The sequence below is a fragment of the Prionailurus viverrinus genome, chromosome D3 (assembly GCF_022837055.1).
Source record: "Prionailurus viverrinus isolate Anna chromosome D3, UM_Priviv_1.0, whole genome shotgun sequence".
NCBI lineage: Eukaryota > Metazoa > Chordata > Mammalia > Carnivora > Felidae > Prionailurus > Prionailurus viverrinus.
This window is the reverse complement of record NC_062572.1, coordinates 57666130-57922199: the sequence shown is the minus strand read 5'-3', so window position 1 is coordinate 57922199 and position 256070 is coordinate 57666130. Positions and strand designations below refer to the sequence as shown.

General features: G+C 41.1%; 1 protein-coding gene and 2 long non-coding RNA genes across 7 annotated transcripts; 2 read left to right on the top strand and 1 right to left on the bottom strand.

Annotated features, from left to right (window-relative positions):
* The first annotated feature begins 77341 nt into the window (after positions 1 to 77341).
* LOC125149097 (uncharacterized) lies at positions 77342 to 97091 on the top strand. Its single transcript, XR_007145809.1, has 3 exons — positions 77342 to 77445; positions 90809 to 90894; positions 97017 to 97091. It is a non-coding gene; the product is annotated as an uncharacterized LOC125149097 (long non-coding RNA).
* On the bottom strand, positions 91924 to 251468 carry MAPRE2 (microtubule associated protein RP/EB family member 2). Of its 5 annotated transcripts, none has more exons than XM_047827718.1 (8): positions 251399 to 251468; positions 224096 to 224157; positions 159805 to 159932; positions 132185 to 132330; positions 128308 to 128521; positions 103242 to 103381; positions 98998 to 99156; positions 91924 to 93408 (listed from the first exon to the last, which is right to left on the bottom strand). In XM_047827718.1, the coding sequence occupies exons 3-8, from the start codon at positions 159923 to 159925 to the stop codon at positions 93334 to 93336; spliced, it is 855 nt and encodes a 284-aa protein (XP_047683674.1). In that variant the 5' UTR covers positions 159926 to 159932; positions 224096 to 224157; positions 251399 to 251468; the 3' UTR covers positions 91924 to 93333. The 5 variants fall into 5 exon arrangements, with proteins under 5 accessions (XP_047683674.1, XP_047683673.1, XP_047683675.1 ...); XM_047827717.1 differs by lacking the exon at positions 251399 to 251468 and adding an exon at positions 249909 to 250043; XM_047827719.1 differs by lacking the exon at positions 251399 to 251468 and adding an exon at positions 249092 to 249190.
* Positions 118954 to 126299, top strand: LOC125149095 (uncharacterized). Its single transcript, XR_007145806.1, has 3 exons — positions 118954 to 119210; positions 123558 to 123672; positions 125822 to 126299. It is a non-coding gene; the product is annotated as an uncharacterized LOC125149095 (long non-coding RNA).
* Positions 251469 to 256070: the final 4602 nt, after the last annotated feature.

Here is a 256070-nt window from a genome sequence, read left to right as displayed (position 1 = left end):
AAGCCTCGAAATCAAGAACTTGACACTTAACAACAGCTAATCACAAACAGCTAATAGGGTTCTCAAATAAGGCAACAAGATCAGCAATAGCCAATCAGAATTTCCTTGATTTGCTCCTGTGTCTGTGCTAGAAGCCCTTTCTCTTCGCTCCTGCTGGTGGATTGCCCCTAGCCATTGTCAGCTTGGCTCTGCCTGCTTCGCATTGACGTTTGCTCAAAAAAACCCCTCAAAATTTTTGTCTACCTCAGTTTATCTTTTAACAGTGCTAAAACTAGTAATATGTATCTGAAGGGTTCAAAGACGGCAAGTTTTCAGAAAGGAAAATTTTGGATAATATGCTTAGACCGTTTGAAGCCAAGATTTATTTTAATCAACTATAGTAAGAGGACAGACACAGTGACAACTGCCTTTGAAAAAAAAAAGTTTTTTACAAGTGTCTAGGGGATGGGAGGCACTGCATGCCACATGGGGTCAGTGGGGTTACTCACAGGGAGAATCAGGGGTGGACAGAGAACTAGAGCCAAATTATTATTATTTTTTTTATAGTGCTGGGAAGTAGCTGGGGGGGATTTTCCCTACTGAGCAGAGAGCAAAACACCTGGTTGAGGCCTGTGGTTGGAGGGTGTGTAAGAGATTTCAGAGTGTCTGACGGTGGAGGTGTTTGTAAAAATAAATAAATAAATAAATAAAAACCAAAAGAATCTTTGGACTGTTAGTATGACACTGTGACTCCAAGATGCCAAATCATCAGTCACAGCAATATCAAAAATGCTTATTACACTGTATATTCTATTACTGGTACCATGATGTCACCAGTTTAGCTTTGTATTTTTTACAGACAGATAATAGATGTATTAACAGAATAAGACAGTGTTTATTTGTAGTACCCACAATAGTAAACAAAGGCCTTATTTACTAAGTTGTTTCTCTTTGCATCAATGTCAAAGCCCTTGGGGTTGCTCATGAGGTACATCCATGCACTTGTGCCTGGAACAGAGTTAAAGCTACAGGCGGACTCTTTGCTGTTTTACTCTTTTCCCTTCCTTTTCAGGTTAACCACAATGACAAATCTCATCCTGGCTCTTAATTCTGTCAGCCACTTCAGAAAGTGGTTCTGTTAGGACTCTGTTCTGCCTTAGGGTGATCCAGTAGAGATAAATTCTAAGATGAGGCAAGGGGAAAGGTGATGCCTTTCAAAGTGCATGGAGTATGAGTAATAAAATGAACAACTTAGCTAAAGAAGCAGAGTGGAACATTTTCTAATGGTTTTGTGGACAGGATCATGAGATTCTGGAGAGAAAGCTTTTTAAAAAAAGCTGTAGGACTTGGGTACTAAAAGACATTCACCTCATTTCATTTTAACTGTTATTTGTGGGAAAGTGAACATGTTAAGAATCTAATTTGGTTGCCTTGGTTGTAATATTTGCCTCAATTCTTTTGTTGTAGCAATCATTTATTTTTAATTTTTTAAAGATTTTATGAAGTCCTCTATCTGTACACTCAACATGGGGCTCAAATCCACAACCCTGAGATAAAGAGTCTCCTGCTCCATCGACTGAGCCAACCAGGTGCCCCTGTCATAGTGATCATTTAGGAGGAAACATAGGTTTTACTTGAATTTTTTACAGAACAGAGAATTCATAGAATACCCATTGGTTTCTCTCTGACAGTGCCTAATGAAAAATTAATTTTTAATATTGTCAGGCAGCATGGTGGTAAATGACTGACCAGTTTATATACTACCCAATGTTCAGGCCCCTTGAAGGCCAAATACATTGTTTTAAAATATTTTTCAGAAGGTGCAACCTAATTTGCTTACCTTTTCTGGATTTGTTTTGCTTTTTTTAAAATTTATTTTAACTTGTTTTATTTTTTATTTTTTATTTTGTTAAATTTACATCCAAATTAGTTAGCATATAGTGCAAAAATGATTGCAGGAGTAGATTCCTTAGTGCCCCTTATCCATTTAGCCTATCACCCTCCCACACCCCTCCCATAACCCTCCGCTTGTTCTCTGTATTTATGAGTCTCTTCTGTTTTGTCCCCCTCCCTGTTTTTATATTATTTTTGTTTCCCTTCCCTTATGTTCATCTGTTTTGTCTCTTAAAGTCCTCATATGAGTGAAGTCATATGATTTTTGTCTTTCTCTGACTAATTTCACTTAGCATAATACCCTCCAGTTCCATCCCCGTAGTTGCAAATGGCAAGATTTCATTCTTTTTGATTGCTGATAATACTCCATTGTATACATATACCACATCTTCTTTATCCATTCATTCACTGATGGACATTTGGGCTCTTTGCGTACTTTGGCTATTGTTGATAGTGCTGCTATAAACATTGGGGTGCATGTGTCCCTTTGAAACAGCACACCTGTATCCCTTGGATAAATGCCTAGTAGTGCAATTGCTGGGTCATAAGGTAGTTCTATTTTTAGTTTTTTGAGGAAACTCCATACTGTTTTCCAGAGTGGCTGCACCAGCTTGCATTTCCATGTATTTGTTTTGCTTTTAAAAATTCATTATATTATGCTTTTATGCTTAGGATTATACTGCTGCAGGTAATAACATGTCCCTTTTAAGTGGAAACTTCTTTGGGTGATATTAAAGAGATCCAATTGAATATTGTTTTGTAGAACTTCCTTTATGTGGTCTACCAGTTTGCAATTTGTGATCACTTATATAGAGACCACAAGATGACTTTCATCACCAGGAGTAGAAATGGGTACCCAAAGGGACATTTGGGGCCAGTACTTTGGGGAGGATGGGACCAGTGGGAATGGGCAGAATAACATAATGGTTAGGAGTTTGGTTTCTGGAGCAACACTGGGTTTGAATCCCTGCTCTCTCTGTTGTTAGCTCTGTGACCTTGTGCAAGCTTCTTAAATGTTCTAATCTTTACTCTTCTGTTCTAAAAAAAACAGGCAAAGTGATGGTACTTACCTACTTTATAAAGTTGTGAGCATCAAGTGAATAAATACATTCAGAACAGTGTTTGATAAATGTGTGTTGGCGGTATTTGGGGAGGAGGAATTGCATTGGTGAGGAGAATGTGGAGGCTAGAAGAAACAACAGTGCTGTAAGTCTGGATTTGTCCAATGGTAAGAATTATTTAGGGTCTTTGTTAAAAATACACATTTCTAGGCCTTCAGTTACAACCTTGAGGGAGGGTTCTAGGAATTTGTTTTTGACAAATACCTCAGATGATTCTTACTATCAAATTAATTTGGGAAACTGATGTGGCAGAATGTAGACTTCGGAGTCAGACATATGTAGATTCTGATCCATTCTTGAAACAATTATGTCCAAATTTCCACATGTACCAGAGCCTGCTTTAGGTGCTGGGCATATAGCAGAGATTAAAACCCACCAAAATCCCTTATTTTTGTCTTTATAGACTTTGTAGTCTACTGGGATTCCTGTTCTAAGATGTCAACTGGGGCCTATTGGTGTGACTTGAGTGAACTATTTAAGCAATAAAAGCTTTTTTTCCCTTGTCACACAAGCATTATAAGTTCATTAAAGAAAAAAAATAATAAATCAGAAACACCATAGCCCAGTGAGCGTGATCATGTTGGAGAGGGAAATCTTTAGCTGCCCAGAGGCCTGATGTTTACATTAAGTGAAAGCGTTTGAGGGGGAAGAAAAGTGGTGGGGTTGGTGGTTTGGTGGTGGTGAAGATGTCCAAGTGGTTCTACCTTGAAGTAGGAAATTGAGCCACTTGACCACGGAAGGGCCATTTATGACCAGATTTCATTTGCTTGGGTTTTTGTGTTTACTGTCTGATGGCCTGGGTTGCAAACCTAATAGGTTGTTTTGACAAATCCCTTCAAAATTGCCTTTTGCGAGGAAAATTAGGGCAGATGAATTTTAGTTTTCTCTTCCTCCAGGAAGGTATGATCAAACAGGAGAAAATATGTTTTCATTGATGGCTTCCTTATATATTTACTTGTGAAAATGGTTGTGTTCCTTTTTTCTAAGGGGATAGCATGGAGTACTTGACAAAGGTTTGAATTGGAGTTCAATTTAATATAACCGGTTTCCTATCTACTCTTAGAGTCAAAGCAGGAGCAGGAACTTTAGTTTGTTTAGTTTGTTTTTTATTTTTAATTAAAAAAATTTTTTTTTAAGATTTTATTTTTAAGTAATCTCTACACCCAACATGGAGCTTGAACTTACAACCCCAAGATCAGGAGTTGCATGCTCTACCAACTGAGCCAGCCAGGTGCCCCTTTGTGTTTTTAGTAAATGAATTAAGGGACACTAGGATTAAGATTGATGAAAGAATGCTATTTAATTCTGTAAAAAACAGATTAAAGATAAAATATTGTTTTCTTTGGAGTGTCTGTTTTTATCCTTTGATTTGCAAGTTCGGGATTTATTTCACACTGGATGTGGTGATTTATTACCATCCCTACTTTTGGTTCTTATGCTCTAAGTACATTACAAAAGTCATTAAAAACAAAAATTATAGTTTAGACATTGTTGTTGGGGGAAATGGAAGTGTTCTTTTCAGTGACATTTGAGACTGATAATGCTTGCCTCTTTAAGAGCCAAAGCTGTCACATTTTTTGCACTTTCTTAATGTGTTGCACGATTAGTAAATTAGTGTAATTTACTTTTACACTAAAGTATGAGTTTTTGGAAATTATGGGGATATAGAGATAAGGCTACATGCTTAAACATTACTCATCCTAACACAATCCAGTTTCCTGATACCATTCCTCTAATGTTGAACTTTTGAAGGTAGTGACCTTGTAACTGCCAGTACCTTGAAGTTGGCTCTTGAATCCTTATCCATTCTGAACAGTAGCATTTGTCACTGTGGACAGCCTATCTTTTTCTCCCACTCTACTGCTCCATCCACACTTTGCCTAGCTAGCTCCTCTTTTGTACCTACTTCCTTTTTACAGGCTTCTGCCCAGCTCACGTTCAACACTCCTCTCTTCATATATATTTCATCTACAAGAAATGATTTCTGTTTGTGCATCAATGATCCCCACATTTGTTTTTCCATTCCTGACTTGTCTACTAAAGGAAAACTGTTTGTTTACTCATAAGACTTCTGATACCAAATGTGTGGGTTTCCCCACATCCAGCGGTTCTCCAGTTCCAAAACTGGAGTCTCACAATTCAGTCCATTCTAACGCTAGCTGCTCAGAGCTGGCACGGGCCCTGCAGGTGAAGGGGTCAGCCCCACAAGACTGTCACTTCACTTCAGATACCAATCACAAGTAGTGGGTTACCAGCTTATCCATGCTTTGGCCCAACCTGGCTACACAGTGGAGGTTCCCACAGCCCCCCAAAGGTTTGATAATTTGTTATGATAGCTCACAGAAATTAAGGGGAGCACTTTACTTACTATTGTTGGTTTATTGTAAAGAATACAAATGAACAGTCAGATGAAGAGCTATTAGGGTGAAGTCGGGAAGAGTCCTGGGTGCCAGAGCTTCTGTCCCTACAGAGTTTGGGTTGTGCCACCAACCTGGAGGCTCTTAATGCCTTTGTTTAGGTTCCTTTGGAGGTCCCATTTCATAGCTATGATTGATTAAATCATTGACCACTGATGATTAACTTGATCTCTAGTATCCTCTCCCTTTCCTGGAGGTTAGAAGTAGAATGCAAAACTGAAAATTCCAATTTTCTAATCAGGTGGTTGGTTCCTCTGGCAACCAGCCCTCGTGTTCCATCTCATTAGCATATATACTCAAGTATACTTGAAAGGGGCTTACTGTGAATAACAAAACTCTTCTCTCACTCCTACCACTCAGAAAATCCCAAGGGTTTTAGGAGCTCTGTGCCAGGAACCAGGGATGAAGACCAGGTATTTATTGCTTGTTACATCACAATATTACATCTACAAAGCCCCAAATCTTAATTCCTGGTTTGTATGAACATCAATTCCAGTATTGGTGAATAGTCCAACAATGCTTCAACATTCACACAGCCAATTCCAATTCAACTACCTTCCTTTATTTTTAATCTTATTATTGATAATGAATAGTTATTGTGGAATTATAATAGAGTAATTGCCTTACTTTACTTTAACTTCCACCCCCCACTTTTTTTTTTTTTTAACACCTCATAATGTCATGACTAACCAGAAATTTAGAGCCAGTATAGGGGAAAATTGGTAATTTTTAAACTGTGGTCCTATTGAATTACCATCTGAAATAGCTCAAATTTGTTGCCTTTACCTTTCCACGATTTCAATTCAGGCCTTTGTCTTCTTGTAAATAGATTCTTAATCTCCTTGATTCCTATCTGCCCTCTTATTCCAATGCATCTTTCAGATTGCTGCCGAAATCTTTATATGAATCCGATTATGTAATCATCCTATTTGTAAGTCTTTGCTGCCTTGCTGTATCCTCAGAATATAAGGTGCACACTTTTACTACTTCGTTTAGCATCTTTCTCCTGACCGATATTACCTACCTGTGTACTTGGACACCAAAATCATGTTCCATTTCTCTCCTGCTATTGTTTAATTTCTTTGCCCTTGTCCTGACTTTAATAACATTGAGCTTTTGGTTGAAATCTTCAGCATCCTTCAAGGATAATGTATAGGTTATTTCCCTGTGAAGGCTCGCTTAGCCCTTAGGAAGGGCTCTGTTATCATTTGCTCCTCTTAACTTATTCATAATAGTATTCCTTGGACCTGCAAAACACTTGAACATATTATTAAATTGAAAGTACTTATTTTTTGAAATTATCCTTAAATGTTTTTATTACCATTTAGTTCTTTGGTAAATTTCCTTTGTTTGATTTCTTAGCAAACCAAACTACTACCATCACCATTGTCATCCTCACTTTGACACGCATTGAACAAATGTCTGGACTGTTTGCATACGATTGGGGTAGACTGGAGTACAGAAAGATCTAACCATTGGTCCTGCACTTATCAACTCAATGAACTATTCGGTAGACTTGGAATGATGGTAAGTGCGCTTCTCCCAGTGCTGTGCTACCATCACAATGAGTGGATGATCTGCTATACAAGTCTCTGTTTCCTTTGAAATTCAAGGTCATAAACCGATTCATACTCAACACATTTCTAAGCATAGTGGCTACTCCTTTACGTAATTTTAAACAAGTCTCGAGTAAATTATGTGCAGCTAAGCAAGTTTAGTCTAAACTAAACAGTTTTGTGTTTAAATAGCAACTGAGGGGCGCCTGGGTAGCTCAGTCGGTTAAGCGTCCGACTTCGGCTCAGGTCATGATCTCATGGTCCGTGAGTTCGAGCCCTGTGTCGGGTTCTGTGCTGACAGCTCAGAGCCTGGAGCCTGCTTCAGATTCTGTGTCTCCCTCTCTCTCTGACCCTCTCCCATTCATGCTCTGTCTCTCTCTGTCTCAAAATTAAATAAACATTAAAAAAAATAAAAAAAAATAAATAGCAACTGATTTCTCAGTCTCCTAGGAAACTGCATGGAAACCAGGGACTCAAGTAGTAACCCTTTAAATAGAGAACATGTCAGGATCTCTTAAAGCTTTAAAATCGAGGATAGTATTAACAGTTTGTGTAAGTAAGCATGACAACATGGTAGAAGGAAATGTTACGAAAGCACACAAGTGAATGCATTCTGCTAATGACTGAATCTAATCAAACCAACCAAAAATAAATTCAAACAAGTAAGTGTTAATTTTTCAAACATAACTTGCCCAACATTTTACTATAATTTTATTAGTCTGTAAAAGGATCACATACTAGTAAAATCCTACAGGTATAATTAAATATATGAAGTTGTTGAATGTTCATCTAAATAGAAGTTCCTATGCCACAGGATAGATACCTCTATTTTTACTGAAGTGTTTACTTGCGCAAAGAATGAGTAAACTAATCGACCTTAAAATCCTCACTAGTTTTTGTAGTTGATAGTATTATTACTGTTAGTATCTACCAGAATAATGTAGTTATATATGAAGGGTTAATAGTATAAACAGTAAAGTATATCACCTATTAATCATGTTTATTAGAAAGGTCATCATGTGCATATTAGAAGTATTTCAGAATATTCAAACAGTTGTCAATTTCTTATTTCCCACCCTCCCCTTGTTTGTTTATCTCTCTGGCTTTGCAGGAATCTTGTTAGTTTGTGTTGTGTTACACTTGTTGTGAGTTAACAAGTGATAATTGGCAATAGTGGTGATACCAGATCTAGTTGTAAAATGGATGCAACCTTAAATTACTTTTAGATGTGGAAATACACTTTGGCTGGACCCAGTAGAATAAATAGATTTTTGTTTATCCGCAGTTTAGTACTTTGGCAGTACTACTGCCAAATATTCCGGAAAAACAGTCACGGGATTCTTGAGACTTTTCCCTGGAGCATGCTGCCACCTGTTGGCCAGATAATGCAGGGCAGAGCTACAGTAGGATCCGAGGGAGACTGCAGTATCATTTCTCATTCCCACTAACATTTAATACTTCTAGAACATAGAAAATTTAGATTTTCAATATCTAAGGGATTCATCCTTTTCTTTATAAGGAAAAAATAATATAACAGCCTAAGGAACCAAATAATCTGGAACACTTGGCCCAGAGTTTCATGAATACAAAGCTACTGTAACTGAGTAAATTCTAAAACACCTACTTTTGAGTTGTGTAAAGAAAAAATAATTAGCTTTGGAAAGTTTCATAGCGAAACACTTAAGGTGTGATTTATCTTATGCTTATTCAGTTTTGTAAATCTGTCACCACTTTTTTAAAAGTGATGGCATATATGAAAATGAAGTAACTTTGGCCTAAATGGAAAAGTGGCATATTTCAAATGTCATTCATAAATAAAATCTGTGCCTACAACACCTACATTTTTGATACTTAATAAACCAATGTTTATTTAGCACCGCTGAGCCAAGAAGTCTACTAGGTTCTGTGACTAGTGCAGTGAATCAAAGACCCAGGGTCTGCCCTATCTAGAGGGTGATGCAGAGGTGGCAACAGAATTCTAGAAAAACAGAATAAGGTACAGTATATGCAGAGTGCTTTGGGCCCTTAGAGGAGAGACTTCAAACCCCAGTTGGGATTATGGAAAATATTAAGCATATTAGAGCAAACATTCTTCAGTAGTTTACAGCTGACATATATGGACTTCAATTTATGTCCCCATAATAAAATCGTAAACTCCAGTTTAATATTGTCAGATTTCTTTTTTTAATGTTTTATTTATTTTTGTTTTTTTTTTGTTTTTTTTAATATATGAAATTTATTGTCAAATTGTTTTCCATACAACACCCTGTGCTCATCCCAAAAGATGCCCTCTTCAGTACCCATCACCTCCCCTCCCCTCCCTCCCAACCCCCATCAACCCTCAGTTTGTTTTCAGTTTTTAAGTCTCTCTTATGCTTTGTGTCTCTCCCAGTCTAACCTCTTTTTTTTTTCCCCTTCCCCTCCCCCATGGGTTTCTGTTAAGTTTCTCAGGATCCACATAAGAGTGAAAACATATGGTATCTGTCTTTCTCTGTATGGCTTATTTCACTTAACATCACACTCTCCAGTTCCATCCACGTTGCTACAAAGGGCCATATTTCATTCTTTCTCATTGCCACATAGTACTCCATTGTGTACATAAACCATAATTTCTTTATCCATTCATCAGTTGATGGACATTTAGGCTCTTTCCACAATTTGGCTATTGTTGAGAGTGCTGCTATAAACATTGGGGTATAAGTGCCCCTATGTATCAGCACTCCTGTATCCCTTGGGTAAATTCCTAGCAGTGCTACTGCTGGGTCATAGGGTAGGTCTATCTTTAATTTTTTGAGGAACCTCCACACTGTTTTCCAGAGTGGCTGCACCAGTTTGCATTCCCACCAACAGTGCAAGAGGGTTCCCGTTTCTCCACATCCTCTCCGGCATCTATAGTCTCGTGATTTGTTCATTTTGGCCACTCTGGCGTGAGGTGATATCTGAGTGTGGTTTTGATTTGTATTTCCCTGATGAGGAGCGACGTTGAGCATCTTTTCATGTGCCTGTTGACCATCTGGATGTCTTCTTTAGAGAAGTGTCTATTCATGTTTTCTGCCCATTTCTTCACTGGATTATTTGTTTTTCGGGTATGGAGTTTGGTGAGCTCTTTATAGATTTTGGATACTAGCCCTTTGTCCGATATGTCATTTGCAAATATCTTTTCCCATTCCGTTGGTTGCCTTTTAGTTTTTTTGATTGTTTCCTTTGCTGTGCAGAAGCTTTTTATCTTCATGAGGTCCCAGTAGTTCATTTTTGCTTTTAATTCCCTTGTGTTTGAGGATGTGTCAAGTAAGAAATTGCTGTGGCTGAGGTCAGAGAGGTCTTTTCCTGCTTTCTCCTCCAGGATTTTGATGGTTTCCTGTCTCACATTCAGGTCCTTTATCCATTTTGAGTTTGTTTTTGTGAATGGTGTAAGAAAGTGGTCTAGTTTCATTTTTCTGCATGTTGCCGTCCAGTTCTCCCAGCACCATTTGTTAAAGAGATTGTCTTTTTTCCATTGGATATTCTTTCCTGCTTTGTCAAAGATTAGTTGGCCATACTTTTGTGGGTCTAGTTTTGAGGTTTCTATTCTATTCCATTGGTCTATGTGTCTGTTTTTGTGCCAATACCATGCTGTCTTGATGATTCCAGCTTTGTAGTAGAGGCTAACGTCTGGGATTGTGATGCCTCCTGCTTTGGTCTTCTTCAAAATTACTTTGGCTATTCGGGGCCTTTTGTAGTTCCATACGAATTTTAGGATTGCTTGTTCTAGTTTCGAGAAGAATGCTGGTGCAATTTTGATTGGGATTGCATCGAATGTGTAGATAGCTTTGGGTAGTATTGACATTTTAACAATATTTATTTTTCCAACCCATGAGCACGGAATGTGTTTCCATTTCTTTATATCTTCTTCAATTTCCTTCATGAGCTTTCTATAGTTTTCAGCATACAGATCTTTTACATCTTTGGTTAGATTTATTCCTAGGTATTTTATGCTTCTTGGTGCAGTTGTGAATGGGATCAGTTTATTTGTCTTTCTGTTGCTTCATTATTAGTGTATAAGAATGCAACTGATTTCTGTACATTGATTTTGTATCCTGCGACTTTGCTGAATTCATGTATCAGTTCTAGCAGACTTCTGGTGGAGTCTATTGGATTTTCCATGTATAATATCATGTTATCTGCAAAAAGTGAAAGCTTGACTTCATCTTTGCCAATTTTGATGCCTTTGATTTCCTTTTGTTGTCTGATTGCTGATGCTAGCACTTCCAACACTATGTTAAACAACAGCGGTGAGAGTGGACATCCCTGTTGTGTTCCTGATCTCAGGGGGAAAGCTCTCAGTTTTTCTTCATTGAGGATGATATTAGCTGTGGGCTTTTCATAAATGGCTTTTATGATTAAGTATGTTCCTTTTATCCCAACTTTCTCGAGGGTTTTTATTAAGAAAGGATGCTGAATTTTGTCAAAAGCTTTTTCTGCATCGATTGACAGGATCATATGGTTCTTATCTTTTCTTTTATTAATGTGATGTATCACGTTGATTGATTTGCAAATGTTGAACCAGCCCTGCGTCCCAGGAATGAATCCCACTTGATCATGGTGAATAATTCTTTTTATAAGCTGTTGAATTCGATTTGCTAGTATCTTATGGAGAATTTTTGCATCCATATTCATCAGGAATATTGGCCTGTAGTTCTCTTTTTTTACTGGGTCTCTGTCTGGTTTAGGAATCAAAGTAATACTGGCCTCATAGAATGAGTCTGGAAGTTTTCCTTCCCTTTCTATTTTTTGGAATAACTTGAGAAGGAGAGGTATTATCTCTGCTTTAAATGTCTGGTAGAATTCCCCTGGGAAGCCATCGGGTCCTGGACTCTTACTTGTTGGGAGATTTTTGATAACTGATTCAATTTCTTCGCTGGTTATGGGTCTGTTCAAGCTTTCTATTTCCTCCTGATTGAGTTTTGGAAGCGTGTGGGTGTTTAGGAATTTTTCCATTTCTTCCAGGTTGTCCAATTTGTTGGCATATAGTTTTTCATAGTATTCCCTGATAATTGCTTGTATTTCTGAGGGATTGTAATTCCATTTTCATTCATGATTTTATCTATTTGGGTCGTCTCCCTTTTCGTTTTGAGAAGCCTGGCTAGAGGTTTATCAATTTTGTTTATTTTTTCAAAAAACCAACACTGGGTTTCATTGATCTGCTCTACAGTTTTTTTAGATTCTATATTGTTTATTTCTGCTCTGATCTTTATTATTTCTCTTCTTCTACTGGGTTTGGGGTGTCTTTGCTGTTCTGCTTCTATTTCCTTTAGGTGTGCTGTTAGATTTTGTATTTGGGATTTTTCTTGTTTCTTGAGATAGGCCTGGATTGCAATGTATTTTCCTCTCAGGACTGCTTTCACTGCATCCCAAAGCGTTTGGATTGTTGTATTTTCATTTTTGTTTGTTTCCATATATTTTTTAATTTCTTCTCTAATTGCCTGGTTGACCCATTCATTCTTTAGTAGGGTGTTCTTTAACCTCCATGCTTTTGGAGGTTTTCCAGACTTTTTCCTGTGGTTGATTTCAAGCTTCATAGCATTGTGGTCCAAAAGTACGCATTGTATGATCTCAATTCTTGTATACTTATGAAGGGCTGTTTTGTTACCCAGTATGTGATCTATCTTGGAGAATGTTCCATGTGCACTCGAGAAGAAAGTATATTCTGTTGCTTTGGGATGCAGAGTTCTAAATATATCTGTCAAGTCCATCTGATCCAATGTATCATTCAGGGCCCTTGTTTCTTTATTGACCATATGTCTAGATGATCTATCCATTGTTGTAAGTGGAGTGTTAAAGTCCCCTGCAATTACCACATTCTTATCGATAAGGTTGCTTATGTTTGTGAGTAATTGTTTTATATATTTGGGGGCTCTGGTATTCGGCACATAGACATTTATAATTGTTAGTTCTTCTTGATGGATAGATCCAGTAATTATTATATAATGCCCTTCTTCATCTCTTGTTACAACCTTTAATTTAAAGTCAAGTTTGTCTGATATAAGTATGGCTACTCCAGCTTTCTTTTGACTTCCAGTAGCATGATAAATAGCTCTCCATCCCCTCACTTTCAATCTGAAAGTGTCCTCAGGTCTAAAATGAGTCTCTTGTAGACAGCAAATAGATGGGTCTTGTTTTTTATCCATTCTGATACCGTGTGTCTTTTGGTTGGTGCATTTAGTCCATTTACATTCAGTGTTATTATAGAAAGATGGGTTTAGAGTCATTGTGATGTCTGTAGGTTTCATGCTTGTAGCGATGTCTCTGGTACTTTGTCTCACAGGATGCCCCTTAGGATCTCTTGTTGGGCTCGTTTAGTGGTGATGAATTCCTTCAGTTTTTGTTTGTTTGGGAGGACCTTTATTTCTCCTTCTATTCTAAATGACAGATTTGCTGGGTAGAGGATTCTTGGCTGCATATTTTTTCTGTTCATCACATTGAAGATTTCCTGCCACTCCTTTCTGGTCTGCCAAGTTTCAGTAGAGAGATCTGTCACTAGTCTTATCGGTCTCCCTTTATATGTTAGAGCACGTTTATCCCTAGCTGCTTTCAGAATTTTCTCTTTATCTTTGTATTTTGCCAGTTTCACTATGATATGTCGTGCAGAAGAGTGATTCAAGTTACGTCTGAAGGGAGTTCTCTGTGCCTCTTGGATTTTTCTCAGCTTTTTCTTTTTCCATACTTTTATGTTCTAGTTCACCTATTCTCTCCTCTACCTCTTCAATCCAAGCTGTGGTCATCTCTATTTTATTTTGCAGCTCATTAATAGCATTTTTTCTATCTCTTTCTGGCTGTTCCTTAGTCCCTTGATCTCTGTAGCAATAGATTCTCTGCTGTCCTTTTTACTGTTTTCAAGCCCAGCGATTAATTTTATGACTATTATTCTGAATTCACTTTCTGCTATATTGTTTAAATCGTTTTTGATTAGTTCGTTGGCTGTCCTTATTTCCTGGAGGTTTTTTTGAGGGGAATTCTTCCGTTTCATCATTTTGGATAGTCCCTGCAGTGGTGCGGACCTGCAGGGCACTTCCCCTGTGCTGTGGTGTATAACTGGAGTTGGGGGGCGGAGTCGCAGTCAGACCTGACGTCTGCCCCCAGCCCACTGCTGGGGCCACAGTCAGACTGGTGTGTGCCTTCTCTTCCCCTCTCCTAGGGGTGGGATTCACTGTGGGGTGGCGTGGCCTGTCTGGGCTACTTGCACACTGCCAGGCTTGTGGTGCTGGGGATCTGGCATATTAGCTGGGGTGGATCGGCAAGGTGCACAGGGGTGGGAGGGGCAGGCTCAGCTCACTTATCCTTTGGTGATCCGCTTCGGAGGGGCCCTACAGCACCGGGAGTCAGACCTGCCACCTGAGGGATGGATCCGCAGAAGCACAGCGTTGGGTGTTTTCACGGTGCAAGCAAGTTCCCTGGCAGGAACTGGTTCCCTTTGGGATTTTGGCTGGGGGAGGGGCGAGGGAGATGGTGCTGGTGAGCACCTTTGTTCGCTGCCAAGCTGCGTTCTGTCATCAGGGGCTCATCAACTCTCCTTCCCGTTGTCCTCCAGCCCTCCCGCTCTCCAAGCAGAGATGTTAACTTATAACCTTCCAGATGTTATAACATCCACTTGCTGTTGGAACACACTCCATCCGGCCCCTCCACTTTTGCAAGCCAGACTCGGGGGCTCTGCTTGGCTGGTGGGCTGTCCCTCCGCCTCGGCTCCCTCCCGCCAGTCCTTGTAGTGCACACCGCCTCTCCAGGCCTCTCGTCTACGCTTGGCTCCAGAGAATCTGTTCTGGTAGTCTTCTGGTGGTTTTCTGGGTTATTTAGGCAGGTGTGGGTGGAATCTAAGTGATCTGCAGGACGCGGTGAGCCCAGCGTCCTCCTACGCTGCCATCTTCTGCTCCAGATTTCTTTTTTTTAAAGGGTTTTTGTTTATTTATTTATGAGAGCGAGTGCGTGTGTGAGACCAGGGTAGGGGCAGAGAGAAAGGGAGAAAGAGAATCCCAAGCAGGCTCCACCCTGCCATCACATTACCAGCACAGAGCCTGATGCAGGACTTGAACTCACGAACTGTGAGATGATGCCCTGAGCCGAAATCGAGAGTCCCGGATGCTTAACTGAACCACCCAGGTGCCCCACACTGTCAGATTTTTATCCAAACTGTATTATTCATTGTAAATTTCCTTTTTTTCTCTCAAGGAGAAATACATCAATTTAGAAAAATGGTGCACTATTTCCATAATTAAGATGTAAACAATTTAACAACTAAAGCTTAGGCAGAAATGCAAGCAGGCTATGCAAGCATGCATATTTATAATTTCCCTGGGTTTAATATTCAGTGACTGAGGAGTGATCGCTTTTGCTTTTCACGATCCCTTACCAATACTGTGAATGTGTTATTTCCTGTCTTGTAATTTAGGTTAATGTGCTGTAAAGGACTGCTTCTCTACATTTTCATTTCTTTAGATACATAAGTTTCTAAAATAGAGTTCCCTTCTACTTTTAAATTTGCTGTGTTTAAAATGAAAGGGCAAGTTACCGGCCTAGAATAAATGAATGAATAAAATAAACAAATGAACACGTGAGTAAATAAGCATGCACACAGTGCACACACAGTACACAAACACGCACAGACCATGAGCTGTTAGAATATTTCTCTCAAGCGTTAGGTTACTGCTGTGATGAACTGTGGCTCTTTGTTGATTTGTTTATTTTTAAGTAGGCTTCCACCCACTGTGGAGCCCAACACAGGGCCTGAACTCAGGACCCTGAGATCAAGACCTGAGCTGAGGTCAAGAGTCGGATGCCTAATCTACTGAGCCACCCAGGCGCCTCTCTTTGGTATTTTTCTAGTAGTCCCCTTCCTACTGCAGAAGCCACTTTCGCTCCACTGCCAATGGACCACTTTCATTGTTGTCTTTTTCGTATACCTTACGTCCCTTTAAAATAGTGTGGCCTTTCTAGATCTCAGAATTTCATAAAAATTTGTTGTTAATGTCTTTAAAATTGGCTGAAATATTAGATCATTGTTCCTTTCTTCAAGTACATCTTAACTAATTGTTTTAGACTATTGAATGGGAAGTCATTTTTCAGCATTTTGACTCAGGGCACTTCATAGCATCTTAAAAGTTCTAGTCTCTGATGAGAAGAGAATATTCTAAGTCTAAAAAAATTGCATGGGGTACCTTTTAATAGAGGTTAAAATGAATACAATAACCTTTTGAAAATCTACTTAAGGGGCACCTGGATGGCTTGGTTAAGCATCTGACTTTGGCTCATGATCTCCCGGTTCATGAGCTTGATGACAGTGTAGAGCCTGTGTGGGATTCTGTTTCTCTCCCTTTCTCTCTCTGCCCCTGACTCACTTGAGCTCTCTCTCACACAGAAAACAAAACAAAACAAAACAAAACACAAAAACAAAAAGCAAACAATCATTTCATTTTATTTTTTACATTTTTTTAAAATTTATTTTTGAGAAACAGAGTGAGACAAAGAGCAAGCGGGAGAGGGGCAGAGAGAGAAGGAGACACAGAATCCAAAGCAGGCTCCAGGCTCCAAGAGAGCGGTCAGCACAGAGCCTGATGGTGGGGCTCGAACCCACGAACTGTGAGATCGTGACCTGAGCTGAAGTCGGACACTCAACTGATTGAGCCACCCAGGCGCCCCAGCAAAAAATCATTTTAGAGAAGATGAAAATCTACTTAGAAGCTGTTTTGAGGGCGCTTGGGTGGCTCAGGTCATGATCTTGCGGCTTGTGAGTTCAAGGCCTGCATCAGGCTCTGTGCTGGCAGCTCAGAGCCTGAAGCCTGCTTTGGATTCTGTGTCTCCCTCTCTCTGCCTCTTCCCCAGCTTACACTATTTCTCTCTCTCTCAAAAATAAATAAACATTAAAAAAAATTTAAAGAAGTTGTTTTTAATCCAAGTTTAACATATATTTTTAAAAGGTTCTAAACATTGTTATAAAATGAAAAATTTTTGTTATCCACTTGGTTCCCCTACATGTCTACCTTCTGGAGAGCCACTATAAATGTTTTCTTATATACCATTCTAGAATTTCTTTGTGCATAATAAGCAAATAAAATAGGTTTTACCTCTTTTACCCAAAAGGTAGCATACCATATACTGTTTTCACTGTGCTTTTATTTAAAAAAAACCCCAAAACTAAGAACATACATAGAGATCTTTCTGTGTTATTTAAAGAGCTTTCTCGGGGCGCCTGGATGGCTCAGTCGGTTAAGTGGCCGACTTCGGCTCAGGTCATGTTCTCACGGCCCGTGAGTTCGAGCCCCGCGTCGGGCTCTGTGCTGACAGCTCAGATCCTGGAGCCTGTTTCAGATTCTGTGTCTCCCTCTCTCTCTGACCCTCCCCCATTCATGCTCTGTCTCTCTCTGTCTCAAAAATAAGAATAAAAAAACGTTAAAAAAATAAAAAAATAAATAAAAAAAATAAAGAGCTTTCTCAATTTTTATAACTGCATAGTATTTTATCCTGTAAAACTTATTAAACCATTATATTCAGTCAGCCTCCTACTGATGGACACTTAGATTGTTTTCAGTTTTGTGATTATAAACAAAGCTACCAAAAATAACCATATACATTTAAACATAGGATATTGACTTTTTTTTTTGTGAATGTTTTTCCTCGTGTGTGTGTGTGTGTGTGTGTGTGTGTGTGTGTGTGTGTTTTAGGCTGTTTTCCATGCAGAACTTTTTTGATTTTTATATAGTCAATTTTGTCAATGGTTTCTTCTGTGGTTCCCTTATTTTGTGTCATGGTTAGAAAAACTGCCCTTACTTCAAGGTTGTAAATAAAATGTTTATTTTCTTTGAATACTTTTATTGCTTTGTTTTCATATCTAAGTTGCTGATCCATTTAGTATTTGTCCTGATGTAGAGTATGGGTATAACATCCTTTTTTCCATCTAGGTGGCTATTCAGTTGTTACAAAACAATTTATTAAATAATCCCTCTTTCCCCAACTAACTTCAGATGATACCCTTTTCATATACTTAATCCCTATATATGTATTTGATTTATTTATTGGCTTCCTGTTCTGTTTTTCTGTTTTTTTTAAATTTGAGAGAGAGAATGAGTAGGAGAGGGGCAGAGAGAAAGGGAGAGAGAGAATCCCAAGCAGGCGCCATGCTCAGCACAGAGCCAGATGCAGGGCTTGATCCCACGGCTGTGAGATCATGACCTGAGCCCAAACCAAGAGTCAGACACTCAACCAACTGAGCCACCCAGGCACCTGTCTTCTTCTGGGTTTATCTAGCAAAACATATGTCACTTTTCCTAATTAACTTTTGATTTATTAAACAGGAACATACTTTTTGTTTGTTTTTGTTCAGTGAATAATGTGGGGTTGTAAGCATTCAGTGCTTGGGGAGGCATATTTTGACTCTCAAGTTAAGGCGTGGATAAAGTCCAAAGATAGAGCCACCTGTGCTATCCATGCCTGCACCTTCGCACGCTTAGTGTCCAGTCCTTGTGTGTTCATCCTCCAGGCCAATGTTTTCTTCATGTTAGAGAGATGCTGAAAACATTTTTTAGCTGTACAGTCTGGACATGAACTAGATGTTGTACATAATCAAAAATTTAAAAAGGGCTTGCTTTTGCCCAGCTCTACCACACAGAAAAATCAGAAAGTCACAGGTGTGTGTGTTTTTTTTTTAATACATTCTTTTTTAGTTCTTACCGTAACTTAGTAGGTAATGTTTCTTTATTTTATGGATGACAGAACCAAGAGAAGATTGGTTAAATGAGCCCAAGTTTACCCAGGGAGTGGTGGAACCTGGATTTGAATTTAGGGAGGGCTTTGTCTATTTTGTTTTTGAGATTACTACAGATTCGCAGGAAGCTGCACACATCGTACAGGGAGGTCCTGTGTACCCTTTACCCAGTTTTTCCCAGTGGTTACATAACATGTAATAAAATGACCGGGGAAACTAGGCAAAGGGTTATATCTTATGTAACCATAGTATAGTATTAAAACTAGAGCATGGGCATCAGTACAATGTGTGTGTGTATCTATGTCATTCTATGACATGTGCACATTTGTATGACCTCTATAGAAATTAAGATACAGAACTATTCCTACACCACAAAGATGTCCCTCATGTTCTTCATTTATATTTACCACCCCTCCCCGCTTCACCCCTAACCCCCGGCAACCACTAATTTCTTCTCCGTGTTTATAATTTTGTCATTTGGGGAATGTTACATAGTGGAATAGTATAGTATGTGACCTTCTGAGATGGGTATTTTTTCCACCCAGATAATGCCTTTGAGGACCATCCAGATTTTTGTGTGCAGTTTGTTGAAGACAGCATATAGTCAGGTTGGGATTTTTATCTCCTCTGACAATCTGGTGAATTTAGACTGTTTTCATTTAATGTAATTATTGATGTCAGGGCTTAAATATTTTTCATTTTGTCCTGTTTCTCCATTTTGCCTTTGTGGGTTACTAAAACATGTTTTTAGAATTTCATTTTGATTTATCTATGGTGTTTTGAGTATATGTCTTCATATAGTTTTCTTAGTGATTGCTCTTGGCATTATATTACATATATATAACTTACCACAGTCTACTGGTATTGACAGCAGTTTGAATAAAGCATAGAAACCTCTGTCTCCCTCATTTATAATGTAATTATCTTAAACATTTGCTGTACACCCCTCTTCTATATTGAGAATCACATCAAATAATATAAAGTGTTTTTTTTTTTTTTGCCTCAACCCTAAAACACAATTAACAAAACTCAAGAGGTAAGGGAGTGTCTATTGTAAATTGTTTTTTAATGTTTATTTATTTTGGAGAGACAGAGAGAGACAGCATGAGCGAGGAAGGATCAGAGAGAAAGGGACACAGAATCTGAAGCAGGCTCCAGGCTCTGAGCTGTCAGCACAGAGCCCAATGTGGGGCTCAAACTCACAAACCACAAGATCATGACCTGAGCTGAAGTCGGACACTTAACTGACTGAGCCACCCAGGGGCCCCAAGGAATGTCTATTGTATGCACCTAAATTTTTACTCTTGTTCATTTTTCCTGATGTTCCTAGTTTCCTCCCGTCATTTTGTTTCTGATTCAAAGACTTCTTTTAGCCATTCTTTTGGGGTAGGTCTGCTGGCAACAAATTCTCTTATTTTTCTTTCATCCGAGAATGTCTGATTTCTCCCTCATTCTTGAAGGATATAGAGTTCTTTTCTTTTGGTACTTGAAAAATATTCAGTCTTCTTATGTATGTTTTACATATAATATCCAGGGATTTTCTCTGTACTTCGGAGGAATAGGGAGAAGAACATTTATACCATCTTGTCCTGGAACCAAAAACACGTGGAACAGTTTTTTTTTTTAAATATTATTTGTATTCCAATTTGGAAAATGGGTACTCTGTGAATTCTCCAACATATAGTTGATTTTTTTCAAGTATTCTAGAATTATCACCAGTGATATTAAAATTATATGTACTAAAGTCACCGGAAAGTGATGTCAAGAGCAAAGCTTAAGATATCGGATACAGGAAGCACCTGGCTGGCTCAATCTGTAGAGCATGCAACTCTTTTTTTTTTTTAATTTTTTTATGTTTATTTATTTTTGAGACAGAGCATGAATGGGGGCGGGGGGAGGGTTAGAGAAAGGGAGACACAGAATCCAAAGCAGACTCCAGGCTCTGAGCTGTCAGCACAGAGCCCGACACGGGGCTCAAACTCACAGACTGTGAGATCATGACCTGAGCCGAAGTTGGACACTTAACCAACTGAGCCACCCAGGCGCCCAGAGCATGCAACTCTTGATCTCTGGGTTGTAAATTTGAGCCCCACGTTGGGTGTAGAGATTACTTACAAATAAAATCTTAAAAAAAAGACATTGGATGCAAAATCTAGATGGATTTCTAGGGAGTGTAAAATGACTTGGTTTATCAAAAGAAAAAGATACTAGAAAACAAATTAAAAAATGCCAGCTGTTTGTCACCCATTCTTTTTTGGACTGATTACTTCTGGGAGCTTAATGAAATAATAGCCCTTTGTGAAAGGAAAGAACCTTAGAATCATTGAGGACTCTTTTCCAAAATTACACGTGCAGGACTTCAGTGTGACACATTCATTCGTGTTGATTGGAGTTATGTAATTCCTATCACCCAGGGTATTACAGCTCCCTTTGCTAGTGTCTAATCTAGTGCCAGACTCCCCAAAGACCCTGAATCTGGCAAGGCCACAGTAAGATGAAATGCATAGTCGTTTCTTTAAAAAAAAAAAAAAAAAAAAAAAAAAGGCAGTCCAAGCTGTTCTCTAAGTTTTAAGCTTAGATTTAATCAAGTCCAGCCAAAATTCTTCCACCCAGGAGCTATTATCACATTCCTCCTTTTGAAAACAGCTCAAACCACGGAATTGCTGGCAGCCACATCCAATCCTTTAGAAACAAAAAAATTCTTAGAGCCTCCCAGTCTCTAGCTCTTACTTCCTTTTCCTGTTTAACATGTTTGCACAGTTATTTGGGAAACAGCAAAAAAAGATTTGAGTTTTAATTTGTCAGTCCTCAATTTAATGCAGGATAACTTCATGCTAATAAAACAGATAGTGAATCTGGGAGAAAGAGTAATTGGAAAACTGATGTGTATGGGGATTAATACAGAGAAGTATATATCAATATATATTGCTATAGCTCTGTATTAATCCCCTTGTCAGTCAGAGTTATATGTATGTCTGTATGTGTGTGTATATATATGTACGTATGGTAGAAAAAGGAAACCTGAAACAAAACCCAAGAGATAATGGCAGTAACCTCAGACTGACATTAAAAACGACCAATTTTTATTTATTTAGATATTTAGAGCTGCAACTCCTTGGAAAAATTCAAAGCTGGACTGAGCCATAACCCCTTCTGTCCACATTTGTTTCTTCACCTTGTTTTTATAGATGTTAATGTGAGAAAGAAAATACTTAAAGATATATGTATTCTGCTTGTACCTTGTCAGAAGTCTCTATGGCTTTGTTTGGGATCTCTTTGTTATAGATGATGGCCGATAGCCACTTGCAGTTGAATAGACAAGATACTTTTTTTTTATTGTATTGGACAGTTCATGCTAGGGAAGGCCTTATAGAGCTGATCCTGAATGGTACAGGATGTCCTTATTCTGAGAAAAATTGAGAAATACTCAGAGGCATGCTTTTGACTCCTTAAATCAGTACTGGTTTTTCTTAAATGAGTACCCATTTCCACCCATGAGCTCTGTTCTGAGGCCTGATTGTACTTTGCCATGGCTGTCAAAAAATTTTTGCTAACATTGGCTTAAGGTGTACATAAAAAATAATTTAAGGAAGGTATCATTCCTCCCAATCTTTTTTTTTTTTTCAACGAGATGTTTGGAAGATAAAAAAGTACTTCTCTTCTTCTGCTCTGCTGCCTGTGGCTGGAAGGAAAGAGTTTGTTAGCATACCATCTTGAAGATGCAAACACCCCTGGTCTGTGCTTGTTTGATATAAACACTTGGGTTTTTATGAATTATGGAGGCCACTTCTGGGAGGAGAAGGGCTTGAACCTGAACAAATCACTAGAGTCCAGCCATCCCGGCCTTTCAAGGGAAGAGCCGAAGCTAAAGACCTTCCCTAGTTGGGCCATCAATCTGAATCAGAAAAGTACCTGTTCATTAAATTGCAAGTGGCCATCTGCTTGCTTAATCATGTGCTTCTTTTTTCTTTGCGCTGATTATTATTGTCTGATCTGGCCCCTTTTACTAATTAGCCTAAGCTTGAGCTTCAGGTGAACTTCTTCCATTTGGTTAAGCCATTTGAAGGGGGGAAATGTTGTTATTCTTAAGTTTACAAGGCCTGGTTATTTGGAGTCTGAGTTGATATTTGGCTTTTGCTGAGTACATTTGAATACTCCCGTATGAATTGTTATATTTTATTCTTTTTCTCAGCTTGGCAGTGTAGATAGTAATGTTTACATTTATGGTTTCTTAGAGCTAGACAGTATTCTTTGTTTCTTTATTAAGATACATATTGTAAAAGATTCAGTTGTAAAGTTTAGATAACCAGCGCTAGCCATTTGGTCTGCATTCTTTTGCTATGTTTGTAAAATACATGTTTGTGTGGGATGGGCTAGATATCTAAATGTAGCAAATAAAGCTATAGGAGAATATTTCCAGAATGTGATGGGGTGGAATGTGGAAGTGAAGGAGGGGAGCTTCTTAAGCAAGATGGAAAACCCAGAAGCTTGGAGTCAGATTTGAATTGAACATTTAAGCTTTCTGAAGATGATATCCAGTTTGGGAAATTGTTTATAATTCCCAAACAATTGATTGTTTATTTCACTAAGCATAATGTTTTCAAGGTCCATCCACGTTGTTGCATATGTCATGCCATTTAGGCAAGGAATCTCAGGGTTATGGGGACTCAGGGCATATTCTGGAAGGGGGATGCCTTTATGTGGGTAGAAGTAGAGTGAGAGAAAAAAATAGAGTGGAGGCCCAGGGAAATATACAGTGCATGAGGATGGACATTGTATTATTTACTGAAGCAAGTACTTAGAAATATTGAACTGCCGAACAGTAAAGGAAAGGTTGAGTATATCCCCTTCATAAGCCAGCCACAAAACTGTAAGCGACAAAACCCTTAATATTGGAGACTTTATAACAACATGGAAACTACTTACTGTAATAACCATTGTGAAATATCCAGGCTGAAAAATTGAATGGACACTATGACTTTAACTACATAAAACATCAACTAAAGGAGGTTCACTTCTAGGAATTTATCCCACCAATATACTTGCATATCTGCATTAAGATAAGAGTACCAGAATGCTGGTTGTGGCCTTGTTTGTAAAAATAAAAAATTGCAAGTGAGTGATTTGGTATGCTACTGGGTCAATAAATTATGCAACATTCATACATTGAAATAATATGCAGCCATTAAAAATAGTGAGACAGCTCTAAATATATACATACATATATACATTTTTTAAAAAAAGAATAGATCCCCTAATCTTCTATTTCCCTCTCATACTGTCACATTGTTAAAAAATTTGTTTTAAAATCCAGCATAATTAATGTATGGTGTTATATTAGTTTCAGGCATACAATACAGTGATTCAACAATTCTGTTCATTATTCAGTGTTCATCACAAGGGTACTCTTTAATCCTCATTGCCTATGCCACCCCTCCCCTCTCTCACCCCTCCCGTGGTAACCATCTGTTTGTCCTCTGTAGTTAAGAATCTGTGGGGCACCTGGGTGACTCACTTGGTTAAGCATCTGACTTCTGCTCAGGTCATGATCTGTCTGCTCATGAGCTTGAGCCCTGCGTGGGGCTCTACGCTGACAGCTCAGAGCTCAGAGCTTGCTTCAGGTTCTGTATCTGTCTTTCTGCCCCTCCCCTCACCCCTCTCTCTCCCTTTATCTGTCTCAAATATAAATGTTAAAAAAAAGAATCTGTTTCTCTTTTTTCCCTTTGTTCATTTGTTTCTTAAATTCCACAGTTGAGTGAAATCATAAAGTATTTGTCTTTCTCTGACTTATTTCACTTAGCATTACATTCTCTAGATCCATCCATGTTGTTGCAAATGGCAAGATATCATTCTTTTCTTATGCCTGACTAGTATTCCATTGTGTGTGTGTATGTCACTTCCTTATCTATCCATCTATCTATGAATCTGTTTTCATATTCTTTGGACAAATACCCAGTAGTGGAATTACTGGATCATATGGTAATCATATTTTTTTTAAAAAATGTTTATTTTTGAGAGAGAGCATGAGTTGGGGAGAAGGAGAGAGGGCAGAGAGAGAGAGAGAGAGAGAGAGGCAGAGAGAGAATACCAGGCAGGCTCCACGCTGTCAGTGCAGAGCCCAATGCAGGACTCAAACTCTCAGACTGTGAGGTCATGACCTGAGCCAAAACCAAGAGTCAGATGCTTGACCAACTGAGCCACCCAGGCACCCCTGGTAATTGCATTTTTAATTAAAAAAATTTTTTTTTAAATTTATTTAAGTAATCTCTGCACTCAATGTGGGGCTTGAACTCATGACCCTGAGATCAAGAGTTGTATGCTCTTCTGATTGAGCCAGCCAGGCACCCCTATTTTTAACTTCTGAGGAAACTTCATACTGTTTTCCATAGTGGCTACACCAGTTGGCATTCCTACCAACATTGCAGGAGGGTTCCTCTTCCTCCACATCCTCACTAAGCCTTGTTGTTTCTTCTGCTTTTCTGAGTTTAGCCATTCTCACAGGTATGAGGTGATACTGTGGTTTTGGTTTGCATTTCCATGATGATGAGTGATGTTGAGCATCTTATGTCTGTTGGCCATCTGTATGTCTTCTTTGTAGAAATGTCTGTTCATGTCTTCTGCCCGTTTAAACTGGATTGTTTTGGTGTTGAGTTGTGTAAGTTCTTTATTCTGAATATTAACCTTTTATCAGATATGTCATTTGCAAATGTCTTCTACCATTCATTCAGTAGGTTATCTTTTAGTTTTGTTGGTTGTTTCCTTTGCTGTGCAGAAGCTGTTTAGTTTGATGTGGTCCCAGTAGTTTATTTTTGCTTTTGTTTCCCTTGCCTCAGGAGACCTAGCTTGAAAAATGTTGCTATAGGGCCATTGTTAGAGAAATTATTACCTATGTACTCCTCTAGGATTTTTATGGTTTTAGGTCTCACATTTTGAAATTATTTTTGTGTATGGTGTAAGAAAGTGGTCCACTTTCATTCTTTTGCATGCAGCTGCCCAGTTTTTTCAACATTGTTTATTGAAGAGACTGTCTTTTTTGCATATTCTTGCCTCCTTTGTTGAAGATTATTTGACTGTATAATCATGGGTTTTTTTTCTGGGCTCTCTATTTTGTTCTGTTGACCTATATGCCTATTTTTGTGCCAGTACCATACTGTTTGGAATACTACAGCTTTGTAGTACATCTTGAAATCTGGGATTATGATACTTCCAGTTTTGTTCTTGTTTTTCAAGATTGCTTTGGCTATTCAGGGTTTTTTTGGTTGCATACAAGTTTTAGGATTGTTTGTTCTAGTTCTGTGAAAAATGCTATTGGAATTTTGATAGGAATTGCATTGACTCTGTAGATTGCTTTGGATAATGTGGACATTTTGACAACATTCTTTCAATCCACGAGCATGGAATATCTTTCCATTTCTTTGTGTCATCTTCCAATTTCTTTCATCATTGTTTTATAGTTTTCAGAGCATAGGTCTTTTCCCTTGTTAGTTAAGTTTATTTCTAGGTATTACTATTTTTGAGCAATTGTAAATGGGAAGGTTTTCTTTATATCTCTTTCTGCTGCTTCATTACTAGCGTATAGAAATGCAATGGATTTCTGTATATTGTTTTTGTATCTTCTGACATTACTGATTTTATTTATCTGTTCTTGTAGTTTCTTGTGGGGAGTCTTTAGGGTTTTCTGTATATAGTATCATGTCATCTGCAAATAATGAAAGTTTTACTTCTTACTAATTTGGATGCCTTTTATTCCTTTATCTTGTCTGATTGTTGTGGGTAGGACTTTCAGCACTATGTTGAATAAAAGCAGTGAGAGAAGACATCCTTGTCTTGTTCCTGATCTTAGGGGTAAAGCTTTGAGTTTTTTTCACTGTTGAGTATGATGTTAGCTGTGAGTTTTTCATGTATGGCCTTTATTATGTTGAGATATGTTCCTCTAAACCTACTTTGTTGAAGGTTTTTTATCATGAGCAGATGTACCTTGTCAAATGTTTTTTTCCTGCATCTATTGAAATGATCACAAGGTTTTTATCCTTTCTCTTGTTGATGTTATGTGTCACTTGATTGATTTACAAATATTGAACCACCCTTGCATTCTGGGAATAAATCCCACTTGTTCATGGTGAATGCTTTTTTTTAACGTGTTGTTGATTTTGCTTTGCTAATATTTTGTTGAGGATTTCTCATGTGTGTTCACCAGAGATACTGGCCTATAGTTCTCTTTCATTTGTAGTGTCTTTATCTAGTTTTGGCATCAGGGTAACACTTGCCCTGTACAGTGAATTTGAAAACTTTACTTCTTCCACTTTTTTTGGAATAGTTTGAGAAGAATAGATATTAACTCTTTAAATATTTGGTAGAATTCAGCTATGAAGCTGTCTGGTCCTGGACTTTTGTTTGTTGGGAGTTTTTTGATTAGTGATTCAATTTCATTGCTGGTAATTGGTTTGTTCTTATTTTCTGTTTCTTCCTGATTGTGATTCAGAGGTTATATGTTTTTAGGAATGTATCCATTTCTTCTAGCTTGTCCAATTTTTTGGCATATGATTTCTCATAATGTTCTCTTATAATCCTTTGTACTTCAGACGTGCTGATTTTTTTTTTACTCTTTCTGATTTGTTTATATAAGTGTGTGTGTGTGTGTGTGTGTGTGTGTGTCTGGCTAACAGCTTATCAATTTTGTTGATCTTTCCAAAGAAACAGCTCCTGGTTTCATTGATCTGTTCTATTGTTTGTTTGTTTGTTTTAATTTTTCTTGTGTTTAATTCTGCTCTAATCCTTCTGATTTCCTTCCTTCCTTCCTTCTACTGTTTTTGGGTTTTGTTCTTTTTCTGGCTTCTTTAAGTATAAGGTTAGGCTGTTTATTTGAGATATTTCTTACTTCTTGATGTAGACCTGTATTGTTATAAACTTCCCTCTTAGAAGAGCTTTTGCTGCATTCTAAAGATTTTGGACCATTGTGTTTACATTTCCATTTGTCTCCATGTATTTTCTGATTTCCTCTTTGATTTCTTCCTTGACCCATTCATTATTTAGTAGCATGTTAACTAACTTTTGTGCATTCGTTCCCTTTCCAGATTATTTCTTGTGGTTGATTTCTGGTTTCATGGCATTGTGACCAGAAAAGATGCATGGTTTGACTTTGATCTTTTTGAATTTGTTGAGACTTGTTTTGTGGCCTAATATGCAATCTGTTCTGGAGAATGTTCCATGTGCAGTTGAAAAGAATGTGTATTCTGCTGTATTAGGATGAAACGTGCATATTTATGTTAGATGGGTCTGGTCCAATGTGTCATTCAAAGCCACCATTACCTTGTTGATTTTTCTGTTTGGATGATCTGTCCATTGATGTAAATGGGGTGTTAAAATTCCTTCCTATTATTGTATTACTATTAATTACTTCCTTTATGTTTGTTATTAACTGCTTTATGTATTTGGGTGGTCTAACCCTGGGTTGGCTCTCTTTGCTTCCTAGATCTGGATTTTTTGTTTCCTTCCCCAGATTCAGGAAGTTGTCAGGTATTATTTCTTCAAATAAATTGTCTGCTCCCTTCTCTCTCTTCTCCTTCCAGGATCCCTATAATGGGAACATTTTGTACTTGATGGTGTCGCTAAATTCTCTTAATCTATTCTCATTCTTTATTAATTTTTCTTTCTTCTGGAAAGAAGCTTGATTTGCTTTCCATTACTCTGTCCTCTAGGTCACTGATGTTCTTTTTCTTCTGCTTCCTCTAGTCTACTATTCCATCTAATGCATTTTTAATTTCAGGTATTGAGTTCTTCATCTGATTGGTTCTTTAAAGCTTCTGTCTCTTTGTTGAGACTGATGTCCTCCACTCTTTTCTCAAGTCCAGTGAGTATCTTTATGACCATTACTTTAAATTCTCCATCAGGCATATTATTTATATCCACTTTGTTTAGCTCTTTCACTGTGGATTTGTCCTGTTCTTTAATTGGGGGCATATTTCTCTGTCTCCTCATTTTGTCTAACTCTCTGTGTCTGTTTCTATGTGTTAAGAAAGCCAGCTACATCTCCTGCTCTTGCAAGTAGTAGCCTTATGAAGAAGAGGTCCTATAGTGCCCTGTAGTCCAGTGTCCCCTGTTTGCCAGAACCTGGTGCTTCAGGAGCATCTCCCGTATGTGCTGTGTGCAACCTACTGTTGTGTCTGAGCTGCATTGGCCTTTAGTCCGGTCATCTTCAATGGCTCTCTTTGCCTGTCGTGGACAGGGTTTGGGCCCTCTGGTGTTAATGGGCCAGTCGGTGTCACATTGGGCTTAAGTTGGATCAAACCAGGTGTTTGCCAGAACTGTGGTCACTCCAAACTGCAGGATGCCTTCCCTGTGTTGCTCTCTGGAGGTTTTCACTGGTAGGCAGAGCCTGCATTCAGGTCAGATGTCTGCCCCCAGCCCACTTATGGGGCTGCAGTTGAACTGGTGGTGTGTAATTATTTTCCCCTCTCCCAGGGGCAAGAGTCTGCTTGGAATGGTACTGGCTTCTGTTGGGGCTGCCTGCACGATGCCATACTTGTTCTGTTGCTTTGGATGTATTCCTGTCCTTTCTGGGTTAGAGGGGCATGTCTGCAGAAGAATGCAGGGACCCTTCGTGCTTTTAACAAGCTAGGTGGAGAGTGTTTGTGTTGCAATAGTTTCCCAGGTGTTCTTTTATGGAGGCTGAGGGGGTGGGTGGTAGAGGGAGCTGGCATGTACTAGCTCCTTTGTTTTTGGAGTAATCTCCTAATGATACCTACTCCTCTGAGATTATTAAAGAAATTTCCCTCTTGGGGCACCTGGCTGCCTCAGCTGGAGGAGCACATGACTTGATTTTGGGGTCATGGGTTTGAGGCCAATGTGGGATGTAGAAATTACTAAAAAAAAAATTAACTTTAGAAAAAAAATTTCCTTCCAGTATACTCTGGGCATTTTTTAAATTGCTGCTTCTATGCTGTATCTTGACGGGGCTGTTTGTTGTGCTCTTTAAGCGTGGGGACTCAGTTTCCTCTTGCCCTCCTGGCTCTCTCAGAGTTGAGTGCTGATTTTTAAAGTTGTAGGCATGAAGCCTGGAACTTTAAAAACTATGATTGTAAGAATTCAAGAAGTTAAGCTCCTCTGGTTTTCAAAGCCAAATGTGATGGGGATTTGTCTTCCCAGTGTGTGTCACCTGTGCCTGGGGTGCCTGGTTTGGGGTTTGTTCCTCTTCTTTCTCTGTCTATGGTGTCCTCCCTCCTGTGGACAGTGCTGCAGGTCAGCTTGGCTCCCTACCACGTCCCTGCCCTTCCTAACCCTCTTCAGTGTGGCTTCTTCTCTACATTTAGCTGTGGAGATTTGCTCTGATAGTCCTTGGTTTATTTATGCTGATGTGGGTGTTATCTAGTTGTATCTGTGAAAGGAGATGAATTTAGGATCCTCCTACCCTGTCATCTTCCTATCACATTCTAAATACCAATATGAAAGCACCTCCAATAAATATTTTGGTATAAAGTAAAGGACTTTGTGTACATGAAAAAGCAAGCCTGAACAGGAATATTACAAATGACAGTAGTTTTAAGGTGGCAGGGATGTTGGTAATGGCTTTTCTTATTTTCTATACATTCTTTAGTGCTTTTGTTACTTAAAAAGGAAGATCAAGGAAAAATAAATCCTAAGCAGCCATGAGAGGGAAGTTTCTTAAGCTCTAATTACCTCCCCCTATGCTGTTGAATTCTGGTGCTACTTAAATTTAAGCACACTTGTCCGTTTCACAAGTCTTCATCGCCCTTGTTAGGTTCAGAGGCAGAGTGCTGGGACTTGGTTTCTGTTAACAGTCATTTTAGCACCTAGCATGTCTATGCATTATAAAGTGAGAGTTTCATGATACAGCTACATGCAGGAGGAAAAACAAGTCGAGAGTAATCTTGGGCTTTGGTTGAGATTTCCTAACTGGCTTATTTCTGTTAATGATATCTTATACAGTGCCATAAATAAAGTAAGCCATCTGGATGCCTTTCCTGGCTTTCATAACTAAGGCTTAACTGGCATTATTTTCCCTTTAGACGTTGTACTTCCATTTGTACCTACATTTGGGACTCTTGACAACAATTTAGTCCTAATAGAAAAATTAAGGCAGGTAACTTCTACAGCAAAGTGATCTGGTACTATTTTGAGAATAGTATTTGGGGGTATTGAGGTAATAAAATCAGTTAAATGCACTGAATTTTTTTCACTCTCTGTGTTCTGTGAGATTTAGCAAAATCATAAATCTTTATCTTTCATTGGCCTGTTTTTCTATACTGATGAGATTTCAAGGGCTAAGCTGGTAACTATTTCTTATTAGCAGTACCTATGGAAGTGCCTGGATTATTAGCCCATTTTAGATTGCCAACTGATGCTGAATTTCTACTCTAGTCCTTTAATTACAATACTTTTAATTTTTTTCCAAAGTCTTGGTAATAATTACATTAAAAAGTTACTACTTTTTTTTTTCACAGATTAAAAGGAAATGATGCTAGATTGATTATATTTTATTCTAGACACAGGCAAACTGTTTATGATTGTAGCTTCCTTAATTGGCACATAAAGTAACTTTTAACTATGGCTTACCTCCTAAAAGATATGATTCATTAAAATTGGAGAAATTCTCTTGATTTATGTATGGTTTTCATGTGTCCTTTGCTGTGTTTCATTCACGTTAGTAAGTAATCAGATTGCCAAATTATGCTCACAACTGGTGTTTTAATTAGTTTGGGCTGGCAGCTCATTCATATGAATGTAATAAGCCAGGAAAATGGTGTTATTTTTTTAGTTGTGGTCTCAGATCTAAGTTTTATTTATTTTTATCTTCTGTTTTTTGAATTTGAAATCTCTCTATATACTCAAGAGACATTACATTCTATATATTTATTCCTTAAACTTTGCCTTCCCCCACCCCTCCAGGAGGTTATCAGATTGATAATGGAGAGAGTGAGACATTTTATAAGCAGAGATCCTGACTGGTTGAAAAAGTATATATATTTTATTGTAAAGTTTGACAGGTTGCAGCATATGGCAAAAACAACATGGGTTTTTAAGTTAGGCCAAGGTTGGAATGCTGATGTACTAATTACTGGTTACTTTTTAGAACTAGATGTGTACATTGGCAAATTGAGCTTTCTAACACACACTTGCTTTGAACATAAACCTTTGTCCTGCTCAGAACTTGTGAGACATAATAGGAGAGAATACATAGAAGTCTGGTTTTCACTTTGGCCTTCAATTCAATAAGCTTTTATTGAGTACTCACTACATCCTTAATATCTTTTAAAAATACATCTTCCATATGACTTCTTAATAAAAGGATACAGACTGAATATTGTACTATAGCAAAAGAGAAATTGATATTTTGTTATCTGGAAACCTCTCTTACTGTTTATTTCTGCATGCCTATTATATAATAATGATGATTAATATTTATTATGGTAACCCTGAGCCCAGAGGATCCATCCAAATGATTAAAGATGTGGCAAGTCCTATGCTTTCATCTTTAAGCATTTTTATTGTGTTCTAATTCCTTAAAAGTCAGTAATCCAATTGATTGGGTTTCCTTTTGGGTACAGGCAGAAAATCCATAATTTAATCCCACATATTACTTGTAACAATGATAAACATGGAAACTGTCTATTGAGCAGAATATCATTGTTTATAACCATTCCAGATAACCAGTCCACTGAAAATTAAGAATAACATAATAATAGCACCCATTATCCAGTGCTTCCTATGTGCCAAGCTCTGTATGTTTCTCATCTACTTTTATTTAACATTAACTTGAACCAGGCAGGATCTGTGTTATTACCCCATTCACAGATTAAGGAACTCCAGGAGGTTAAGTAAAGTGCTCAAGGTCACATAATAGCTAAGTGGCAGAACCCGTACTCGAACCTCCAACCATCTTATTCAGCCACCTTATTCTAAAGCTTGGGTTCTTAACCACCATGTAATTCTAGATGGCCTTTTGTATAGACCTTCTCTTAAATATTTTTCATACGCCTTGTGGTCAAACTCTTTATCTCTGAATGGGTCTATGCTGGGAAAATATGCCTTATTATGTATGCTATAATATATAAATCTAGACTATTTCAACAGGAGGGAAAATGTACTGGTAGTTGTGAAGCAACACCACATCTCTGATGTTGATGGTGTAGAAAGGTCACAGCATCTTCAACATCACTGTTGACAATGTGGGACTTTAGCAGTGTGAAGAGTCCATTATGAGTCATTTCCCTACATCATGGACAGAAGGCAGTAATAGAAACGCCACATTTCACTTCGGTAGAAGATAAAAACAAAGAATGGGAGGGCTTGCTGGTAATACCTGCAGAGAGATGACCTGACAACATTAGCCTGTAACTGAGAAGGATTCTAATCTGTCAGTGGAGACGTCTTTAAAGTTGGCAGCCATCTAGACTGTTGTATGTGTGGTGTGTGCTTTCTGTCTGCATGGAGTATATGTAACATTGTCAAATTCTCGATGCACCCGCAGCCAAAATAATGTTAAGAACCAGCTTAAGTCTAAATTGAGCCATACAAAAATGATTTTAAAGAGGTAAAGTTTAAAGATATAATTGAAGATAATTTCTGAGGATATAATTGTGTGTGTGTGTGTGTGTGTGTGTGTGTGTGTGTGTGTGTGTATGTTTTAGTTTATTTCTGAGAGGGCATGCATGTGCTTGGGGGAGGAGGGGCAGGGAGAGGGGGAGAGAGAGAATCCCAAGCAGGCTCCACATTGTCAGTGCAGAGCCCAATGTGGGGCTCCATCTCACATACCTCACGTATGGTGAAATCCTAACCTGAGCCGAAATCAAGAGTCAGTAGCTCAACTGACTGAGCCACCCAGGTGCACCATTTGTGTGTGGTTTTATGTTATCTGCTCCCATGAAGAGAACTCTGGGAAGTACTGCCTAATGGTTAAGAGCTGTAGGTTTCAGAAATCACTAATTGGCTTTGAATCATTATCACCGTCCTGCCTGTTTCTTTTATTTTTGTTTTTATTTGAGAGTGCATGTGTGCGTGGGGGTGCATGTGCGTGCAAGCGGGGGAGGGGCCAAGGGAGACAGAGGGAGAAAACCACACGGGGCTTGGTCTCATGACCATGAGATTGTGACTTGAGCTAAAATCAAGAGTTGGACGCTTAACTGACTGAGCCACAGAAGTGCCTCTGTCCTGCCCATTTCTAATTTAACTTCTGAGGCTCAACAGTCTCTTCTGTATAATGAGAAATGATCACAATTAATATATTCCTCACTGGATTGTTATGGAGACTATATGAGGAAATTTGAATTATCTATGCAAAGAAAATATAATTAAGCAGGAAACAGTATGATACTTGGGTTCGTACGTACTCAGTAAATGATTGCAGTCGGAGTCCCATAGCCTTTATTTTAAAACTTAAAACAGCCAAGGTAATGCAGCCAATATCTATGATACACAGAAAACATAACAAAATGACTACATTCGTTGAAGTCAAGGAAAGTGAGCTTTCAGCAAAACTGAGGTAGGAAGTCTGAGAGAAGGCAGCTAGTTCATCGTGTTTGAAGTAGCACTCCAGGTTTCCACGAGGAGGTTTGGTGTGGGAATGGGGATTTAGAACGGATCTGATGGAACAGTTACAGGAAGTGTGTGATGTTGCTTTGGAGTTACATAGGATGTGCGGGTGGGTCCCACTGTACCACGTTCAGGTACTCCAGTGTTTAATTACGTGACTTCTGGGGTGGTTTTAGCTGTTCACAGTCACGCCTTATTTATTGTAGTCATGAACACACGAGAGCCCTCATAGTGAGAAATACAGTTGTTTATAACGGGGAGTAGAAGGGAAGGGCTTGATAACTAAAAATGCTCCAGAGTTTCCTTGGCTCATTTGACAGTTATAAAATGGGCAAGTATAGTCCTTCACCTCCAGCAATAAGGAGACTTGTTCACAGGTTAAGTCTTCCAGAGCTGTGTAAAAGAAAGCACGGCTTTTCATGGTAAAATTTAAAGTTTCCAAACAGCAGTCGAAACAAGAGAACATTTTATTTTATTTTATTTTATTTTATTTTATTTTATTTTATTTTATTTTTTGTATTGAGATATAATTGACCTATAACATTAGTTTTAGATGTACAACATCTAAATTCAACATTTGTTTATCGTGAAATGATCACAGTTAAGTCTAGTTAACATCCATCACCACACATAGTTACAGATAAGAGAAAATATTTTAAATGATCAGCAATCTTTAAAACTTGAAGACAGAAACTAACATTTAAAATGAGCTATTTCCTTAATGTAACTGTATTAAATTTTCTAGCATGGAGCCTGGCAGAGTAGACTTTACATATTTTTCCTTCCCCTGCCTTTTCATGTCTTCCTTTGCCAATGAAAATTGCAAGCTCATTAGGGACTCCCCTGCCCCAGTATTACAGTGGTGTTTTCTAATGAATAACAAAACACATTTACATGATAAAATATCTTTCTTTTTTTTAACTTACAAGAATATCCTGCCTCTTCAGAGTCAAACATTCTCTGTTCTCCCAGGATATGAAAGCTGAACCCTTTTAACAAATAGAAACAGTGGATTTTCTTTGCTCTGCAATAAAGGCCATAGAAAAGTTTATGGATTCATCCTTGGGTTTTATGAATGGGACATGAAAACACCCACTTTGCTTTTCCCAGAGGCTGTTTCAGAGAAAACCTCTATTCTCGTTCTACTTACATTCTAAATCCTTGCACAAAGCTACTAATTTATAATTGTTGATTTGGCTGAATGTATAATCTTAAAGCATTTCAAGTTCTTTTTGGCAACCACAGGAAATTTCCATGTTCTAAAAGAGAATGTTCAGTTTACTTTCTTTAATTAGATGAGATGGTGGTTTTAACCCTATCAAGTGAGGTGAATTTTGATTGAAAGAAAAAAAATCTAGATAGTATGATAGGATAGTGAGGGAAGAATAAATCATGAAGAATGCTAGGCAAGTAGTAACTCAAAATTGAACTTCTGTCCTTAGTTCTAGGAGACTACCAATAGTGAGGATTTGTTTACTCAGAGGTACAAGAGAAATTCCAAGCCTCATGTAGTATCCCATTACTTGCAGTGACAAACATCTCTTTTCAACCAGATGACTCTTAATTTTGTGTTATAAGAGACCTTTGGGCTAAATTTTTATTTCTATAGTAGAGCCATTAATTTTACATGCAGTATGGCAATTTTTTGGTGTCTACTCTTGTTTTTTTAAAATAGCATATTTTGGTAGCACATTTCCAAATTATTCCTTAGGGGACACAGTGAATTCTAGGCTTATAGCAAATTGGGAAAAGATGGTGGGTGAACCTCTAGAAGCCTTAATAAAGCATTTGAAAACCTCTAAGTGACAGGGTGGATTTGGGAGCTTCTGGATCTCCTTGTGTTTCTCTTGCTAGAAGTCTAATATGGAATTGGAATTAACCCTGGGAATCTACTTGGATGAATAGCAGAAATAATTTGTTCTGGGCATAAACCAGACTTACAGAATTTCGGGAGTGCCTGGAAGGGTAGATGGATTTTTGAGAACTCTCAGCACATTGGAATCACAATAATAGGTGGTAAGCTGTGGTCTCTCTGGTCAGATTGCCTGAGTTCATGTTCTAGCTCTTCCACTTCCTGGCTGTACAACTTTGGGAGAGTTACTCAACTTCTCTGTGCCTTAGTTTTCTTATTTATAAATGGGAAGATAATAACAGTAGAATTATTTTGAGGATTAAATGAGTTAATTTTTAAAAGCCGAATATAGTAGCTGTATATGTTTAAAAAAGAAAATACCAGAGAAGAGAATGATCAACGTAGGCTAGAGTAGGGGTTGATAGCTTATGGCCCATAGGCCAGATTGGGCCGAACACCCACTTTTTATAAATAAAGTTTTATTGGAACACAGCTACACCTATTCATTTATGTGTTGTCTATGGCTGTTTTTATGATAGAACAGCAGAGTTTAGTAGTTGTGACAGAGACCCAGTGGCCTACAAAACCTAAAATCTTTACCATTAGGCCCTTCACAGAAAGAGTTTACAAGTTCTGATCTATAGTCTTCATTCTTTTGCATTGGTATATTTCCTTGAGTAATGCTTTTGCCATAGAGCCAGCAAAAGTGCTTCCAGCTACTCTTTCCTTCTTTAAATGCGTGAGAGTGTGTAGGTCATGAAACTCCCACGAAGTAGCACATTGTTCCAAGCTGAGAGGCCGCCCCTGTCACAGAATGAATTGTGACTGGATCTTTTGTGGTGGTACTGTGGACCATTGAAACTAATATGAAAATTACCTTCTGAGTATTTATGCGAGATAATTTAATTTTAGAGCTCATAAACAAGATCAGAGTTATGTGGTTTAACAAAAGGTCTCCTTATGTGTACACACTCTTGCCAAAAACATGATGAAATCCTGAAATATGGCAAACTTAATGTGCACTGTTAGATTTACATGTGGCAAACAGAATTTACTAGTGTATCTCCTTCATAAATATTCTTGGTGCTATTAGAAGGTACTTGGGAAATCGATATAGTTCTATTAAATACGAAAATGATTTCCTCCTTTGCTATGGGGACCCCATACCAATGGGTACACTTATACCAAAGTCCTGCAGGCAGTTTTTCTTTTTAAAAGTTTCTGTTCCATAGAAAACATGGTCATCTTTTCCCAGCATCTTTCCTGTTCATCTAAACCTGTCCTCATTCAGAGCGCCTACTCATTTTGTTATGAACACCTATCTTGAGGTTGCCCTGGTGTCCTATCTTTCCGAGGCTCCCAAAGCACAGTAGTGTACAAGGAAAGTTAAGTCTGCATTAGTCCTAGGTTACAATTTAGATTTGATTTATTTATCAAACTTTTCTAGGTAACTTTAAAACTGAAAACAACCTACTTTCTTTCAACCCAATTTGAAGAGACCAGGCTAAGTCATGCCTGCATGTCAACTAGAAAAGAAATGGTAAAGGAATATGTCTTCACAGATACCATATGTGTTCACTCTTATGTGGATCCTGAGAAACTTAACCGGAACCCATGGGGGAGGGGAAGGAAAAAAAAAAAAAAAAGAGGTTAGAGTGGGAGAGAGCCAAAGCATAAGAAACTCTTAAAAACTGAGAACAAACTGAGGGCGGGGGTGGGAGGGAGGGGAGGGTGGGTGATGGGTATTGAGGAGGGCACCTGTTGGGATGAGCACTGGGTGTTGTATGGAAACCAATTTGACAATAAATTTCATATATTAAAAAAAAAAGAATATGTCTTCAAATTAACTCAGAATTATTGAGGGATCTATGACCACTCTGCAATGCACTGTCAGTTAGGGGCTGGTTTTATTATCATTGTTGGTGAATAGTAAATACCATCCATCAGTGATCAGTTTCATTCAGCAAGGTCTTCTGGACAGACTATGTTCTGTATGGCCATGTGTAGCCAACTAAATTGCATTAGTTATATTAGAACCAGTATTTCAATTACCTGACTATAGATTCCAATAAAGATATTTTGGCAATTTTGATTCACTAAAATAATATAAGCATTTAATCACTATAAACGTAATAGCATGTATGAAAAAAGAACAATAGTCATCTTATTATAAAAAAGCATACTGTATAAAACTTCACTGACAATTAAAAGAAACAGACCAAAATAAAATACCGTTTTTTACTTAAAGGCTGGAAAAGATGAAAAAGTTTCATAATATGCCAATTTGTTGGGTGTGAGGGGAAATAACTACTCTCCTACATTATTTGTGGAAGTTTAAATTTGACAAAACTTTTTGGAGGTTTGCAATTTGGCAATATATATGAAAATTTATTCCTTTGAGCAATTCTCCTTCTAGGAGTTTATTCTATGGATATACTCAAACATGCACAAACATTTCTATACAATGATGGTCATTATACCATTGTTATAATAGTAAGAAGCTGGAGACAATAAAATCTATAATGCTTCTGTTATAGACTGAATTGTGTTCCCCCCCAGGTTCATATGCTGAGGTCCCCAGCCACCCGCCCCCTTCCCCCCATCCCCGCCCCAGGTATCTTAGAGTGTGACTATATTTGGAAACAGGACTTTTAAAGGGGAGAGTAACTTTGAAGTCCTAAGGATGGTGCCCTAATTCAGTATGACTGGTGTCCTTATAAGAAGAGGAAACACCAGAGAGCAGGCACACACAGAGGAAAGGCCATATGAGGACACAGCAAGTAGGCAGCTATCTGCCAGCCAAGGGGAAAGGCTTCAGGAAAAAACCAAATTTGCTGACATCTTAATCTTGGAGTTTAGCCTCTGGAACTGCGAGAAAAGAAATTTCTGTCATTGAAGCCTCCCACTCTGTGGTATTTTGTTATGGCAGCCCTAACAAACTAGTACATCCATCTAATGAAGTACTGTGCAGTTTCAACATCAGGTATACTGTACCCCCATTTATTGGCTTAAAAAATTTTTTTTAAAAGAGATATTGTGCCATGCTGCTTTCGGAGAGAGGCTTGGTAGTAGAGCTTGAGAGTAAGTGAGGAAAATTCTCATTTCTCATTACATACCATTTTGTCTTCTTTGAATGTTTTTAGAAGAATGTATAGGGAGGGGGGTGCCTTGGTGGCTCAGTCAGTTGGGCATCTGACTTTGGCTCAGGTCATGATCTCGCGGTCAGTGAGTTTGAGTCCCGCATCGGGCTCTGTGCTGATGGCTCAGAGCCTGGAGCCTGCTTCGGATCCTCTGTCTCCCTCTTTCTCTCTGCCCCTCCTCCACTCACAGTCTGTCTCTCTCTGTGTCAAAAATAAATAAACACTAAATTAAAAAAAAGAATGTATAGGTGTTATAATAATAATGCAATAATGCATGTAGTTAAAATAAAAGAGCATTCTGCTCACAATATAGATATTCAACAGGTATGGGATGGAATACTCCTCCCACCAATGTATCTGCTTATAGAACAGTGTTTGTTGTTTTTTCCCATTCCAAGTTCAGTGTTGAGGAATTTACCCTAAGAAACAACCAGAGATGGGTAAAATGATAGCTGCTCAAAGGTACCTATCACAGCTGTGTTTGAGAATGAAATATTGGGAATTTCAACAACCAGGTATGGTGTAAGACCTAAAAGTAAGGTTCAATAATTATGTGTTGCCTTGACACCTAAAATTGCGTATGTGAGGTGGGGGCTTGAATGGCCTAAGTGCTAGTTCCCCTCCCTATTCTGTTCCCATAGGTAAGATAACCTGGCCAGAAAACCCTCTTCATCATGGGGACCAAACATGGTGCTCTTTATCCCTGAGTAATAACATTCACTTCCCTACTAGTCTGCAAAATTATTCAAAGAAGTCAAATTCAAATACCATCCTCCTTCAGGAAGCAGGGATCACCTCACCCTCTTATTATTACAAAGCCTGCCTCCCACAAACTCTGCTTATTCACTCTGTTCCCAGGTGTGACCCTCATATGCCCCTGTGTGGCATGCACTGTCCTCCTCTGGACTGTGAGTGTATATGATTCATAAACTGTTCCTCATCTCATCTGTCTAGTGTCACATGTTTGCCTATCCCCATAAGCCAAGGCTGCAAATCCCTCTCTTACCAATGGGGTGAAGAGGGGGTGAATAAAATACAGGGGATTGAGGAATTAAACTGCAGTACATCCCAAAGCCAACAGGCTATGCAGTCATTAAAAATCATGTAAAATATTTAATAATATGCAGAACTGCTTATAATAGATTATACTTAATGAGTGCTTTCAGCCATTGTGTCATCTGTCAATCTCTGGGTAGTTTCAAGGATGCAATGGAATAGTAGGTAATGGACATTACCTGGGGGAACAGAAGGAAGCCTCCCTCCCCACCTGACTCTGATCAAGGATATTGGACTCTTAGATTGGGAATCTTGAAAGATCACTTTTTGCCCTGATATTTTGACTCATCTGGAAAATGAAGGGGTTGGGCATCTCTGTTCTATCTCTAAGGTGTCTTTTAGCTGTGATTCTGTAAGATTAATTTCAAGGGGAATTACATTCCAGGCTGCAATGTTGGAATCACATTATGCTCTCTTGAGTGTAGGGGCACTACTTCCTGCGGAGACATAGGTACTGCGTGTGTATGTAAATACACACATATGTATACATGTATGCATGTGGCACACATGCACACACAGAGATATATGTACAGGTTCTTCCCTACTCTCCTTGTCCAGCAGTAGATAATGACCTGCATTGTAATATGTCTAGACAAAAATGGGCTGTTAGGTCTCATGAAATCCCAGGACCATCATTATGATACATCAGAGCATTCCAAAGTATCGTTTGGGAAATGGTATAGTGGCTTCGGAAACAAAGGTGGTGTTTCCCCCCAGCATTTTTACCTTTCAACATTCTAAAGAACTTGAACAGAAATCTTTATAACAGTCTTTATTTTACTGCTTAGATTCTCAAAACAGAAAGACTAAGTCCTAGACAGTTGAGACCAAGGAAGAAAAAGCATGCAGTTTTTTAGATCAAAATTGCCTTGGAAATGATTTCATATGTATTAATACTTAAACTGATAATTACTTATAATATAACCTGTAATATGATATAGAAGGGAATAAAGTAGTAAAGGGAAGGTGTAAGAAATCATTTAATGGACACTTTGATTTTAATAGGCCTCACTGATTCCAGAAGTATTCTAAAGTAATACTGGAGTCCAATTACATTTATCCTAGAGGATGAAAACCTGAATTCCTGAAATAATTTAGGAAGTTGTTTAACATAGTGGTTGAGAGCATGATTTTTGGAGTTGCACTATAACAAGGTCCCAGTAGAAATAAAATGATATATTCTAATACATTCAAATTAAGTTTATTTGGAAGGGGATTTAATTCAGGGATGATTTATAATGACAGAACTCTCATCAGAGTGCATGCCTTAGAACTTATAACAATGGCTTGATGGGATGAGAGGGTGTAGAAACTGGTTTCTGGAGCCGTGAGAGACAGTTGTATGGAGAGCAGCATCTTGAGAACAGTGGTGATCTTAAGGAACACAGAAGCTTGAAGGTGATGCTATGGGGAGGGACCCCAGAGAATAGGCACCCCAGGTTTAGTCTCCTTCCTCCCCTCTCACCTCCTGCCTTGGTTCCCATCAACTGAAACAACTATAATCCAGAAGGCAAGGAATTCCATTGATGTGATTCATAGAGGCCAACCACCTGGTTATAAAGTTGGCACAATTTATAAAATTGGTGCAGAGATTAGGATGGAAAGCAGACTTGGTAAATGAAGAGGTCCTGCACTCAGATCCATCTGAATTTGAGTCACTGCATATAACTTTGGGCATATTATTCAGTCATCATAAGCTCATTTCCCCATATGTGAAATGGGCTTGATGATACTATCCCAGAGAGTTGTTGCAAGAATGAAGTGAGTAGTTTATAGGAAGCCCTGGGTATAATGCTCTACCTGTAGAAAAGAACAATAAATGCTATTTCATTATTACCATATCCTTCCCTGCCTCTTTATCTGTTCCTCCTCCTTCTCCTCTAAAGAATATGTTTTTAATGCATGCCTGCTGTGGCCTTGATCTTGCAAGGATCTATTGACTAAGACAAGGGTCCCAGGGACTGTTTCAGTCCTCTGCGAAGGGGAAGCAGTGTCTTGTGCTGTTCCTTGGCCCAGCATTGTCCCAGTCAGCTAGATCTTGGAACCCCCAATCTGATTCCTATCAGGGGTCTGTCCATCATAATGATCCTATCACAATATGCTTATCTTTCATCTTGGTTTTTAATTTAAAATTTTACATGAATACATTATATTGTCAAAGTGTAGTAATGTTCATGTCTACTGTCTGGTAATAACCCTGGAAAGTTCATGAGACACAAAATGCCACCATCATTGGGAAAAGGGCAATTACTTTAATATGTTAACTGCCAGGATCCTTGGAATAGTTTCTGAAAAATCGTGTGTGAACTTTTTCTGGTGCCTAACTGTGGGCAATTCATTTTATTTTTGTTTAGAAGTGTGGTATTTTAAAAATGTCTTCAGAAGAAGCATATGTGCTTCTCATGATAAAACACAAAATGAGTGGAAAGTGAAATTTCATTGAATAGGAAAACATTACCCTCCTGACAGTATACACAGCTTAATTCATCATAAAAGGAAGAAGTGTGAGAGAATTTCTTAGAGTAACCTATTGTCATAATGATGATTTCTTGTATTGTATTTGTTTTTATAAAAAACATATTCCAAGCCTCAATCTGGGAACATGAGAGCTGAGCCAGTGAGCACACTACATGGGGTTTTAAAGTTAGATCTCTGGGACTGTTGGCTCTGTCTCCATCTGAGCTGTTCTCCATTCAGAGGTTGGCAAGTAAAGTTCTTATTATATAACCCCGAGCTTCTATGGAAACAAAATCCCATGATCTCTCTGTATTCCCTTATACCATCAACAGGTTACTATAACAGGCTCCACTCAGGGACCCTAGGGTTAATATGTGTCTATGACTTCCTTGCTTTGGGAAGGGTAGTTGAAGTGGGTAGGTCTTTTCATTTCATTTCATTTTTTAATTTTGGAGAGTATTAGTTATCCCATTGCTTTTATTAGCGCTGCTTAAGGGATACACTGTCCACTTCTCTTTTTCACTTCAAACACTGTCAGAATGGTGTAAGGAAGAAAATAAAAGTAAAAATCAAAGTATGTGTCAATATTGCAAATTCCTTTTTCTAAGAATTCAGAACACTTTTCATGAAGTGTAATAATTTCACATGATATCACATGTTAAGTGAAACCTGTCAATCCCCTTCCCTCATCCATCTCTCTCTCTTTCTCTCTACCTCTCACTCACTGTCACTCACTCACATGCATGCTCACACATACCATGTGCCAGAGGGGAAATCAGTCATATTTCATAGAAATGGTGATGGTTTGGTTAACTGCAAACCCAAGTACACCCCAGATCTTATCCAGTGTTGAAGCACAAATGTGGAAAATCAACTCCAGAAGAGCATGGGAGATATTTCCTAACTTCACCAAAGATTTTTTTCTAAGTGAAATCTATGATAGTGATTCAAACTGTCTCCAAATTGTGAATTAATTTTGTTCCAAAAGTCTACTTGTCAGCCAGTTGTCATTGCTCAGAATTCATTTTTCCATCTAAGCAATGTTACAGTGTTCTGTTCCCAGGCTGGCTTCTAAAAGCTGATTGAACACAGGTGCAGTTGAACAGTGCTGCTCTAGATTTGCAGATTGTTAATACCTGAAGGATCTTCAGAGATTCTTCAAGTTCAGTAAAAACAAAGGATCAGAGAAGTTAAGTGACTCGTGACCTAGTACAGCCAGGACTGGATCCATATCTCCCAACTTTTAGGCCATGATCTTTCTTACGGTACTGTAATTTATAAAATGTACCACTGCTTACCAGCTTATATCTCTAAAAAGTTACTTTGGAATAACTATATATCACTGTGACACTTAGAAAATGCTTTCCCGTACATTAGGCTTACAAAATCTTCACAGCAATCCTATGAAGATGGTAGACCCTGTCCCCCATTTTATGAGTAAAGACATGGAAGCTGCAGGAGGTTCAATAAATTATCCTTAGCCACACAATTAGGAGGTGGAAACCTGGGACTCAAACCCAATCTTCTGAGTCTGAAGCCAGTGTCGGCTCCTCCACTGACCTTGTAGCAGTAATGAAACCCTCAAAGCTCGCACACCAGGGTGTCCCATGGAGGGGCCAGCAGGCAGATGCTGTGCATGTGGGGGGCTAGGTCAGTCCTGGAGATGGGCGTACTGAAGAGCTGATGGGGAAGCAGAAACGAAGAAAGGGGATGGGAAGCAGAGATTAAGGGCGATGGTACAGCTTAGGGTAGTTCCCAGAGTCATGGTGGGTGGTTGGCAATTGGTGGTCCTCAGTGGTAGAAGGTTGAAATAATTGCAGAATGGGTGAGTTGTGCTTGCTGTTGATATGTTTAGGTCACTTTTCGCTAGGAACTGCCTCCATGTAAAGGTGACCTTTAATAGATCATCTAGCATATGGTTGATGTTTTAATTATAATGTTGTGTGGATTGGGCCTTAGTGCCTTGATATAAATAGGCACTCATTAAGGATTTAACCTAAGTCCTTATTTCATTAACCTAACTGGAATTAACCTAAAGCTTCACTATAAACAGATGAAATGGCTACCAAATATTTTTAAAAAACGAATCTCCGTTTGAAGAACAAGTGCTTACTTGGATGATAAAAGCTAATGCTTTTACTAAATCTCCCTGTGCAGCTCTATGGATTTTAACCCCTACCTTTTCAGAAAGAAATGTTTACCTACAAAAAAGGAACCTCCTGAATCTGGCTGGAAGGAAAATAGATTACAGCTGCAAGTTTAAAAAGGCTCTGACATAATGGTTTGCACACAACACAGGGAATGTGATTTTTGAAATTCCCTGGAAAGGACAAAGAAGAAAGAAGCATTCAGGAGAATGCACCTTTTTTTCCTGGTATGTGTCCGTTCTGCCTGATGCCCAGCCCCTCGTCGTGCTGGTTAAAGGTGTGGGCAGGTGAGAGTGTGGGTTTAGAGGCACGTTTGTGAAGATTCCTCCTGCTTGTTCAGTAGTAAAGATGGAGTCGGATTCCAGTCTACAACTTGGTGGACTAAGGAGGGAAGAAGTTAAATCCATAACAGCAGCCTGCGGTCTGCAGGCTTTCTGCAGAATTGAAAATGGTTCCAGAACAACATCGTGTTTCAGTGCCACGCGCCACGTTTCTAAGTACTATGTCATATTGGAATTTAATTTGCATTCCTCGGCGCTTAATTTTCATTGTGAGGGGTCTGTTTGTTCACTGATGCTTTCAATTTATTACCCTGCTATTTCAAAATGTATCACTCGAAGTTGCTGATCCTGTTAACGTCAGGAAAGGGAGGGAAAACCTTGCATGGAAGGACATGGAACTAATTTATGAAATGACTGGAAGGCTCCATCTGCCTTCTCCTGTATGCCATTCATTTGACCCCATGATTTCTTTGTCCCCCTCTTCTATCTAATTTTTAATCTTGTTCTGTACTCCTTGCACTTTACCTAACTTTTGTCTTTCTCCATCTCCAGGTTTCACCTCCGTTCCTGCCTCTTCTTAAGCCTCCTTTCTCTATAGACTCCTTTCTCTCTCCTAAGAGCTTTTGTCTCCGGACTCTCTCCTCTTCCTCTTCCAGAGCTTGTTGTGTTGCTGCCCACCTACCTACTCTCTTTGGTCTCCTCCCTTTTCTTTCTTTATCCCTAGTATTCCCTGAGTTTAATGCTCCTTATTAAAAAAATTTTTTGTAATGTTAATTTTTGAGAGGCAGAGAGAAAGAGAGACACACACACACAGAATCTGAAGCAAACTCCAGGCTCTGTGAGCTGTCTGCACAGAGCCTAATGTGGGGCTTGAACCCATGAACCGTGAGATCATGACCTGAGCTGAAGTTGGATGCCTAACCAACTGAGCCACCCAGGTACCCCTGATGCTCCTTATTTTTAATTATGTCTTGGAGTGTAAGAACAAGAGAGTGGTTCTAAGCTTGTGGGCTATATCCTGAGATCGAATATTTGGGAATAAGGGATTATTTTTTTCAACCTCCTGGTCTAGGGTTACTGAATCAACTTAAAGACACTTGAGAAAAAGGGAGTATGTAAATCCAAAGTATATGTCACAATTGTATTATTGTTCCTGGTAATAATAAATAACTCTGTTTAATGACCAGTTAGACCTACCTTGCAGGTCTTCTAGGTTGGGTTAAATACTAGTTCAAGCAAATAGTCTCCATTTTGGAGAGGCAGCACAATATTGTGGGGAAAAAAACATGAACTTTTGAGACAAACAGATGTGAATTTGAATCTGAGCTCTGCCTTTAATTAGCACAGTAATATGGGTAAATTGTTGCCATCATTTAATGATTTATTTTTTATTATGAAATATCTCCAGCTCACAAAGAAGAATACACAATAACATCTGTTTACCCAACATTTAACTTTGTCAAATCTTATTTTGCTGTATTAACTTCAGATCTCTTTATTTTTGTTAAGAAATAAAACATTATAGCAATTACTTAATTGCTCTGATCTGGAGTTTCTTCTACACTAAAATGGGTCTAATCATATCTATATCCTGAAGTCATGAGAATCAAACAGCATGATGTATCTAAAGGGTCTGCCATATGGTAAATGCTTAAAAACATTAGCATTGTTTGTAAACAGTAATGAATAAATCACTTTAGTGGATTGTTAACAAACCCCGTATGATTGAAAGAAAAGACAGTAACATAATTTTGCTGATTATAGGTAGCCCCTAACCTTGACTTTATTATTATAAAAATAAAGGTGATTTTTCTCTATCACTGCTTAGAAAAATGACCCCAAATTTAATATTTTCTGAAACAAAGTTTTTTTAAAAAATTTTTAAATTTCATAACCATTTGAATTTTTTTAAATTTTTAAAAATGTTTTATTTATTTCTGAGAGTGAGAGAGAGCACAAGTCAGGGTGGGGCAGAGAGAGAGGCAGACACAGAATCTGAAGCACGCTCCAGGCTCTGAGCTGTCAGCACAGAGCCTGATGTGGGGCTCCAACCCACAGTCTGTGAGATCATGCCCTGAGCCGAAGTCGGACGCTTAACTGACTGAGCCATCCAGGAACGCCTCATGCATCTGAATTTTTAAGCAACAACCAACTAGTCCTCATTAAATGCATGTTGGAAATCATACTTCATAGTTCCTCGGCTACTTTGTAAAAAGTATGAAAAGTTACTTTCCCTGGCACATGAGGGTTGAACCACTTTCTCAGTGGGTTTTCCAGATGGCGGAATGGGAAGGGTTCTGGTAGCTGGTTCTGCTTCAGCAGCAGCTGCCCCCCAAATAAGCTGTTGTCCGGGCAAATGCATAAAGTGTGTCCTAGGTGGGGACAGGGTGGCATATCCGGGAGCCGTGGTTGCCAGGGAAACCCAGTGGGTCACTGCCTAGAAAATCCCATGGCCATCTGAAGCCAGCTGAGCAGTGGATGTTTGTCATTATTTATTAAGTGCCTATTGAATGCCTGGCACTCTTTTAGCCACATGGGATATAGGAATAAACCAGTGGTCAGAAACCCCTTTTGTCATGAAGCTTATGTTTGGGAAGGATGTTCAGAATGGAGAGATAATAAGTTAAAAAGGTTAGTGAATTTATATAATGTTAGAAGCAATAAGTGCTATAGAGGAAAAAAAAAAGGGAAGGCTTAGGAAGTGCTGGGTATAGGACACTGTTTACAATGGCTGTGGGTTTACTTAATTGGTTCATTCAGCAAACATTTATTGAATAACCATGCCATTTGCACAGTGTAGTGACATAGTGCAGGATCTGAAATTACTTACCTGGTGGGGACAGCATGTGTCTGGCAGGGTCTGACCATGGGAAGATGGGAGAGGACTGTTGCGACTCTAGGATCAAGGAAGGGTTTCTTGAAAAAGAATGTTGAGTGATAATATAGAGTTGGAATGGACGGGACATGACTGCAAGTCGGAGATGACTAAGGGGAGGCATCTAGGACAAGGCCTGGTTCCTGCATGGCCACCTGGGTGGTGGTGCTTCTATTGTGCAGAGTCAGGGAAAACAGGAGAAACGCGGTGTTTTGGGGATGATGGTGAGCCCTGTCTGATGCCTTTGGGAACCTGGGGCAGTTCCCTTCTGTGAGCAGAATTGATTTAGAGGCAGAAAGAGGTCTCACAGACTGCCTGGTGCTCTCTTTTACATGGGGCAGCCATGGATCTTTCTGTCCCTGCCCCTTGTTTCCTTCCTAAGGGCCTACCCCCTAGGCTTGAAGATTAATCTTTGGGGGAAATTAAGAAACTTTTGTTTAAGAGCTCAGGCTGGTCAGCCTTGTGGCCAGTCATACCCAGAACCTCAGACTCAATCATCTGCCTGGGAGCTAGACCACCACAAAATTTAATAACTGGGTCTTTATTTTCCTAGGTTCTAAATCCTGTCCTGATACCCTATTCTCAACTCTTAGGTCCTTAAGACTGGTTTCCTGCTCCATAGTTTAGTCCCATTTATTCATGAATACTTGGTCCTGGACGCAAAGGGTGCCATGCAAGGAGAATTGAGCTGGTCCTGCAAGCATGTAATGATGGTTCTATATGATTTGATGCAACAATAGCAGAATGTTTACTGTCCAGAGGAAGAGTTCTGCCCAAGAGCAGCATCACCAAAACCCAACTCTGGCCTTAAAGCCACCTGCTGTCTGCTATAAGATTTCCCTATTGGTGGTTGCTGGCCTGCCCACCACTATTCTCTCTCTACTCTGCTTCCACGGGACTGACCCCTCCGTAGCTTTAAGCATTCTTTTTGGAGTCTAGCATGGGTGACTTCACTGCCATTCTGTGCTAAATGCTTCAACTATATAGGCTCTTTCCCCTTTCTGTCCTCTCCTATCTCACTTTGACCTCCTCTGTACACTAGTTCCTAGTCCCTGTTTTTAACATGGAAAGTTAGCATCTGTATAAGACTCTCTAATCTGTATAAGAATTTGAATCTAGTTTCCCTGAGTCCCAGTGTAGCATTCCTTCCACTAAAGCTCCTGGCCATGTATTTGAAAGGCACAGCAAGGGATCTGCATATTCAGTAAGCACAGTGTGGTGATTTAAAAACCCATCTGCAAGTTCTTTGACATTCCTCCCGTTAAAAGGTGGAATCTAATCCGCCTCTTTCAATATGGACTACCCTTTACTATTTGATTTTAGAGGATAGAGTATGGTAGAATGACACTGTGTGACTTAAAAGGCTAAGGGCAAGAGGTGACAGTTTCTGGCTGGCTCTCTTTTAGGATGTTAGCATGTGGAGCCTAGCCACCATGTTGTGAGGAAGCCCAAGCCACAAGGGGGGAGCTTTGTGTTGTGACTCTGGCCCCAGCTAAGTTCCCAACCACCAGCCAGCTGCAACCAGCAGACTTGTGAGTCATTGAACTTTCAGATGCTTTTTACAGGTCTCAGCTTTGCGCCTTCCAAGATGGCTCTGAGTGATGGCTCTGAGACAAACTGTTCCTCCAAACTGCATTTAAGACACATACTTTTGGGGTGATTTTTGATGTTGTAATAGATCATCAAAACACATAATAAACAGAATTACTGGTTATACTAAAAGCTGTTTGTAAGATATTTGAAACTTTGATTTTGTATAAGGAAGGCAAAAAAAGATAGCAAAATGGCTCCTTCTTGGACTAGAATTGGTTGGTGGTCTCTGAATCAGACCCATTAATAACATTCTTTTGAAAAACTAAATCCTCAGCTTTTTGTACAGGACTGACTTGTTTATCTGCAGTTAGTTATGTCTATCTGTAAAAGTGATATAATATCAGCATATCTGAGCAGGAGGTCAGTCTCCAGTTGCTTACACATTATTCTTTTAACAATAACTTTATTGAAGTATAATTGATGTACAATAGACAGCTCATGTTTAGATTATGTGCAGATAGTATGGATGCATTTTGAGATATGTTCATACTGATGAAACTATCACTGCAATTAAGATAATGAACATATATTCATCATCCCCCCAAAAGTTTCCTTATGCCCTTGTAATCTCTTCCTCCTGACCCTCCCACCTCCCCCTGTCCCTCCTGAGGCAACCACATTGATCTGCTTTTTGATTAATTTGTGTTTTCTAAAGTTTTTTAAAAATTTTTAATGTTTATTTTTGAGAGAGAGAGAGAGACAGAGCATGAGCAGGGGAGGGGCAGAGAGAGAGAGGGAGACACAGAATCTAAAGCAGGCTCCAGGCTCCAAGCTGTTAGCACACAGCCCAATGCGCAGCTCGAACCCACAAATGGTGAGATGATGACCTGAGCCGAAGTTGGACGCTTAACCGACGGAGCCGCCAGGCGCCTCTGTATTTTCTAAAGTTTTATATAAATGGAATCATAGAGTATATATTCTTTTTTTGTTTTTCTTTTTCACTTAGCATAATTATTTAAGATCGTTGCTGTTATGGGTATCATTATTTCATTCCTTTTTATCGCTTAGGAATATTTCATCATATGGATAGATAACAGTTGGCTCAACTACCCATTAATGGACATCGGGGTTATTTCCAGTTTTTGATTATTACAAATAAAACTACTGTGAACATTTGTGTACAAGTCTTTGTGTGGAATGGCTGGATCATGTGATAGGTGTATATTTTGCTTTTTAAGAAACTAACTGTTTTCACAAGTGGGCACACCATTTTCCATTCTTACCAACAGCCTATGAAAGTTACACTTGTTTCGTACCATCACCAACACTTGCTACAGTGTGAATCTTTGTAATGTTAGCCATTCTAAGAGGTGAGTAGTTGTATTTCATTATTTTGCTTTGTATTTCCCAATTACTAATGATGTCAGCATTCTGTTGTTTCCTTATTTGCCGCTTATTTGCCTTCTTCAGTGGTATCTATCCACATATTTTGCCCATATATTTGTAGGATTTTTGTTTTCATTTTAGAATTTGAAAATTCTTTATATTTTCTGGATACAAATCTTCTGTAAGATATATGCTTCTCGGATATTTTCTCCCAGTCTGTACCTTGTCTTTTAATCTCTTAGGGGCTTTTAGTTTTCATGAAGTCCTGTTTGTCAATCGGTTATTTTATGGATCATATTCTTGGTGTTGTAACTAAGAAATCTTTGTCTAACTCAAGGTTATGAAGTTTCTCATCGATGTTTTGTTCTAGCAGTTTCATAGTTTGGGGTCTTAAATTTAGGTCTTTGATACATTTTAAATTAATCTTTTTTTTTTTTAATTTTTTTTTTCAACGTTTATTTATTTTTGGGACAGAGAGAGACAGAGCATGAACAGGGGAGGGGCAGAGAGAGAGGGAGACACAGAATCGGAAACAGGCTCCAGGCTCTGAGCCATCAGCCCAGAGCCTGACGCGGGGCTCGAACTCACGGACCGCGAGATCGTGACCTGGCTGAAGTCGGACGCTTAACCGACTGTGCCACCCAGGCGCCCCTAAATTAATCTTTTTATATAGCATGAGGCATTGCTCTAAATTCACTTTTTGTTTGTATGCTAGCACTGTTTGTTGAAAAGATTATCCTTTCTCCACTGAAGTGTCTTTGCATTTTTTTTTTTTTTGAAAATCAGTTGTTCGAATATGTGTGGGTCTATTTAGAAACTCTTCAGTCAATTTCATTGATGCATTTGTCTATCTTCATGGCAGTACCACAATTGTCTTCAGCATTGTAGCTTCGTAACATGCCCTGAAATCAGGTAGTGTTAATCCTTTAATGTTCTTCTAAAACCTTTTTTTTTTCTTTTGTTATTCTAGGTCTTTTGCCATTCCATCTGAGTTTTAGAATCAGCTTGTCCTTTTCTACAAAAAGCCAGCTGAGATTTTGATAGGAATTATGCTGAATCTATAGATGAATTTCGGGAGAAGTGCCATCTTAAGAGTTTTGAGTCTTTTGACCCATAAATAATGGGTAGATCTCCCTTTATTTAAGTGTTCTTTAATTTTTTTCAGCAATGTTTTATAGTTTCAGTGTACAAATCTTATAATCGTTTTGTCAGATTTATCATATTTTTGAGACTTTTGTAAAGGATATTTTATTTCAGTTTCTAATTATTCATCACTAGTATGTAGGTATATAGAAATATCATTGATTTTGTATATTGTTTAGATCTTGCAACCTTGTTAAATTCACTTACTAGTTCTAGAAGCTTTTAAAAGTATTCCTTAGCATTTTCTACATAGATAATCATGTCATATGCAAGTGACAGTTTTACTTTCTGCTTTATTTTCCTGTCATGCTATTAAAAAAATGTTTATTTATCTTTGAGAGAGAGAGTGAGTGAGGGAGTGGCAAAGAGAAGGAGACGGAGAATCTAAGCAGGCTCTGTATTATTAGCGCAAAGCCTGATGCAGGGCTTGAACTCATGAACTGTGAGATCATGACCTGAGCTGTGGTTGGATGCTCAACCATCTGAGCCACCTAGGCATCCCTACTTTCTGCTTTCTAATTTTTTCCTTTTTTCTTTTCAAATGAATGCAGTTTTACTTTTTTACTTTCTAAGCCTTTTATTCCTTTTCTTGTCTTATTGAACTGGCCAGAATCTCCTGTATGATGTTGAATAGAAAAGGTGAGAGTGGAAATCCTTATCTTGCTGTCAATTTTAGGGGGAAGGCAGTCAGTGTTTTACCATTAAGTATGAGGTTATCTGTAGATTTTTTGTCAATACCCTGTATTGGGATGAGAAAGTTTCCATATATTCTTAGTTTACTGAGAGTTTTTTTTTTTTTTTAATCAGGAAGGAATGTTAGATTTCATCAGATGCTGTTTCTGTGTCTAGTTTGAGATGGTAATGTGGTTTTTATTTTTTAGTTTATTAATATGGTGATTTACATTGATATTTAAAATATTAAACTAACCTAGGATTATGGGACATCCCACTTGGTCATGATGCATTATCCTTTTAATATATTGTTGCATTTGATTTGCTAATTTTTTAAAAGAATAGTTGCATCTCTGTTTATGAGGGAATTTTATTCTGTATTTTCCTTCTATTGCCTCCATCTGGTTTTTATATCAGGATAATGGTGGTATCCTATAATGAGCCAGAAATATTCTTTCCTCTTCAATTTTCTGAAAGCGTTCACATAGACTTCCATATTATTTCTCCCTTAAATATCTGATAGAAACCGTTAGTGAAGCCATCTGGGCTTAGATGTTTTTTGTTGTTGTTGTTGTTGTTGTCATTTTTTTACTGCATTGGTTTTAAATTACAAATTCAATTTCTTTAGTAGTTACAGGGCTATTCAGGTTATGTATCTATGTCTGTATCTTTATCTCTATTTTGAGTGAATGTTGGTAGTTTGTATTTTTCAAGCAGTATGTCTATTTCATCTAAGTTGTTGAATTTATTGGCACAAATTTTTTCATAATATTCGCTTATTATCCTAGAAATATACATAGACTCTAGTGATGTCCTCTCTCTCATTCCTGATGTTGATAATTTTATTCTTTTCCCTTTGTCCCCCCTGATCTGCCTGGCTAGAGATTTACCAATTTTGTTGCTCTACCCAAAGAACTGAGTTTTGGTTTCATTGATTTTTTTCTTTATTAGTGTTCCATGATCTATTTCACTAATTTCTGTTCTGATATTTATTATTTCCTTTATTCAGCTCACTTTTGGGTTAATTTGCTCTTTCTGTTTTGTTAAGGTGGAAGCTGAGGTGATTGATGTGAGAACTTATTCCTTTTCTTTTATAGGCAGTTAGAGCTATACATCCCTGTAAGTATTGATTTAGGGACATTCCATGACAGAGTTCTACTTCAGTTACCCTTCCCTGCACCATGACCTGGAATTGCTCTAAAGTCAGTAAACTAAGTAGATTGTAGGGCTCGCCTCAGTTGTTTCCTGTTTCTCCTCCATTGTCTGATATCCATTACCTTGAAAACCATTCTTTCATATATTTTGCCTGTTTTTTGGTTTTGTTTTGGCCTTTTCAGGTAGAAGGGTGAATCCAATTTTTGTTAATCCATGATGCTTGCAAGTAGAAGTTCTTATGTACTCTTTTTTTAATTTTTAATTTTTTTTAAATTTTTTTAATTTTTTAAATTAAAAAAAAATTTTTTTTTTCAACGTTTATTTATTTTTGGGACAGAGAGAGACAGAGCATGAACGGGGGAGGGGCAGAGACAGAGGGAGACACAGAATCGGAAACAGGCTCCAGGCTCTGAGCCATCAGCCCAGAGCCCGACGTGGGGCTCGAACTCACGGACCGTGAGATCGTGACCTGGCTGAAGTCGGACGCTTAACCGACTGCGCCACCCAGGTGCCCAATTTTTAATTTTTTAATTTAATTTTTTATTTTTTAAAATTTACATCCAAATTAATTAGCATATAGTGCAAAAATGATTCCAGGAGTAGATTCCTTAGTACCCCTTACCCATTTAGCCAGTCCCTCCTCCCACAACCCCTTCAGTAACCCTGTTTGTTCTCCATATTTATGAGTCTCTTCTGTTTTGTCCCCCTCCCTGTTTTTATATTATTTTTGTTTCCCTTCCCTTATGTTCATCTGTTTTGTCTCTTAAAGTCCTCATATGAGTGAAGTCATAAGATTTTTGTCTTTCTCTGACTAATTTCACTTAGCATAATACCCTCCAGTTCCATCCACGTAGTTGCAAATGGCAAGATTTCCTTCTTTTTGATTGCCAAGTAATCCTCCATTGTATATATATATACACCACATCTTCTTTATCCATTCATCCGTCGATGGACATTTGGCTGTTTCCATACTTTGGCTATTGATAGTGCTGCCATAAACATTGGAGTGCATGTGTCCCCTTGAAACAGCACACCTGTATCCCTTGGATAAATGCCTAGTAGTGCAATCGCTGAGTTGTAGGGTAGTTCTATTTTTAGTTTTTTGAGGAATCTCCATACTGTTTTCCAGAGTGGTTGCACCAGCTTGCATTCCCAAGTTCTTATGTTTCTTGAAGATACATCTTAATTTACAGGCATCATTGTGATTGTGGAGTGCACTGTTGATTTATCCTAAAATTGCTCTTATTCTCTTCTTTCACCCTTCAGACACCAGACCTGGCTTTCCTTTCCCTGAGACACAGTACATTGTAGTAGTTAAGAGCTCAGGTTTTGTTTCTCCTCAACCTTCTGATAGGCTATATGGTAGTTATTTATTTTATTTATTTCCCTTCTGTCCCTCCTCCTCCTCCTCACAAGTGCAGTGAAGAAAAGCATTTTTGTTGAGTTGGTTTTTGCTGAGGTTCAGATCCTGGATCTGCCACTTTTACTAGCTAGACAGTATAACTCCCTGCCTTAGATTCATCATTTGTAAAATGAGAGTCGTAAGGACCATCTCAGTGTGGGGCTGACAATTAAATGTTTATAACATCAAGCACTTAGAACAGTGCTTGGTACCTAGTAAATCATTGTTCTTTTTTTCTTTTTTTTAAGTTTATTTATTTTTGAGAAAGAGAGCAAGGGAAGGGGCAGAGAGAGAGAATCCCAAGCAGGCTCTGCACTGTCAGCGCAGAGCCTAACTATAGGGCTTGATGTCACAAAACATGAGATGATGACCTGAGCTGAAATCAAGAGCCAGATGCTTAACCTACTGAGCCACCCAGGCACCCCATTGTTCTTTATTTTTTAATTTATTTTTATTTTAATTTATTGTTTTTAGAGAGAGTTTTATTTATTGTTTTTAGAGAGGGGGAGGAGTGGAGAAAGGGAGAGAAAGAATTTTTTTTTTTAAAGAATTTTTTTTATGGTTATTTATTTTTGAGAGAGAGAGAGAGACAGACAGAGCACAAGAAGGGGAGGGGCAGAGAGAGAGGGAGACAGAGAATCTGAAGCAGGCTCCAGGCTCTTAGCTTCAGCACAGAGCCTGATGTGGGGCTCAAACCCACAAACCGTGGGATCATGACCAGAGCTGAAGTCGAACACTTAACCAACTGAGCCACCCAGGCGCCCCAGGGAGAGAAAGAATCTTAAGCTGACTTGCAGACTCCACTATAGTGCACAGCCCAATGTGGGGTTCAATCTCATGACCTTGAGATCATAACCTGAGCCGAAATCAAGAGTTGGTTGCTTTACTGAGCCACCCAGGTGCCCCGTAAATCATTGTTCTTAAAGATGTTACTGAATTTTCCTCACTAGAGACTGGACAATGTGACAAGAGACAACAAATGCAAGCTTAGCTCTCTCAGATGAGCCACAAGCCAGTAGCACTTAACACAGTTTGGATAGGGCTATATGTTGAAATGATCCACTTAAATATGACTATTGATTATATGTGGATATAATGGCTATACTACAAATTAAAAAAAAAATTGAGCATGGACTATAAAAACACATCCTAGTGGTCCTGAGTCCAACATGTCAACCCATTTTGCAGTGAAATATATGATTGTTGGGGCACCTGGGTGGCTCAGTCGGTTAAGCGTCCGGCTTTGGCTCAGGTCATGATCTCATGGTCCATGAGTTTGAGCCCCACGTCGGCTCTGTGCTGACCGCTCGGAGCCTGGAGCCTGCTTCAGATTCTGTGTCTCCCTCTCTCTCTGACCCTCCCCCATTCATGCTCTGTCTCTCTCTGTCTCAAAAATAAATAAACATTAAAAAAAAAACAAAAAAAAAAGAAATATATGATTGTTGATACTGAGTGGATAAATGAAGACTATAAAAAACCCAGCATTGGTTCAGATTGGGTTTTACCACCAAAAGACTTTGCTGCATACTTAAGAATAAACATCTGGATTTTCAGAACTTTTTGTATATTGGAATTGTGGGCAACAATTGGGGACCTTTTATCATAAGTCTTTGGAGAGGATTGAATACGCAAAACGTTTTTATTTTTGTCTTCGTTACTCATTGCCTCAGCATTAGTAGTAGTATCATGTAGCAGATGTAGTGATCGTGACACGATAAAAGTTGAAGGCCTGTTAGAAATGTTCCTCAGTTTCCCTGATCATTCAGGCTTGGTTTAAGCTATGGGGGGTGTTTCAGAGACGGGCTAGCTAGGAAAAAGGGCCTGGGAGGCTCACCCTTCGAGTTCTTTCATGTGTTCACTGAGGGATGAAATGGAAAGGCTGGTGGTAAGTGTATCCAGTGGGGGTGAATGGCTCTCAAAATATTGGGAAATGCCTTTTGCCTCCTCCTCTTCCCCTTCTCCTCTGCCTTCCTTTCCTTTTTTCTTCTCCCCCGTCTCCTATTTTGGTACCGGGTCTTATGGATGTCATCCCATGAGAAAAAGGAAATCACTTCAACCTCGGGCTAGGGGTTGAGGTTCACGTGTGGGTGGGGGAAGCTAACAGAGTTGTTGACGTGCTGCGTGTTGCCACCTGCACTGTGGAAGGTGAGGCTCACACTGCTTCCTCATGTCAGCGTTAACGTGGCCTCTGTCATCCTTGTTCAGCAGCACCCCCTGTTGTGCTGGCGTTTCCTACGTTGAGGGAGTGAACAGCTGGTTGACTTGGGGTTGTTAAACGTTGGGGTAGTTTCCTAAGGAAGCCAGTAGACGTGGGATTGTTCTAGCAGTGCTCCTGTCTTAATTGGAGAGTGAGATGTGGTACAGAGTCTTTCCCCTGATATAGCATAGACTTTGGAGGACTGTGAATCCTGGCTCTTCATATGTAGGTGTGGGCAAGTCATTTAGCCTCTCTGAGCCTCACTTCCATGAGATTTTCTGTCTTATGATTTTATTTTTCTAATCAAGATACCAATATCTTCCTTAGCCTTGTGAGAGTTAAATGTCAAAAATACGCAAACACCTAGTACCTTCTTCAGTGCATAGCATGTGCCCCATAAAAGGTAGCTACATTATCTGTGTGTCATATTAGTTTTTAGCTAATGAGAACTTGCTAATAGAATTATCATTTGATGATCTTTATAGTTAAAAAATGATGAGTTGTAACAAATGTATTACTCTTGGGGGGATGTTGTTGGTGGGGGATGCTATGCATGTTTGTGGATAGAGGGTACATGGAAATCTCTATACTTTCTGCGCAATTTCTCTGTGAGCCTAAAATTGCTCTAAAAAATAAAGTGTATCAAAATAAGAAATTATGGTATGATAACTGTAATAGCAGCCACAGAGCTATTCAGCATTGCACAGTAAAATAAATAGTTCTAAAGTATTTTAGAACATGATGGGGTTGTGCAAAGAGCCTGAGATTTAGTAACAAAATACTTGGCTATGTTTTTTACTGGTTGTATGATCTTGAACAAGTCACTTAATTGGATTTTAGTTGTATTTTCAGTAAAATGAGGATTATGATGTGGACTTTGCCTACCTCCTAGGTCTGATGTGAAGATCCAGTGAGAGAATATATGTGGAAGCGTTTTGTAACAATGTAATACATCGTAGATATCACATTGATATTGTTTTGTAAACTTAATCTTTTCTTTGCCATTTTGGCAAAGGGACCCCTGGTTCTGCTCCAGGGGAGAAGACTTAATCACAGCGTAATAGTCTGATTTCAAAAAGAACCTTCTCATTTCCTGCCAAACCAACATTTCAGTTAGAGACAGGAGAATACCATCACTGAAAGCAGCGGGGAGAACATACATAGGGAGGAGCCTTGAAAAACGAGGTAAAATGAATAAAACATATAGAAATCCGCTGTTTTGGCCTTTCTCACTTGATACGTAGCTCATTCTTGGCAATGTATTTTTCTCTCCTGCTGCTGGGGTTTCCATTTATATGAACTTAGTTATTTCTATTTATGTAAATAAAATTAAGAGTGTAATTACTTGGAAAATCGAGAACGAGTGCTTGCTGCTGTGTGTATTGATGGTGAGAACGGGGCTGTTGGAACCTCAGATTCTGATTTTCTTCCTGTTGCTGGGTTGTCAAGGCATGTTACTTTAATCCTTTGTACTGTCTCAAGTGCTCTCCTTTGCTCTCATGGGCCCTTGGAAATTAGCCTAGAGATTCAGTGTCACTGGCTTAATTGCTAGGAGGACCTGGGAAAGGCAGCCTGGCACAGTGGCAGGAGCATGGGCTCGGAGACCTCAGACCTGCCTTTGGGTCCCAGCTCTGCCACCTGACAGCTTGGTGATAGGAAAAGTCAAGTCCCTTCTCTGAACCTCACCTTCCTCATGTGGAGAATGAGGACAATAACTTTCTACCTTTTAGGATGGTTTAGAGTGACTGTACATAATATAGGACAGGGCTCAATACAGGGAATTTATTTTTAATTATTAGCAGGAAAGACTTTGGAATTTGAATCCTGTTTCACAGCCTTTAGCTGTGGCCAGAGGACAAGTCACTTAACCTTCCTGAGCTCCCGTCTTCTCAGATGGGACAGGGAGATCAAAGCACCACTGATCTATGAGGATTATTCTGAAAATTAACGCTAATACAAGTAAAGTTCTGGAAAGTAGTGTGAACTGCCTCTTTGTAATGCTGCTTGTTCAGTGGCTGAGTTTGCAGCCACGTGGATCTGAGTTTAAGCCCTAACTTGACCACTTAGCCCTTTTGAACTCCATTTTCCCTTTAGTAAAATGGAGGGTAACTTCCTCCTTGCACGGTTTTGTGACAGTTTATCCTTGTCACTTAAGTAAAACTGCTCAGTAGATGTTAGGATTATTATTGTAATCTGTGGTATTAGTAAGTCATTTGTGAGTTTCATTTGCTTATTGTGATTCTTCATTTACCAGAAAATATCCAATAGCTGATAGGAGTGTTTAAACTTTGTTTTCTTCCTAGACCTGTAAACATTTGCAGCAATGGAACAATTTAGTTTTTGACTTTTAGCTCAAGCAAGAAGTGAGGCTGGGCAGTAGGCATCTGATCTGAAGGCACAGTCGGGGAAACATTTCAAAGACCTTCATGCTCAGAAGTGACAGTGGGCATGGTCCTCACCTTCCCATTTAGGAAAAGTCTAATAACTCTCTCAGCCTGCAAAGGAACTGAGTTTATACCTGAAATATGAACTTGAAGACAGTGGCTCTTATATTTTCCTTTTATTTTGTTTAAACTTTATTTTTATTTTGAGAGAGAAAGCATGTGCATGTGTGCATGCAAGTGGGGGAGGAGCAGAGAGAGAGGGAAAGAGAGAGAATCCCAAGCAGGCTCCACATTGTCAGCACAGAGCCTAATGTGGGGCTTGATCCCACGAACTGCAAGATCATGACCTGAGCCAAAATCAGGAGTCGGACACTTAACTGACTGAGCCACCCAGGTGCCCCACTTGTTCCCTTTTAGAATACAGTTTAGAACCTGCTGGCCAGGGGCACCTGGTGGCTCAGCTGGTTAAGTGTCCAATGCTTGACTTCAGCTCAGGCCATGATCTCATGGTTTGTGAGTTTGAGCCCCACAGCAGTTTCCCTGGTGTCAGAGATTCTCCGCCTCCTATCTCTCCACCCCGCCCCGATTCGTGCAGACTCTCTCATAAACTAAAAAAAAAAAAAAAAAAAAAAAGAACCCTCTGGCCAAAGCTCAGAGGTTGGTTGTATATCAAGCCAGAAAACAAGGCACTGTAGACAGTGGTCTAGGTAACTAAAACCAGACATTTTATTAAAATCTGAATTGTTGATTGGGGCACCTGGGTGGCTCAGTCAGTTGGATGTCTGACTTCGGCCCAGGTCATGATCTCAAGGATCTCACGGTTTGTGGGTTTGAACCCCGCATCGGGCTCTGTGCTGACAGCTCAGAGCCAGGAGCCTGCTTTGAATTCTGTGTCTCCCTCTCTCTCTGCCCCTTCCCTACTCATGCTCTGTCTCTCAAAAATAAATAAACGTTGAAAAAAAATTTTTTTAAATCTGAATTTTTGAGATTGAATTTAGTCCTACAATTTGAATAATTTTCCAAATTGTTTCTCCTCCATGTAGATCAATCAAACATATAATTGTCAATCAGTAGTGCAGAATGTTTTCTGACGTTTAGCTTTGCAGGCCAGCTTGCCTTTAGAAATAAAAAGGGCACTGAAGGATCCTCACCTCTACTCACAAGATCTTTTTAATACTAGAGCAGAAAGAGAATTCCCTTACCCCTAGTTAAGTATTTTAGTGAAATGATTATAAAGTAACAATTACAAAGTTACTCTGGAATCAAGACACTCAGTTGCAAAAACTTCAGTTTTGGGGCACATGTTACAACCTGAATACTTTGAGCTGAGACCTGACTAGATAACATATTTTCAATTTGTTGATACAAATAATGGGTGTATTAGTTTATTAGGGCTTCCATAACAATGTACCACAAACTGGGTGTTTTAAAACAGCAGAAATTCATTGTTTGCCAATTCTGGAGGCCAGAAATCTGGTCTCTCAAAATATCAGCAGGCCCATGTGTTTTCTGAAGGTGCTGGGGAAGGATCTGTTCCCTGTCCTAGTAGCCTCAGGCTCAAAGATCCATCTCTCCAATCCTTTGTCTTTATATCGTACTTTCTTTGTGTGTCTTCATATTACCTTTCCTGTGTGTGTGTGTGTTTCTGTGTCAAAATGTCCCCCCACTTTTTTTTAAAAATAAAGATAACAGTCACATTGTAATAGGGCTCATTCTAATGATTGATTTTAACTTGATTACCTCCTCAAAGTCCCTGTTTCCAAAAAAGGTTACATTCTGAGGTACTGGACTTTAAGACTTTAATGTATCTTTTTTGGAGAACACAATTCAACCCATAAAAATGGGTTTCGGTTTCTTACTAAAGAAGACTTATAAACTTTTCAGTACAGCTTGGCCTTGAACAATGCAGGGTTAGGGGCACCAACCCCACATAGTCAAAGTCCCTATATAACTTTTGACTTCCCAAAACTTTACTAATAGCTTTGATTGGAAACCTTACCTATAACATAATCAATTAACACACATTTTGTATATATATTACATACTATATTCTTACAATAAAGTAAGCTAGAGAAAATGTTAAGAAAATCATAAGGAAGAGAAACTACATTCACAGTACTGTACTGTATTATTGAAAAAAATCCACATATAAGTCGACCCACATAATCCAAACCCATGTTGTTCAAGAGTCAACTGTATTTATTCTATGACAAAGGAACTCTCTGATAATCCTTCTCTCCATCACACTCTTGGAGATGCATGTCTTTTTTTCTTTTTCTTTCTTTCTTTCTTTCTTTCTTTCTTTCTTTCTTTCTTTCTTAATATTCACAGCAAGCCTTTAAAAATTTTTTATTCCAGTATAGTTAACATACAGTATTATGTTAGCTTTAAGTGTATAATGCAGTGATTCCACAGTTCTATACATTACTCAGTGCTCATCATGATAAGTGTACTCTTAATCCCCTTCACTTAGTTCATCCATCCCCATCACCAACCTCCCCTCTGGTAACCATCTGTTTGTTTTCTATAGGTAAGAGTCTGTTTTTTGGTTTGTCTCTTCTTTTCTTCTTTGTTCATATTTTTTGTTTCTTAAATTCCACATATGAGTGGAATTGGTATTTGTCATATGGTATTTGTCTTCCTCTGACTTATTTCACTTAGCATAATACCCTCTAGATGTATCCATGTTGTTGCAAATGGCAAGATTTTATTTTACTTTATTTTTATGGCTGAGTAATATTGCAGTGTGTGTGTATATTTCCATTCATCTACAGATGGACACTTGGGCCGCTTCCATAATTGGGCTATTGTAAATAATGCTTCAATAAACATAGGCGTGCATGTATCTTTTCAAATTAGTGTTTTTATGTTCTTTGGGTAAATACCCAGTAATGGAATTACAGGATATGGTAATTATATTTAAAATTTTTTCATGTGGCGCCTGGGTGGCTCAGTCGGTTAAGCGGCCGACTTCGGCTCGGGTCATGATCTCGTGGTCCGTGAGTTCAAGCCCCGCGTCGGGCTCTGTGCTCAGAGCCTGGAGCCTGTTTCAGATTCTGTGTCTCCCTCTCTCTCTGCCCCTCCCCCGTTCATGCTCTGTCTCTCTCTGTCTCAAAAATAAATAAACGTTAAAAAAAAATTAAAACAAATTTTTTTTTCAGGAACCTCCATACTGTTTTCCACAGTGGTTGTACTAGTTTGCATTCCCACCAACATTGCAAGAGTGTTCCTTTTTCTCTACATACTTGCCAACACTTGTTTTTTTTTGTTTGTTTGTTTGTGTGTTTTACTTTAGCCATTTTGACAGGTGTGAGTGATGATATCTCATTGTGGTTTTGATTTGCATTTACCTGATGATGAGTTGTTGAGCATCCTTTCATGTATCTGTTGCTTATACATATGTTTTCTTTGAAGAAATGTCTGTTCATGTCTTCTTCCTATTTAAATTTTTTTTAAGTTTATTTATTTATTTTGAGACAGAGAGCGAGTGAGCAGGAGAGGGGCAGAGAGAGAGAGGGAGAGAGAATCCCAAGCAGGCTCTGTGCTGTCAGTGTAGAGCCTGACACGGGAGCTTGAACTCACAAACCATGGGATCATGACCTGAGCTGAAACCAAGAGTCGGACACTTAACTGACTGAGCCACCCAGGTGCCCCTCTTCTTCCTATTTTTAATTGGAGTATTTGTTTTTTTGGTGTTGAGTTCTGTAAGTTCTTTCTGTATTTTGATCCTAACCCTTTATTGGGTATGTCATTTGCAGTATCTTCTCCTATTCAGTAGATAGCCTTTAGTTTTGTTGGTTGTTTCCTTTTCTGTGCCAAAGGTTTTTATTTGGATGTGGTCCCAATAGTTTATTTTTGCTTTTGTTTCCCTTGCCTCAGGAGACATGGCTAGAAAAATGTTGCTATGGCCGATGTCAGAGACTGTATTCTCTTCTAGGATTTTATGGTTTCAGGTCTCATATTTAAGTCTTTGATCCATTTTATTTTTGTGTATGGCATAAAAAAGTGATCCAGTTTCATTCTTTTACGTGTAGCTGTCTGGTTTTCCTAGCACCATTTGTTGAAGAGATTTTTTCCCACTGCATATTCTTGCTTCTTTGTCATAGACTAATTGACCACATAATCTTGGGTTTATTTCTGGGTTCTCTAATCTGTTCTATTGATCTCTTTGTCTATTTTTGTGGCAGTACTATACAATTTGATTACTATAGCTTTATAGTACATCTTGAAATCTGGGATTGTGATACCTCCAGTTTTGTTCTCCTCTCTCAAGATTGCTTTGGCTATTTGGAGTCTTTTGTGGTTCCATACAAACTTTAGGATTATTTGTTCTAGTTATGTGAAAAATGCTGTTGGTATGTTGATAGAAATTGCATTAAATCTGTAGATCGCTTTGGGCATTTTAACAATATTTTTAATCCATGAGCATGAAATGTCTTTTCCTTTGTGTCATTTTTACTTTCTTTCATCATTGTTTTATAGTTTTCAGAGTACAGGTCTTTCACTTCTTTGGTTACCTTAATTCCTAGTTACCATTTTTGCTACAATTTTAAATGGGACTGTTTTTTTTTAAATTTCTTTCTGATGCTTTACTATTAGTGTGTAAAACTGAAATGGATTTCTTTTTTTTTTATGTTTATTTATTTGGGGTGCCTGGGTGGCTCAGTTGGTTAAGCATCTGACTCTTGGTTTTGGCTCAGGTCACGATCTTATGGTTTCATGGGTTTGAGGCCTGTGTCCAGCTCTGTCTGCACTGATAGTGAGGAGACTGCTTGGGGTTCTCTGTCTCACTTTCTCTCTGTCTGCCTATCTCTCTCTCTCTCAAAATAAACTTTAAAAAAAAGTTTAAAAGTGGGGGGGGGGGCCTCGATCTCAAAAACAGTAAGATCACACTCAACAGACTGAGTCACCCAGGCACTCTGAAATGGATTTCTGTATGATTTTGTATCCTATGACATTACTGAATTCATTTGTCAGATCTAATATTTTCTTGGTGGAGTCTTTAGGGTTTTTTGTATAGAGTACTGTGTTATCTGCAAATAGTGTAAGTTTTACTTCTTTCTTACCAATTTGGACGACTGCTATTTTTTGTTGTTGTTATCTAAATGGTATGGCCAGGAGTTGCAGGGCTATGTTGGATAAAAGTGGTGACAGTGGATATCCTTGTCTTGTTCCTGATCTTAGGGGGAAAGCTTTCAGTTTTCTCACAATTGAGTATGATAATAGCTGTGGGTGTGTTTTTTTTTTATTTTTAATTTTTTAATTTTTTTTAATGTTTATTTATTTTTGAGACAGAGAGAGACAGAGCATGAATGGAAGAGGGTCAGAGAGAGGGAGACACAGAATCTGAAACAGGCTCCAGGCTCTGAGCTGTCAGCACAGAGCCTGACGCGGAGCTCGAACTCATGGACCGCGAGATCATGACTTGAGCCGAAGTCTGCTGCTTAACCGACTGAGCCACCCAGGCTCCCCTGTGGGTGTTTCTTACATGGCCTTTATTATGTTGAGGTATGTTCCCTCTAAACCTACTTTGTTGAGGGTTTTTATCATGAATGGATGTTGTACTTTGTCAAATGGTATTTTTGCATCTATTGAAATGATCATACAGTTTTTATCCTTTCTTGTGTTGATGTGATGTATCCTGTTGATTGATTTGGGAATAGAGAACCATCTTTGGAGATGCAGGTCTAAAAGGCATGAAACATTTGCAAATTCCAGTGGCTATAGTTCCTTCAGGTCTGAGAAGGTCCTTGATGTTTGTACTTATTTTGTTTTTTTATAATCTGTAGAGAGAAGTAACAACATTTATCCTGTATCCATTATTTAAATGATAATGTAATGTGTTTAAAGGTATCAAATCACTAGTTAAAAAACAAAGCTTATTGTTTGACAAAGAACTGAGAGTTTAGTTGTAAGTATGCATGACTTAAGATTTTCAGAGTTGGCAAACAAAAATGCTAATGCAAATTTTTGTTGTTGTTGTTGACTAAGTGCATAAAAATCCATGGTCAGTAGAGCAGAGCTAATGTAGAAAAGATTTCAGAGGCTTTAAATTGGAGCTTGAAAGGGGGGAAAGAATTATTTCCCCTGCTAAAGAATTTGAAGAAAGTTAAAGAGGGAAACATGACACAAATCAAATTTCAAATTGGCAGTGTGGTGGGCTTTATTCAATAGATATTTATTGGGTACTGACTATGTGCTTATATTCTAGGCATTTGGAATATCTCAGTGAACAAAACCTAAAAGTTACTGCCCTCATGGGGCTTACTTTCTTGGGGTGTGTGTGCTGGGATGGAACAGAAAATAAACTAATTGGTAAATATTAGAAGGTGGTAATTATTTGAGAGAAAGAAAAAAGCGTATGGTAGGGGAAAGAGGATTGGAGTACCAGAGAGAGGGTGGTTGCAGTTTTAAACAGGTGTTCCAGGCAGGCGTCACTAAGAAGGAAACAAGTGAAGGAGGTGAGGGAACTATGTGGCTATCTGAGGGAAGAGTATTCTACAAAGGAAGAAGCACCAGGGCAGAATCTAAGGGAGGAATGTGTCTGATATGTTTGAGGGAAAGCTAGGTGGCCATTATGAATGGAACAGGTTCAGCAAAGGGGAGAAGTAGAAAAGGAGTCCATTGTGAGGACTTTTGTTTTCATCTGACTGATATGGGTAGCCATTGCAGAGCTAAACCAGAGGAATGTAATGATATGACTAATGTTTAAACAGAATCTTCTTGCCTCTCGAGGAGACAAGGGTAGAAGGAGAGAACATTTAGGAGGCCGTTGGGGGTAACCCAGGTAAGAAACAATGGAGGCTGGATCAGGGTAGTAGCTTTGGAAGTGATGGACTCTGGATACACTGTTATCTTGATGACTTTTCATGTAGTCAAGAGGATTTTCTGATGGATTTAATGTGGAGAGTGAGAGTCAAGTGTGACAGTGAGACCTGTCTTGAGCAACTGGAAAAATGGAGTTGTTATCAGCTGAAAATAGGAAATCTGTAGGGTCTGTATGTTTGAAGGGTGAGGTAGAGAGAAACTGGGTGTTAAATTTGGGATATGTAAGTTTGAGATGTCTGTTAGACAGCCAGATGGAAATATTAAACAGGCAGCTGTATCTATAAGTCTGGAGCTCAGCAGAGAGTTTGAGCTGAAAATACAAACTTGAGTCACTGGCATATAGAGACTGGATGAGCTCTCCAAGGGTGAAAGTATTGATAGAAAAGAGAGCCAAATACTAAGCCCCGGGAGCTTTCAACATTAAGAGGAGAAACCAGAAAAAGAGACTGGGAGGGAGGAATCAGTGAGGTAGAATGAATAGTAATAGGGTTTGTTGGGCTGTAGCAGAGGGGTAACCATCTGTTGAGACAGGACAAAAAGGATACATTGGGAAGAGGTCTTGAAGACCAAACAGAATCTAGATTTCTTGGATGCTGAAAGTGAGGTATGAATTGATAGAAGATTTGCCTAAAATGATTCATGGCAAATCTGTCCTTCTAATCCTACTTCCTCAATTCAGTCAGAATCTTTGTGGTTGAAAAAAGAAATTTGATATGCAATGTTTAGAGATAGGCACCTCATTCTATCATGGAATTTGGTATAAGAGTGTATTTCATTCTGAGTTGTTCAGAGTAACAGATCCTTCATCTACATTGTGTGTGTGTGTGCGTGCACATACACACTTCTGATCAGTGGGATTTTAGAGAGGCTTCCCCAGAGTCACCAAAGCCAGTAGGTCAGCATTACTTTATTAAAACTTAGTTTTACTCACAAGCTTGATAAAGGAGGAGCTTCAGGCTTGAAAGCCAGACTTGAGGATGGAGTTTATTGAATCCTGGTTCTGGCCTCATGCTCTTTAGTTTTTGCTGAGATCATTGGTCTTGCTTGTTGACCTTGACTTGGGAGCTTGAGTTTTCTTCAGTATAGGTTCTGAAATTAAAGCCCATTAGATTCCAAAGGAGACTGGAATAATATCTTTGGAAACTCAAGTGTAATGTAAAAATATACTAGAGAGAAAGATGTGGATATTCAACAACATCCCGCAAGAGAGATGAAGACTCCGAGGCCATGGTTTGGCATCTCCTATGACCTACAGATCACAGGTGTGTCAGCCCTAACTCTGGAGAACACTGGAGCACAGTGCAGAATTTTCACTGATTTTTGTTTGTGGCTATTGGGTAATTGCTGACTAAATTGGTCCCTCAAAGAAATAACTAAGTGTTGGCATTTAATAGCTTTTGAAATTCACTTTTGGACTTTTGGCGGGGGGGTCCATTTTCCTTGTTGCCTTTTTTCATCTAAACTCTCAAACTCTTTGAGAACTGCAGCAGGAAATTTAGATTTAACCTCAAGAGTCAATGTTTTGTCTTGTGTCTCCTCTAATATAACACAGATGTTAGGATGGCTATATTTTACTTGAACACTTATTGAATTTCTTCCTTACTCCTTTCTCTTTTTAATGGGAAACAGTCTGACTCTACTCCTCATTAAACTCAAAGAATCCAAATTGTAATCTTGAGAATGTACATGGAGAGAAGATCTTTTCAGGCTATTTACTGAGATTACAAACCCTTACATTGTTTCACTATTCGAGGAAAAAACCTCCCATTCAAGAGAAAGACACTGAAAAACAAACAAAATGTTAAATATTAGGAAAGTATTAATTTCAGGACTGAAAAAGTAGATCTTCACGTGTTTTGTTTTGACCAGAGTATCAGTTCATTACGTGAACAGTCTGTAATAAGGGTGAGATGTCACTTTTTACCACTCTGCATCCTAAGTTTATAATGCCTAGGTTTTCTATCTAGAAGTCTAGTTCTCCTAAATTGCACTACTTAGAGGATTGTCAAACCATCTGAATATTTCAGCAATTCTGAGGTTGCTATTTCAGCTCCCTGCTGTGTGTAGCCTCTCTAGGTCAGAGAAAGACCTGGTGTGTCCAGTGACTGTGATAGAAACAACAAAACCTGCCTCCTCTGGCTAAAGCGCTGTATTTATCTATCAGTACTTAACCAACAGTGTTGGTTTTTTTTGTTTGTTTGTTTGTTTGTTTTTTTTTTTTGGTGGTGGTGAATTTATTTAAGAGTTAAAACCACTGCATAATGTAGATGTGTAATACGAGCTTACTCATATGGTTTAGGTACCATTTCTTTGTTGGCTCAGTGACCTGATCTGCTTCAACTAGTCTAAACATATGTGTCATAATTTTTGTAACCTCTTTTGATTTACTCGATTACAGACTTTCTTGTTGCCTTGTGTTACAGAGGAAAATAAACATGTATCCATGTCCTCAGACCGGTCACTGATTTGTTTACTCTGACAGAATGCATCATCAAACAGAGCTGTCCAAAATGGAACAGTGACCTCTGCTCGGGTAGAGTGAGCTCTTTGGTCAGTGTAGCCAGGTGACAGGGCATGACTCTGGCATGTAGCCAGATGTCTATATGGTGGGGATCTTATAAAGAGACAAATACTCTGAATGAGCAGTAGGTCCAGTCCCTTCTCACTCCTAGATGTTTTGATCAATTCATTTGATTCAATGCTGTCAGGACTGGGTATCTGGAGGGCTTGGTTGTAAATGAGCAATTTGGAGTCATGTTCACATCTGGCCCATCTTGTGCCAGTGAACCTGCTAATAATTACATGTGTACACTTGGCCATGTAGAATCAGGGTTCTGTGGGAGGAATATTTAAAATAATTTATTATTTTGGCATTGACATTTGCTTTGAAATTTAAATTTTCTATCATGTGCTCATTAGGAATGCTGGGCATCTGGTTTAAAAAACCCCAGACAACCTGTGTTAGCTCTTACTTCTAAAATAACATATACATAAGACTATAATAACAAAACCAGTTATTATGTTAGTGATTCTGTTGCAGCAGGCAGCAATTTTATGTATCTGGTCAAGAACTATATTATTTTCTAATAAGATAGTAAAAGATTTCTATTGTTGTCACTATGATACACCTTATTGTTGTAGAATTATAACAAATATTCATTTATGAATGTCTGTTCCGGCCTCCCCATCCTGCCCTATGTTTCTTTCCTGGAGACTTGGAATAACATTTAAATGTCAGTTTAAGCCTAAGAAGGTAAATTAGAAGGCACCAGAGAAAGGAGTAAGGAGCTTTTAGTATGGATTGGCCTTGGTTCGAAACTCAGTTGTGAAACTCACTAGCTGTGTCCCATAGTTTCCAACTTCTTCTTCTCTTAGATTCTTTTTTTTTTTTTTAATTTTTTTTTTCAACGTTTATTTATTTTTGGGACAGAGAGAGACAGAGCATGAACGGGCAAGGGGCAGAGAGAGAGGGAGACACAGAATTGGAAACAGGCTCCAGGCTCTGAGCCATCAGCCCAGAGCCTGACGCGGGGCTCGAACTCACGGACTGCGAGATCGTGACCTGGCTGAAGTCGGACGCTTAACCGACTGCGCCACCCAGGCGCCCCTCTTCTCTTAGATTCTTTAGAAAAAAAACCCTGTGCCCCATGAAACCTGCTTGATACAGGTCCTGTGCCCAGAGAGACTTCTTTCACGAGAGGGACCGTTGTTCCCAGTTGGACCAGGGGCATTAATGGGAGCAAGGAGGAGTGAAGTAGATGAAAGCCAACATCAGATCTTCTCTCATCCTTTTCTATTTTATTGGCTTGTACCTTGTTCAGCAGTAGGTAGATCAAAAATGGAAGGAGGAAAGAGCAGCAAGGCACTGAAACCAGAGTGTGCTCAACAACGAAGATCTTGATATTCTCGAAAACTAGCATTTGGCTCAAATAATTCTGTATGGCAAAGATGAAAGCATACTCAATTCCTGAGAGTTATGGGATAGCTAAAAAGTCTCTCATAGGTATTTTTATGTCGTAGGGCATAGCGGAAGAAAACCCTGAAAAAAGATACTTTTCAGGAAGTTTTGTTCCCCTTGGTATCTCCTGCCCTATTTCCCTCCTTACTCTATGGGTGGTCTTACTCCATGTGACATGTTGATCAGGCAACCTAGCCTGTTTATATTTATGTCTGTTTATACTTATGTCTTGCCTTCTCCAGCATGACTGTAGGATCTAAAATCCTCACTAGTGTCATGTACCTGGTACAGACCCTTCCAAAGTGGAGGTGTGAATCCATGAACCAAGTTTGCTTTGACAAATTCACTCAATATATACATTGCACACTTAATAACCGTCCGTCTTTTATTGGTTTTAAAAATGTTTATAATGTTTATTTTTGAGAGAGAGAGATAGAGTGTGAGCAGGCGCAGCGCAGAGGGAGAGGGAAACACAGAATACAAAGGAGGCTCCAGGCTCTGAGCTGTCAGCATAGAGCCAGACGCGGGGCTTGAACTCATGAACTGTGAGATCATGATCTGAGCCGAAGTCGGATGTTTAACTGATTGAGTCACCCAGGCATCCCAGTTACCACCCATCTTTTGAAAGAGCTTCAGGTCTTCAGGTCTTTGAAAGAGCTCCAGGTGCTGGGGATAGCTAACCTGATTTCAGGATGCCCTCCCAGCTTTGATGATGCTATATAGAGACTTGGAGTTTATGTGGATTTGTATATAGAAGATTCTTAAAAACTAAAATTCTTGGATGCAAAGAACTTGGATTTAGATCATACAACTTGTGTGTTTTGAGATTTTTACATGCTAACAATTACAGATTATTATAGAAGTTTACTTCTGGAGGATCTAGCAAAATATACTCTGAATATGGTGACATTGATGTCCTAATTTATAATTAATTTATGATGGTATGACTGACAGATTTCAATTTGGTTAATACAGGGGATGATAAGCCTTATAATTCAACAGCAGCATCATAAGGACTCTCATGCATATGATTGATTTTGTCAGACACAATGAATAGTGAATTGCTTTCCTTCTCCCTGGGAAGGTGTTGAAGTTGGGTGACATGAGAGGAAGCTCAGTGCTACTGGAGACCTTCTGCGATTAGAACTGATTCATGTCCAAACCACTCCACTTGGCAGGCTTGGAGTTGCAACAGATGAGGTTCCTGGATCTGGAGATGGGTTTAGAGCAAGGGCAGGCTGGCCTGGCCCTTGGGCTGTAGAGCAGAGCCATAGGAGATTGAATGACAAGCATCCAGGGCAAAGCTCAAGTGGGGTGCCAGACTAGCTGAAGAAGCCAGAGCAGAGAGAGGAAAACTGGGCATGAGGCTACAGCAAGGAAACTGAGGGCATTAGACCTAGGAAATGAAGATATAAGGGCAGGCAGGAGGCAGAACACTACAGGTGCCTGGACAAGGTCAGGCAGCCGAGTTCATTAAAGAGCCACCTGTAGCCAGCTTGCTTCCTTTACAGTGAAAATGTCTTAAGGCATATGCACTGTGCAAAAGATCAAATTGCTGGGTTCTCTAACTTGAATCCTCAGGATCCCTGGGCTTGTAAGAGCTGATTACTCTGGCTTCAGGAGAGTGAAAATGACTAGGTTATCCTAGGAGAAGCTAGGGATATCTGACCCTGCACTATTCTACCTTCTGTCACCAATCAGATAAATAGCAAACTACATAGCAGGTCTCCGGAAGTGTCATGGTTAAAGGAAAATGCTGGAGAAGAGGTAGGAAACTGGTCCTTTATAACTGGTTTGAAACTTTACACTCTGGCAGCTAAAAATGTATTGATTCTACATTCTCTGGTATCTGCTTTTACTATTTGGCCTGTAATAGAATGCATTTAATGTATGTTTATTCTTTAATTTTGGTGTGGTCCTTTGAATATTAGAAGTTAGCAATGAAGGGGACAGGGCATCTTAGTGGCGTAAATCATTAAAATGGTCTTAGTTTTCAGTTTCATTTCATTAAATGACGGTTTGTTCATTTTAATTTGTAATACAAAGAAGCTATTGAAATGGAAGACTATTTTCATGTTCTCATATTAGAGCCAAATGAGCAAAACATTAAAGAATAGTAGTTGAAATGGTTTCCAAATCAGAAAAGCCACATTTCTCTATAATTTTCTCATTCTGGTTCCTATTTATATTTTCTGTGGAGGTTGAATTGTGGTTGTCATAGCAATTCCTTTTTATATATGAAACTCTGATAGTTGGATTTTTATTATTTGTGTCCCTACTCAAGACCTATTCAATTCTAAATATTTCTTTTTAAATAATATCTGATTAGACTAGGTCTTTTAACCTTCACATTTTTTGACCTCTGAATTACAGGATTTCTTAGGACTGTATTTTGGTCGACCAGAAAATAGTCCTATGAGAGGGTGGTTTGATGATGAAATCCTGTGAGTCATGGTACCCATCATTCTTTTCTTTGCCTTGAGCACGTGCAGTGGCACTGAGGCCACTGGGTATTTCCATCCCGGCTGTACACAAGTGATCTTGGCTTAAATACCAAAAGTCTTTGCAGGATTTGTTTCCTTTTCTTTCTTTCATCCTATTTCCTTCCTTATGCATTTATATTTTTTCACACAATTTTCACGTATTGTTTTGACCCCTCTACTAAAAATTTTGGTTTGAAGCAATGACCCAATTCTTGTCAAATCCATTAGTGTCTTAGGGTTTATCATTTGTGTCTTTCCTTTTGATATGGTTGACCAATCAGTCCTCCTTGAAGCTGTCCCCTTTGATTCTTTTCTTTCTCTTTTTTGTCCTTGCTTCCATCTTGCCACCCATCCATTGGCTATGTCATGCCAAGATACTATTCAGAGCCCTGCATTGTTCTGGTCTCTGAGTCGGCCTTTCCCAGCATCTCCTGGGCTCTTCTTTAATTCATTCTAAAATGAGCGCTTCACCTCCAGTTCTGCTTTGAACAGCTCCATGTTCCACATTCACTTCGTTGATGGGCTTTTTCACCTCTGGATGCCACCTGTCACTAGGGAGGGCTAAAACTCAAATCCATATTGCTGGTTCTGACTGCCCACCTCCCTGCAGTTCTCTGTCTCCAAGTAGAGGTGGAGACAGGGCATCTCCACTTTTGGGATCTGCCATCTAACACTGGGTTCATACCTTCTCCTGTAATTCCAGTCTGGTTATTTTCAACTACCAGAGGCAATACTCGTCTGTCAGTTGTCTAACCTGAGAACCTTTGAATCTTTGGCTCTCATTTCCTTTTCATTTCCTATATCCAGATTCTTAGGAATGATCATTGCTAATTCACAATGTTTTTTGACCCCAGCACTCTTTTTAACTGTGACTTTCTAATTTTATAGGTAAGGCCAGGGAGCTTCTTTGCCCTCTTTATCAGTTACCACAGAGAAGAGCCAGGACCTGATTTGCTGACTTGAATGCCAATCCCTGGTTAAAAATCATGGGTCCAGAGCAGTGGTTCTTATACTTCATGGTCTCAGACCCAATTTAGACTCATAAAAAATGCTGAAGATGCCAAAGAACTTTTGTTTATATGGGTTATAATTATTAATATTTATCACATTAGAAACTAAAAGTGGGAAATTAAAAATATTCTTTGTAAAAAGCAGTGAGCTCATATATGAACATGGCACGTTTTAATGAAAAATACCTATTTTTCAAAACAAAAACTTACAAGAGTGATACTATTTTATATATTTGGCAAACTTTCTTAAGGTCTGGCTTAATAGAAGACAGTTGGACTGTTAAATCTATTTCTGCATTTGTCTGCTGTGATATCATACATCCTGTAAACTCTGGAAAGATCCACTGTTCATGGTGCAAGAATGAGAGTGAAAAAGACGAGTAATGCCCTATTATCATTAGGAAAATGACTTTGATTTTGAGGACTCCCTGAAAGGTTGTTGGGGTCTCCAAAGGCCCTATGATCACATTCTGAGAATCATTGGTCTAGAGAGTTGCTAAGTCTTTATTTTTTAAAAAAAAATTTTTTTCTTAATGTTTATTTTTGAGAGAGAGACAGAGCGTGAATGCAGAAGGAGCAGAGAGAGAGGGAGACACAGAATCTGAAGCAGGCTCCAGGCTCTGAGCTGTCAGCACAGAGCCCCACGTAGGGCTCGAACCCACGAACTGTGAGATCATGACCTGAGTCGAAGTTGGACGCTTAATTGACTGAGCCACCCAGACACCCCATGCTAAGTCTTTTTCTAACTCAACATTTTATTCTTGTTCACGACCTTTCAATTTTGGTTTTGAAATTTACATAAGAAAAGTTCAAAATTAAACGCAATGATGTAGTTAGAATCTATTTATCAATGACATTCAATTTCTAAAGCTTGAAAATATATTCTATGATGAAGTGGTAGCTTTTTAAAGATCATGATGTAATACTTCCATGCTTATTCCATGTCGAGCCCTGCACTGATAGTGTGGAGCCTGCTTGGGATTCTCCCTGTCTCTCCCTCCCTTCCCCACTCATGCTCTCTCTCAAAATAGACATCTTAAGAAAAGATTCTCTCCCTCTGCCCCTCTCCCCAGCTCCTGCTCACTTGTTCTCTTGCGCTCTCTCTCAAATAAAAACTAAAAAAAAATAAAAACAAAAACAAGTAATAGTTACATGCACGCATGTAAACAGCTTAGCATTGTGCCTAGGACACACTTGGGACTCTTCACTGTTCTCTCCAGTTCTGTGTTTTGATCTATTCCTCTGGCCACATGGACTGTAATTTTAATAGAGAATTAAGTTTCTGTTACTTGTGTTAATGGAGAGTAAGATGGATATAGAGAAAATACCTCTACACTCTATCACTGTACCTTTTGTTTTCTTTATTTAGTAAACATACTGAGTTTTTTCTATGTGTTTAAAATCCTGGATGCTGGGGATATTAAATTTGTAGACAAAATGGTCCATCCCTAATATCATACCCAGTATGCACACAGCTTAAACACCAGTGATCACAATATAATGTGTTAACAGAGAAGACCTACTCCTTTAAGAGAAACCTATGTTGACACGATGCAAGGTGCATTGTCTCTGGGACCCCGCTAGGTGACCAATGATTTCCAGTTCCATTTCTGTCAAGAGAGACCATTTAGAATGTGTAGATCCAAAGATTTCCCCAGCACTTAGTGTTAAGCAGAAAGCTTATCATCTTCCACTTAACTATGGAAACTTTGATTCTTCTTGGGTCTGAACATAAACTAGAAGAGTTGGGTGTATAGAAGTGGGTGGATTGTCGGGAGAGGAGGCAGGAATTTAGAGCTAGAAAGGAAAATGGTGGCAATGGGGGATCTGAAAAGGAGCAGTAACATAGGTACAATCTCTGTATAACAGCCTGTGTCCCTGGAGAGCAGAGAGAGTATCTCCTTTTCATGCCACACTTTAGTTCAGCACGGATTGAGAGAAAAAGTACCATCACTACCGCCACTATTACTCCTCCCGCTAAGCACAGAGGCAACAAATGTGCTGAGTACTAATTTTGCCCCAGGCACAATGCTAAGCTGTTTACATACGTGCATGTAACTATTACTTCTTTGTGTGTTTTATTTTTAAAATTTTTATTTGAGAGCGCACGTGAGAGAACAAGTGAGCAGGAGCTGGGGAGAGGGGCAGAGGGAGAGAATCTTTTTTTAAGATGTCTATTTTGAGAGAGAGCTTCAGTGGGGAAGGGAGGGAGAGAGCGAGAAATAGAGAGTGAGGGTGGGTGGGAGGGAGGGGGAGAGAGAGAGAGACAGGGAGAATCCCAAGCAGGCTCCACAGTGCAGGGCTCGATCCCATGAACCATGAGATCATGACCTGAGCCTAATTCAAGAGTTGGACACTCAACCGACTGAGCTACCCAGGCACCCCACGTGTAACTATTACTTACTGAGCCCTGAGGATGTGCTAGCCTGTGGGCATACAGCAAGGCTACTGTTACTACCATCCCTGTTCCAGATAAGCATATTGAATAAGTTTCAGTAAATAGCCTAGTAACTTGCCAGACTGCAAAGATGTGTCCTTATGCATCACGCTGGTAGATGAGTCACTGAGTGTACGCGGACATGTCAGAGGATGGACCATCTGTGGGGTCACTGTCTTTGCTGCGATTTTCTTCATCAGAGGTAACCAAAGCAGAATGTGCAGTCTTGTATCATCAGGCCACTGGGAGCTAGTGTCATGGTGAATGTGGCAGTGGCTACATTTCCTCCCTTATTTGGACGCTGGGAATACAGAGACAGGTGGATAGTGTGATTTCTATGTTGAAAGTGAAGGGCATGTCCAGTAAAATGTGGTTTTAAAATTATTCCTGAGCTGTTTTTAAACAGAACCAATAAAGAAATCTATCTAGAGGAAGCATTTCCCATTAAGCTCCCCTTTGGAAATAGCCCAGGTTTTCTTGTCCTTAGGATAAGGAAGGCAGTTTCAGGAGAAGGAAGTTTGGGGAGAGAGCAGGGCAGGAAGAATAGGAACTTTTTACATAACGGTCACTTGTAATGGGTTTCCTTTCACCGACGCTGCCTCCCTGGTTACCTCACAGCGTACCTGTTTGTTACTTCACAGTGAGGAAGGATGGTTGCCAGGTGAGTGACATCACATCAGAGCCCTTCCACTGGCTCTGTTTTCTTCTGGTGCCATGCTCCTCTCTGCAGCTATAGAGCTTCTGGAAAGCCTGGAGGAATTGACACTCCTGTTCACCATGTCATGTTCAGGGCACAGGGTGTGGTAAATATAGGATCTTTTCTTCCTTCTTAGGAGTGGGGAAAAAAAGTGCCAGGAATGGGATGGAGGTGAGTGAGGAGGACATGTCCTTACTGCCAAGAGAGGGGCTCATGTGAAAGCTGGGTGTGGTATGTAAGGGGTGACTGGCTGGTAGTTTCCACCTGCTCAGCTGCCCTGGGTGGAATGACCCCAAGAGGCAGCAGGTTGGGTAGACATGCTCTTTGGCCGGAGCTCTGGGAAGTTTGGTACAAGGCTCTGGAGGAGAGTGAAAGAACAAACCTGAGATCACTCTTTAACTGCTTTGTGTTGACAGTTCACTTTGGATCTGTGTTTACTTTTATTCCATTGGCTTAGGAAGTGACCTCAGGTCAAGTGAGTGAGAAAAAACAATTTAAATTAAGTCGAAGTACCCATGAAGGTGGCATTTCAATTCAAACAAATTTTAAGCACCTACTGTGCCTCTAAAAGCAGTTTTATTTTGCATTTGACTTTTTTTTTTTTTAATAAGGTAGTTCAGACGTTAAGCCTAGGGAACCATCCCTTTAGGGCCATGTTTTGACTGTGTCATTTGCTGGCAGTCAGAATTTTTAAGAACTAGAGGGGATCTCAAAGATCATGTCGTCTGATTCTGTCATTTTAGTTTTCATTTTATGAAACTCAAAAAAGTGAGGTGCCAAATTATGTTAGCGCAGGCATAGCAAAAACGCAACTGAAATCACATTCCCTCTGCACGATGTTCGCACAAAGCAACAACATAAAACTTGTCTTTTGCTATTAACTACACTGCACTGGTTATCTGTTGCTGCATCACAAACCACCGTGCACTTAGTGACTTAAACCAGTTTATTATTTCTGTGGTTCTGTGGGCTAGCTGGGCAATTCTTGCTTGGGGTCTCCCCTTGCTTGTGTGATGCTCAGAGGTCTGAGCCTCTGAAGCCTCAAAGGGGCTGGATGCCCAGGACACCTTACACACATAGCCACCGGATGAGGCCCGGCTGCTGGGCTTGGGATCGCCTTGTCTTGAAGGTCCCTTCTGCTCTGTAAACTTGGGCAAGTTAGTCCCTGTCAATTATCAATTTTTGAGAATATCTTAGGTTGCAAGGAGGAAATTCATTTAAGTTACTTCTCTGACTTCACAGTGGACTTTAAGTAACTTAAGTGGACACAGTAACTTAAGTTACTTCTCTGACTTCACATACATGTCACATCGATAAAACTGATCAACTGGATTTCAAGAGCAAAACAACTGGTGAGTCGTTCAGGGTTCAAGCAAGCAGTAGGTGTTTATGGATCTTAGCTAAAATGTTGTTCCTTGGTTCTTGCTTGTCTGTTTTCTTTTCCTTTTGCTTCTTCTATTTTCTGTTTCAGACCATCTTCTTTATGTATAACATCGCTTGCCATGATGCTTTCTCAGGGCTCCCTTCATTCTGCATCTAAGTCTCGTTTCCACTGCTCAGTCCTCAATCGTTAGTACAAATGAGACGGAGAGGAGGGCAGAGGACCCTGTGAGTGGCCCAGTTCGTAGAGTCAGGCTATGTGGTCACCGGCAACCCTGGACTAAGTGCCCCTGGGTTAGAATTTCACCATCAGCTATGGCTGGGTGGGGACAGGATCTTGGGGTTACAATCTATGACTGCTTAGGGCTATTCCTTCTGCAGGTGCTGGTGGGGGGAGCAGTGGGCAGTGCTGAGATGTCTAGTACTAGGGTAGTGGTGGTCTTCTAATATCTGGATCACCTCCCTCATAGATTATCAACAGAAAAATCAGTAATAATAGCGACTATTTATTAAAACTCTATATGCAAGGTACTTTATCCATGCTATCTCCTTTATTCTTCAGAATGACTTTGCAAGGTAGGTCTATTCTATGTATTCAGATGAAGAAACAGGTTAAGAAATGATCTGCAATTTGCTTAAAATCACACAACTAGAAATGATGTGCCTGGGATTTGCCTCCAGGTCAGTGCATTTTCAAAGCCTGTTCTTGTTTTCCTCTGCATGGTGGATTATTTTACTTTTTAAAAAATTCCAGTATAGTTAACATACAGTGTTATTAGTTTCAGGTGTACAATAGAGTGATTCGGCAATTCTATGTTACTCAATGCTCATCACAAGGGTACTCTGTAATCCCATCACCTGTCTCCCCTTCCATCTCTCCTCTGGGAACCATCAGTTTGTTCTCTATAGTTAAGAGTCTGTTTTTTGGCTTATCTTTTTTGTTGTTGTTGTTAGTTTTTCTTAAATTCCACATATGGGTGAAATCATCTGGTATTTGTCTTTTTCTGACTTATTTCACTTAGCATTATATTTTCTAGCTCAACCCATGTCATTGCAAATGGCAACACTTCATTCTTTTTTATAGCTGAGTAATACTCCAGTGTGTGTGTGTGTGTGTGTGTGTTTGTGAGACAAAATATTCATTCATCTATCCATAGACATATGGACATTTAGGCTGCTTCCATAATTTGGCTATTATAAATAATGCTGCAATAAACACGGGGGTGTATATATCCTTTCAAATTAGTATTTTTGTATTTTTAGATAAATACCCAGTAGTGAAATTACTGGATCATATGGTAGTTCTATTTTTAACTTTTTGAGGAACCTCCATACTGTTTTCTACATTGGCTGTACCAGTTTGCATTCCCATCAACAGTGCAAGAGGATTGCTTTTTTTCTACATCTTTGCCAACATTTGTTCCTTTAGCCATTCTGACATGTGTGAGGTGGTATCTCGTTATAGTTTCTTTCTAAAGCTTATTTATTTATTTTGAGAGAGCCAAGCAGGCTCTACGCCATTAGTGTAGAGCCCGATGTGGGGCTTGAACCTGTGAACTGTGAGATTATGACCTGAAGTCAGATGCTTAACCAAATGAGCCACTCAAGGCGTCCCTCACTGTAGTTTTGATTTGCATTTCTCTGATGAGTGATGTTGAACATTTTCTTATGTCTCTGTTGGCTATCTATATGTCTTCCTTGGAGAAATGTCTGTTCATGTCTTCTGCCCATTTTTAATTGGGTTATTTGTGGGTGTGTGTTGAGGTGTGTAAGTTCTTTATTTTGAGTACTAGCCCTTTACTGGAAATGTCATTTGCAAATATTTTCTCCTATTCAGTAGGGTTGTCTTTTAGTTTTGCTAGTTGTTTCCTTTGCTGTGCAGAAGCTTTTTATTTTGATGTGGTCCAATAGTTTATTTTTGCCTTTGTTTCCCTTCCCTCAGGAGATTGTACATCTAGAAAAATGTTGTTATGGCCAATGTCAAAGAAATTACTGCCCATGCTCTCTTCTAGAATTTTTATGATTTCAGGTCTCACATTTAGGTCTTTAATCCATTTTGAGTTTTTGTGTATGGTGTAAGAAAGTAGTCTGGCTTCATTCTTTTGCATGTAGGTGTCCAGTTCTCCCCAACACCATTTGTTGAAGAGATGGTCTTTTTTCCATTGTATATTCTTGCCTCCTTTGTTGAAGATTAATTGACCATATAGTTGTGGATTTACCTCTGGGCTCTCTATTCTGTTCCATTTATCTCTGTGACTGTTTTTGTGCCAGTGCTATGCTGTTTTGATTACTACAGCTTTGTAATATAACTTGAAGTCTGAGATTGTGATACCTCCAGCTTAGTTTTTTAAGATTTCTTTGGCTATCTGGGTGTTTTTGTCATTCCATACAAATCTTAGGATTGTTTATTCTAGTTCTGTAAAAAAATGCTGTTGTATTCTGATAGGGATTGTATTGATTGTGTAGATTGCTTTGGGCAATACGGACATTTTGATGTTTGTTCTTCCAATCCAGGAGCATGGAATATGTTTCCATTTTTTGGTGTCATATTCAATTTCTTTCATCAATGTTTTATATTTTTCAGGTAGTATGGGTCTTTCACCTCCTTGGTTAATTTTATTCCTAGGTATTTTGTTATTTTTGGTGCAGTCATAAATGGGAATGTTTTCTTAATTTCTCTTTGAGCTGCTTCATTATTAGTGTATAGAAATGCGATGGATAGCTATATATTGGTTTTGTACTCTACAACATTACTGAATTCATTTATTGGTTCTAGTAGTTTTTTGGGGGGGTGGGGTCTTTAGGGTTTTCTATATTTGGTATCATGTCATTTGCAAATAGTGAAACTTTTACTTTCTCTTTACCAATTTGGATGCCTTTTATTTATGTGGTTTAATTGCTGCAGCCAAGACTTCCAGTACTATTATATAAAAGTGATGACAGCAGACATCCTTGTCTTGTTCCTGATATTAAAATCTTTCAAATTTTCACCATTGAGTATGATATTAGCTGTGGGTTTTTATATATGGCATTAAAAACATTTTTTAAGTTTATTTATTTGAGAGAGCATGGGCTCGAGAAGGGCAGAGAAAGAGGGGGAGAGAGAGAATCCCAAGTAGGCTCTGTGCTGTCAGCACAGAGCCCCATGTGGGACTCAATCCTGTGAACCATGAGATCATGACCTGAACTGAAATCGAGAGCTGGTTGTTTCACTGACTGAGCCACCCAGGTGCCTCTCATATATGGCTTTTATTATATTGAGATATGCCCCCTCTAAACCTACTTTGCTGAGGGTTTTTATCATGACTGGACATTACACTTTGTCAAATGCTTTTTTCTGCATCTGCTGAAATGATCATACAGTTTTAATCCTTTCTCTTATTGATGTGATGTATCTTGTTGATTTGTGAATTTTGAACCATCCTTGCATCTTGAGAATAAATCTCACTTGATCATGATGAATGAGGTTTGTTTTTAAAGAATTGTTGGATTCAGTTGCTAATATTTTGTTGAGTTTTCATCTACGTTCATCAATGATATTGGTAGTTCTCTCTTGTTTGTAAGATGTTTATCTGGTTTTCATATCAGGGTAATGCTGGCCTCATAGAATGAATTTGGAGGTTGTACTTCCTTTTCTTTTTTTTTTTTTTTTTTTAATAGTTTGAGAAGAATAGGTACTAACTCTTATATAAAGGTTTGGTAGAATTCACCTGTGAAGCTGTCTGGTCTTGGGCTTTTGTTAGTTTGGAGATTTTTGATTACTGATTCCATTTCATTGCTGGTAATAGAGACCAATTACCAAATTTTCCATTTCTTCCTGATTTAGTTTTGGGGGAGGTTATAGGTTTCTAGGAATATGTCCATCTCTTCTAGCTTGTCTAATTTGTTGGCATGTAATTTCTCCTAATATTCTCTTACAACCTTTGTAATTCTGGGATGTTGGTTATTATTTCTCCTCTTTCATTTATTTGGGTCCTCTCTATCTTTTTTTTTTCCCCCAAGAGTCTGGCTAACAGCTTATCAATTTTGTTATCTTTTCAAAGAAATCAGCTCCTGGTTTCATTGATCTGTTCTACTGTTTTTTTTTTTTTGTTTGTTTTTTGTTTGTTTTTTTTTTTTTAGTCTCTATTTTGTTTATTTCTGCTCTTATCTTTATGATTTCCTTCCTCCTACTGGATTTGGGTTTTGTTTGTTCTTTTTCTAGCTCCTTTAGGTGTAAGGTTAGGTCGTTTGAGATTTGTCTTCCTGAGGTAGGCCTGTATTGCTATAAAGTAACCTCTTAGAAGAGTTTTTGCTGCATTCCAAAGATTTTGGACCATTGTGTTTACATTTTCATTTGTCTCCCATGTGTTTTTTAAAATTTCCTCTTTGATATCTTGGTTGATCCATTTGTTGTTTAGTAGCATGTTGTTTAACCTCTGTGTATCTGTGTCCTTTCCAGATCTTTTCTTTTGGTTGACTTCTAGTTTCATAGTGTTGTGGTCAGAGAAGATACATGTTATGACTTAGATGTTTTTAAATTTGAGACTTGTTTTGTGCCCTAATGTGTTATCTATACTGGAGAGTTTTTCATGTACACTTGAAAAGAATGTGTATTCTGTTATAGGCTGGAACGTTATGAATATATCTCTTACATCCCTCTGGTCCAATGTGTCATTCAAAGCTATTGTTTTCTTGTAGATGTTGTTTGGATGATCTGTCCATTGATATAAGTGGGGTGTTAAAGTCCTCTACTATTACTGTGTTAGTATTGATTACTTCTTTTATTTTGTTACTAACTGCTTTATGTATTTGGTGCTCCCATGTTCAGTGCATCAATATTTAAAGTTTTTACATCTTCATGTTGGATTGTTCCCTTTGATAATATAATGTCCTTCTTTGTCTCTTGTTACAGTCTTTGTTTTTTATTTATCCAATATAAGTATTGCTACCCTGGTTTTCTTTTCACTTCCGTTTGCATGTAAATGATTTTCCCTGCCTTCACTTTGAATCTACATGTATCTTTAGGTCTGAAATGAGTCTCTTGTGGACAGCATATAGACGTCTTATTTATTTATTTATTTATTTATTTATCATCCCATGTCTTGATTGGAGCATTTGTTCATTTACATTCAAAGTAATTATTGATAGGTATGTATTTATTGCCATCATCTCTTGACTGATTTTTACAGATATACTTAATTTTACATCTTTTGTGTTTCCCACTTTTCTTACTCCTGCTTAGGGTCTTTCCTTTCCATTCAAAGAATCCTGTTTAACGTTTCTTATAAGGCTGCTTTAGGGGTGATGAATTCCTTTGTCTGTCTGGGAAACCCTTTATAACAGCCTTGCCGAACAGAGTATTCGAGTATTCGGTTGCAGCAGATCCGCCCCCTCCAGCCAGGCCTGCCTTAGTTCCGGCAGTGGCAAGCCCTCTCTCGCAGACGACCAGCACACAAACCTTGCTGCCACTGTATGGGCAGGACACACATTGCGTACAATGTGTCCACTACCTGCGCATTATGGATCTGTCCCCTCTGCTACACTCTTGGCTTGCGACCCTCCAAAGCGGTGCCACAAGCATGGCAGTGTGCAAGCAGCCCCAACAGGAGGGAGCCAGCACCACTCCACAGTGACTCCTGCCCTGGGGAGAGGGAAAGATAACCACACACACCAGTCAGACTGCAGCCCCAGCAGTGGGCTAGAGGCAGGCAGCTGGTCTGACTGCAGGCCCTGTCCACCAAGGACAGCTTCTCAGGGGACAACACAGGGAAAGCACCCTGCACTTGGATGCTAATGCATCCCTGGCAAATGCCTGGTCCCACTCAACTCAAGCCCAAGGCAGCCCCAGGCTGACCTACTAACACCAGAGGGACTAAACCCTGCGCCCAACAGGCAAAGAGAGCTCCTGCTGACGACTGGACTGAAGGAAAAAGCGGCTCAATCACAGCAGCCAGATACGTGCAACACACGTAGGAGACACGCCTGAAGCATCAGGTTCTGGTGAATAGGGGACACTACAGTGCCTCCTGTTCATAAGGCCACTACTTCCAAGAGCAGACACAGCTGATTTCCTAATGCAGAAACAGACACAAGAGTCAGACAAAATGAAGAGAGAGAGAAATACGCCTCAAATCAAAGAACAGGATGAAATCACAGCAAGAAACCTCAGCACAATGGAGTAAGTAGTATGCCTGACAAAGAATTTAGGGTAGTGAGCATAAAGATATTCACCGGACTTGAGAAAAGAGTGGAAGACATCTGTGACACCCTTAACAATGACCCCAAGACTGGCAGAACAACGTCTGTAGCTAAATGGAGAGACAGGCCACATCAAAGAGGGCAACGAAGGGTGGAGATGTGATAGGGAGCGAAATGGACCTGCAGGCCTGTCTTCTAGAGGGAGGGACCTGTGGGCACTGAGAGGGGACATGAACAGACTGTCAACTGGGGATTCCACATGGGGAAGATGCATCCCTCACACTTGGCTTTGGGCGAAGTTTCATGAGTTGTTAAAACCAGTGGGATTAAAACCTGGAATTTTAAAACTCAGTGGGCTCTGCTCTGTGAGAGGAAAATGAATATCCACCCTTAAAGAGACAGCACAACGAACAGCCTGTGGAGATACAGCATCAAAGCAGCAGTTTGAAAAATGCCTGGGGCCTCCATCAGGGAAGGTTATTTCCCAGAGTGTAACTAGAGGGACAGAGATTGCAGGGAAACCCCTCCAGGAACCAAGGAGCTGACTTACAGCATTTCCCTCCCCTGCCCCGAGCATAAACTTACAGCCACCGGGGTGGGGGACCAGTGGGGTGCCAACACCCACTCCCTAACTTGCTAACGCTGCCGACCCTAACGCCCCCAACTCCCCTCACCCACCCCCATTTTACCGTTTTATCCTGGGATGAAGCCTGGAACTCTGGGAGCAATTTTCTGGGCATAGACAGTTTTGGTCCCCGGTGGACTGGTTTTTACTGCACTGCGTCTTGACACCTTGTCGTCTGGGGTAGGCCTGGTGACTCATAGGAGCAGGCCCCCTAGAAGGTTCCTGTATTAGCTGTGAGATGCTGTGACGGCCAGGCTCCCTACTTCACTTAATTTCTTCTTAGGACCCATGGAGAAATTTCTCTTAGTCCTAAGTACATCTACTCGACATAACTGTTTCTAGCTTATGGACTCTTTAAATTGAGTCATGCTTGCTTACCTCTTGCTATTGGCAACTAGGAAGCTCAGTGGTAATTCTTCCCCTTCATCCTAGCAAATTCTAGAAGACCTTAGGGCATGTGTGAGGCTCCTGACCATACTTCTGGCTTCCTTCATCTCTTACCTCCTCCTCATTTGCCTTTGCTCTGATTTCCTCACTTACAAATGTAATGTACTGCTTAAAAAAAAATAAACTGCTTTACTTTTTTTTGGACTGAGGAAGGTATGGATTCAAAATGCACCCCCCCCTTTTTTTTTAAGAGTTCCATTAGAGTAATTGAAGGATACTGATGTGATATTAGGAGTAAAAAAGTCACTACTGACTTGTGTTTTACCCATTATTGGTGCTAAGCTTTTGAAAACCATTAGAGGAGAAAACAAAAACACCCTCCTGTTCCCTCTGCCTTACTTTAGCTTAAAAATCTCTTGGGTCTGAGGTGGTAGGAGCAGCCTTCCTGGATATGGTTTTAAAGAGTGTCTATATTTGCTGATATTTCCCTCTCTTCTTGGGAGGACAATGAAGTCAACGCATATACATAAACATCTTTTTAGTACAGAAACGTGACCAGGAATAAACACCCTCTCTGTGAAGCAGCAGCCAGTTCTCTCCATGGTTTCTAGGGCATGGTTTCTCCACAGGAGCAATGTTAATGGAACCCCTGACCAAAGATCTTCCACGGACGAGATACTTGGAGCCGTGGGCTTCTCTTGTGCCAAAGCTGCAAGCTTGGTGGAATCCTCTTGCCGGCCCTTTGCCTCCTGCCCGCCTCCGCTGGCCTTGGGCCGCCAGTCCTGCTGGTGCCCTCTGCCCCCCCACCCAGGGTCTGGGCTCTTACCTTGCCTGTCCTGTGAAGTGAGCGCACAGCTGCTGCCTCAAGGTAATGTGTTGTTGTGGAGCTGCATTAGGGTTGATGATGGGATCAAGTTCCCCTTCCCCGCCCCCATGCGATTTTCAAAACAGGAACAAGTGACTTGAGGATACTGGATTCTTCTTAAAATATCTTAAAAGGCAAGAGGGATCACCTCTTATATCATTGTCCCCTTTGCAGTCCTTCCTTCTCTCTCCTTCAGTAGGGAAATCGTGTAAGGGGACTGCCACTGAGCTGGAAAACTAGCACGTGACGAGAGAGCTGAAAGCTCTTGTAGGCCCAGCTTTGACAGGTACAACCGTTCAAGAGTCCTCCTAGGTTTAAAAAGCCTCAGCAGGTTCAGCCCCACAGCACAGCCCATCAGTTTGGGGGCCCTTCTACATAGAAACCCACCGCTTTTGTTTTTCTTTGTGGAATGCATGCAGTGTAGTCCCGTAAGAAAACGGGAGAGGCCGTTCACAGCCTGGAAACCGGCGTGGGTAACAGAACACTACCGTGCAGCATGCCGGCATAGGCCCACCGTTCCCCTCAGTTCGGACACTGAGGACTTAGATGAGGCTCTTCCTCAATGTTATGTGCTGACTGTATAGCTGGGTGGCCCGGCATACCATTTTTTTTTTTAATATTTATTTATTTTTGACAGAGAGAGAGAGAGACAGAGGATGAGTGGGAGAGGGGCAGAGAGAGAGGAGGGGAGACAAAGAATCGAAGCAGGCTCCAGGCTCTGAGCCATCAGCACAGAGCCCGACACGGGGCTCGAACTCACAGACCGCGAGATCATGACCTGAGCTGAAGTCGGACGCTTAACCGACTGAGCCACCCAGGTGCCCCCCGGCATACCATTTCTAAGTTGTGTGTAAACTGACTATTAGTGTTTTCAAATAAAAGTCTGGAGCCTCTTTTTCATTCTCAGAGGCTAACAAAATCGTGTGTTCTAACTACGGGTTACCTGTGCTGTGAAGTCTTTGCTTAGTAAAAACAGCAGAGATACAACCACATGTCTGCAATTTCCAACATTATGTCCTCAGAAGAGAAAAATTATTACATTTGATCTTTTATAGATCTGTAGGTATGACAAATACAACCGTTCACTCTGTTTATTAAATCTTTAAAAGGAATATGTTTTTCTTAAGTAAATGTTATCAAAATTTAGAAAGAAAGGAAAACTAGATGACGTTGGATGTTGTAGTGATAATGTCTTGGCTGTGACTGGTCAGCGTTCTGTGACATTAATTTCAAATCAGTCAAGAAAAATGGAAAATGTTTTGAGGTAAAATTCACATTTTCCTTCTCTGTCCCATCACATGAGCTAAAAGGGGTGAGGTGGGGTGGGCAATGTCTGTATCTGTAGGCCAGGAGGATCCCTGAACCTATCTTTGAGAGAGCTTAGCCTATGAGAGACTGACATTTAAGGTAATTTTCTGTAATGTCTCTCGGGAAGAACTTTGAAAAGCCGTTAAAAAATTGTTTCATTGGGAGGTCACATTTCATCTGTATGATAAATGTATCAGATTCGAAGGGAGTGTCATAGTAGTAAACTGTGAATTTAGATCAGATTAAAACTGTGAATACATTTATGGGAACTTATTACTTCTCTAATTTGTAAAGGTTAGAAATTAAGGTGTGTGAGACTGGACCAAAAATTTTTAGTGAATAAGATAAACACAATTTAAAATAAAGTTATACAGATAAACTTCAAAACCTAGAGAAATAGTTAAAAATATGAGGGACATTTGCTGCATAGCTTTTTTTCTGAAAAAAGACCACATTTAGGTACTGGGCTAGTTCCTTCTGAATATCATAAATTCAGAGGTATGTTGATATATTATTACCCTTTAAAAACACTTTGTTTACACTCAGTCTTAACAAAATACCACAGGAAACCTGAAGAAGCTAAAACGTGACAGGCTACAAAGATGCAACATTTGCAGTGGAGAAAGAAAGATGCATTCAACAAATTAGCTTCAGCTGGGCCTTCCATTGATCACAATCCTAATCTCAACACAGGAGGCAGCAAGGCCTTAACCAGTGCCCTTTCTGTGTGAACCCTACCCGTACGAGGTGGGGGGTCTAGTTAGGTCAGAGCGGGGAACGGGGGTCCTGCTCGTGGGCAGTCATGTGAGCTGAAGTCCTGGTGCCATCTGAGGGTCCTCCAGGGCTCAATGGATTTTGCCTATTGCCTTTGTTAGGCAATAAAGCCAGAATGCTTCCAGTGAATTCCCGGTTTCACAAACAGTAGTTGTTGCACATCAGGGAGGTGCCCTGCTGTCACACCGATGCTGTCGGGTGGCGTGTGTGAGTGCTGACAAGCTGGGTCGGTGGGTATTTACTAGTGACAGTAGCTGTAAGGATCATAGTAGCTGTGTTCCAGAGCGAAGAGGAAGACTCAGGAAGGCCAGAAATGAAGTCATGTGTTTCATTTTAGAGAACTGGCATGTTACAACTTAGTGGAATTACATGAACTCCTCTCTGCCCCCACCTCCCCCAGACTGCTGGGCCTACCCATAATGCCAGTAGGAACGCATTACATTTTTAGAGACCATCTCAGATTGAGTCAATGGAGTAAACATGTCATTTCACCACTTTTGTACCATCAGTGATGTGTTCACCAGAGTCCACCAGTGTGCCTTGTAAGAGAAATTACATGGATTCTTGACTATTTGTGTGCAGATGTCTAATACCTAGTGTTTAAAATCCCAGGGTTAGTGGATGAAATGGAAGCACGTGGGTTTTGAGCATGAGCTTTCCCAACCCGGGTTACGGCTCAGACTTCTGTCACAAACTTACCCGGTGTAGACATGAGTGCAGATGACGAAGAGTTGCGGTATCTTTGTCTTCTGTCCTTTTCCCACTTCTCTGCTCTTAAAGGGGCCTAAAGGCAAGTGAATGGAAAACAGTCGCCAAAGGATAGTATAGAAACAAAACTGGCCTCTAGGTGGTGCTTGAAAGCAGTTCAGGGAAGGCTGGCCTCCTTCAGGGTGAAGAGTATAGGTCGGCTGAGCCTGAGTAACTTGCCATCTCCTGGGCAGAGTCTCCAACAGACTGCCATCACCTGTTCTAGCCTCTCCAGGTGGCTCACTGGGCCGCTTCTAATGCATTTCTTTTTTCACCTCTTCCTGGGCCTATAAGTTTGGATTCTATTTTTGTGTATAAATCACCACTGTTAGCCAAAGTTGTCAAACTAGAGGGGGAGAACGCACTGAACCCCAAAGCTTTTGCTGATCTGAGGTTGTTTTGCCATGAAGCCTTACTCTGAAACATCTGCCTGCTTCAGTCATGGTTCCCTATTTGCCCAGCCCAGTCTTGCCCAGATGGGGCAGGCTGGGCCTGCAGGGGCCAGGCTTCCATTTGCCTGCAGGTGGAGTATTGCCTAAGGGAACGGCTTATCCTTATTTTGGATGAAGTTCTTAAAAAGGGATCACAGCTGCTACATCTGATATCAGTACTAACCTTTAATTCCTGTTAAAACCTTTGTCAGCAATAAAAGCAAAGACACGCCCCTGCCCCACCCCCTGTAAATCATCCTAAGATGTGGGTAGTTTTGTGAATTGATGAAAACAGCCTATTCATACACACATGCTCACTGAGAAGCAAACTCTAGCATAAAAATTTAAGAATCTGTAAATCCAGTCCTTTTAACATATACTTTTTTTTTTATTAAATATGTAAAAAGATAAACGCAAGTCAAGTTATTCACATATTCAGAGACAAAAAAACTATTCTACCATGCGACAATAGGCGGGTAATGTAAAATGAATGAGATACATCTGAATAAGACTTTTTCATCTATTATGTCATTACTTATCTATATTTATAATTAACAATACATATGTTTACATTCCTTTCAGTTTACATTTAATATATAACAAAAGCTTTATGGTGTACTATTTAGTAAAAGTAATCTGAATGCATATTAAACCTTAACGGAATAATGGAAATACTCACCAGGGAAGGGAGGAGTTCTTGGTTCCCTTCTGGAGTTTACTTCTCTCTGGTCAACAAGGTGTTTGTCTTTTCTTTTTCTGCTTTTCTGCTTAGAAAGAAGAGGGGCTCACTCTCTCTGCCCCCTGCTTCAATCACTTCCTATCTGACATGAGCAGCAGAAGTGCTATAACCAGCCACAGGTGTGTGACTAAGAACGAAGTCTGGCTTCTGAGAGGGAGGGGGAGCACACGAAGGGGTACTTCTCAGCCCAGCGTGAGGATGCGCGATAGGGGGCCGTGGAGTACGGCATGCCCTGGATGCTGGGACGGGAGAATGATGGGGTGCAGTCCTCAGGGAGGAAGGAGCAGCCCTGGTAAAGGAGACGTGGTCTGCACAGAAACAGGGGTGCAGCCAAAGAAGACCGAACTAGCTGTTAAAGATTTCCAGAAGCATCCATGATGTCACATGCGATAGGGCACAATGGAAGAGGTTTCAGATGGAGACAGAAAGAGGAACTTGTAGCTCTTTTCTAAATCAATGAATAGTTGGCTCCAAGGCTCTCTCATGGAGAATGAAGTATGACCCCTGGGGAAGGGGAAGGTATCGGGCCAGTATGTTTTTCCAGCTGAGAAGGCTGGGGCTTTTGGGGACAGGGCAGTGGTCACTTGTGAGGCTGAGGCCAGTTGCACAGTGATCACACAATCACCCACATGACAGGAGTCTGGGTCTCACTCCCCGTGGCACTGGGTACTGGGTATTACTGAGATGTCCAGGGCTGGCCAGGAACTGCCTAGGAACCACTGGAGTATCATCGCCATGGAATTACTTTGCCTCTTTACAAAAGCTATTTTTTGACAAGGAAACTCAGGACAAAAGGCCAGGAGGGGACCACACCATTAAGCATGATGCCGCGTATAGCACAACCACTACCTGTAACCAGGTGTGGGAGGGATGTCACTGCCGAGAGCCAGGCTTTCCAGCCTGAGAGAAATGAGCTGCCGCTGTTGTGCAGAGCAAGCAGGAGAGAGAAGAAAGGGAAACCAAATACCACAGAACCTCTGTCCAATTCTGCACAGTGTGTTGTAATAACCTCAAAAATACAAGCACTCTTTCACATGTAACTCAGATACCACGTTGCTGCAAAAGATTTTGAGAAGACTTCTTTTGGTGGAAAGCTTCAATGGTGGAATTGAGAATTAGTTCATCAATTAATAAAGAAATGTCAAAGCTTTAGGATACATAATTCAGAAATTTATTTTAAGCTTTTCAGTTAAGAGGCAAGTGGGGTGGGCACACTTGTTTGGCTTGCACCTGCTAAGTCAAATAACAAGTGAAGTAAATCTGAAGTTAGAAACCAAGTGAAATGAATGATCCAGGAAGGGATACCATCTGTCAAAGGAATAAAAGAGGCAGATTTGGAAAGATACTAAGAAAATGTGCAAATATTTGTTAAAAAAATAAGGAATGCTTTTAATTCATTAATGTTTCCTCTTTATGAATTGCCAAGGTTATCAAAGGTCAATGACAAGGAGGGCCACAGTATGAACGAGGGGAGATTCCTTATTCCAGAAGGTATTGGGAATCCTAGAGTTTCCTGTGCTGTCATTCCAGTGTCAACACCAGACTTGGGAAGCTGGTGTCTCCCTTGGAATGATGCTCCTAGTAAGGTGGTCTTCACTTCCGGCGAGTGTGCAGCTCACTGCGGAACCCTGACGCTCACGCGCTTGGGCCGCACACCCTCAGGGCATTCTACAGGAGGAGTCCCCTAGCGTGGAGGACAGGCTTTGGGCGGAGACCCAGAGAGAGGCAGGAGGACCGGGACCTACGCAGACCCCCTCTGGACTGTAGCTGACTGACAGCTTACAGGAAGAGGGGCTGCCCACCAAAGAGGACCCTGAGAAAGAAAATAGCATGAGAACCTGGGGGGGTGGGGTGGGGGGGGGGGTAAGCAGTTGGAGAGCTAAGTTGAGATGGTGTTGTCCTTGAGTGAATGTCTTTCAAAACTAACTGAGTTTGTCTAACATGCTCAGGGAGAAACACTGGGCCCTGAAGTCCTAGTTTTGATTCTTTCTTTTTTTCCCCTTAAGTGTTGGGAGTAGAGGGAGAAACTGGTTTTCCCTATAAAACAAGTCACTGTCCTTATGGCTTTCATATCAAGTATCTCTTTCCCTTTGTTCCAATTTATTATTTGACCAAATTTATGTTCAGAGGTTAGACTTGCAAACATCAAAGCACCACAAATGTGTGACATCTAGTGACACTGGGTTGGGAAATGCCAATATAAATACCATATATCAAATTACCATTGTTTCACACCAGGATAAAAAGGGGGTGTTGGTGGTGGTGGGGTGGGGAGAGTTGTTCTGGAAAGAAATGAAAAGAGCAGAATCAATCTCAAGCAGCCAAGTGAAGTAGAAGATGTGTGACCCCACGATCTCTCAGGTAGGCCGCCACACGGCCGGCTGCTAATGGGTCTTGGCAAAGGAAACGGGAACCGAGCGCCGTGGCTGGCGTATGCAACAGTGCGTTGGTGTTAACGGCAGACTGGGAACAACTGGTTTCTGTTGAGCTTGAGGCCACACGTTTCTCCAGAAGAAAAGTTCCCACGCAAAGTCGAAGTTGAGAGCTGCCAGGACCCTTCAGTACTCTTCCTGCTGCTGGGGCTGCTGTTCGTGGACTTGTTCCTCTGCCTCCGGCTCTTCCGGGTGACCCTCCTACAGCACAGGGGGAGAGGTTTAGGCTGGAATGATGGACGTGTGGGCGGCCCTGCAGAGGCCACAGCCCCACGACCCCTGCCCAGGACGGCATCTTCAGGCTGGGGGGGGGGGGCATGGGTGTAGGCACACGGGCCCCCCAGGCGCTTTCCTGCTCCCAGGAGCCAATGCGCGCACCCAGACTGCTCAACGGACAGGTCATTCGAGAAAACACTTGTCGGGGTCTTCGCACCAAACACTCCTTCTGTCTTGGAAAGACCTCTTCATAGAAGATGTTTCCTACTCTCCTGCCCTTGTGAAAGAGAACTGAATGCACTGCCTCACAAGCATCCTGACAACCACGAGGGAACCCACTGTGAGACAGCACTGGGCCCCGGGTCTCACCCGACTCCACGGGCCGGGGACGTGGAGCTTCTGATTCCTTCCCTGTCCTGCCCTAGTAGCATGTCCACCTGAAGCAGACCCTGTGCTGTGATCTGTTACTACTCCGATGCACGGACCCGGCTGGTTGCGGTGGTAAGGCAAGGAAGACACACGGGTTTGGGGGGCTTCTCCACCAGGGGGGGCTCAGAAGCTGTAGCTCAAGGACTCTGCTCTGGGAAAGTGAGGCCTTGGTGCATCCTTCACCGACCAGGACCTGGAGGGGTGAGGTGTCCTGCTTGGCTCCAAGAGACCTAGTCATTGATTTGCCTGACCCCACGAACGCCAACTCCAGGGAGCATCAACCCTAGTCAGCTCGTTGATAGTGTGACCTCACAAAGAATAAGCTGCTCTTATTACCCAAGCAGAGGGAGTGTGGCTAATGAGTACCGCCGATAGCTCCTTCAAGAAGGCACACAGGGACCTAGAGCCACGCATGTGGCCCCGCACAGCAGGCACATGCACTCCTTTCTTAGCCAGAGACCCCTGCCTTCAGGTCTGTTCCCTGCGCTTAGGAGAAGCCAGTCCAACCGACCATAGTCAGTCTTCTCCCCTGAGCCACAGTTCTTTCTTTCCCTGGTCTTGTAGTGCTTTGTTTCCAGCTTGGCTATAAAACTTGGGCTTGTCATCTTGTCTCCACACTGTGGCTTCTGCCACTGGGTCCTGAGGTTACTCAAGGCACCAAGAGGGCCTCATCCATTTGTGTCCTACCTCACTTATTTCAGAACTCAGTGCAGGTTGTGTTGAAAGGAAGAAATCCCTGAGGACAAAACAACAGAGGATTTGAGACTCTCAGCCAAGGTCCCATGCTGCATATTTTCTGAGAGACAGTAAAATGTCAAGGTTCTAAACACGGGCTCTGGAGTTCATATCCTGGCTCTGCTCTTTACCAGCTGGGTGATTCTGGGCATGTAACTTAACTGCCCAGTGCCTCAGTTTTCCCATCTGTAAAATGGGGGACTGTAACAGGAATACCCGTTGAACAGTTTTCCATAAGTTTCACTGATCGAGGAGTCAGTGGAGTCCTTGAATTCAACAGAGAAGTCAAGGTAGGTATAGAACAGTGTTTGGTTCATAACACATACTTGTGTGAGCTGCAATTATTACTTCTTGGTGGGAGAACTCTCTGAAATACATTCTAGAAGTGAAAAAGTTTTAACAAGTCACCTTTTCTGGGACAGCAGTACAAAGGGCCATCACACTGAGGACCCTGGTTCAAATCTAGCTCTGTCCCTTTCTGGCTCGGTGTCCAGAGGCCTGTTACTTACAAACGGTCAGCTCTCTCCGTGCTGATAGGGACCACACCCTATCAGCAGCACCCACAGCTCGCCCACCTCTGAAGCGTGAAGGTCCAACACCCTACTCTGCCTGCACAATGCCATCCTTTGGCCCTACCCACCCCCCACTTGCTCCCGGGCCCTCATGGCAGCTGCCCACTGCCCTGCTCCTCTCTGCTCCGAAAGTTTGTGCCTCAACTGCAAGTGCCGTTCTTGTGGGAGTAGGGGAGTAGTTCTTGTGGGGACTGTCACTGGCTTTTCCCAGTAAGTGCTCTCGCTCTTGTCTGGGGGCAAAAAAGAAATCTAGTGGTCATGGGACTTTACCCAGACTGGTGACCTGGGAACTCGCAAGTGTCTGTTCTGCCAGTGTTCCTGGCTGACCCCTCTTCTCCCTGCCTTCACCCCAGAACCAATCACTCCTCTAAGCTTTCCATCCTTGTTCATGCTTCCATCAGGTTACAAGCTGCAGCCCCGAGTGTATGCGCGTGTGTGCGGGCTCACTGGCTGGCTGCACAGCTGCCTCTCTGGCTGAGTTCCCATCCCCTCTATGGGTCAGGGATGTTAATTCATCCATCATCCTAACCGTTCAATGCTAGTGTGGTGCCTTCATTTCACACTGCTAGGATTTCAGCAGGTCTCAAGAGTACTTTTCTTACCTGTTTTGCGCGTGTTAGGCTGCATGGAAGATCTCAAAAAGGAGGATCCGTATGACATTTTACAGAAAATCTTATTTGCTCACATCACAACTGGGAGTTAACCCAGGAAGGAACGTCAAAGCTTGGATTCAAATACTGTGAACCTGTACCAAGCTGAGGACCAGGAACCTCTAAGATCAGACCCCACCCCTGGCCTCCTGTTTATACTTGCCCAGCCAGGGGGCTTTGTGGTCTCCAGCTCGTCCAGGGAAGTTCCCTCAGTCACAGGGCCCCATTGTGATGCCCTCCATCTGCAGGAACTGCAGACCCCAGGCCCCTCTTACTGGGATAAAGAGCAAACCTCCCAGCTTACCAATGGATTGCTAATGCTAGGGGTACAAGCTAAGGGGGTCTGAAAGTCTGCAGACGAATCTTTAATTCTGAGGCAGTTACACTGCATAGCACAGCTGAGTGCTCCCACCTCACATGATACCGATACCGTGTAGGCTGGCTCACAGAAAAAAACCTGTCTTCTTACACCCCATACAAGAAAACAAACACACATGCAAGCAGGAGGCCAGACAAAACTTATGCCAGATATATGACCAATGCCCTGGAGTGCCACCTGCTTAATTCTAATATTTGCATATCAATCCATCACAGCTGTATCCTTAGAGTTCCTTATTCTTATGATAATTATAGAAGATGGAAAGCAGTACTGAAGAAGGCTCTTGCCTACAACAGGAAGAAAATGGGGGCAAAGAAAGGTGGAAGGGTCTTGAAGAAGCGCAGAAGGCCCCCTCCTTCCTATGTGTACAGGCTCAGCTGCCCCCACGCACCCCAGCCTCATCCAGCCATTCTTTCCTCTGGCCTCTGTCCATGCTGTTTTCTCTGCCTGAAAAATCCTCTCCCTGCCTTAGCTCCAGGACTGCTGAGGGTCCTAGTCGTTCTCTGAAGCCCACACAAACGTCCTCTTCTCTGTCAAGTAAGTCTTTGCTGTCTCTCCAGGCTCCTTGTCCGTGATCACCACCCAAGTTTATGTGTCTGTGATCACATGTATCCTACTCCAACATACTCCTGTCAGTGGTGCCCCGTCTGCCTGCCTCACTGAGGCAGTGGCTCTGTCCCCTTTACGCACACCCCATGCTTCCTCCAGTGACAGAAACACAAGCTCTTCCTAAGAGCTCTTGGTTGAGGGGGGAGGAATCGTTAGGTCACTTAACAGTGGCTTCTGTGACAGTGCCTCAGGAAATAAGTTGCCCGTTTGTATCAGCAGGTACACCTCAGCTGACAGATGGACAAGGCGGCAGTTAACCAATGAATAAGCCGAGATACCTGTGGCCCATGAGGGAAAAGATCCTGAAAATGATAAAGAGAGGCACTGGAGAGATGTCAGGTGATCTGCTCTGGAACCTTCCATTAAGTTTCTACAACTGTGAACTGAACTGCGCCTGTTTACTGCTGCACACGCCCTGCTATCTGCATTTCTGTATCTTCCAAACATTCTATTCTAGAATCGTCTGACTTGGAGAATCAAAGGCCAGCCACCATCAAATAAAGACTTAAAGAGGCCTCTCCAGCAAACACCTGCACCTGAAATGTCCACATAGGGCTCATCTGTGTTTTCCTGAAGAATAGGCACTCAGGCAGGAGCACACTAAGAAGGCAGGAATCTCCCCTGGGGCAGCCCTGCCTATCGGCTGCTGCCACCAGCATTCAGTGGCCCGTGTCAAATCTGAATTTGGAGTTTGAGAGTGCCCCTGTACAAGGACTCCGTCTAGGGAGAATGGGGACAAGATCCGGCTTGAGGTGACCATCGCAAGGGTTTTCCTCCTGCCGACAGCACAGGGCGGGATAGATCTGGCCCTGCACGCTGCCGTCCTCCCTCAGTGGGCCTGGTCCTTCAGCTACACAGTGCTGGGGAGACTGCATTGGATTTAGCCTCCCACAAGCTTGTGAAGAGAATAACTGTAATTCACATAGTACCTGATAGACTACCAAGCCCTCAGGGTGGTGCGGGCACACTAGACATCAACCGGAGGTTTCTGCCATCAGATCTGAAAATACGGAGCACCATATTTTGTGGAGCCATCGCTGCCTCTGGGACCTGGCAAGGCAGCGTCCCAGGACTTCAAGATTTATAGTCTGAGCCAATGATAACTGAGAAAAAAGCTTACAAAAAAAGTGGTGGTGGGGGGGGGGGGGAGGGTGAGGAATGAAAAAAGTGGAGAGGCCTCAAACCTTGGATTTCATCCCTCGAATTCCAAATCTTACGTGGAGTAAACATTTGTCTGGTACTGGGCTGGAATAAGTCATAAAGTACCCTTGCCGGTGACTTGTTCCATTCTGTCCAAGTGCTAACACACGCAACTCGACCACCGGGCTCTGGGTGCGGTCCCAGGCCTCCGGGGCCAACAGAGTCAGACTCTTCCACCAGCTTCAACACAGCCTCAGGAAGAGCTTGAGGCCCCCGCCTACTCTTCTGCATCTTCCACAGGGCGGCTCTGTAGAAGGTGACGCTCCTTCAGGCTCCCACGCTTGTCTTGGTGCCAGGGCCCCTCACTCCCTGCACTGGCAGACTTCTTCTCCCGCCTTGCCTTCCCTTCCCTTCCCCTCCTTGATTCTTGAGAGTTTTGGTCCTCTGCTGCTCCTCACACCTGCTTTCCATCACCAGGATGGATCCACCTCCCGGGTCCCCGCCTTCCTCATGCTCCCGAGTAGCAAGCCCGACAGCCAGGTCTTCCCCACAGTGAATTCTAAAAGCGTTTTTCAACTGAGGGCTGTTGTACAGCACCGATCTGTGCTGGCAATGAGTAACCGAGACAACCGGCTCTGAAATAAAAACCGTCGGGCTTGCGGGGATGTGAAAAACACTTAGACTAACTCCTCCTCTAACCATACTCTGATCTGTCATGAAGAATCCTTACATCTACTTTTATTGCTCATCTGCTCAGAGCTGCAAACCACTTAAGATCTGGCTGCATAAACCTAGTTTTCTCAATCATTCCTCCTACTCTCCCCCTCCCACCCCCATCCACTCATCTCTTCCCAGATTAATTCACGAACACACATCCCACAAGCAGGGGTCAATGGATCACGATGATGATGACACTTATTCCTGTGGGAATAGCACACGCACAGGAGGACTCATAATCCTCAGGGATCCCAGGGCAGCACCCGAAGACACACAGACTGTTGCACCTTGACCAAGAGCATCGCTTTAGAAGCCAAGGGTCAAGGGCTCTCCTCACACTTACCTGTTCTTCCGAAGCATAGAGGACTTCCATTAGTCGCTGCACGAGGTCGTCGTTTTCCTGCCCATGCTCTTGACAGAGTAGCTCAATCTCTCTCAACTTGCCAAAGTAGAAATCCCTTTCCTTTTCCACACCTTCAAGGGCAAGTTTTAATGAATGTACCTGCAAGGGAGTGAGGATGGAAAGAAAATTCCCCCAAAATCCAGTATAAAAAATGTGACCAACTACACCTGCCTATAACATGTGAAACATGCAAAGACAGATGTGCCAAAATGACTACTAGGCAATGGAGCTTGAGCCTGGGCCACAACGTCCAACTTCAACAACACACTAGTCCTTCCCTCTGCCAACTGAGTGTTCATAACCACTGTCCGAGGGATTGTTCTGCTCAAGGTGGTTGCGTCCAGACCCTGAATGAGCTTTCCTCCTCTCTTAACACAGACTAGGGCACATCCTTCTATTCTGTCCAGTCTCTGCAAAATGGGGAAGCAGAGGAGAGGGCTAGCACTGTGGTTACTTGAGATGTATTTTGAGGACCCTACTTTCTTCAGGTAACCATATTCTGTTGTGGAGCCCTTCGTAAATGTTCCTGAGCCACACTAGGCAAAGTCTTTCTACTGAGAAACTGGGTCTTAGCTACATGAGGGAAACTGGGCAAGACTGAACGCGTGGTTCAGTGGATCTGTTTCAATTCCTCTGGTTCTAGCTTTGGGGACATCGCAGGAAATAGAGGGAAGGCTACAAGAAGGAAGCCCCATTCCCTCAGAATAATAGCCCTTGTTCCCTTTTTCCCTGGATGCTGGTTCCAGGACCTCCCAGGGCTGGGTGGCCTCTCATAGTGATTATGGAGATGGCGCCAGGGAAGGAGCCAGCAGTGAGGCAGTGTCACCCGGGCTGAAGGAAAGCTGACAGTGCCTCACTCCTACGAGCACAGTAGCTACTCACAGGCCTAAACCATGACCCTGTTCCTGCTTCCCAAGAACCCCTTTTTTAAAGCCCTTGTGCATTTATATTTACACAGACAATATTTGTCAGGAGGTAAATTAAATCTTTCATGGTCTCCATCAGGTGAAATCTCTCATTCAGTGTATTAAAAAATCACCCTAACAGAATTTCCAAAACTGACATTTGGAATGGGAAATTGTCTTCTCTCGTAATCCTGGGGCTTTGGACATGCTATTTATCAAACGCCTACCAAACATCTGCAGTGTCGGTCCCCTTCCTGAACACCCAGCGTAGGCCTCGGGGATATGGCCCCTCAGAGTTCACCTCACTGCCTCCCTCACCCGCTGCTCAAAGAGCAGCTTTCCCTAGCTTTCACTTTTATTTTTGATGATGCTATGCCTTCTAAGAAAGGAAGGCAACCAGCAGCCTCAAGTCCAGGAAAAAGAAAACTTCCCTTTTTCTAGAAATCCTTCCTTGCTTTACAACAAACCACCCTCCTCCCCAGGCTTGGCCACAGAATCCCTCTGAAGCCTGCGTTGGTGCCAGTGGACAGATCTGTGGCAGTTGAGGAGTCTTGAGTCTGTCAGCGCTCCCTGAAGGAGGCAAGAAGGGTCTCTGGAGTACTTCAACCCATGGAAACTAGGTTTGTCTGCCTCTCGAGGGTGCTTTGGTCTGTACAATGTGCAAAGAGGTGAGGCTTTTGTAGAAATATCCAGTCCAGGTTGGCGTTGGGTGGTATTCCAGATCGCCAGGCAATAGATACACAGCTATAGACATCCCTGGTAAAAAGTGATAGAGGCCCAAGTATATGAGGATAGCCAACTGGCAAAGGAGAGTCCATGTTCACGGTCACACTCATGCAGAGTGATGCCACCCGCACCCTCATGTATCAAACCAGAAGCCTAAGTGGTGGAGGGGATGCTGGGGATGGACCCTTGAGTAAGTCAAGAGGAAGAGACAAGAGGGGGGACGTTCTCTTCTCCCAGTTCTCCCCTCCCTCAGCGTCTGCACACTGCACGTCCTCCTAGGGAGGCCGCCCAAGCCCCAGCATCCGTCCAAGCCAACTGACGCCCACTCTCCAGCCCCCAGGGGTCCCTGAGCGCAGTGGTGACTCCACCCTACTTCCTGTTTACTAACCCACTTGCCATAAATGGCCCCTAATTATTTCAGTTATGTCTTTTTCTCCCCTTTTGATTCATTTCTATCATTGGAATTGTCTAGCACAGTGGTACTTTTATAGCATGTCATGGGAGACTGCCTGAATAGAGGCAGGAGGCCAAGAAAAGGAGAATTCTTCAAGTTTATGGCACTCGTCACTTTCTCTATTACGACATGTAATTCACTCTCCAGCCTAGGCATTTCCTCGTCCTACAGTCCTGAGTCCCAACACAGCAATGCCTCTGCGGCTACCCATCAGCTTTAGGGAGCCACCCTGCAGGTTACAAGGGCAGAAAATGGAGGGGGCAATAATAGATAACCATGGAAATGGGTCTGGGTAAGTGTTCAGTAAACAGTTGAATGAATGCTCACAATCTGGGGTGTGTATAACCTTCGCTCTGAGGGACTGGGGAGGGGAAGAGATGGGCACACTCACTCCTCCTTGATGTAAATGCATCAGGGGATAGGTGGGGGAGTGAAGCCCTTTGGAAGTAATAAAGGAATTACAGGACCATTGGGAAGTTCCTTTCTTCTCCCTCTCCCCTCTCTAGAGTGACATTTTGGATGGTAGGATGAGGTCTGGGTTCCTTGGGGATGGGAGGCTCTTTGTGTAAACGGACAGCTAATGAGTGTAGAGCCAGCCCCAAGGAGAGGCAGTGGGTCTGGTGGACTAAGGCTGAATGGCAGAGGGGCAGGAAGGGTCTTGAGGTTTCTGTGTGGTTATACTTTGGGTTGGAAGTTTGGAGACCAGGGTGTGGTAGAGGGGAAACAACAGGGAGGAGAGAAATCATGACAAAACATGAGATAATCAAGATATCAAAAGAACTTGGGTTTCTATGAGAAAAGGGTTATAAATCTAAAGCATTATAGACCCACGCCTGAATCTCTTTAGGTCTACTCTGATTTGCTCTGAGCCTTAGGCATGTGGCCCGAGGCTCATTATGGCTGTCGTACCTGCCTTTTATGTGAGAAAAACTCATTACTGGGAATACCATATGGGCTCAAACTGAGAATGAGCAGGTAATTAGAACATTCCAGAGTTTCTAAATCAAAGTCCTGCCCATTGGATAACTTAAGGTTTCACTATTTTCATTAAAGTGATCAGAACTGTAAAGAAATACCCTAGCTAAGCAGCTGCCTGCTTTTAAACTAGATTCTTGATTGCAAATATACAATTATCTCAAAAATGGTTTCCAGACTCTTGCTGGCTCATCAGGAATCCGATTAATCATTGGGAATGGCGCAGCCACTTGGCTGGGAACAGCCTAAGAACCTTGAATAGAGGCTCCTCTCCGGGTAGTGGGAGTAGCCAGGATAAAAGACTCTGCAACTCAGGGTCAGGGCGGGTGGCTTCTTCAGTGGGCCTCATGCTACCAATTGTTTTATTACCTTTAAGCTGCATATAATCTCAGGCAAAATTAGCTATTGTTAGGTAGAAAGCACACCTAAACTTTTATATGGAAATTTTCAAAGGCAGCAGAGCTAGATCTACCATAACCATGAAGAATGTTAGACGAAAAGGAAAGTTCTTCGACTTCAACCACAACCGTGGCCTTCTGATCCCCCAGTATTGGGGTCAGTGCTTCTGTGGCATCAAACATCTGCTGTCGTGGCAAGCATTAGGTTCTCGCTTTCGTTTGCACGATCACCTACCCCGTACAACTGCTGTAAGCTCCGGGGGGGGGGGGGGGGCGGGTAGGGTTAGCTATCTCACTACCATTATATTAGCACCAAGCACTGAGTCTGTCACACAGAACAAGCTTAACAAATAGCTTGTGCAGGAAAGGAAGGAGGAAGAGAGACTAAAGTCATGAATGCTATCTCGACCGGCCAGAAGTGGGCAGACAGTCCAGAGTCTGGCCTGGAGCTCCGGACAGGCACTGAGGTGTGGGGGAGGGGGATGCTGCCTACAAACCCGCATTTACCTGGGGCTGAGTCATCTGTCCTTCTGTCTTAATGTACAGCTTTGGGATTTTTGACTAACGTCTTATATTCCTGGCGGACCGCTGGTTTCATCTGCCTGAACGATTCCTTTTATTCTTAATCATTTGGAACCAGATTCCCTCACCTGCCCTCCCTTATCTCAGGCCTACAGGTGTTTGGTCCCTCCCCTCTCAGAGACAGGGCCAGGGCTGAGGGGTTACCTGTTCATTAAGCTGTATGACCTGTGTTTCTAAATCTTTATCAGATTTGGATGCTGAGCCGCTGGACGAAGCCCTTTTGGCTGATGAGGGACGAGAAGGTGTAGATCCCGGCTTAGATGCCGGACTTGATTTAGCCGCACCTGAAAGTAACCAGAATAGATTATAAATACGGGCAACATTAGAAATGCTTTTTAGATACACTGCAAATGTATAAAGGAGTTACTAAGAAGTATAAAAGCTATACTCTTTTATAGGACTCTTTCCAATCACAAAAGTAGCCGACATACACTTAGAAAAAGCACCGACGTGAAAAGGACAGTGCCATCTTTGGCAACTTATTTAATCTTTCTGAGTACTTTCCCCCCCCTCAAGTTAACAGGAGATTAAGCTGTCCTTTGTGCCTCTGGTGAGAGAAGAAAAACTGATTTAACTAAGAGATTTTAAGATTTTTTTTTTTAAGAGGAAAGGTTCTGAGATAACCTCAAAGCATCACCATAGTTGAGTTTCTAACAACAAAAAAGAGTTTATAACAGATGAATACTTTAGAAAAAAATTCAGAGCAAGTGTAGGTTTTTTTCTCTTTTGTTTCCTAGTTTAGCCACTGAAAGCGCCTGGGAGCAATGACATCTCCATAGCAGCATGTGCTCCAGGTGCCTACGTCCTGGTGTCTAAGTTTTATTCTGCAGTAAGAGCTTCTTGAGAGATAGCAGACCCCGTGGGTGGGGCAGGAAAGGTATGGCGTGAGCCTGGGACACCTTCTTGTGTCGCAAAGCAAGGATGTGCTCAGGACTAAGGTCAACGGGAACAGGGGCCAGTTTGAAGGTGCTTCCAGATAGCCACAGCTGGGACAGTTTTACATGTCAAAAGTGTAATGGCTCTCATGTGCTAGAACACACTGAATAAATAAAAATCCAGTCTATAATGACGGAGAAAGGAGGGAGGGAGGGTATAAAGATCTTTACAGAACACAGCTAGTAAACGCAGAAGAAATGTTAGAACTTGAAAAATCACGACAATTACAACAAGCATAACTGATCCAGGAAAGGCTCAATGACGGACTCTGAAATGTTAACTGGGAAGTCTGGAGGGAAAAAGACATTCATGTGTGTCAAGATATTGGCCTAGGATTTATTTACTACAATGGAAGAAAGATACGCCTTTACAGCAGGGGCCGGAGCGGGACGTTGTCTGGGGCTCAGCATCGTAAGTAATTAAACAGCATCACTAATGATGATAGAAGCTAGGGGAAAGAAGGTCCTTAACGTCAGGTAAGAGCTCACCCACCAGAAGCTCAGCTCCTAATAGGTGATCACAATCTAGAACATGACACAGACATAGGCAATGGCTTCTGCAGCCAAAACAGAAGCAACAAGGTAGATGTGGTGATATTTACACACGTTGTGGATTAAGAAATTCAGGGTCATTACCCACGGCCCACCCAGGCCCTTTTACTCTGAACACAGTCTCGACCATGTGGTAGCTCAGGCTGGTGGAGAGGCTCCTCTTATGTATTTCCATTAGCCCTATTCCCCACCACATCCCACACACTCCTCCTCCAGAAGGCTCTGGGAACACAGGGGCCAGTGTTCATCACCTTTGCAACCCCAGAACTTAGCACCATGCTGGGCTGAACCGGTATTTAGTGAAGGTACAAATGTTGAAATAAATACATGAACAAGTAAATACAACGTGGTTATGCGGTTTCCAGTCTCAAGGTTTATCAGCACCAACAGATCAGAAACAGGCAGGGGGTTATGAAGCCGAGTGTACTGACAGCAGTTACAAGTTTCAACTAATCTCCTAATTACAAAGTGGCAAACAGGAAGAGTTCCGGTGCCTGGAGTCATCAGTTATAAACATGAAGTCATACGCCCCCTCAGGAAGCACTGACAACATCATACCCTTTAAAATCCGTTACAAAGAAAAGAGAGAATTTTCAAAAATACAGGGAAAGGCCTAATATATTTTAAACTGAAAAATTAAATTGGGAAGGACTTAAAATATTTGAGTATCCAAAGGTAAATCTTCAGGGACCTGGAAACCTGGCCCATGCAGAAGACCTTCCCAAGGATTCTAGAGAGCTGATGCTCTGCTTCATTTGTGATTCACATCAAGTTGCAAGGACCCTTCATCTCTGCAGGAGCCCACAGAAAACACTCCTCGAACACCACTTCCAGCCCCACTGGCCAGGCTCTGTACAGGCCACGCCGGCAGGATAGAGAAAACCGTGTGGATAACAGCAGAGGAGGCAGGGTGAGGACATGCTGACCTGGCAAAGCGCCTCCTCTGAGGGCAGCTACCAGCCAGCCTCGCTGAGGGAGAAGCTTCTGAAAAATCAAGTTACTTCAGGCCTTTTTATCAGCAATACGTCGTATTTTAATATCCATCATATCTGACAGAGAGCAGCTTCCAGAGGGAGGTTCAACACCTCTTATTTACTAAATACAGGTTTACCCAGTACCTACCATGAACCACGTCCCACTGGAGATCCCTGCTCTCCAGGAGTTCACGGTCTCATGGAGCGACAGCTGTGGACAACGGCCCGGGCACGGCCACACTCACCGTACCCAGGGACAAGGCAGTGTTCCCGACCACATGACCACAAAGCATGATTCATGCTGCGACCCCCTCGCCTCAAACACTCCTCTTCCCCTCTGAGGGACTAAGTGTAGCACCCTGCAGATATCCGCTGGGACGATGCCGCTCCGGGAGGCCGCAGCACCTGTCCCCTATAACCGCACAGCCGTTTGTGCCTATTCTCCCATTCCAGTCTACAGGTAGGGGTTGCATCTGTTTTACCATTTAATGTTCCCAAGGCCAAGCTCCGTGCCTGACCCAGAGGCCACGCTCAACAGACGTTTTTATCAATAACGTTAAAACCACTCCAAGGAGAGGTATCTATCCGGGTCAACAAACCGGGGAGAGCTCAAGGGGCTGAGGCCAACGTCCAAGTCACTGACAGCAAGAGCTGGCAATACGTGAAGGAGACCAAACAAAACATCATCAAGTTCCCCCAGAGGGCTCCTACTTGGTTTTCAGATCCTCTTCTGTTATCACCTGGGCCCTTCTATATGGAACCAGGACAAAGTTCAAGTAGGGAAATCGAGTCAGTAAGCATTTAAGTCTGAGTAGGCAGGGGCAAGCTAGTTTGTACCGTGCCATCCAAGTCAAGGCCATGTTCATTACCTCTTCTGAAGCAAACAGCGCCCCGCAGAAGGGGCTTCCCTAGAGTGCGTGACCCACCCTGGGCACTTCTCCCTAAGCAGGGCGGCGGCTAGGATGTGGCTCGTTGCAACAGCTGACCTACGTTCATCAGACACTCATTCTCACAACCTGCCCTATCCAGCCCCACGTAAACTTTAAAAGAAAAACACGGAAGGAATAGAAACCTGACTGCTTGTAAAAGCCACTACTAATTATATTTTTAGGACATCATCAAATGCAGCTTGAGAAAAAACCTGAAATGAAGCAAAAGCGGAAGGGTCGTGGGCAAGCCAAAGCCCCCTGTGAGATCAAGTTATCAGGAAGAGAACTGTGAATAAGCAGAGGAAGCTCGCTGGGGAGGAACAGGGGGCCACAGGAGACCCTACGTGGCTCCCGGGGGACAGGCCGGAGCTGCTGCCGTGACTGATGCTGCAGCGGCAGGTACGGCTTCTTCCCCCTGTCTCATGGATTCTGTCCAGGTTGGCTGGGGTGCACAGTCCCCATCTTTCACCTGGTACACATGCATGCAGCTTGTGGCTCTCTCAAGATGACAGAGATGAAAACAATGGAATCGCCTCCACCCCGCCCCGGACAGTCACTCACGGGCTGGGGAAAGGAATGGAAAATAAATTTGAAAAACTGAGTTAACAGAGGAAGTAATTAGTATTTGAAATTTAAAATCAGGGGTTTTGAAATTGTGATTAACTTGTTTGGAAAGAAACTGATAACAAAGGGAAATAAATGTCTAATGAACGAGGTGTGAGAGGGCAGTGCTAGTCAACTGTGCTTTTCTTTTTAAATGTTTATTTTGAGTGCACGTGCATGCAGGACAGGGGCAGAGAGAGAGGGGGAGAGAGAGAATCCGAAACAGGGTCTGTGCTGTCAGCACAGAGCCTGACGTGGGGCTTGATCCCGTGAACCATGAGATGGCGACCTGAGCCCAAATCAAGAGTCGGATGCCTGATGGACTGAGTCACCCAGGTGTCCCGTCAACTGTGCATTTACACTGCTTCTAAGGGATGAAGAAATTAAAGAACAGGAAGGCCGTACAGAAGATCTTAGTATCGTCAGAGGTTTAAAGTTTTAAAACCTAGACAATTCAGCATTAAACTAAAAGCTCATTTTTCGAAAGAATATAAAGTGAGCTCTTTAAATCATCACAAACTATAATCTGATGTGGAAGTAATCTACCCCTCACGGCTATTTCTCACATTGAGAAATACTAAATAGTAAAATTCATAAAAGTAAAAATGAAGGCTTTTGTTCATTCTACTTAATGATTTCATGGTTTACTTTTTAGAATAGTAAACGATATCCTAAGGTATATGACACCCATTAGACTGTTAAGAACTGTATTTTTGTTTATTTGCTCTGAAAGTCTTCCTGTCTCCTTTCAAGCAAACATACTCCAAAGTGTACCCAGCTTCTGGGGTGCCAGATATCATTCTGCCATTTACCTGGACTGCTAGAATAAGGATGTTATTAGAAAATTGTAATTATCAATATCAGCAAATTTAACATTGATCTATTACTTTTATGTAAGTTACCATGTAGATTCCGATTTTGTGAAATGACCCAATAATGTCCCGGATAGCATCTATCCCGGCTTCAGATATCGGGTTCCTCAGTAGCTGCCTTCCTGCTTCCTAAGAACGCACCCAGGGCCACGGTGACTTCACTTCTGTGCCTTCCCATGCTTCTGTGCTCAGTGATGCTTACATGAAAAACATTTACATAAGGGCTTTTAAAGAGAGTGCAGCTCCTTCAGCTATACGGCAGATATTTTTTTTTCCTCGCAGCTATCAACCATTCCAAAAATTTTTTTGAAGCTGTATTTGATGTCCTGAAAACATAATTAGTGGTAGTCCTGTTTTACAAGAATTTTTTTTCCCTCAAGCTTTTCTCTCTCTCCCTAATTTTCCCTTTCAAAATAAAAAGGAGTTTCAGAAGCAGAGAAAAATAGACATAAATTCTGTACAAGTCCCTGTAATTCTCTGACTTTACTCACTGGATATGGACGTGATTTACAATGCTAGTCTTTGAGCAGTTGTGTCTTAATTAATGCCTTTAGGATTTGGTGTATAAATATGATTCTAAGACATTTTAACCATAGTTGTAAAAAAACAAAGAGTAGCCTTATTCACTGTCTTAGTGAAGCCACAGCATCACTGTGTCTAATGTCAATAATTAGTAGCTTAATGTTTATGGAAAATGCTACATTTGGGCCATATGAGGCCCAATGAATTCATAACGATAAAGCAAAGAAAAGCATTGTACTCGGCTTTATCCTTCATGGCCGGAGCTCTGATGGAATTTAAACATTCTTCTCACTTAATCTGCTGTATTCCTTCTGCCAAAGTCATAAACAGAGGAGCTAAAAATATGACATTAAAACTGTTGACAAGAACCACAGAGACATTAAAAACATGTGCACGCGTGCATACACGCTCAGGAGGCAACTGATCTTCTGGTCATCCCCAGCTTCTTCCCTAATTTGAGAGCATATTCCCTTCCACCCCCGGGTCCTTTTCACTCAGTTAAAAACCCCACAGAGGTGGGGGCTGGGGAGTAGGTGAAATAGGTGAAGGTGGTCAAAAGGTAGAAACTTCCAGTTATACACAATGAGATACCAAATCACACCTGTCAGAATGGCTAAAATTAACTCAGGAAACAACAGATGTCGGCGAGGATGCAGAGAAAAGGAACCCTTTCGCACTGTTGGTGGAAATGCAAACTGGTGCAGCAGCTCTGGAAAACAGTATGGAGGTTCCTTGGAAAGTTAAAAATGGAACTACCCTACAACCCAGCAACTGCACTACTGGGTACTTATCTCCAGGATACAAAAATGCCGATTTGAAGGGGCACAGGCACTCCAATGTTTATTTTTATTTCTATTTATTTGTTTTTTTAAGTTTGTTTATTTTGAAAGAGACAGAGATAGCGCAAGTGGGGCAGGGGCAGAGAGAAAGACGGAGAGAGAGAGAGAGAGAGAGAGAGAGAGAGAGAGACAGAGAGAGAGACAGAGAGAGAGGGAGGGAGGGAGAGAATTGCCAAGCAGGCTCCACACTGTCAGCATAGAGCCCCATGGGCTCAAACTCACAAACCGTGAGATCATGACTTGGGCGGAAGCCAAGAGTTGCACGCTTACTGACTGAGCCACCCAGGCACCCCTCACCCCAATGTTTATAGCAACACTATCAACAATAGCCAAATTATGGAAAGAGTTCAAGTGTCCATTGACCGATGAATGGATAAAGATATGGCATACATATACAACGGAGTATTACTCAGCAGTCAAAAAGAATGAAATCTTGCCATTTGCAACAATGTGGATGGAAGTAGAGTGTATTTTGCTAAGCTAAATAAGTCAGTCAGAGAAAACAAATATCATATGATTTCACTCATATATGGAATTTAAGAAACAAAACACCTGAACACAAGAAGGGAAGGAAAAATAAGATAAAAACAGGGAGGCAAACCATAAGAGGCTCTTAAATACAGAGAACAAACTGAGGATTGCTGGAGGGGAGGTAGATGGGAAGATGGGCTCAATGGGCATTAAGGGGGGCACTTGCTGGGATGAACACTGGGTGTTATATGTCAGTGATAAGTCACTAAATTCTACTCCTGAAACCAATAGTACACTATGTGTTAACTAATTTGAATCTAAGTAATACAAAAAAAACTTCCTGTTACAAAGTCTGAGGAACTCATGTACAGCAAGGTGGTTATATGTAACACTGTATGTTTGAGAGTTGCAAAGAGAGTAGATCTTAAAAGTTCTTACCACAAAAAAAATATTCTAATCATACAGTGACAGATGTTAATCTAGACTTATTGTTGTGATCATTTTGCAATATATACAAATATTCAATCATGTTTATGCCTGAAACGATTATGCTGTATGTCAATTACGCCGTATGTCAAAAGCAAAACCCCACAGACCTGAAACATGACAGAAGATGCACTGTACCTACATTGATTGGTTATTTGTGGATGATCTGCCATCACTTCCTTACCTTTTTACCTTGGTCAACAGATTTTATTTTTTAACTGGGAACGGGAATGAACTTGGTTAAAATAAAAGTAAATAAAGCCACTGCTGGGGATAGAGTATAGGGCTGGAGTGACGCGAAGATGGAGCTCCCACACCAAGAGGGTTTCCTGAGTGCCGAAACGGACACCGGAGTGGCCACACTGCAGTATGACTGACTGCGCCCCCACCCTTCTCACGGCTTCGGGGTCTGACCCTTTTCTTGGAAAATGGCTCCACGCCTCCCCTTTGTAGGCTCCTAATGCGTTCTCTAAGGGCAAAACAAAGGAAAGCGCCTCTGCGGCCAGAGTCCAGTCCACGTGGAACATCAACGGGGGCTCCCGGATGCTCTGATTCAGCAGGTTATTAAGAGGCTGGTTCGTATATTCTGAAATTACTAGTTCACGGCCCTTAGGGCTTCTGTCACCAGTGCAGCCCGCGGCCAAGTGTGGCTCTTCCTTCTGGCCACTTCAGGGTCAGCTTGTAAAAGTGGGCAGCCCCTTTTCTGAGCACCTTGGAGCCTAGCAGAAAGCACACCAGCCGTGTGGGCACGGGGATCGGGTATGGAAGTGGTAATCCTTCGGCTTGCCCTTAAGGAGGCAGTGGCTGAGCTTGGGGGCCCGGTCGCCAGGTGGCCTTCACGGCAGTCCGGGTGCTGCTACCTGGACCCCTGGAGGCCGAAGACCGCAAAAGTAGTGCCTGTTTCCCAGAGTCAGGAACAGCACAGGACAGGTCCTTAACAAGAGCCTGACACATGGTAGGTGCTCGATAAATGTGAGCTCACATTAGTAGTGCTGTTACTCAGCGAATATGATCTGACCAATGATGAAGTACACAGGTTTCCCATTTCCAGACACTAGCAAGATAAAAACTAAAGTGCTAAAGTAGTAAGAACATCAGACTCTCTTTCAAGAAATCTCTATAAAAATTTTAACCCAGAAACCACCAGTGGGCACCAAGGCCTCGGTTCTCCAGTTCCATTCACCCTCTATCTTGAAAATCAGCAAGCTGGAGTCTCTGTGCTCCTTCTTAAATTACCCTGACTCATTCATTCAAGCAGCCAACATTTACTGATCTCCTACTGTGTACCTGGCAAGCTATAGGCAGTTGGGATAAATCAATGAATGAAACATAGAAAATGCCTTTGTGGAATTTACATTCTAACAGCAGAAATGAGATAATAAACAACATGATACATTAGTAAGTGCCATAATAAACCGGCAAGCAAATGCTATGGAGAAGAGACTGGCAGAGCAGGGTGAGGGTGAGCAGCCTCTGCAGTAGCAGCTCCGGGTGTCTGAGTGCCCAGCACGTGTCTTTCTCCAGTCTCAGCTCTGCAGACCCAGGAGCCTCCCATGGGCCTCACTAGACCCAGGTTCCCTCAGAAGGACAGGGGTCAAGATCACGGAGCCCTCTTGATGCGAGTCCTGCCGCAGGCTAGCAGAGACATGAGGCGAGACGTACGCCAGGCCCATGTGGCAGTCACCCTGACCCGCAAGTCCTGTTCCTCACAGAAGCCTACGTCTCTTGTGACAGCTCCAGAGGCATAACCTTCCAGAATCCCTGAAAGAGACTTGCCAGGTGCAGGAGGAACCCTTACTTTCAGGCCTAAGAAAGTCAGATTGGAACAGAGGCCTGAGAGGGGTGAAGCTGGTGCCCTGGACAGCCCAGGAGCAGAGCATTCCAGGCAACGGCAAGGCCTGATGCCCACACGAAGGCCCTACCTCATCTGGGGCAGGGGCCAGGTGGAGTGCTGCCGCAGAGCAAGCCTGGGCAGGAGGGGGCAGATCGTCGGGACTCAGAGGCCGCAGTCAAGAGGTGGGCTTTCGTTCTGAGGGGGAAAGGGAAGCCGCGGCAGGGTCCCGAGCTGAGGAGTGACATGGTCTGACTGCTGTGTGGAGAATGGGCTGCAGGAGGGTGAGGGCAGAGGCAGAGAGGGCAGAGGCAGAGTGGCCAGAGAGGAGGCCACTGCCGTGATTTTCCTGGTATGAGTAGTGAGTGCTCAAGACGAGTTTCCTTTATGGTAAATCATTTACAACGCGCCAGTTCAGAAAGCCCCATCATGTACCCTATAAAATAGGCACCAAATGTCTGGCTGTTTTATACGGCTTCCATTTTGCAATGTTAACAGCAACCTAAAAGACATTTTGTGATCAATAGCATCTGCTATTGACTCTGAGAGAAAGGCTGAAGAAAAGTAGGCGGTGACAAGGGCTATGAGTCAGCGTGTGTCCCTCCCAATTCACTCCTCAGGGTCATTACACAGTGTGATAACTGGTTCTGCCCTGGGAGCAAGCCAGGGAACTACACTCAGAGTGAGAGGCCTGGGATGGCGTGGCTGCCTCTGCACCCAGAGCCTCAGAGCCTGAAGGCTCCCCTTCCCCGGCCAGGGGTCACAAAGCCTGCCCCCGCAGTGGCCAAGAGGACCTGAGCTTGGCTGGCCAGCATGAGCACTCAGAAAACTGAATTACTTCTGCCCTGGTTACTGTCCCTGCTGGAGATGATGTGCTTATTTTTAGCCATCATGTGATTCTCCAGTATTTTCCAGGCTCTGCCTGAGTCACTATGGTTTCTGAGAATTTTTCATAGTGGGAAAAAATGCACAGAACTTCTCCTCTTAGAATGGCTCAAGTATTAAAATAGCCAACTTTTGAATAGTTGTTTGAATGTGGCGTGTATTTCCTTATGATAAACCGACTCTTCTCACATCTTGGTAGGTAATTAAGGGTGCTCTGAAACACATTAGGTGCCGAGCAATCAGTCTTAGTTCAAATTCTCGTTTTTAACTTGTCCTCAGGGCAACTTCTCTCTAGAAATGGCAAGGATCCCTCACTCCCAGGAAAACAATACACACCAGAATCCCAACAAGTTAGGGAGGCACCCCCTTGCCTGTTTACTGCAGGAGGAAGAAAAGCTAGTGGGTGAAACAGCCCAACAAACCTAGCCAGACCATCAAGAGTTAAAACACACAGGCATCACCATGACATTGCGGCATCACTGTACTCCTGGCATACAGCAGCCCTTCAAGCCAAAAGTCTTCAAATTAAGATGGCTATTGCGTAGGAACACGAGCACTCAATACTTCATGATGGACAGATACAGTCCTGACTCCACTGTCAAGACCAGTATTTTAGGTTATTTTTCTGGTGGTGGCAAGTTGACTGTGCTCCATTAACAGGATCTTCCCCAGACTCCCTTGCAAACAGAGAGATGTGGTCCGAGGCCACAGAGCTGGAGCTCAGGGAGGCGAGAACCAGAGCTGAGCCTCATATGAATCTTTTACTACAACTGGCTCCTGGCTCCAGCTTCTCTGCTTTCACCAACCAACCATCAAGCCAGAAAAATGTGCATCGTATATCCTTGGCCAACCTCCTCTCCTACATGGTTTGTTGGAACAGCTTCTTAGCTAGTCTTCTGGACTGTAACTGTGCCACCCGCCATGTATTTTCTACACCAAACAGCAAACTTGTGCTTAAAACCTTTCAGTGACTCCCAACTGTTCCCTTTAAAGCATAAACCTCTGTGACCAACAGAACCTATGGTGACCTCCTCTCCCCAATAATCTTCACCTCCTGGTATTCTAATCTTTGTATAGTCCCTTCCTCTAGAGTATGCGTGCGGCCTGTGCCTTGCTTCTAAGCAACAGAATATGACAAAGGTGATGGGAGGTCGCTCTCATGATTACGGTACTCTACAGAACTCTGTTTGGCTAGCGTACACACCAGAGAGAATCCTATGGGTCTAGAAGCACAAGATGCCACGTAAGCACCCATGCTGGAAAAGCCCATGTGGCAAGGAAGCGCAGGTGGCCTCTGGGAACTGAGAGCAGCTGCCACCAGGAGACTGAAACCTCAGTTCTGCAGCCTCAAGGAAACTGTCACAACCCGAGAGCTCTCCCCAGCTAAGCCTCTGATTAGACCACAGCCCCAGAAGATACCTGGATTGCTGCCTGGTGGGACCCTAGAACACAGAACACAGCCAGGCTTGGCCTGGACTTCAGAAGGTGTAAGACCATAGATGTGTGTTGTTTTAAGCTGCTAAGTTTGTAGTAGTTGTTTTGCAGCAACACAGTCTGAATATCACCTCTCCACTCATTATACAAGGGCCCCACCCACCTCTGCAGCTTTACTTCGCAATACCCATGCAGAATAACACACACTTTACCAAATACAGCATATTCTCTCTTGACATCGATATTCTACTCTGTTTGCAGTGCTCTTGTCTATACTCTTAACCTGGCTAACTTCTACTCATTCATTGACTCGGCGTCAAAACCCCCATTTCCCCAAGAAGCCTTTCTAGAATCCACAAGACCAGCTCTGATGGCTTTCCTACACACCCTGATAGTACAGACCTCACTTTGTTGTTATTGTCTATTTATTACCAGGTTTTCATCACAAGACTGTAACTTCCCTGAATCATGATGTGTTTCCAGAACTTCTTACGGTGCCCTGACAAATACGTGTTGAGAGACTGAACGAAAATCCAAGCAAAGCTTTCATAAAAAGAGCAACGACTCCAGCAAACAGGAGCTGTTTAAGAAGGCTTTTTTTCTGAGCTATTGTGTAGTACACCATATACTATTTCCACAGCTACGGTACAAGGGGCTCCTCAGGTGATAGAGAGGACTGGAGAGGATGCCGAAAATAGCCATACACGTGGGCTTCAGTGCTGCATCTTCCTGGATCCAAATGGACATGCTGTGATTCAATTTAAATCAATTCAACAAATTCTAAATGAAATTCTTCAAAGTAAAACAATGTTTCTCTTCCTGCCCAACATACCAAGTGACAAAGAATGGCACCAATAAGAAAAACAGACCTCGTTCTGCCATCTTGGAACCTGTGGAGGCCTGCTGGGAGCAGGACTCCTAAAATGACAAGTATGTCTGGAAGGCTGTGGTCCAAGGCCATTTTTGCTGGAGAAAGTGGGGTCTCCAGAACCAGAGAGAGCACAGAGCTCTTCTTAAAATTGAAGATGTTTATGCTTGAGATGAAACAGAACTGTATCTAGGCAAGAGATGTGCTTAGATGTACAAAGCAAAGAAGAGCACAGTGACTCCTGGTGGCAAACTGAACAAAACCAGAGTAATCTGGGGAAAAGTAACTCGTGCTCATGGAAACAGTGCCGTGGTTCATGCCAAATTCCAAAGCAACCTTCTTGCTAAAGCCATTGGCCACAGAATCCATGTGATGCTGTGCCCTTCAAGGATTTAAACTTACTGTAAAGTAAATGAAAGTGTACATTTGCTCTCTTACGCGGCGCAGGGAGGGAGGAAGAAAAAAAGAAAAATAGGTCCATGGGTGACCTGTGATACTCTGTTTATGGAAATGGAGAATAAATGCTAAATCATTGCCTCTGAGACCTCCTAAGTTTTGTCGTGAGGCGGAGAAGCCAGATGCCAAGTTATTATTCCAACAGAGAGAAAAGCAATGATGGGAGTAACACGTGGGATTTAGCACAAAACCAATTGAGTATTTCAACATACACAGGGAGCAGTGAAAATGACCCAACACCAGTTATGAAAGGAATCAATGCTGTTTAAAAGAGGCCTCGACGCTTTACTTCCCAGTGCAGGCAGGACAATAATGGAGGCCATTGGTCCTCTCCTGCAAGGCTGTGAGTGAGGGAACAGAGCCCAAGAGGCCAAAATACATGTCAGTTGTGTCTGAGGGGCTTACTCTTCCCTTTGAAATCACCTAGACCATCCATTCAGAGAATGAGGTCAATCCAAGGGTTAAGAAATCAGAGATGAGGAATCCCGCTAATCCAGGACCCAGTATCCCAGGCTTCACGTACATGTCTGCTTCCAGGCTGCGAAGAGGCCTGGAACAAGTGACTCAAGGTTTCCTGCTTTTACAAACCTATACAAAAGACAGCAACTCTCACCCAGAACTTGCTGCAAGGATGAATGAGAATGTTTTTAAACTTGAAAAAGCGGCTGCTAGTTTTAAAAATAAAAATGGAGGTCATTCAAATGCAACAGCACGTGCTCTGGTTCCAGCCTTTATGACACTGCAGAGACTTTCATTTCCTCCACACACTATGCAATTTGAATCTGGTTTGTGAAAATGTACTGTGGTTCAGCATAGTGTAAGGAGAAGATCAGAACATAAAACAAGACCACATCCATAATATTTCAGAGGCAATATAATGGTTTAAAGAGTAGGCTTTGGAATCACAAGGTCAGGCTTCAAACTCTGGGTCCCCTGCTTCTTTTTTTTTTAATTTTTATTTAAAAAAACTTTTTTTTTTTAACATTTATTTTTGAGAGAGGGAGAGGGAGAGAGAGAGAGAGACAGAGCATGAGTGGGGGAGGGGCAGAGAGAGAGGGAGACACAGAGTCCGAAGCAGGCTCCAGTCTCTGAGCTGTCAGCACAAAGCCCGACGCGGGGCTCGAACTCACAGACTGTGAGATCATGACCTGAGCTGAAGTCGGATGCTTAACCGACTGCGCCACCCAGGCGCCCCAAGGGCCCCCTATTTCTAGTGTATGGCCCTGGAAAGTTACTGAAACTCTCTGTGGCTCAGTTTCCCCACCTCTACAACAGGGGTTATGGTTGTAGGTTTTGATCTCTAAGCTTTCAAATATTCTAGTTTTACAGAAAACTAGGTCAGGGTTTGATTCCAAAAAGCCAAAATAACTAAAAGTTGTAAACTGAATTAGTAAATCCTCTATCAAAGATGCAGTCTCAGTAAGCAAGCACATTGGATGGCCATGAAAAATGCATGGCTGTTCCTCGGACGAAGGCCGTCAGCCTTGTCCACAGATACTGCCAGAAGATTCCTATCCAAAGCTCCTGAATTCTTCATGTCTCTGTTCCTCACTGTGCTCTCAATATTCCAAACTCACAGATATTCAATATCCTGGCAAGGCAGAGCACTGCTCATATTATATTGCTGTGGTTTTATCATTACAGGTTGAGAAATACAGTTTTAACTATTGTTTGAGGAGAAAAGTATCCTAATGCCCAGTGGTATATCTTATACATCTTACATAAGACAGATGTATAACTGGAGGAACAAAACTACCAACAGCCTTCTGCTTCCCATGAGCAGCCATTACCTGCTTTGCAGCTTAGCAATGGGATGGTTTCTTAATATGAGGAGGTCAAGGGGATGCAATGCTGATACGGGGCAGGGACTGAGTGAAAGATACATCGTTCATATAACAACCGCTAGCATTTGCTTGAAGACAATTCTTGCTAATTATGGGACTGGTAAGAAAAATGCACCTCTTCCTTGTTTTGAGTTGACATTACATGATCTCTTAAAATGAATATTTGATCCTTGAAGAAGTAAGCAGGTATATGGAGGTATAGTTTGTGGTTAGGTGACTGAGGCCTCTGAGAACAGTTAACAGCAGGAGCATACCGGGAAGGTGCAGAGAATAAAGAGGCATGACTCATCCTGATGCGGAGACCACAAAGGGCAAAGGAGGATGCCTGTGCATACCCTACAGCTCTGAGAAGTCAAATGCTATCAAGGACTGGTCTGGTCTAAAGAACAGACAACGGAAGATGCATTTCTTGGAATAAATAATGGCTTTGGGGTGAGAGCAACATTTGTGTTTAAAGGGCAGACTGTTCTCAAAAGGTAAATGAACACATATGTTTTGTCAGTAATAAGGAAAAGGAAGTCCTGCATGAAGGCACAGGCCTGACACCAAGGTCAGGACCCTCTGAGTGAAATTTAACTTCGTGGGTACTTTTTACATGGACTCTAATTGAGTCCCTGTTAAATCAAAAACATCAGAACACTTTGGAGCAATACACCAAAAGCTTCTATGTCCACAACAAAACATTACAACGTCTACGATATAATCCAAAATTATTCAACATACAAAGATCCAGGAAAATGTGACACATTCTCAAAATCAACAGATGCCAATGGTGAGGTGATCAGATGGTGGCATCAGCAGACAGGAGCTTTAAAGCAGCTATCAGAACCATGCCCAGGGAAGTGAAGGATGTTCACAATAAATGAAAGGTAGGCAGTACCAATAGAGAAAGAAAAAAAGGGAATTAACAACTGAAAACATACAAGCGTTGAAATTTTAAAAATGCTCAATAGAAGGGAAATGACAGAGGACAAAGAGGGTAAACCTGAAGATGTATTAATAGAACCCATCTAATCTAAAGAAGAGAGAGCGTGCTGAGAAAAAGGTGAACAGAGCCTCAGAAACCCGTGGGAGAATTTCAAAAGCTCTAACATATGGATAAATGTGTCCCAGAAGGACAGAGAGAATGGAGCTGAAAAATGGCTGAAAATCTCCCAAATATGGTAAAAGACATAAACTCAACAGATTTAAAGTAGCTTAATGAGCTCCAGAACAAGAGAAACTCAAAGAGAACCATGATTAGGCACATCCCAGTCCCACTAACTGAAAACCAAAGATAAAGAAACTCTTGACTGCACCCAGAGAGGAAAAACATGTTGCACATGGGGAAGAACGATTAGAACAAGCAAGCCCTTCTCATCTCTGGAGGCCATGGACACTGAAACGACATCTTTAAAGCACATAAAGCAAGATCAAGTGGAATTCTTTATCTATGGAAATTTTTGATCGTGAAAAACAGACATTTACAGAAGAAGCAAACTGGAAGAACTTGTTGCCAATGGACCTGCTCTATAAGAAATGCTAAAGCAAGTTCTTCAGTATGAAGAGAAATGAAATCAGTAGGGAACTCAGAGCTTCAGGGACGAATGAAGGCGACTGGAAATGGTAAAAGGTAGGAATGGGGGGAAAACCCACTCTTTTTTCTCTCAATTTCTTTTAAACACACACGATCGCCTAAAGCAGCACTGCCTCCTAGAAATATGTTAATCAGTCAATTAAAAAATTTTTAAGATGTGAAATGTAATGTATGCAAAAATACATATAATATATACAGATTATAATTTCTACATGTAATTGATAAAATTATTAGAGATTTTGCATTCATTTTTTTCCATACTAAGTCTTCTACATCCAGCATGCATTTCATACATACAGCACATTTCAATGCAGAATAAGCACATTTCAAGTGCTCAAAAGCCACTTATGAAAACAGTGTTGGTCTAAAACAAAAGTTGTAACATTGTCCTGGGGGATTTATAATGTATGTGGACGTAGCACATGTGACAAGTGTAATAGTCATACAAACTATATGGGACAAACAAAAGTGGGAGGAAGGGTTGCCAGGGTTCCGCATTTTACATGAAGAGAAAATACAATTTTTAAGTACACTGTGAAAGTATATATATTGTAATTCTTAGAGCAACCACTGAAAAAATTAATGCAAAGAGATATAGTTAGAAAGGCAATCAAGTAAGTTGGAATATACAATATCTGAAAAATCCAGAATATGGATATGGCAACTAAAGTGCAAGCAACCAAAACCACAAGTGGGACTACATTGAAGTAAAATGCTTCTGCACAGCAAAAGAAACCATCAACAAAGTTAAAAGACAACCTAGAGAATGGGAGAAATATTTGCAAACCATATATCTGATGAGAGATTAATATCCAAAATACATAAAGAACTCCTACAGCACAAGAGCAAAAAAACCCAAATAACTCAACTCAATTAACAATTAACAAAAATGGACAAAACATACAGAGAAGGACAGATAACATACGTTTTCACTCTTATGTGGATCCTGAGAAATGTAACAGAAGACCATGGGGGAGGGGAAGGGAAAAAAAAAGGTTAGAGAGGGAGGGAGCCAAAACATAAGAGACTTAAAAACTGAGAACAAACTGAGGGTTGATGGGGGGTGGGAGGGAGGGGAGGGTGGGTGATGGGCATTGAGGAGGGCACCTGCTGGGATGAGCACTGGGTGTTGTACGGAAACCAATTTGACAATAAATTTCATATTTATTTTTTTTTTTAATTTTTTTTTTTTCAACGTTTATTTATTTTTTGGGACAGAGAGAGACAGAGCATGAACGGGGGAGGGGCAGAGAGAGAGGGAGACACAGAATCGGAAACAGGCTCCAGGCTCTGAGCCATCAGCCCAGAGCCCGACGTGGGGCTCGAACTCACGGAGCGCGAGATCGTGACCTGGCTGAAGTCGGACGCCTAACCGACTGCGCCACCCAGGCGCCCCTAAATTTCATATTTAAAAAAAAAAGTGAAAAAATGGACAAAAGACATGAATTGACATTTTTTCAAAGATATATGGAAGGCCAATAGGTATATGGGAAGATGCTCAACATCAGCATTCATTAGGGAAATGTAAATTAAAACCACAATGAGAGTGGGGCACCTGGGTGGCTCAGTCAGTTAAGTGTCTGACTTCGGCTCAGGTCATGATCTCACAGTTTGTGAGTTTGAGCCCCAAGTCAGGCTCTGTGCTGACAGCTCAGATCCTGGAACCTGTTTCAGATTTTGTGTCTCCCTCTCTCTCTGCCCCTCCCCTGCTCATGCTGTCTCAAAAATAAATGAGCATTAAAAAAAAAAACACAAACAACCACAATGAGATATCACTTCATGCCTATTAAAATGGCTATCACCAAAAAGATAAGAAATAACAAATACTGGTGTGGATGTGTGTAGTACATAAGGGCACCCCTGTGTACTATTGGTGGGAATGTAAATTGGTGCAGCCACTAAGACAACAGTAAGGAAGATCCCAAAAAATTAAAAATGGAATTACCATATGACCCACCAATTCAACTTCTGGGTATTTATCCAAAGGAAATAAAAACGCTAACTCAAAAGGTATCTGCACCCCCATGTTCATAGCATTATTTACAATAGCCAAGACACGAAACTACTTAAATGTCCAATGATGGATGTATGGATAAAGAAACCGTGGTACACACACACAGTATTTTCAGGCCATAAAAAATGATGAAATTCTGCCATCTGCAACAACATGGAAGGAGGACCTTGAAGGGATTATGCTAGTGAAATAAGTGAGACAGAAAGACAAAGATTGTATGATCTCACTTACATGTGGTCTCTTTAAAACAAACACACAAACAAATAAACTCAGTAAAAGAGATCACACTTGTGGTTACCAGACGCAGAGAGCAGGGAGAGGTGAACTGGAAGGTAGCCAAAAGGTACAAACTTCCCGTTATCAGATAAATAAGTACCAGGGATGTAATGTATAACATGATGGTGACCGCTAACACTGATGAAGGATCTGTAGGAAAGTTAAGAGAGTAGATCCTAAGAGTTCTTATCATAAGGAGAGATTGTTTTCTTCTTTTTTTATTGTATCTATATAAGAAGATGGATGTTAGCTGAACCTATTTATGGTAATCATTTCACAATACATCTAAATCAAACTATTATGTTGTACTCATGAAACTGATAAACGGTGTAAGTTATTTCCAAATAAAACTTGAAAAAATAATCATAAAAAATCCAGAAGACAACAGGAAAACAGAAAAAACAGAGGAGATAAGCAGAAAACAAATGATAATATGGTAGGCCTAAATGCAGCTAAATCAACAGTTACATTAAGTTGTAACAGACTGGAGAGTCCAACGTCCAGAGATTATGAGGATGAATAACAATGCAAGACCCAATCACATGCTTTTTATAAGCCGCACACTTTATTTATTTTTTTTTTTAATTTTTTTTTCAACGTTTATTTATTTTTGGGACAGAGAGAGACAGAGCATGAACGGGGGAGGGGCAGAGAGAGAGGGAGACACAGAATCGGAAACAGTAAGCCGCACACTTTAAATATGAGCTCAAAGACGGGTAGAAGTTTAATGTATCATGGGGAAAGATATACCATGCAAGCAGTAAGCATAAGAAAGCTAGCATGGCTGTTTAATATCAGATAAAATAGACTTCAAGACTAAGAGTTTTAACGAAGATAAAGAGGGACATCTCATAAAATACAAAGGTCAATTCATTGGAATGATTTAGCGTAACAATGTATGCATCTCACAACAGAGCCCCAATACAGGACACAAAAACTGAGAGGAAGTAAAGGGAGAAAAGACAATTCCACAATCAATGTAACACCCTCTTCACAGCAATTATTTGAACTAGAAAGAAACAAAAATCAGTAAAAGCATAGAGGATCTGAAAAACACTATCCACTACCTTGATCTGATATTTCTAAAACGCTACGCAACCAACAACTGCAGAACACATATTCTTTTCAAATGAACAAGGTATACTGACCAAGCGAGACCATATTTTGGGCCATAAAATTAAGGTTGGAACAAGGACAAAATCACTATACACTGCCACATTTCACCGTCTCTCCTAAAAACACAGAACAGAAACTTTTTGGGAAATTAAAAGCAACTCTTTTCCCCAAAGGAGGTGACAGGCAGTGCTTACTTAGATTACAGGTGCTCAACAAATGTGTAAACACTTAAATACACCAATAAACATGAACACCCTGTTAAGATTATATGAACAGCCTTAGAGAACCCAAATTAAAGTTAATTGAGAGAGTATTTACATATTCAATAGTTTTGGAAATACACTGTTAGGATTTATTTCTGTTTACATTTAGGGATTTAAGTGTGATTGTGCAAGTACTTTATTCTGTTATACTTCTTAGGTTGCTTCCTTTTTGAAACCATTTTTCTAATATTTCTATTGATCTGATTTTAAGGCTGGAACACTCAAGTCCCTGAGGAAAAGAGAAAGCACAGCCTCAATTTCCATAGCAACTCTAAATCCATCACATTATATTTGTATATGAGAATTTGATTTAAATATATTAATATATGTGAATTTGCAATGTGTCTAAGCTGTAGTTGCCATAGGAACTGCAACTTCAAATTTCCTTTTAAGTTTAGTAAATGCTCACACTTGACATCGGATTCCCGTCCCCCCCCCCCCCCCCCCCCCCCCCCAGCTACCTTGAGTTGCGGATATGGCTCACTACAATACACTTATAAACATCATGACTCACAATGATAGATGCAATTAATAGGTATCTATCATTATGGAAACATATTTTTTTTCAATATATGAAGTTTATTGTCAAATTGGTTTCCATACAACACCCAGTGCTCATCCCAAAAGGTGCCCTCCTCAATACCCATCACCCACCCTCCCCTCCCTCCCACCCCCCAGGAAACAGATATTTTAATATATGCGCCTCATTGGTAGATCAAAAGCAACTAGAGATGCAATGCTTCAGAACGCAGATGGCAGAAGACTTGCCAGGCAGCCATTCACCCTTATGTGACAGCCTCTGCTTACGCTGAAGCTTGTTTCAGTCCAGGTAAGTCACCCAACCGCACTGACACCGATGGGCTCTATGGCTTCTCGGAATCTACACGAGGACATTTTGGATCTGTACTGAAATGGCAGAAAAATCTGGTACATTCTCATGATAACTGAATGCACCAAGTATGTGGAGTGTATCTAGTTTATAAAAAAGCAAACAACCCATGGTGCAGGCCTACAGAAGTAGTCTGTGTGATGAAAAACATTATTATTATTATTATTATTATTATTTTGCCAATGTAGACAGTACTTTCTTAAGTGGAGAATCCATTCCAGGATCACATTTCCACTCTAATACGGGCCCTTTGCCACTTATCGCTGCTCTTAATGTATTATAGTCAGGACACGCAAGTTAATTTGTTATTAGCCTACAGAAATATTTGGGGAGAAAGAAATGCACTGCAAAATCAATCAAGTGTTCCATGGCCAAATGAAAAAATAAAGACCATCTCTTGCTTTTGGTTCTACCAGCCATTGCTCGTTTCTACTAATGCAGATGGTTGAGAAATGACAAGGCTTAGAGGTGGAGGGCGCCTGGATGGCTCAGTCAGTTAAGCCTCTGACTTTGGCTCAGGTCATGATTTCATGGTTCGTGAGTTCAAGCCCCACATCAGGCTCTCTGCTCTCAGCCGAGAGCCTGCTTTGAATCTTCTGTCCCCCTCTTTCTCTGCCCCTCTCTCACTCATGGTCTCTCTCTCTCAAAAAAAATAAACAAACATGGAAAAAAAAAATTAATTGGGCGCCTGGGTAGCTCACTCAGCTAAGCATCCAACTTCGGCTCAGGTCATGAATTCACAGTTTGTGGGTTTGAGCCCTGTATTGGGCTCTGTGCTGATGGCTCAGAGCCTGGAGCCTGCTTCAGATTCTGTCTCTCTCTCTCTCTCTCTCTCTCTGCCCTTCCCCCACTCATACTCGGTCTCTCAAAAATAAACATAGAAAAAAAATTAAAAATAAAAAAAAGAAATTACTGATAGGACATCACTGTTGGGTAACTGTGCTATCCATCTGAGAATTCCCAGAGAGCTGACCCTCACCTCATCATTAAGCACTTAAATTTTGGGTAGACAAAATCAGACTTGTGAAGAGAAGGCTTTGAATGGCTTCAGACCAGAGGCAGGTGACCAGTTTAAAGACTGTAAATAGTTCATGGGGGAGACGATTATAAACAGAATCTTAAGTATTAGAAGGGAACTCTGAGTGGATCAATTAGTGTAGGCTGGTGTCCTAGTGATCCTGAGGGATAAGGAGAGGCATGGAGCTATCTGATCGTCTAATAAAGCATTCAGGCTGATGGGCTGTTTAGTAAGGTTTTCTGAAGTTTTTTTGGCTCTTCTTGTACTGATGCTTGTACTTTCTATTGTGATCAGTCTACTCCTTGCCCTAATAAGTTATGTGCTGAGAAACCATGTCCCTATGTTTGTTAGAATTACACTTTTGTATCACAGATTTTAGAAGACATTTTGGCTTATATTTTCTTGGCTGTATTCCCAAGAGCTGGATACTGGACCTTGAGAAAAATGAGGTCTCACTGTATTTATAGGAGTCTTTCACCTATTATAGCTTTTAAAACAGTGTTCTACATGCGATGTACACCTTGCTATAATTTTTTCCACAGTATAGTTTTTCCACCCCACAATGTCCAAGAGACAGAACCTATTTTATTAAAAAGGGTATGACTCGTTTGACTTTTGAAAATATCCTTTCTCCCTGATTAAGACCAATGAGGTGAATGAACATGGTCAAGGTAACAGGAACATGAATCTTTTTTTAAAAATTGTTTTGTAATGTTTGTTTATTTTTGAGAGAGGACAAGCGGGAGAGGGGCAGAGAGAGAGGGAGACACAGAATCGGAAGCAGGCTCCAGGCTCTGCACTGTTAGTACAGAGCCCGACACAGGGCTCAAACTCATGAGCCATGAGATCATGACTTGAGCCGAAGTTGGATGCTTAACTGACTGAGCCACCCAGGCACCCCAGGAACACGAATCTTAAAAGAACTACTGCCTCCTGGAACATTAAGAACCTTATTTATTAAAAAAAAAAAAAAAAGTAAAAACCCTATTTATTACCTGTTGACTTTAATGTGTTTTCTGAGCTCTGTCACCCAAGAGGTTAAGCTCTGGAAGAAATCTGTTTCTCTTCCAGGTTCACAGACATTCTATCAAAATGGCACACGTTTCTCTGTGGCTTCTGTGAAAGACCAATGGAGGAAGTGCTAGAAAACGAGGCCAAAGCAGCACCGTGGGCAGTGGTGCAGATTCAAGGACACACTGTGATTGTGGAACAAAAATGTACTTCTGAGGCCTGTCCAATTTCACTACTAAACACTTGAAGAAAAAAAGTGGCAGCTGAGTTTTAAGATGAATCTGTACATCAATAACAGCTATAGGAAAAGACCCCAAGACCAGAAATGCCAGCTACCATGGGTCTCGCCTCTCCCCCCATGTCTTCCTAACTCCAGCTGCCCACCAAAACCCCTGATCCGGACAAAACACACCCCTCTTTTCTACCCCATCTCTACACTGATCCAAGTTTCTGACCACACTTAAAGCCCAATTTGAACTGCTACAATTTTTTGTTCCCCAAACTCCTTGTGGCCTTTTACCCAACCTCTCCCCAGCACTTCTGATTGTTTAAATAATAAATAAAATAAAATAAAATAAAATAAAATAAAATAAAATAAAATAAAATAAAATAAAATAAAACAAAACAAAACAAAAAACAAAACATTCCCCTGCCTCTCTAAATCTTTATCAACACTCTTGACCTTATTTTCTTCCTCCAGCATCAGGGTCCTGCTCCACAAGTTTCCCCTCCTTTTTCCTATCGTCAACTAATTCTCCTCCAGGGACCTTTCTCCCATCTTACAAACTTGCTCACTGTGCCTTGTCCTAGAAGCAAACAAAAACAGATCAAGGACACCACCATTCGCCTTCCAATCTCACTTCTCGATGCTGTCTGCTTTCCCCCACAACTAAATGTTTTTCCTCAACTTTTTTCCTGACAAATTTGGTGAAGGTGGGATCCCCTCTCACTGCAGGACTTTCCCACTTGTCAGGTCACGCCCTCACCTGGTCTCTGTGATCTAGGCGTATGCATTCAGCACTTTAACAGACCAGTTCTCTAAAGGATTGTTCATCACCTCCCAGGAGTCCATTATCTTTGGCCTATTTTCAGGCTTCATCCTCTTTGATCTCTCTACAATTAATATTCGGCACTGCTGGTGACCCCTCTTTCTAGAAATTTCCTACTGTTCATTCTCTGATGCTGAGCTTTCCTAGTTTTTTCCCTGATGTTTGTTATCTTTTTCTTAGCTTCCTCTTTTTCCTCTTGCTCCTTATTCCTTAGCTTATTTTATATAATTTCATTCATTCTATGGCTTCAGAGCTAGACTTTTATGCTGTCTTAATTTCCTTCCTCCAATTCCTCTCCCCATTCTGGGTGCCATCATTGCACTGAGTGACCCCTAAGGTGAGAAATTCAATGGGCTCGTCCAGGCCTCATTTTACTGGACTCCCTTCCACAGGTTCAGACATTGTTGGCCACTGTGTTCCTTTCCTTCTGCTTCTTTGATATGTTATTCCATCACTTCCTTTAATCTTTCTGGCACCTTCCCTGATTCTTGTGCGAACCCTTGCTTTTCTGCCCAAACATTAAATGTTAAAGTTCTTCACGTCAGTCTCTCCTCTTCCAACTGAGAGCTTACTTCCGGCTTCAATTACATGAACATATGGAAGACTCACAAATGTACACTGATAGTCTACACAACATGCTAGTGTTGTTTAGCATTAGTATTGTTATAACCATCTCCTATCCATTCTAATTGGAGGTTGGGCATAAATAGGGAATTTGTGTCATTTACGAAATTAATGTTATTGATTTAACAAGTGTGAACACTGGTTTTCAGAATGGAACAAATCGTTTTCTGACGATCTCACTGTTTGACTGTCCAGTACCACAACTGGTGTTTGTAATAATGACTGCAGTTTTAGAAGAATACCCTCCTGCTTGATAAAGTCTGTGTTTTATGGAAGGATGTTTGTAGTTTTAAAAGGTTTTTATCCACAAAGTTTAACAAATTTTAAAGTTCTAGGTATTCAACCTCAATGACTCCACTTTTGGACCAAGCTATACAAAGGAGGTCTTGCTGAATATTATCACGTAAATATTGGCACTGACCATACAGGAAATAGGATGCATATTTCAATGACTTTTCTTTGAAGGATGTAGAGGATTATTCATATTTAAAAGCAAAATTGGTTCATATTCTGGTTTGTATGGCCAGTAATTAGGCAGTAAAAATACTTCAGCTGAAATCTAAACAGACTTGACATATTTCAGAAAAACGTACCAAGAAAATGAAACCTATCCCTGGAGTATTATTTTAACATATAGCTTCAATGATACAAAGTGAGTAACTCTGCCTTTTTAAGAGATTAAATCATGATCATTAGACTTATTACAGATAAGGCCCTGCTGTGAAGATAAATGTGGTCAAATAGACGACAATAAAAATCATCCAGAGGCCTAAAGAGATTGACTGCTGGGAAGAATCAAACACAGGAAAGCACACAAGAGCCTGAGCCACTTTCCAAAATGCAAGCAACTATACGATTTCACTGTTCCCATACCTGCGGTGGGGGAGTTTGCGTGATGAGACTTTTTTGGCAGGTTGAAGATCTGTTCGCCAGGGTCGGGGGGAGGGATCGCATCTTGCCCTTGCCGCGCTTCTACAGGATCATACTCCTTCCCATCGTAGTTAGCATCATAGAATTTCTTAAACCATTGAATGAAATCCAGGTTGTCCTGGAAACGCCCCTTCACCAGCTTCTCCACTGGGATCACCTGTAGTATAAAATCGCCATGTGAGTCGTGAACCCATTTATGAGTATTTGGCACAAGTGAAGCATTTCCTATAAACTATTTTCTACGGGTGAGGGATTATTTACTGGTCTCCCCCTCAGCTTCTTGGCCAGCTGTATTCTAGAATTCACCTATTTTTTTTCATCATACGCAAGCAAAATTAAAATAAAATGCTGTAGGTGTTCTTCTGAATTATTTCACACCTCTGAACAAATGAGACGAAACAAAAAGTACCTTAGCTGTCAAGAGGGGCTGATTCTCTTCAGAATGTATTTGATTACACAAGCATCTCCATGCAAAAATGGGCCTGGGATGTTGTGCTAGTTCAAGATTGATGGGTTTTCCATATTTCTTTTTTAAAAAATGTTTATTTGTTTATTCTTAGAGAGATCGGGCCAGCAGGGAAGGGGCAGAGAGGGAAAGGAAGAGAGAATTCCAAGCAGACTCTGCACTGTCAGTGCAGAGCCTGATACAGAGCTCGAACCCACGAACCATGACATCATGACCTGAGCAGAAACCAAGAGTCAGACATTTAACTGACTGAGCCACCTAGGTGCCCCTTCAGTATTTCTTTCTAACACCTGCTCCTGCCATGCTGGAATAAACTCCTGTAAGGATTATAGCTACCAGAGGGTGTGAATCAATAAGACTCAAATCAATCCAAACATACACATATCTAACGGTTTGTAGGAAGCAACACAAATTTTCCTGTTTTGTTTGTTTACAATGTAGAGAGACAAGCATTATAAACAACTGCCTGCAATACAAGGCCTAGCAGTTCACAGGCTGCACAGGAACACGGCTAATGTCCACGGGAGTGCACAGGGACAGAAATGGGGTCTGACTAGGGGAGGCACTGAAGGCATTCTGGAGGAGGAGGTACTCTGTATTCACCTCCACTTCTGAGACAAATCTCAGCTTTTCATAGAGTAACCCTTTCTACTGGCATCCTAGACAGCAAATGGGTAACCCCCCCACCCCCCCTTTAGAGGTCACATGAGAACTTTCAGAATTATGACAGGAAGAAATGTGGGGTGGCTCATTAGCTTTACTTCAGTGGGCAGCTATTTTTGAAGGAAAATGGAAAAGGACTTAGTTATGCAAATTGTGCCATTACCAGATTCTGACTTCCTCATCTTTGAGTGGGAATCCTAGCTGAATGTAGGTCATGGGAGTTACAAAGCTAGGGAGTGAGTCAGATGATGTGCACACAATTCAGACACAAACCTAGGGTTGAAAGGGCACAGCTTCACTGACTAATATAAGCAGAAGCCATATAAATTAAACTCTCAGCAAGGCTTTGCCATCTCTGGAACCAGATACCCCTGATACCCTAAAATGGATCATCAGAACCACTTAAAAAATAGAGAACAACCTCTATCAATGACCACTTGAAGAAAAAACACCAACTGAAGCATTTTAGGCAAGCCATTAAACTAAATCATTAGCAGTACATTTTTAAAATGTTTTTTAATATGTTTTTTATTTTAAAGTTTAGTGCACGTGCACAGGAGAAAGTCAGGGAGGGGCAAACAGAAAAAGAGAATCCTAAGTAGGTTCTGAGCTGTCAGCATGGATCCTGACATGGGGCTTGATTCCCATGACCCTGGGATCATTACCTGAACCGAAATCAAGAGTCAGACATTCAACTGACTGAGCCACCCAGGCATCCCAGCAGTAAGTACATTTTTTAAAAATGTTTTTGATAAAGCTAAAATTGAAATGAACTCAAGAATAGAGCAAAATAAAGAGAAACAAACATTGGGAGGAGACTACATTTTTCATGAAGACTCTTCCCAAATTTCACTGAAGTCCACCCTTTCGTGAAGACTCTTCCAGGGAGGGAGACTTGGGTGTGGATCTCTCTCTCTTCCCAAATTTCACTGAAGTCCACCCACAGGGAAGAATTCCTTCCACACATGCACTTAATATTTGACTTGTGGTTTTATTAAATATTTTCATGTCTTCATATGTATAACTTTTGTTTATGCTGATACTGATTTTTAAGTGCCTTCCTAGAGCATAAGGCCCTTTAATTAACATGCTACTTTCTTTTGTTTTCTGCCAAACGTGAAAATTTACAAACAGTTTTAGATGATGGTGCTACATTAACCATTGACAGTAAGCACTTACTTCTGTTAATTTCACATTTCCCATCAAAATGGGACCTAAGCTCCCAAAATGGGGCCTAAGCTCAAAATCTGGGATGGCAAGCAAATCTTTACACAGATGCTTTCCCCTGCTGCCCTGCTCTGACAAACACACACAGGGACCACTGTCTATCCAAGGATCCTTGGGGGAATCATAGCATATTACGTTAGAGAGGCCGACAAAGGTGATTGAGGCCAAGCTCCCTTCACTACAAGAATTTTATCCTAAACATTCTTCAACAATGGCTCATCTCCTCTCTATGTATACACTTCCACGGACATATGGATGCCCCTAATCTGTTACATAGCAAGTTATGAGTGGTTTTTTCTTTTTGATCTAGAAGCATGTATAGAGAAAAGATACAGAAATGGATAGGGAAATAATACTGTTAATAAGTAAGGAGAACCTATACAGCTCTGATTTTGAATATTACAGAAGGAGCTAACTGGAAATTAACCACAGCAAAGGACAAAGTTGAAAGGACTCCAAAAAGGCTGAACTGTTAAGGGATTAATTTGAAATAAAAGTTCTGAGAAAACAAGAAGGCAAGATTTTAATATTTTGGTAAGATCGCTTTCATTTAGGAAGATAATAATTGCATTAAAATGTGTTCAGTTTAGCAAACTTTTCTCTTTTCCTTTCATCTGTCTCTTATAAAACACTATTTAAAATTTTCATTTCCATGTAGCCTACTTATTGCTACTATTGATGCAAAGTTATCTGTTCCTCCCCTGCTGCTTCTTCTCTTTCCCCTTACTCAAAATTCATTTCTTCCCAAACCTATTCCCTATAAGATATACAGCCATGGTAAAGAATATGGATTAAATATGTATTTGAGTAATAGGAACCATGCAGAGACTGAGTGGACTTCAGTGACAGTCCTTTATGGGAGAGAAAGGACTCTAGTCTACTTCATTTGTACCACACTGGGACAAAATTCTAACATTTAAGGGGTGGGGGGAAGGCAGTTTATGGAGATGGAGAATTTGAGTGTACACACTATGCTCAACATTTTGATACACATTCCCTCACTTTCATATCATAACTATGGGAAAGGGGTTATGGTCTCACTTTACAGGTGGGTAACTCAAAGAATTCAAGTAACCTGCTCAAATCTTGGACATGGGATACAAACCCATGCCATTTCCACTGTAACCTGCCTTTTTTTCCCCAAAGGAACAAAATACACAAAGAACCACGGTGGCATCTGGCAAACAAAAATTTCTCTCCTGCAATGCTAAAACAGAACAGCAACATTTTAACCTCTGTAATTACCTCTAGTGTTTAATCTAATGGCTGTTAAGTTTAGAAATTTCCTTAAATAAAAGCCTCACACAAATATAGGAAGAGAGGGTTGATGCTTTATGCTAGGTACAGACCCCAAACTACTTTGACCATATTAAGGAATACGCCTTCAGATTTTTGCATTTTGGCACAAAAACCAATTTTTAGGAAAGATCACGCATTTTATGGAGGTAGAAGTTAGTTTCCTACCTTATCAACATTCATTCGCTTAAACGATGCTTGCAGAAGTTTAAAATTGTGAATATACTCATGCTCCAACTTTGCTTGAAATTTTACTTTCTTCAAACTAATGCAGCCTGGAAAGAGCATGTCCATGAACTGGCAATAGGCAGCCCCTGGAAAGAAAGGAGAAAAAGGCTGATGTAAGTCTGACTGTTCCCAGGTGTGACTGAGGATTGTTAGGCAGGAAGGAGCCCCCCCCAGCTGTGTGCTCCTCTCCCCCATGTGCTTACACATCCTTATTCGGTTGGGCTGGGAGCCAGAGAGGGAAGGGACCATGCCTTCCTCCCACCACTTTTCCCATTCCTAACCACTGTGACAGTGATGCTGTGTTCACCAGAGCATCCCCACATTCCACAATGAACAGAAATACTTTTTTAAAAAATGTTTATTTATTTCGAGAGACAGAGAGAGTGGTGAGTGTGAGTGGGGCGGCGGGGGGGGGGGGGCGGAGGGAGCAACCTAAGCAGGCTTCATGCTGCCAGTACAGAGCCCGATGCAGGGCTCGAACTCACCAACTATGAGATCATGCCCTGAGATGAAACCAAGAGTCTAATGCTTAAGCAACTGAGCCACCTAGGCACCCCAATACTTTTTGAGAGAGAGAGAGAGAGAGAGAGAGAGAGAGAGAGAGAGCGCGTGCGAGCGCACATGTGCGCACCAGTCAGGGATGGGGAAAGGGACAGAGAGAATCTTAAGCAGTCTCCACACCCAGCAGAGAAAGAGGCGGGGCTTGATCTCAAAACCCTGGGATCATGTCCTAAGCCAAAATCGAGAGCTGGAAGCTTAATCCACTGGGCCACCCAGGCGCCCCCAGAGATATTTTAATGCCAAGGAACTAAGGATAAGAATAACTTTTCTTAGCTTCTATCAGAAAAAAAGGAACATTTTCTTCCCTCTAGATGCTACCTGCTCCAAGTCATCAAAATACACAGATGTAAGAGAAAAACAGAAAGTTTAAACACAAGAATACTACAAAATTTCTCATGAAATGCATAGCTCAAAAAATAAACACGCAAATACAAATATGCCCAAACTGGTTTTTTTAATTTTTTTTTTTTTTTTTAACGTTTATTCATCTTTGAGAGACAGAGAAAGAGCATGAGCAGGGAAGGGGCAGAGAGGGAGACACAGAATCCGAAGCAGGCTCCAGGCTCCGGGCTGTCAGTACAGAGCCTGACGCGGGGCTCAAACCCATGAACTGCGAGATCTGACCTGAGCCAAAGTCAGACGCTCAACCGACTGAGCCACCCAGGCGCCCCTGCCCAAGCTGTTTTATATCCATCTTGCAAAATGACTTAGGTTAAACTGGATAACTAAACCACCTAATACCCAAAACAGTTGTATACCAATTTAATTCCAGTCTAGAGCAATGGGGTCCTATATTAACATGAAGGATGAAGACAAGGAGACTCTGAAATTTACAGAAGTTCAGAGTCATGCTGTTTATGACTGAGAAATAAAAATAACAGAAATGTTCAATGAGTCCCCTGAGGAAATGGTCAGAGAAAAAAAAGATTAAGTCTTTCATATGTATTTTTTTAATGAAGAACTCTTACATCATGACAATTTCCACTAGAAAATCCCAGCAAGATCATGTTTACGGATTCATATCTTCTTAATAGTTAAGGCCGCAGGCATTTAGAAAAGGAAATTCAAAGCCCGAAGGAAAAACAGTAATTGAGTGGCAAGAATGGGAACAAGATGCCATTTCTGTGTTTTGTTGTGTTTTTTTTTCCTTCTTCAGATCTCTTGGTCTGTTTCTATAATGTGCCCGTGTTGGCCTTTCTGGAACATGAAGGAATTCCCCTCATCTTCTGGTATCAAGGTTTCTGTGAGAAGTTCTTTATTGTATTCGGGTGATTTACCTTTACATGGGAAGAAGCTAAATGATCTCTTATGTCACACAGATGTTGAGCATCCTTTACTGAGATAGGAATCTGAGAGAGAGATAGAGAGAGAGAGAGAGAGAGAGAGAACAAAGTATCCGGGATCTAAGGGCTGCCTCAACAGGAAGTGGTGAGGTAATTCCTTATTCAGAGGTAATACTATAAAATCATGAAATACAGGCTGTGGTAAAAAAAACCACCTCCAGAATCTTTGCATCTATGAAGTTTCTCCTTAGATGACCACACCCTGAGCGCAAACTAGTAACATTCCCACTCAAGCAGATGGGCTCTCTTAAAAACGAAGTAAAACAAACCCCAACAAAAACCACTGAGGAGGTAAGAGAAACATCATGATCTTGGGGGGCATTCTTATAGCCGTAATTATTCAGGTCTCCCTTTTCAAGTACCACCAGATGGAACAAATTCCAATAGACATTCGAACACTATTTTTACCAGAGATGGAGATGTCTATAAATACAACTGTCTCATCACCTGCTTTTTGTAGAGTTGTTTTTCTCTAGCATTTAGCATAAAATGTACTTATGAAGATCCAGATACTTCTGCATTCTTACAAGCCAACCAACCAACTCCCTCACTTCCAAAATTTCCAAAGTACTAACAGCTTTTGGATAAAAAACAAACCTGAATTCAGAGAGGGGAAAAAGGAAAAGTCATCTCCAGTTCATCTAAAGAGAACCACCTTAATGACCTGGTATATACCACTTATTAATTAATTAATTAAATTTTAACAGACTGATCCCCTTCTGGGTCACGTTTAATACTTTCTGACATTTAAAAAAAAATTTTTTTTTCAACGTTTATTTATTTTTGGGACAGAGAGAGACAGAGCATGAACGAGGGAGGGGCAGAGAGAGAGGGAGACACAGAATCGGAAACAGGCTCCAGGCTCTGAGCCATCAGCCCAGAGCCCGACGCGGGGCTCGAACTCACGGACCGCGAGATCGTGACCTGGCTGAAGTCGGACGCTTAACCGACTGCGCCACCCAGGCGCCCCAATACTTTCTGATATTTTTAATGGCTGATTTTTATATCATGCTAAGCGACTTTCCCAAACCAAGTTTAGATATTCACATACATTTTCTTCAAGTATTTTGTGGTCTCAAGTTTTACATTTACATCCTGAATTCATGCAGAATTTATTTTGGTCTAGGACATAAAGGATGGCTCTAATTTTAGTTACTCCAAATGTTGGTGGGAATCTGTCATTTTTGGCATCCCAACACTTGGGCACCTTCCTTCTGGTTGATGCTACAGTGCCCTACCTCCCATCCCAGTGTGGACAGGGGGCAAATATCCTTTTCCCCATCCCCAGCAGTCAAGATGCAGGCCTGTGACCTGGGCTATGCCTGGGTCTCAGAGTCTTGACAGTGACCGAAATACACAGGGGATACTAGAATTTAATCATGGTAGCACTGGTGCGATCTAGAGTCCTGGGACAGCAACACAGTGGCATCCTAGTCCAGTAGCACAAGGGAGGCTCTCTTTCCAGCTTTGGCTTGGTTTCCCATGGTCTCTGAGGTACTAAATATCTTTCCTGTAAGTTTGTCTCTGCTTAAGCTTGCCAGGATTATTTTCTGCTATTTTCTTTTCTTTTTTTGGTGGCGGCGGGGGGGGGGGGGGGGGGGGGGTGTGGGGGGAGGAGGGTTTGTGAGTGCAGCTTTTTGTTTTATTTTTATTTAAACTCAAGTTAGATAACACACAGTGTAGTCTTGGCTTCAGGAGTAGAATCCAGAGATTCATCTCTTACATATGACACCCAGTGCTCATCCTGAAAAGTGCCCTCCTTAATGCCCCTCACCCATTTAACCCATTCTCAACTAGCAACCCTCATTTTCTGCTATTTTCAACCACAAATCTCAAATGTTAAAGTAACCTAGGTGTTGATCATCATTTCATAAATAATTTATGTTTTTCCTGAGGAAAAGCATTATCTTTACTATATATTGCTTTCCTAATACAGGCATTCAGATCTCTTTCCAGACTTAAAATAATTTTGGTCTGTCCCAGGGATAGCTCATACTCTTTGCTAATTAAATGCTACAATATGTGTTATTTTTTATAGAATAATTTCCCTTTTCTCAAAATTGTCTTAAACTTTATCATGCATTTATTCTATTTTTGTAATTGTTATTCATGGCATATAGAAAATAAATTTTCTTTGAAAATTAGTCATTTGCTAAGTAACAGCTCTATTGAGATATAACTCATCTATCATAAAATTCAACCTTTTAAAAGTACAGTTGATCCTTGAGCAACATGGGGGTTATGGGCACTGACCCTCCTGCACAGTTGAAAATCTTCATGTAACTTTTGACTCCCCCAAATCCAAGCTACAAATAGCCTACTATTGACCAGAAGACTTAATAACGACAGTTGACACCTTCTGTAGGTTATGTTTTCTATACAATTACTACCTTCTTATAATAAAGCTAGAGAAAATGTTAGGAAAATCCTAAGGAAAAAAATACATTTAGAAAATGTACTGTAGTGGGGCGCCTGAGTGGCTCAGTCGGTTAAGCATCCGACTACGGCTCAGGTCATGGTCTCACGATCCGTGAGTTCCAGCCCCGCATCCGGCTCTGTGCTGACAGCTCAGAGCCTGGAGCCTGTTCCGGATTCTGTTTCCCCTTCTCTCTGCCCCTCCCCTGCTCACACTCTGTCTCTCTCAAAAATAAACAAACATTAAAAAAAAATTAAATAGAAAATGTACTGTATTTATCTAAAAAAAAAAACCCACACATGTAAATGGATTGATACAGTTCAAATCTGTGTTGTTCAAGGGTCAACTGTAAACAAATTCTGTGCCTCTGAAGATACAGAATCGTGTATCCACCACTACTATCTAATTCCAGAAGATTTTCATTATCACCAAAATGAACTCCATACCTGTTAGCAGCCACTCTCTCCCTTCCTGTTCGCCCGGATCCTGATAACCAATCACTGATCTATTTTCTGTCTCTACGGATCTGCCTATTGTGGATATTTCGTATAAATGAATCAAAATATGTAACCTTTGTGTCTGGTTTACCTTAGCAAAATCTTTTCAAGGTTTATCCGTGTTGTGGCGTGTACCAGAAGTGCATATTCTGTTCTGTGGCTTAATAACATTCGATTGTAGGTATATGCTACATTTTATTGATTTACTCATCAGTTGGTGAACATTTGGGTTTTCGCTTTTGGGCTATTAGGAGCAATGCTACTATGAACTCTCATGTACAAGATTTTGTGTGGACTTAAGTTTTCAGTTCTCATGGGATATGGTACACCTCTGTTTAACATGTGAGGAACTGTCACACGGCTTCCTATTTTACATTCCCACCAGCAACACACCAGGATACTAATTCCTCCACATCTGCACTAACACTTACTGTCTTTTTGATTCTAGTCATTCTAATAGGTGTAAATTTTGATTTAATTTCCCTAAAGACTAATAATATTAAACATCTTTTTCATATGCCTTTTGGCCTTTTATATATCTTCTTTGGAGAAATGTTTATGCAAATCCTTTGCCAAGTTTTAAACTGGGTGATTTTTCCTTTTATTGGGAAGGTGAAAAATCTCCATTTTAGAAACAAGTCTCTTATCAGATACCTAATTTGCAAACACTTTCCCCTGTCTGTGCATTGCCTTTTTACTTTCTTAATGGCATCCTTTGAAGCACACACATTTTTACTTTTGATGAAGCACAATTTCTTTCTTTCATCACTTGTATTTTTGTCATTTCTAACAAACCACTGCCTGCCTAATCCAATATCGTAAGGATTTATACCTACATTTTCTTCTAAAAGTGGTATAGCTTTAATTCATACACTTAGGTCAATGGTCCATTTTGAATTATTTCTTATATATGGTGTAAAGTTTGGGTCTTTGTTATTTTGCATGTAACTATTCAGTTGGGGCACCATTGTTGAAAAGACTATCCTTTCCATTTAATTGTCTTGGCACTCTTGCTGAAAATCAATTGCTATCAATGGCATAGTTTACTATTTCTGAAGTCTCATTTTTATATTTGTGCAGTAACAGTCTTGATTACTCTCTAACTCTCTACTGCACTAACTTTGTGCAGTAACATTCTTGATTACTGTAGCTTTGTAGTCAATTCTGAAATGAAAAGTAGAAGTCCTCCAACTTTGTTTTTCCTTTTCAAACAGGTATTCTGGTTCCCTTGCATTCTCATATTAGTTTTAAGATCAGCTTGTCAATTTCTGATAGGGAGTGGATGATAGAGGCTTGGAAAGTACTGCCATTGTAATAATAGTAAGTCTAATCCATGAACATGGGATGTCTTTAATAATGTTTTAAAGTTTTCAGTATATAAGCCTTCCACTTTAAAATTTTTATTTTCTTCAATTCTACCATAAGTTGAATGGTATTCTTAATTCTATTTTTGGATTGTTCATTGTCAATGCATAGAAATATAATTGATTTTTGGATATTATCTTGTATATCCTACAACCTTGCTTAACTCATTTCAGTTATAATAGTTTTTTCTTGGCGCTTAGGATTTCTTTGCATACAAGATCATGACATCTGTAAATAGAGATCATTTTACTATTTCCTTTCCAATGTGAATGCTTATTTTTCTTGTCCAAATGCCATGGCTTGAACCTTTAGTAGTTTGTTAAATAGAAGAGCTGCCAATGTACATCCTCGTCTGGTCGTAGTGGGGGAAAGCATCTAGCTTTTCACCACTAAGTATGATGTTAGCTTCAAGTTTCTCATTATCAGAGGAAGTTGCCTTTTTCCTCCCAATGTTTATGTATTTTTGAGAGAAAGAGCATAGGGGGAGCGGCACAGAGAGAAAGGGAGACACAGAATCCGAAGCAGGCTCCAGGCTCTGAGCTATCAGCACAGAACCCGACGTGGTGCTTGAACCCATGAACCGTGAGATCATGACCTGAGCCGAAGTGAGATGCTTAACCAACTGAGCCACGCAGGTGCCCCAGGGGAAGCTGCCTTCTATTACTAATATTTTTAACATAAAAAGGTGTTGAATTTTGTCAAATGCTTTTTTTCTGCAATTATCACATGGCTTTTGTCCTTTATTCTATTAAATGGTGTACTATACTGGTTTCTTTAATCCCATTTGATCTAACCTTGTATTAATTCCATTTGATCATGGCATATAATCCTCTCTATATGTTGCCAGATTCATTTTGCTAGTATTTTGTTGAGAAATTGTGTCTATATTCATGAGATATTGATCTATAGTTTTCTTGTGATATCTTTGGTTTTGGTTGATACTGGCCTCACAAAGTAAGTTTGAAAGTGTTTCTTCCTCTTATTTTTTGAAAGAATTAGTGGAGGGTTGGTGTTTTTTTCTTTGTTTGTTTAAACATTTGGTAGATTTCACCATTGAAGTCATCTGAGCTCAGGGTTTTCTTTCTGGAATTGTTTAAAAATTACTAATCACATCTCTTATTATATAGATCTATTAAGAATTTCTATTTTATCTTAGGTTTCAGTAGTTAGGTCTTTCTAGGTTTTTATCCACTTTACCTAGGCTATTTGGTTTTTAAATATTCATTTCCTAACTTATGAGTTCTAATAAATTTTCAGTTGTTTCTCTTTAGTTTTCTAGGGAGAAATAAAGTTATACATTTTTGTACTGTATTTTTGTGTATGTATATATATATATATGTTTATTACATACTTTTTCTTTAACAAGAGTATCTCATGTCCTTCCTCTAAGTTAGTTATTGACCACTGATTTCTGATCCTAAGGAAGTATTTTTCTGAGTTTTACCAAGAGTTGTTATCAGGAAAGGATCCTGAGTTTTACCAACTACCTTTTTAGCAACCATGGAGACAATAAAAAAGTTTTTCTCCTTTGATCTATTAACTGATCAATAACGTTCATGGATTTCCTAATGTTGAATCATCTTTATATTCTTAGACTTAAATCCTACTCCGTGATATTTAAAGTTTTTATTACAGTGCGGGTTTAGATTCACAAATACTTTATGATTTTTGCCCCTATACTTGTGAGGCTGTCTGCAACTTTGTGTGCTTTTGTCCTGGTTCTGATTATTCTTTTAAGTTTAAAAAATACATTGGGGAAATTTTCATAATTTTGGGAGTCTAAAAGCTTGTGCACATAAAAAAAAGGCTTTGATTAGATTGTTCATGGCACAGTTTGCTAGCTGTATACCCTCAGTTTTTTCCTTCTCTATGCTTTCAGAACCATGTAAGTATCAAACAGGTGGAGTAATTTTTCTCCAACAGGCAATGTGGAAAGAATAGGTAATATTAGCATTTCAGGTAATTTCAGGTACATTATGTGATCATTTAAGGTATTCAATCATAGGTCAGATTTTCTAGAGTCAAAGGAACCCCTGAAAATTTTTAAGAAATATCTTATTGACCTTGGGGAGCTATACTTAAGATTTGTTGTCACTGCTCCTGGGTATGTCCACTATGGGTATTTTCAACTTCCAGTTCCCCAAATCTCTACTGCACAAGACACATTATGAAAAGGATACTTTGAAATTAATTGTTGCTAAGAACATGGTTAAGGGTGCTTACTGGGGCAAAAAACTATAATCATGGCATAACTTGAATAAGGCTGTTGTATTCTCTTTTCTATCAAAGGCTAACCCCTCCAGCTGTGCTGTAGATCCCATCTCTGCTCATCCTCTCATTGAGGTCATGGACTCCAGCTACTCTCAGTCTCTCAGAAATTGCAATGCGCCAATATCATCTGACTTGGACAAAATAAAAATCTTTCTTAATTTCACGTAATCCTTTAGCTACTGTATCATTTGTCTCCTCCTATTCACAACAAAACTTGACAAAGTTGTCCTTATTTCCATTGTTTACCATTCAAACCAATCCTAGTGTCTTCCAATCTTACCAAGTTCCAGTTAAGGTCATCAATAGCTTCTCTGTTACCAAAACTAACAGTCCTCTTTCTTCATCCAACTCAACACCTCTGAATATTGTCTGTCTTGTTGCCCATCCCTTCTTGAAATTATGTATTTTCCTCCTTAGACAGAATGGGTATCAAAGAACTGATCAATTCAGCAATCATTACTTTTGCCCTTTAAGTCTCAGCCAGCCACAAACCGGAATGCTCTCCATTGACAGGCATACAGATTTTTGGGCCATTTCCTTAACCTTGCAGTAACATGGCCTACATTTTGCACACATCCCACTTCCATCAATTTACGCTAAGGTTGCCATTATTCAGAACACATACCACTCCTTACTAAGGAGACTAACATGGTTTCCTAGGAAATCACTATGAACTCCTTCCCCACTCTATAGTGACCTATGATGTGGCCTCTGTCTACCTCTCCCTTGTCTAACTTCCCCTTAGGAAGCTCCTTTCACACTGGCTTCCTTGCTGTTTCTGGAACACTTCAGGTCTGTTTCTGCATTATGACCTTTATATAGGCTGTTTCCTCTGGAACTTTACATTCTTCTTGCCATTCATATCAAGGCTTGGATGTCACCTACCAGGAAAGGCCCTCCCATCCCATCCCATTTGAAGGGACTCTCTTGTCACTCTTCATCACGTCATCCTGTTTTAGGTCTATTTTATTAACTTATATGTTAGTCTGTGGCTTCCCTTCCCTTGCTGCAATAGAAGGTTCAAGAGAGCTTGTACTTTATCTGTCCAGGTCCCTTCTGTATCCCGAACTTTGATAGTGTGGCCTTTAATATCTGGTCAATGAATCAAAGTTTACCGATAGTAGCAGCTGAACCCCAACAAGGGCTAGTTGATGGTAAAATTCTAATGTTACCAAAGTCCCAAATAAGAGTACAAAAAGAGTTGCTACATATTTTAAGAACTCATTGGGGTAAAAATTAAGCAAAAAAGCAATCTAAACTAAGAACCACTCTGGAAACTAAGTGTGCCGAAAGGTGAAACATAAGCCTCCAAAGGCTAAATATAACACACTCTGGTAAAAAGCAATCCAAATTGTAGGATGTTGTGTTTAACAAGATCATGATGGGCCATGTTCTGAGCCTGTGAACTCAAGGCACTAGTGCAGTTATGAGGGTCAAGTTCTGAAAATGAGGGAGTAAGTAGAAAGTAAGGAAAATGTTCTGTCTTCGTGCCATGCTATGCCTGCACATGGTTCCAGTTGTTACAATCAAAAGTGACATAATGGAGCTAAAAAGTTTGGGGACAGGAATCCAAAATGAATAGGTGAGGCACTGTATAAAGGCAGAACTCAAAAATGAATACCTAGCCCTCCAAAGATTCAAGGATGTATGATTTAAATCTATGGAATCATGAAAAGCATGAGAAGATAAATAATCTCATTTCTACCAGATTTAGTATTAGGGAATCAGGATAAACTGACATTTTTAAAAGGAAATGTTCAGACAACAAGAAAGGAAATGTTAATTTATAGATTATACCATGCCAAGAAATAAATGAAAATACCCATATTTATTTAAAATGTTAAAACATTCGTTATCAATTTTTAACCTGAACCTCACAGAGGTATTTTTATTATCACCATCCTATTTTACAGATTTGGGAACAAAGTTCAGAAAGTCATCCAGCTAATGAAAATAACAGAAGTGGAATTTATACTCTGATCTGAACTTCAATTTCTTAAATACTTCCTCTTCTCTATGCTGCTTCTAGGAAATTATAAGCAAAAATTCAAAGAAAATTTGGAAAATTTCTAGATTATAATTCTGTAAGAAGTCATAAAATGAACTGGAGAACGTATGAACCTTTCAGACTGATGTCAGAGGTAGAGGGCCAGCTGTACCTTTCCTAGTTATAGAAGAATTTGGGCTGGATAGATAGTTCATTTACCTGTCCCTGTGTCATGATTTTATATTTTTTAGTACATATACACTCATAAGAACTTCATTTTACATGTTTATGTAATGTATATACAAAAATGTATGTAAAATAGAATACATATACATTATTATCTCATAGCACTTTCCCTAGAAATGTGACCTTGTCTGCAGAGAAGACCTTCAGATATATTGGGTTTTGCCACAAAGAGCTACTCAAATTGCCCATCTGATGTTCTCACAGGCCCAAGAACTATTATATACAAATGTCTGTATCACTGGATTCAATTTCAACTTTCCACCATCTTAGGTGATACTGATGAAGGGTCAGAAGAAAGACAACCTTAATTTACTGGACACATCCACACAATTCTGTCATTATAGGTAAAGGACTTCTAACAAAGCTGCTTCAATTAGGACCACAAAGTGGGCAGAGAAGGATAGGGAAATGAGCTGTTGGTCTTTAGATCTAAGCCTTAATCATCTTGAATAGACCGTGACCGGGCATCACACCTTTCTAAAACAGCAGAATCCCTGTCTGCAAGACATCAGGTTTGGATAGATCTCTAAGCTCTAAAGTTAAATGATTCTCCAATTCGGTCACCAACTTCTCTTTTAAGGGATACTTGATACTTCTGCTAATTAGGAGACAACAATGCTTCATTATCATATGACTAAGTCTTTTGTCAGAGCTCTTGCTCCCAGCCATTGCCATCTTTTGTCATGGTCGCTGGAAGAGACACTAGGATATCACTGCGTCTGGGGTAATGCTCCCAGGGGCACACACAAACACACACCCCTTCTAGATGACAGTTCTTCCATGTATTCCTCCTTGAGCTCTTGACATTTATATTCTCAGCAACATAACTGTGTTCTGTCACCTTCAATAGTTCAATTAAAGAGCTTTCACATTAGAATACTGTTTTTACACAATCATCACAGGATCATTCCGGCTCTATTTGAGCATTCGGCCCTGTCATTCCTTGAACATGGTCTGCAGAAGCATGGCTGTAACTAAAGCTCTCATCTCATGTTGAAGGCAGTATTCTATTCCCCTCTGGGAAATCAGAGCCTCATAACAAGCAAAGTGAGACTGCAAAATACAGGGTTACAGATTTCCAGCACATCAGCAGAAATCTTCCTACCTACACAAAGACAAGTCTTGAGGAGCTTAATGGTAACTGAAAATAGTGCTTTGAAACATTAATGTTTTACAGGAATTAAAAATCCTCAAGTTAGGCTGCATTTTTCCAATCCAACAAAAATACGATTACGTTAGTAGTAGCTTTGTTTTTGTTTTTATGGGCATCTCCCCCATTCCTGGCACGAACAGCTGCTTGATAACTTCAGTTACCACAGTATGATTGAGCTCCCTTAGAGTGAACTTAGAGCACCGTCTATTTCACCTGCCCTGAGTCACAAGTGCAAAAAATAAAGATCCAGAGGTTCAGAAATCTGCTTTCAACGGAGCTTGTTCTCTGGAATTCCCATGGTCCTCCACCGAGCTTCCCGCTTCTTCCCACTGTTTGGAGTGATGTCAAATTTTTATTCATATTTTAAATAAGTCCCAAAGACAAGTAACTTTTAAATGGATTCCATAAAGAGGAACAGGAGCAATAACCAGCAGGAAGATTTCAACTCCCACAGACACAGAGAAGGCTCACGTGAACTGTGCCGAGTGCTGAAAAGCACCCCATCCTTACCCTTCTCCACATACAGAGTAAGTTGTCAAAGGACATTTTCATCTCTTCTTTCACACAACAAGAAATACGCCAGCGATCGCTATTCAGGCAGATGGAGTTTTAAGAGCATCAGCAGATAGACTACAAGGCCTTGCCAAACCATGTGGCTGGGCTCTCATCTGATAGGTACACTCAGGTTTTTACTAATTTAGAGGATATAAAACTTTCTGAAGCATCTTATGACTTCCAAATACTAAGTAACAGAAATGACAAGTACCGCACAAGAAATATTGACGAAAATAATTATACAGCAAGAGATGAAGTATGCTTACTATGGTGAGCATTTCATAATGTATGTAATTGTTGGTCACTATGTTGTAACCTGACACTAATATTGTAGAATACTTTATTTCAATAAAAATGGAAAATTACAATCTTGTAAGGCTGCAGCAAATTGCAGTTAAAGGTGTTAACATTCTCTGCTTACAGCCTGCCTTCAACAAGCAAGAATACTTTTTAAAAGGTAATGTTATCTTTATACTGTACTTCTATTAAGAAAATTACAGAGCAATGTTGAAAGTGAGACCTACTGTAGAGAAAAAACTGATCAGGTATTAAGATTAATGTACTAAGTTGATTTCAAAGTGCTTCTTCACCGAAAAAGCCATGGAAGAATAAAGATTTTATTTTTCAAAAGGACTGTCAATGTAGCAAAAATCTCCATATGAAATAGTCCTTAAGATTTTATGTTATCATTTTTTTTCAAAAAATTCAACATTTTTCATTTATTTTTGACAGACAGAGAGAGACAGAGCATGAGCCAGGGAGGGACAGAGAGAGAGGGAGACAGAGAATCCGAAGCAGGCTCCAGGCTCCGAGCTATCAGCACAAAGCCCAACATGGGGCTCCAACTCATAAGCCGTCAGATCACGACTTGTGCCAAAGTCAGGCCCTTTAACTGACTGAGCCACCCAGGTGCCCCTACATATCATTATTTTTCAATAAAAGGTAAATTTTAGAGAAATAATTAGAGATTATAATGGATAGAAATGTACAATACACAGAAGAGAGCTATTATTTTAAGGGCGGTATTTGTGAAATAATTGTTGCAGAAACTATTCTCTCAGTTGAAAATTAAAATGTGAAGAATGCTAAAGTATGACTGGACTATTTCTGGTTGTTTTTTTCAACTAAATGGTGATTACCCTGTAACTTGTCATCTTGTGTTTCAAAGTTTTTAGGAAAAAATACAAAATTTCAAATCTGCCTATTGATACAAAAAAAAGATTCAACCAAATAAAAGAATAAAGAAGTGGGAGATGAAGAATCATCTTCTTGATCTGAAATACTTTTCATTTGCTAGTTGACAATCCAGTGCTGGGAGCCTGGTTTCGCTTCTAGTTTCCAATACCAGTGATTTCCTTTAGGGTGATAGACTCCCTATCTATTTTACCAAACAAGCTGTCTAACATACCCAGCTTCATACAGAAAGATCTGGCCTCTACATGGGAATCAAGAATGAGGGAAACAGAAGCACTTGGAGCACAGGCAGGCATGGTGTGCAGGACAAAAGGTCACTGGCTTCCAGGGAGTCTGATGCTGAAACTGGCAGCGAGATGTCCCAATAGCTTAACTCCCTGAATAGAGCTAAAGTTAGCATTTGGCATTCCAGACACAGGAGAAAAGGAAGCACAAAAAGCTTTCTTACAAACGAAAAACAAGGTAGAAAAGTACATTTGAAACCCACACTGAAGGGGTCAGTTTTCTTATTAGGGTCATCAAAACAGAAACTTCTGTAAAGCTGTGACATCAGGGGACACAGTTTTCTTACATGTGCATTCGGTATTTTCACGTTGTTTTGTATCACCTCCTCTACTTCAATGGACAGTTTTTTTTAAGTGTTGAAATTACCTATTTAAAAATGGAAGATTTTACTTAATGAAAGCTTGAGGTGGCGGCAGGAATCTGGAAAAGACGGGTTTTGTATCTAATTTTTGTGGTTATAGATCACTGCTAAAAAAATGCCAATCCATAGGTGACATATAGGGATTTCACTTGATTAATCAATGAAAAGCCAGTGAACCAACAAATACTTATCGAGGAATACTTACTTAAAGAACCAAGTAACTTAGTTTTGAGAGATGAGACCTAGGAAAACGAGCAAACACACCAAACTGGAAGTCCTAAAGTATATGGCAGAGACAGAAATACTAGAGCGCTTAGTTCAAAAATTTTGCCCAAGAGAAAGCCAAGAAAGAGTAAACAATATTCTCAAACAGATGAAGTCAAGTCCAGCTTGCATGGCCATTTCCAGTCCTCAAATGGTTTAATAACCTTTAATGTTGAGGTTATAATGACCCTAAGATTTTGTACAGCCCTGAAAATTAACATCAGAGACAGCTCACATCTTGTTGAGGGTGACCTGGAAAAAGAGGAAGGTGGCACTGGGGATGGACCTCAAGGGCAAGCATTCCAAGCAAAGATAAGGAATTACATCCTTTGATGAAAGAGATTTTGAGGCAACTGTAGGTGAAGGGTAGGGTGTAATGGGGGTAGATGCTGCAAGGACTGTTTGTAGCAACTGCTCAAAGCATTAAAAGCCAAGAAGAGAAGCAACTTAATTTGATAGGTAGTGGAGAACCAGTGATTATTTCTGGGCATAAGTGTCTTTATAGAAAAATGCCTCCTAACGTATGCCATTTTTAAGCTCCAGTTTTTTAGAACGTATCTATTTTAAGGCAAAATGAGATTAATGGCAAGAAACCTAAAGCCTATACACTCTTCCCAATTTTTCAAGGAATTTCTACTGAATCATCATCCATGTTTTTTTTTAAAGTTTTATTTATTTATTTGGTGTCGGGGGGGGGGGGGGGAAGAGCGCACGAGTGGGGGCAGGGAGCAGAGAGAGACGGAGAACAAGAATCCCAAGCAGGCTCTATGCTGTCAGCATGGAGCCCGACATGGGGCCTCATCTCATGAAACATGAGATCATGACCTGAGCTGAAATCAAGAATTGGACGCTCAATGCACTAAGCCACCCAGGCGCCCCACTGCCCGTACCATTCTATCAACAGTTCAACATGCTGGGCCACTATGTGAATACTAGGTGTCATCAGCTGATGAAGCAGCTTTTAGTACAGTGCAAGATGGAGTGATATGAATTGAGCGGCACAAACCCACAGTCCATTTCTCCACAACAGACCACTCTCTACAGTTGCTCTTTTTGTGGCTGAGGTCAGTGTCCCTGGGAACTCTTCCTAGATCTAAGTTATTTCATCTGTTTCACCAAGACTTACAGGTGAGGCCTCCCTACTTACCAGCACGACCCCAACAAATCCAGTCTACCAGCTCTCACCAATGCCAGTAACATGCTCTACTTTCCAGAAGCAAGCATTCCCTTCCCCCACAGCTCCCTGAGGAGAGGCCTGGTGGACAGAGAAACTCCAGAAGGCCAGGTGTGGTATCAAAAGAAGAACCACCATTTAACATTCATGCGGACTGTGACACATTCAAGAATTTTCTACAATGAATTGCTTTCTTTCTATTTCACAGATTTATCCCAGAACACTTTTGCTTTTCTAACAATTTTCTAACAATTCTAGTGCTGGGAGGAATCTAAATTAGTATGAGGAATGTATGAGCATTTACTTGAGGGATTCAATTACAGGACCACAGGAGAAATTAAAAAAAAAAAAAAAAAGGCCAAGTTTAAAAAAAACACACACACACACACAATTACATATAATTTTAGAGTTGACATACACATTTTCATTAGAATTTGGCACCTTATCCAGTTTCCTGAAGTTCTTCCATGAACTGTCATACAATGTAATCTAGAAGAAATCAAAGTGGAGAACGATTCTCTTATGGAGGGGAGGAACTGCAGGAAATCGTGTTGGCATGAGTTTCCCATTTACATGCTTCTTATTGTCAAATAATTTGGTCATAAAAGCTTATGAGTGTTAGTACTTGGGTCAAGATCAAACCCTTGGAAGGGAGGGGACAAATACAGAGAGGTAATTTGCAATCTGTCTGAATTACGTAATGGTTATAGAGTGGAAAAAACCCAATGTACAGAGCCATGCAGAGTTGCCAAGCAATTCAATTATTTTTTCCAGGTAAGCAATCCTAACATGCCCAAGCATTTGAGGGCAGCTTCTGACACTCCTTTCTTATAATGTCTACATGGTTGATAAGCTGTGTATTTAAAAACATCATTTAGAAAAACAAATAGGTTAGAAAAAGTATTCTCCTTTGAAGAACAAGAAAACTTGAAGCTACTGGTTTGATCATCTTAACTGTGTGGAAACTAGACAGTTTACTAATGGTTCAGATATTCCCATGCACAAACTGCCCGTTAGAGTTGTGGCCACCTGAATGGGGAGACAGGCTAGACATTTACTTTTCTCCCGGGACCATGTTCCACCTTTGCTTTATACTTAGGGAAGCTGGAAAAAAAGGAATCTGAGTGCTCTGGCTACAAAAGTTATCAAGGAGAACTTTAGCAGTAAAGGAATCAACTGGTCTCCACTGGATACGATCTGTATTGTTTTTATATACCTATATCCCCACATCCCTAGACCTGACACATTGTAGTAGGCACTCGATAAGTCTGCTGTCTTTGGGAATACAAAGCCATATGTTAAACATCAAAATGACATCTGAACGGTACCTTTACTCAGGGTACCACAGTACCTTGGGTGGTGCAGTGGGTTAAGCATCTGACTCTTCATCTTGGCTCAGGTCATGATCTGAATTCAAGCCCCACACAGGGCTCTGTGCTGTTGGTACAGACCCTGCTTGGGATTCTGTCTCTCCTTCTCTCTGTCCCTCCCCTCCCCTGCCTGTGCTCTCACTCTCTCAAAATAAATAAACTTAAAAAAATTTAAATGGTACCCTTACTCAAAATCCCCATCTTCCTCTTCTTGCCCTGAATCTTATCCATATTAAAAACCTAGTTTGAATGACATTTCAATTAAATTATGCTTCATAAATATTTACCATCCACTAAATTTGCATGGCTATTTGGCCAAAGACCCAAACAAGGCTAAGACAAAAACCTTTTCTAGACTAAAATAATCTTTCTTTGAATACCACAGCATTTACTACTTGAAACATTCCTGTCTCTTTTCTGCTGCCTTGAATCCCAATCTATGTTCCAGAGTCTTATGCACACATGTGCATGCATAAAACCCTGCATCTTTTCTCTGCCTTCAGTAACATTTTCTGCCTAAAATGTCCTTTTGAGACTTGTTACACTTGAATAGAAATTTCTCATTCTTTAAATGTTAGTCCAAATATCACTTCCTCTATCAAGTTTTTCTGTTCTTTGTACAGACTTCACTATTTTATTATAATGGGTATGGGAGCCCAACAGCAGGTTGACCTGCATTTTAATTAACAATCTCTCTCCTAACTGACTGGTGAGTAACTCATTAAGACTGGGAATGGTGTCCAGTCCACCTTTCTACTGCATTAGTAGGTGTCTACTCTGACTATAGACCACTGACAGCTCTAGAATCTCTATTTGGAAAATAGGAGCTGCAGCCTGGGTGGAGTTGGGAAACAGATATGGGAATAAGGAGACAGAACTGGACGGGAAATGGGTGAATATTCCTCAATGTTGCATTAGCATGTCCCTTCATAAAAGGCTAAGAAAATCAACCTTCCATGCCAAAGGGGTTGGATAAGCACTTGACAGAGGCTCTTAGCGTAGCTGTTGCAACCCAGGTTTGCTGAACTCAGTGCAATACTGGGAAAACAGTGATACCTTGATGTCTAATTCCTTTGGGGGAGGCCAAGCCTGTAACAAAATTTTTCTCAAAGATGTTATTTTTCCTCAAGAGCACAGAAAGGAAGAAATGAGGATGTGAGGTCCTCTTAGGTACAAGCTTGTTAAATCAAGCCTGGATTCAATGTGAGGAAAGGGCTACATTTTTGAGATTCAAATGGTGGATTGTGCACCCATGTGGTTAAGTGTATTTCTAAGGAGGCATTATCCAGGCTACTGTTTCACTGGCCAAGGATAATTTTGCGAGAGCTGAACAAGCTCTTCCAAAGCGGGTGGTGAAATCTCAGAGCCACCGTGTCTTCCTCGGAGGGAAAGAGTTCAGAGGAGGAGAGGAAACCAAAAGGAACAGGCAGAGAGAAGGAGAAGCTCTTTCTCTACTCCATCCTTTGTGGGTAGAGCAAGGAAAAATTAGAAGCAATCACACAGCAAGTGCCTGTGTGATTGATTCTACTAATGTCTCACTACCTTTGGTGAGAAAGGTCTTGATGAGACCACTGGGTCGCATCCGTGTCATCTAAAGAATTACCAGATACATCTCAATTCTTCAAGTAGTAATAGAAAGGATTAGGATGTGGACTTCGAACTCCTCCTTCTCTAACATCCTAGAGATGTTTAATGGGTTCCTGATTAATGGATATGGAGAGAAAAAAAATCAAACACACACATGTGCACACAGTGAGCTCTCCATCACACCCACAGCTGCCATACATACAGCAAGGAAAGCATAAGGTTGTGATCCAAGGACATCCCAGTTCTAGTGTCAGACGTGAACATTTGGTATCCTCTTGTATAAAATAGAAATTAAACATTCCTATTCTTCCACACAGGCTGTTATAAGAATTAAAGTAAATACACATAAAAGCACAATGAAAATGGTCAAGAGCAATATATAAAAGCTGAGGCCTTAGGACAGCATTATCATGCCCCTCAAGTATACAACTATGCATTATGTTCCTGGTTAAGATCATCGGAGCTATAAGAATGAACAGGATTGGATTGGATTGTTTCAGATATGAAATATGAATCTCTAAAATGCATGTTTTAGATTCAGAGGGCAAAGAACCAAAGAACAAAAGGAGATCCTTGGCCTCCCACCAGCACAGGAAGGCTATGAACACATTCCCAAGATCCTCCAGTTTATCTACTCAAAAACATCCGAGGGCTTCTCCAGGCCTGAAGTCTTTCCCCAGATAAACATATGAGGTGCTTAAGTAATCACAAGTTCATTTATGAAAGGAAATGACTATTTTTCCCCAATTTTATACTCTTCCTGTTAAAGTCTTTAGATGGTTTTAGCTGAAAAGGCAAAGAAAAAGAGCAATATGAATACAAAATAATGTTTTATAAGGAACATATCCGTCTTGTAAAGTAAATGACAGCTTTGGAAAAATCAAAACAGCTCACAATATATTGGAACACACTTTTTAAAACTTAAGATACTTGTTTTTTATACATCTTGGTGAATAACCTCAAAATAAACACACGCTTTAAAAGTAAGCAAACATCTTATAAAACAGAGACAAAAATCCAAGGAGAGGGGGCTCTACAGGTTTCTGATATTAGAATTATGAATTACAAAGGAGCCTTAAAATCTGCCATGTCCTTGGACTCCAGCCTGATGTTTCCCAAACTCTTCACCAAGAGTCCTGGGACCATGGAGTCAGGACTCCAGGCAGTGTACCTGACGGAGTTAATCAATGCTGGGGCTTCTGAGATGCATGCGTAGTCTAGGCCCTTTACTTCCCTCAGTACCACCCTCATCAGATGGACTTACCCACATTACAACAGTGCTCATCTCTAGATTCATAACCATGGGTTCACTGATGGTTTTTGAGCAGGTAAAACTCAGTAGAGTCTTACTATAGATTAGAAGAAAAGAGAACCTGAATCCACGAAATTACATGATAATGAGTTTCTGGAACAGCAATATACTTACTAAGAACTCAGACTGCATTCATCTATGACATCTGAGAATTTTCTCAGCGAAAATAATGAGATACAAGTCTAGAATTGAAGGGATCACTTTGTACAAATTCATATAATTACTAAGTTTTTGTGATTTGGTTAGAATTCTCAAAGGTAATCATCTGGGTTTCTAATAATATGTCATTAATTAGTTTTGTTTCTGTTAAGATACTATATTTAGTTCATTGTGATTACATGTGCCTTGGTTTTTTGTTAAGTGTAAATACTGCCAGTCTTCAATAAAATAAGCACGTTCCAGGTGATGTGTTTTCCCTAGCCTATTTCCCCAGTGTTCGTCATTACCTATGAGAGACTCCAGTAGAAATGAGTAAGTACACAAAGGACGTGTCTGTAGATCTGTGTTTGTGAAAAATATTAATGGAGTCACATAAACTTATCTAGTTAGGGACCTGAACAGTCATCACAGAGGACTGGCATTATGGAATTTAAAATATTCATTGCGGGACACCTGGCTGTCTCAGTCAGAGGAACATGTGACTCCTGATCTCAGGTTGGGGAGTCTGAGACCCATACTGGGTATAGAGATTACTTAAGTAAATAAAAATTAAAAAAAAAAATTGAAGTACGTATTGCCTTTCTTGAAAAGAAATGAGCAATTCTATGGTTTCCTGAGAACATCTCACATGTATGCATAGTTGCTTCAAATAGAGTAAAAACAATCTTTGCATACTCCTATGATGAGATCATGAAGAAAAACTCTTTTTCTTAGAGACGACAACATGCTTCACGTATTTAAGGGCTGTACCTAATAAAACACATATTATCTTATCTACTGGTCACCCTATCTGACTCAAGAGGGAGGACTTCTGAGGTCTTTCCCAAACTGTGGCCATTTTAAGTCATCCAGGCAGCACCCACCCAACTCCCAAAGAACCTGCAGGAAGGTCTCTCTCCACAAACTCCTCATGACCCACCCCCACCCCTTCTTTGTATACCCAAAGCTCTTCCAAAGCAGCACTTACCACAGTGTTGTCTCTAATCTTTTGCAAGGACAGTGCCCTGCTGTACTGAACTCCCAGAAGACCATGACTATGTCTTTATATACCTGGGTTCCCAGGGCCCAGCCCAAGGAAAGGCTCAAAACATGTGTGCCAAATAAAACTCAACTGATTATCAGAACCAAATACTCCTTAGCATGAGCTAGATGAAGATGCGGCTGACTGCTTTCAAAGACATATCTTCCATATACATAAAAAACAAAATTTATAGGGGCAGTTTGATCAATGAAGGTAAAATGCATATACAGCCCAACAAACACCCCAACAAAAACACAAAAGCACCAACTCATGTTTACTTTCAGTATCAAAGTATCAAGATATATGTAAACAAATTTACAAGGGGAAAAAAAAACTAGAGTATTTCATATTCTGCTCAAAAAACAAACTCCCTTTCATCCTAGGCATTAGTTGGGATACTGCAGTGATAGAACCTGAGGCTCGACCACCCCTACCGTTACCCAACTTACTTTTTGCCCCCTTACTCTTTTAATTAGTCAGTAGGTGGAGATATAAAGTAAATGGATTTTAAAATTAAATGAAGTCAAATAGAACTGGAGAAAGAAACCGTCACCAAAGAAAACCCCAAACAAACAAACAAACAAAAAAAAAACCTACCTCTCTACATAATACAGCACCAATATGAACAATATTCCATTATAATACAATTACATCTATAATAGTAACACAATCCAGGATGACTTAAATTTCTTACAGCAAATAATAGTCTGATGTTATAAAGCTAAGTAAGCTCTTGAGCTATCAGACACTGATGAAATATCCTTACTTGGTTTCAGTTCAAGAGAGCCAACAAGAGAAGGTCTACTAAATTTAGACTCTGAGCTGATTTCATCACTAACCTGTCCTCCTGAAAGAGGTCTCTGAGGACAAAAAAAGAAGGCACAGGGGACACCACAATAGGATGGGCTTAACCTATTTAACAGGCACAGACTGCAGCCGAAAATGGTCACAAAGAATATTCTGCTAAGGTTCACAGCACCTGTACAGGCCCCGGGGCATGGCAGACAGCCACACCTTTGTGAATCCCAGAGTGTTTCTGTTGAAGCCTCGCTCCTTCCAGAAAGCCATCAAGGACCCAGAACTGTGAATGTGACTACAGTGACTGCAATATGACCAGCTGAATCCACAAGTTTTCCCAGAAGAGAAAAAATACCAGAAACTTGATCCAAGACAGGGCTTGAAACAATTTGGAGAAGCACAAATTGAAACTTCAGTCAAATAGTGGTCATTTCTCTTTCTTTTTAAGCTGGTGAAAAAAAACACCTAAATTTTCCAGCGCAAAAAAAAAAAAAATAGTTTAATTCAAATTACACTTTACTAAAATACTAAAATGCTCAGGAAGATCAATGAACTGTTAACCAGTATAGTAACACTACAGGCAATGTCCACCTGACTGGGGTTTGTAGCTCTGAATCTGCAAAAAGTCAGTGGTTTGCTTGTCCTAAGAAGTGGGTGAGGAGGAGGAAGGGAAGGTTGCACAGAGAGAAAAGGGCAGTCTGCACTAGGCTTTGGAGGTATGGGAGAGCCACTGGTCACGTGCTTGCTGGTCAAGCACAGGCAGTGACTCAGCAGTGGACCCAATGACTTTGCTGCTTTAGGTCCCAGATCATAGGAGAGGATGGCAACACAGAAAAATGGATGTCGGGGCGCCTGGGTGGCGCAGTCGGTTAAGCGTCCGACTTCAGCCAGGTCACGATCTCGCGGTCCGTGAGTTCGAGCCCCGCGTCAGGCTCTGGGCTGATGGCTCAGAGCCTGGAGCCTGTTTCCGATTCTGTGTCTCCCTCTCTCTCTGCCCCTCCCCCGTTCATGCTCTGTCTCTCTCTGTCCCAAAAATAAATAAATGTTGAAAAAAAAAAATTAAAAAAAAAAAAAAAAAAAGAAAAATGGATGTCAAAGGAGTGTTTGAAAGGAGATTTGATGTATTAGAACAGGGGAAGAGGGGTGGAGAGGAAAAGGTATATTTCTTCCATCCCCATCAAACTCCTCTAGCCATTTTTTCCCATTCCTCCCCTCCATATAGTCTACTACCTTTCCTGTCACCTCCAGTATGGTATCTCAAGTTGTTAAAGTTGTTTTTAGGGATTTTTAGCACCATGCTGTCCATCCTCCCTCTGTAGTACCTTATAAAATATTCAGTTCACTGGTTTGAGCTGTGTACTAAAGTAAACACAAGGTATCTCAACCCCACTAAAAGCATTAGGAATTTTACAAAGTATACAACAAAGTGTTCTGAAGCTGAATTAACCTAGTACTTCATGTGGTTCAACCCCCTATTCAACTATGGGGAAAGCCACATATATTGTTCATCTTTAAAACAGATTTAGGTGACAGTACAGTGTCCTGTTACTATTGGTAGTATTCACATCCACTGATATACTGCTCTCCATTTTATACAGCCTAATCTTTTACTTGAGACATAAAGGTTGCTTTTCACAAGAAGCGAATGCCAACTAAATATGCACATGATTTATATGACCCAGATTTACTGTTCAAATTTTTTTTAATGTTTATTTTTGAGAGAGAGAGAGAGAGAGAGAGAGAGAGAGAGAGAAACACATGCGCGCATGAGTGGGGAGGGGCAGAAAGAGAGAGAGAGAGAGAGAGAGAGAGAGAGAATCAGAAGCAGGCTCCAGGCTCCGAGCTGTCAGCACAGAGCCCGAAGAACCCTGAGATCATGAAATGAAGTCGGATGCTCAACCAACTGACCCACCTAGGCGCCTCCCCAGATTTACTGTTCAGAGCAAACTTTCATAAGGTGACATCGCTGGGATAAAATAACAGGAGATAAGAGTGAGTCACTTCCATTGTTTTGCAACTTACCACAATCTATTTCCAAGTATTAGACCTTCTCACAACACCTCTCCTTTAAAGAACTTTTAAAATGCTTCTATAAGAAACAAAAGCTATATGAAGGCAGAAAATTCCGAAGGAAAAGGAACACAAACATGAAGAAGCCGTATGTTACTTTTCCATGAGCTAAAGAAAAGCTGTCATTCGCTTTAATGTTAGCTGGATGGATATCTTTTAGCTGGAAATAAAAAAAGAAATAGAAAACAATGCAAATGGGGAAAAAAATGCCAAAGGAGGACTGCCAGAATTAGAGCGGAAGTCTTTGGCAAAAAGAAATAATTGTATTGAATAAGAAAAAAAAATCAGTTTAAATACATGAAATTGTTTTTTTTAATGTTTGTTTATTTTTGAGAGAGAGAGAGAGAGACAGAACGCAAGCAGGGGAGGGGCAGAGAGAGAGAGAAGGAGACACAGAATCTGAAGCAGGCTCCAGGTTCTGAGCTGTCAGCACAGAGCCCGACGTGGGGCTCAAACCCACAAATAGCAAGATCATGACCTGAGCCGAAGTGGGCGCTTAACTGAGCCACCCAGGCGCCCCATAAATACGTGAACTTAATTTATATTTTACCACAGCATACTAAGATACAATCACACATAGACAACTGAAGTAATCAAAATAAAAGTTGAAGAGAAAAATACCATCCAAGAATTTGATTACTTTTAAGTATGATGAGGAGAAATCACTTAGGTCACCAGTATTTGTTTGTTCTTGTCCTAATAGCACTGTCCTAGCTGTCTTCAATGTCTTCTAGAACAATGAAGGGTATAAATAAATAAATAGAAAGACAGCATCTTCCTGCTAAATGCCACTGCTGAAGAATCAGAGACTAAATTATGAATGAGGAAACCGTGCCTGATAGATTTTGGATATTTTAACTTCATTTTTAGTGGTTTGGGGTTTCTCTAAAATGCACTGCAAGCCCTTGGCTACAGCACAGAAGTACTTGGGGTGCTTGTTAAAATGCAGATTTTAGGCTTCACATCCGGAGATACTGGTTTGCCAGGTCAAGGGTCCTAAGAATCTGCATTTTTAAGCAGCCCCACAGGAGATACATGCGTATGGTCCACAGTTTCAGGAAACTACTGCCTAAAATAAGAGACCTCTTCTGTACCCTATGGATTAACATGATTTAAGCAAACACAACAAAACAAACAAACAAACACGTGACCCTCTGTAGTACAGAGATCATAGTAAAACCTGTTTCAGAGCAGAAAGGAACCTTTAAATCTACTTTATTCTTCTGAACAAATCATCAGCCTTGTAACCTTAGGTAGCCGGGGAGTCCTCTTAATGACAATTATCTGTTGGGTAGGGAGCCAAATGGTTTCCACAGGTGTGCCATCAACCCATGCTTGATAGCAATGTAGCTACAAACGGTTGCAAAATGCATACCAGTGCTTGAAGATAACTGTAGAAGAATCTTTCCAAAATTCTGCTTAAAATTTTGTTGAATTCGCCTTACTATAAATCTGAAAGATCTGCAGAGAAACTACATATATTACTCAAACATCTATTACATCTATTACGACTCTATCTCAAAATCCTAAATGGCCCCTCATTGCATTTGCTAGCAAAACCTCTCCGTGGTCATCAGACAGAAAGCTGTTAGTGGGCTCCTTTACTACCTAACTCCTTCCTTCTGGCCTCTTTTCTATATAACCAACCCCGTTCCCCTTATCCACATGTGCATACACCCACTTTGAGAGTAAGACACATTCCTGTCTTTGCCCCTAGCAGTTGCAAACTGATTTTCATTCCCCCTAAAAGGAGCATTTCTGAGGCACCAGTTATGTGCCAGGTGCTGTGGAGAAACGAACTCCAAGCAATTACGAGGCTGAAGGGATCTGGGTTAGTAACAAGGGAACGAACTGCTGAGGACAGTTTTTCCCCAGCAAGTCAAAACTAAAACACCGGAGTGCTCCAGGATGCACCGCACGAAGAGTGCCATCAAATCTGAGTGGAGATCTGCAGCTGAGTTAGATGCAACGGGGGTTGTTTCTGACTGCGGCTGTGGGAGTCATTTCAACAGGCCAACAATATATACCTCGTACGTTCTCACAGTCCAAGCCAGCTTTTCTTAGCTTGTGCTCAAGGGCAAAGAACTGGCTGGTGAGCATCCATTATCGACCTCACAAATCATAGGACTTGTTTGAGGCCTGGGCACAGAGAGGGGGAGTGAGGCAATGCGGAGGTTCCAGCCAACCTCACTGTCCTCCTCGGGGGACAAATGCTCATGGGAGAAGAGGTGTCAATAGTAGTGAAAGACTGTCTTCTGGTCTGTTCTCAAATCTTGACCTGGAGAAAGGAGAATATATTCCCTGGGAGGCGTTGGACTCAGGCTTATCTGAGGGTGACCACTGGGGGCTTTCCAAATTCTGGCTACACTTCATGAAATCCTTTTACACACGACCCCCTAGGAAAGATAGGAGAAGGTCTTTCTGTTGCACAGACAGCACTACGGCAGCTAAACCTGCTAACTCCCTTGTATCTGTTATGCCTTGTGGATTTTCACGTGAACACAGTTCAGGAATATTTTCTAACACCATTTTTATGTCAGAGCCAGGGAGGAAATCTCTTACCTGTAAGTTCACAAGTAGAATACACTTCCTATTTCCAAAGGAAGACTATTTCTTTGATAAACATTCCAAGAATGAATTACTTTATCAGTGGCACGTTTTTGTAACATGCTCCTGCTTTATCATCGATGTTAAATCTTAATTACTTTTTTCTTAAACTCAACATGTATTCCCCACAGACCTACTTTATACCAAGCATGGTGCTACCTTAGGCATCTGACAAAGAATAAAACACAGTCCTGTCCTCTAGGACTCCTGGTTCCTTCAGAAGAATGGGAGCTGGACCTTCTGGCACAGTGTGGTTAAGTGTTACTCTGGAAGAGGGGGCACCGTGTTTTGGGGGAATCTGGGAAACCCTTCAGAGGGACAACAACTGAGTTGGATTTTAAAGTGTCGATGAGATTTTAACATGAATGAAAAGAAGAAGAAAGACTTTCTCAGCAAAAGAAGCATGAAAACAAGTTATGGGATGCAAAAGGCCATCTGTAAGGAACAAAGAGTATTTTGTGGGACTGAGGCACTGGGGGAGGGGGAGCAGGCAGGATGGGGGGCACGTAGATGTAGAAACTGAGGAGACAGGATGCAGCAAGAACAGAAAGGACTTTATCAGCCATGCAAAAGAAAGAATTTTATCCTATAGGAAGGACAACATGGCGTCCAGAAGGTTTTTAAAGAAGGGGTTATAAGACCCAACTTGTGTTTTAGGAACGCAAGAGTGGTGGCTGATGGGATGAGAGATAAGAGCCTATAAATCCAATTACAAGGCATTACAGAAACCGTTCATAATATGCATTGGGACGCCTCTATGCTCTTAGATGCCCGTTATCATTCCCCCCTCCGACACACACACATTTTTTAGTTATATCTGAGTTTTGTCCCTTTAATTATGTATCAATACTGATAATTCTTTTTTCCCCACCCAAGATGTATCATCTGTGGTTCATAAACTAATATTCCAGATGATAGCAGTAAACATTTAGGTAAATACAGGCTTAATAAAATAATCTCTTACCTGAACAAAGCTGTTCCACTTTTGTGTAGTTTAAAGATACTATGTCATTAACCCATGCGATGATGTCATGTCTGCTCATAGTCTCTTGGGTTATCGAGGTAGAATACACATTGACCGCCATTCCCCAACTAGAAAAAGACAAACAAGGAAAAAATTAACTCCGGAACATAAAAGATACCCATTTCAAGGTCAGGAACCCTGGTCCAGACTCTAAAATGTCTGCTTTGGCTGAGTCTTTTCTTTCTCTCTCTTCTACATATTTGTTATGATACCATTAAATTTCATGTGTTGTTCATGCAGTATTATCCCACACCTCCCCGCCCCGCCCCCCTGCCCCCCCGAACTCCCATGTTTTTTAGGTTCTGAGATACCGATTTTTCTGATGTAATTTAAAGTCTCATTTTCTTTTTTCTTCTTTTTTTTTTTAACGTTTTTATTTATTTTTGGGACAGAGAGAGACAGAGCATGAACAGGGGAGGGGCAGAGAGAGAGGGAGACACAGAATCGGAAACAGGCTCCAGGCTCCGAGCCATCAGCCCAGAGCCTGACGCGGGGCTCGAACTCACGGACCGCGAGATCGTGACCTGGCTGAAGTCGGACGCTTAACCGACTGCGCCACCCAGGCGCCCCTAAAGTCTCATTTTCATCCTTAAGTCTATGTGTGGTATTAAAAAGGTCCCTAACCGTGTGCACTACAGTCCCCTTTATCTTGTACACAACTTCACTGTACTTTCATTTCAGGCACTCACAAACGGTGCCTCCTCCTGCACTCCTCTTTGGGGATATAAATGGGAGCTCCACTGTATCCAGTTGGCCAGGCTAAAAACACAACACCCATTCTTGCCTCCTCCGTCTCCCTCACCACCACATCCAATCCACCAGCAAATTCTACTGGCTCTACCTTCCAAGTATTTTCAAACTTCAGTCAATGCTCACCCTTGCCCCCTCACCACGTGTTCTCAACACAGCAGCCAGAGCTATCCTACTGGCAAAAATCAGATGCTTTCTCTTAATTTAAAACCTTCCAGGGGCTCCTGGGTGGCTCAGTCAATTGAGTGTCCAACACCTGATTTTTGGCTCAGGTCATGATCCCAGGGTCATGGGACTGAGTCCTGCATCAGGCTCCTTGCTGAGCGTGGAGCCTGCTAAAGATTTTCTCTCTCCCTCTCTCTGTCCTCTCCCCTGTGTGCACTCTAAAATAAATAAATAAATAAAAAATCCTCCACTGGTTGCTCATCTCAGAGCACAATCTGAAGTTCTTACCAAGCTTTACAAGGCTTTCTACATTCTGCTCCCAGTCACTGTCCCTCACTCCACTCCATCCAGATCAGCCTTGTGACTCTGGCTTTGGACTCTCTTCACTTCCTCCTCAAGGCTTTTGCATTTGCTGTGGCTGCAGCCAGGACCATTCCCCAGTTTTGAGGTGCACTCTCCCTCATTTCTTTCAAGCTCCCCTCAATGCTACTTCATTAAGGGGACATCATCATTATCTCCTATTCTTTTTCTCTATTCGCAGACACAGGACAGAAGCGCCATGGGGACAGGGATTTTGTCCATTTTATTCTTTGTATACCCCTGGTGTCTAGTCCAGTTCAGACAGAGTAGGCTTTCGATAAAATTGCTGAAGGCAGGCATGTGCTCCCCCACTCCCCCCATCCCATGTAAGATAAGCAGGGAAGTAGGTAAGCTACAAACTTTTTTTTTTTTTAATCAGCTTTAGAGAAAACCCACTTCAGAAACAGGCTTCATATAGGTTTCATTAGAAAAAAATTCTCACCTAGCATTCTCTCTCTCTCGAAGCTTTGGAAAAAGCCTTCACAAAAAGTATAAAAACATTTGAATAATTTGAAAGACATGTACTGCCTAACTGCATAGATCTCCCCTTTATGAAACTGGGAAAGAAGACTAATTGTTAATATATTTCTCTGACCATTTCATGATACCGATTTCCCCAACTTTTCATCAGAGTGGCATATACAGAAAAGGTTTTGTTCAAAATATTTTGTTATCTATAGTTTTGTGTCATTGGTTTTTACAGCTGTTCACAACAAAATTCAATTGAAGTACAGACTTTTCCCATATACCCCTCCCTTTGTCCCCCCACACATACAGCTTCCCCTACTATCAACATCCCACACCAGCTGGTACATGTATTACAATCAACGAACCTACACTGATACATCATTATCACCCAAAGTCCATAGTTTACATTAGGGTTCACTCTTGGTGTCCTATATTTTATGGGTTTTCACACATATATGACGTGTATCCACTACTGTAGTGTCGCACGAGTAGTTTAGGGAAACACAACACCCATCTAAAAATCCTCTGCTCCGCTGATTCATAACTTCCTCCCACCAATCCCTGACAGCCACTGATCTTTTTACTGTTTCCATGGTTTTCCCTTTCCCAGAATATCATACAGTTGGAATCATACAGCATGTAGCCTTTTCAGATTGGCTTCTTTCACTTAGTGATGTGCGTTTAAGGCTCCTTCACGTCTTTTCATGGCCTGACAGCTCATCTCTTTTGAGCTCTGTTAACACTGTGTGAAGGCACCACTCACTCACTGAAGGTCATCTTGGTTGCTTTCAAATTTTGGCAATTATGAATAAAGCTGCTACAGACATCCATGTGCAGGCTTTTGTTTGGAAATAAGTTTTCAATTCATTTGGATAAATACCAAAAAGCCCTACTGATGGAATATATGATAAGAATGTTTACTTTGATAAGAAATTGCTAAAATGTCTTCCAAAGTGGCTGTGCCCATTTTGCATTCCCACCAGCCATCAATGAGAGTTCCGGTTGATCCACATTCCCACCAGCATTTGGTGCTGTCAGTGTTTTAAATTTTTTTTTTTTTGACGTTTATTTATTATTGAGAGACAGAGACACAGAGCGTGAGCAGGGGAGGGGTAGAGATGGGGGGAGACACAGAATCTGAAGCAGGCTCCAGGCTCTGTGCTGTCAGCACGATGTGGGCCTCGAACCCACGAACCATGAGATCATGACCTGAGACCAAGTGGGTCGCCTAACCAACTGAGCCACCCAGGCGCCCCTGTCAGTGTTTTAGATTTCGGCATTCTAATAGCTGTACTCTAGTAAAAGAATTTTAATGTTTAAACCTGGTTGAAACCTTGTGATTTTACTAGTTCTGTGCAACATATTAACACTTGACATAATTTTATGCAAAATGTATGTATAAACTTTCATTTTGAAAAATTTTATATATATGAATCCTATTTTGAAAGTTTTTGAACATATGAAAGTAGAGACAACAGAATAACCAGTTGTCTTCACTTCTTGGCTTCAACAATTACTAATATTGGCCAATCCTACTCCATTTAAACTACAGTCAATACTCTCCATCCCAAAGCCTACCCTCCATTCCCCAAGCCAGTCTATTTTGAAGTAAATACCAAGCTTAGCATTTTGTGTACAAGTGTCTCTAAAAGATAAGGACATTTGAAAAAACTTCAAATAGCATTATCACATCTAAAAGTAAAAATAATTTCTTAATATCAAATATGCATTATCTTATAATTTCTTCTCCATTTCTAACATATATATGTAAACAACATATATACATAAACATATATGTAAATATAAACATATATACATATAAACATATAAATATAAATTTTATATATATATATATATATATATACACACACACACACACACACATACATAGTTGAAGGAAGTGGGTTGTCTTGTACAGTTTCCACAATCTGGATTTTGCTCACTGCATGCCGTTCTATAAATGGGTCATTTGATCTAGAGGCCAGATATGATTCAAGTTCTAATTGGGGGTTTGGAGGCAGGACTACTTACTTGCAGTGTTTGAACTTTCATCAGGAGGCACATAATGTCTGACTCCTTTTGGGATATTGTTAGCCATTAATGATATTTGTTTAGAGACTTCAAAGTGATATTCTGTCACTCATTTTTGATTTACTACCTAGCATAATTCTACAAAGAAAAATTTCCCCTCTGAGGTACTGGTCATATTAACAAATGATTCGCTTTATTGACCATTTTTTTCAAAACAACGAGGTAGTTCTCTAATAGTCTCCCAACATGACTAATGAGGTTTTTGATTCTGAAGTATAATTAGGAACTCCTAGCAAGTAGGTTTCAATCCACGTTTCAACCCACCACAGTTTATGTCTTTGCTGATGTGTAAGCTTGTAAGAACTTATTCAAGCTGGTTTCTGAGTTCTGCTGACAAGGTCCTGGGAGTCTCTGATAACTTCTTTGCTTTCTGGGATGGCAAAATGTTCCAGGCCCAACTTGGACATTTCTCACCTTAGACCTAAAACCAGGAATTTCTCCAAGCGTCCCTTCTTTCTTTAGTCACAAATGGTAGAGATAAATATTTTTAAAAAAAAATTTTTTTTCAACGTTTATTTATTTTTGGGACAGAGAGAGACAGAGCATGAACGGGCGAGGGGCAGAGAGAGAGGGAGACACAGAATCGGAAACAGGCTCCAGGCTCTGAGCCATCAGCCCAGAGCCTGACGCGGGGCTCGAACTCACGGACCGCGAGATCGTGACCTGGCTGAAGTCGGACGCTTAACCGACTGCGCCACCCAGGCACCCCGAGATAAATATTTTTAAGCACAGCGATATACAACAGAAAAATCTCGTTTTACACAAAAGTCTTTGAATTTATAAAAGGCTTCTATTTGGAGCGCTTATTAAGTCTACAGCAATAAAGATCTGCTTTCTACTTGCAGTGCGAAAGATTTTATTTTTAAATAAAAATATTCATCCATCCCCAGAAGCACCCTTATCTCTAAAATTCTCTTCCCCTGAAGACCTACAACAAAAAATAAAACCTCACGATACTGGCATTTCAGATAATGTGACCATTGTTACTACTTTTATACAACACATGAAAGGTTTTTGAGTTTCTGGTTAATAATGTGTGTTGTTTTAGTCTATCATTTATTAAACAAAACCCTTTGCTTTTAATACCTAGTCAACTTTGTATGACTATGTAAATTATATACAATCTCAGCAGAGATAATTCAAAATTTAGAACATTTTGAACTGCTTAATTTTTTTTTACAGGTATAACTTTTGGCAGTTCATGTATGTTTCTGATGGCTTCTTCTTTAGGCAGTACTGAAAAGCTTTTGCTTTACCATGCAATGTATTGTTGCAGGATGAGGCATCGGGGTCCAGAATTGTGCTAGGTGACATCTAGCCAAATTGGGACAATATTTTTGGTCCAGAAGATTTAAAAACAACCAACCACAAAGCAGGAGCAATACTGTCAGGTCTGTGTTTTAGACAGATAATCTATATACAAGTGAGTAGAGATGTTCGGTGGTTTCCTAACAGAAATGTGCAACAAAGTAACAGGTAGCCATGAGAAGAGGGAAGCAGGTCATTCCTTTGCTAGAAGTGCTGTCAATGAATCACATCTCCTCTGGGTGTTTCTTGATAACATTCACCTAAGGGGAACAATCTTTCATATCTAAATAAACAATCTTTCATATCTGCAAAAGCAAGTAAAATTGGGAAGACCAGACAAACAATGAAGTAGCACCTGATTTTTCCTTTAGAAAAACTGTTAATCAGTTACTAGACTCACCACTCTAGCCTCTGCCACATCCCCTCTCTAACCAACACAGCTGCAGTCCCCAGAATCAACTCACCCCACCCCCAACAGTGACAGTAAGACCAACCGGCACTAGGGGACCTGTGGGAAAAGCAGAATGGAGGGCAGACCAAGAGTGAGGGTGAGGGAAGGAAGGTTAAGTTTTCCTTCTTTCTTTCCTTCCTTTTTTTTTTTTTTTAAAGTAAGCTCTACACCCAGTGTGGGGCTTGAACTCATGATCCCAAGATCAAGTGTCACATGCTCTACCGACTCAGAAAGCCAGAAGCTTCTATTAGGTTTTCTAAAATAAAACAACGACAATGCATCAAATAAATAGATTTCCATACCTACTTCAAACTAATAGCCATGGAACCATACAGATAATTTCTATTTACAATCCATGCTGAGTAGAATATTTTTATCTACCTTCCTCCAAATGTCACCAAGATACTCACAATTCATTTCACTTTGTGGTTGTCTTTTGCTCCCTTTATTAGTTCTCATCTCGAGGGGCAAAGCCTTCTGATTTTTGAGGCAGAGTGCTGGGTCCAGACCCCTTCTCCACAGAAGGGCTGGTGCTCTTCCTAACCCCTAGGAAGTGAGGTGGCTCCAAAATGCAAAAAGAATTCCATTCCTGCTTTGCCATCCATGCTTTGCTCTTCCCAATTCCTTCAGCTCCCACTTTTCCTACAGGCGCAACTTCAACATATTCAAGCCTAATTTATTCAGGTGACCACACAGTTCACGGAAGGAAACTGATCTTCTTCCAAATGTTAAACTCAGGGCTGGTGAGAGTGTATTTACCGGTCTTAGCTTTTCTGTGGACACATTCTAAAATCCTAAGATTTCATTATAATTTTTTCACTGTCAATCTAGATTACAATACACAAGTACCAGCTCCTGATTATTCAGAAATGTTTGGATAACACAAGGAATTTTTCTATTATTTTTAAATGATTTCATGCTCCCATTTTGATCCTTGAAAGAATCCTATGAGGAAAGCAGGGCAGGAATTATAGTCTTCCCTGACAAATGTGGATACCCAGTCTTTCTGAAGGTAGGAGTTAAAACAATTCATACAAGACACTGATGAATGAAATTGAAAAAGATCCCGATAAAGGGAGAGATACTCTTGGACTGGAAGAATATTGTTAAGATGCCCATACTACCCAAAGCAATCTACAGGTTCAGTGCAATTCCAATGGCATTTTTTACAGAACTAGAACATAAAAAATTGCACGGATCCACACAAGACCCCAAATAGCCAAAGCAATCTTGAGAAAGAGGAATAAAGCCCGAGGTCTCATGCCCCCTGGTTTCAAACTATATCACAAAGCTATACTAATCCAAACAGAATAGTAGTGGTATAAAAACAGACACATACGGGCCCCTGGGTGGCTCAGTTGGTTGGGCGTTCGACTTTGGCTCAGGTCCTGATCTCACAGGTTGTGAGTTTGAGCCCCACAGTGGGCTCGCTGCTATCAGCACAGAGCCCACTTAGGATCGATCCTCTGCTCATGCTCTCTCAAAAATAAAACATTAAACAAAATTTTTTAGGGGTCTGGGTGATTCAGTTGGTTAAGCGTCTGACTTCGGCCCAGGTCATGATCTCGTGGTTTGTGAGTTTGAGCCCCACCTCGGGCTCCATGCTGACAGCTCAGAGCCTGGAGCCTGCTTCGGATTCTGTGTCTCCAACTCTCTGCCCCTCCCCCACTTGTGCTGTGTCTCTATCAAAAATAAATAAAGTGTAAAAAAAATTTTTTAAAATTTTTTTAAAAAAGACACATAAAGCAATGGAACAGAATAGGGAGCCCATAAATAAACCTACACATATATGTATGATCAATTAATTTAAGACAAAAGAGGTAAGACTATACAACAGGGAAAGACCATCTCTTCTATGAATGGTGATGGGAAAACTGGACAGCCACTTGCAAATGAAACTGGACCACTACCTTACCCATATACAAAAATTAACTTACAATGGATTACAGAGTTGAATATGGGATGTGAAACCATAAAGCTCCTAGAAGAAAACAGGTGGTAAGCTTGTTGGTCTTAATGTTTTTTTTCAGATCTGACTCCAAAGACAAGGACCACAAAAGCAATGATAGCTGAGTGTAACTACATAAAACTAAAAAGCTTCTGCACGACAAAGCAAACCATCAACAAAATGAGAAGGCAGTCTACTGAATGGGAGAAGACATTTGTAAATGAATTAACCAATAGGGGGTTAATATCCAAAATATATCAAGAACTTCTACAACTAAGTAACAACAAACTAATCCAATTAAAAAATGGACAGAGGAACTGAATAGACATTCCTTCTCCAAGACATACAGATGACCAACAGGCACACGAAAAGGTACTCCACCTTTTTGATGATGCCCACCATAAATCATCAGGGAAATGAAAATCAAAACCACAATAAGATATCACTGCACGCCGGGGCACCTGGGTGGCTCAGTCGGTTAAGCGTCGGACTTCAGCTCAGGTCATGATCTCGCAATTTGTGAGTTTCGGCCCCATGTTGGGCTCTGTGCCAACAGCTCAGAGCCTGGAGCCTGCTTTGGATTCTATGTCTCCCTCTCTCTGCCCTCCCCCATTCGTGCTGTCTCTCTCCCTCTCTCAAAAATAAACAAAAACATTAAAAACATTTTTTAAAAAGGTATCACTGCACACCTGTTAGAATGGCCAGCGTCATAAAGACAAGAAATAACAAGTGTTGATGAAGACATGGAGAAAAGGGATCCACACACACTGTTGGTGGGCATCAACTGGCGCAGCCACCATGGAAAATAGTATGGAGTTCCTCAAAAAATTAAAAATAGAACTATCATATGATCCAGCAATTCCACTTCTGGGTGGTTAGCCAAAGAATACAAAAACGCTAATTTGAAAAGACACATGCACCCCTATGTTCACTGCAACATTACTTATAATAGCCCAGACATGGAACAATCTAAGTGTCCATGAATCTTAACGATGTGATGATACACACATACACGCACACACCAGAGCTACTCAGCCACAAAAAAGGAAATCTTGTCGTTTGTGACAACATGGATTGACTATGAGAGTTTCACACTAAGTCAGACAGAAAAGACAAATAATTTCACTTATAAGAATGATTGACAAATGATTTCACTTCTAAGAAAACAAAACCCAGACTCATAGAGTGAACACAGTGATAATTGCTACATGCAAAAAAGGGGGGTGCCTGTGAAATGGGTCAAGGGGGTCAGGAGGTACAAATTTCGAGTTATAAGTCCTGGGGATGTAATATATGGCATGGGGAATACAGTTAATAATATTGTACTAACTCTGCACAGTGACAGATAGTACCTAGACTTCCAACTGACCCAGCCAGGCACCCCTCAAAATACTAATTTTAAAGTTTACTAATTTCCAAAGACTCAGTCAAGAAATATAAATGGCTAAGAAAGGTAAGTAATACCAAATTCTACAAAATAAAGAGAATACACTGTGCAAGGTTTATTCTGTTTGGATCCTCAGCATGTCTTTTACACAGAAACAACAGTTTATTCTTCCATAACCTGCAATCTGGTCTCCGGGCCAGAAACACTTCTCTTTGTGCCATCCGTGCAGAAAAGGAAGCCCTCTACTCTGTGGCTTTCAGTCAGATTTTTAACCAGATCACTGTGTGTTTAAAACCTAGTAAGTACAGCACCACTGAAAGTAGACAGAAGACAATTCTGAAGCACGATGGTCTTTGGGACACCATATTTTGACTGGCATTTAAATTTTAAAATGAACTCGCATTCACTGTTCCTACTTAAAAATAAACCAATAACCACAATATATTAATACATGGTTTTCATGATATTTGGAGGGTCTTTCTGCAAAGCTGGCTATAAATCTATTTTGCAATCAGGAGAAAGAAAAACACAGAAAAACAGAAATCCCTGTGTACCTCCAGCACGCAAAGTCACAGTTCTGACTTGCCCATGGAGAGTGCCTTCAGAAAAAGGACAGCCTCAGGCCGGGGCCAATGTGTTGATTTTGTCTCTGTATTCAACACGTGGTGGTGGGCAGGGCACAAAGAAGTACAGCCAGTCTATGCTTTGCAGCGGTTATTCAGCCATATAAATTAGAAAGTGCATTTCTGCTTACTGAAACAAAAGGAATTTTATGGGACAGACTTGAGTTTGCCTACTGAGCAAAGCCTGGATAAAGACTTGGCAAGCCCCACACCATGGAAATCAAAGCATGAATTCTATCACCTTACCAGTTATGGGCCCTTAAACCCATTACAAAATATCCTACAATTTTGTTGTCCAAGAATAAATTTGGCAGGGTTTGTGAATTATTGCAGAGGAGCGTCTCTCTAAATTTTGACAAATACAGAAGATGTCCTCTAGCATCATGTGTGGCCCTTAAGTGAAATTATTTCTTCCATAATTCATTTTCTCTCTGGGCCCCAACCTAACCCTTACAAATAAATCACAGCCATACGTGGGGGGTGGGGGTGGGAGGCAGCGAGTTTTCCTCATTTCCTCCCTTCACACATGGACCGATCACTCCCTTTTGAAGGAAATAGTGTTTCTTTGGGCAAGGCTCAGGATAAGCCAGGTGTCCCAGGATCCTGGCTCTGGTCCTGTTTTGGGTGTGCGGCTATAAGGAGAGGAGTCTGAGAAATTAATTTTGGAAAGGAAGCATGTGGAACTTATTTTGATTTTGATTTCTTCCCCCTACAACTAACGTCTGAGTCTGCCAGGCTTCCCAAGTTTAGACACGACCATCTGCAGAAGAACAGCCCTCTCTAAGTGGTTGACTACTGTAGTCTGCTGCTCTGGTAAGGAGGTTCTGTTTGGCTTAGATTGAACCCAAACCCACTCTGAAGCGGAACCATTAAAACACCTTCCTGACATAAGTTACTTTCTTCATGCCACTGCCTACAGGAGTCTGAATGCAACTGGAAACTTCACATGCAATATAAAAGGTTCTGAAAATTCAACCCACTCTATGCCAATACATTCCATTCACACATTTTATACTGACATCTGACAGCTATACCCATATTCGTGACCGTCTGTCTTCTCTCTCATAACAATCTCTATTTGCAACACGCTCCCCCATCACTGGGAGAATATACCTCTACCAGTCTAGGCTAAACACATGCAATGCACCCTTCACCCGGTTTCACATAAATGAAAACAAAGAGCAGCCTGGGAAAGAGGTACAAAGAATAATGGGGGTTTTTCTTTCACCTGAGAAACTTACTTTAGTTTGAGCACATAAGGATTCCTGAAGCCCTTATAATAATCCATAACCCAAGCGGTTTCCTCAATGACATTTAAAGATTTCACTGCTTCACAGGAAGCCATGTCCTGCTGACCAGGTATTAATGTTCATTTCAAAGCGTCTCAGAAGTCGTTTGTACCATGTCTCCATACGTGCCAAGGTGGAAGAAGCACCAGGGAGCCATAAGAACACCTTTTGTTTACCAACCATGGGACTTACACGTGGTCCAGGTCAAGGCCTCACTTTTAGTTCTTGTCTCACATGATGGGTGGGTCTATTCTGCCTTCAGTTTTTAAGGTTTGTCAAGGTTGGCCTGTTCCTACTACCAGGTAAAGAAAGGGTGGGGGTGGGGGTATGTAACTTCAAACACACTTGCAAACAGAGCTTTTGATTCAGAAGTAATTTTGTGTCCTTTTAACAGAAATGGCCATTTTGCAAATACTTCAAAGGATTCACAAATACCATAAACGTTTACAAAGAGATTTAGCCAATCGTTGGCTCTCACTATTTCCTTCTCTTACAAGTGGCATCATTCTAAAATAACCTATAATTATTTTGAAAACATGAAGCCCAAGGAAGAAACCCCAAGTTTTTCTCCAAGACCACTTCTGCATTAGAATCTATGTTATCAACTCAATCTGAGGGGAAAAAGAGATTCAGTTCCACAGCAGACACTTAAATCAGGGAGTTTTCGTTTGAAAAGCCTTGTATCAACACGACACGATTCTGCCTGAGTGCCTCCTTCCTGGCTCCCTCTCTAACAAAAGGCGGATGTGAAATCTCCCGTGGCTGTCCCTCATAATGAACTGGGCATCAGCAGGGAGTGACGTGTAAATGTGTCCCCTGAACCAGAAACTTCCCCGCTTTTCAGCTGTGCATAATTCATTCTCTAGATTCAATACCATGAGGAGTAGGATTTAAACATTCCACCAAGGAAAGACTATCTCCAGATAATTCTCAATTCATCACTTTCTCTTTACTTGTGACCTGAAATGTGGGGGCAGGGACACACTATTTGTATGAGGAGGGAGATCAGGACCTAGTGAAGCTAGAGTCAAAAAGGGTATCTCTGAAAGACAAACCTTGACAAGATGAAATCTCCCTGGAGAGACATCAGAGAAACCATATTGAGTTTCATTTAAAATTGGGTATTAGAGCTTCCATTTAACTTGTGGAGTAACTGACGGATGCATGAATTGTAGGGCTGGGATGAGAATTTAAGAGGTCATTTATTGTCTTCAGGTAATAATAACACACTTAAGCCGCTGTGGGCAGATGTGCATCTGTTTTATTTTTACGGGGCTCTGTGACTGTTATGGGATTAGACACACAACACAAGGCTAACTCCTCCAGGCACGGACCCTCCCTGGAGAGCTCCACCAGCCTGGGGAGCAGAGCTGAGCGCAGTACTGACCCCAGACAAGGATGACAGAAACACCAGGACATGGCCACAAAGATAAAACACACATATTCTGTTAAAACGGATACTGCGATGTATTTTCTCAAGATTAGGCTATTCACCACATAGAGCCGGTGAAGAAAACCAACAAAAGGAAAACTTTACTATTAAGCTGCTTGGAGAAACGCTGGAGCAAACATGAGTTTTATCAGAGGCCGGAGTTGCCTGCTTGTTATTCCAGGCTTTTCTAGGCAGCCCCCCGCAATTATTAATGTGCTCTTCGGTATCAGTCATCACTCAATGATAATGCTTTTAATGTGTGCACAAAGTTTCACTTAGTCTGACACTCTGAAGTCTTAACTCTAGCTAATAACTGCCACCTCTCAGTAAAAATGAACAGAAAATACTCTTTTCTTTCATGATGCTCCTATCTTTTACAATTAACTGTTACTTTTAAAAACAGATTCAATTTGCTCTTGCCATATCACCACCATGTATCCCAAGTACAATTTTTTTTTGAGAGAGAGAATGCTCCAGGGCATGTGTATGAGTGGGGAGGGGGAGGGAGAGGGAGAGGGAATGAATATATATTTTTTTAACATTTATTTATTTATTTATTTTTATTAAAAATTTTTTTTTTCAACGTTTATTTATTTTTGGGACAGAGAGAGACAGAGCATGAACAGGGGAGGGGCAGAGAGAGAGGGAGACACAGAATCGGAAATAGGCTCCAGGCTCTGAGCCATCAGCCCAGAGCCCGACGCGGGGCTCGAACTCACGGACTGCGAGGTCGTGACCTGGCTGAAGTCGGACGCTTAACCGACTGCGCCACCCAGGCGCCCCAACATTTATTTTTGAGAGAGGTAGAGACAGAGTGTGAGCAAGGCAAGGGCAGAGAGAGGGAGACACAGAATCTGAAGCAGGCTCCAGGCTCTGAGCTGTCAGCACAGAGCCTGATGTGGGGCTTGAACTCACGGACCACAAGATCATGACCTGAGCCGAAGTCTACGCTTAACCACAGAGCCACCCAGGTGCCCCAAGAGAGAATGAATATCTTAAGCAGGCTCCACGCCCAGCGCAAAGGCTGAGGCAGGGCTCAATCCTACAACCCTGGGATCATGACCTGAGCCAAAATCAGGAGTCAGACACTTAACTGACTTAGCCACCCAGGTGTCCCCCAAGTACCTTTTTTAAAAAATAGAATGATTAAGGGGCACTTGGGTGGCTCAGTTGGTTAAGGGTCTGACTTCGGCATAGGTCATGATCTCATGGGTTCATGAGTTTGAGCCCTGTGTCGGGCTCTGTGTTGACAGCTTGGAGCCTGGAGCCTGCTTTGGATTCTGTGTCTCCTTCTCTCTCTGCCCCTCTCCCTTGCTCACGCTCTCTCTGTCAAAAATAAACATTAAAAAAAATTTAAAAATAGAATGATTAAAAGATTTCTCCAACCACCTGTGAAAGGAGTTTCTATAACTAGCCTTGAAAATCCACCTCCATTTTAACAGCCATGTCATTACCTGCCTGAACCCCATTAGATACTATTCAGTAGGTGCCTGACTTAGCCTGAGTGCCCACAATATTCTAAGCAGACAAAACAAATAAATACGACTTTCAAAACAGCATATATATGTTTTGATGTTTTTAAACTTGGAATTAATGAGTCAATAGTTATAGCCCTGAAATGACTTGGAAACTTGGCTTTTATCCCAAGAATGAAGAAATTTTTGAATTCTAAAACAGTTCTTGGTGGCATGTGTGATGTTCACTGATATGAAACTCAGCTGCATATAACAAAAGAGTAAAAGGCCATGGTCTTACACACACACACACACACACACACACACACACACACACACACCAGGCATACATTTCTTCTTATGGTCAGAAGTGCAGCTGATTATAGCTGATTCTATTTGCCTAAATGTCCATCTGTTTCAAACAGTGGGTGGCTTGGTCCATGCTCTGAAAATAATTTCAATGACCCAGAGCTCATTCCCATGCCACAGCGCTTGGCTGGTTTCCTCAGGGCACCAACTTTTGCTCAGTGCTCCCCCTACCCCCGCCCCAACTTGGCTCCCAGTCCATCCACTCGTTCTTGACCATATGCCTTCTGTTTATTTTCCCAGCCCTACTTGGCCCTGTTCCCTCTCACCCTGACCTTAGCTCTCTCCCATGATCCAAGTCATTGCCAGTCAGGTCCCGAGTGCCCCTACCACTCCCCCCAGCATAACCCCAGGCCAACCCTTTAGGGCATGGGTGATGCACCCACCATGGAGGACGATCATGCTCAGTTATTAATCCATCATGCATACAATTAGGTGCATAAGGTATACCAAAGAGTATGTGATGGATATGCCAACACTAGGCAAAGTTGTGTGTTAGGTAAAGTGTTTTCTTTGGTATTGTCCATCTCCCCTCTTCCTGATTCCGAGCTACTGTGTGCTCTTGGTAGTGCTGACCCCTCCTCAGGTACTTAGCACTTTCAGCTGTCTGCCTTCTCTAAACCTTCTGCTAAGAAAAAAGCAAATGAGGGATGATAGCTTCAAGGACAAACCTTCAAGACCTTAGGCAAAGGAAGAGGTCTCTCCCAGCACTTAGTATCTGCATCTCGTGCTTCAGGTTCAGCTCAAATCTAACTTCTAAGCAAGCCCTCCCTGACCACCCTCTCTCTGAAGGGGCTTCCTCCAAGTATTCCCACATCACACTGTTCTTGTCTTTGTGCTACTAACTCAGTCTGTCATGATCTCATCTGTTTGTTGTCTGGTCACTACCCCCTGCCCCCACAATGTAAGCTCTGCGAAGGCAGATCCTTTATAGAATGTATTTTGTTTACTACTATATCTCCTTTGTCTAAAGTAGGCACATAGTGGGGGCACAACAAAAAGTAAATGCCCAATGAATGTATGTGTGGGAGAGTTTCGTGGGGAGGGGAAACTCACAGGGTACCTAAAATCATACCTCATAAGGCAGAGTATGTGAGATAATTAGGAGGGAATGCATTAGGGTTGAGCGGATTCAAGGCCTCAGTGTTCTAGGTCTAAAAAAGAAAGAATCATGCAGAGAAATGTGCCATCTTTCAGGTCTCCAACATGGATATGAAAAGCTCAGTAGCTGTACTGCAGCTTCACTGAGCGCACTGATCTAGGAAGCAGGGGCATTGGCTTCCAGGAGCCGGGTTCGTAAACTTGGGACACATGTGCCTCATCTCTTCAGATGTCTTTTTCTTCACCGGCGTGTGTAACACACATTTTCTCCTTTCGTCTGCACAGCAGTGCTACGGGATAGCTACTGCTCTCATGCCATGAGGTAGGAAAAGACACACAGACTCTGGTCTAGTGACCTGTCCACTCACCGCTGAGTGGAAGGACAGGGATTTGGAGCCAGGGCAGATTCTAGGATTCTTGATTCTCTCAACAAAGCCCCTTTCTACTCTGTCATTAGAGTAAGTGGGACGTAAAAAGAACTCCAAATGGCATACAATTGTGTTCTTCAATAAAACCATTTTCCCTTTTTATAGCTCTACCAAGGCCTCCTTGTACATTTTCACTTTAACCAAATGAGTTTTCCTGAAGAAGAGCCCAAAATGTAGAGATTTGGGTGACTACTTAGTTTATTACCGGGAACGATTTTTGGCTCAAAAACCTGCCAGCTGTAACATATAAATATGCTATGCTAATATTTTAGGAATCACCATATTTTGCATTTCTGGTTACTACTTATCTCAGACTCAACTATCTCAATATGCTTTTGTATTAGTTTAGTCAAAATGGATAGAGAGCACATACATTACCACTTACAATTTTTTTCCAACCCTAATAAAAGACATCAGTGTCTTGACTACATGTTTAGAGAAATCTATTTGAAAAAATACATCTCTTGGTATTTCACTCTTAGAGGCTATCCAAAGCTCTTTATTATGGTAAAATTCATTTTTAAACTCATGAGAACATTTTGAAATGGAAATGGAAAGTGAAATACCAATAAAATTAAGACTAAAAGGATGAGGGATGTGCATGCCAGTGTTAAAATATATTCTGGTAAATCAGACTTCAAAGTGGCTAATGTACCTCCATCTCCCTCCAGCCCTGTTCATGCGGTTTAGTCTTAATTCTTCTCATAGTAGACTCTGACACAGAACCAAAATGGCCAATTGGCAAAACAGTATAACATTAAACTTCATAAATATTACATAAATGTGACAAGGTACTGATGAACTTCTCCATCAAACCCATGCCCCGCCCCAGAGAACATCCTGTGAATTACATACAAGATGGCTGCACATTAGGAGAACAGGAAATGTAAATTTCAGTTATTTAAGCTAAGATTAGTAACGTTCAGCCAAATGGGTGTTTCAATAGGGAAATGCTATCAAAACCACGCACACACTTTTGTCACCAGTTCACCAGGCCATCGTTCCCAAAACTTCCTTTCCCAGGTAAAAGGATCCACAGTTTGTTCAGAGAATGGATTTCTTCCCATCTCCCCAAATTCTACCCTAGAATCACAGTTCATCCTTCTCTCCTGTCCCTAATTACTCGTTTGGGCAACAGATACCAATCCTATCTTCCATGATACTGGAGTAGAAGAGGTGTTTGTTATTTGTTGTGCATTTATTTTTGATAGAGTGAGAGTGAGAGAGAGAGAGAGAGAGAGAGAGAGAGAATGAACAAGCAGGGGAGGGGCAGAGAAAGAAAGAAAGAGAGAGAGAGAGAGAAAGAGAGAGAGAGAGAGAGAGAAAGAGAGAATCCAAAGCAGGCTCCGAGCTGTCAGCACTGAGCCCGACGTGGGGCTCAAACTCACCAACTGTGAGATCATGACCTGAGCTCAAGTTGGACGCTCAACTGACTGAGCCAACTAGGCGCCCCTTGTTTTGCTTTTAAATCAATGAACTCATTTGCCATTTACTCACTATAATGAAGAGGCTAACAGACTTTTGTATCAGACGTACCCAACAAAAATCAGTTTACACACACACCTTGCAATACCTCTTCACTCTATTGCTTTCTTACAGATCAAAAGTTAACACACTTCATGCATCAGTGTGTTAATAGTATAATTCCCCAAGAGAAGTGCAGATACTGAGCATTTGGGTCAAGAGTGGATAAAACTTGTGCCATGTCCAAGCTGAAAAAGGTACAGCAACAACAGGAGCAGATTCAAGGTAAAACCTTCCACAATTTGGTAAAGAGTGGAAGCACAGAAGTTTCTTGAATTGAAGTCTCCTTTCCTTTTTTTTTTATGTTTATTTTTTAGAGAGCACAAGCAGGGGAGGCACAGAGAGGGGGACAAAGGATCTGAAGTGGGCTCCACGCTGGCAGCAGGAGCCTGATGTGGGCTCAAGCTCACAAACCGAGACATTACGACCTCAGCTGAAGTCAGATGCTCAAACGACTGAGCCACCCAGGTGCCTCTGAAGCCTGAAGCCTCCTTTTTCTTATTCGCACTTTTTCAGTCTGAGGATTTACAGGAGCAAATGACAAAATTTAATATACTGTTGTCATTTAACAAATGCAGGGGATCATGGTCTCTATAGAGTTTAGAATGTTTTGTTAAACTTGAGAAAACTAAAGAAAGAAAAAAAACCAAGTAATTCATGAGCATTCAGCATAATTAAGGGAAAGCAAATTACTTAAAAGAAGCCCATATGAACGTTTTGACTAAATAACTAGAGTTATAACTGTAGACAAAGTCTGAAGAATAAGAAGAGTTGGTGGATAAAGTTAGTTCTAGAATAGATGTTGTATGTTAGGAGTTACCCAGTATTTGAGCCAATGTAACGAATGAAGTTTGGTCAAGTGCATCCCCATCTTGTCCCCATTCCTAGTTTCTGGGTTTAGTTTCTAGAATTAATTTGACTTAGAGACTTTAAAACATTTAAGAAATTAAATTTGAATTCAACAATTGAGCATACTTTTTTTTTTTTTTTTTTTTGCCTCTCCAGACTTAAACACCTGATATTATGCTGGTTGACCCAATGTCTTCAAGACGTAGTTTACATTATTTCAGTTTTGGCTATTGATAGTATACTAAACATAATAAACCTAATACCATAAAATATTGACTCATATACGTATTTGTGTGTGTATATATGCTATGAAAGAGTCTTAAGATTAAGTGTTTTCGTTTGATTAGACAAAGTAAAACTCAAAATGGGACGTTAGTAAAAAACAAAAACATTTTTTTTTTCAAATTTGAGAGAAAGAGGGGCAGCACAAGCAGGAGAGGGGCAGAGAGAGAGAGGGAGACAGAGAATACCAAGCAGGCTTTGAGCTGTCAGCACAGAGCCTGACATAAACCTCAGTCTCATGAACCATGAGATCAAGAGTCAGATGCTTAACTGAGCCACCCAGGTACCCCCAAAAAAGTCATTTTTTTTAAAGGTAGATGTCACAAGTGTTACTTTAAAAAATGTTTTTTATATTCAGTATTTTTTCACTATAGAAAAAGTAGAAATAAAATTAAAGATGACTTTTACCTTTTATAGGAGTGTGTGGGGTATGTGTATGAATTTTATATGCACTTATTAAAATGGGTATGTATACACACACACACACACACGGTTGAACAGTGACCCTCCAGAATTCACATCCACTTGAAACTTTACTATATGATCTTATTAGGAAACAGTCATGGCATATGTAATTAGTTGGAAGTTATACTAAGAAGGCCATGTGGAAACAAAGACACAGACACACAGGGAAGGAGGTCATGGAATAACAGAGGCAGAGACTGGAGTGAGGTAGCTACAAGCTTCGGAGGGAGCACAGCCCTTCCAACACCTTCATTTCAGGATTCTAGTCTTCACAACTTTGAGGGAATAAATTTCAACCCGCCCAGTTTGTGGTAATTGGTTACAGCAGCCTTGGGAATCAATACAGTCCACACACACTTTTGTACTGATCAACTTGCTCCTCTTAACGTATTGTGAAAGCTGTTGCATCTTCATGTGTAATATGTGTGCTACATTTCATTGTATAGGTGTACCACAATGTACTGGCTTCCAGAATTTTTATGGTAGCCTGTTTAATTCCAAGAACTTGTAGTTTGGTCATTTCCTCTTTTGGCAGTTTATTATTTCAAGACATCAGAACTGGTGGTCACTTAAATGCTAATAATGACCAAATCATGTTGGCTCACATAAAAAGACAAGGACGTTTTTTCATGTTCCAGAATTCTTCAGGTGATTTTTGGCAGAGGTTCAGCTGTCTGCTAGTTAGAGTCCTTTAAGCCAAATGGACATTACTGGTTCTGGGCTCCCGTGTTAACAGGAAAGGAAACAAGCAATCATCTTATAAAAAAAAAAAAAAAAGTCACGTCCTTGGCCATCGTAAACTAAGGGAATCACAGGACGTCCTGTCTAATGGTATTTGGCTTCCTTTCACGGAACAAGCTCAATTAAAGCAAAAAGAACACACTCAATTCTCAAGTGATATCTGAGTGGCTGTGACCTGCTCTGTCCCAACTAGACCACAGAAAATAATCATCCATAACCTAGATTGCAAGATTACTGCTATCATGGAAGCAGTAACTCATCTGGAATTTGGCCTGAAGGTTTTGCAAGAAGATGAATAAACGACAGAGGAAATAAGTTAAGCTTACAAAATGTACTAGTAGACCTAGGGCATTTGTGAAGTCATAAGATATTTTATAATATCTTTAGATTTTGAAACATATGTGGTTATGAAAATTTGGCTCTTAGCTGCGAAGATTCTGGAAGCTAAGCATCCCCACTCTTCTCAAAAATCACAAGGTCCCTCAGTTGATCCTTTCAGGTAAACCAAAGATTTTACTGGACATTTGCTTCCCAGTTTCTCAATTCTACTTAAGGCAATTTCTCCTTGGGGGTTTAGAGAAGTCTGGAGTCAAACTAACAACACCAAAGCTTCCAAATTAAGAGAATGCATCGAGGAAGAACTGGGGGATGTTTGCCTCTGAGTTAAAAAAAAAAAAAAAGAAAAAGAAAAAAGAAAACGGAGGGCATCCAATGCTTAAATACCCTGATTTTTAAAAGTGTGAAAATTGTTCTTTGCTACCTTTAAAAGAGAAAACATTTCTATACACATTTTCCTCAAACACAGGAGTGGAAAAGTTGATCCAACATCAAGGGGATACTCAATACAAAGAAAAAAGTATCTATGTAATTACTGGGTTCTTCTCCACAGAAAAAAACATCCCCTAGCTATCCAGATGCCAAGGAAAACCTAGCTCTTAAATTTAACTCACTCATATGCAACTTTTAAAGTGGGTGTAGTAGTCGTTCTGCCCACCCCCCGAAGTAGAAGAATGATTCTGTTACCTTACTTTTTAAAAGTCTATTTTAATAGAGTCTGTTAATACATACCTACAGAGAGCTGGACCTAACTGCTAGAAAAGGCACTGTAGACAAAGACCAGGTAGATCAACTCTTTTTTCTTGAGGAGTTTGTATGCAGGTGAAGAACACAAGACCCGTATCCATTAAAATCTAAGACAAGACTATATTACAATATCTATAATACATTTTTATAATCCCCTTAACAAGAAGATAAAACACCTCATTTTAAAAAACAGGCAACTGATTTAAGCCGACGCTTCACTAAAGATACGCAAAAGGCAAATAAGCACACAAAAAGACAGCTAGTATCATTCATCTCCAGGAAAATGTAAATTAAAATCTCCATGAGATACCTCTACACATCTGTTAAGGATGGCCAAAATTTACAAGACTGATAACACCAAGTGTTGCCAAAGAGGTGAAGCACCTAGAACTCTCATGCATTGCTGGCAGGAACAACGGCACAACCGCTCTGGACATTTGCGGTTTCTTAAGGTTGACTATAGGACTCAATCATTTCCCTCCTAGGTATTTACCCCAGGGAGATGAGAACATATATTCCCATAAAGACTGTACATGACAATTCACAGAAGTTCTATCCATAATTGCTAAGAATTGGAAGTAACCCAAATGTTCATCAACTGGTGAATGATAAAATATGGTGCAACCATACAATGGATTGTTCAACAACCAACAGTGCCGAACTGCTGATAACAACCCAATCTGGATGAATCTCAAGATTATGCTGACTATAAGAAGTCAGACACTGTAGAGTACAATCTGCATGGTTCCATTTAGATCAAATGTAACCTACTGGTTGGTGACCATGTAAGCAATTACCAATATAGAGCAGTGGTTGCCTCGGGCTACGGACAAAGGGTACCAGGCATCTTCTGGCAGTGATGGCTTCAAGGACAAATACGCGGCCAAACCTCACTGAATCATACACTTTAAATGGATGCAGTTTAGTGCATCTAAGTTAATTCTTAAAAAAGCTGATAAGAGGGAAAGGGCTACCATGTGATTTGTTTGAATTTTTTCCTCTGATTCAATTTAGACTTTTAACTAACATCTGCTACACGCCAGGTATTGTAACAGGTACTGAGGCCACAAAGATAATAGATTATTATAGAAAAAGGGTGACGACAGTAGACTGGAACTCCTAACAACAATACTGGCTGACAGTTCCGTTCTATTTTATCCTATTCTATTCTATTCATTTATTTGCGAGTGAGGGACAGAGCATGCATGCAATCAGGGGAAAGGGGCAGAGGGAGTGAGAGAGACAGAATCTTAAGGAGGCTCCATGTTCAGCATGGAACCTGATGTGGGGCTCGATCCCATGACTCTGGGATCATGACCTGAGCTGAAGTCAAGAGTCGGGTGCTCAACAGACTGAGCCACCCAAGTGCCCCTACTAGTAAGTGCCCCTACTAGCTGACATTTTAAGAGATGTTTACTTTGTACCAGTCACTGCTTGGTATACTTTATATTCCATAGTTCATTTAAATCCTCATTAAGAACTGTGAGGCTGATGCTATTATTATTTCCACCTGCTTAAGAGGCTTAAGAGGCTAAGAGAAAAACGAGGCTTAAGAGACTAAAAAGTTTACACTAGATCATCTGGTTAGAAAAGGGTAGAGCTGGCATAGTGAGTCTGTCTCTCTAGCAACCTGAGACTTTGAGTACCCCGACTGTTCTGAAGGTGGACCAAGAACGGAGGTGCCGGATGGTGCAGACCATCTGCTCAGTCCAGTCCAAGTTCTGAACTGGGGTTGAGGTAGCAGTGACACAGTCATCACACAGGCTAGAAATATGTTTGCTGTTATTCATGCTGACACCTTTAAGTCAATGTTATGACAATGCTATGTGCAGATCAGAAATCCCAGGGAGAGAAAACCTGGCTTCTCAAACACCAAACCTGCTTTTCAATTTACCGTGCACTACTAGCCCCACTAGGGGATTTTGCAAAGACTTACAGGTCCCTGTTCTCTCTGCCATCAGCCCCCAGCCTCGCTGGCTGATGGCTCTCATCTCTTTCTCCTCCTCTCTGGAGAGCTGGCGTTGGAGGGGCAGATTCACTCTGCTCCCAGACACAGAAAGACAGGGGTCAAAGAGTGAGGAGGGAGAGGCTGGCACACCCGTCTGGGAAGCCCTCACACTGTACCCACTGAGCACCCCCTCTTCCCCATCCTCCTTTACTAACAAGACATTCAGCCCACAAACTCCACAAGCTTTCTATTTCATGGTTATTGATGGTGAGCAGGTCCCTATAGCTGGGATAATGCACTCAGAGCTCCCCTTTTGTTTATTCCTAATTGGTCAGTCTCCATGGGGATTCGCTCAGCCTTCATCCAGACTGGGGGGTGAGGGGGCTGGAGCAGGGAGGTACCGTGAATGCAGATGGCTGGTTTCCTGCCGGCATGGCACTATCGCAGGGGTCACATTAAGGCCAGATATTGCTCAATAACTTCCAGAAGGTAGGAAGCTGGTCAAAGAGCTGGGGAGGCCAGACGTCTGCAGCTGAAAAAATGGCACTGACATGGTACCTCCAGCTTTAGGGGTCCACATAGCACCTCACACACACAGCAGGTGCTCAAACGAAGAGAAGAAAACAAAAATTCCAAGGGGGTATCGAGAAAGAAATCTCCCAGAGGATTATTTTGCTGTTAGTACAATATTCCTGGAGCATACTAAGCAGGCCGGACGCATTACAGATCAACACAGGCGGCGGCTGCAGAGCAGCCGGGAGAAAATGAAACGAAATCTGGGCTATGGGCTGCTATGTGCGCAGCCTCACAGGGCAGATACTAGAGGAGCACATTTCATTTGTGATCTGTGACCTTTTTTTAATGTAAGAATAGTACCTGCATAGGCAATTCTTTACCATCATCCATGTGACTTCAGTAAGTCTGTTATTTTGAGATGCTTCCCAACATATTTCAGCCCGTAAACCTCATGATTTAAATGAAAACTAATTTAAAAAATTTTTTTAATGTTTATTTTTGAGAGAGAGACAGAGAGACAGAGAGAGAGGGAGAAAGGGAGAGAGCGCACTCGAGTTGGGGAGGGGCAGAGAGAGAGGAAGACACAGAATCTCAAGCAGGCTCCAGGCTCTGAGCTGTCAGCACACAGCCCCACGCGGGGCTCGAACCCACGAACTGTGAGATAATGCTAAACGAAAACTAATTTTTAAAATTCGTGCTATTAAAGTACTAACTGAACCACCACTGATGAGGCAATACATTTATGGAATTCCAATTTAAAAACAAAATGGTACACATGTACTTATCTGTGCAGTTGCCATCATTATTATTCTCTGTTTCTCTGTGCACATCAATTAAGTGGGAATAGTCTTATTTTCCTTTCTGTATAACAGTATACTGTACTGTATTTAACCTAGCGATGGTCAATGCAACTATCATAAAGATCTGGAGATCAAAGAGATAAGCCTTTTACTCTTCCCACGTGACTTTCTGTCAGGGTAAAGGAACTTTCCTACGCAGGTCCCTCAACATTGCTCAGACTTGTGCCTCATGGCTGTATTAAAACTTATTTACAGAGGTCATACTAAGGGAGACACACACACACACACACACACACACACACACACACAGTTTTTATTTACAATGCTCCATTTCTGAAAGCTTGTGAAAATTACAGGACTGATAACTTCACTTCTGCTGGACAGTGATCACAAAAATCGGGGTCAAGTGTGGGTTCCCCCACCTTCTCAGATGCCTCCTACCAAGTACTATTTGACAGCCTGCTGTCCCTGACCCTGGGGGTTTTAGGAGGAGGGGCTGTGCAATATTTCCCTCTGCATTCTGGGGGCCCAGGAGTGGAGAAGAAGTCAGTAAGGTTGCCTAAAGAATAGATTCTTGAGTGACTGTGGGAGTTTGGGCTTAAATCTCAATTCCTATGTAAAATCCAGAAGTGGGAATTTAAAAAGCTACATTAGCAACAACTTGAAAACATGTTTTGGTATTTCAAAATGACAAAAGGAAATAGATGTGATAGGGGGTGGAGCCCACTTTGGAAGCTTCACTTTCTCCCGATGTGTGGACCCACCAAATGCAAACCCTGCAAGGAATCACAGGGTTGGGGGCTCTTATATAAAGGGATACTGCTATTTAGCATAGGAAAATGTCCCCGAAATGTTCATGCCTCTGGGAATTTTGACAAGTTACCTCTCAGGGCTTTGCCAGGATAGGATTATACTCAAGAAAAAAATTAATGTCTTTAAAACAAAGCAAAACAAAAACACCACTTCTGAGGGGGAAAAAAATGGGATCACAGAAATCTAAGGAAGAACAGTGGAAGAGAAATTTCAGGCTTATGCAACAACCAACACTGACCACCGATTCCAGGACCAATTCTCTATGATAGATGACAAGTCTTACAGACTACCAATGCACACTATACATTAAAAAAAATTTTTTTTAACGTTTTTATTCATTTTATTGAGAGGCACAGCAAGAGCAGGGGTGGGGCAGAGAGAGAAGGAGACACAGAATACAAAGAGCAGGCTCCAGGCTCTGAGCTGTCAGTGGGACTCGACCCCATAAACCGTGAGATCATGACCTGAGCCGAAGTTGGACGCTTAACCGACTGAGCCACCCAGGCGCCCCTGAGCACACTATACATTTTTAACTCCTACTTTTCGCTCTCAAATCTCTTGCCCTTTTTCTTTTCTGTTCCAAGTCATGGCCAAAATCTGATGCCTCTTGCCTCTAGCAAGTCAGGTCTAGAAATAACAAAGACTGAGCTCTAGCCATATTTTCTTTACTGGACAAACTACACAAAGTACACCATCACTAAAAGGAGCCATATCAACTTGACTATCCTATGTATATATCATCACCTTCTGCTCTTTTAGAAACAAACAAACAAAAAAATCATGCCTAAAGAAGAAAGTCTGTCCTGATTCAAGTGAGTAAAATTCTAATTAGCCAGGGGAGATCTGACACTGAAAACGTACAAGTATTTTTTCTTTTTTTAAGTAACCTACTAAGAAATTATTTCTTGGTGGCCTACAAAAACTGTTTAATCTTTATCCCGCTATTTTCATTAAAATGAATGATCACCCTTAGGGGATGCATTTAACAAAAAAATTTTGGAGAAATTTCTTTGATTCATACTACAGGTTGAAAGGTGGGTAATTTCAGTTTTTGCCTATGTGAATTATACATTTCCATTTTGAAAGAATTTTCTCAGGAAAATACAAATTCTAAGGGCCCCAAACACTGAGATAAACCATCAGAATTTTGAAATGAACTAAGAAGCAAGGTCCCTGTCATACTGGTGGGATGTGTGTGGAGTGTTATAGGAAAAAGGGCTGCTGGATGCCAGGGGAGTAGGACACATCCAATTTAGTATCACAGAGGCCGACACCGAATGGCAGCCTAAAGTCAGGAAGAATGAAACTATTCTAACTATATATATTCTAACATATTTCATTGTGAAGAAACGTACTTTTCACAAGAAAAGAACAAATCAATTTTTTTAAGTGAAATGCAAAAAATTCAAAAGTAAGCAAATCTACTCAATCCAGGTTGAATGCTCAGTCTACTCTAGAACCTGCCATCAAGGGGATCACCTTCTAGCCGTATAAGGAACTGGCTCTGGAGCCATTTGGAGTGCTCCAGGAAGCTTCATCTGAGAATATCTGTACATTTTCTGGCCTTAAATGACTCAGAAGGATCCTTCACAATGAAGTATCATCCACCCTGCTTCTGAGTTTGGGAGGATTAGACCAGCGCCCTCTTGAAGCTATACGCTAGCTACCTCTTGAAGTTCTACAGCTAACTATGAACTGGGCTTCTACAAATACAGAAGTCACTGTCTGAGCTAACTGCCAGTCCTGTGAAGGGACAAAGCTGCTTTGATTGCTTCTACTCCCGGAAGGAGGACTCAAGTCAGGAACATACACCTAGTCTCTAGGGCGGGGCTTGAGAATTCAGTCAGGGCAAACTGAGTATTCTCTAGCAATTCTGGGCCTCTAGGGTGGGGCACTGGAGGACGCCCCATTTCCTTTCAACTCCCATTTCAAAACAAGAGATAAATGCCAGCATGCATTTCTATTTTCATTATGCTGTTTTTCCGTCAATGAGTTTTCATTAGCCTTCAATTTTCAAGTTCTGACTACCCTGCCTGCCTTTCAGTGCCTCGGCCTTATCTTCCACTACTGCCCAATATGCACACCCTGTCAGGCCAATGAAAATTCTGATTCTAAAGCCTACACTCCTTTCACCAAGACTTACGGTCTTCCTCAGTGTTGTTTAGTTTCCTAGAGCACACTGGCTTTGAGGGGATCTTTTTCTACTTTGAATCCCTGTGGACTGAGGAAATGCAAACCACGTTTACTATTAGATCAAGCCAAGTATTCACAGCAAGGTAAATCTGTTACACAAGGAGTTGCTTATACATCTGACTTTGCTCCAACTCAAAGTCCTTAAGGGGCATCTATCTCAGACCTATCTCAGGAATTTGTCGAACTGTCTAAACCGAATGGAATATTTAGATTAGTACCAGTATTTCCTGCTCCATTAATCTAAGGGATTATTCATGGAAGCTTCAAGAGGTCCTATCAATACAGAAAAGATACTGCATATGGAAATCAACGTCCTCAACTCAGAGGACCACTTCAAGCCACTGTTCTGCCAGGATTGTGCCCTGTAAGAAGATACAACCAGTGACACCCACTGCTGAATAAGGGTGAGCATCTCACCACAGGTGCCCAGAAGACCAATCCCTTAACAGAAGTTCGGACAAAGAACCCTGAAGAGAAGTTGAAAATTAGGCACCTACCAAGCATCAAGTAATCCTTTGATTTTTACAAATATGAAGAAAAATATTAAGGACAAAAGTCACTCTTTCCGAAAAGTTCCTATGACAAGTAAACCCAGATGATACTGTGACATACCTAATAGACAAGCGAAGCTAGACTTTTTGCTGTCTGTAGCTGCTGTTGTGGGGAGTAAGGATCAGAAATCTACATTCTGGTCAGAGAAAGCCGTGTTATGACAGCCTCTATGAAATGGAACATGCCTTCACAACTCTTTTATACACACACGATATTTCTTTTTATTTTTCTTAAGAGTTCATTTTGCAAAACTGGCAATGCTGGGTGGGAGGGCCAAGGTCTTAGGGTTACGTTTTAAGTTTTGCCTTCCTTTACAGTCCACTTCCTGGGGCCAAGCCTTTTTTTTTTTTTTTAAGTATTCCGAAACATATGCTACTGTAGTTGCATGTTCAAACACTCATGTGGAAACAGTCCCCTGGACTTATACGTTCATTCTTAAAAGACTGGAGTATGCAAACAAAGATGCAGTGGGCAGAAGGCCAGTTAATAAATCTCATTTCCTACTAGCATCTGCATGAAACAGAGCTATAGGGAGTAGCTCCTCCAGGGAGAGCCAGAGCACGACTCATTCGCTCTGTGAATTAAACAGTGTCACCTCAGATGGCCCACACCACATTTATTTTTTAAGCAGCTCTTAAAATATATGGATTTCTCGTGCTCATAAATGCACTGAGGAAGCTGGGTCCAAGGCACTCACACAGTAGTGAACATGAATGGTGGAAACATCCACACAGTCCTGCTGAGCCATTTTTGCACCGGCTCCTTTCAACTGAAATCACTAATGAGAGTAATTTCCAAAAGGTAACTTGCTCTTCCTACCAAAGCGCACATGGGTTTCAATAATGGCGTACCACCCTCTCCAGTCCAGGCTACAAAAATGGGCTTGGTTACACAAAGAGATACCTGGATTAAGATAATCTGGGTCATGAACCATATTTGACCCTTATCTGTAAACAATCCAGTGCAAATGTCATGACGATAATGTCTCTCGCTGGGAAGAGTGACCATCTGTCCAGTTGACAGTGCTGGAAAAAACAGCGTTGTTCCCTAGGTGTCCTCTCCTCTTCTCACCTATGCCAGCTCTTGTCCTGGAGCTCCGGGAAGATCCCTTTGCAGTAGTAATGGCATTCTTCTTGTATTTACATAGATCGTTTAAGAAAGTCTTTGTTTTAAATGGTTGAAGCTAACGAGCAAATACAGAAAATGAAGCCAAAGGTAAGGGAACCGCTGGTAAAGAAGTCAGCAATGGAATCAGGAAAAGTATTCCCTCTGATCGTCCCAGGGCTCCGGTCTTACCCAGACACTCCATGGGACTCAAAAAGAACTCTTAAGCACATATAATTTTTGAGGGCTATAATGAACCCACCACCAAAGTAGACTTTATTTGGTTAAATCTCTCTACTTGGGCTTTCACAGTACCTTCCAAGTTTCCTCAGCAATTACATGGCAATATTATTCCAGCCTCAAGATGCCAAAGTAATTATGGAACACTTCCTGGATAGAAAAATGTCTCACATTTTTCCTTCTCCTATGCCCCTCCAAAAAAATAAGTGAGAGTTGTACTATATGGGCCATCCACTTTGAAAGGAAAGCAGACCAAAGAAAACATAAGGTGGATCTGTCTTAGTGTACACCCTTTGTATAATTTAATACCAATGCCACCTTGGAGGATTCCTTCTGCATTTAACCTATGACATCTCTCACTATGGTGTCCAGTAATCCTATTATATAAAATACAAATGCAATAATGCTCTTACTGACTTCAGAATTTTGTACAGTCAGATCTTCTTTAAATTCAGTTTTGTTTTTCATAGAATTTCAGGTACCATTACAGGGACTCAAAACAAACTGGAAATAATTTAGGACATGGAAATAACTTAAATTGAATTTAAAAGGTAAATAAGATTTCATTTTATAGCAATAGTTTGCCACCAAAAGGTAGCATTTAGCCTTTCCACCACCAAGTAATTTTCCATTGCCATTTCAAGTTTGTTTATATGACTAATAAAACCCAACTAGGCAACTTCCTTTGGCGTATGTGGTAAAATTCGAACTCTTACAAGCAACTGCTACTTATACGGCAGAGATTAAGTCACTTAAGAAACGAGGGTTTCAAATTTATTATCCGTAAGAACAGTTGAAAGAAGTGAGGTTTAAAAGCAACTCAGGGTTTGGGTTTTTTGTTTTTCAATTCTATTTTAGGCTTTGGAATGTGCACAGGGAAAGGTGGATGAGTAAGGGAGAGAAGGGACCCAATGTTCCAATCACAAGGATCTTCAAAAGGAGACAGTCCCAGAAGCTGTGGACCAGTTTTGGTTTATATTAAGAGAATAACAAGTGCTTGGAATCTGTAAGGATGCCATGTCAACCTATTAGCTGGAACCATAAGGCATGAGATTTTGGTGACCTCATGGGCACAGCCAAAATTAACTCCAAGTATTTATGTAACTGCCAGAGATGACAGGGCAAAGGTTGCTTATGATTTTTTTTTTTTGAGTCAACAAATAGGGTTTCTTTGGCCAAAGAGGAAGTCGGGTACTCTTGGTCCTATTTTGTAATTATGTCATATTTATACACACCACCGAACACCCATAATACCATCTGAACAAACGTTTAGATGAAGGCATTAAAAAAAAGAGTTATTTCCTGTTGCTCACTAGCTGAGAGGATGCGCTTTAGAGGTATGTGTGCTCTGCCTGAAAGCAAAAGCATTGTTAGTGGTTATCAAGGTAACATTTAAAAATAACTACCCTAGTACAAAAGAACTTCAGAGGAAATATGAGGGAAGCTATCAGTCTCCCCTCAAGTCTGGCCTTGAGCTGCATTAGGCTCTAGCTGCATTCTCCATTACATTGTTATCCTTATCAAACAATGCAAACAATTTTAATGAGCTTATCTACTAGAACATACTGCCAGATATGCTAATGTAAAAATGATGCCAACCTTACAGTCCGACTCATTAATCAAAAAGCTCACAATACAATGACCAAGATCAGTCCCAGCCTCACATCAGACCTCAGCAAAATAGCAGGAATTACCTTCCTACTGTTTAAACAAGGGCGGGCTCCCCCACCCATGCGGAGGCTATAAACTCCTAAGAAAATGCGTAAGGGCACCCGGTTTTCCTCAGGTCCATTGCAGTCCGGTCTCTTTCTAATAAACCACGGGTTCTATGGAGAAGATTTTGGTGAATGTCTGACACGGTGACCTCTGCTGTCAATCCTTGCACCAATCAGCGAGCAGAATTCTTACAAAGCTCCATCAATCTGGCGGTTTAACATCACAGACTGCAGCTTAATCTAGAGGATTCCATCTTTCCTGCACACACACCAGGGCAAGCGCAAACATTTTTCTCGCCATCCTCCCGTTCTCTGCCTTTAGGCACAGCCTACCCAATGGTTCCTTTAAAATCTAAAGGAAAGGAGAAAAGGAAGTGCTACAGCGTGTCTCTCTTTGGAGAAAGGGAAGAAATTGCTTGCGTTTTTACCAGTGTGGAAGGAAGGCGATGGAAGGAGACCCCTCGCAGGCAGCAAACCTATTCACAAAATGCTCTCCATCTGCAATCATGAAGCCTCAATGCACGGCTAACATGACACATGGAAACAGCAAATGATCACAAGCGCCCTCGTGAACGCACGTCTGCAGCCCGGTCCGGGCGCAGTGTCCGCTCCATTATATAACGGGCCGGATTTCCGCGCGCCCCCGCCGAGCTCCCCCGCCCGGCGCCGCTCCCGGTGCCAGCCCCATTACCTGTAGGAACGCTCCCCGCGCACTGTGTGCTTCCGGAAAGGAATGATGGTCCCGTTATCCTGGATGATGTCGTTGTTGTTCTCGCCATTTGGGGACAGGGTTTGGGTCGGACCAGGCATTGGCGCACTCCCGAGGTAGGGAACAAACCGCGGCGGGCTGGCTGGTGAGGAAGGTGGCTGCGTCGCGTCTTCCCGCTCGCCTGCTCCTCGCGCAGACCTTGCCTGCCGCCTGCTCGCTGGCTCCCTTCTCCCCGCTCGGCTCCCGCCCCGCCCTCCTGCGTCCCGCCCTCCCGGCTGCTGACGTCAAAGCGCCGGCAGCAGCACCGGGTCACGTGGCCGGGCCTGTCACCATAGCAACCCGCTAACTCATCACCTCTCCTCAATTCGCACTGGGCCGAGGCGTGACCATGCCAGCAGCTCCAGGCAGGCACCGGGGCAGGCCTACATCTGGCACGTAAAACCCCAGGCCACCCCCAGCCCCCCTCGCAGACTCGCCTCGTCTGAAAACCAGCTCTTCCTCTAACCATTTCCTTTCCGACCCGTGCTCCAACTGCAGCTGTGTACACAAAAGAACGATTCAGGCAGAGGGGTGTGGGAGACCCTTTAACTCCTTCAATACCAAGTTCTTACAGCATTCAAATTAAGCCCGGTCTGGTTTCAAAAAATATATAGAAAGATATGGTGGCCTGCTTCTAGAAAACGTTCACCTTATCGGCTTCCTCCCCCATTCTCTCAACAGCAGCAACCTCCTTCCCAAAAGAAGCCCCAAAGCTGAAAACCTAAAAGAAAACTGCTTTTCCTTCCAATCAATGTAGCCTTTCCTTTAGTAATGTGAAGATTAAAGATTGCAAATTAAGAGATTATCTGCACAAAAGAATTCTCAAAGAGGGCTTAAAAAAATAGCTACCCTTTTGGCACAGGGTAACCCAAGAGCCCCCAATTCCAATTCTTCAACTGCCTCTAGATACCGATAATAAACTCATTTATTTTATTTTCGTTTGTATTAAACAAGTCAACACTCAACTTAAGTATTTGAAAGCTCCCCACATTCTAGCTGTTCTGTATCATTGCCACGCAATTTTCAAATACATTGGCTATGAGACAAGTGCGATTATCATCACCCCTATTTTAAAATGAGTCAACTATTGTATGGAAACCAATTTGACAATAAATTTCATGTATTAAAAAAAATGAGTAAACTAGTGAGATTAAAGTAACTTGCTCAAGGTCACAGAGCTAGGAAGTGGTGAACTGGAACATCAAAATGACGTGCTTTTTATCAATGTGATTGGACAGTACTGATCTATATTTAATGTGAGCTCATAAATATAGATCAAGGTAAGTAAGAATCAAGTACTTTATGTACATTCGCAACATGACCACTGTGAACAGACCTGTGAGCCGAATTGCTAGTACTAGGCAAAGTCGATGGATTAGATTATAAACTCTCAACAGACCCCAGATGCATCCATTGCTTTCCTTCAGAGAAGAGACTTTAAAGGATCTCTGCTCATCAAAAGTGGTCTCTGACCTTTTGTGGGTGTGAAGGGAAGAACCGGGGTATAAAAGACAGCATAAATGTATGTAGCAGAAAGTACGAGGCTATATGGCTCATCCGTTCACATCATTGTATGGTTTATCAGCTTTATTATTTTGTGGTACAGACATTTAAAAAAAAAAACCCACAACTTTGTCATTCCTGACAATTCTCCAGTGTATCTCCGTGGTAATAAGTTATTTCTGGCACCAAGCTTCTAGAATTAGAAGCAAAAAGTTCGCAACCCAGATGGTAATGATAATCTCAAACAGGGTTTTTTGGGTTTTTTTGTTTTTTGTTTTCTATTTTATATTCTTCTTTGGGGCCATATTTTAGAAGTTTTTGTTTTCTGCTTTTCCAGTGAACTCCAGTGAATCTCATCACATGAGATTTTTTCCCCCTCGTACAGTAAGGATCTACTTCTGACCTAAGACTTGCAAGGTACACAGATAAACATATCTAAGTACAAGAGATATACAGGAAGCCTCACACTGCACACTGAGCTAATGAGGCCTGTGAGTGTGTGCAGTCCTTGCTACAAATATCCACAGTTCCTCTTACTATTTCTGTTACTGGCCCCGCAGTTGTCAATTTCCTTACTGATTTGTTCCCTTTCACCAAAGCTTCCCCTTTCTTTGGGGATAGTCTGAAGGTGAAAAGCACAGTCTACAAATCAAGTATTTAATGTTTTTAGAGTACATCCTCTCATTTTGGGTTCTTTAGTACAGCTTTCTTCTCCACGATCCCATATTTAAGCAATAATTGGTGTTATCATGGGGACTAAATTTGTCAGAATTTGAATGTATAGCTCATTGACTATCCCATCTTATTTTGTGGAAATTATAGTCCCACTGTTTCTATGCTGCTTATGAAGGAGAGGACTATGGCCAAGAATTTGGGTTGATGGGCTAAAAGGGAGGGGTGGTGAGTCAGGTGAAGGAGGTATCTAAGAATCCTTGTAAATCTTCTTCTAAGACTGCTGTGAGCCATGATACTATAAAGGGACCCAGAGAGCTCCAGAGACCTGTGATTACCCTCGGAGACACTGGGGTAACCGGGGTAATAATTTGAAAATACTAAACAGATGTGTTTTCATTCCTTTCCCCATAAATCAAGTAGCCTGGCAGCCATTCTCCCATTCAGCCCTAGGGAAAAGGAGAGGGCAAATTCCACTTTGGGAAGGTGGTTGTAGGATACAGGGGAAGTGCCAAAAAGGCAGGGAGGGGGAGGAAAGAGTCTACCCCTTCCAAACCTGACTGAGTATAAGGAGATGAAAGGAGGAAAAATCAGGTCCCCTAAGGGAGATGTTACAGAGGTCTGGCTTTGTTCTCAGCCTCTGGGACTTACCTTGACCTCCTTTCCCATTTGAGACTCTGAGAAATAACCACCTCAACGAGCGTCTCCCCAACACTTCCCTCCCTAAGCAAGGTACAGTCCCAGCACAATCAAGACTAAAATCAATGGCTTGGTATGGTTAGGCAGAAGAGCCAGGGGGAAGGAAGGACATCTAAAAAACTGAACAACCACCCAAGAGACGGAGTTATTCAAAGATAGTCTAAACTCCAATAGGTTAGAATTCTGTGGATTGACAAGTTTAAAACCATTTGTTTTCCCACCTCTCATCAGGGTAAGGACTACCACATAGATCAATTATAGAAAAAAATAACTATGCAAAAGCATCTATGAATATCTGAGTGTGGATTAAGGTTTTATCTTATGTACCCAGGTGTTTCTAAAATAAAATATATGCAGACCATTGTCTTTCATTTCCAACTGCCCCACGGAGAAACGGCTCCTTCATCAAGCATCAGGATTAAAACTGGGCCTCTGGAGCCAGTCAGATCTGGGTTCCTTGCTTGGTTTCATTACCTGCTGGCTATGTGACCGGAACAAGTTACTTTGCATCTTTAAGATTTAGGCTCCTCACTTTCCTCACCTAGAAAGTAGGTGTAATAATACTGCTTTCATATGGTTGCTGTGAAGATGAAGTTACAGAATATATTTAAGGCAGTTAACACAGTGTCTGGCATATGACAAAGGCTCTTTAGTGGTAAATGTTCTATATAAGGTGGCGCCAGGGTGGCTAAGTCCGTTAAGTGTCCAACTTCGGCTCAGGTCATGATCTTCTGGTTTGTGAGCTCAAGCTCCGCAAGGGGCTCTGTGCTGACAGCTCAGAGCCGGGATCCTGCTTCATGTTGTTTGTCTGTCTCTCTCTCCCCCCTCCTCTGCTCGTGATCTGTTGCTCTCTCAAAAATAAACATTAAAAAATAAATAAAATAATAGGTAAGGCATATTCTTGTGTATGAGAAGCTGGTACAATAGGGAAGGTCCTAGGCTTGTCCTTGAGGAACTCACAAGGTTGTAGTGAGCAAGATAAAAGTACCAGCAATTATGATACAACATAATGCTGTAATAATGGTACCATACAGGGTGACATAGACCCATCAAAGATGAGCACCTAATTTAGAATGGAAATTAGGAAGGAGGTCTGAAAAGTTCCCCCAAGGAACTATCTCCTAAGCCTTGGATGAGTAATAATTATAACCTTTTTTGTTCACTTCCTACATGCAAGATAGAATGTGAGATCCATTAGGGTAGGAGCTCCAACTCTTTTGTTCACTGCTATCTCTGGATCTCCTAGAATGGAGCCTGGCAGGTAGTAGGCACTAAATGAATACCTAATTCATTCAGTTATTCAATATCTGATTTGATTCTCCCAAAAACCCTAATGACAAAATTTAGGCAAAAAGAGGAAAAGCCACTTGTCCAGTATTGGGTCTCAGGGTTTCCTGGTCCCAAAGTTCATATGCTTATCCATTAGGCTGTATCACATTTAAAACAGAATGGTAGTATAGTGAGAAGATAAAGGATTTCTCAGGCAGATATACTTAGGTACAGAAGTAGGAAAGGGAGTGAAGTCTCTGGGAAACAGCAATCTGTTTAGTATGGACCAAGAGCAGAGTACACAGCACCAAAAGATAGGGCAAGGACCAGGTACAGAAAGGTGCCATGGCCCAGTGAAGGAGCTTGAACTTAATTCTGAAGGTGTTTTAGAAGCATGAAGTGTTGTAGGGAAAGAAATTAATGGTGCAGTTTGCAGATCGCAAAGGTCTGATGCTGGTTGTAGTGTAGAGAATATTGGAGAAGGCTAACATGAGTCAACAATAAAGGCCTCAACTAAATCAGTGGCCAAGGGGCTGTGGAAGCAAGCACAGATCTGTGATCTTCAGAGGGTGTTATTGTTAGGATTTTCTGACTAAATGGGTGTGGGCACCATCGTTGATGGAGGTTAAGGGTAGTTAGTGAAGGAGAAAGACATTTTAAATGAATTTCAAGTTTATGGCTTGGTTGACCAAATAGATAATGGGATCATTTATCAAACTAGGAAATACAGATGGAATCACCCTTCTGGAAGAAAGGCTGTCAAAAGTTTGTATAGAGAGAAGTACCTCTAGGACACCCAAGTGATAAGAACGAGTGGTTACTGGGTTTCACACAGAGTGGGTGTTCATTTAATATTTGTTGAATAAAGGAATATATGGGTCCTTGAATTTATTTGGTATGTTTGACTTGGATATACATAGGATTTGGAGGAAATATCTCATAGGTGAGAACTGAAGCTGTGGGTGTTGGTGCCCATAGAGCGAAAGAGAAGGCTTGGCGTAGAACTCTTTAAAAGCCCAAGAATAAAAGAGAAGCCTGTGAAGAAAGACAGGGGGATTGGGGCGCCTGGGTGGCGCAGTCGGTTGGGCGTCCGACTTCAGCCAGGTCACGATCTTGCGGTTCGTGAGTTCGAGCCCCGCGTCGGGCTCTGGGCTGATGGCTCAGAGCCTGGAGCTGTTTCCGATCCTGCGTCTCCCTCTCTCTCTGCCCCTCCCCCGTTCATGCTCTGTCTCTCTCTGTCCCAAAAATAAATAAACGTTGAAAAAAAAAATTTTTTTTTAAATAATTAAAAAAAAAAAAAAAGAAAGACAGGGGGATTTTGCTTGGTGTGGCTAATCAAAGAGGGAGTGGTTTCACTGTGCCCAGAAGAGAAATGAATTTCAAAAAGAAATCTCTCAAGACAAATGTCACAAAGTTTGAATCACATAAGGGCAGAGAAGGGTTTACTGGATTTGAGGTGTTCTCAAAGGTAGTTTTAAGAAGTTGGATTTCAGATCAGACCCATTAATGATAACTGAAGAAAATAAAGAAGTAATCAAATATGGAGAACCATAATTCTCTGCAAAGTCACTAATATTCTGACTAAACCAAGATATTCAAGGAAGGAGGAAATATTAAATCAAGGTTCATACGTAGTACTGGAAACTAACTGGAATCAACAAGTATTTGCACTAAAAAGTTTCCAGCAATATTGGAGGGGCCAATATGTTCATTAATACGCACCTGTTAGGCACCAGATAAACTGACCCTTCCTGTGAGCCCCCATTCTAGTGGGGTCATGACCCACATCCCAACAGAATGATAAGACATATTTAAAATGCATGTTTGGAGAACAGCATTACTAAGTCAGACCCAGAGGACACAGAGCCATGAGAGTAACAAGCAAAAAAAGGAAACCATCAGATGTCTCAAACACAGGCCTACTCAAGGAAGATCAAACTGGGTACCACCACAGATTTTAATTTTTAGAGTTCCTAGCCTATAGCACAATCGCATTTCTCTGGAGACTTCAGCCAGCAAGCACTGCCAAAAATCCTGGTCTACTTTTCTAACATGTGAAGTTCATCTAGGACAGGGATTTTGCATTATCTTGGATTTGAGAAATCAAAAGACCATACAGAGAAGATCTGAAATCATTAGCCAGGAATGGATATTAATCCTGATTCCATCCCAGAAGCCCTTACTCATCACAAATGCCTTTTCCAGGTGAAAACATGTTCACTGAAGCTGATAATCGCTGCTGTCAAAGGCATTCACAGCTGTCACACCACTTTAGATGGGGGGCTTCCTTAGATTGTTATCACCTCCGGATGTAGACAGAAGATTCCACTTAGCAGTCACATTGCTGCCCTGGGACAAGTAATTTCTCCCATGTGTATGTCCTAGGACATTTTCCAGTAGAGAATGGCAGTGACAAGTTATCAATCAATGGCTTAAAAATATGCTCCACATCTAATAGCAGTGGAATATACAATTGGCCAGCCAGTGATGCTGGTCCTGAAATTGCATTGGTGGCATAGAAATGTATTTGGGATTGGTTCTTGCTCACTACTTTTAATCCCAAGGCATCAAAGATTTTTATTAGTTCTTTCTTTAGATCTGATGAGAGTTTTATGATATGACGCCTCCTGATTTTAGTAATAGCCTTTTACTTAAAATTGGTGCATAAGGTTTTCCCCCTACATGAAGCTCCCTTTAAAGCCAACTTAAAAGGTGTGCTCATTCGTGATGGACTTTTGAGATTATTTGTCCTTGGAGATTACTTATCAGCCATATTTATAGCTACACTGATATATTCATATAGAATTTTGCAAGCCTCCTATCTGCTGGTAAAATAGCAAGGTTTCCATAATGTCAAAAGATAGAACATTGCCACTGCCTAAGATGTCTTGTGTGTTGGAATTTTCTGATTTGCGATTCCTTGGATTTTCTCAAGCTTTGGACTTAACTTTGTGGAATAATTCACAGAACATGATGGGAATGCAATTTAAAAACACTCAGCACTATGATTTCTGTAATCTTTCAATCAAATCTGTGCAATGTGAGGTTTCAGTCTATTAAATAAAAATGTGCTTTTGAATTATACCAGCTGGCTAAATTTAAGAGCCTTAAGTATGTTTTCCATAAAAATACAATGTTATAAATGTTATAATTGAAAAATGTATTAAGTATCCCAGAAATATAGAAAATAAAGTAACCATGCCTGGGGAAACAGGTAAAGCTTTGACCAAGGCAGTGATCAGGGCTCATTCATTCAACAAATATTTATAGAGCACCTACCATGCGCCAGGAACAATTATAGGATTTGGAAATACAGAAATTAACAAAACCAGACGAAATTCCCTGACCTCATGCAATTTTCACTTGAGTGAGTGCGTATGTTACGGGGTTGAGGGGATAGTCAGAAGAGAGGAGCTCAGAAAGGTAACAGAAGGACCAGAATGTACAGGGCTTTGAATGGCCATTGTAAAGACTTCCACTTAAAACTAAAGTTAGAAGCTACTTATTTGTAGCAGCGTTAGCAGCGTCTGCTGGCACAGATGTGGAATGCTAACAATGGCAATGATTAGCAATAGCAATGCCTAACATTTACTGAATAACGGGCCAAGTGCTAGTCTTTAATTGAACAGGTACTTTAATCCTCAAAAGCTTATGAGGAAGGAGCGACTTTAAATCTCACTCGTTAGAGGAGGTAACTAGTTAAAAATAACTTAGCCTGATCACCAGCCAGGAAGTGGCAAAGCTGGGCAGGAATGTACCTGCCAGGTGTCAAAGTAGTCATTCTTATTCACTAACAACAGCCTGCCTTCCACTGGAGTCTGATAAAACCTGGGGGGTAAGAATGCAGAATCTAAGGTTGGAGAGTAGCAGGGATGAGACAGCAGAAGAACACAGAGGCAAGAGAATGTAGATTGCTGCCCTGAAGGCAATTAATTCGGTCAAGGGGGCAAAGAAGTAAAGCCAGAAAAAGGCTGAAGGCAGGGACAGCCAGGAGGGGAGGGTAAACTCTACAGAACAGCACTATCCATGGGAAGAGGTTGGAAGAAGTGGAAGGATAGGAGCTGAAAATTATGGTTAAGGAAAAGGTGGGGCAGGGTGTAGTAGGAAGATATACCAGGATTTGGGGTTAGCGATATACATGATTAATAGAGACAAAGTATTTTCTTACCCTTTATTGATAGTAATTAACTTTTTCCCCCTGAGTAAACCTCAACTATCAATGTCCATTTCTTTGCTATCTTCTGGAAGGGAAAAGACAACCACAGGCACTGTTTTTTTGGTACTTGTTTCTGAAGTTAAAATCTGCTTTCATTTTCACTATGCCAAGATCGTTATAATTCAACCATCCAGCTGTAGACATGACTATTTGAGTGCTCTCATGGAAATGTGTCTGAGCCCAAATTCATGAAATTCCTTTATTTCCTTCCCCTATTTTATTTCCATGTTTACATAAAGCACATCTTGTTGAATTGAGGGGACAAAAGGCATCTCGGGCTCAACTGTGTGGCAAGAGAAATGATGAGCCTATAGGTACAATTAATAAATAATCTTCCAGAAGTCCTCAGAAGCTTTCAAGAGAGGATTTCCCTAGGGCTCCCAAAAGTCAACTAACCGATTTGGCTTTATTTCTGACCTTGATATTAAGAAGTTCAGGGGCGCCTGGGTGGCTCAGTTGGTTGAGTGTCCAACTTTGGCTCAGGGCGTGATCTCACGCTCCGTGGGTTCGAGCCCCATGCCGGGCTCTGTGCTGACAGCTCAGAGCCCGGAGCCTGCTTCGGATTCTGTGTCTCCTTCTCTCTCCGCCCCTTCCCACTTGTGCTCTGTCTCTCAAAAATAAATAAATGTAAAAAAAAAAAAATTTAAAAAAAAGCTCAAACTGAGTCAAGAGACTCATTAATATAATTGTGAAGCCAGGAGGCAGGGTAATTGTGCAGTGAAGAGACAATAGTTCTAACAGGCACCAGTGGCCTTCAAAATTTCAGAGGCACCCAGAACTTGGGCTACCAGCAGCAACCAGGGACACTGGGAGGGTGGGGCTTCGCTGTCAAGTACGATGTTCATGACAGCCAAGCTGTGGCTCATAGATGTCTCCTCTACAGCTTGTCAAGGGAACATGAGGCCAGCAGCTGGGAAGCAGTGTGAGTAATGGAAGAGAAATTCCCCAATTTCTGACCTCATCTGAATAAAATTTTTAAGAAGAAAATTGAAGAAGCTTAGTTCATTAAAAAAAAAAAAAAGAATGCAACTGGAAGTCATGAAGACTAAGTTTCTATCAGAAGTGTTCTAATTAGAGCTTGTACTGTGCTTAATCAAGAGCTCATAAAGCCAAGTACCTTCATGTCCTCAATTTGCATTCACTGAACATCTACAGAACATGAACATGAAGGGTCCAACTACATAGCAAAGCACATGAAAACAAAGAGTCACCTTCAGCTAGCTTCCACTTAATTTCTAAATGAAGTTATCGGATTCTTAGGAAATACGAAAGGATCTTAGTCTCAACACCATATGGAAAGCCACAATGAGTTAAAAATCAGCTGATACAACTCCAATCAATTCTTCAGATTAGATCTCCTCCACAGCTTGCCTCTCATACTTTCCCCCAAGCCCCTAAATTCCAGTCTTCAGGGAAGATCCTATCAGCCTTTAAGAATGCAATGGGATCATTATAAACAAGAAGCAATGGCATGTCTAGTGAATTTTTATTATTTTTTGTCTTTCCATCCTTGTGGGAACAATTCCTTCAAACCTTGTGATTCTAGCTGAGTTTGACAATTACAATATTTCATCTTCCTGGCCCTGAGGATTGGTTCAGAGTTAGGCCTATGATCAAGCTATTTAGAATATTTCTCTAGCTTTGGGGCGCCTGGGTGGCACAGTCGGTTAAGCGTCCGACTTCAGCCAGGTCACGATCTCGCGGTCCGTGAGTTCGAGCCCCGCGTCAGGCTCTGGGCTGATGGCTCAGAGCCTGGAGCCTGTTTCTGATTCTGTGTCTCCCTCTCTCTCTCTGCCCCTCCCCCGTTCATGCTCTGTCTCTCTCTGTCCCAAAAATAAATAAACGTTGAAAAAAAAAAAAAGATTATTTCTCTAGCTTTAAAAAAAACTAAAGCCGCAGTGTGTGTGTGTGTGTGTGTGTGTGTGCGCGCGCGCGTACACACATGTGCACCCTTGTACTTGGGGAAGGGCAGAGATAATAGCCTCCTTATTGAAGATAGCACTCTAGAATTGAGAAAACATGGTATAAATTGTTCGACAAGAAATAAAAGGCATCCAAATCAGAAAAAAGTAAAACTGTCACCATTTGCCTGTGACATGATATTACATATGAAAAATCCCAAGGACTCCATGAAAAACCTGTTAGAATAAATGAATTCAGTGAAGTTTCAGGGTACAAAAATCAGCGTACAGAAATCTGTTGCATTTCTAGATACTTATCAACTATCAGAGAAATTAAGAAAGCAATCTCATTTATAATGAGATCGAAAAGAATACAATACCTAGGTATAAACTTAACCAAGTAGGTGAAAGACCTGTACCCTGAAAACCGTAAGACACTGATGAAAAAATTGAAGACACAAATAGATATTCTATGCTCATGGATAATATTGTTAAAATGTTCACACTATCCAAAGCAATCTATAGATGCAATGCAATCCCTATAAAAGTTCCAATGGCATTTTTTCAGACAAATAAAAACAGACAATTCTAACTTTTGTAGGGAACTACAAAAGATCCAGAATAGACAAAGCAATCTCAAGGACAAAGCTGGAGGCATCACACTTCCTGAAGTCAAACTGGAATACAAAACAGTAGAAATCAGAACAGTATGGTACTGGCACAAAAACAGACACATAGATCAGTGGAACAGAATAGAGAGCCCAGAAGTAAACCAATACATAGGATTAATTTATGACAAAGGAGGCAAGAATATATAATGGGGAAAGAACAGTATCTTCAATAAATGGTGCTGGGAAAACTGGACAGCAACATATGTTAGAACGAAACTGGACCCCTACATCATACAGAAAAATGCCTAATAGATTACAGACTTAAACAGAAGACCTAAAACCTTAAAACCCCTGGAAGAAAACATAGGGGTAAAGTTACTTGGTATCAGTCCTGGAAATTATTTGTTGGATTTGACACCAAAGCAAAGTCAACAAAAGCAAAAATAAACAACTATATCAAACTAAAAACCTCTTGTATAACAAAGGAAACCATCAACAAAATGAAAAGGCAACCCATAAATTAGAAAATATTTGCAAGTCATATTTGACAAGGGGTTAATATCCAAAATACATAAAGAACTCCTACAACTAAATAGCAAAAAAAAATCTGATTTAAAAAATGGAGGGAACTCAACGCATTTTCCAAAGATGATATACAAATGGCCAACAGGTACTTGTAAAAGTGCTCAACGTCACTAATTATGAAGGACATGCAAATCAAAACTACAATGAAGTGTCACCTCACACCTATTAGAATGACTAGTATCAAAAAGACAAGAAATAAATGTTGGCGAGGATGTGGAACAAAAGGAATCCTCGTCCATTGTTGGTGAGAATGTAAATTGGTACAGCCACTCAGGAAAGTAGTATGGAGTTTCCTCGAAATGTGAAAAATATGATCCAGAAATTCTACTTCTGGGTTGTTAATGGGAAGAAAATGAAAAAATATCTGCACCCCCACATTCATAACAGCATTGTTTATAATGGCTAAGACATAGAAGCAACCTAAACGTATAAGGACACATGAATGGATAGAGAAAACATGGTAAAATTCCCCCCATATTGTAATAGTATTCCGCCATAAAAAACAAAGATCTCTTGCCATTTGGGATGACATGGATAGACCCTGAGGTCATTATGCAAAGTGAAATAAGTCATACAGAGGAATACCAAATGGAATCTAAACCAGCCAGCCAACCAAACAACCCCCTAAGTCAGAGACACAGAGAACAGATTGGTGGTTACTAGAGGTGAGGGGTGAGAGTTAGGTGAATGGGTGAAGGGAGCCCAAAGGTACAAACTTCCAGTTATAAAGTAAGTAAGTCCTGAGAATATAATGTACAACATGGTGACAATAGTAATACTGTACATTTCAAAGTTGAGGGAGTAGACCTTAAAAGTTCTCATTTTCACAAACAAAAAAACCCATTTGTAACTATGTGTGGTGATGGATATGAACGAGATTTCTTGTGATCATTTCCAATATATACAGATATCGAATCATTATGTTGTACACACAAAACCAATACAATGTTATATGTCAATTATATCTCAATTTAAAAAAGAAAATATAGTATACATTGTATAGTTACTATTTTTGCAAGGAGTAGATGTTGAAAGAGGTCATAGTTAAGATTAATGGACCACTCAAATTTGAATCTAGATGCTGGTCCTTAAAAATTGAGTAATCTTGACAAATTACTTTCCCTAGTTTCAGCTTCCTCATCCATCAAATGGGGCATACGAAGATTTACAAAGTAACACTTTGAGATATAAAGCTAGGTTCTTGCTTTATCTGCTGAGGTCACCATTTTTTTTAGGCTTTTCCCTTCAGAGGTTTGATCTATTTCTCCTCTCCTGGAGTCTAGACAGGCCCTGTGGAAGCTTTGAGGGATAGATTTTTAGCAGTATATTTTATTGGCAAAAAATTATGCCAACTAGTTCCTAGCCTTACAATGACTAGCAGCTTCTGCCTTGGTCTCTTGGAAACCAGCTGCCCTGTAAGAAGCTTATTTATCCTTCATCACCATGCTGTGGGAAGTATAAGCCATGTGGAGAGGCCCTGTAGGAACAGATCATGGGGAGGAAGAGAGCATGGAAAGAAAAGGAGCAATAGGGAACGGTGGTTCCAAGGCTCATGACCAAAGGTCCCAGCCACCGCAGCTAATAGTGATCCACTATGTGGATCAAAGATAAATTGTCTAGCCAAGACCTTCCTGAATCCCTGATCCACAAAACCATGAACTATAACAAAATGGTTAAGTTTAAGAGTTGGGGGATCACCTGTTACACAGGAATATAGATAACAGCAACACCCTACTGAGTCCCTATTGCTGCATAAAGGATCACTCCAAAATTTAGTGAGTTAAAACAGCAATCATTATCTTTTATTCTGCAGGCTGACTGGACACAAGTAGCAGGTTGTGACTTATGATCTCTCAAGCAGTTGTAATTAGAAGGTAGCCGACTACTGAAGACATCTTAATGGCTTTCTCAGCCTCCCAACTGATGGTTGATGTTGCCTTTTGGTTGAGACCTCAGCTGGAGCTCTTGTGGAACACCCACACACACCTCTCCACACGGCTTGGGCTCCCTCACAATATGGAGCTGGATTCCAAGCATGATCATCCCTAAAGAACAGGCAGAAGAGGATGGGATTTCAGAATCTACTCTTAGAAGCCCTAAGAGTAACTTCTATCATACTTCGCTGGTAACCCAGTTGCAAGGAGGGATACAGACTCCATCAGAACCATAAATGGGAGGATGTCAAGGCACACTGTAAGAGAAACGTGTGGTAGCCGTCTATGAAAAATAGATTCTGATACACATACACCCTTTTCGACCTCCTTACTTCCCATTTCTTCCTCACAGGGTTGTTAAAGAATTTGAGAGAAGAAAAAAAAAAAATCAGTGCTCAAGTACTGAGTTTCAAAATAGACTTTAAAGGCCCTGGCATGGAAAATAACCTGAAGAAAAATTTGTGAGCCTCAGAAGTCTGATTTTCAAGTATTAAAGGCTTAAGATCCTTGAATGACTCAGAACTTAAAGTTCATGCTATAAATCACAAGACCACATGACTAGCTGGAGACTGTTGAGGTAGGAGGCTGATGAGTTACCCTGAGAAGGGATTCTGCCCTCCCTCCTATTCCCAGCCATACCTCAAGCCAACGGGAATCTGCAAGTAGAAAGAACCTGTCCTTTGCCTTATGTCTGGAACCCTAAGGGAAGGCAAAGCCACACAGAGGTTTCTAACTCACCACAACACAGAACACGAGGGGATAGATATGACTGAATGGCTTAGCAGGATATGGATTTTTCTGCAGAAAGGCCAAATATTTTTGAGGAGAGAGGGAGAACACACCTGACCCCATGTGGTAGCCACAGAAACATTAGCAGAAAATAGACGTGGTCTGCTGACCAAGCAGGTTTTCCTGAGGGAGAGTTGCCATGAGAGCAACTCGAAAAATCAGATCTTCATTCAGGTTTCCAGAAGCACCTTATAAAAATGTGGTGTGGTGTCCACGGTCATCGCTGCCTTCCCTCACTTACTGAATATGCAGGCCAGAGGCAGAAGCAGAAATTAGGTTGGCGCCATTGATTTGCATGATGCTCGGTGCATTCAACGAGGAAGCATCTCCCTCACTCGGCTCCCCTCCTTCTTGAACTGTACCCATACCCAGCACTCAGTTTTGACTCCTCACAATCTCCACCTCCCATCCCCATCTCTGATTCTGTCACTGTATCTGTTCATTTCAGTGAGACCCGAGACATGGAGGCCCCTCTTTTTCTTCTACCTCACACCCTACTGCACACCTCCTACCTCAGGCCTAGATGAGGAGACTCCCGAGAGGTTTCCTCACTTCCTTACTCTTATTTCTCAAGGCTTTTGACCTCTCACCCTAAGAGATATCTTTTATCCCTCCTTTTTCAAATGTCTTCACTGGTTTCCTATCACTTTCAGGTTAAACATTCCAAGTCTTGCTTTTGACACTGACATGCCCTATACAATCAAACTCCCTTTAGAAACATATCCCTCACCATATACAATAAGGGTGGGATTTAATTACCTTTTACCCTGGAATGCTAGTTCTGCCTTCTGCTGTCAGCATAGGAAAAGACTTCTCTACATATAATTAGTCGAGAGAAGAGCCTGTAAATATTTGTTTTTTGTTTGTTTCTTAAGTAGGCTCCGTGCCCAGCATGGAGCACAACTCAAGACTTGAACTCATAACCCTGAGATCAAGACCTGAGTGGAGATCGAGTCAGATGCTTAACCGACTAAGCCACCCAGGCACCCCAATATTTCTATTTTGAATCCTTCACATAGGCTCTTGTAGAAATGGATTCTTCCTTCTGATCATTGTACTGGACCATGTTCAGTGGGACTGCTAGACCTCTAGGCTACCATTTGAAAATAACTTCAGCTTGCCTCAGGATCAAGCGAGGAAGAGGATAGCAACTCAGGTCAAGTGAATTATGATGTAAGTGTAACAGTATCTGAGTTGTCCTCTCTTTAGAGTCCCTGTCCATCCAGGACATTCAGGACGAGGAGAGAAAGCCAGGAACATTCAGCCACCACCATCTCATCTTCACAACTGCACTGACTAGTCAGGTTACATCATGAAAGTCAGGATTTCTGTTTTCAGCAAATTAAACGATGAGCTTAAAAATTGATAGGCAATTCTTGGGGTGCCTGGGTGGCTCAGTTGGTTAAATGTCTGACTTCGGCTCAGGTCGTAATCTCACAGTCTGTGAGCCCGAGCCCTGTGTCGGGCTGTGTGCTGACAGCTTAGAGCCCGGAGCCTGCTTTGGATTCTGTGTCTCCCTCTCTCTCTGCCCCTCCCTAACTCTTTCTTTCTCTTTCTCTTTCTCTCATAAAATAAACATTAAAAAAATTATTTTTAAATCCATAGGCAATTCTTGCTTGGAAGAAATAAGGCAGCACAGTATTGCTAATTCATATGTTCAAAGTTCTGCAGAGGGTAAGTTCTAAGGATGGACGTCAAGTCCAAAATAAGTTTCTCTGGCTGTTACTTCCATTTGGACACAACCTGCTGAACAGCAGCCTCACATTGTGCACGCAAAACACTCGACTCTGGGTAAAGTAAATCATTCCACAAGTGGTCCTCCTCCCACATTCACATTACTTGAGAAGAGTTCCTGAAGTTTGGACACAGCTCTGTGGAGCCGAGCCAGCAAACTTCACAGTGGTTATGAAACAGCTGCAAATCCACACTTAGGTCATGCCTTGTACAAATACTCTATAAAGGATACATTCACATGGAGAAAGGCAATGTGGCTTTGCTAGTGCTCATCAAGGTGAGCAGCCTTTATTTCACTAAGGTGACAATAACAACCTATTGGGGGGTTGGTTCCTATTCCTATAAATCCTATTCGAGGATGTATAGTCAACTTGGATTACACTTCTTTTCTTTTCTTACAATTTGTTTCATATTTTATTTTCTCCAATCCCCCTCCTCCAAATAAACAAATAATAATTTACTTCCCTCTTCTAAAATCATCACTTGAGCCATTCACAACATGGAAGCCAAGAACCCAACCACAAACCAAAACAAAAACACTGACTTTACCTGGCAAAACAGAATGCCCTCCAGCAAGGGGAAGCTGTTGCCATCCCTGAGTATCAGGGTTCCCGAAAAGATCTTTTTTGGATTCCCTTGGAATATCAGTCAGGCAATTGTGAGAACCAAGTTTTCTGTGTGATTTTGCACATAATTATCATTCTCTGCAAAATGGGAAATGGAAGCTCAGTGAACCTTTGGATTCTGTTCCAAAGATTTTGTAAATTTTACTGATCTCGAGATTGTTTCCATTTGCTAAAGAAAAGCAAGTTCTGTAGTTCTAAAAACTGAAATCAATTTGTGTAGAATGCTTTCTTCTAATTGCAGTATGAAAAAAAGTGGCATTTTCGTAGGAAAGCCTTCAGCAAATAATTCCAACAGATACTCCAGGAGCGAGGAATGATGTCAGGCTGTGAATGGGGAGGAGGACGTGGAGAGTTCAAAGTTAAGGAAGAGGTTTGAAAAGAGCGCTATTCTTCCCAGCCTCAAGTTAGGTGTTAAAAAAAACACACAAAATTTGTAGTAAACAGGATCAAGTAAATAGGATCAAGCCTGGGAAGTTGCTAAAATCCCAGCTCAAGGTAGCAGAGCAGGATTAGAAGCTCACTGAAAACTCAAATATTCAGAGCCCTGGAGCTTTGAGAGTTCCTAATGCAATAAAACCTGGGCACTTTCCCCCAGCCACAAATCAAATCATTGAAAGATACGATAGAGCCTGTATACACACTGTTAACCTGAAGCATCATTCTTTGTTGACCTGAAAGTTTTGACCGAAAAAGTGCTACTTCGGTTATTCTTTCCTGTGGTCAATGGTGTCAAATGTCATATATTTGACATTTATGATTAAATAAAAAAATATTTGACCTAATGACAAATATCACTTAATACAATGGCCACATTTTCATATCTTGGCCAGCCCATAGAAATACTACTAAGGAACACCAAGGCATCAGTAAATTAGAAAAGAAGCATACTATCTGGGTATCACTTTGTCAGTAGCTTCAGTTTAGATTATGCGCGTCAGAGAGTCTGAAGTATCATACATCTTTGTTTTATTCTTGAAAAAAAAAAAAAACCCATGCCGTTCAGTTATCTACCAAATCACCAAATCCTACCCATTCTACTCCAGTTGCCTCTCAATTTTTGTTTCCATAATCCTGTCATCTGAAATACAGACAAATGTGGAAAACTTCCAAGAGTCTATCAGCGCTCTCCTTTCAATCCATTTAACGCATGTGACTGTTTGCAATTCATAGAATATGCAGAACAGTTTGAAGACATACAGAATGTGTAACATTAAAAACAAAGCTCTCTCTTGCTACTGTCCCTTACCCCTAGAGTCCCATTTTAAATAGTTAATCTTTTTGAACTATTTTTGTTTTTAATTCTCCGGGGGTTACAATTGTAGCTCTAAAAATTCAGGAATGTTCTGTTCTTGATTTATCAACACAGTATTTTCTACTATGAAAGAAATCCAACACCCTTCTATTGCTTCTTGCCTGTTTCAGTTATTGGTAATCTTGTGAATTATTCCAGGGATTACCATTATAATTTTAAGCAACATTCTTAAAATCCTATTTCTTGACTTATTCCAAGGAAGGTGACCTATTGACTCTCCATTTTAGGTCTCTTCTCAACCTTTTCTGTTTTTCATTTTCTTGGTTTTACCATTATGTCTCCTTTATCCTCTGTATTTACATTATAATCTATGACTATACTTACGGCTTCCTTGTTTTGACTATAGCTTGCTTCTAAACTTGAAGTCTAGTAGATGGCACTTATGATTGTCAGTTCTTTTCTTCAAAATCAAATGGTATCACCTTTCATAGAGAAAGAAATATCTCATTAAATCTTGCCATCAGAAGAATATTCTAACAAAACCATGAAAGTCAAATGGATTATCTTTCTGGGGGGCCATTAATTATTCAAAAGCTCGCCTCATTTGAAGATTAAAGTTGAATTTTACCCTATCTATGTATTTGATCTATCTAAGAAAGTTTGTCTTTCTTAGAGATTTTAACTGTTTTTATTTCCTGACAGAAGAAACCTATACCATCATTATCTAATAAAGAATACTCAGATTTGAACTCTCAATTTATGTAGAATCTTTTTTTTGCAAGACCTTCCTCATTGAACTAATTTAGGCCAATTGCTTTGATATTATTGCTGGCATCTTGGTATTTGTTATAATTGGACTCTTCCAGTATTTAGTATATAATTTTTAGATGCTATGTTATCCTCTATGTTTTTTCTCTCTTATTTTCCTGGACTAGATCTTCAAGTTGTTTGAGAAGCAAGAGAGGTAAAATTTTCAAGCCTTCAGGTCAGAAAAGGTCTCCTTGCTCTCATACTTTGATAGTTGGGCTGAGTACAGAATTATGGTTCCAAAATCCATTCCCTCAGTGCTTTGAAAGCCTGGTTCTATGGTCTCCCAGCCTCCAACACTATGTACCAAAGTATATGCCATTCAGGTAAATACTCGTGTTGGTAACCTTCTTATTGTCTGACTTTACACTCCAGAAACCCTAAGAGTTTCTTTATCCTGCAATCTCACCAAGATGGGTAAAGGTCTGGCCTCTTTTCATCTGAATCTTTAGGCCTTTCTTTCTGCTGTCTTTGTTTTTTCCTTTAAAGACTCTTCTTAAACTATGTTGGAATGTCTAGATCATCCTTTGGATACTCTGTATTTTCCACCTGTTTTTTGCTTTATACTCTGGAATACTCTTCGTTTACATTCACAAAGTCTTCTCTTGATTTTTTTTTCATTTTTTAATGTTCATTTATTTTTTTTCTTGAGAGATCATGAGCAGGGGAGGTACAGAGAGAAAGGGGCACAGAAGATCTGACATGGGCTCCATGCTGACAGCAGTGAACTGGATGTGGGGCTATAACACATGAACCATGAGATCATGACCTGAGCCAGAGTCGGACGCTTAACTGATTGGGCCACCCAGGTACCCCAATTTTTTTTTAAGGAAATGGGTAGTATACGATGAATGCAACACTTTTCATGCCAAGGTTTGAATTTTGTTTTCTTCTATTCTTAGAAATATTTCATCTGGATTATAAAAATTCTTTCAATCATTTCAACTGTTCTTTCCCCATATTTTTGTCTTTAAACATTTTTAACTAGCAGTATAATCCTGTCCCCTTTCCATGTTCTAGAAGTTTGTCCATTTCTGGTCCTTACTCCCATTTCCAGAACTGCCATGAATTTTTTCTTCATAAAATTTTTATTTCAACTGATCATCTGGAGAGAAGGGAAACAAATCTAGATTTAGACGAGTGTTCTAGAACTCAGCGCTTCCAGGTAATTGCAATGTGTTCAGTATGTTTTACTATCTAAAATGCGAAGTTTAAATACAAAGTTTAAATGACTTAGTCTGATATTTAGGATTCAGCACAGTTTGATCGTAGTTCATCTTTCTTCCTTAATCCTCCAGTAATCACATTAAAGAGTCAGTCATTCCCTCCTACCTTCCTTGAGAGGTCTCTGCTGTTCCTTATACCTTCTGACTGCTGCCTGGAATGGCCTTTTTGCTCCTCATCTAACCTTTTTTTTTTTTTTTTTTTTTTTTTTACAAATATGGGTTTACAAATATGGGCTCAGTTCAAAATCCATCTCTTCTGAAGCCTTTATGACCATCCTAGGATAGCCAAAATTCAGTTATATTTGAAACCATTTATTGGGGTGCCTGGGTGGCTCAGTTGGTTAAGCGTCCAACTTCAGCTCAGGTCATGATCATAAAGTTCATGGGTTCGAGCCTCACGTAGGGCTCTGTGCTGACAGCTTAGAGCCTGGAGCCTGCTTCAGACTGTGTCTCTCTCTTTCTCTGCCCCTTCCCCACTCACCCTCAGTCTTTCTCTAAAATAAACATTAAAAAAATTTTTTTAATTAAAAAAAATAAAACCATTTATTGAGTTCCATCTGAGTAAATTGTTCTTTGTGCCAGCAATATCAATTTTTTTCAATCTGAATTCTCTGCCATTTTTACCCTGAAATAAAAGATAATTTTACCTAAGTGGAATTAAATTTAAAAGCAAATGCTTCATGTTTTGTTATCTTCCCATACAATAAGACATCAAATTTTTGATGAGGTGCAGAAGACACGATAAGAGCAGAAGACAAGAATAGACACTTTTCCAAAGAAGATCTACAGATGGCCAACAGACACATGAAAAGATGCTCAACATCACTCATCAGGAAAATGCAAATCAAAACTGCAGTGGGATATCCCCTCACACCAGTCAAAATGGCTAAAATCAAGAACGAAGGAAACAACAACTGTTGGTGAGGATGTGGAGAAATGAGAACCCTCTTACACTGTTGGTGGGAATGCAAACTGGTATAGCCACTCTGGAAACCAATATGGAGTTTCCTCAAAAAGTTAAAAATAGAACTACCCTACAATCCAAAATTACACTACCAGGTATGTACCCAAAGAATACAAAATACTGATTTGAAGGGATACATACACCCTAATGTTTACAGCATTATCTACAATAGCAAAATTGTGGAAAGAGCCAAAATGTCCATTGACTAATGGATAAGGAGATGTGGTATATATACACAATGGAATATTACTCAGTCATAAAAATGAATGAAATCTTGCCATTTGCAATGACATGGATGGAGCTCCAGTGTATTTTAATAAGCAAAGTCAGTCAGAAAAAAATACCATAGGATTTCACGTACATATGGAATTTAAGAAATGAAACAAAACTAGCAATTGTGAGGGGGGTGGGGTAGACAGGCAAACCAATAAACAGACCTTAACTATGAACAACAAATTGATGGTTACCAGACGGGAGGGTGGTGGGACATGGGTTAAATAGATGACGGGCATTAAGGAGCGTACTTGTGACGAGCACTGGGTGTTGTATGGAAATGGTGAGTCACTAAATTGTACACTGGAAACTAATATTATACCGGTGTTAATTTTTTTAAAAATCGAGGAGTGTGCCTGAGTTACGCAGTTTCTTAAGTTTTGTTTTGAGCAGGAGGCAATAGCGATAAGGTATTCTTACTTCAAGATACCTTTCTAGAAGAATTGTTATCCTGGTTGGAGGCAATAATGTTATCATATAACATTCCAAGCACTCAATTCATATATATATATATATATATATATATATATATATATATATATATATATATATATATATATATATTTTTTTTTTTTTTTTTTTTTTTGACAAACCAAGCAAAGCTCTTCTCCAAGCTGGGCACCAGAAAATGATGCTAATGGTGCAGTCCAATTTGTAAGCCAAAGCATGTGGTATGAGTGGCATTACCTCACACGAGTTTGAAATGTATCACTCCCCAAGAGCAAAAATAAATTTGAAGCACAAGAATCCTGTGAGAGAAACTCTACCAAGTAGATATTATGTAGCCTAGTCATTGCCTGGGAAAATCACAACAGAACACATCAGCACTTTGAAACATCATGGTCCAGTGAAGGACTAACCCCATACTCCAAAACAGGAGCATGAAGTATTGGAAAATAAAAAATCCTCATGACCTAGAATGTAGTTCTCTAGGGAGACACTGAGGCTTATCCTGACCTTTACTGTTCATGTTCCCTAACGTAGTTTGATGTTAACCTGATAATCTCGGATTCATTTGAACTGCTTTCTTGAAGACTGAAACATGACTAACTTTAGAACAGAGGCAAACACGTCAGTGCATGCATTTTAAGCAGAATGATATTTGAGGTAAGGAAGGCTGAAAATCTGTCATCCCCAGTACAAGTCGCTGAGCAACCTCATGCCAAGCCAGTTTCATAGATTATGCAGAATTCACGAAGTGTAAATTAAGGGCTTAATGTCTGGGATGGGAATGATAATTAAAACAGAATGGATCACCTCCTTTTCTTTAGAATATTATGTTTGGGAAAAATTACACGTGAAAAAATTTTAAATCCAAGGTAATACACACTCCGGAATTCCCTAGTATAGGAATTATTCTCAGGGGATGTGGTAACACACAGGCATAAGACTTCCAGTCAGGGGGATTATTTAACCAGTTAAGATTCATAAGTTTAAAACCTACCAAAGTTAGCTTTGAAATAGACTACTTAAGTCAAACAATGGCAGGTTGGAATAATAATAGTAGGTTAATTCTATAGACTATTCTATAGACCTTAACACTATAATCATGAATATATGTTGGGCAGCATGGAAAACTGCTCGCAACATAAAAGGAGATTAAAAGGCAGTATACTGAAGTATGCACATAGTATTGTTACAACTGTGTAAAATTACATGAGACCTAGAAGGAAAAGAGAAAAATAAATCATTAGGGTAGGATTATAGGTGACTTGCTTTTCAGGATTTCTACTATTATTTTCAATAATGGAAATTTTGGAAAGACCACAGAAGTAGAACATCATATATGTAAGACACTGAAGAAGAAAGGCAGGGGTCACCTGGGTGGCTCAGTCCATTAAGTGCCCGACTCTTGGTTTTGGCTCAGGTCATGATCTCACAGCTTCGTGGGTTCAAGCCCCACATCAGGCTCTGTGCTGATGGCATGGAGCCTGCTTAGGATTCTCTCTCTCTCTCCCTGTCTCTTTCTCTATGCCCCTTCCCCCACTTGCACGGTCTCTGTCTCTCTAAAAATAAATAAATCAGCTCTAAGAAAGGCAGGCAACATTGGAACCGTGGGAGATGTTTGATTAAATGAGTGTAGATAATCTACGTCTCATAAGATATGCCATAAGTATACTTAATTACCAAGTGACTTTTGCCTAGATGGTAAAAGATGGTGGTGTAGGTCTGTTTCTTGAGTAATTTTAATTCAAATGATCAACTGTACATCATCTATGGCACTAACAGTTGTATTTCCATGAAGGGTCACCTATAATCAACATAACTGAAATGGTGGGGGAGGGTAGGGAGGGCAGGCAGGCAGGGAGAGAAGGAATATAGGGTACAGCTTGAGATAATCAGAATTAAACACACACACACACACACACACACACACACACACACACACACACACACAAAGTCATTTGCTTCCTATTACCTCTATTCCACTTCCAATCCTACTCTGAAGGTTTTCTGCTTCTCTGGTAGTTCCCAACATGTATATCTAGCTGTGAATACTGCTTGTGGAAATAGCTTTGGACTCACACTTGCTTGGGTACTAATCTTGCCTCTATTACTAAGCTAGAGGCCTGGACAAGTTAGTAAGCTCTGAAACTCGATTTTCTCACTTATAAGAAGCATAAACAAATTTCATGCAGAATGTATAAAGATTCCCAAGACATCCTGTGTGAAGTTGCTAACAACAGTACTTCTGTACATTAGCCATTCAAGTTTGTTCTCTCCCCATCTTCTTTCCCCCCCTTTGTACACAGGACTCTGGTATTCAAGTATTAGTTTAGGTAAAATGGAGGTGAATCCACCTTAGCTGTGGGTTGTTTTCACATCTTGCTCCTTCTGCCATATTTACCCTGAACACATACCAGAAACCCCAGGCTACAACCAACTTGATGGCAGAATGAGGCCAGGCCAGACTTGTTTGGGCATCAAAGACCAGAATGAGTTTCCTGGGTTGGCTGTATCTGTAAGCTGTGTTTAAAATTTCAGTTCTATCTAATCTGGCCTTTAGAGCTGGCCGCCCAATACAGTAGCCACTGGCCACATGGGGCTGTTCACATTAAGAATAAAGAAAATGCATTTGCAATGTTCATAGTCACGTTTCAAACACTCAGTGGGCACATGTGGCTAATGGCTATTGAATCGGGTGGCACAGATATAGAACATTATCACTGCAGAACATTTAGAACTCTGCCCTAAAGTTCTGAAGCTATCAGTGGGAATAAGAGGTGTCCTGGGATTAGTGCCCATCATATTCATTATTTTGCATCTTTCGGACTGGAAAAATAAACTCAGATACTGATGGGGGGCGGGGTAGAAGAAACACTTGATTAGGGGTCTCAATAGACACAAGCATTCCAGGCAGCAGCAGCCTATGAGACATCAATAGCATTCTTTCCCACATACCACAGCCCAGTTGTAAAGTGATAAGGTAGGTAAACCTCAGAGTAATTTTAGTGACATTTTTGCTAGCAAAGACGAGTACCAAATCCTTAACCAAATCCTGGTGCTCTGTGCAAGAGGCTGAAATCTCTAGATCCACCCCCATTGCTGCAGATAAGATTATTGAATCACTATATTGCACACTTGAAACTAATAGAACACTGTATGGTAACCATACTAGCATTTTTTTTTTTTTAAAGCAGAAATACCTTATGAAGACATACAGCAGTTAAAGTTTTCCTAAGCAGTTGGCAGTTTTTTGTTTCTGTGCAACAGAGTGGTGGACTCTGGTGCTACAAGTATCTATGATGGGCAAGGGGCAGGGAGGGGACACCAAACTACTCCAACTGTTCAGCTTCACTCTGAATTACTCGAATCAGTTGTGAATTAAGGCTGGTTACTAATAATCTACTTTGTCAACAGGGGGCCCTCATGAGCTACCATCCCTGCAGTCACCTCGAACCCGTTATAAACCAGAACATTAGCAGCCAGTCACCCGGGACCTACAACATTTTAAATAAAGCATTAGCCCACTTAAATAAAATACATGTAGTGTCCTCATGATCAAATTTTCACGTTTCTGCTACAAAGGAGCCCTTAGGAAGTTTTCATCTGCTCAGGCACATGTGCTTCATCTGGACTGCTGAGCCCTGCTAAGACCTCTTGGGGGGTGGGGGGAGGCGCTCTGCCTAGAAGACAAGAACAACTATAAATTCATGGTCTCCCAACCTGAGTGGGTGTCACCGCTTCCGGATCATCCCTCTGTCTTCCTCGTCAGCACTCTGTCATTATTCATACACCAGACATTTTAATATTCTTTCAGTTTCTTTAGATCTCTGACCCTTCCACCTTCCCCTCCCTCAGCAGATGGTCTTGCCTCTGACTTCAGAGGGTATTGAAGCCATTAGAGGAGGATTTAAGTTTCCTGCCCCCAAACCTACACATTCACCTACAAGGTAGCCCTCTCATTCTGTTTCTTGCTTGCTGCAGTGAAGAGGTATATCCTGGCCAGTTGCCTCTTGTTTTCTCAACGACTTGCCTGGTCACTCTCTACCAGACCTTACGTGCCTCTTTCCCTTGGCTCCTTCCCAGCAGCAATGAACTCTACAGTCCCTTTTATTATTTTTTATTATTTTTAATGTTTTATTTTTGAGAGACAGAGTACAAGTGGGGGAGGGGCAGAGAGAGGGATACAGAGTCCAAAACAGGCTCCAGACTCTGAGCTGTCAGCACAGAGCCTGACGTGGGGCTTGAACCCATGAACCTTGAGATCATGACCTGAGCCAAAATCGGACACTGAACTGACTGAGCCACCCGGGCACCACCCCCCCCTTTATCTTAAATCAACTTTTCTTCCCCATAGATTCCCCTTTCTCTCATCTCTGTAGCCAAATATCTGAAGGCTTATCTAAACCTGCCCTCTCCACTTGCCCTTGACTCCACTTTTTGCATTCTGGATTCCAGTTTGACTAGGCCACTGAAATTATCTTCATCAAGATCACCAACTACCTCTTTGTTGCTAAAAATCAATAGGCACTTTTTAGTCATTATCTTACTTAACCTTTGCAGAGCATTTGGACTTGCTCATTCTTGAAATGCTATTTTCCTTAGGCTTCCATGACAACATATTCAAATGCTCTTTCTCCTGTGTTTTTGGCTCATGATTAATCTGTCTCATTGTAGTGAACAAATGGTACAGAAATTTCGCTATTTTCACCATTTTCACGGAAATGTACGGTTCAGTCACGTCAAGTACATTCACATTGTGTGTGACCATCATCGGCATCCAACTCCAGAACGCTTTTCGTGTGATAAAACAAACTCTATACCCATTAAGGAACTCCCCTTTATCTCCCTCTCCCAGCCCTTGAAAACCACCATTCTACTTCTCCCCTCTATTAATTTTATTCCAGGTAACTCATGAGTGGAATGATACAATATTTCTCTTTCTGTGACTGACATTTCCTTCAACCTTAACGTTCATCTGCCGTTTCCTTTAAGGCACATGAGTACTTCATTCTATGTATATTCGGTGCTTTGTTTATCCCTTCCTCTGTTAACGGGCACTTGGACTGCTGCTACCTTTTGCCTATTGTCAGTAATGCTCCTATGAGAATGGGTGTATTCTTTTTCTTGATCTACCTCAATACTGGTCATCTTTAAGGTTCTACTCTACTACGGCAAGTTTAGCTCTACTCGCAGCTCCCAAAGCTGTTAGTGACTCCCAAAGCTGTATTTGTGGTTCATTTCTCTTCTGGGGGTTCAGATCCCAAACTCCACATATATTCATTTAGATGTCACAGGCACCCTAAACGCAACATGTTCAATGCTAAGCTTCAGATTCTTGCCATCACTCTAGTAATGTTCCGTTGTCCTGTGTTTTCTATCTCAGCAAGTAATACCATCAAACCTCCCACTTATATCAGGCACCTGGCTGTCACCCTCTGGCAACCATAACACTGCCACTGGCAGAGCTTCTAGGGAGCCCATTCAATTCCATGGTCACCAGGGGACAGTTTCTCACTGTGGCATCATCAGGACCCCCTGATGGGGGTTCCAAGGGTCAGTCTGTGCTCCTCTGAAACACTCCTCTCTTCATAAGTCCCCTCTACACGAAATGCTAACACCTCCCTAGAGCTCTTACCTTATTTTCCTTCTCAACCCTGAAATAGTGCTTACCACATAGCAAACCCTCAATGCACATGTCCAAGGAGTTAACCCTTGACTTCTTCCTTACCCGATCCTGTCTATCTCACCTTCTAAGTTATATTCAAATCCACCCACCTCGCTACCCCAGCTGCCAGAGGGACCATTTTAAGATATGAAACTGGCAGTTTTCTCTACTTACTTTCACGTTCAGAATACAACCCAGGGGTGCCTGGGTGGCTCAGTCAGTTGAACATCAGATGTTGGCTCAGATCATGATCTCACCATTCGGGAGCTCTACTTTGGGCTCACGGCTGTCAGCACAGATCCACTTCAGATCCTCTGTACCCCCACCGCTTTGCGCCTCCCCCACTAGTGGGTGCGGGCTCGCTCGCGCTCTCTCTCTCAAAAATACACACACACACACACACACACACACACAGCCAACCCAAAGGTCTTTGCTGGCCTGCCAAGGTCCTTCTTCATCTATCTCTCACTACTGATGCTGCTCACTACTGAACCTCTTTTAACTTAGCCAATATGCCATACGCTTCTCTTATTTTCTTTCCAAGTTTCTGAAGAGGCTGCTCGTCGTCTTTTTACCTGAACAACTCTCCCTTCCCTGCAGTCCCCTTCTCAACATCTGCTGCCTCCTCCTTTTCCTTCAGGTCTTAGAGAAGAGGTCCCTGCCTCTTGGAAGCCTAGTCTCATCTCCCTGCTCCAGTTGTGGTCTCGTTGTCGCTGCTGGGGGCTCCCGTGGCCTCCTGCACTTCTCCCTATGCAGGAGGCCCTGCTTAGTACCCTGTCGGGAGCTGCCTGATCCGTGACTGTTCTCTGCATTGGGCCATAGCTGCAGCAGGGTGGAGACTCTGAATTTCTTGCCCAAAATGTACCCTCTGCCCCTTGAACAGTGATGGGGCCATGGTCAAGGCTTAATCTTTAATATACAATTTTTAAAAATTAGCCTTACTACCATGTTCATAGACCATATGAAATAAGTACTGAAGAGTGAAGAACCATGAATAAAACCTTCTAAATTGCTTCTTAAGCATAATTAAGTGAAATTCAGAAATGAGAATATTAAGTTACATACCAGATACTTTTATAAATGTATTCTCAGGGCTCCCAGGTGGCTCCGTCGGTTAAGCGTCCGACTTCAGCTCAGGTCATGATCTCGTAGTTTTTGAGTTTGAGCCCCACGTCAGGCTCTGTGCTGCCAGCTCAGAACCTGGACCCTGCTTCAGATTCTGTGTCTCCCTCTCTCTCTGTCCCTCACCCATTCTCTCTCTAAAATATATAAATAAATATAATAATAAATAAATAAGTGTATTCTCATTGCATCATTTATTGTCCTGAGTTTTAAAGGGTAACCTCATTAATACACAAAAGGACCCCTGTCAAGAACCTGTAGCTCTAGGTGGGAAGGAGAAAGAAAATACTTGCTGAGTGCCCATGATGTATCCAATGCTTACGTTTCTTCCAAGTGTTCTTACAACAAACTCAAGATGTAAAAACTCATGTGGCCAAGTTATTTGTCCAGATGCTAAAGGAGGAAAATGGCAGATGTAGGAATTTGTTCCACATTTCCCTCTCTACTAATCTATCCATCAGTGTTTTAAGATTTAATTTAAAATTTAATTTAAAATTTAATTTAGCTATTAGGGGCATCTGGGTGGCTCAGTCAGTTAAGCGTCCGGCTTTGGCTCAGGTCATGATCTCGCGGTCCGTGGGTTCGAACCCCGCATTGGGCTCTGTGCTGACAGCTCAGAGCCTGGAGTCTGTTTCGGATTCTGTGTCTCCCTCTTTCTCTGACCCTCCCCTGTTCATGCTCTCTCTGTCTCAAAAATAAATGTTAAAATAAATAAATAAAATAAAATAAAATTTAGTTTAACTAAGTAAATTAAATTTTTAATTAAATTAAAATTTAAAATTTAAATTTAAAAATGTAATGTAAAAAATTAGAATTTAAAGTTTGTTAGCAGTGGTCTGAAATGGATATGACACATATTGCTTCTACATGCAGAAAAAAATGCATGGGCTAATTCTCTTTTTAGTTCTTATTACCCCTATGGTATAGGTAGGCAGGGAAAATTGCAGCACTGAGCACAGAACAAGCAGTGAGTGAGTCAGAAGTCAGGGTCTGGTGCCTGGACTTGGTCATCAAACATCCAATGGTAGGTTTGTCACTTAACTCTCCTCACCCAAGAACATTCATCTTTAAAATGGGGGGAGTTGGATTAGACTGAGGTTCCTTCCAGCTGTTTAAAGAACAAGATGTAAATGAAACCCTTTTAATTCTTTAGTGATTTGCTCCAGTCCTCAGCTGGTGAGGGCCAGGGATCCCAGCCCTAGCTCAGTGTATTCTCAGTGAATATACTCACTGAGGACTGAGTAGGGATGGGGCTAGAAGTATAGGCCAATTAAAAAAAAAAAATTTTAGTGTTTATTTATTTTTGACAGAGAGAGAGAGAGAGAGAGAGAGAGAGAGAGAGCGAGCATGAGCAGGGGAGGGGCAGAGAGAGGGAGACACAGATCCGAAGCAGGTTCCATGCTCTGAGCCGTCAGCACAGAGCCCGAAGCGGGGCTCGAACTCAGACTGCGAGATCATGACCCGAGCCGAAGTCGGCCACTCAACCGACTGAGCCACCCAGGAGCCTCTAGGCCAATTTTAATTGGAATGTTGGGTCAGCCAACTAGAATAACCTTCAAACTTATAGAAGCAGATCTCCCGCAGATTATGAAAAGGAAACTAATGAGGAAGACTGTCAGAAGAGGAGTCAAGTAAAAGCTCCACTTCCAGAGAGGACCCTGGCTTTATCCCTACCCCCAGTGGATCCTCTGCTAGACAAGCCATCCTACTTAGTGTATTTAAAAAAAAAAACAACAGTCAATTCCATTAGATGCTAACCTTTAAGAGCCCTATATTATTTACCCTTATAACCTTAGCTTTTAGCGTAGCACCTGGCACATAGTTAGCTATCCATAAATGTTTATGGTATGAACGACCAATCTCCCCAACATGAGTATCCCAATCCAACTCACCTCCAAGGTTCAGCTCAGATGCCACCTCTACCCTCCAACCCCAACCTTTCCTTCCACCTGCCCTCCCAGGCTCCCAACACATCTTTTGGTATTTCTCTTATGGTGTATCTCATTTTGTATACAGTTATAGAGATTACATTTATCTATCTTAGCTTCCCAATAAGGTCAGACTCTGAGACATGAGCTATCTTCTGCTCACCATGGAAACTCTACAATATATAGTTTAGAGCAGGCACTCAATAAATGTGGGAAAAGCTTATCATTTTTATATGTATATCAAAGCAACTAGCACTGTTTTTTTTTTACATATAGGAGACACTCAAATATTATTGAATTACATGCTCTTTCTGATCAAGTTGTGGTGAGGCTAGTACTCTCAGTGTGCTAAGGATTCCAAACCTTTTGTGAAGAAATATGATAGACTAGTTTAAAAGTCCTAAGAATGGTCATATCTTTGAATAATCCACTTCTAGGATTTTGTAGTAAGGAAATCAACAACAACAAAAAGATACAAATTAGACTGAACCAAACCAACAACAAAATTGGAGGCTACTACGGTATAATTGATATAATAGTGTTCCAAGGATAGTTCTGAAGATCTTCAAAGAAGCTTATGACTAACACTAAGTAAAACACAAAGTTCACATCCAATATAGAAAAACAGGAATACTTGTGAGAAAAGAAAATATGCAAAAAACTGAAGTTATTTTGGGATGGTGTTGTTATGGGTGATTTTCTTCTTTCCAAACTTTCTTATAAATGTATCATTTTTATAATAAGAATTTGGCATAATCAACATTTATCTTTCCTTAATGTGGCTATATTTTCCATAGATAGTTATTTAGTGAGGACCAAAGCATAAAACTGAATTGTCTACTAAACAGCTATGCTCCAGGATTTAACTCCAGGATTCAAAGGAGACCTCACTAGGAAGGCTATTCTGGGTCATAAGGTAGAAGGTACAGGCATTGTTGGGCATAGTGCAGAAACAGATTTGGATAAGGAGCAAGGAGCTAGACTCAGTCAAGGATTCTCAGGAACCACACAAGTGAGTGAGATGATTCACTCAAGCAACTATTAACACTAGTTTCTGAGAGGGTTAAGTAAGGAGGCTGCAAGCCAGAAGGGATATGAAGAGCAAGGAGAGGAATTAAGAACAGTGGTCTTCTTGTTAAGGGGATAGGAAATGGTGGAGAACTATTATCTCACAAGGTTCTACAAACTATGGCCTGCCAGCCAAATACCATCTACTGTCTGTTTCTATAAATAACATTTTATTGGAACACCGCCAAGCCATTTATGTATTGTCCATGGCGGTTTTCACACTATGAGTTGAATAGTAGTGACAGAGACCCGTATAGCCCACCAGGCAGAAAATATTCATGATGTGGCTCTTTACAGAAAAGGGAGCATTTGTCCTGTAGTCCTAGATATAAAGACATTTATAAATAGACACCCATTTAGGCATTGGGGTACCTTTTTCTATTACTTTTTCTTTGAACATACCGGTCTAGGAGATAGGCATCTATAGAATTTATCATCCAAATGCAGATACTTTTGAGGGTGAAAGGGGATGCTCATGAGACCATGCTCCCAGACAATGAAGTAAACCAGGACTATCCCAGACGCATGGGGCCCCTACCATAAGGGCTGGTAGCAAAAGAAGTTTCAAAGAGCACTCAAGGTCGGCTTTTAGGTGTATGAAGCAAGCTCAGGTGACTCTCCTGGTCTCCTTGATTCTTTCTACTTTAATTGCCCTCAGATGCCTTTCTACTTCCTTCTGTCCCAGCTCTGGTCCTTGAAAAGTCCCGCTGCTTGGATACCAGCCAGAGTTCAGGATCTCCATTTTCATTAGAGCAAAAGGAAAAAAGTTTACTCATCCCACTTAAATAAATTATTTCACATCAATACAAGTAAGAATTTTATACCTGCAAATTTCATTTGGTTTGATATCAAGATAACTCCTTAAAATGCTATCCTTTGTTAGTATTTAAGGTTTCTCTTCTCAAATAATTAAGAAATAACCACTAATCACAGCATTTATCACAATGAAACCCCAAAACAAATATATTATCCATTGATTTGAGCTTTTAGTAGTGAAACTTTTTTTTTTTTTTTTTTGGTAAAAATTTTTGGTGTTGGGGGAAAGAAATAAAACTAAAGATGTTTAGAGCATTTTTGGTGAAGTCTTGGACGTTTTACTCAGACTTCTCTGAACAACAGTAGCTCACAGCTTTGAAACCTCTGTGGATGGCTTTCCAAAGATTGCCATCTGGTGGAATTTCAGTTAATTGTTCCTTTGTTCTAGGGAGCTGCTGGAGGTGAGTGAACCTTGAAGGCATTAGAGAGACTCAGAATACCAGTGAGAGATAAGTGAAGTTCAAATGATAGGGTCTCAAACACAAACCCCAAACTGAAAAAAAAAAAATGAGGCTTTGAGTCTTTGTCTCCTTCCCAAATCCTCTCCACTCCCTATTGTCAAGTCTGAGAATTTGCCTTGATTTTGATTATAAATAAATGAAATGGAATATTTGTTCACAAATAATACTGAATGTCCTGAGATGACTTGATTCCATCGTGATATTCTCCCTTCACTTATCATTAATATCTCCAAGAGTAAACTTTAATTTGCTTGGCCATTTTTAGAGGAATTGCTGATAGCGGTTACTTAGCCCTTGATACACTTGAGAGATGGATTATAGTTTGAAAGATAATGTTTTAACGGAGAATGTTTACTGGAATACTTTAATTGTAAAATGGGATTTTGAAAATAAATTGTTACAAAGGCACCAATACTTCAATTCCATCAGTAGACAAGGATTCCCACACTATTTTATATTTAAACCCTACCTTGAGCATCCAGGCTCTCTCCCTGGCTGTCGAGATGAACCGTACCGTTGAGAAGTGGGATTCTGGGATAATAAGAAAAAGAAAAAGAACGTTTAATAGGATGAAAACATGGGAGCAAAGAGTTATAATTGAGTTCATTGGGTGTAGTTAGCTATGGAAAGGGACATCGAAACGTACACACAATAACAAAACAGTTGGTTTTACCACAGGGGAGAGATTAAGTTAGGCAAGCAATAGGGTTCTCAGTCTCTATTTTAGATTAATTTTTAGGTTGATTATGGTTTGTGAGTATTTAGTATAATGTCAATTTTATGAAAGTAATTTCTTATCTTTTCACCTTTCCCTGTGATAGTCTGAGGCAATGAGAATTCATGTGTTAGCAGGAAGCAGAGCCTCTATGGGGTATCAAAGGTCAACATCAAACTTCCTGAAACTTCAGCTTATTTTCAGGGTTTATTTTTTTCAGAGTACGTTCCATGCCCAGCACAGAGTCCAACACAGGGCTTGAACTCACCACCCTGAGGATCAAGACCTGAGCGGAGATCAGGAGATGTTTAACCCACTGAGCCACCCAGGCATCCCTATTTCAGGTTTTAGATCTAGTATCAACACAGGCTTATTCTTCTAATCAGAAGATATTTTTTAATAGTTAAAAAAATTTTTAAATAAATTAAAAAAATAATTTCTTTTTGAGAGAGAGACAGACAGAGCCAGCAGGAAAGGAACAGAGAGGGAGACACAGAATCCGAAGCAGACTCCAGGCTCTGAGCTGTCACCACGAGCCCCACACAGGGCTCGAACCCACAAACAGCGAGTTCGTGACCCGAGCCGAAGTCAGATCTTTAACCAACTGACCCACCCAGGTGCCCCAATAGTTTATTCATTTTTGAGACAGCATGTAAGCGCGCATGCATACACACACACACACACACACACACACACACACACACACACACACAGAGTGGGGGAGTGGCAGAGAGTGATAGGGAGACAGAGAATCAGAAGGGACCTCTCTGCTGACAGCAGAAAGCCCGATCCAGGGCTGGAACTCACTAACCTTGAGATTGTGACCTGAGCCAAAGTCAGACGCTTTACCTACTGAGTCACTCAGGTACCGCTAGTCAGAAGATTTTGAGAGGCTAGGCATTCTAAACAATGCCAGGATCCAACTTAAAAATATATATACCAACAAATGATAATTTGTGTCAATTAGCTATTTCTTTTCCATACATGCTCTCGCTAAGTGAGAAGACAGTAAACTGACAAAGGACGGATCTAATTCTTGAGGCTAAGAAATGTGTCTCAATTCCAGGTTTTGAGGATCCAGTGTCAGGGTGGGGAGTGGATGGTTACTGGGGAGACTGTTTATGGCTCAAGCTGGTGCTGCTGAAAAGGACCCATGATGTATATGTGCACAAGCCTTAATGGTCTTTCCACCTCCCCAAGGAACACATCAGAAATGACTGCTGCCTTCCACCTAGGCCCTCACCCTGCACACTGCTCTTCTGAAATGGTCCTGTAACAGAAAATACAAATGCCTTTGGTGCCTACTTGGTTTTTTAAAAAGTCAATTGCATAAAAATAAAGTATTTGTGGCACACCTGATGCAACATGATTAATCCTAGACACAGTTCTGGAGATGTTGCCGGGAGATTTCTTTAAAAAAAAAAAAAAAAAAAAAAAAAAAAAAAAGGAGGCACTTTACACCTTTTCTATAAGACAAAATGGAGATGGTAAGACAGTGCAAGGAAAAAAAATAGAAACAAGATAGTAGGTGCTGAGAGAAGTAAAGGTAGGAGCTGGTTTTTCAATGTTATACTCTTCAGTGATGGAGCTTAAAAGGCATTTGCAAATTTGGCTTGTTTCAAAAAAAATCAGAAAATTTAATATACATGGTCTTGAGGACCGAACTCTGGTAACAATTTTTTCTTTCCAAGAGAACAAGTAGAATTTCTTTAAATATTTTAGGGCAGAGTTTAATTGCATAGGTATTTCACATCTTTCCATAAATCTAACGATAGTTGATAAAAAAAAAAATCAGACAAAAAAATCTGTTCCCACCCATGTCATTTTCCTAGGTCCTCCAACCTTCCAGCAATTAATTGAATTACGCTAAAATTTTCATTTACCTTATTTAACTATGTTACCAGGGAAAGGACTGGCCACCCAGCTAGGAAGCAAGAGTACAAAAGTTCCAAGTTTACCTCTAAACTAGATAATTCACCCTTTGAAAATTCAGGATTGGCTGTATACAATTGGTCTTCTTCTGCTGACAATGACCCCTTGCTCATTTTCCAACAGCTGTAATGGGTCAGTTTGAATGGGATCATTTACTGAAAACTATGCACCAATCATTTCACACATTTTATCTGATTTAACCTTCAAAATCTTAATACCAATTAAGAAACTGAGGCTCAGGGTGGTGGTGCCATATCCGGGGTGGTGGATCGATGTCCATATCATGCATCTAGAAAGTGACCCTTTCTGACAAGAGTCTGATGGACTCAAGTGTTTGCTCAGCCTTTCACCCATAGCCACTGTAAAAGCCAGGCCTTCGCCATAGATTTGAAGGCCACAGACAGTCTTTGCTCTGCTCGTGGCAGAGAAGTGCTCAATAAGGCACAACCTTGCAAGGTGGCAGGTGAGGCAGATTTGTCTGTGATGTGCGACAGCAGCAAAGCGGTTCTTATCCATAAATTTCATACTTGATGTAAAAATTAAAAATGGAGCACAGTATAAATACAAAATAGAAAACTAGGAGAAACATAGAAAACCTTTGAGACCTAGGGCCTGGCAAAGAGTTCTTAGCCTTGATACCCAAAACACAATCCATAAAAGGTAAAGTTAAATACACTGGAGTTCATCAAAATTAAAAACTTTTGTCCCTGTGAATTGGATGTAAATACAAGGTATAAACTAGGAGAAAGTACTTGCAAACCATAGATCTCACAAGAGGACTAGTTTCTAGAATAAAGAGTTCTGAAAGCAATTAAAAAAAATTCAGTTGAAAAGTGGGCAAAAGATGTGAACAGGCATTTATCTGAAGAGGATATATAGTTAATAAGTATATGAAATGATATTTAACATTAGCCACTATGTGGGTGAAAATTAAAAACCGTAATGAGGGCGCCTGGGTGGCGCAGTCGGTTAAGCGTCCGACTTCAGCCAGGTCACGATCTCGCGGTCCGTGAGTTCGAGCCCCACGTCAGGCTCTGGGCTGATGGCTCAGAGCCTGGAGCCTGTTTCCGATTCTGTGTCTCCCTCTCTCTCTGCCCCTCCCCCGTTCATGCTCTGTCTCTCTCTGTCCCAAAAATAAATAAACGTTGAAAAAAAATTTTTAAAAACAAATAAAAACCGTAATGAGATATCACTACACACATAGCAGAATGGCTAAAATAAATAGTGACAACTTGAAATACTGATGAAGATGTGAAGAAACTAGAGCAGTCACATCACTTATAAGAATGTCTAGGGTTCTGCTACCCTGCCAAACATTTGTTTTAACGCACAACTACCATACAATCCACCAATTGTACCTCTAGGCATCTTTCCAAATTAAAATGTACATTTATAGCGGTTTTGTTTGGTTTTAGCAGTAGTCAAAAGCCAGAGACAACCCAGATGTCCTTCAACAGGTTAACGGTTAGTTGAACTGTGGCACATCCCTACCACAGAATGCTATTTAGCAATAGAAAAGAACAATTCATACATACAACTTAGACCAATCTCCAGAAAATTATCCTGTGTGAAAAAAGGCAATCCCAAAATGTCATATACTGTATGATTACATTTATCTGACAGTCTCAAAATAAGTATAGAATTGGAGCACAGATTAATGGTTGTGGGGTAGAGAAAGAGTAGCAGGAGTGGCAGGAAGAGGGGGTGATTATAAAGAGGCAACATAAGGCATCCTTGTGATAGAAATGTTCTGTATCTTCAATGTGTATTAGTGTCAATATCCTGGTTGTGATGTTATACGTTTGTAAGTTGTTGGGACACCTGGGTGGCTCAGTCAGTTAAGTGTCCAACTCTTGATTTGGCTCCAATTGTCATCTCCCAGTCATAGGATCGAGCCCCCTGTTGGGCTCTGCATGGACAGTGTGGACCCTGATTGTGATTCTCTCTCCCTTTTGCTCTCTGCACCTCCCTGCTCCCCAAATGACCAACATAAAAATATGTAAGATGTTACCACAGAGCGGGAGAACAGAGTAAAGGGTACATGGGAGAGAGCTCCATATCGTTCCTTACAAGTACATGTTAATGCACAATGATCTAAAAACAAAAAGTTTAATTTAAAAAAGATTGCCAGTAACTACAACTGAAGGGGGAAGCTCTCTTATTTTCTTACCTTTTTAGAGAAGAACAAAAGCCCCCAAACAGTGGGCAAGATGGGGTCAGGAATTTGTCCCACTTCGCACAGATCCAAGAAAAAAAGCTCACCCACGGTTCTAGCATGCAGAAACCACTGTGAACAGTTCACTCCTGCCTACCTTAGAGTTCTCTATCATCCCCCTTTTCCACATTAGCCTTAATAAACTTTCACTTAAAGTCAGTGTTGATACAAACACACTCAAAACCAGAACTAACTTCTAAGTAGTTTGTTATGCTCTGCATTTTTGAAATGATCTCTCCTACCTTCAGGTTCAGGCGATCCAAGAATTTCCAACAATTCCCACCCTTATTGGCTCAGGACTAGCATTTCATCTCCCGCGGTTCTCGTAGATGACAAGGTAGGTGTTCTGTATTCTAAACCGGGTCACACTACAGAAGAGCACAACTGTAACCACCCCTACACAAGCATGAGCTTACAGGGTTTTCTTTTACGTTAGAAGAGACCACGTTGACTTCTACTCTTCCTATTTTAAGCGCTAGGCAGCTTCTCAGAAATGAGCCAGCCGCTCTCTCTTGGCCTGCTGGTTTTAACTGCAGAGAGCAGGTGTCTTTGTTAGAGTAAGAGTCACGACACAGCCAAACTCTTTAACAGAGCACATTCTCAGTTACTATAAAAGTCTATTTTCCTTCATCCTCTAGCAATTTCAAATCCTCTTTCTTTGAAGAAACTTGGAATTCTGGCATCCCATGTGTAGGGCATAGAGCATCTGTCCTAGCTTGAGAGTCCCCTCTAGAGGCTGCTTCCATGTCTGGCCATATAGCCATAGGCACTTAAGAGGTATCAGAATCAAGAAGGGGTTGTAAAGACCTTCCAATCATGCCCCACCATTGAAAGATCTCCCCCTTTCTTCAGTGCCCTGTATCTAACCAGTGAGGCTTCTGATCAGTGCAAGGTTAAAGCATTCTCTGCACACAAGAGATGGGAGTCACAGCCTCTCCAGTTGCTCCTGGCTGTATTTTCTGGGAAGGGGACACTGCTGGGACATGAACTGAGGTTTTCCCCTCCAGAGAAGGGCCAAGTGATCTCTGGACCTTCAGAATGAGCTGTATCCTCAATGCCAAACTCCTGGGGCTGCTGTGAGATATCGAATCACTCCAGTTATAAATCACATGCTTTAGTGTGGGAGGTCCACAACTTTCTAGGAATAAAGCAGAATGTAAGCATTAACAGAAAGTCACAGACTATTAATCCTTAGGCTGATCCTACTCCATATTAGCCTTCTGAAGAGTCCTGCCTCCGCCAAGCACCACCTCAATTATTGGCCTCAGGTGGGTGGGTTGGACTCAGGGCCTTCCCCAGAGCAGCAGCAGGAGGTCAAGAGCCCGTCCAGTTCAACTATCTCAGGGGACCGAGAGGCATGACTGCCGGGAAGCACAGAACTGAGCACACACCAGGGAAACCAAAACCAGATGAGATTATCTGGCAAGTAAAGGAGGTCAAATTACACTGACTCTTGGGCACTGAGTGTGGTACAACACATTCCTCTCCTTAAGCAAGGCAGACTACAAAATGACCCATATTGTATATTTAAGTGCTTTTGAAAAATTATAGTTGGGGGATAAAGGGATTTTGGTGGAATACATTAAGAACGGTAATGATGTTAAAACTTCTTTTGGTAGTGTGATTTAGGCTTCTATAAAAATAAAATATAATCCCCCCAAACGGTCTTAAGTCATAGCTATAATAAAATAGAAATTCAGTTATTTTCATACAAATGGAGCCTCACCCCCTCTTAGAATCCTCCTTTATCCATCTGCTACTTCCCATGCGAACCAGGATTAAAATAATTTGAGAGTGCCCTTTCTATTCTAGAATAGACTACTCACAGTGCTCAAGGCATGAAAGTAAAATAAAAAAGACAGACCTGAGAAACTACATGAGAAATGCCATATGTATTAATTCTGTGAAAGGTGCTTAATAATTACACGACTTCACTATCCTCTTATCTGTTTATAATCAGATACCCTTGAAAATAGTTGGAATGGAAGAACGGCTCCTTTCCTCACAAGTTGACTGCTAATAACATGTAGCAGAATGTTCGTGAATAAACAAAGTAGCACAGTGAATGGGATCAGATTCATTTTAAGAGCCCAGCATCCTAATTTAGCCTTTGGGTTATAGTGGAAACTAAATCCTCCCTTTACATGTGTCCTGTCTTTATGGTCTTATTCTTTTGACCATCCAAAGAAAAAATACAATAACAAAGTAGAAGTATTGAATGGGTAACAGGAAATTTAATAAGACTTTGGCCATAGCAAGAAGGTTAGGATACCAGGTACGAAGGGTTGCTAAGACCTCTCTCAAAAGGTGGATAGCCATTGTCCACTTGTAGTGTTGTGTGGGAAGATTTTCAAACTAACATTTTCAGCAGTCTGTTAGAAGTGTTAAGTGGATGGAAACTTCTTGAAATACGCAGGATTATTTGCTTAGCCTCTACCCCCAGGTTTTCTGTTGGTGCTGATGTACATCCTATAATGCTCATGTAACCACCACCAACACTGTTTTGGTGGGGGGGTCCTACTGTGGAGTTTTCTAGAGGAGACCCACTTACAAAATACTCGGGGGCTGGATCAGTAATCATTTAATGGGGAAATTTAGGCTGAGTTCCACTCATCTGGAATCTAGTGACACTCCAGAACCGAAGTACTGATTATGTTATCAGGGATCAAACTTGGGTGGGTGGGTTGCGGAGTGTAGGGAACAAACCCCCATCTATTCTAAGAACTAAATCTGGGCCAAATACCCAACTTGAAATGTTTCCTAAAGCCTTTTCTTTCCACAGTTATGCAGGTCTATAGCTCTTCCTGTTTTTTGTAGTCTATTGGTTTATTAACACGAATATGACATGCCCATAAGCAGTCTGTTATTTTCTTCACTGGGCAGCCTGGCATTGGGATTGGGGACTGATGGCCAGCTGGGCTGCTCTTTCCACAAGGGCTCTGAGGTGCTTGCAGGAGACGTTGTGAGCAATCTCTACACAGTAAGATTTGTTGCACATCGGCAGCACTTCAAGCTTCTTGATGTTGTGGACCAGAAACTTGTGGAAGGCACTGGAGAGCATGTGCTTGGTTTTCTTGTTGCTCCTGTAGTCAATGTCGGGCACAGGATCGGGCCCTTGAATCTTCTGTGTACCCTATTGTCAGTGCCTCTGGGTTTCCACCAACTGTGCTTAATTTTGACACCTCGGTCTGACTGGTGCCAGATGAACTCCTTGGCCCTCTTTTGACCAAACTTGGCCTTCACCAGAGGTCTGGGGGCGGCAGTGGCCCCAACCAGGAGCTGGCTTCCACCCCTGCAGGCAGCACCGGGGAAGAGGATGGCTCTCCATTTTGTAAAAATATTTCACAGACATCATCTCACTCAGATCTTGAAATCTCAATTCTTTCTCCACAGGTTCACTATGCTTGCCTTTTGGCTACTGCCTTTTGCTCCTTGATTTTTCTTCCTTAGAAACTCTCGTCTGCTATGGAGTTGCAGAGCCCTCTAAATCAGCTTTCCCCCAGATGGTTTCCCTCACTCTCTGCCTTCCAGGGGGTGTTTTTAGACATTCCCTCCTGGTCATCTCCCTCCACCTCAAAGAAATTAGATACTACCGAATAGATTTTATCTGTTAGGGTAGAGCTTTAGACGGCCACAAACCACTGTAATATCTGATTTCTGTCCCCATGGAGAGGGCATGCTCCAGTCCAATTGAACAAAGATATCATGCAACGTCTCTGGGCTGAGATGTAGGGATACAACCAGGAACCAGGTGGGCCCTGTCCTCCTACTCGGTTAGATACAAAACCCTTTTTTGCTTAACCCCTAAAAAGAGTCATCAATCACAGGAACTTATTGTAGGAAATCACACAGCTGATCAAGGACAGAGCTGGGACCCAAACTCTGGTCTTCCGAGTTTCAAATCACATGCTTTTCCTATGAATCTGTTCTGACCCATTCTCCTTTTTTCTCCCCTTCGCCCAGGCTTTCTTTGCATTTTAAAATTCAATTTCATATTTTTGGAGCAACAGAGCACCAAGTTTCAATCTTCAAAATTTTTTTATGCAGTTCCTAATCATTCATTCGTGTAACATTTATTGAACCCATGAGAACAGTTCCCGCTTATGTGCGGCTTCTATGTGTCAGGTGCGGTCCTAAGTGTGTTCCCTGAATCAGCTCATTTACTTCCTGCTGTAACATTCTGAGGGATGTGATTTCTTATTTTCATCTTGCAGCTACATGGAGGCTTGTGGCAGGGCCAGGACTTGGGACCTCGTGAACATCATGTTACGCACCTTTTATGTCCTAGGCACCCTGCTAGGTGCCGGGGCTCTAAAGGGTGAGAAATTTACAGTGCAGCCATCCAGGGGCTAATAGACACCCTCATAACTATAACATGAGGCTGTGAATGCAAGCATATTGACAGGGAGGGTCAAGAACAAAAAGGAAAAATGTATGACTGCTGTTTCCTGGATGATCTGTAGGATTTGAAGACCATTGTTTTCCTCATTCTGAAAATTAGAGAGAGAGAAGTATTTTCCTGCTCAGGTTCCTTTATGGCAGTGCTTTTCAGATTTCGAGTCAGCCAGGAATCTTAAAATTCAGATTATGATTCTATAGGCCTGGGGTGGGGTCTGAGATTCTTTCTAGAAACTTCTAGATGCTGCTGCTGGTCCAGGAACCACGCTCTGAGTTGCACAGAATCTGTTCTCAGAGCTCTTCCCACAATCTGCTATGTGCTGATCGGGGCTGCACTTAGATGGGCCATCCACTCAGACGATTCCAACTGATGTAAACTCATTATAGCTCAGACCTTGTCACCAAAGATGGATCAAAGCAAAATTTAGGAGGTAAAGTCTATCCTTGGGACACATTTTTCCTTGCTCCACTGCTCCCCCCCGACATCCCTAATCCCCCAGTGGTCACGTACTCGTCAAGAGTTTCAGGTCCTTAGAGAAAGTTCTCTGCTTTCCAAGAGGATGTGTAGCTAATTAACTAATCTGTGCAAATGCATTGGGGAGTGCTAATCACAACCATTTGTTATTTCTTCTCTACTGACCCAAATGGCTGGTTCTGGCTTTGGTTACACTGGTGCCCTCAATGAAGCCATGTTTATCTTCCCTTGCATAGGGAAGGGACTCAGCTGAATTTATTGCACGTACATCCAGCGTGCTTGAGACACAGGAGGATGCTCAGGTGAGCTAAGTAGTCTCTCTAAAACAAAAAGGGAGCAAAAAGAACTTAAGTTTTCAGAAGCTAACTCTTTTGGTAACTCTAGTATACTTGAACTGTCATTTTGCCTAAAAGAATCAGGTTCAAAGTAGGTTTTGAGATTGCCAGCACTTTCTAACAACACTCCTGAACAAGTCATGACTTCTCCAGGTGCACTTGCATTCTTTTTTTTTTTTTTCTAACTTTTAATGTTTATTTTTGGCAGAGAGGGAGACACAGAATCTGAAGCAGGCACCCGGCTCTGAGCTGTCAGCACAGAGCTTGATGTGGGGCTTGAACTCACAAACCAAAAGACCTGAAGTCAGATACTTCACCAACTGAGCCACCCAGGTGCACCTCCCCCTCCCCCGCCTTTTTAAATTTTAACTTGCATATTCAAACTGAGGGAAAAGAAGCAACCATTCATGTCAGAATATTAAGAGTCCTCATCGGTGATGGGCTGTATACCAAAATGGACTTATCAACCCATTTTTTGAAACCCCATTCATCTTTCCATGGGAAATAGGAGGCTGTTACGATTGAATAGCTTTATGAACAAAAGGGAACTTTGAGGGCTACGTGGAGAATCCAACTCTCCTTTGTAAATCTGCCTGGTATAAAGGGCACCGGACCTGGAATAAATTCCCTGGGACTGAGGTTCTCCCCCTTATGTGAACTGTGCATATACCATTTAAACTCCAGGCTCCAGGGGCGCCTGGGTGGCTCAGTCGGTTGGGCGTCCGACTCCAGCTCAGGTCACGATCTTGCCGTCCCTGAGTTCGAGCCCCGCATCGGGCTCTGGGCTGATGGCTCAGAGCCTGGAGCCTGGTTCCGATTCTGTGTCTCCCTCTCTCTCTGCCCCTCCCCCATTCATGCTCTGTCTCTCTCTGTCTCAAAAATAAATAAAACGTTTAAAAAAATTTTTTTTAAAACTCCAGGCTCCAGTTTTTATAGTTTCCTGTCAAGTGCAGCTACTTAGAGTGTTCGTGCTACATAGAAGCATCCTTTACTGCAAATTTCTCTGTAAATGGGAAACACTCATGATCATCATCACTATTAAATAATTGAGTTTGAACCACATCTCCCCTGTCAATTGGATCTGAATATTAGTCACAGGATCAGGAAGTTGAAGTACAATCAATTATGGCAAAAACCAACGGCTTGGAAAGAATGGGAGAGAATGCCCATCTGAAGGGATCTTGTGGGTGTGGCCTTGAGCAGGACCCTCACTCACAATAGGTGAAGCCTCTTGTGCTGCCTCTTCTGTAGTCCGTGACCTCAGCAGGTTCCACGGCTTGACCACAGATCTATTAAGGTTGGCAGTGGAGGGAGAAAAAAAAAAAAAAAAAGCAAAGAACAAAGCTGTCTTTTGATCACAAGTAGAACTTTCCCTGTTAGCTTTAGGTCAAATGCTAGTTAGATCAGGCCATTGTAGGGATTTCATGCTTCGCAGACATGACTGCACTGAATGCAGGGTTTTAAGATCCTTCTTTCTTTCAAATCTTTTCAAATCTTCCTAGAGAAGCTAGTTTTTCTGCCTTTTGGTTCCTCCCCATCCCACAAGGTGCTTCCTTTCTGCTCCCCATGGGGAGATCTACTGCACCCCCTGGTCTTCCCAGGAGCACAAGGTGCTGGAGAGCCAGGAGGAGGAGGGCCTCTTGTGTCTGCCTGTACTTTGGGGCAGCTCAGTACAACTCATTGCTGGACAGGATCAGTAGTCCCGCTTGTCCAGGTCTTCCCTGATCTCTAACAGGGTAAGATCTACGACCTGTGTATAGCTCAGCCCAGGCCCACTGAGGGAGAGAGGACGAAATACTGACAACCAGGCGTGTGGGGAAAAGGCAGCTCAGTAGGCGATCTGAGTGGATGCTCTTTAAAATGTGCCTGCTCTGCCAGAAATCCCACCACTTTCCTATTTGGATCTACAATGGCCTCATACGTCAGAAGCTCAAATCCTACCACTACTTCCGCCCTGTTGCAATTTAAATAATTCACAGTGCTAACGTGCTATTGAAATGATTTATTTTCCTCATGTTTTGAAAAGCTCATGGGTTCTCTGAAGTACAGTTCCCGTTACATTTCCTATTGTAGTTCATTCTAAGAGATGGATTCACAACTACCTTTTGGAGCGCTGGGATATCTTGTGGGGGAAGCAGAGGGAAAGGGAAGATACCCTCCTAATCGAGGAGGCTAGAGGTCACAAGTGAATTGAGTTGTTTGCATTGCACCTGAAGCAGAGTTGGGACACAACCCATGTCTCCCCACAATCAATTTAAGTTGACTTGTTAATAAGAACAGTAAGAATGATGTGGTGTCTAACTTGCAAAGATTGTGTAAGCAGAGGAGAGGCCAGCATTCTTGGTCTTAACTCCTAACTCATGCTTATTTCTCTTTTGAAGATTTTGGTAGATATTACTGCTTCCTCTTTGAGTGTATTCTTTCTCTAAAACTTTAATTCCTCATCAATGGAATTTAACTTCCTCTTAGTTTTTTAAGCTCTATAGCCTCTGTTCATGATCTTTAGGAGATAATTTTTTCAGATAGGGAAATCAAAGTATGAAAGTCTCCCCACGCCATACAAAAGTAACAATAACACAATTACTAACTACTTAACTTTCAAAAACAAACTCCCCAGAATGTGAAAAACCAAAAAATACACGTGGCTTTTAGATTCCATGAGCAACGCTGAAACCACGAAACCTCATACGAATTGAGTGTTAAAGGTCTCTTTCCTTTGGGAGGGGCCACAAACCCCATGGGAAAATATGACTCAAAAGGACTTAGGCTTGAGGTCACAGTGTACAGAACACAATTGTTCTCCCCATCCCGCATGGCTCACCTGCGTCAGATTGCTCAACAAGGTATACTCTGAAGGTGTCAAATGACTCTTAAAAACCCCACCCAAGGTTCCCTGTCTGGGCGAAATTACGATGAATAGCATCATCAGACACGCAGATAAGCAGCTTAGGACAGAATAACAATGTAATACACTCTTCCACAAGAGAAGCCACACTCAGATGCACACTCAAGTTGGTGTCCATGGTGATGGGTCAGCACAGCGACAGGCTCCCAAAGGGGAAAAGAAGCCACACATTCTTCAATATAGTTATACTCCCCGTGGTCTATGGGGCTAATTGTGAGAGCCGCTGGTAAGCAGTACCAGGAGCCTCTGGTTCCTTTCAAATAAGACAAACAATAGCCTTGCAGGACAGACATTTCTTGTTTCTGGGTACAACTTGATTCCAAAGCCCTCATCCGTCTCCTGCTAATTCAAAACAGCAGCCTCCCGGGCTAAGCCTCATTCCATCAGATTGTTCACCCTTGAGTTCACAAGACGTTCCTTCCACAATGAAAGGACCAAGTGGTTCCTGAACACAGAGAAAGCTCCTGTTCAGCTGCTGTTTCATTTTAGTAGGAGTTCAGAAACATCACTGTAGAAGTACTTGCTCTTAGTCTACAGTTTTAAAACCAGTATCTGGAAAAAAGAAAAAAAGGTCCTCAGGGTATCAGGGGTTCACTTTGAAAGTGGGGCTGGAGGAAAGGCAGGATGGTGGACAAGAGTTCTATCATGAGATTTTTTTGGATAACAGATTTTTTTTTTTTAATGGAAAAGTGACTTACGATAGGATTCACGATAAAACACATTGTAACATCTATCAGGATTAGAAATGATTTTGCAGCACTCCACCATTTACCTTTCCTAACACCTACGCGTATACTCCATCAGAGAACCATTATCTCTAGGTCTTACCAAACGCTTGCCAGAATCTGCCCCTGCAGGTTCCCTCAGAGATGTTGGTGTTTAACAAATATTAAATGCCTTAAACAAAAAAAGATGAAATTCCAACAGTGGCCTTTCTGGAGTTATTCACAGAAACAGAAGCATTTCTCTCCCCTCAACCCCCAGTAAGTTTTCCATAGTCTTTACTATGCAACAAAAGACTCCCAAACATGAGCCAGTGACCCTGAGAGTCCTACCTAAATACCCACTTTCCCAGCACGGAAACAAAACTTCCACCTATCTCTTTTCGCCTACAAAGCAGTGGGGTCAGAACATGACCAAACAACTCCAAATATTGAATGCTTACGTATCAATTATGCTCCACTCGGACCTGGGGGACGTAAAGATGAATACAAGTCCATCCCGACCGCCAACCAATTTATGTGCTGGGGAGGCCCATGTGTGGGGAATTAAAGGCAAACTGCAATGAGTCACCTGACCTATCCTGGATGGGTGGGGCTGTGGGAGGTGGGGAGAGGTAATGGCTAGGAGGTTAGGAAAGGCTTTCCAGAACAGCCTTTCTCAAATGTTAATCCAGAACACCTGAGAATCTTACTACAGTGCAGATTCCGATTGAGAATGTCTGGGGTGGAGCCCAAGCTTCAGCATTTGTAAGATGTTCCAGGTGATGCAACAGCCTCTGGTCCGGGGAGCACACTCTGAGTGGCAAGGACCTCGAGGAATGAACACCTGACATAAGACAAAGGCTGAGCTTGAGTTAACCAAGGAAAGACGCCTTGGGCAGAAAAACACTCAGAGACATTGAAGCTAGAAAGATCATGCTGGACGTGGGGAGCAACATTCAGCACGGTAAGGGAGAGGTTTATGTGAAACATTGTTGAGTGTGAATACAGTCAATAAAAGCTTTACACAAAAATGGGAAAAAATATTTTTAATAGTTGAACGGAGGTGGTAAGATTAGGAATGGTCCCCCTCACACCCCTTCCTCATCGTTGTCAAACTCTCGCTCATGAATTTTGTGTGGCATTTATTAAAACAACCACAGAAGGATACATTCGTTTCTCTTCCACGTGCTGGTGAGGGGAATTCTGTACTGGGGTGTCTTTTGACAAAATGACCACGTGGCTTCCTCCAATCTGGGATTATGTGATGGGCTAAGATACACAGTTACTTAGTGACTGATGGCAACGATTATGTAGTGACAAGGTTATGATCACTACAGAAAAAGCTGTGTTTTTGAAGGAATAATTTTTTATAGAAGGAGTCAAGTAATTAAAAACATTGAAGCGTGTTTTTATAGTCCATCCGTAAAATTTCACCTGGGGAAAAAATGCGAGAGGAATTATATAGAATTTGGACAGAAGAAAAACACCAAGCGTTGTATCTTTTGACTTCACAGAGCAAAGAGTGGCATCCCGGTGAGGAATTCATTGCTTGGTGTCCCAGAGCACCTTGCTGTCACAGGAAAGGGGGAGAACTTTTAAGTTCCTGAGGGACAGAAGGGAAGGTTGTGATTGCTAAGGATATATGGCCAAAAGCTATACGTCTCTAGGATACGTGCTCTGTGGTTCCATTACCAGCGCATACATGGAACTCACCTTAAAATTAAACATCACCTTTCTTCCAAATTAGGTGTGTTGCAGGAAACTACATATATAATATTTAGTCAACTGCCAGCCATACGTGAAGCTCACTAAACAAATCTATGTGTCACTCTACATATTATAGTCTTCATAAAGACTCACACATTGTGCGAGTCTTACAAGAATCCTGTGAGACAATGCCGGGCTCTAGTGTCTCAAGTTGACAGATGAGAAAACTTAACTGGAGGGGCATTGATGAAGGATGGTAAGTAACATCTCCAAAGACAACCAGTCAGTCAGCAGCAGAACTAGTTTTAAGCCTCAGGCCGTCCGATGTTCTTGCTGCAGTTCCAGAATTTTTGCTGTGACACAACCCTGTAACTTCTTTTTAAAAAATGTATTTATTTATCTTGAGAGAGAGAGAGCACAAGCAGGGAAGGGGCAGAGAGAGGGGGAGAGAGGGAGAATTCCAAGCACGCTCCACGCTGTCAGCGCAGAGCCTGTTGCGGGGCTCAAACTCACGAACTGCAAGATCATGACCTGCGCAGAAGTCAGATGCTTAACCGACGGAGACACCCAGGTACCTCCAGACCGCTGTAACTTCTTAAAAAAACAAAAACAAAAAACAGGTGGGCAGGCAAAGGATGTGAGGATTTCGAACGTGAAAGGAATCAAAATCTATGGAACCTTTTCTCTGAGTTTTTAAAACTCAGAATTTCACAGACCAGTTTGGAGCTTGCCATAGGCTCAAATTGCATGCCCTCTGTTCAGTTTTGTTTTTTTTTTTTATGTTTATTTATTTTTGAGAGAGAGAGAGGCTGAGAGAGAGAATCCCAAGCAGGCTCCTCACTGTCAGCACAGAGAGCGACATGGGGCTCAGGCTCATGAATTGGGAGATCATGACTTGAACCGAAATCAAGAGTCAGACCCTTAACCCACTGAGCCACCCAGGCGCCCTGCCCTCTGTTCAGTTTTAAAGGAACCTAAGGATGTAAATATATAAACGTGGTGCTGTCATATAAATATCCACTTACAATATATGAAATGAAGAAACACAGATTTGCTGGTGTCTTGAGGCCCAGGAAGTGTGTGCCACTTAATTTATGGGTTATTGATGAAAGACAAACCAGGATGTTATTTATAATAGGCTGTCTGGTAAGTCCTTAGGTCCTTTTTTTTTTTTTTTGAATTTTTGAATTTTAAATTTTTAAATTTTTAAAAATTTTCAGTAGGTTCCATGCCCAGTGTGGGGTTTGAACTCATGACCCCGAGATCAAGAATCATATGCTCTACTGACTGAACCAGCCAGGCATCCCATGAGAGTCTTTTTCATACTTATATTTGTCTTATTTTGTTAAATATGTAGATTACAAAACAATATTAGAAATGCTCATTTAGTATTCTCATAAGAAAACAGAAATATAATAATTGCATATCAAAGATATTTGATCAAAAGAAACTATTTCTTCTTAGGTGTTAAAAGGGAATTTTGTTAAGGATTATTTCAACGCGGTATTAAATCAAAAGGCCAATTTATGTGTGAAAAAGTGAATCCTCTGTTTCAGGGTTTCTCAAACTTTCATGTGCATGTGAATCACCTACAGATCTTGTTAACGTAAGGACTGGTTGCCAAGGTCTGGGGTCAGCCCGAATCCTGCATTTTAAGACACTCCTCTGGAGTACTGAAGCTGCAGGCCCGGGACCTCACACAACTAACAAGGCATCCTTGGAATCCCCTGGGAGTGAACTTCCTTGGAATCACTAGAAATCATCAACTTTTATTAGCAATGTCATGCTAACAATCTACCTATCAATGTATCTATTGAATTAGAAGGTCTGTAAAAAAATGGAAGGTACCTTTCAATAGCTTACAAAATAAGATGGCCAATTTTCTAGTTCTAGTTTCTACTTATTTCCCCTCATTGTGCAGAATACTGCAGATAATAGCTTGATTTTTTCTTCAGTAGGTGAAAGCAGGGCAGACATTTTAATGTATTATCTTGGACATAGAGTCTCAGATCAGATATTTTACAGACCAGAAAAGCTAGGCCTTTTGACATTTATGATGGGATAAAAGTAGGGTTGCAAATTTGGAGAAAACAAAAAAGAGATGAGAAACACTAAACAAAATTCCAAACAACCCAAAAAATGGGATGCTCAGTTACGTTTGAATTTTAGCTAAAAGACCAATTCTTTTAGTATGAGTATACGCCATGTAATACATATATGTAATATATGGGACATAGTTACACTAAAAAAAAAATCATTGCTTATCTAGAATTCCGATTTAATTAGCCATCCTGTATTTCACCTGGCAACCCAAGAAAAAAGCCCGTTCCCCCAAATTCTAACTTACCCTGAAATGCTGAGAGAACAGGTAGCGTGGAGAACGAACAGACCCCCTGACAGTGCTGTTTAAACACTCTAACTGCACCAAGAACTGCTTTCCGGATTTGCCAGTAACACATACAGCACTTGGTTGTTATGCTGTTGATTTGTGGAAACTCCTTTTAGAAGATTTGTGCCCAGAAGACTCCACTTGAGAAAAAAGTTGTGATAGAAGGCAAGCTGGAAACTAACAAAAAAATCTTCCGTCAATGGTTTCCTTTTGGGGAAGGACCAGGGGGAGCAGAGCAGAAGGGTTTTCCTTTTAGCTCCCTCTCTTTTGGAGACTGAAGAAGATCAGCGGGAAAATGGACACAGTGGTTTCTTGGTTAGAATCATGAAACGTTCTTTGTAATGGATCAAATTCTGGCAAGCTGGTTGGGTTTTAAAATTATTGAAAGAAGGAAAGAATGCATAAGGTGGTTGCAGGGATGCTCCACTTCCTGCTCATCAGTTGTTTGAAAGCAGCCTCTACCAGCTTTTAAAGAAGGGAATCTACTCTTGCACTGCTGGTGGGCACGCAAACTGGTGCAGCCGCTCTGGAAAACAGTGTAGGGGTTTCTCAAAAAATTAAAAATAGAACTACCCTATGACTCAGCAACAGCACTACTAGGAATTTATCCAAAGGATACAGGAGTGCTGATTCATAGGGGCACTTGTACCCCAATGTTGATAGCAGCGCTTTCAACAATAGTCAAATCATGGAAAGAGCCCAAATGTCCATCAACTGATGAATGGATAAAGAAGATGTGGTTTGTATACACAATGGAATACCACTCGGCAATGAGAAAGAGTGAAATCTTGCCATTTGCAACAACGTGGATGGAACTGGAGGGTATTATGCTAAGTGAAATAAGTCAGTCAGAGAAAGACATATATGTTTTCACTCATATGTGGAACTTGAGAAACTTAATGGAAGACCAGGAGGGAAGGGAAGCGGAAAAAATAGTTTTATACAGAGAGGGAGGCAAACCATAAGAGACTCTCGAATACAGAGAACAAACTGAGGGTTGATGGCGGGGAGGCAGGGGTGAGACGGGGAAAATGGGTGATGGGCATTGAGGAGGGCACTTGTTGGGATGAGTACTGGGTGTTGTATGTAAGTGGGAATCTACTCCCGAAGCCAAGAGCACACTGTATACACTGTATGTTAGCTAACTTGCCAATAAATTATGTTTGAAAAAAATAAAGAGGGTAATCGAGTCCTCTGGTTTCACTTTCATGCATGGCATCCAATAACAAGTTTGGCACACTTTAGCAAAACCGAAAGAAGTCACCTCATTTTCCACCTGCTTTTTCTGGCTTATTTTACCTTCTCTGACTAACTCCAAATACCAAGAGTTGTTCTTGCCACGTTGTTTGTAATTAATTCTAAGTTAAAACCAAGGTTTACCTGTAAGCAAAATGCTTGAGTGTTCTGCCCCTGTTCAAGCAATTGAAACTTACGAATTTCTTACTCTGGAAAAATACAGTAAATCTTCATTTTAGAAATACTTTTTTTTAAATTCAAGTTTTTATTTTAATTCCAGTTAGTTGACATACAGAGTTATATTAGTTCCGGGTATATAATACAGGGATTCAACACTTTCATACATCACCCTGTGCGTATCACAACAAGTGCATTCCTTAACCCCCATCAACTATGTAGCCCATTCCCCTACCCACTTCCCCTCTGGTAACCATCAGATTGTTCCCTATAGTTAGGAGTCCGCTGGGTGGGGGGGGTGCCTGGGTGGCTCAGTCAATTAAACGTCTGACTCTTGGTTTCAGCTCAGGTCATGATCTCCCCGTTCCTGAGTTTGAGCCCCTCACTGGGTTCCACACTGACAGTGTGGCATTCTCTCTCTCCCTCTCTCTCTGCCCCTCCCCCTCTCACTCAATCTGTCTCTCTTGAAATGAATACACTTTAAAGAAAGTTTTAAGAAAGAGTCTGCTGGGTCGCCTGGGTAGCTCAGTAGGTTAAGCGTCCCCTGGTCGCGGCTCTGGTCATGATCTCGTTGTTTGCAAGTACAAGCCCCGCAGAACCCTCTTGGGATTCTCTTTCCCTCTCCCCCTGCCCTCTGCCCCTCCTCTGCTCATGCTTGCTCTCTCTCTCTGTGTCTCAAAACAAATAACTAAACTTGAAAATAAAGAGTCTGTTTCTTGCTTCGTGTCTCTCATTTTTTTTCCCTTTGCTTGCTTGTTTCTTAAATTCCACATGAGTGAAATCCTATGGTATTTGTCTTTCTCTGACTGACTTATTTCACTTAGCATTATACTCTCTAGCTCCATCCATGTCATTGCAAATGGCAAGATTTCATTCTTTTTCATGGCTGAATAGTATTGTAGTGTGTGTGTGTGTGTGTGTGTGTGTGTGTGTGTGTGTACCACATCTTCTTCTTTATCCATCACCCAATGGACACTTGGGCTGCTTCCGTATCTTGCTATTGTAAATAATGGTGCTGTAAACATTGGGGTGCACATATCCCTTTGATTTAGTATTCTTGTATCCTCTGGGTAAATACCCAGCAGTGTGCTGCATCATAAGGTAGCTGTATTTTTAACTTTTTGAGAACCCTCCATAGTGTTTAATTTTGGAACTCTCCTGGGGAGAGCTACATGTGATATATGTATGGCACAAGTTATATTAAAGAAAATCTTGTTAGCAAAATATGAAATCTACACTATGATAAGGGAGGAAAGTTGCTTTTTAACTTGAACTGGTTACACGATCTGTCCTCAGTTGTCCCCCTTCATCTTTCCTCCCCAAATACTCCATCATGAGCAAGAGTAAGTTAAGTCCCCTCAGGAGTTAGATATCTATATGCCATTACTGCCAATAGTCCTAGGATGGGGTTAAATGCCCTTATAATTTGTTTTGTTTTGTTTTTAGAAATTATTTAGCTGATCTCAGGTTCCTCAAACTTTACATTATCTGCAATGCATTGTTTGATGTAGTGAAAAAAAGAAGCCCAAACTATCATTTTTTGGTCTCTGAATTGTAGGTGTACTGATTCTGGAAGGGAGGAAGAGGACGGGTTATATATAACCCTTGAAGTTGCTCTATTAATATAAGTGAAACTCATTTACAAACAGTCAGTGGCATTAACAAAAGAGGAAGTTCTCTTAACTGAAGGAAATTTCATGAGGCAACGCTTAAAGTAAAAAATTAAGACAAGGTCTCATTAATGTTGTTATTGTTCTTTCAAAGGTTCTTTCTAGAATCTTAATAGTAATCTCTCTATCCTTGGGAAGAAGGCAAATAATTTTCATCTCTGGATCATGATCTGATCTGTTTCTGAATTTGGAAGTTTCAAACTAAATTGTCTATGGCATAATGTCAGCTTCTAGGGATGTAAGTGACTGTAAATCTGCTCATAATTATTATTAAAAAAATTCTTTTAATGTTTATTTTTGAGAGAGAGAGGCAGAGCACGAGTGGGGGAGAGGCAGAGAGAGAGAGGGAGACACAGGATCCGAAGCGGGTTCCAGGCTCTGAGCTGTCAGCACAGAGCCCCATGCAGGACTCAAACTTACGAACCGTTGAGATCATGACCTGAGCCGAAGTCGGATGCTTAACCGACTGAGCCACCCAGACACTCTAAAACTGCTTACTATTTAATGATCCTTGCCTTTCTAAGTAGAGAGCAATTTATTTCAAATGTATACTTTAGAGGAGTAGTGTGATTTTCAAAACCGGCAAGTTTCCACATGTTTTAAGTGTGTAAAATGACCATCAATGAAAAATTTCAAATCTGAATACATCTTCAAATTATGTCTTCATACGCTCAATCAAATAAGCAAAAAACGCCCTCACAGGTTTGAGAAAAAGAAGTTCCTACTGCTAAAGAGTTAAGGCAAGTGTCACCCTGGGCTCACTGTCAAGGGTGTGTTTTCCCATCTCCTGGAGCAATGGAAACACTGACATTGGCTCAACGTAAGTCAGCACTGCCCTGTTTGGGCCTGTTAAGGTTCAGAAGTTTTATAGTTCGCCATTCACAAAAATTCACATATGCTTTAGAAAAGTACTGCTGTTTTGCAAAGTACATGTACACAAAAGGGAAATAGGAAACTAAACTATTTTTAGTGAGTTACCTATGTTTGGAAACAATTTTTTTTTGCCTTCTCTAACAGGGAAAAAAAACTGAAAAAAGACTAAGTGAGCAAATTCTCATTCAGAACCGAAGTATGTTGAATGAGAATAAATCAAGGGCGTGCCAATTTGTACCTAAATACTTAGTAAATATTTTAGGCTTGGTGACCCGAATGGTGTTTGGTGAAACTACTGTGTTTCAGTAGCACTAAAATAGCCATAGACAAAATATAAGTGAATAAGTATGGCTGTAGCCCAGTAAAACTATTTTGAACACTGAAATTTGGATTTTGTATAATTTTCAAGAGTCCCAACATATTTTTCTTTTGGTTTTTTTTTTTTTTTTTTTTTTTTTTTGATATGTTTTCAACCATTAAGCAAGCCACAGAAACCAATTTTAGTTCACAGGACATACGACCACAGACAGTGGGTCATAGTTTTGCTGATCTCCAAAACACACGGAGCCATGGCTTTCAACTCAACACAAGCCTAGTGCCATTACGTGGAGTTGGTCAGGAGTCACTTTTGAAGGGTGTAGATTATTAGGTTTGTTGGAAGGAACTTTACCAATAATCATCTTCTGTAACTCTGGGGTAACAAATCACAATTTTGAATGCTTCTCTTCAAATTTATGGTTTCAAATTTGGTGCAGAAAAAAATTGTGCAATTAGTAGATTTGAAACACTATAGCCAGATCTTCCTGATCAAGGAGAATAAATTCACTGTAAGCATCTAAGATGGTTGCAGGTAAATATGTAAGATAGTTGGATTTTATTCTATGTGGTCTCCAGAGGGTGCAGACAATGCTCTGTGGATGTAATGTGCTGCGAGGGAGACATTGACATGTAAATTGAAGGACTATTTAGTAAGAAGCTATACAGGAAGTTTCAGTTTTTGTTGGATGGCATGATTATTATTAACCTGTAAGGGCCCTTCAAACAAGAGAGTTTATGTTTCTATGATTTGGGCAAAGATTCTAAAACTTCCTATTTTGGTTATCTGGATAAGAAGCAAACAATAGCTCAGATTTTGGGGGGTTGATTACCCCAAAAGTCCAAAGGTTGATTACTTCAGAATAAAGTTGGTGAGATCATCATGTGTGTTAGAAAGGAACTTGTCTAGCCAAAACCTCCAAGCAAGATTATATTCCACTCTATTCAAGAAACAGCTACATGATAGAGTCAGTACCCCTGGTTTCTCATCACTTTAGAGTATCATTTAATTTTGGGATTTGTGCTCTTTGGCGCATGGGAATTCTCTCTACCAGAGTTATGTTTAGGCCCTGATATACTAAGGAGACCAAAGGGCTGTATAAATTTAAGGTAAAAACAAACAAAAAACCTGAATGATTCTGATCTATCCCCAAAACTTCAGTTTCTAAAATTGAGGTGATACCCCTTCTTTCTACGTCACCGCTTCTGGCTTACTTGAAAATATTACAGAACTAGGTCTACACCATCCTCTGATGAACAGTTTCTCGTTAATCTGGATTAGACCCATTCTTCTAGACTACTTTCAGCCTTTCAATATCTTACAACTCCCAGGAAAGGGGCTGGAATTTCAGAAATGTATCCCCAGTGCCTTTTCTTAGCTACACAGAAATGAAATGAGAATGGGCTCATTTCCATCACTTTGGCCTTTGGAAATTCTTATTAACACTTACTTCTGGTGTTATGTGTCAAAGAATATATCCAACTTCTCATTTTAAAATATGCTGGCTATTTAAATATATTTGTGCTATTTTTAAAAAAAATTTTAATGTTTATTCACTTTTGAAGGAGAGAAAGAGAGAGACAGAGTGTGAGTGGGGGAGGGGCAGAGAGACAGAATCTGAAGCAGGCTCCAAGCTCTGAGCTGTCAGCACAGAGCCTGATGCGAGGCTGGAACTCTTGAGCCATGAGATCATGACTTGAGCTGAAGTTGGTCACTTAACTGACTGAGCCATCCAGGTGCCCCACTTGTGCTAGTTTTAATCAAGGCCGATGACAATAAAAGCTGTTTAACTATTAACTTGCAATGCTCTGAAAGAACTCTCCTAGCTTGATGAATTCCTTTAGGCATCCAGATAGTTGGATGTGATTTTTCCATCATAATGGGCAGAGAGCAAACTTTTGTGAAGTGAATCTTCACATGAGAGTGTAGTTAAGTATTCTAACAGTTACTAGTTATGCTCAGAAGTCTAGGTTGTTTTTATGGTAAAACTGTAAATGAACAAATGAGCTACCATTTCATAGCACTTAAGAATTGTGATGGACCTTTAGCTCCCACATATCCAGAATGTCCGTCTTGGAAAATAACAACTGAACGTACTCAGGATGCTCTGCTTTCAAATGTTCTCCCCACCTTTTGATAATGTTCAGCATACACAAATAGCATTCACAACACGAAAGGTATTATGCTCTGTGCTATGGGAGCTGCAGACAGAAGGGCTCCTGGGAAAGAATACCAAGCAGGGTACATAGGGGCTAGGAGAGATTCCAACAAAGTTCTGTAGCTGATAATATTGAATGCTTGCTGTGTGCCAGGCACTGTTGTTCCCCCTTAAAGAAACAGAATGGGGAAGGAAGCAGGTAGACTCAATCATGGTGATATAAAAGGTAATGAAGAGAGGAGTGGTATAAAAATTGAAGTTACGAGTAATAAAAATAAGAAAAATAAGTTTATTGACAAACTACAAGAGCCTTAAATACAGAGAACAAACTGAGGGTTGCTGGAGGGGTTTTGTGGGGGGTGTGGGGGTGGGTGGGAAAGGCCAAATGGGCAAAAGGGGCATTAAGGAGGCCACTTTTTGGGATCAGCACTGGGTGTTATATGTGAGTGATGAATCACTAAATTCTATTCCTGAAATCATTATTACAGTCTATGTTAACTAACTTGGAGCTAAGTTTAAAAATAATAATAATGATAATTTAAAAAAGAAAAATAAGTATACTTAATAACCTGTGTACATTAAAAACTTTTTTTAAATGTTTATTTATGTTTGAGAGAGACGGGCAAAGTGCGAGCTAGGGAGGAACAGAGAGACGGAGACACAGAATCTGAAGCAGGCTCCAGGCTCTGAGCTGTTGAACATGACCTGAGCCCACATGAGACACTAAACTGAGCCACCCAGGCGCCCCCTAACCTGTGTACGTTTTGAAACAAGTTATCTTATAAGGGTCGTGTCTTAGGGATTTTTTTTAAAGCAAGAAATCATTAATAGCAAACATATTCATGCAAAATGTTAGGTATAACCATTTCTATTTAAATAGACCCTTTAATCCACCACTGAGAGTGTGATCAAACAGTATTTGAGTTTTCTATACTCAAAACTTATGCACTGCTAATTCATCCTCTCTACTTCACATATTTGAAATAACCCAAACCAGTTCACATTCTCCAGGTTTGTTTTTTTTTATATGCCTTCCACCAAGGAAATTACAAGATGTCTAGTTGGTTTTGTGTTTCCTCCTCTAACAGGAGAGCGCATTATAATGAAGCAAGTGGAACAGGCGTCTACGAGCAAACATATCCTGATCAGATATTCAAACACGCTTTCAAAGGAGTGGAATAGTGCGCGTCAAAAAGCTACTGGATGTAATTACTTCCTATTCCCCGGGGCTCCGCCTTAGAATGAAGTCTGCTGACTCACCAGGCTGCTCCTAGTTAGTTTCTGCTGGGTTTCCCCACTGCCTGTGCACGTGAGTCATCACGGGGAATGAAAGTTTCTACGGGCTCCTTAACAACCATGCAGAAACCAGACACTGACAGTGAACTTCGATCTTTCCAATAGGAACCGGACCTAAGGCAAGAGGGGGTGAAAGATGATGTGGCAGGTGTCACCGCCAGCGAAGCCACCCGGTGACAGTCCCCGCCCTAGGGCGTCTGTGGGCGGCACTCCAGTTCGAGCTTCGCCCCCGCCCCCACCCCAAGTAGTTAAACTGGCATCTTGTCTTGCAAGCCTTGCAGCTGCTGGCCACTGAACTCCTTTGCGTCAGTGTTGCTCAGACTTTGCTCCACAATGGGATTACCTGGCGATTAAAGATGAATAAAACAAATAACAAACCCGATGCTTGGCTCTCATCTCCAAACAGGCTGATTTCAATGGGTTGGGATGAGATATGGACATCAGGATTTTCCAAAGCTTCCCAGGTAATTCTAACAGACAGCAAAGTTTGGGAACCTTTGCGATGGAGAAGGTCACTCTTCCCATGCAAGTGAAACTTACCAGTTAAGCATCACTAATGACCACCTGGTGGCCTCCCAAACCATCCTGGAGATCTAGTGACACATAGCCCCTGATAATTTAATTAGTTTGGCAGCCACAAAGAACGCTAGCAAAGCAAGGGGGCATTTTCAGAAGAGACACTGGCTAGTCAAGGACCATCTTCCCTCTTAGCTTACCAAAAACTTGGCTACATTTAGTGCTCAAGAGAAGCGTCTCAAATGTTGCTATTCTTTTTTGTTACCTTTTGATCTCTGCTCTGTTTCATCCCACAGAGTCTTGCTCCGCAAAGCTGTAAGCCTCGGGTCCTCTCAGATTAGAAGCAGGTGCTGCGTCAAAGCACAATCAAGACGGTACTGCACGCTTCACTTGGGCTGGGACCGAACCGCCACCTCTCAGCGCGGCCCCAGGGTAGATACTATGCTAATCGAGAAAGTTCTTCCGTCTCCTCGCTGGCGGGCGGGTGCAGGTTTGAACACTTAACCCTTGATTTTACGTGACTGCATTATAGTGCGTTTAGTGACTTCCTCTTGCTTAGCGGGTCTGGACCACGTTCCATGTTTTTGGAAGAGAGGACGTGAGCAAGTGCTGGCGAAAACCCGCAGGGAGGGGACAGCAGTGTCGGCTGGTGCCAAAGTGAAGGGATGGCTAATGTTCGGAATATTAATTACTCCACGCGCTACTGACCCAGCGAAGACTAGCAGAAGGGGACTGGGGGTTAAGACAAAGGCTCCTCCTGATCAAATGGCTGCAGCGCCCCTTCCTCCGAGGTTATAGCTCTGCCTTCTGCGCCAGGCGGCACTTGGCAAGGCACTGGCAAAGTGACTCAAGGGGTGGCCAGATCCACTATCTGAAAGTCTGCATTACCGAACGCTCCAGACTCAGAGGGGAAGGTCTTTCTGTGCCCACCCCATCTTCCTGCCCTTTGTGGGATTTCTGGGCTTCCGCGCAACCCTTCTAAGGGTGGACTGAAGAATTTCCTACGGAAGCAGAGTGAGGAGTCGCCGAGTAGCCCTCGCCCTGCGCCCAGGGTGATCTCTGCAGAAGAACCCGTTGGGGTCAGAATAACAACCCGTTCTCATTTCCCCAGACCTGGCTCCCAGGTCCCGGGCGCCAGGAGCACCAGCGGGAGCCGGAGTTGGAATGGGGAGCTGTGGGGTTCGCCTCCGCCGGAGGGCAAGCACCCGCGGAGGCGGCAGGGCCGGGGGTCTAGCGTTTGATCCCCAGCAGGCCGGCGCCAGCGCGCTGCACTTCCTGGTCTGCCCGAAGTGCGCTGCCTCTTCCAGCTCCCTCGGTTCTCGGTCCCTGCGCCCCAACTCTGGCGCCTCCAGGTCTGCGCGCTGCGGGAGCGCACCCCCAAGCCCCCCTCGGCACCAGCGCCAAGTGTCCGCGTCCTGGACAGTCCCGGCCCTCACCCCAGAGCTAGTCCACTTTGCTTCTGCCAGCGTGGCAGCCCGACTCCCTCCCCTCTTCCCGGGTGCGCAGCGCTGGGGCTACGAAGAAGGGGTGCCGCTCGCTGGCGGGTGCACATCCCCGAGCCGCGGGGCCGACCCCTGCACAACTTCTTGCAGGGCACCAGGGACCCCGGGGTCCCGCTGGCTCCGCGACCCGCAGACTGCAGCCCCCCGGCGGCGGGAGGAGGCGCGGCCAGCGCCTGGCCTGGGAGGGACTGCGCCCGGGCAGGAGGTGTCGGGGTGCGCCAGGGCGGTACCGCTTTAAATGCACTTGACTCACCTGCTCCGGCGCTGTTGCCTCCTTCCTCTACTGACAGCTGGGGGCTTTGTTTTCTCCACCCACCAGGCCGGGTGCGCTCCGCCCCCACTGCCGCACGTGACTCGCCTTCTGCCACCGCTACCGCCGCCGCTCGGCTCGTCCACCCTGGAGAGCTGGCCGCGCCACCCTTTTCCAGGGGTGCGGAGTGCGGGTAGAGACCCCAGCCGAGCACAGGTCGCGGCAGGTCCGAGGTGACCTGTCGGCGGGCTGGTTGGAAGGTTGCGCTCAGGTTGGGGCCCTTGGAAGCCAGAGTTGGTCACTTAGGATAAAGTGCTAGCCAAAAGAGCAGGGCCGTTGGGCCCCACCAAGAAAGAGGAGGCCAGCGCGGCTGAGAAGAGGGGTCTTGAAAAGGCGACTCCACACCCTGAATTAAGTACCTGTAGCTGGGGGCGTGCTTCCGTTTTTTTATACCAAGCGTTTGTACTCCTACCTGGGGAACAATTAATAATAAGGGGCAAACTAATTTTGTCATGAACATTATTAATCAAACCAGGCAATTCTAAACTGAATAATACCATAACAGTGCAATCATGGCACATTTTATTGAGGTTTCAAATCTGCTTTTTGGTGCTGTTGATATTTGGATTCTATTTGGAAAACGGAATCCAGGCTGGAGAAGCTAACTCCAGATTATTGATGTGGGCACCGGTCCATTTGGAACAATACTTGTTTTTAATGAAACGAATTGAGAAAATGTTCTGGCTTCAAGACCCGGCTCAGTATCTGCTGCTTTTGGAAGTGTTCCTGACCTTCGCTGATCTCCAGTGTTTGAAACTCAAAGAACCTGTTGTCTGAATCCTTCCTTTTGCCCTTGGAGAACACATACATTACCTCCCCCCTCCCCACTCCCTCCTACTGGAACTCAGGGGAAAGTTTACCTCCAGCTCTCCTTTCAAGTGAAGTCTGTATAATGGAGTGACTTAGCACAGTGAGTCCCAAACGTTAATGTGCAGAGAGATCACCCCGGGGCCTTGTTTAAACCACATTCTGATGGATTGGGTCTGGAATTGGGACTGATACTCTGAATGCCTGGCAAACCCCAAGATAAAGTTAGTGCTGCTGGTTTGAGGATCACACGCTTGCTCTAGCAAGGCTTAGAACACTCACTTTGGCATTGGCTCTAGCAAGGCTTAGAACACTCACTTTGGCATTGGCCCGCCTAGTTTGAGTCCTGGTGCATCACTTAATAGCTCTGTGACCTTAGGCAAGTTTTCTTAACAATTTGAGCTCCCCAAGCTGTAAAATGGAAATACTCCTAATATCCACCTCCTAGGGTTTAAGGTTAAATGAAAAAAAAAAAAAAAGACTTGTAAAACAAAAAAAGTACCTTGTGCCTGGCACACGCACCTAGGGTTCAGAAAATGTTAGCTAATTAACTCTTGGGGTCATCCTTGCAGGAGCAAAGCTGGCACAAAGCTGAACATACAGGGGGAACAGCAGGTACAGTGGGAGTGGAGGCAGCCAGCCTAGAATGACCGCAGCACCCCATAGTGTGGTGCCCCGGACAGATGTGTAGGAGAACAATCCTGTTGAATAAATGGAGGACTGAAATGCAGAGCAAGTCATACATGTTTAAAAGTTCTGTTTCTTCTGTAAAACTTTAAATCTTGATAAATTAGTTCTGGGACGTTGAATTAAAAAATCATTTGCTTTTTATTACAGATAATGTCCAGCTGCCTGTCACATGGGTGATCTATTTTAATATCTGAGAGAGTAAATGGATTGTTAAGGAGTAGTGCATTTTTTATCCTCATTAAAAACCTTGAAATTTAAATTTAAATGAATTTATTAATGAAGATACGGTATTCTTAGCTCTCGAAATGAATGGGTATTGTCATCAGAGTTCTCATGTCTCTCTTGCTTGCTGCTTCTCTCTCTAGCCCTAAATATGAATATTTCCTAAGACTCGTTTGTGTGTGCGTGCGTTTGCTTTTTATTTTTCTCACTTTTTCTGTCATTTCCTTTGGAAATTTTATTCATGCTTAATGTTCAACTTTCAAGTGTATGTACCCACATTTTAGCCTGTTTCCCAGCCCCGTTTCTGCATTACCAATCACCTGCGAGGCATTTCCAACTGACTATCCCACCAGCCTAGAAGTTTCAGTGTGTTCTAAATTAAACTCCTCATAAAATTGATACCTCCTAAGGAATAAATCAAGATAGTAATTTGCATTGAGAAGCCCTCAGTGTTAATTCAGGGACCTGGCAAGGGTGTGGGACACGCTGTGGGATCATCCCAGTACCTTCCTCTTGCCCCCAGCTATTTCTCAGAGACTTGGCCTTCAATAGTGACTGAGGCAGATTCATCCTATAAACACAGCTTACTGGTGTAAGAGCCACATAAACAGCTATGGGTTGCTGCATAAATGGTGATCAATGTGACTTGAGCTGGTGAGAAAGTGCATCAGTCAGGGTAGGCTAAATTATGTTGCTGTAACAAATACCACCAAAATCTCAGTGGTTCAATACAATGGAAGTTAATTTCCTGCTCACGCAAAATCTCCAGGCAGCTCTCGGGGTGACTCATTGCTCTAGCCCGCTTCCTTCCTGTGACTTTGGGTGTGTACTTAGAAATAGATGGAAATGTAGAAATCTTGGTGAACAGCAGTAATATCTACCATAGGGATCCATTTAACACAGGGGGCTGGGGATAAAATTAAATGGAAAATAGGGTAGTGACAATAGAGGATGAGCAGAAATTACCAGTTTGAAGAAGGTACCAAGTTCTGTGAGGAGTCTTTGGAAAAGCATTATTGTTCTTGTTATCATACAATATAATTATGTAGGGAGACACTTAAAAGTAAAAACTTGTGTCTCTGCCTGTCAGGGTCACCTTATCATTTAACCAAGGTCAGTCTACTCCAGGCATTGATCATCCAAAGTCTTCTGTGACACAGGGGCTCGGAGATATCTTCCATGTTGATTATATCCTAGGCGGCACATCAACCATTAAATAAGTAAGGTTACATCAACACAAGCAAGTTTGCTAATTTTGCTGACCTTGATGGTCACTCTCTGCTTGAGGGTTGAATACGTGTGTGTGAAGAATGGAATATGTCAGCAGGATCAAATTGTCCCATGTTTCTCCTATGATTGCCTGAATCATGCCTTTGACATATTCAAAGGAATGTTGAAATGTAGCCTAGTGAGTAAAAATCAGTGTGAGAAAAATAAAATCATGGCTTTCAATAAGCTTTGGGGCTTCTTTCTCCAGAGAGCAGAGTTTACATCAGCTCAACTTGCTTCATTCATCTCCCCACACTTCACATGCATAAAAGAGATAAAGCATTGATGAATGCTATAAGCTCTAAAATGCTCTACACACACAGGTTATCATAACGTGTTGCTGAGCACTGAGCAGTGCTTTGGATCACAACAATTGTGTGTTGTCTCTGCTCACATCTATCAGTCGCACTCCCTTTAAAACGTTTGCCTCTCATAAAACTGTTCCCAAATAAGTATTTTTACATAACGTCAGCATCTTCCTAAAGCTAATATTCTGAGAGCTTCAATCACACGTTTCCACAAATGTTGAAAATGAGGAATTAGAAAGGGGGAAGCAGAGCTTATCAGTGAATATTTTAAACCGTTCGCTCAAATCTTTCTCATTTTATCTGATTTATTTTTAGCTCGGAGTCCTTGCTGAACTGTAATACCTCTTTAAGTATAAATCTTAACCTCAAGAGATATGCTACAGTGAACCACTTATGAATGTATCAGTTAGACCATGTAAGACTGAGATGGAGGTGTTCATTACTGAGATGTGATGGCATTTATCAAGATGAGTAGTGAAGGTGGCACAAGATGACAGCTTGGCAGGGATCGCTGCCTTGTGAGGACCCTAGTGTTTAGTTACAGAGTAAATGTTGAAATAAGAAACAATGCCACCTTCGAGGCACTGCATGAGCTTTGAGTAAATATTGGTGAGTTGGCTAGAAAGTATTCTGTAGGTAAAGTTAAGGAAGGAGCTTAAATGACTCACCCAAGTCCCAATTTCTAGTTATGTCCACTAGCAAAAACTGTGTCTCCATAGCATAATACAAAATGCCAGAAGGAAAAATACACTCATTATATAATATATATTGGTGTATACATCATAGGCTATGTTTAATGTAGATCAAAAGGAACAAAATGTTACCCTGACTCGTACAACACTGTGTGTTAGAGGTGTCCATGATTTTATAGCAGATGGAAAAAAATCCCTCATAGAAGGGGTGCCTGGGTGGCTCAGTCGGTTAAGTGTTGGACTTCGGCTCAGGTCATGATCTCATGGTTTGTGGGTTTGAGGCCCGCGTCGGGCTCTGTGCTGAACTCTTGCTCAGAGCCTGGAGGCTGCTTTGGATTCTGTGTCTCCTCTCTCTGCCCCTCCCCTGCTCGCGCTCTGTCTCACTCTGTGTCTCAAAACAAACAAACAAACAACAAACAAACAAACAAAAAAAAAACCAAACGTAATTACAAAAATTTAAAAAAAAAAAGAAAGAAAAAATCCCTCATATATATAAAATAAGTTGGACATGAATATTTTTATATGCTGTTTAGAACAGATGTAGACCAGTTGTGGAAGGATCAACTCTTTCTGGATTCAGTATTTTAAACAAAAGGCAGCAGATAAAATTAATTTGTTGATTAGTAA

Coding starts and splice junctions, on each gene's coding strand:
- MAPRE2 (XM_047827716.1), bottom strand. CDS start 191,120: ATGCCTGGTCCGACCCAAACCCTGTCCCCAAATGGCGAGAACAACAAC. Junction 103,382..128,307: donor CGCAAACTCCCCCACCGCAG/GTATGGGAACAG, acceptor GGTTACTTTCAG/GTGCGGCTAAATCAAGTCCG. Junction 99,157..103,241: donor TCATACAGCTTAATGAACAG/GTAACCCCTCAG, acceptor ACTCCCTTGCAG/GTACATTCATTAAAACTTGC.